Source organism: Mus musculus, chromosome 5 (assembly GCF_000001635.26).
Source record: "Mus musculus strain C57BL/6J chromosome 5, GRCm38.p6 C57BL/6J".
Lineage (NCBI taxonomy): Eukaryota > Metazoa > Chordata > Mammalia > Rodentia > Muridae > Mus > Mus musculus.
In genome coordinates this window covers 138943001-139193172 of record NC_000071.6, presented here as the reverse complement: position 1 = coordinate 139193172, position 250172 = coordinate 138943001, and the positions used below count along the sequence as shown (strand labels likewise).

At 50.4% G+C, this 250172-nt stretch overlaps 3 protein-coding genes and 1 long non-coding RNA gene across 19 annotated transcripts in view; 2 read left to right on the top strand and 2 right to left on the bottom strand.

The window, feature by feature from the left end:
* Positions 1 to 6662: 6662 nt before the first annotated feature.
* Positions 6663 to 43040, bottom strand: Dnaaf5 (dynein, axonemal assembly factor 5). Of its 3 annotated transcripts, none has more exons than NM_001081265.2 (13): positions 42338 to 42938; positions 41506 to 41690; positions 40209 to 40333; positions 39697 to 39815; positions 31240 to 31472; positions 29762 to 29974; positions 26970 to 27113; positions 22831 to 22999; positions 18900 to 19047; positions 15108 to 15258; positions 11600 to 11756; positions 8454 to 8645; positions 6663 to 7663 (listed from the first exon to the last, which is right to left on the bottom strand). In NM_001081265.2, the coding sequence occupies exons 1-13, from the start codon at positions 42924 to 42926 to the stop codon at positions 7527 to 7529; spliced, it is 2562 nt and encodes an 853-aa protein (NP_001074734.1). In that variant the 5' UTR covers positions 42927 to 42938; the 3' UTR covers positions 6663 to 7526. The 3 variants fall into 3 exon arrangements, 2 of the variants coding, with proteins under 2 accessions (NP_001074734.1, NP_001350414.1); NM_001363485.1 differs by having other exon boundaries at positions 41506 to 41628; positions 42812 to 42938; XR_003955669.1 differs by having other exon boundaries at positions 6665 to 7663; positions 11600 to 11857; positions 42338 to 43040.
* Positions 42470 to 175869, top strand: Prkar1b (protein kinase, cAMP dependent regulatory, type I beta). Of its 8 annotated transcripts, none has more exons than NM_001359097.1 (11): positions 42470 to 42638; positions 65388 to 65586; positions 84519 to 84689; positions 86461 to 86552; positions 129856 to 129917; positions 130573 to 130619; positions 142357 to 142515; positions 150678 to 150738; positions 156018 to 156139; positions 173036 to 173117; positions 174342 to 175869. In NM_001359097.1, exons 2-11 carry the CDS (start codon positions 65410 to 65412, stop codon positions 174512 to 174514), a joined length of 1146 nt encoding a protein of 381 aa, NP_001346026.1. In that variant the 5' UTR covers positions 42470 to 42638; positions 65388 to 65409; the 3' UTR covers positions 174515 to 175869. The 8 variants fall into 8 exon arrangements, with proteins under 8 accessions (NP_001346026.1, NP_001346030.1, NP_001346027.1 ...); NM_001359098.1 differs by lacking the exon at positions 42470 to 42638 and adding an exon at positions 43172 to 43254; NM_001359099.1 differs by lacking the exon at positions 42470 to 42638 and adding an exon at positions 62696 to 62780.
* Positions 175870 to 192380: 16511 nt separating this feature from the next.
* Pdgfa (platelet derived growth factor, alpha) lies at positions 192381 to 217159 on the top strand. 7 transcript variants are annotated; one of them, XM_011240971.3, is made up of 9 exons: positions 192381 to 196063; positions 196777 to 196974; positions 198335 to 198464; positions 199789 to 199885; positions 204720 to 204824; positions 206796 to 206983; positions 213901 to 214027; positions 214483 to 214551; positions 215946 to 216792. In XM_011240971.3, the coding sequence occupies exons 3-8, from the start codon at positions 198402 to 198404 to the stop codon at positions 214536 to 214538; spliced, it is 636 nt and encodes a 211-aa protein (XP_011239273.1). In that variant the 5' UTR covers positions 192381 to 196063; positions 196777 to 196974; positions 198335 to 198401; the 3' UTR covers positions 214539 to 214551; positions 215946 to 216792. The 7 variants fall into 7 exon arrangements, 6 of the variants coding, with proteins under 6 accessions (XP_011239273.1, XP_030110059.1, XP_030110058.1 ...); XM_030254199.1 differs by lacking the exon at positions 214483 to 214551; XM_006504659.4 differs by lacking the exons at positions 192381 to 196063; positions 196777 to 196974 and adding an exon at positions 197048 to 197439.
* Positions 217160 to 248009: 30850 nt separating this feature from the next.
* Gm38726 overlaps positions 248010 to 250172 on the bottom strand; it is a 10576-nt gene continuing 8413 nt past the window's right edge. Inside the window, exon 3 of the long non-coding RNA XR_868640.1 lies at positions 248010 to 248861. This is a non-coding gene — a long non-coding RNA (predicted gene, 38726). The remainder of the gene's footprint in view (positions 248862 to 250172) is intronic.

Genomic DNA, 250172 nt, shown 5'->3' with positions numbered 1-250172 from the left:
CATGAGATGCTTAAGAATAACTTACCACACACAGAGGTGGCCAGGATCCTCAGTCTTAGGGAAATACAAATTAAAATTCAAGTTAAAACAGAACAAAATGAATAGCTAGGCGTAGTGGCGTATGCCTTTAGTCCCAGCATTTGGGAGGTAGATGGATCTCTGTGAGTTCAAGGCTAGCCTGCTTTACATAGTTCCAGGAGTTCCATGAGAGTTAGAACTAGAGCTACACAGTGAGACTCTGTTTCAAAACTGAGCACACACCACTGATGTGCCTGGGATACGGCTCAGTTGGTAAAGTGCTTGCCTAGGAAGCCCTGAGTTTCATCTCCAGCACCACAGAAACCAGGAAAGATGGCGCAGGCGTATAATTCCAGCACTCAGGGAGGCATGGCAATCAGAGGTCAGCTTTAGCCACCTAACAGGTGTGAGATGAGTCTGGGCTACATGAGAGTATTTCAAAACAAAACAAAAGCCGGGTTGGTGGCGCACGCCTGTAATCCCAGCACTCGGGAGGCAGAGGCAGGTGGATTTCTGAGTTCGAGACCAGCCTGGTCTACAGAGTTCCAGGACATCCAGGGCTACACAGAGAAACCCTGTCTCCAAAAACCAAAAACCAAAACAAAACAAGTAAATATACACAAACAAATATGAATGGAAATAGCAGACCAAACTAAAGCATTTTGAGAAAATCATGGAAAAATATATATACATATAAATTAATTCATTTTAGGACATTTCATATCAGTGGAAGAAAAATGTTACTTTACTAGTTGATTGATAAATGAACCACAAGCAGAAAATGTTTCTGATGGAAGTGTAGCCTATGTGAGTGTATGTGTGCCATAGTGCATATGTGGTCACAATTTTCAGGAGTCAGTTCTACCATGTGGGTCCCTGGGATGGAACACTAGGTCATCGGGCTTGGTGAAATGTCCCTATGACCATGAAGCCACTTCATCAGCTCCTTCTTATATTTCTTTTGTTTCTTGTTTGTCTTTGGGTATTGGTCCTTGCCTTCTACCCTATTTTTAAAGATAGTTCCTCTGGGTATTTGCTGCTGTACTAAGTACTCCAGGCCTGTGGGCTTGTAGAATATTCTCTTGGATCAGCCTGCCATTTCATCTTAGGAGTGCTGAAATTATACACAGACTCCAGCTTTATTCATGGATTCCTGCAATATGAACTCAAGCCTACAGTTTCTGCACTTTACCTGCTGAGCCATCCTAGGACTTGCAGGCAGAATGTCTAGTCAAGCTGTAGCCTTTGAAATAAACTTACATAGGAACCACTGAAATGTAAATATTTCTAGCACGCCTTTAACCCCAGAGGCAGAGGCAGGCAGATTTCTGAGTTCGAGGCCAGCCTGGTCTACAGAGTGAGTTCCAGGACAGTCAGGGCTATACAGAGAAACCCTGTCTCAAAAAACCAAAAATACACACACACACACACACACACACACACACACACACACACATATATAAACACATTCTAACTGTAAGGCGTGACTTTGACCATGAAAAGGGAAAGGTGGTCTGTGTGGGGCTGGGATATTGTGGGGAGGCAGAGGATGAGGATAGCACACAAATCTGGGTTGCTCCCTGCCCCCCAGGCACTTGAGGAAGGTAACAATGGCAGGCAGGGTTTTGCACGCCTTTAGTTCCAGCATTCTGCGGACAGTCAGGCCAATCTTTATGGGTTCCAGGCCAGCCTGGTCTATGTAATGGATAGCCATGGCTACATAAAGAGACACTCTCTTAAAAAAGGGAGGGAGGGAGGGAGGGAGGGAGGGAGGGAGGGAGGGAGGGATGTTAACAGATGCAGGTAGAGGCCCCTGATGACTTTATTCCTGGCTGCTCTCCCTGTTTTCCCTTAGCCCACGTGGAGGCCTGTGGGATGGCTTCCTTACCACTTCTCTAACTTGCTAAGCTTATTCCTCCCCAGGGCGTTTATTTTAACTCAGTTGGTGCCCACAGACCTGGCACCAAAGTGCACCATCCCGATCACACAGGGGTCTCCCCTTCCCTGAGACACGGGCCAGACAGCACTTACTCACCCACTTAGGAGAGAGATGAGTGTTCTAGTTGCTCTCGCCCATCTGTGTATGTATTTTAATCCCTACATGAAAATATTTTAGGACTTCTTAAACACAAAAATAGAAAAATTGGTACAGAGCATTCTGGTCTGTTCTGCTTGACTCCTTATAACATTAGCATGTTACATAACTAAGGCACAGAAGTGATAGACACCAGGAGTTTAATACTGGACACAGGACAATTGATAAAGCTACAGATGCAATCCAGAGCCGACTGCTTCCCTCCTGTGTGTGCGCGTGCATGTGAGCATGTGTGTGTGTGCTTGCACATTCATGCATGCATGCACAACCCACATGTGCATGTCCGTTGAGCCCAGAGGTTGACATCAGGTATCATCTTTTTTGTTGTTGTTGTTTTGAGATAGGATTTCTATGTGTCGCCTTAGCTATCCTGGAACTCTCTGTAAACCAGGCTGGCCTCAAACTCAAGAGCTCAGAGATCTGCCTGCCTCTGCCTCATAAGTGCTGGGATTAAAGGCATGAGCCATCACTGCCCACTGTCTGGCATCATCTTAGTTGATATTGTTCGTTTTTGGGACTGGATTTCTCTGTATTAGTTCTGGCTGTCCTGGAACTCGCTGTGTAGACCAGGCTGTCCTTGAACTCAAGAGATCTACCTGCTTCTGCCTCCTGAGTGCTGGGATTAAAGGTTTGCGCTACCACCACATGGTTATATCCACCTTTTTTTTAAAAAGTTTTATTATTTAAAAATTTTAATGATTTATATGTCTGCACCTACATGTGGGTTTGTGCATGGCAGTGCAGGTGGTCTCAGGGTCCAGAAGAGAGTGTCAGATCTCCTAGACTGAGTGAGAGGAGATTGTGAACTGCCCAGTGTTGGTGCTGGGAATCAAACTGGTGTCTTCTGGAAGAGCAGCCATCACCCTCTGCCTGAGCCATCTCTCTAGCTCTTTTCCACCTTATTTTTTGAGATACGAAAGCTCCCACTAAATCGTGAGCTCACAGACTTGCCTAGAGTGGTTGGTTAGCGAGCTCTGAGCTCCTCCTGCCTCTAACCTGTCCCTTAGTGCTGGCTTATAGAGAAGAAGATGAACTGTCTACATGGGTGCTGGCGATCGGAACTCAGCTCCCCGTGCTTGTGCTACAGGCATTTTCAGGACTGAGTCACCTCCCTGGCTGTTTTTCTTTTCTCTTTTGGGGATTGAGCCCAGACCTCGTAATGCTAGGCAAGTACTCTGACTCAGAGCTATACCCACACCCCAGCCATCTTCTTTCTTCTTCCTTCCTTCCTTCTTTCTTTCTTTCTTTCTTTCTTTCTTTCTTTCTTTCTTTCCTTCCTTCCTTCCTTCCTTCCTTCCTTCCTTCCTTCCTTCCTTCCCTTCCCTTCTCTTCTTCTTCTTCTTCTTCTTCTTCTTCTTCTTCTTCTTCTTCTTCTTCTTCCTCCTCTTCTTCCTCCTCCTCCTCCTCCACCCCCCTTCTTCTTCTTCTCCTCCTTTTTTTTTTTTTTTTTAGGTAGGTTCTCACTAAGTTGCCCAAGCTGGTTTTGTATTCTTTATTATGTAATCCTCCTGCTTCAGCCTTATGAGAAGCTGAAATGACAAGCCTATATATACCACCACTACCAGCTAACATTTACTTCTTGGTGAAAGCAAGAGACTGAACCAAAGATACACTGGTAGCACATGATAGGGAGGTGCTCTACCACTGAGCCACGGCCCCAGCCCTCACTGGGGGATTCTAGGTAGGTGCTCTACCACTGAGCCACGGCCCCAGCCCTCACTGGGGGATTCTAGGTAGGTGCTCTACCACTGAGCCACATCCCAGCCCCTCACTGGGGGATTCTAGGCAGGGGCTCTACCACTGAGCCACGCCCCCAGCCCCTCCCTGGGGGATTCTAGGCAGTTGCTCTATTATTGAACTACATCCCCTTCCTTATTATTATTTATTTTTGATTTTTCGAGACAGGGTTCCTCTGCATAGCGCTGGCTGTCCTGGAACTCACTCTGTAGACCAGGCTGGCCTCAAACTCAGAAGTCCACCTGCTTCTGCCTCCCAAGTGCTGGGATTAAAGGCGTGTGCCACCACTGCCCGGCTCCTCTGTGTTGTTGTTGTTATTATTATTATTATTATTTTTTTTTTTTTTTTTTTTTTTTTTTTGGTTTTTCGAGACAGGGTTTCTCTGTATAGCCCTGGCTGTCCTGGAACTCACTTTGTAGACCAGGCTGGCCTTGAACTCAGAAATCCACCTGCCTCTGCCTGCCAAGTGCTGGGATTAAAGGCGTGCACCACCAATTATTATTTTTAATTTGAGTGTGGGTGTTTTGCCTACGTGCATGCTAGTGACTGATGCCCATGAGGTCAGAAGACACCTGACCCACTAGAACTGGATGGAATTCTGGATGGCCGTGAGCCACTATATGGGTGCTAGTCCTCTGCAAGAGCAGCAGGTGCTCTTAAACTGTGAGCCATCTGCCCAGCCCCCCTTTAATTGTGTGTGTGTGTGTGTGTGTGTGTGTGTGTGCAGATGACGAGAAGAAAACTCCCATGAGTTGGTTCTTTCCTTCAGTCATGGGTCCTGGGGACTGATTCAGGTCGTCAGGTTTGAGTGACAAGCACTCTTGCCAGTTGAGTCATCTTTTGGGCTCACCTAGCCTGTTTTACTTTTTATATTGAGGCAAAGTCTAGGTGGTCTTGAACTCACTCTGTATCTATCTTAGACTGGCCTCTAATTTTTTTTTTAATTTTTTTATATGTTTTTTGAGACAGGGTTTCTCTGTATAGCCCTGGCTGTCCTGGAACTCACTCTGTAGACGAGGCTGGCCTCGAACTCAGAAATCCGCCTGCCTCTGCCTCCTGAGTGCTGGGATTAAAGGTGCGCACCACCACCACTTGGCCTTTTCTTTTTCCTTTTTAAAAAACTAAATTGTATTTATTTGCGTGTTGCAAAGAGGGCATGCAACATGTCTTTTTGTGAGTGTCAGAGGATAACTTGGCAGAGTCAGTTCTTTCCTGCTACCATGTGTGTCCCAGGGCTTGGTGACAGGTGCCTTTGCCTGAGACATCTCTCCAACCCTTGAATACACTCCTGTGTACCATCCATTTGTGTGAGCACACATGCTACACTGCATATATGGAGGTCATTCTTTCCACCGACCCTTTCATCACTGGGCTTGCTCAGCAAGTCGTTTCACCCACTGAGCTGTCTCACGGGCTGTGACACATTAAGAAGCCCATTTGTTAGCCAGGCAGAGGTGGCAAACACCTTTAATCCCAGCCCTTTGAAGGCAGATCTGAGTAGAGGCCAGCCTGGTCTCCAGAGTTCTAGGGCAGCCAGGGCTATGCAGAGAAACTCTGTCTCAAAAAAGAAAAGAAAAGAAATCCAGTTGTTTACATGGGCTTGACTGAGGGGTTTTGTTTTTCAAAAAGAAAGGTGGGCATGAGGAGGAGAGGACACAGCTCCTGACCTCATTTTCCCACTTCCACCCTAGGGAGGCTTCTCTTCCAACTGAGCATCTTCCCTCCTAAGGAGGCAGCTGGTGAGATGGCCTGTCTGCACTGCTAACAAGTGTCCATATGATGCTAATGTGATGGTGGTTAAGTGCGCTCACCCCACAGGCTCCTCAAAGCGGTCTGCCTCAATGGAGGTGGTGCTGTGGTGTGTGCCTGTCACCTAATAGCCCACTCTAACTTCAGATCAATAAAGCAGCTACAAATAACCCCCGACTCTATGGGACTCACCTCCCCAATCTGACTCAGCCATTATGTTTGGAGCAATGGGAAACAGGCCCACACCATGAGCAATGTATCCACAAGGCTTTTGAGTACAGCTGGAGCCCCAGCAACAGCTGATCCGGAAGATCCATGAAGCCTAGGATACTTACTGGATATCTCTTTGCAAAGATGCGATGCTGAGCTAGGGGTGGAGGGAGGTGACTCCTGCTTTAAATAAGTGATGGGCTGGGGGCATGGCTTATGGGTAGAACACATTGGCAAAGTCTTAAGTTCAATACTCAGTAATGCACAATAAATAAAATAAAATGCCTGGTGCTCTGACCAACAAGATGGCTCAGCAGGCCAAGGTGCTTGCTGCCAATGCTGTCAACTCGACTTCAATCCCCAGGACCCACATGGTGGAATGAGAGACCTGAGTCCTTCAGGTCCTACTTCTACATGTACGCTGTAGCCTATGTGCACTCTTTGACAAATACAGATTGTAATAGATAAAACAAAGAGCTGAACAATCTTGCACATGACCGACAGAGCTCCAGGCAGCAAGGATAATGGGAAATGGACAGAATGCAGTTTCAGGCCGCAGTCCCTGGGCCAGGCACTCTGAGGCCAAACTTCACCCACCTGGATGTCCAGCCTGACTCGGGACCATACTGGTGTACCCGGCTTACCCTGGTGATGGCTGGGCCTTATTGGCCCTCCAGCTACCTCATGTCAGAATGCAGGTCATAGCCAGTGATGACTGTCACTAGAGGGGCCCATCCCATGGAGTCCACAGCCAGCATCCCTCAGGCTGGACCACCTCAACACCGACATATGGAGACAGGAGCTGTCTGTACGGATGTAGTGTAATCAGTCAAATCACACAGATGGCCACACAAATAACTATAATAAATAATTTAATTCCATAAATGGCAAAGCAGAAATGTTAAAATTTGTTGGACACGACCCCCCCCCCCCCCAACATTGTCTTAACAAAAATATAGGCTGCGGCTAAGAACCACTTAGAAATCTTTAGGCACTTGGTGGAAAAGACACTGGAGAATGGCCACCTTACTGACTGCTACAGCAAGTGGTAGGGATGAAGGCTGGTTTCCTAGTCTATCCTTTACCCACGGGCATCACTAATACTGAGAAACAGAAACACCAGGACAGTGCACCCACACTGCAAGACATTCCAGTGTATTTAAAATCGGGAGGAGCAGGGTGGTAGTGGTGCGGGTCTTTAATCTCAGTGTGGGGAGGAAGAGGCTGGTGGATCTCTGAGAGTTCCAGAATAGTCAAAGCCTCACAGGGAAACCCTGTGTCAAAACCCAGAATAGTTGGGAGAAACTTTATCAGTGAGTCAAGACTGGACACTGTCCTCAGCACAGGATGATGGGACAGAGCCCAGAGGAAGTGGATGGTTGGTTGTTTTATAATCCTTTGGCTTTCCTGCAATGTGAAGAGCATTATGGTGAATCTGAAAGCAGCCCAGGACCCCTGGGGCTTGTAATTTAAAAACATTATGTTCAAGCAGCTAATTGGGAAGCTGGCGTGTGTGTGTGTGTGTGTGTGTGTGTGTGTGTGTGTGTGTGTGTGTGTATGTGTGTTACAAAACCCCAGAAATCTGCTTAGGAAACACAGAAGCTGATGTTCAAGCACCATCTGGGGGCCCAAGGATGGCCCGAGGCCATGGACACAGTGTCTCAAGTGCGAGGTCTGCAGGCCACCACTGTCTGCCTTCAGTAGCTGATGCACACAGTCACCGAGCAGCGGCCATGGTCTGCATGTGCTGCAGCAGCTGCTCGCAGTAGGTAGCTGAGCGGTGTTTGTGGACGACAGCCTCCGTCTCCCGCACCAGCACATCTGGGAACAGGACGCTGCCCTCCTTGAGGACTTCTAGAAGAGAGCATAGAACCCTGAGTCCAGCATCAGTGGGCTGGGTGCCCACCTCCCAGCTTTACAGAGCTGGCAATCTTTCTCTCTGGCTGCTGGGTAGATCCCACGGGGCTGAAACCACCTTCTTACATGCATGCAGAACTCAAGGGGAAACCTTTGAGTGTTCTCTCCTTCTACCATGTGGGTTCTGGGGATGACACTCAGGTGTCCACCCTTGACAGCAAGTGCCTTTATCTGCTAAGCCATCTCGCTGGCCCTGCAGTGTGTTTTATTATGAACAAACAAATGGCAAATCTCTTCCAGCAGGTGCTCAAGCCAAGGAAGCCAAAGAGGCTCAGTGTAGCCAGAGTCTTCCCTCACCCCCTGCAACGACTCCTCCCACTCTTCCCTCTAAGTCAGCAGCATCCAGAAGCTGGCCTTCCTGCATCATGCTAAGCTGTTTGTAACAGTATTCTTATTATTTTTATCCCTTCCTCCCCCTCCCCGCCCCGTGTGTGTGTGTGTGTGTGTGTGTGTGTGTGTGTGTGTGTGTGTTAAATATAAAAAAGTGGGGGCTGGAGAGATGGCTCAGCAGTTAAGAGGACCTGGATTTGATTCTCATATTACATGGCAACTCACAACCACCTGAATGTAACTCAAGATCGAGGGTATCCAATGTCCTCTTCTGGCCTTCATGGCTATTGCATGTTTGGATACACAGACGTGCACAGGCAAACACTCACATCACACATACCTGGTCTCAGGGCACTAGAAGCCACAGGCCCTACAGACTGTAGCCTGGAGAGCTTACCTAGGACGGTGTCTTGAATGGCACTCTCTGGGTCATCCAGGTGGACCAGCAGCTCCCGGTACAGGAACTGAACGCTGCTCTGATAGGCGGACTTCCCATCCAAGCTCTCGATGCACTTGAGCCAGGTGAGCAAGGCAGAAGCAGCTGCCATCCTCACATCATTGGAGACATCATCTAGGCGCTTCAAGAGCTCTGTGGGGAGTGGGAGTAGGCATGAGGGCCAAGGTGCAAACGTGGAGGGCCTTTTCTCTGGGGCCCAAGAATCCATCTCTCAGAAGAGGAGAGTCCTCAGCACTGGCATCTTCAATGATGGCCCTCACTTCCCTGAAGCTGTTCAGTCCCATCAGCCCTGAGACCCCCATGACGACCTAGGCGCACACCAGACAACAGCATGGGCTGACCTTCCTCACACCTGCTGCAGGCTCACGAGCCTGAGGCCAGCAACCCCACCACACTGTCACCCTTGGTTTGTTTCTGTGGGAAGTCCTTCACCAGGCTGCCTGTTGCCAAAACCAGATCTACCTTTCCTGACAGGCAGAAACTTCTTGTCCCAAGACAGGGTTTCTCTGTGTAGCCCTGGTTACCCTAAAACTTGCTCCATAAACCAGGCTGGCCTCAAACTCAGAAATCCACCTGCCTCTGCCTCCCAAGTGCTGGGATTAAAGGTGTGCACCACCACTGTCTGGCTGGAACCTACTTTTATAATACAAACGTTCTGGAAAACGCACAAATGGGTAACAGCTGAGTGTTAGTTGGGAAGGCTCTTTGCCCTGTACCAGAACGTTGAGTTTGTGCTGCCAGACACCCTTGATCATGAGCAGGATGGCCCTGGCTTCCTGAAGGCATGAAAAGCATCACTGCACAGGCAGAGTGCAAGGCCGCCTGCCAGGAGCACAGGCAGAGTGCAAGGCCGCCTGCCAGGAGCACAGGCTTTAGGACAGGGACCTGAAGGAAGGACTCGTGGGGGTCCCCAACATGCTGGGCTCTGGCTGCTTCTTGCTCACATACTTTGGACAGGCACAGAAGGAAACCATCTACACACCTCAGGATGACAGAGAACTGAGTCCGAGTCACGAGAGCAAGACCGGCTGAGGCGTAAACCTGAGTGCAAGGACTCACCCATCCCAGGCTTGGTGGCACCCAGACCAATTCTGGAATTACAGGGGGTTGATGTTCGTGGGGCTAACTTGCAAGGGTGAACAGGCTGGGGGCAGCTGACACTGCCCTTTATGAGCAGTCCCCTCTGTCCTCTGTTCAGGGTTGGCCCAGGGCACCTACACAACAGCCTCCTCCTTGCACTAAGAAGTCGCAATGTGGTGCAGAGCTATGCTTGCCATAATGGCAGAGCAGGAGCTGTGCCCAATGTGTGCACTCTCCCACTGGCACTCCCTCCTAAGTAGGAAGCCACCAGCCCTGGCAGTCGACAGCAAGCATTAGCCAAGCTTGCTAAAAAGTAGAGCCACACAGACTGTGGGTGGAAACAAAAACAAAACAATCAGAAACTTAATGTGAGAGGCCAGCAGAGCCTGTGGGGTTTTCTGGTAGAGATTTCTCCCACCTCAGCCATTCTGTTCTCTAGGCCTGAGAATCCAAGTCTACCTTCAACCCTGGTCACCATCTCTTCTGGAGCCACCGCTTCGTCCCTGGAGAAATACGCCTTGGTTCCTCCTGCCAGAGGCTGTGTTAGGGAGCTAAAGGCCTTTAATGCACTCGTTTCTCCTTCGGCCATTTCAGAGTTTATCTAATACTCTTGGGAGACTTTTTATTTAAAAGATGATCTCAGCTGGGCGGTGGCGGCACATGCCTTTAATCCCAGCACTCGGGAGGCAGAGGCAGGAGGATTTCTGAGTTCGAGGCCAGCCTGGTCTACAGAGTGAGTTCCAGGACAGCCAGGGCTACACAGAGAAACCCTGTCAGGGGAAAAAAAAAAGATGATCTCATTGATTAGCCCTGGCTGGTTCGGAACCTGCTATGTAAACCAGGCTGGCCTTGAATTCAGAGATCTGCTTGCTTCTGCCTGGGAAGTTCTAGGATTAAAGGCACACACCTAGCATGCCTAGCCTAGGACTTTTTGTTCATTCTGAGACAAGGGCTAGTGAAGCTAGGGTTGGCCTTGAACTCAATGCTCTTGCCTTCACATCCAAAGTGCTAGGATTATGGTTTTGTGCCATCATGCCTGGCTTTCTTGTTTGTTTTGAGACTGGGTCTCATTGTGTAGACCTGGCTGGCTTGGAATTTTCTATGTGGCCTGCCTAGGATTTGCAATAGTGCTCCCTGCCCAGGCACTAATCTCAAATGCTGGGATTAGAGCAGTGTGCAAGAATGGCCAGGTCTTGACTTGCCTCTAAAGGATGTTACTATTTTGGTTTTTGACAATAGCAAGCCACTGTAAATGGGAACCCTGAGGGGTGTGTCCTCAGCCCTCTAAGACCACCTGTCCTGAGGACCATCTACCAGCCCTGCACTGTGCTGGGGCTGTCAGCAAGCTAGCGTGGAGACTTAAGCATCTCTGTGCTGGCTTTCCCCACGTCCCCTCACGCTCACTGCTCCTCAGGACGCGTCTGTTCCTCTTGTGCTCTGTTCTGTACAGTACTGTCCCGGGTCACCGCCTGGGATCTTGTTGGCTTTGACAGCCTCATTATCTCTGTCTCTAACTGGCTTGGTGCTCAGGCTGCCTCTAGACAGGTAATGCAGCTGCCCACATCATGCCCCACCACGCCAGCTCCAGGTAGATTGCTCTCTGTAGCAATGGCAGATAGAAACCTTATTTCACACACACACACACACACACACACACTTACTTTAAACTGGAACCTGGAAAATTTCTGCTTCAAGGAGGGTCTCCCACCTTTATTGGCTACACCCTACCGGTCCTGGAAACAGAGCCTGGCCTCCATCTCCAATAATGCCCACCTCTTGCTTCTCATGAAGGCTGCTCAGTCAGGACTGGCTCATCTGTCACTGTGATGGCATATGGATACCCAGCAGGAGTCAAAAGAAATATTCTCTCTATGTCTAACTACAAGAGAAGTTACTAAATAACGTGGTGTGTGTGTGTGTGCGTGCGTGTGTGTGCGCGTGCGTGTGTGTGCGTGTGTGTGTGCGTGTGTGTGCGCGTGTGTGCTCACGCACGCCTGGTGTCTTACCAGGATAGACCTTGAGGAATTTCTCTGGCTCCATGGTGTCCCCTGAATTCTTGAGGAACATGTTGATGATGCGGCAGGACATCAGGCGTGTGGTCTGGGAGTCGTCCTCCAGCGTAGCCAGCACTTGTGGCATCAGGGTCTCTTGTGCCTCTTGCACCTGCAGGCCACAAATGGGTGTGAGGAACGTGGGACCACCCATGCTGTCAGCACACCAGTGCTCAATGCCAGGCAATGCAGCTTGAATGCTGCGAAGCACACCTACAAGTAGATTTGAATCTTTTTGGTTTTGTTTGTAACAATAAAAGTTTTGCTTATCTTCTGTGTGTAGGTCTGTGGGTGTGCAAGCGTGCAGGTACACACGTGTAGAGGACAATCTGCAAGAGTCAGTTCTTTCCCTTAACCACACGGCTCCTGGGAGCACACTCAGCACATTGGCCAGGCTTGATGGCCACTGCCCTCACTTGCCAAGTCACCTCACTGGCCCTTGAATCACTTGAATTTATTAATTATTTGTTTTTCGATTCGAGGTTTCTCTGTGTAGCCCTGGCTGTCCTGGAACTCACTCTGTAGACCATGCTGGTCTCACACTCAGAGCTCTGCCTCTGCCTCCCGAGGGCTGGGATTACAGGCCACCACCAGTCACTTATTATCGGCTCAGAGTGCTACAGGATAGGCCAGGCCACACAAGGCAAGCAGACCATGTGAATTACAGACAGTTCACCTGTAATCCCAGCACTTCAAGGGCAGGCTCTGTTAAACAGGGAGTTCTAGGACAGCCTGACCTACAGAAAACCACCCCAATGGAAAAACCAATCAACTAACAAAAAACCCATCAGGGGCTTGGAGAGAAGACTCACTGAGATGGTAGAGAACTTTCAGAATCGAGATCAACCCAGCACTCATGGACGCGCTGGGTGTGGTGGTGTACATCTGCATTCCCGGTGCCAGGCCAGGAAGAGACCCACGGTGGACAGCATGTGAGGAGTGACTTCCGATGCTGCCTTTGTTAGGGCTACGTGGCTTACATATCCTAAATCACAGTCTGCTTCGGGAGGCAACGGGGAGGCAGGGGCTGATGCATGGAGAGGCCATGGAGGATGCTGCTCACTGGCTTGCTCAGCCTGCCTTCGTTTAGAACCCAGGGCCGCCAGCCCAGGGCTGTTCCCAACCACAGTGTACTGGCCCTTCCACATCAACCCTAGATCAAGAAAATGTCCTACAGGCTCGTCTGCTTACAGCTGGATTTTCTCAATTGTGGTTTTCTCCTCTTGGGAGAATCTTAGCTCGTGTCAAGCTGACATAAAACTAGCCAGGACAGATATTCAGAAGTTAATTCTGGCACTCATGAACAAACACGAACGAACACACACACACACACACACACACTACAAAGAAAAAAAAAAGAACCCTTTGCTCTACTAAAATAAAATTTGAAGTGTAGGCAGTTCTCCAGGGGTTCAGTGGAGAGAAGCGCAGGGAATGATGGGAGCTGTAAGGGCTATGACAGGGAATTTTGTTTTGTTTTGAAAGTAGGAAAAGCTGGGCAAAGCCCTATCCTAGTGAGCACTAGAAGCTGAGGCAGGAGATTCATAGTTCAGTCTGCCTGGATTACAGAGGAAGTTCAAAGCCAGCTGAGGACTCTTACTGAGATCCTGTCTCCAAATTAAAAGTGGAATCAGTTAGGAACACAGATTAGCCACAGAACACTTGCTTAACATCCCCCAGGGAGAGGACTGGGCCTGTGGCTCCATGGTAGCCCCTGCCTAGAACCTTCTAGTAAAGGGCCTGGAGCTGTGGCTCAAATGCAGAACACTTACCTGGCATGTAATGGGACAAGCCTGGGAGATAAACCACATTTAGATGCATATATAAGGCTTCACGGGACACGAGAATGAGGGAGGCGTGAACCAGTGAATGGTTCACAGGCCTGTAAGTGGCCTGAGCAGGGCTCTCGTGATCAACAAGAGGGCATCACCTTTGCTGAGGAGGTGAAAGGGATGGGAGGGTAGGTGGTGCCAGTGAAGGAGGTGCTGATGGGGACAAGCAGTGTGGCTGCATGCCCTGGGCTGAGGGCCTGGTGAGTTATGACTGTACTGCCACCAAGTGGCTGCCTCTGTGACACTTTGCAGGGAAGCAGAAGGGCTTCTGGAAGTGGGCCTTCTCATGGTGTAATAAATACAAGAAAACAGCGGGCAGCAGGATGATGGCAGGGGCTGACTAGATAGGGTACCAGTGGGAGACGGTGGGGGATCTTGGGGAGGGCATCCATGTCAGGAGGGAAGGGATCACAACACAAGGGGAGGGCTTTGCCTGCAGCTTTGCTGTTCTAGAACAGAAATACTGCATTTTCTCTAAAGTTCAGATCATCTTAACCATTTCTGCTTTAATTTGGTCAGTCGAGTACCTCAGATCCTACCCACTGTAGAGTGCAACATGTGAGAGTTAGGTAACGACCCCTGTTGTCAGCAGGGGGCGCTCACACACCGTGAGCGGATGGCAGGCAGAGGAGCCGTGCAGAAGCCTCACCTTTCCATGGCTCAGTCGCCTGGCTCACTTCACTGCTTAGAGCAACGCAGGCCTGGCCTGCCACTCTCAGCCACTTCACCTGTGTGTGGTAAGAGCTGAGCCCAGGGCTATCCCTCATCCTAAGCTTGGAATTTTGTGAAGAGCATTCAACAGAAACTGACTTCGGAGACCATTTACCCAATATCTGATGGAGAATTTCTGTGGCACTAATCTTAATAATACGTGCTACACTGTGTGTGCAGTTGCAGCAGACATAATGCATATGTGTGTTCATGTGCTTTTTTTTGAAGGCCAGGAATTGATACCAGGCATCTTTCATTATCATTCTCCACCGTGTATACACACTCATACACACACACAATTTTCTATGTTTGTGTCTGTTTGTCTATTCAGAGTCCAGAAGAGAGCATCAGATTCTCAGGAGTTGTGAGCCACCAGACATGGGTACTAGAAACTGAACTTGGGTCCTCTGCAAGAGCAGAAGGGCTCTGAAGCACTGGGCCATCTCTCCATCCATCCAGCACCTTCTATATTGACACAGGGTCTATCCCGAAGTCAGAGCTTACTGACTGTCAGTGAACCCTGTCTCTGCTCTGTCAATGCTGGTCACCCATGTGGCCAGGCCTGTTCTGTTTTTGTTTTTTGCTTCTTTACATGGATGCTGGGATCCAAACTCAGGTATGGCTGGCATGTCATCTCCCCATATACCTGTGACCTGGTATATCCCTAGTCTCTTTTGAGTTGCTTTTGTCAGGGTATTTTATCACAACAGTAGGATAAGAAACTAAGACAGTTTGTAGACCAGATCCCAGATCTTTCAAGGAGATGTGAGAACCAGAGCAAGAGACTTGGGCCCTGCCCTGATCTGGCCCCACAGACTTCAGCCCTTTAGAGCTTTCTGTGCTGATTGAATGACGCAGTTCTGTAAGGTCCCATGATACACACATGGACAAACAACTGGGGTGGTCACAGCTGTCCTTACCTGCTTGGCCGATAAGATGTCACTGCTGATGAGTGCCCACAGGCAGGATATAGCAGCCGTCCGGATGGCTGCAGCTGTCCTCCCTGCATGCCACTGCAGGTTGGGGGCTAGGATGTCATTTATTACCATATCCAAATAGCCACGGAACTGTCTGGAACAAGAGGGCAAGTGAGGAAGGACAAACAGACTACTCTGAAGGACATGCTTCAGTTTGGGAATGGAACTGGACCTGACCCTGTGCCTCTGCACAAGGTGGTTTCAGGGGGCTCTGTGCTCAAGGGCTGCACCAACCATGATAATCTATGTGGGTCATATGGCACCTCCGTCACCACCCATTGAACCTGCCATCTGTGCCATTAAAACAAAGGAAGCAAGAAATAAGGGTTGGGTGTGGTGGTGCACACATCTTTAATCCCAGCACTAGAGAGGTAGAGGCAGGAGGATCTCTGTGAGTTTTAAGGCCAGCCTGTCTACAGAGTGAGTTTCAGGACAGCCAGGGCTACCAGAGAAACCATGTCTCAAAAAACCAACAAAACCAAAAAAGAAGTAACACGGGGCTGAGACGGCCTGGTGCTCAAGAGCACTTGCAGCTCGCTCTTCTAGAGGACCCGTGTTTGGTTCACAACCCCGTGACTACAGCTCCAGGGCCATGCAATGTCCTCTAAGAGCCTCTTCAGGTACCTGCACACACACAAAACATCTTCTTTTATTAACAAGAACTCTCATACAGAAGATGTCCAGCAGGTCTTGCTAATGTGAGGCTACCTGAAGGGGAACTGTCTGTCATGCCCTCTCTAACAAACTGCTCAGGGCTTCACCCTTCAGAGAGCAGACAGTCTGCCAGTTGCTCATGACTTCTCTCCCCACCACTGCTGGTCTATAACCTACTTTCATTTTTAACTTAAAAAGATGGGATCTCATATAGCCCAGGCTGGACTCAAATCTCCTATATAGCTGAAGATGATGATCTTAAATGTCTTATTCTCCTGCCTGAGTGCAGAAACTACAGGCATGTTCCTCCACACCCATTTTGTACAAAGCTGGAGAATGCTGGGCAAGCCTTCTTCCAACTGAGCCACACATCCAGCTCATGTTTGTCTGTTTGTCTGTCTGTTTGGTTTTTGAGACAAGGTCTTGTTATATAGTCTAGGCTAGCCTGGAATACCTGATCCCCTGCTTCCACTTCCTGAGTGCTGGGATTACAGGCGTACACCACCACTCTGAGTGCTGGGATTGCAGGCGTACACCACCACTCAGTGCTGGGATTACAGGCGTACACCACCTCTCTGAGTGCTGGGGTTGCAGGCGTACACCACCTCTCTGAGTGCTGGGATTGCAGGCGTACACCACCACTCTGAGTGCTGGGATTGCAGGCGTACACCACCTCTCTGAGTGCTGGGGTTGCAGGCGTACACCACCTCTCTGAGTGCTGGGATTGCAGGCGTACACCACCACTCTGAGTGCTGGGATTGCAGGCGTACACCACCACTCTGAGTTTATGCAGTGTTGGAGAAGGAATACAAGGCTTCCTGTGAGCTAGAGAAACACTCTACCAGCTAAGCCACATTCCTAGGCCGTAGGCCCCGATCTTGTTTCTTAACTTTGCATTACATTTCATTTATCTATTGCACTCGTGTACTACACGTCCACAGTGCACACACGGAAGTCAGAGGACAACTTGCAGGAGTTGGTTTCCTTCTACCATGTGGGCCCTGAGGCCTGAACTCAGGTAGTCAGGTCTGGAAGCAAATGCCTTTACTCACTGGGCTCCAGTCCAGAATTTACACCAAATTTTACTTCAAGGCTACCACAAGCACTGAAGCAAAGGCCCCCTGCAAAGGCAGTGGCTTCGGTAGAGCTTTCTGTAGTCCCCTCCAACTCTCTCACAGGCATCTCCATAGCTCAGGCAAGAGTGCAAGGAAGGGGTGGGGAGTGGGAGTCTCCGGTTGTGTGGTAGGTGGATGTGGTGGTGCTACCACTCTGGCTTGCTGAGAGAGCCTTCTCTAAGAATCCTGACTCCCTGCCAGAGATGACATCCTTAGACTGAGTCTTGACTGGACAACCAACCTTTCATTCTACCATTCTGTGATTATAAATCAAAACCAAATAATATTTTGTACTGACTAGTTTTATGTTAACTTGACACAAACTAGACTCAGCTGAGAGACTAATTCTAAGGGGACCACGACTGAAAAACTGCCTCTCTAAGATCTAGCTGTAGGCAAGCCTGCAGGGCATTTTCTTAATTAGTGGTTGAGATGGGAGGAACCTGCCCATTGTGGGTGGTGCTACCACAGGGCTCCTGTGCTATAAAACAGCAGGCAGAGCAAGCCAATAAGTAGTTAGTAGGCAGCCCTCTTCAGTGGCATCTACATTAGCTCCAGCTTTCTGTCCTGACTTCTCTCAGTGGACCGTGTACAAGTGAAATAAACTCCTTAAATCTCTTTTGATTATGGTGTTCCGTCATGGCAATAGAACACTAAGACAATGCTATTTTCAAACTGTCCCTACCCAAACAGTAGCAATCTCTCACTCAGTAAGTCATCTGCATAATTGGATTCTCTAGACTGACCTGATCCCTGGAGAGGTCTGAAGTGTGTCACTGGGAACCTGGCCCAAACCTGGCAGCTGTGTTTGTGGGTCAGGGGTGGCAGTGTTCCTCAGCATACTGGGTGTGTAGAAAAGGCTACAGTCTGGTGGCAGCTCAGCCATTCTCTCACTCCACTCCTGTGTACACGCCTGCCCGAAGGCCTGTTGCCAAGACGCTCATTAATACCTTTTTATGGTCCCTTTTCAGCCCTGAGGTTTTTTAGATCGCAGGAAACAGAATTTCCTGCAGCGTGTGAGAGGCTGGCAGTCAGCCCCACATTAAGAGTGCACTCGAAGGAGAAAGGTTAGAATGAGAAACTCATAGGGAACTTTATAGTTTGCTTACCACACTTCACAGTGACAGGTTTTTTGATTTTGGGGGTGGGGGATGGGGTGAGGTGGGGGGAGGTGGCATCCCAGGAGCTCGCACAGGGCTTAAGTTCTCAGGTCTCCATCTGCAAGACCCAGGATGCCAAGGGTCAGGATTGGAAGGTCCCAGAGTGATTTGAATCTTAGTCTGTTCAATGAACCAAGGAGAGGGAGGGGTGTGTGTGTGTGTGTGTGTGTGTGTGTGTGTGTGTGTGTGCGTGTCTCCTCGCTCTACCCTCCTCTCCAGGATGAGCTGCTGTGTGTGTGTGTGTGTGTGTGTGTCCTCGCTCTACCCTCCTCTCCAGGATGAGCTGCTGTGTGTGTGTGTGTGTGTGTGTGTGTGTGTCTTGGCTTGCTTCCCTCCTCCCCTGAGAGCCTGTTCTTTCCTAAGCTCTTTGTTCCACTTTCCCTTTACTTCAAAGCCATAAAATCTGAGGCTCTTAGGTTGCAGAGCTGCCCCTGAGCTTTTCTGAGATAACAGACTACCCTTAAGCCTTCACCATCAATGCTAATTTAGTCAGGTCTGTTAGGTCTGAAAGGTGCCAAAAGCCTTTTAAAACAGAACAGCCGAAACAGAAGCCATTAATAGTTAATGCGCCCTAAAACTTTCTCACTCGATGGAATTTTAATGACTCCTCTAAAGTGACTTTGATTTACTGTCTGTGTCTCTGTGGTATACTCACCAAGATCACTGTTTACCTAGTGGGGTGGATTCTAGAGATACAGACCACCAAGAAGCCCGGACTTTAGACCTTGGGGGCCCTGCCCAGGGGGTCGTGGGAAGACCCATCCAACACATACGTGGGCTGTACACAGACCTGAGGGTCGACCTACCCCTGAGAATCGACAGTGTCCTTAGGCCTCAGCAGCATCATGGACAGGATAGAGAAGAGCTTCAGGCGCATGTGTGGGTCTGTGGAGGGCTGGAGACAGGCCCTGAGGGTGGGGATCACATGCTGCAGCGCTTCTCCCACAGCCGGGCCTAGGAAAGAGAACAGGGGCTGCAGCAGGCCACCGATGGCTTCCCAGGCCTCACTGCTGGGGTAGGAGCCCTGCAAGCCACAGGCCATGGCTCGCCTTCCTGACATGCTGCTCTCCCAACTGCTGAGGACACTAACAAACTCCAGCATCGCCCTCCCTATGTGACCAAGACACAAATCCAGCTTCTCTTTACAACTTCTAAATTATTCTAAATTATTTTTTTTTGAAAGATACCCCAGAAGGTGTCAGACCCCATTACAGATGGTTGTGAGCCACCATGTGGTTGCTGGGAATTGAACTCAGGACCTTCAGAAGAGCAGTCAGTGCTCTTAACCGCTGAGCCATCTCTCCAGCCCCCTAAATTCTTTCTTTCTTTCTTTCTTTTTTTTTTTTTTTTTTTTTTTTTGGTTTTTTCGAGACAGGGTTTCTCTGTATAGTCCTGGCTGTCCTGGAACTCACTTTGTAGGCCAGGCTGGCCTTGAACTCAGAAATCCGCCTGCCTCTGCCTCCAAATTGCTGGGATTAAAGGCGTGCGCCACCACGCCCGGCCTAAATTCTTCCTTAAATTATTATTATTAATTTTTTTTACTTCAGGAAGCTAGAGAGAGAACTCAGAGATTACACTGGCTGCTCTTCCAGAGGTCCTGAGTTCAATTCCCAGCACCCACATGGTGGCTCACTCTGATGTCCTCTTCTGGCCTGCAGGCATACACGCAGGCAGAACACTATACGTAATAAATTAATCTTTTAAAAAAATAACTTCATTATTTTTAATACTGTTCATGTGTGCCTGAGGCTGTGTGCATGGCTGCAGTATCAGGCCGGAAGCAATGACCCTCTTGGAGCTGGAGTCACAGGGGTTAGAGCCACATGACATGGGTGCTAGGAGCCAAGCCTCAGGTCTCTTGAGAGCAAGAGCAGGAAGAGGTCTTAATGGTGGAACCATTTCTCCAGCCCCCTTTTTCTTTTGACACAGGATTTATTATTAAGCCCTGAATTGAGACAATATCTTAGCCTCCAATTGTTCATTAGTGACCATCAACCTTCTTGTTTTGAGGCAGGGTCTCTCATGGACCTGAGACTTAACGCTTAGGCTAGGCTGACTGGCCACGGAGTCCCAGAGATTGGTCTGTCTCTACCTCTCCAAGGGCCAAGATTACATCATCATGGTGGCACCCAGTTTTAATCCCGGCAATGAGGAGGCAGAGGCAGGTGGACCTGTGAGTCTGAGGCCAGCCTGGGTTACACAAAAAATTCCAGTAGAGTCAGGGCTACCCAGTCTACACTGTCTTGAAAAACAAAATAAAACAAACAAATGAACAAACAAACAAACAAACAAAATGCCTGGCATTTTTACAAGGACCTGGGATGGTCCTCAATGAAGGCCTACTCATCCGAACTCCTGAACTAAAGTCAAGAGACATCCAAAAAATCAAAGCATGCCATGCCCACTGTCTGCTCAAACCGTGTCGTATGAAAGCCAAGAGGCAGGGTCTACTCCCTTCAGCCACCCTTCCCCAGGTCACAAAGACTTCATAAGTCAACTCTTACCTGAGGGTTCACTGCCTGGTGACTGGAACTGCCCAGCCTCTAGAGTTGGACATATATAGCTAACTCTCCAGAACGCACCCCTGGACACTTCTCAGCTATGGCCTGGCCCTAAACGGGACTTAACATTTTAGCATAGTCTCAGGCACAATTTGCTAATTCTACCACCAGACATCACAGCAAGTCATCTAAATCTCCATTTCAAGATGCAGTTTCTCAGACCCCTGTAGGTCCAGTGTCTGTACAGTGGCACTGGAGGCCTATAGAGGCGGCAGCAGCGTCATCTGCCTGCAGCTGTGAGGATCTGAGGAGAAGGGAAACAAAAATGGCAGCGGGGAAAGCAGCTGCTGGTCTGACAAGACAAGCAGGATCCCTCCCTCCAGCATGGAGGACCACCAGAGGACTGTTCCAAGTGGCACAGGAGAGTGCCAGGGTTTGCCCAGACTGTCAACATCAAAAGACAGATGTCTGGAAACCTGCAACTGATAAGCCAGCACTCAGAGTAAAAGCAAGAGCTCAGGCTGGAGTCTCATTCACAAAGGATAAAGGGCTTGGATGCAGGAGACAGAAGCCCACTCTCACCTCAGCTGCAGTGAGAAGCAACTGTCTGTCAAGAAAATCGCCACTGAGTGAAGGGCTGGGCTATCTGTGCTTAGAGTGCCCGCCTAGAACACCTATGGTTCTAGATTCCAGCCCAGGACTGCATAAAGCAGGCACAAGGGTGGAAACCTGTAGCCCCGGCTCTTAGGAGATGGAGGCAAGACGAAGACTTCAGGCTCATCCTCAGCTATACCGTAAGTCTGAGGCTGGTCTCAGCTGCATGAGACCAGGTCCTCACAACCAAACAAGTCCACCCAGAGAAACATGCTGCAGTGCAAGTCCAGCTTTTCCTGGGACTGGCAGCTCCTGGCTGGAGACCTGGGTGCACTCTGCCACTGGTCACATCAGAGAAGTGTGCCCCTCAGTGTTCGGGGACACTGGCAGGGACAGGAGGAGCTGCTGCACTGAGTCAGTTCTTCTTCTGGTCTTTATATCTCAGCAAGCAAAGCAGAAAGCCTCAAAGGCCCTCGACATGTAGGCTCTGATACCCACATTCCACCTTCCAGACACTGAGTAGACCCAGGAGCTTAGGGGGCAGAGGATGGTGGGAAATGGCCCCCAGAGGGAGCTGGGCCAATCGGAAAGGACTGAACTGGAGGCCACACAAGGGCACTCACCAAGCCACACTAAAACTGTAACAATGTCCCTACTTGCAGCCAGGCTGAGTACAAAGGGCCCCACTACTGACCACCCGGCCAGGAGAGGAAAGGGTACTGGGTCCTGAAGGATGGATGGAGTAGGACTTTCCCATGATCCAGGCTCACAGGGCCAGGAGCAACCCCATCCAGCAAGGCAGGTCGTCTCAGGGAGTGGGATGGCCTCTTGTTATTCCTTGTGTGGGCAAGCACATGGAAGCCAGAGTTTGACATCAGGTGTTCTCCTCAAGTGCTTGTCACTTCATTTTGGAAACACCTTCCACTGCACCCAGGGCGCCCTGAATCACCTAAACTGGCTGGCCAGCAAGGCCCAAGGATCCTCCTGCCTTTGTCTCCCCAGTGCCAGGATTACAGGAACATGATACCATGCTTGGCCTTTAAAATTTTTTTTGTTTTATGTTATGCATACATATGACTGCATGAATGTGTGTGTGTGTGTACCTGACTGAATGAGCCATCTCTTCAGTCCTGTAAGTGCCACCTCTGCATTCTCATCTGTCCATACTCTAACACTGCAGCAAACAAGACCTTCTAGCATATGCACAAAGATGTGCCACGCTGCATGGCTGGAGCAAAGGAATGGGGCTGTGCCTCTTGTATCTACAGCCTTTCCTTCAAAGCTGGGGGCTTTGTGAAGGGGGCTGCATCTCTTGGAATTAAAAATACAAAAAATAACAAAATAAAAATACAACGCTTCTTTCTCACTTCCGCAAAAAGCCTCTGTGGCTGGAGATGCTAGATCCCACTGTAAACCAGACGGAGCTAAAGAACACAAGCTGCCAAAGAAACCACGGCACACCCTATTCTCAAGGCTTACCGTGGAAGACATTTCTCCTGGGTTCAGTGGCTCATTCTTGTGACCCCAGCATGTGGGAAGACAAGGCAGGAGCAGACCTGGTTTGATGCCATCCTGAGCTATGTAGGCCCTGTCACTGGAACAAGAACTACGCTGGGGTCAAGGCCAGGGCCCTGCAGCTCACCTGCCTGGGTGAGGAGCACAGTGAACTTCAGCAACTGCACAGAGTGCACTGCCCACTCGCCATGCGAGGCTGTCAGCCGCTCCAGGAGTGCACCCACATGCTTGCGGTAGAGGTCCTGACTGCTGGGGATATCCTCCACCTCAGCCAGTGTGTCCATGGTCTTCTGGGCCTACAAAAGGGGACACAAAGGATGGGACCAGACTGATTTTTAAATTAAAAATAACTTTTAGGCCGGGTGGTGGTGGCAACAGTGCACGCCTTTAATCGAAGCACTCGGGAGGCAGAGGCAGTTGGATCTCTGAGTTCGAGGCCAACCTGATCTACAGAGTGAGTTCCAGGATAGCCAAGGCTACAGAGAAACCCTGTCTCAAAAAACCAAAAAAGTATTTTTGACTTTTTGAGACAGGATCTCATGCAGTCTGGCTGGCTAAGAATATCTCAAATTCCGAATCCTCCTGTTTCTAACTTGAGTGTGGGAATTACAGGTATGTGCTAACACACAGTTTTATGCTGTATCATACTAGGTAAATTAGCTGAGTTATAGCCCCAACTTAGAGTCCAGTTGTTCTTTTCATTTACATTTACTGATGTTCTTTGTGGGGAAGAGGGTATGCAGGCCTCGGTGCACGTATCCAAGTCAGAAGAGGACTTGAAGGAGTCAGCTCGCTCACCGTTGGACTCCAGGGATCAAACTCAAATTGTCGGCCTTAGGAGCAAGCAACCTGACACGAGGAGCCATCTCACCGGTCCCCATAGTGGCTAGCATTTATTTATTTATTTATTTATTTATTTATTGGTTTTTTTCGAGACAGGGTTTCTCTGTATAGCCCTGGCTGTCCTGGAACTCACTCTGTAGACCAGGCTGGCCTCAAACTCAGAAATCCACCTGCCTCTGCCTCCCGAGTGCTGGGATTAAAGGCGTGTACCACCACGCTGGTGCATTTTTTAATAATACATTTTGTTAAAGATTTATTTTATGTATGTGAATAAACTGTCTTCAGACACACCAGAAGAGGGCATCGGATCCCATTACATAGTTGTGAGCCTCCATGTGGTTGCTGGGAATTGAACTCAGGACGTCTGGAAGAGCAGTCAGTGCTCTTAACCGCTGAGCCATCTCTCCAGCCCTATTTTTTGTTTTTTTTTTGATATACGGTTTCTCACAGTATCCATGGCTGTCCTGAAACTCATTCTGTAGATCAGGCTGGCCTCTTAACTCAGAGATCCAACTGTCTCTGCCTCTGGAGACCTGGGACTAAAGACACGCACCAGCAGCACCCAGCTTGGAGTCTATTTTTTAAAGCTTTCCATTTCTAGAGATTCTCTTGTCATCTGAGGTCTAAGACATATAGGAAACATCAGCTAAACAGAAACATCTGACCAGGAAGTAAGTATTATAGAACAAGCCCACCAAAGAGCAGGCACGGGGCCACAGCAGGGCTACGTCAGAGCATCAGGCCTCCCCACACCACTTTCCGCCTCTGCCTGCCAGTGCTGCTTCTCCAGCAGGTAACAACAGACACAAACCCATCCACTCAGCAGCCCAAGGTGCCCAGCTCACTTATGTGCGTCTATGAACCCACATGCAAGCATGTCTGTGCATGCATGTGTTTCCTAAAGGTGTTCAGAGCCTATGCTAACAGGGACTCGACCACACATGAACAAGGGGCAAAGTAGTTTTAAATAAGACAGGGCTTGGGGTAGAGGGGGAGGATTGCTTAGTCATTTGTAAGCGCGAGGCCCTGAATCTGGTCTCAAGAACCCATATGAGAAGCCAGGCATGGTGGTGTATGCCTATAATCTCAGCAATGGAGGCAGAGATGGAGTGGGTATGGTGGTCCTTAGGGCTTGCTGGCTGGCCTGGTCTGTTTGGTGAGCCAGTAAAAGATTGTCAGATAGGCAAATAGGTAGGGCCAGAGAGATGCTCAGCAATTAAGAGCACATACTACTCTCGAAGAGGACCCAAACTTAGTTCCCAGCATCATGATAAATAGGTCATATCCACAACTTTAAAGGAATTTTAAAAGAAGATTTATGTATGTATATGAGTACACTGCAGCTGTCTTCAGACAAACCAGAAGAGGGCATCAGATCCCATTACACATGGTTGTGAGCCACCATGTGGTTGCTGGGAATTGAACTCAGGACCTCTGAAAGAGCAGTCAGTGCTCTTAGCCACTGAGTCATCTCTCCAGCCCCCAGCTCACAACTCTTAACTCCATGGAATTTGAAACTCTTGTCCATCTTCTGCAGGTACTGCACTCATGTACACGTACACACACACACACACACACACACACACACACACAAAAATCAAAAAGTCTTTCAAAAATAAAATGGAAGGCAAAGAAAGAGAAACTCTGGATGATGCCAGAGGAATGGCATCGACACACACAGACACACACACACTCTCACACATACATGCACACACTCACACACACTCACATGTACATGCACACATACACTTACACACATAGTCACATGGAAAAGCACACATGCCCACACACACATACGAGCATGAAAAAAAAACCCTGTTACTATTTATAGATAGCTCTGGCAGGAAGATTAAGAGTTCAAAGTCAGCCTGCCCTACACAGAAAGACCACATTTAAAAAACAAAAGTCCAGCTGGGTGTGGTGATGCATGCCTTAATCCCAGCACTCAGGAGACACAAGCAGGCAGATCTCTATGAGTTTGAGTCTAGCCTGCTCTACAAAGTTAGTTCCAGGACAGCCAGGGAGAAACCCTGTGTCAAAAAACTAACCAACCAAAAACCAAAACAAACAAAACAAACACAAAAAACCATGTCTAGAGAGATGGCCCAATGCTCTCTTGTAGAGGTCCTGTGTTAGGGTCCCATGTCAGGGGGCTCACAGCCATCTGTTACTACAATTCTTGGGGATCCGATGTCTCTGGCTTCTCAGGACACATGTGGTCATGCCCACATACAAATACACATATGTACACAACTAAAAAAGCCAAAAACTCAAACAAAATAAAAGCCCTGAAACACTGAAGCTGACATGAAAGGCCCTAGCCCCACCCCCAGCTGCGAACAACCCTCCACCCTCACACCCACAACAAAGCCACCACCCAAATCTCCCAAACTGTAAAACTGAAGGCTGCCTTGCCTGCACCCTCCCCGCATAGCTCTCCTACCCAGAGCAGATCTCAGGGTTGAAAGTACTCGCTGGCCTCTCTGGAACCAACCACAAAGGTTAGTGGGGGGCTGAAGGAGGGTTTAATACACTAGGCAGTCCCTGACATTCCCCCAGGGCAGTGGGCCATATATATCTCTTCCTGACCTGATGGGTCTGGCTTCCTTCCTGTGGCCTGCACGCACAGCCTTGCTAGAACTCATAGTCCTATCAGTGACAAGCTGTCTTTGATGACATATGACACGTACTCTCTGCAAAGGTTTCTTCACAGAGAAGAATCTGAATAGAGAAAGTCCCCAACAAGAGAGGAAAAGGCCCCCTCAGGTAGGGTTCCACAGGAACCTAAGCCTCCTGCAGGCCCAGGGCGGTGGCTGAGAGCCTTACTCTGGGCTCACCCTGAAGAAGTAGCATCTGGCCCAGATGGTTATTGAGGCTCACAGGAATTCTACGTTAGGGATTTATGCATGTGCGCGCACGCGCACGGGAAAACAGAGGCTGACGCTGAGGGCCTACTTCAGTTATTCTCCACCTTATTTGTGAGACAGAAGTTTGCCTTCAGAAGTTCAGGGGTAGCCTGGGCTATATAATAAGGCCATCTAAAAAAACAGAACAACAACAATAACAAAAGCAAAATAAATAAATAAAATTAAAGCTTAAATGCAGAGTCAAGGGGACAGAAATAACTCTAAGAGCTGTGCTACACTGGACAGTCATCAGCCTTCACTATAGCTTTTGGCTGATCAGGAGCATTTTGAAGCACCAAGAGATTAGAGGGTCCGTCCAGCATCCCAATATGACTATATAAAGGGGTCATTCCCTGGAGGCCACCTTGTGAGAGACTCCTTCTAAATATTCTGAATTCATTCACCTTTGCTAGTCAAGCCTGCCCCAGGTGTGAAATTCAACCATGCTAAAGACTAACAGAAGACAACTACATTTCCTGTAGAGAGAGACTGTAGCTGCAGGGTGCTGTGCCCTTACCTTCTTCTCAAGACCCACGGCATCTGAGACTGCCATTATTGTCACCAGCACCTCCAGGAACTGCAGGCTGGCAGCTCGACAGTCTTCCTGACATACAGACAGCAGGGCCTGCACACACAGCAGCAGATGCTCCAGGTAGAGATTCTGGAAGACAACAGTGGGAGTTAGCATCCCTCCCTCCACAGCCCACTGCCAGTGTGGTACCCACCACGCACACACGCAGCAAGAGCCAGAGAAGTTGCTGCACCCCACTTGAGGGCTGCAGGCCTTGACCTGAACACAGCCACAGAGGAGGGCACAGTGGGCCAACAGGGAAGCTTCAGAGGGATAAAGAATACTTATCATGGGCCAGCAGATGGTGTGGGGTACTTTAATCCCAGTGCTTGGGAGTAGAGGTGAACTAAGGAGTTCAAGGCCAGCCTGATCTACAAGCGAATTCCAGGCCAGCCAGAGCTGCATAGAAAACCCCTGTTTCAAAACAACAACAAAACAAAACAAAACAAAAAATACACACTGTGAATGTTCACTTGTATCTTAAAACTGCCATTTGTATTTATTCTGCGCTTTATGAAACCTGTGAAACAGACATGGGATAAGAATAAAGGCCTGACAGTGGTGGCACACTGCCTTTAATCCCAGTTCTCAGGAGGCAGAGGCAGAAGGATTTCTGAGTGAGTTCCAGGACAGCCAGAGCTATACAAAGAAACCCTGTCTCAAAAAAAAAAAAAAAAAAGAGAAAGGACACACATGCAGAAAAGCAGCCTGTGGGATTTCTACCTTCCTGGGTGAGAGCCCAGGGGAGCAGGTGAGTGCAGCCTCCCTTAGCATCGCCAGTACCTGTTATGGACATTCTGGCTGGCATACCCGTTCCCTACCCCAAACTTTCTAGCCTAGGGATTGGGCTGAGTCTCCTTCACCCAGCATCTCTGATTCCTGTAGAACCTAGCCATTTCGATTATGCTGGCCTCTTGCTTGGACTCTTGGTCTCCTGGCTTCTTGGTCTCCAGGCCCTCTTCTCCGTTTCCTCACAAGGCCCAGTTCAGCCAGCCAGGAAATGTTCACTGGGGCGGCCCCAGTTGTCTCTGCCTCTACCCTCCCTTCTGTGTACAATAAAACCTCAGCCGCTTAGGAGAGGGCCTGTCCTCTTTTCTTTTCCCCCTTCTCATTCATAGGCCCATTGTCTCATGATCGGGGAGGTGGAGGCAGGGGATCAAGAATTCAAGGCCAAAATTGGCTATCTAGTTAAGGTTCTGCCTCGGCTACACAGGACTGTCTCGACAAAACAAAACAAAAAACAACAAAAACCCTAACCACCCACCCACCCCACATGTACAAAGCAAAATACACTTTAAAAAAGACATCAGCCTCCTTTGCTAGGAGGCTGGACAGTGATTCTCCCGTCAGCACAGGCGAGCCTGACAGGCCAGATCTACATTCTCTGGAAGCGACACTAAAAAATCAAGTGGCCACAATTTCTTTAAGACTTGAAGCCACACCTTCCAGAGGGGGAATGTTCTGTGTATCCAGGGAAACACGCAGCTGACAGATCGGCAATTTATCCAGATGAGTTCTGGGAAACGGGGACACCGAGTGGTGAGCAGGAACACAATCCCCCTCACTCCTCCCTACGACTCCAGCCCTGTTCCCACGGGGCTCCCTTCTTATCTTGTTATTTAAAAGTCAAATGCCTTAGTTCTCACTATGTAGCCCAGGCTGTTCTCCATCCTCCCAGATTTCTGGAATTACAGGTGTACGGGCTGAATGACAGTGGCCCCCATAGGCTCATAGATTTGAACATTTGGACCCCAGTTAGTGGAACTGTTTGGAAAGGGTTGGGAAGAGTGGCTTTGTTGGAGGTGTGTCACTAGGGGTGGGCTTTGCAGTTTCAAAAGTCCACAGCTTTTCCAGTTAACTTTCTCCTGCCGCCTTGCGCTTGTGGATCAAATGTCAGTTCTCAGCTTTTGCCCCAGTGCCATGTCTGCCTGTGGCCATGCTTCCTGTCATCATGTCCATGGACTCTAACCCCCTGAAATTATAAGGCCCCAATACTTTCTATTGTAAATTGCCTTGGTCATGGTGTTTCATCACAGCACTAACAAAGTAACTAAGACACCAGTATGTGACACCACACCTACAGGTCTTTCACTCAGACAACAAAATGGCTGCACAGAGCATCAGGGCTGACATCTGTCAGTCAGTGCTGGCCAGGGAGCAGAACCTAGTTTCCCAAGAGGAGCATCAGGGTACTGGAGGAGAGGGTATGCCTAACACATCTCAACACAGCAACCTTCATTTTGCCCTGAGTAGAAGCAACCAGAACACATCCCAGGGGTCAAGTCCAGGTTAGGCTGCTCTGGCTCAGCTTAAAGCAAACCTCTCCATCAGGTCACAAGTGGTTACTTCAAACATAGGATTCAAGTGCTGAGTGACACGTACAAGAATGAGCTTCTGGTCACCCCTGAGGATGTGTTCACACCAATGATGTGCTGCGTAGTCCCCGGACTCCCTCAGACACGTGTCCCTGACCTACGACCACCCACAGCAGCAAGGCCGGCTGGACTCTCCTGGGAGATGGATGGATCTTGAGCTGCCCAAGCCACTGACACTAACAAGAGGAAATCTTAAATGGCTGCCTGTTGTGGGTGGCTACAGGGCTGAATAGGGGCTGCTGCCACTGGCACCTTAGTGTGCTGCTGCCACCCGTGGCAGCATCAGCCAGCATCAGCAGTTACACTCAGAGAGTGGCCAGCACTAGGACAGCCTGATGCCCACCCTTCCGGATACCCACTTACATTCTCAGACCCCTGGCAGATGTGCTCCTGGGCCAGCTCTGTGGCTATGACTGTGACGTGTGGCTGGAGGGCATTCCGGGGGCAGCCCCGGATGACAGAAGCGAGGATCAAGAGGCCAGAGGCAGAGGGTGCTTTCTTCAGCATGGCTAAGATCAGTTTCAGAAATACTTCTGGGCTGACAAAGGTGCCAATGAGCTCTGCGGCTCTTATGCACTGCAAGAAAGAAGGGAAGATGCAGAGTTCTGGAAATATGGCCACAGCCAGGGCTCCCACTGTGGTGACTAGGCTTACCACACAGGGCCTCTCCTGTCACAGGGCATGAGTTACAGGACCTGTGGGGAAGCATACACCCTCATTTCTCTCATGGGGGATACCAAGGCAAATGGGACCCAGGGCTCTGAAGCCATGCACCTGGCTCTCCTGCTTCATTTGACACCAGCAGCCGAAGTGTCTCATTCATACAACCAATGCCTCCGCACCCTAGGGAATTCAGCAATGGCAAGGACCAGGGCCAAATGCAGGGCAGTGCACACCAGCCCCACAGGCCCTTCGCTGCTGTTTGCATTAACAAAATACTCACTCAAGACACAACACAGAGCTGGGCAGCAGTGAGGGCTGCCAGTGAGGGGGCTGGAGTCGCTGGAGAGGGAGGCACAAAGCTTGGGGTCCCAGCCAGGTCTGCATCTTGGAGCAGACAGGGGCAGCACACAGGGAAGGCACAGAGCATACAGACACAGGAGCCTGCACACAGCACTTCTTATCAGTCCCTCCCACTCCTTCATAAACCATACTGGAAGATAGAAAATCCTTTATTCTGCCAGTAAAACAGATGCTCACACGTTCCTGGTAATGCCTGGAGAGGTAGCTCAGGGAATGCCGTGCTTGCTGCATAAGCCCAGTGATCAGAGTTCAGATCCCCAGCACCCATGTAGGAGGAGGGAAGGGATGACAGCCTCTTGTCCTCCCAGTACCCAGGATACAGACACAGGGGACCGTAGAGCACACTGGCTAGGTAAGACTAGCTGAATCTGTGAGCTCCTGCTTTAGTGAGAGATCCTGCAATCAATGGACAGCCGCTAATATCCAGTGTTAAATTTGGGCTTCCATAAGCATGCACACAACTGCACATGAACTCATACAATTGACTGCACATACATATGTAAACACACATGAAAGGATTCCCTCCCCCCACCCCCTAAGTTTTGTGTGGAAATGACATAAGTGTGCCTGGGCTGGAAAAGCCAGTCTCTTAGGCCAGCTGCTGACAGCCTGGTCACTGGAAGCAGAGCCTGCTGCATGTGCCCGGTGAAATCAAAGGTGAAACAAAGTTTGCCTGGAGGGCACCACCAGGGCCAGGCTAGTGGCTGACTATGGGAGAGGTGAGAAGGGCAGGAGAGGTCTACCCCTTCACCTAGCTGGTGACTAAGAACTGCTTCTACAGGGCTGAGAGCTTTGCCATTGCATGGTAGGACACTCACACTGCCGACCACAGCCTTCTCTTCATCGGTGCAGGCCTGATGCAGGGTTCTGAGGACGATCTCCAGGTGCTGGGTGATGTGGTCCTCTGCGTGCAGCAGCAGCACCGGCAGCAGCTGTGCTGCCTTCACCCGCGTCCCCACCACCCAGTCGGTGATATCATGACAGATGGCAGGAAGCACCTTGGAGAGGTTCCTGAAGACCAGCTCTCGGCAGCCCAGGCCAGGGCGGCTCTCTAGAGGGAGAAAATGGGAGCCCACAGAACCAGCTTCAGGGTCTGTGCTGCAGAAAGTGGCTAGTTATACCTTCAGTCTGACTGAGAGTTCAGAATGTCTCAAGACAGAAAGGAGAGCTAGACTTGGCAGCTTGCAACTGCATTGAGGAAGGATCCCTGTAATCTGAGACCATGTTGAGTTACACAAGTTCCAGGTTATCCTGGGGTGCAGAGTGAGACACCATTTCAAACAAAACAAAACAACAACAAAAAAAAATCAGTCAACCAACTAAATCTAAATACCCCCCCCTACCCCCCCCCCAGGAAAAGTGTGAGGGTCACAGTCATGATGTAAAGTATTTTTCAACAGGCAGCGGTGGCACACACCTTTAATCCCAGCACACCAGAATCAGAGGCAGGTGGATCTCTGATTCAAGGCCAGCCTGGTCTACAGAGTGAGTTCCAGGACAGCCAGGGCTACACAGAGAAACCCTGTCTCGAAAAAACAAAACAAAAAAGTAAGGCTATACTGAAGTATGACAATAAGAAACCACAGTGGGACACACCTGCAAACGGCCACCACAAACCCTGAAGTAACTTTAGCTCTGGGGCTTCCCCTGCCTGGCCCAATAGCCCTGCATCGTGCACTAGTGTTCTCTCTGGCATCTTCACTCAGTGGACTTGTACAGCAGACTCTGAGGGAGTCATCTATGCGGTGGACACACCCGCTTCCACACTCATCTCCCGAGAGCTCAGGCCTGACGCGGGGCTGTTCTAAAGGTGCTGTGCTGGACCCTAACACTCAGTTACTCCTGGGGTCAGGCATTTACCTTTCTTGCTGTCAGTATCTAGTTTGGCTACACCATACCATAGGTATGCCTCAGAAGAAAGCACCTGCCTATCTTCTACACTGCTCGACTCCCCTGCCACGCCACAGCCAGCCTTCAAGGTAGCCTGGAAGCATCCAGCAGCATCTTCTGGAGGTCCAATCTCCATTCCCCAATGCCAACACCAAGCATGCGTATAGTCTCTGTGCTGTTTGTTACCATCCTGGGTGATGTTTTTCCAAATACTGTCTGTTTAAAAGTTTTGAATTGTTTTTCTTATTGAGTTCTGAGAGTTCTCTGTATGTTCTGGACACAAATAGTTATTACTTTCTTGGTCTTTTATCTTCTGAATACTGTGCGTGAGCATCAGGGATTGAACCTACAACCTCACATTTGTTAAGCAAGCACTCTACCACTGAACTATCTCCCCAGTCCCGCATGGGGGATGCTAGGCAGGTGGTCTACTGCTAAGCCACAGCTCCTCACTGGTGGATTTGGTCAAGTCTTACTGCTGAGCCATGTCCTGCCCAGGCCCTTAGTGGTGGATTCTAGATAAATGCTGTGCCTCTCAGCTACACGCTCAGCCTCTTTGAGGCAGGTTTCCCTAAGTTTCCCTCTGAACGCACCTGATAGCCTAGGCTACACTCACTTCTCCCGCCTCGGCCCTCAGGCATTTGCCACCAAACCTGGTCACAGAGGAGGATGGGACAGCTCAGCTAGCACCGGCTCTCGGTGTGTACAGTTGCCAGCATGTAGTCTACACACACTAAACAGCTCAGCACCCGTGCTGTGCCAATCTTAGAGTCTGGTGGGCTGTGGTCAGGCTGCTCTACAGGACAGCATGGGTATGAATGCTTCCACTGTACAGAGCACTCCACTGGGTCCAGGACACTGGAACCATAGAATACTTCAGCACCATGTAGACCCAGTATTGGGAATCACTGACCCAGTTATTTCCATTTATGTTTATTGGGAGGATTAAGTATGTTTTTCGAGAGAGGTCTAACTATGCTTCCCTGGCTGGCCTCAAGCTCACAGCAATCCTCCTGCCTTAGCTTTTCCTACACTAGGATGGCAAACTCCACCATGCCTAGCCACTTTTACTTTCTTATAATCACTATAACAAATATCTGTAAGCATAATTGTCATAAATCTGACACAAACATAGATAAATGCTAAACACAACGAAGTCAAACACTAAGTAAAAAAGCATGCGTGTTAATGCTCTCAAACACAAGCTGAGCCATCACTCGGAACCAGGACTGACTAACGTACTCTCGCACAAGCAGGGTGCACACTCAGTACCACCTGAAAATGCTTGTTTTCGCCAGTGGTTTCCCAGCCTGCTGTAGAGGCTGAATTAGAGGCTCACAAGGTCAAGGTAGTCCAGGCTACTTAGACCCTGTCTAAATATGCCTCACTTGGTACTGCTTGCTTAGCTTAGCATGCGTGAAGTCCTGGTTCCACTTCCAGTATCACAAAATGAGAGCAATGTGGTATATATCTGTAAGCATTTTGGACATGGAGGCAGGGGAATCAAAAGTCATTCTCAGCTACAGGCCGAGTTTGAGGCCAGCCTGGGCTATAACTCATAAAGAAAACCAAAACTACAAGTAAAAAGAGGGCAGGGGTATGAGGTCTTAGGTTCAATTCTCAGCACTGTAAACAAATAAACAAAAGCCAAGGCCCAGGAGACGGCTGGGAGGGTAAAAGTCTGATGATCTGAGGTCCAACCCTACAGCTATGTTTAAAAGCAGAACAAGGGCTGTACCTGGTGGCACGCTTCTGTAATCTGAGCTGTCTATGGAGAGATGAGAAGCAGAGACAGGAGTCTCCTTCAGAAGCTCCTGGGCCAAGTAACTAGAGTAATTAACTCAGACGCACAAACAGCAGATCCTGCTTCCCAAACAAGGTGGGAGGCTAGGACCAACTCCACAAAGTCGGCCTATGACCAATACATGTGTGCCACGCCTTTTGTGTGCCTGTACATTCTCACACATGGTATATTGTGTGACTGCCTGCCATAGCACATGTGACAATCAGAGGACAACTGGTGGGAGTCAGGTTCCTTTTCCTATTGAAGTGTCTCGCCAGCTCAAATAAATACAATGTGAAAAACCCAAAGCTAATTCTCACACCTACCTACAAGTAACGAATAACTCTTCTACACATTCTTTTTTTTTTTTTTAAAGATTTATTTATTATTATATCTAAGTACACTGTAGCTGTCTTCAGACACACCAGAAGAGGGCGTCCGATCTCTTTAAAGATGGTTGTGAGCCACCATGCTGGGATCTGAACTTAGGACCTTCGGAAGAGCAGTCAGTGCTCTTAACCTCTGAGCCATCTCTCCAGCCCATCTTCTACACATTCTTGTAGATGCTTGTGGTGGCTAGTCCTGGTTGTCAACTTAACTACTTCTGGAATGAACTACAATCCAGAAATGGAGGGCACCCCTGTGATCTCCATCTTGAGGGTGGAAGACATAGTCTTCTGACCTTGATCTTGACATGTGATGACACATGCTTTTGATCAAGATCTTGAGGCATAGTGGCCATGAAAATCTTAGGCCCAAGCAAGGTAGCTCATGCCTTTAACTCTAGGAGGCTGACACAAGCAGATCTCTGAGTTCAAGGCCAGCCTGGGACAGAGCAAGTCCCAAATCAGGCGTGTGGTTCACACCTTTAATCTGGGCCATGCCTTCTGCTGGAGACCTACATAAGGATGATGGGAAAGGAAGACTCACTCCTCCCCTGCTTGCACTTGCTTGCCAGCACGTCTGTTGGAACCTCCTTCTACAGAAGACCAGCTGAAACAACTAGCCTCGTGGGATTGTACAGTGGCTAGATAATTGGACTTCCCACTCACAGTTGCCCATTGTCGGGTTAGTTGGACTGCAACTGTAAGTCATTCCAGTAAATTCTCTTAATATACAGAGTCATTCCGTAAGTTCTGTGACTCTAGAGAATGCTGACTAATGAATGCAGAAGCCCCTCATCAACGTCCCCAATGTCAGGACTCCCCCTGTCCTGGGCCGACAGCATTACTTAGGACACTGTTTCCTATGTGCCCATGTTTCCTTCCTTGGGGCTGGGTGGTGGGGTGGGAGGGGCTGCTATGTAAACAGGCTTCTTTCTCTTAGGATTCATTCCAGCTGTGACACGTGTGTTCTTCCCCCACCTGGGTTGAGGAGTGTCCTATCCTGCCACCTCACCTAGTCTCTCCCAGACAGGTACATGTGGGCTGCTTTCCTCTGGAGCTCACATAGAGAATGTTGCTAGGGGAGGTTCATTACTGTCCAGTGTCTACCGTGGGGCGGTGCTAACAAGCACCACGCCTGCCATCCTAAGAAACCTCCACTGCTTTCTCAGTGTCCTTGTGCTGGCTTTCTCCAGCCCTGCTTGTTTCAATCTAGATTCCCTCCGAGATCTCATTATTTACCAGTTGGTTTTTAGGCAGGCTAGGTCAGTGGTCCTGCATCTGTCTAGAAGTCTGTTAGCACACGTAAGCAGGGAGGAAGGCCTTAAGGTCCCAGTCTCATTTACTCAAGTCCAAGTCCAGAAGCACAGAGACCTTAGTGCTGTGTATAAAAAAAAACCTTCTTTGAGGGATTAACTACACATGATAGCAGGCCACATCTGCAAATGGACCCTTCAGTAGAGCAGCTATGGACATCTGCAAAGCCAGACACCATGGCGACAGGCAGCCATCAGTACAGGTGCCAGGACCCATGGAGGTGAGGCCATGCCAGGTTCAGTGACGCAAAGGGGATTCCACCTGGAAGGACTGGGGAGGGGGACAGGAAGAGATCAAAGCTCCCAGTTTCAGAGGGAGCAGGGGAACTGACCTCTGTGGAAATGTTCCCTTCTGTCTACGAGGCCTGCCTTGTGTGTTGCCAAGGCAGAAGGACCTGCCCTTGGGAAGAGGAAAAAGCTCTTACTGAGCTAGCTGCTTTCCTCTTCCAGTCCTATTCAAGTTTGTATCCCAAACACCCTGATGGAATGCAGGCAGGGCAGGGCAGGCCGAGGATGGACACAATGACACACATTCACAGGGACCCTGCTCAGACCCAGACCAGCTGTTTTGTTTTGTGTTGTTTTAAGAAAGAGAAAGAAAGAAAAAGACCTTGTGTCCTCCTGTGCCCTCAGCACTTGAGCACAACTGACCGGCAAACAATTCCAGGAGAAAGATGTTTCAAAGGCTGCTGCCACCATCACTAAAAAACTTGGAAGGTGCTGTCACCAGAGCCCTGACACTGGCGGTTTGCAGAACTTGAGGACACTTTATTCAGTGAAAACTGATTTGGAGGCAGTGAACTGCAGCCTTCCTTGCTGCCCCACTCAGCGCTTCATTGTAAAAGTGGGGACTTGAGGATGCAAGGTGGCTCAGTGGGTACAGGCCTCTGTCATGCAAGCTGGATGACCAGAGTTCAATCCCTAGAGCCCTCATAAGGATGGAAGAGAACAACTCCACAAAGTTGGCTTCTGAGCTCCTGTGCACAGGAGTCCACCCCTACACTGTCCACAGCCACAGCCACTAATATGGTTAAAAGAAATAAATAGGTCAAAGTGGAGATTTAGGTGCTAGAGAGAGGGTTCAGTGGTTAGAGTGCTTGCTGCTCCTGCAGAGGACCTGAGTTTGGCTCCCAGCACCCCTGCCGAGGAGTTTAAAAACCACCTGTAGCTCCAGCTCCAGATGATATGACGCCTTCTTCTGGACTCCAAGGGCAGTACACAAATCCATGCTGCCAACATATAACTAAAAATAAAAACAAGGGGGAAGAGGGGCTGCTCTTCCAGAGGTCATGAGTTCAATTCCCAGGACCACACAGTGGCTCACAACCATCTCTAATGGAATCTGATGCCCTCTTCTGGTGTGTCTGAAGACAGTATATGCATATAAATAAAGTAATTCTTAAGCAAGCAAACAAACAAACAAACAAACAAAAACAAATACAAGGGGCCAGAGAGACTGCTCAGTAGTTAAGAGTGTTCGCTGCTCTTCCAGAGGACCTGATTTTGGTTCTTAGCACTCACATTTGGTGGCTCACAACTGTGGCCTTCACAGGTACCAGGCATGCACATGGTACAAATACACACATGCAGGCCAAGCACTCATACACATAAAATAAAAATAAATAAATCTTTAAAAAAAAAAAAAACTTCCCATGTGTCTGTAAGTTGGGCATAAACCATGATAGAGGTATTGACATTGCTTCCTTTCTGTCCTAGGCACGGGGAAGCCTGAACTTGATTAAACTGACCCAGGAGCTAACCCCAGTGTGTGTGGCACTGGCAACGGTAAGCACGTGTGGCTCAGCTGTAGTCAGGCTCAAGTCCCCTTCTGCGGCAGGAAGACTGTAGAGAACATATCTCAGCCACTCATCTGAGTCCCTCTGTCCCTGAACACTGACTGTTTCAGTTGCCTCTTGGAGTGGAGGCAAATCAAGCTCAAGCCCACCTAGGAAGCATTGAGGGTCACTGCTAGGCGCAGTGATGGGGCTGAGATTTGACAAGATGTGCTGCCCCAAGCAGAGATGTCTGGCCACAAAAGAGCATGACTTGACACCCTGTGGCCGCAGTCAGGAAGGCACCCGGGAATACCCAGTGATGGACACATCCCTTCTCAGTTTCAGGCATGTTTTCTGATGAAGGTCACAAACCCATAGCTCTAACAGGCAGTTTAGGAATGTAAGGGGTTTGTACACAGCCCCTCTGTCAAGGACAATACAGGTCTCAAGACGGTAGGCAGAGGCCAGGCTCAGGGGTGGGAGGGACAACAGCAAGGAAGACTAGGGTGAGGGTCTGAGTATAAGTGGTAAGGCCTGATGGACAAAATGCTGCACAATCATGAAAACTTGAGCTTCCAACTCTAATCCTACACTGAAGTAACTTCAAAGGGCAACGATCAAACTCGTGAAACCCAGTGTTGTGCTGGTGGCCGTGGTGACTCAAGTTCTAAATCCACCCTGCTTGGGTAAAGAATGAGCTGAGCAGCGCTGCTCTATCAGTTCAGAACCAGAACCATGAGATGCCTGTGACCACTGCCAGAAACAAGCTTCGCTCGCCCCTAACTTATATCCAAAGAGAGCCTTGCAGACTTTGAGCCTGGGAAGCTGGTCAGTGCAGACACATAGCACACAAGCAAGCCTCTCACTTAGCACAAGTCCAGTGTGGTATCTCTGTAAGACAGTCACTGCCTCCCACACTCTCCTTGCTTCTGTTACAGTCGAGGTAGGGACTTCCTTGCACTCGAAGGCCAGTCTGTCCTGTGGACACTGCTAGACTGCCTGTCAACTCTGTGGCATAACCTTGGACAGCAAGGGCAGGGCTGCTCAGCTGTGGCACAAAAACCAGGATGGGGATGTAGCACAGTGACAGAAGACTTGTTATCACACATGTGAGGCCCCACGCTTGAAACTGATTCATCATCTCACACACACACACACAGCTTCCACACCTCAGCTCTCCATCTGGAAAAGTGCACTGTCCACCTGACTTATCAACTCAGAACAAGCCCAGCTTACAGCTGCTACCTGTAGCTTTCTCAGGACTGGAGTGGTGTCCTTCTGCCAGCTTCTGAGGGCAAGGAAGACCCTCAGGAGCAGAGACCCTGACTGGAGGGGGGGCCTGGACTCAGGAACTCAGCAGAACAGAATTCAGGAGCAGCCTCAACGTCACTGCTATGTCCACAGCCCACCAGATCCCGATCCCTCTTCTGGGGCTAGAAAGAAGCCACCCAGGAGCTGGGGGACAGTGCCTTTCGTTAGTTACATTTCTGTTCTTGTCAGGATGTAACCCTGGCTGATTTTGAGAGATGAGCTTGCCGGACAACAGAGGAGGTCAAAGCCCATAAGGCAGCAGCCAGGCTGTGGGCAGAAACCCTCCTCACAGCGGAGCTTGCTAGACAGCCACAAACATGGGCTCGAGTCACGACTACATGAGGACAAGCAGGCGCCACCAGAAGACTGCCCCGAGTTCAGAACACACACAGGAAGACAAATGCCACTCATCCCTGACCTGCAGGCTTAGCTGGCTCTTGATGAAAGGATGAAGCCTGCCCAGGTGCCATTCCTGAAACTCAGTTGTGCTGTAGAGGCCTGGCCCAGCTACAGGTCCCTGCACATGCTCAGAAGGGAGTGGTGAACAGATGACAGCACATCTGGATATTTATGGGAAGTCCTCCCCTTCTTTAAAAATGAGCCCAGAGGTGGGGAAAAAAAGGTCCTGAGAAACAGAGGACAGAGGCTGGGTCTGTGTGCCATCCAGGGAAGGTGGCACCCTTCTCTGTGATCTCCAAAGAGGGACCTAGCAAGCACTGGGTCCAGCAGTACCTCAGGCACCAGTGCCTTCTCCAGGCCAAGAACAAATGCCCCTCACGGACCTCCCGTCTGCTGTGCCCGCAGCAGCACCACTCACCGTGCTCAGGGTAGTTGGGAGGAGGAGGTGAAGCGAAGTCCAGCTTGTCCTTTAGATCTGCCTCGTTCTCCTGCTGCCACTGCAGCCCGACCTTCTCCCATAGGCTGGTGGCTGTCTGCCTGCAACACAGCAACACAGGAGTGGCGGTGAGGTCTGGGTGCCGGGAGACCCCATCCATGAAGGTCCTGACCACAGAAGCCTCAGGGAAACACCCGCTGGGCTGGGGAGAAGGGGGAGGTAACACACAACACTTGGCAGGAGTGGCCTTCAGACCAGCTCTGACTACATGGTGACAACACCAGCAGGGGCCTGATGTCCACCTATTGGCCCAACTGAAATACTAAAAAGGTCCAACAGGGTCTTAATGATGGGAAACAGGTCATATGACACAGGACCACATAACACATGGAATAAGGGGATGGGCAGATTTTTTGGGCAACTCTGGAGCAAAGCTCTTGTTCCAAATCAGGCAGGGGACACCACGCCAGCCACCTGCCCAGCGGGACACTTACCGGATCTCAGGCATTTCATCACTGAAGCTGCTGAGCAGCAGTGGGGTGAGCTTGTGTAGGAAGGAGTAGCGGTCCCGGAGATTCAGCAGCCATCCCCCGACCACCGAGGTCACTGCCTGCCGGACCTGCCGCAAGAGAATAGAGAAGCGTCACTCATGAGTCCCTGGGAAGGGTGGCTCAGAGTCCTGCTGTGGGGATGTTAGTCCTGAAACAGGGGTGGGCACAGCAGCCCCCACCCCCGACAAATGAGAGAATCACTGCTGATGCAGAACTTCCTAACACCCACTAGCTCTGTCCTCTGTGGATTCACTGTCCCCTGGCAATATACCGTGTTTGCAGCCTTCTTTGTCACCATGATACCTGGGTGTTTTATGGGTTGTAGTGATGATAGATGCACCTTGTATGACATTTGACAGGACTCTATGACAATTCTATAGCAAGCAAACAGAGATATGCATGGGGAACTGCTTACTGGCTGGGACGATGATAACTGGGTACAGGCAACAAATGTACCAACATTGTGGCTGTAATTCACAAGGCTGTGTGTGGTGCAGAGGACGGACTCTAGCACCTCGTACATGCTGAGCGAGTGCCCTACGTCTGAGCTACAACCCCAACCTGGAGACGATTAACTCAATTCACGAGTTTGAGGTGAGTGGGTGAACCACGCACATGTGAATGATGATGTGATGTGATAGAGAGGTATACAAACAAGATAGAAAGATGGGCTGCGAGCCTATAGCAGGATGGGGCAGGACATGCAGGCTGGGCACCTGCACAAGTGACGCAAGTGCGGAAGCAGGAGGGTCCTGATACACTCAGGCCAACACGGTCATCAAAGGGAGGGGACACAACTTGTTACTGTGTGGAGGGTCTGACTGTGATGGAGACAGCTTTCGGTTTTTCTGGAGCATGCTGCCCGCTTCTCCTCCTCCCACCTAGCCAGGGTCATGTGCTCCCCCTTCACTTGTTTCCTCCCTTGGAGACAGAGCCTGCCTACCACCAGTCCTTTCTCTTTAGGGGACATTACCATAAGCCACAACAGTCTAAGGTCTGAGACAGGCCTGTGCTCTGAAAGCCAGTGAGTGCTCTGTCTACATCTGGAGGGCTCCTGTCTGCCCCCCACCAGCATGGAGACCACCCCAGCACCGGACTTCCACTTCCGTTCTGTCCTTCCCGGCAAGGCCCTAAGCACTAGGCCCTGCACTGAAATTCTCTCAGTGGATGAGCACATGAGGACACTTCTATTAACAGAAGCACATGGTTTCAGGACTGTCAAGCAGAAAACTCCCAGTACCTGAGGGACGTCATCGAAGAGTCTTTGAGCAAAGTGGGAAAGGACATCATCCACCGAGTTCCCACTGCCAAACTGGATCACAGTGCCCGTGGCTTCGATAACGGCTACCCGGACCTTCCAGTGCTGGTGGGAGATGGTCTGCATCAGGGGGCCTATCAAGGACTCCGATTGCATGTGGAAGTGCTCTGTGGGATTAGGGAGGCTGCTGGTTATGCGATACAGCTGCATGGGGCCCTGTTCTGTGGCTACCATCAAACCTTCCTCTGGCCTCTGCTAGCCTCAGCTCCCACTTTTTCTCTCCAATGGTGCTGGGAGCTGCTTATGCTCCAGGCATCCGGAGGGATATATACACCTATTTCACAAAGTTGGCTCCCCCCTACCCCCGGGAAGACTTTAAACACTAGGTAGGGCCTCTTAACTTTTCCAAACTCTAGTCTAGAAGGAAAAAAGGGAAAAAGCCCTGATCAAGCAGGGCTGTAGATAGAGGGTAGAAATAAACGAGAAGCAGCCTCCCTTCATCCAGGAAGTTAGTGACCCGTGTCAGAGACAGAGAAGACACTGGAGTAAAGAAACTGAGTTGAGTTGTCCTTTCCCACATGAGTCCCATAACCCAGCATAAAAATGATCATGAAATGGGTGTGACACAGGTCTGAGAGTCTAGCACTTTAGGCTGAAGTAGAAGCAGCGTTATGTTTGACACCAGCCAGGGCTACATGGTGAGATCTCTTGTCTCGTGCCCCCTCCCATCGGAAATGACCTTACGAAGGAACCAGCCCACTTTAGTTCAGTTTCTGGACATCTAGGTAACCAGGGAAGCGGATAGGACGCTCACCCGGAGTGGCACGGGCCAGAGCGGCTGCGCACTCGCAGCCCTCCCGGCGCACCGCAGCGAAGGGGTCGAGCAGCGCGGCCCGCAAGGCGCGCACGGCGTCGTCCAGGTGGGGCGCGAGCGCGGCGCCGCCCAGGTCTACGGCGAGGTGGAGCAGCTGCACGAGGGCGAGACGCAGCTCCTCGCAGGGCTCCGGCGGCGGCCGCGCGAGTTCAGGTCGGGCCAGGCGTGCGCTGAGCGCCGGCAGCAGACGCGGCAGAGCGTCGCGGGGCCGCGCGGCGCGGCGCAGGCCAAGGTCGAGCAGGTGAGCGGCCAGCGCGCGGCAGCCCTCGGCCGGATCGCTTAGAAGCCGCAGCAGGCGCGGCAGCAGCAGACGGGCCCAGGGGCCCTGGAAGGCCGCGGAATCCGCGCCGGGCCGCACCGCCTCTTCCAGTACCTGCTCCAGAGCCTCCAGAGCGCGCCGCCGCCCCAGCTTACTTTCCGTCTCCAGCCCCGGTAGCAGGCGGCTTAGCGCGCGGGTCAGTTCCGCGGCTTCAGCCGCCTCGGTTAAGCCCGGGGCCGCGGCCACCTCCGCCTCCGCCGGCGCCGCCATCTTGAGCGCGTTGCCTGTCTCCAAGGGAACCGGCGCTAGTACGATGGTCCGAGCACGCTTTACGGCAAGACTTCCGGCTGCCTGGGTTGCTCGAGGCTGAGTGTGCGCCCCTTAGGAGTGATGCTGGGGGAGGGGCAGGGAGTAAGGGAGAGGCGGGGCCAGGGAAGTGGGCGGGCAAAGGGCTTAGAGGGCGGAGTGACGGGCAGGAGGACGAGAGAGGCTAAGAGAAGCAAGTGTAATTGGCTAGGTCCGGGAGTCTGGGGTGGGGCGCGAACCTTGAGGGCGAGGCAGAAGACAGCAAGCTCGGCAAGGGCCTTGGGCGAAAGAGGTAGTGGGCGGTACGAGGGGGTTGGTAGGCGGGACACGGGCCTCTTGGGTAGGGGCTTAGTGTAAAGAGAGGGGAATAAGGGATAATGGGAGGGGAAAGAACCAAATAGGCGGGGTGTGGACTTCGGGAGCATTGCAGGAGGTGGCAGGCGGAGCCCTGGTTTTGTGGGCGGGGCGAAGAATAAGGGTCTACGGGAAGGAGGCGGGGCAAGGAGTAGTGGGTTGGATGGGGGGGTAGGTGGGCGGGGCATGGGCCGCGCAGCTGGCTGACAAGTTTCAATAATAGGTGGGGTGCAGGTTTGGGGAAGGGACATAAAGCTCGAGGGAGGGGTGGGGGTCTGAGTAAGGTGAAGCGTGAGGATTGAGGTGCCTGAGACAAGGGCTGACAGGTGGGACGCAGGCCTTAGGGCGTGGCAAATGGCTAGGGGCGAGGCCAAGAGTGGGGCTGTCCTGTGCCTGAGTCTGGAACTTGGCCTGAGTGGCCAAGCTTCTGCAAGCCTGCACCTTCAGGTTCCTTTCCTCAGGGGCAGCTTAAGCTGAGGTTCTTTCTAATGGTGTAGATATGGCTGATCCTTACTGGGTTCCTCAGAGGTCATGAAGAAGTCAAGTGTGAATCTGCCACACGGTCTGACCTCAGTTTAGACATGAGGTATGCTCGATGGCTGGAAGTGTTTTTTTAGGGGGTCAGAGATGGTATTGTCAGTGGTCAGGACCCCCCACTGGGCACTTCCTAGGCCTGACTCAGTGCTGCATGACTTGGGCATCCAAACGAGTCACATCTGAGAACAGGCTTATAATGTTAGGGGTTGGGTTTTGTAACAAATTTGGCCTTTTTTTGTTGTTGACATTAGTTTTGTGGGAAATTGGTGTGAACCCTTAGGTGTTTTGAATGTGGCGTGGAAGCTTTAGGGGAACCATGTAAAATTGCTTAGGGTGGCAAAAGAGTTGTGAAGAGAGGTGACTGGCCAAGCAAAGGCTTGGTGTTAGAGGTGTCATGGACTCGTATGTCAAAGTCTTAAGCCTAGTCCATCAGAGTGTGAGTGTCTGGAGGTAGGATCTTTGCAGATGTCAAGATTGAGATATTGGGGCTAGCTGCTATCCTCATAAGGGGAATTTGGCATAGATGTGCAAGCCGTGAAAAGGCTTTGTGAATGTTAGGTGGGCAGACGGCAAGCCCAGGGAAGCAGCCCTTCCAACTTCATCTTAGCCCAGCATCCCAGTATGTGAGGGTTGTGGCCGGCCGTGGCAGCTGAAGCTGACGGTGCTTGTCTGTGGCCAGGGGACCTCTTAGGGGAAGGAGAAGTGTCTTGTAGGGAACAAGGGGATGTGCAGGACAGCCAGGATAGCCTTTGTCTCTCTGCAGGGAGCCAAGGAAGATGCTTTACGTGGAACACTGAAAGCTAAGTCTGCACTTTTAAGGATGCCTGTGGCTGCTGTGAAGGTTGGGATGGGCCAGCAGGGATGGCCTGTAGGTCCTGTGAGCAGTAATGAGTTTGCCTTTCCTGTTCCCTCCATCTAAATACAGCTCAATACCCCACAAGCAACACCCAGTAGGAAAAGGACTTGAGAGTTGAAAATAACTACACTGGCCCGGAACTCAGAACTTGGGCTATGTTTCCTTTTTCTTTGATTTCTGAGCCAGGGCCCCAGAGAGGCCAACACGATGGCCAAGAGATACAGGGCAAGTCTTCTGGGAATCCCCTCTCTCTGGCCAGTGGCAGGAGAGACCTAGAACAATGCCAGGCAGAGACTTTAACCCGTGTTCCAGTCCACAGTCTGTCCCCAGTGTCAGTATCAGCACCTGTAGGCTCACCTGACCCTGCCTGCACATGGGGTGCCAGCGGGGACCACATAGGTAGTTTTGTGAAGTTGTCTGTCAGCAAGAGACCCACATCCTCAGTAGGATGGACCCCAGAGATGCCTTCATAACTCTGCAGATGACACCAGCAGGGACCGAGGAGCCCCACCAGTGCCAGAAAATCAAACAGACCAGGAGAGCAAAGTGGAGATGCCAGAGACAAAGCCAGCATTGGAACAAGAGGCCACAGCGGCAGGCCAGATTGCACATGTGACATACACACACTGGCATTAGCAGCTAGCTGCCTGCTAACGTAGAAGAACCAGGAGTCTCCAAACAGAGTAACCCAAATGTCCAGCGTACATTTGAAAAAACCGCTTATCATTCCAAGAACATTTGCAATGTGAATGCAAAAAGGCTGCTTACTGAAATGGATGCCAAAATGAGCCATCTGCCAAGGACTTGTCGACAACCATGAAAATCGCTTTCAGAAGCAATTAGAAGAAAAAGTGATTACAAACTCATTTAAAATTTAAAAAAAAATTTAGCAAAGAAAAAGAAATTGTAAAGCGCCAAGTTGAAATTATAGAATCTGAGAAAACAACCAGAATAACACTGTCCATCATTAGAAGGATACAGTGGTAGACTGGAGATGACGGAGTGCTAGAACTTTCTTGGAACTGAAGAATAAAGAAAATAGAACAAAGTGTGAGCCTAAGCCAAGTTTGGCGACGTATGCCTGAGCTTGCAGTGCTGAGGAGGCCAAGGCAGGAGGATGGAAGGTTCTGGGCTGAATATGCATCCTGTCTCAAATAAAAATAAAACTCCTGAGTCTCAGAAGTTAGTGGGATAATTTCATCAGCACTCCAGAACATTAAGGCGGAGTTGTGGGGCTAAAAGAAGTAATGGCTATAGATGCCTCCGAGTCAAAGAAAGATGCAGCAGGCTGAGGAAGCCTTGATATGGTAAATCTACCAGCAACCCATACCAAGGTACATCATAGTTAACCTTTCTATTTCCCTCTTATCTATCCTGCCATTGGTGTGCATGAAGCGCGCGCGCACACACACACACACACACACATACACACACACAGAGAGAGAGGGAGAGAGAGAGAGAGAATTGACTCACTCTATAGGCCAGACTGAGCTGGACCTGACTAGCTCACATTGGCTGGCTGCCTCTCTCCTTCCTGAGTGCCGGGATTAAAGGCAGGCACCAGGACACATGACCTTCTCTATATTTTTGAAACAAGGTCTTACACTGTGGACTGTCCTTGAGTTTTAGCCAGTCCTGTTCACTTTCCCAAGTGCTAGGATTATGGACATGAACCATCACACCTGGCTTTAGTTAAACATTTGGCAACTCAAGAAAAGGAAAACCTTGCTTCTCGATGAGAAATGACGCATTGCAGGTAGGAGAGAAGCAGTCTGAACCAGATCTGGCTGCTTCTCTGTGGCTACGGGAGCCAGAAGAAGGGCACAGGGTTCTTCACGCTTGTAAAGAAAACTGTTAACTGTGAATTTTGTCAAGCAAATGCTGCTTCAGGAATGAAGGGGGAATCGGGCATTCTCAGGGACAAAGACAAGCCAGTGGAACATGTTGCTAACAGAACTGTCTGCAAGGGCGTCTAAAGGAAGTTCCCCAAAGCACAGTGGAGACAGGAGAAAACGGATTGCCAGATAACTGGGGAGCACAGCAGAATGGCCAAAGAGTAGCTGCTGGCCACGTGGCAGAATATAATGAGTGTTTTCCCGTTTTGTATACAGAAGTTTAATCCCCATTGTGTTGTACAAAGAGGTGGGATGGTGATGCAGTTGTGACCTGGGAAAGTGATGGGGCTTAGAAAGGTCACCAGGGAGGAGTCCCCATGACTGAACCCTGGTGACTTTATGAGAAGAGGTATATTAGTCACTTGTCTGTTGCTGTGATAAAGCGCCATGACCAAGGCAACTGTCTTAGTTAGGGCTTCCATTGCTGCAAAGAGACACCAAGGCCATGGCTACTCTAATAAAAGACAGCATTTAATTGGGGCTGGCTTACAGTTTCAGAGGTTTACTCCATTGTCGGTCATGACGGGAAGCATGGCTGCACGCAGGCAGACAAGGTGCTGGAGGACTGGAGAGTTCTACATCTTGACCCACAGCCAGCATAAGGGCTTGGTGTGCCACACTGGGTGGAGCTTGAGCATAGGAAACCTCAAAGCCATAGTGACATACTTCCTCCAACTAGGCCACACCTCCTAATGATGCCACTCCCCATGGGCTAAGCATTCACACACATGAGTCTATAGGGGCCATACCTATTCAAACCACCACAGTAACTTAGAGAAGGAAGAGATTATTTTGGCTTATGGTCCCAGAGGGACGAGTCCATCATGGTGAGGAGGCATAGCCACAAATGGCCAGCATGGTGTCAGGAGCAGGGAGCTGAGGGCTCATATGCACAGTCACAAAGCAGAGACCAAGCTGGAAGTAGGCCACGGCTTTTAGATCTCAGACCCAGCCTCCATCTCTGGTGTCAAAGGGCTTAGACGGCCCTGCTCCTCCAGCTCTGATGCCTGTGGCATACTTTCTCATGGGCAGCTCTGCTGCTGCTTGGGTATTTCCATTCCCTTTCTGTATCTCTCTCTCTGACAGCCCATGGCTCTGGCATCTCCAGTATTTTAGGGTCTCCAACCTAGGTTTCATCCTTGCAGCGTCACCTGGTGGTCTCTCGGGCTTTCCCGGAGGGACTTCCCTACTACTTACTGCTTAGTCTCAGTGGCTCACTGAGACCACAGAGGAAGAACCTGCAGGCTTTCGGTCTTACATCTTCCATGTGTCTAAAGTCAGCGCCTCCTGGAGGACACTGCCAAGTGATTGGGACAAACCCTGTCCTCCTTGAATCATATTTGCTTTTGTTTGATACTTTAAAAAAAAATGTGTGTATTTGTGTGTATAGGTGTTTTGCCTGCCAGCACATTTGTATGCCAGAAGTGTGGCTGGTGCTCTGGGAGGCCAGGGGAGGGCATTGCATCCTCCAAAGCTGAATGGTTGTGAGCTACCACATCGGTGATAGGAATTGAACTCAGTTTCTCTGGAAGAGCAACCCATACTTTTAACCACTGAGCCATTTCTCCAGCCCCTGTTATTGCTTTTTAAGAGTAGAAAACTTAAGCCTTTTGCTTTAACAATCTGAAAGCTTAGCTGGGTGGGGTCATCCCCCAAATGTACCCTTCCCTCTGTTCTGGTGTGGATCAGGCCTCTCCCTAATGGTGCTTATCTCCTCTGACATAGGCTATCTGTAACATTAAGCCTCCTAATGGTCTTTCTCCGTTTCAGACCATACATTATGTATTTCTTTCTGCCTCATCTTACACTGTAGACGTGCGTGTTACCAGTAACAATCACACTGCAGATTCAGTGTTGTGCTGTCTTGAAATGTGCTCTGCCAAAGAAATTAGTCCATTTCTTTGAAATTTATCCTTGAGCTGGGCCTCTGTAGTCTCTTTTACTCTCAACATTACTGTCTTCCAGGTCCCTACTCTACCTGCCCAACAGCACCACCAACTGGGGAACCAGGTATAAAATATCAAATCCTATGGGGGACATTTTCCCCACTTAAATTATCACACAGGGCATGCGCGCACATGCATACACACACACACGCGCAAGCACGCACGCAGGGAAAATGTGCATATATAGACTGTTCTCATTGGTGTGACCAAATACTTGACAGAAACAGCTTAAAGGAAAAAGGGTTGATTTTGCTCATGAGTTCAGGGGTTTGGGTCTATACACGCTTGGTTCCATGGGCTTAGACCATCAGGCAACAAGGATATATGGCAGAGGGAACTGGTCAAACAGAAAACAGTCAGAAGGGAAAAAAGGTCCCAAGACCTATGCCCCTAGTGATGTCCTACATCAGTTCCCCATCCTAGTTTTCAGAATGTCCCAGAATAGTACCACCAGCTGGGGACCAAATGTGCCAACAGGAGGCTGTGGGAAATACTGCATATCCCAAACAGAAACATTCTCTTCGTATTGTCAAGTGATGTTGATGCTACCTTGGGGTTCTGCCAACCAGACGGCCATTTGATGCAATGTCTTGGCCTTCAGCCTCCAGATTCATAAGCCAAGCTATTCATTACAGACTTCACTCAAATGGGTTTCTGCCACTGACAATAGACCTACATCCCAGCTTCGTGTGATTGCTTCATTATTGATAGTTGAAGCAAAACATGTTGTGGAAGATGGATAAGGCTAATAGGCCTTGGCAAATTTGATTGAACTACACCATGTACATGTATGAAATATGAAATGTATAATATATGCTAGTAAAATAATTAAATGTTTAAATTACGTTTTGTGTGTGTGTGTGTGTGTGTGTGTGTGTGTGTGTGTGTACACAAGCATGTGTGGAAGTCGGAGGGCAACTTGCAGGACTGAGTTCTCTCACAGTGTGGGTCATGGGATGAAGTCAGGCCCATTTAGCTTGGCATTAGGTGCCTTTATCTGCTAAGCCATGTCACTGGCCCCAGAACATTAAAAACAACATTTAACATGGGGCGGTGGTTGTTCCTGTAGAAAGTAGTATAGTTCTATTTAAAGAAAAGTTCAATTTTAAGCTTTCCATGCTATACATGGGCAAACACACTGGTAGGCACCTCTGTCACTCCTAGATACAGTAATGCGTAGAGTGGCCCCTAACAGGACTAAATGTGGTGGTTGGCTCAAAGACATTATAAAGTAGAGCCCTAGAAAGTGCTGTCTGTGTGCAATTCTGCTCCACATTGAGCCTCGAAATCTAAGAGCACAGTGGGCAGCAGGCAAGCATGGGAACAAGAAAATACCCACGAGTGGAGCTGGTGAGATGGTGCAGTGGGCAGAAATGCTCGTCACACAAAACTAATCCCCCAAACTCACATAAAAGGCTAGGTGTGGTACTGTGTATCTGTAACCCCAGGGGTAAATTCTGAGGTGGAGATGGGAGAGTCAGCTGAAAACTCAGGAAACAGCGACAGCAGAGTACACAACACAGAAACAGAAACCAGGAGTGACTGGTTGTGCCAGCATCAGCCAGAAACATTTTTGAGCATGTCACCATATTGTCATCTTCAGGGTAACTCATTACAACACCCTGTATAAGTTAGAAGCCTACTGGTGTCTGTGATTAAAATACCTGGGCCGGCAAGATGGCTCAGCAGATGAAGTGCAACACTGATAGCCTGAGTTCCAGGTCTAGGATTTACATGGTGGGAAGTAAGAAGTGACTCTTCCAGGTTGGCCACCAAACGACACACGCACACATGCATGCACAGATATACATGTGTCTGCATGCACACACACACTAAACAAAACTTTAAACATTCAAACACAAGAAACCAGGTGTGTTGCTGCCCACCTGTGATCCTTCTGCTCAGGGGCTGAGGCAGGAGGATGGCCTACTGCTGACGCTATTCTGTCCTGGGCTCCATAACGAGACTATCTCAAAAAAAAATAATAATAATGAATAGAAACATAAATGGTATTCTTAATTTAAAAGCTCCTCATAGTCTAGATTGTACCCCAGATTTTTTTCAAAGATTTATTTTGTCTGTTTGTCTGTATACCATGTGTGTTCAGTGCCCTTCGAGGCCAGAAGAGAGTATCTGATCCCCTGAATACTACCTGAGTTTCAGGTAGTTGTGGGTTGCCATGTAGGTGCTGGGAACGGAACACAGGTCCTCTGCAAGAGCAGCCAGTTCTCTTAACCACTGAGCCATCGCTCCAGGCCTGGCACAGGTGGTTTTGCTGACAAGAAATTCAAACATTTAACGAGCAATTATAATCTTTCAAGGAGCTGGGAGGGGATGCTTCCAGTTCATGTCATGAGAGCAGCGTTACACCTGAAATCTCACAGGGTCAAAAGACACAAGTCCTGATGGGCTGTTTAATGGAGTACAGATGCCAGAATCCTAAAGAAAACACTAACAAGAGAATCTAGAAATAATTATTTTTTTAATAATTATTTTTATCTATTTTATTTTATTTTTGGTTTTTCAAATCAGGACTTCTGTGTGTAGTCCTGGCTATCCTGGAACTTGCTCTGGAGACCAGGCTGGTCTCAAACTCAGAGATCTGCCTGCTTCTGACCCCTAGTGCTGGGATTAATGGCATGAACCGCCACTGCCTGGCAAGATAATGAATTTTTTAAAAAGGGTTAAGACATAATCAAATTGAGCTGATACTAACGCAAATTAATAAAAATAATTCAGGGTTGGGAATGTGGCTCAGTTGGGAGAGTGCTTGCCTGGAATTCATGAATCTTGGGTTCCATCCCCAGCACTATTTAAACCAGCACTCAGGAGGATCAGGGGTTCAAGGTCATCTTCAGCTGCAACGAGGTTTAAAACTATCAGATTCCATAGATGCTAGCAGCACTTGGTGATATTGACACAGATATCAGTTAATCAGAAATGGAAGGGAACCACATAAATCAGATCTATAAAACTCTTGGAAGTGTATTTGCTAAAGTAGCCAGCAACAGTTTTTCCCCATGCATGCAAACCTGCTGTAGAGTCTGGGCTGGATTCCAGGCATGCCAGTGGAAAGTGGTGGAAAGAGAATGCGCCCAGCCATTCACAGCTCTTGAGTTGAAGAGACCTGGCGCAGCCGCTTCCTGTCCATCAGAACAGGTGCATCCAAGCTCTAAAGGACAACATTACAGGGAGGATACCGTCTGGCTGGAACTCTCCAGTACTGGGGCAGCCTGGTGAACCTGCTCCGGGCTCCTACTTTGCAGTCCAAACCAGTATCCTCTTTGTAGGAGGGAGCCAGGGAGCTGAGGAGGTATCTTCCTGCCCTGGTCTTCTTCTGGGGCTGGATTGCAGCCCTCTGTAGGGGTGGTGCATACTGCATGGTTTTGCTGATCTCTTGGGATTTAGGTTGCTTTTATCTTTTGGCTGCTGTGAAGAAGCCCTTTCCAGAATAGCAATCGTGAGCTCGAGAATGCTGCACATCGTTAAGGCTCTTGTCTTGCAGCCCTAAAGCACTGGATCAGTTCACAGCTGCAGGAGAAACAAAAGCCGTAGGATCGCCCTGACCTCGAGCAACTCTCTTCTGAATAACTCAAGCAGAACCTGGGAGTTGAATTCATATTTGCACAACCATCTTTTGTTTGTTTGATTTGGTCTTGGGAGATGGGACCCAGGGTCTTAGCGGTAGCCTTAGTACTCTGCCATGGCTGCGTGGCTACCCCCTCAACCCATGTTCTCCGTAGCATTAATCACAAGATGAAACAACCCAGATGTCTGTCACTGGTAAAAAGGCACACGTGACCTGATGCACAGAGGACTATGAGTCAACCTTAGGAAGTGATGGCTCACCAACTCCGGAGTGAGTCGTGCACAGACGGGTAAGGCTTACAGAAGGCAAGCAGCATGGCGGACTTGGTGCTGTGCACCTGAGTTGCCATGTATGCTCCATTGTGGGGCAGACTGGCCATCTGAGGAGGGGATGGCAGAGTGAGAAGGGGGAGGACGGGTTGGTCTGTCCCTTGGATCCCACAGAACAGCCCTGTGGAGGAAGTCAAATGTTTTCCTCCCAAGTCTGATGTGATCTTAATGACCTTACGTTACAGCCTCTAGCGCGTAGGAGTTGACATCTTTATGGGTTATATCTTTCTTCTTTTTTTAATATGTGTGTGTGGCATAGCACATGTATGATGTTCAGAGGACAACTTTTGGGAGTTGGTTCAAATTCAAATCATCAGGCTCGGAAGCAAGCAGTTTTAGCCACTGAACTGTCATCTCACCAAACCTACACTGGGTTTCTATCTTAATGTAAATATGGAACTTTTAAATTATGTTCCAGCCAAAATATAGCAAGGCCATCTAAATTTATTCTGCTTAACTCCCCGCACTGCATATATTTTAAAGCCCCTCAAAAAGCAAGGAAAAGGGCTTTTCAAGTGTCTTCCAAGAAGTATGTCTTCTCAACCAGTAAACAGATTTTGGCAAAATTAACTCAGGTTCATTCATTTATTGTTTCTCCTGACATACATTTATTGGGTTGTGGGAGACACTTTCCAGGTGTTCAGCTAAGACTGAGTGAAAGATGGGTGTCTTTGTTAGGGGTTTCAATGCAGTGAAGAGACACCATGACCTTAGCAACTGTTATACAGCAAAGCACTTAATTGGGGCTGGCTTACAGGGTCAGAGTGTGATGATCTGTATATGCTTGGCCCAGGGAGTGGCACTGTTGGGAGGTGTGGCCTTGTTGGAGTAGGTGTGTCACTGTGGGCATGGGCTCTAATACCCTAGTCCTAGCTGCCTGGATGTCAGTATTCTGCTAGCAGCCTTCAGGTAAAGATGTAGAACTCTCAGCTCCTCCTGCACAATGCCTACCTGGATGCTGCCATGTTTCCCACCATGATGATATTGGACTGAACCTCTGAACCTGTAAGCCAGCCCCAATTAAATGTTGTCCTTTATAAGAGTTGTGTTGGTCATCGTGTCTGTTCACAGCAGTCAAACCCTAAGACACAGAGGTTTAGTCCATTGTCTTCATGGCAGGAAGCAGGGCTGCACACAGGTAAACATGGTGTTGGAGAAGTAGCTGAGAATTCTACATCTGGGTCAACGGGCAGCAGGAAGAGAGCATGGGACGGAGTTTGGCTTGAGCAATTGAAACCTCAAAGCCCACCCCCAGTGACACACTTCCTCCGGCACCTCCTAATAGTGCTACTCCCTAGAGAGCCCGTGAGGCCATTTTCATTCAAACCACCACAGAGTCAAAGCAGGTGCTGCTGCTCCTTGCCTTGGGAAGTTGCCTGTCCAGAGTCCAGGGATAGTGCAGTACAGACCATTGTCCTCTGGCTTTGACATAGCCCTTGTGTTCTTCATCTGTCAGCAGCGTGATCACCAGAAGACCTTCACAAGACTGGATCCTCAACTTTCAGTCCTGAGGCAGGGTGGGGGCCTCAGCAGGCCCCACTTTTGTGAGGATTTATAGATGGTTAATAATTGCTAGGGAGGTGTGGCTCTGGGGCCCCGCCCCTTCCAAAGATTTATAGGCAGTTAATGATTGCTAGGGGATGAGGCTTGTGAGGCCCCGCCCCTTCTGAGGATTTGTAAGCGGCCATGGATTTGATGACGGCAGTTATGTATTGTCGTCCCCTCTGAGGATGTAATGGTTATAGTGTTGTGGCTTCTGAGTTGCCCAAGTGCATGTGTTACCAGTTAAAACAACCGAGTCACTGAAGTAGACGTGGATGGGATAGTTTGGTCCCTCTCTGTCCATTGGTGTCCTCTCTGGAATGGATAGACTTATGTTCATTTCCCTGGGGAAAGCCACACAACAGACGACAGTGGAACAGTGGACAGTGGACAGGATCCCTGGGGACAGGGAAGGCTCTGCCTGGTGGAACATCGCCTGGAATTGTGGGGTGGGGAAAGAGCGAGGTCTGGGGGCTGCTGCAGAGTAGTGGTTTTGCGGAGGGAGGACCAAGTTTGGGGAAGTGGATTGGACAAAGGCTGCTGCTACTCACCCCAGGATGAACGTTTGTGCTTGGGCTAAAAGCACATGAGCGAGTGAGGCAGCTGAATTATTTCATGGGTAAGTGGACTGAAGGGGAGGGAAGCTGTCACAGGGCTGGCGGGCTCTGGTGCCAATCCTGAACAGATGGAGGAGTCCGTCGCAGAGACAGAAACACTGGCAGATGACCAAGGCTGCAGGGGAAGGCATATGCATGGTTGGGGGCAAAATGATCCTGAAGTAGGTGGTGTTGATTATGTAACATTGCTGTTTAATGAATCACCCATCCCAAAATGTTGAAGCTCACCGAGAAGGAAAAAAAAAGAGAGAGAGAGAGATGGTTTTATTTTAATTCATGCAGAATTGTTTCATCATTTTAACAGACACATAACATTGTACAATAACCTCATGAGCTCTTTCTTGTGGTTATTTAGCACCCACCCAGTGTTTCTGGCTTCATGCATTTTTACAAAGAAGCCAATATAAACACATAAACAGCTGTGTTGGTTTATGTGCAGAAAGATACAGGACTGCATAGATAATCCAGTACTCATGAGGACTAGTCAATGGGGGGCCACTACAGAAGGCAAGCTTTGCATTCGTACCCTAAAGATGTTTATAAACTGACCTCCATACATATGTTAAGTATGAAGCCCTGTGTGTCCCCCCCAAACTCCCACCAAACCATATCATCAGGTTCTTGGATGTGTGTGTCCCTATGCCATGGTGTGCCTGTGTGGGTCAGAGGACAGTTTGCAGGAGTTGGTTCCCTCCTTCCACCTGGTTACCAAGGATCAAACTCAAACGATCAGGGTTGATTGCAAGTGCCTTGACGTGCTGAGACATCATCTCGCCAGATCCCTGTCTGTGTTGTTTTGTTTGGTTTTGTTTGGTTTGGTTTGGTTTGGTTTGGTATTGTTGTTTTTTGGAGATAGGGTTTCTATGTAGCCCTGGTTGTAGCCCTGGCTATCCTGGAACTCACTTTAGACCAGGCTGACCTCCAACTCTGCTTCCCAGAGTGCTGGGATCAAAGGTATGCGCCATCACTGCCTGGCATATTTCTGTGACATACATGTGCTTGCACAATCACACACACAATAAATATTTAACATGGGGCTGGAGAGATGTCTCAGTGTTGAAGAGCTCTCTCTGAGGACTGGAACACTGATCCCAACGCCGCACCACAAGCCGCATCCCCACAAATGCTCCAAGGGAGCAGACTTCTAGGGGGACTGACTTCTAGGGTTTGCTGGTTTCCAGCCAGGCCAAGACACTGGCCCTGGCCTAGAGACCCTGACTCAGAGGGGATGGGCTCTAAAAGGTGGGAATTGGCCCCTGATGGCTTCTGGTTTCTATCCATGTCCCTGCGGGCATCTGTCTGCCAAGTGCTGGGGTAAAGATGTGCGCCACTGGCCATGTCTTCTGTTGTTCTGTACGTTCTGGAGGCTGAGCTCAGGTCAGCAAAGCAAACACTTTTCCCACAGATCCATCTTCCCAGCCTGTTTTACAATTAATATTTTTCCTCAATAGGTTAGAAATGGTGTCTCTGCACATACTGCCCTTGCAGAGGCTTGAGTGCCCCAGTACCCACATCAGGAAGCTCATAACAGTCTGTTAACTCCAGATCCAGGGGATATGGCCTCTGTGGGCACTGCACTCTCTCTCTCTCTCTCTCTCTCTCTCTCTCTCTCCCTCTCTCTCTCTCTCTCTCTCTCACATACACACACACACACACACACATACACATACAAATTGAAAAATACAAATAAAATACTTTTTACAAATGGTATCTCTGCAGATTCAATCAAATTTTATTTAATATCCAGGGAGGTTAAAAATCCCCCCTTTATGATAAGTATTATATATATGTAAGTATATATAAACTTTGTCCTTCTCATCTCCATCCTCCTCCTCTTCCTTCTCCTCCCCCTCCTCCTTCTGCTCCTCCTCCTGAATACAAGCAGCACCAGACCAACTCTATATAGAGAATATCTTATATAACCCAGGCTGGCCTTGAATGCCCACCCCTGCTGTCTCTATTTCTGTTACAGGCATGAGCCACCATGCCTAGCAATAGAGTTCCGTTTTGCCTTCCAAATGTTTGGGCTTTTTGTTTGTTTGATTCAAATCATGATCTCACTCTGGAGCTCACACTGGTCTCCACCCTCTGATCCTTCTGCCCTGGGAGTGATGAGCTTATAGGCTTATAGGTGTATGCTGCTATACTCTGACTGGTGGGAATTTTTTATTAATGCATGACTTTTTACTTTAATACATCAGATTACCAAGTATTAACACTGTGACTTCTGTAATGTGTTTAACGACTTCTCGTGCACTATCACGAATTTCCTTAATCTTGTAACTATGTTAGCTTTTTTATTCACTTGAATTCTATTTTAATCGGTTTTTTTTATTCAGCAGGATTTATTTATATATTCATATGTATGTATGCAACAATAACAACTTAATAATAAAGGCTATAAAACAAAGTAAAAAACATTGGCTATTAAATAAAAGTATATAGATAACCTTTACTTTGCATTGTTAGAAACATGTCCCCATTTAACAATATTATACATATTTTGTTCTATGTCACTGGGAATGTGACTTTAATGGAAGAATGGGCTGCATTACCTTACTACAGTGATCAGTGAAATTTGCTGTATCTTATAATCACTCAGGTGCTGTAAAAGTCCTCTAAAACCATTCTTCACTTTAACCAATTTAACTATTTGCCAATTGTGCTAGTTATCGCTGTTTTAAAACTTCTTGTCTTCAAATTATATGTTGAATTCCTATACTGTTTTTATTAGTCTTTTGTTGTTTTTTGCTGTTTTTCAGTGCAAGAAATGGAACCCAGGACCTTGCATATGCTAAGCCATTGGTCCTACCTCTGAGCCACACCCCAGCCCCTCACTGGGGGATTCTAGGCAGGGGCTCTACCACTGAGCCACACCCCAGCCCCCTATTGAGGAATTCTACACAGACTTCATTCCCAGCATCTTTTCTTCTATTCCTGCTTTGAATTGGATCTCTATAGTTGTATAACATATGACTACAGATTTAGTGGTGTGAAGCAGCACCTATTTCATGGTATTTGAAGGCTAATGTCCAGGCAGAGCTTGGCATGGCCTTCTGAAGGCCCCATTACTGCCAGTGCAGGGTCCTTTCCTAGGTAGGACCAGGACAGATATTTTCCCATACTTTTTGGTAGTATCACTTCCTGGCAGTTAGATCTGGCCCCCACCCCCTTTTTTGCTATCCTTAGAGACTGTACCAGTCTCTTGCCATATGACTCTTTGCACATGAGCTCACAGCAGGTCTGCTGGCATTTTAAAACCATTCAGGGAGACAGTCTCCCAGCCAGACTGATATCAGTATCCATGTAAGCTAGACATGGACCACACACAGGATTGTCGACATAGAATTTTTGTAACCTACTTTTAATAAATGTTCAACCTCTCCTCTAGCTCACCACCCACAGAGGGAGTGGAAAAGAAAAGTTGTTAGAATATGGGGGAAGTAGACCTGTTTAGCAATAGTTCTTTACGGGGGTGGGGGGGGGGCGACTTAATTTTCTTTGTTAGCAGTTCAGTCCTGTAGCAAACACCAAATACAGATTAGCAGCTGTAGACCAGTCCTCTTGGTAGACCGACAGCAAGCACGGACCAGCAGCTGTAGTTCAATTCTGAAGAAATTGCAAGGCTCACTGAAATGGTGAGAAGTTTCAGGAACCTCACGAGCAGTTCTTTGGCCAGTTTCTCTCAATGGCTGGGTCACCTACCACAAGCAGAGCTCAACAACGCTATATAAGGCAAACCGAGACACACGTGTTGTTAGCGAAGACTAGCCAGGCAGAGCAAACCAAAACAATGCTCCAGCTCCCACTGTCTGTGAGGTCATATTTATACTCCTTTATCACGTGTCCTTTCACATGTTGGCTTTTGCAAGACATCCTGTCACCTGTGTGCCCCAGCAAAACATGATTTGACATACCGACTTTCCAAAGAAGCTAGAAATTTCCAGTTCACAGGCTGGATATCTTACCACCACGTTGGTGGAGTAAAACCAAGTCCTGTGCAGCCCTGGGAAAGAACTCCAAAGCATGCATGAACCCTTTGGGGGGTGGGGTTGAGTCTCGGGGCTAGGACCAATGGGGACTTGGATGGCTTTCTGTTTTGTTCTGTTTTTCAAGAGAAGTGCTGGGCTTACCATTGGGCTGTCGTGAAGCCTGCCCCTTCAAGACTGGATCAATGTCCAGGAGTCTCCAGTGGGATCCACTTCCCAGATGACTGCAACGAACAGTGTGAAGTTCAAATATTAGAAAGCGCTGCTCAAGCAAAGCCTTATTTGCTCCGCTGCAGGGGCATTTCTCACCAGTTCACATGTCTGCAGAAGGTCCACACCCAGCCAGGCCTGGAACTGAAAACACGACTCAGTGGTAGAGCACTTGCTTAGAATCCACTAGTGAGGGGCTGGGGGCGTGGCTCAGTGGTAGAGCACCTGCCTAGAATCCCCCAGTGAGGGGCTGGGGGCGTGGCTCAGTGGTAGAGCACCTGCCTAGAATCCCCCAGGGAGGGGCTGGGGGCGTGACTCAGTGGTAGAGCACCTGCCTAGAATCCCCCAGGGAGGGGCTGGGGGCGTGACTCAGTGGTAGAGCACCTGCCTAGAATCCCCCAGTGAGGGGCTGGGGCGTGGCTCAGTGGTAGAGCACCTGCCTAGAATCCCCCAGTGAGGGGCTGGGGCGTGGCTCAGTGGTAGAGCCCCTGCTTAGAATCCACTAGTGAGGGGCTGGGGTGTGGCTCAGTGGTAGAGCCCCTGCCCAGAATCCCCCAGTGAGGGGCTGGGGTGTGGCTCAGTGATAGGAAACCTGTGTATTCCCTCCACCCCCATCTGCTTGTTTTCCTGCCTCAATGGGGACTCCTTCCCAGTGGCGTCATTTGCATACCCAGCATTCCAGGTCTCTGGAGAAGAATCAGGTGACTCTCAAGGAGTGGACCGAGTTGTCAGTTCCAACTGACACAAGCCACTTGACTGCCATAGACTCAGGTTCTGAGAAACCTGTGGTTTACTAACAGAATGCATGGAACACCCCTAGCCTAGCCAGCACCCCCACTCCCAGCAACACAGCCTGATTACCGCTTGCTCAGTATCAGGCTTTCCATCAAACACAGATCATGCTGAAAGTGCTGCTGCTGCTGCTGTCCACTATCAAGAAAGAGCATCAGGACCAGGCACAGTGATGCACACCCACAATCCCACTACTCAGGAGGCTGAGACAGGAGGTTCTTGAGTTTGTAGTTGGTCTGGGCTACACAGCAAAACCCTGTCTCAGGATATCAAAAATGGGGCTGGTGAGATGGCTCAGTGGGTAAACCAGTTTACTACATAGGCCTGAGTTTGATCCTTGGGACCCTGGTAGGAGACAACCAAATTCTCAGAATTGATCTCTGACCTCCACATGACCTCATGGCACATGCATGTCTACATTCACATACCATACCATACACACAAACACACACACACACACACACACACACACACACACACACACACACACGGCGGGGGGGGGGAGCACAAATGCATGCATGTGTGCACATAACACAAATATGGGGGGGAGGTGGAAAGTGATAGAGGAAGACACACAGGGTCCAACTCTGGCATCCTCATGCTTGTACACACATATGTTCAGGAATATATACATAAACTATCAAAATAAACAAAATGATACTCTATCTCATGTTAGCCCAGAAGAGGTAAATATTTTTAAAGTACCATTCACACATGGTTCCTGTTTCTTTCCCACCATCACAAAGCCAAAAATATGATTGAGACTGAGACTTTGTATGTGGGAGAAGCTGAGCTTTGTGCTCTGCACCTCCCCTCGGTTTGCATCCCCTCAGCACACGTTCTCTGCCTTGACATGAGCATTTCCCAGCATCCCCTGGTGAGTGTCAGTCATCTCTTCCTGCTCCTTTGGGAGGAGTTCTGTACACTGGACGATTGGGCCAGAGACGGGGTCCACACCCACACTGTCATCTCCAGGGCCCCAGTCACAGAGTCATGGCTATGCCACGTCTGTAAAGACCATGGTTTAATGAGCCATCTTCCTTTCTGAACTCCACAGAACAGCCCCTCACCATGCACCATGAGTAAATAAGATCAGCAACTCTACCTCAGTGACTTTTTTCTTTTGCCTTTTATTTATTTTACTTACATTCTGGAGACAGGGCCTCTCTAGGTAGCCTAGGCTCACGTTTCTATTTTCCAGTTTCCAGGTGCCGGGGACCAACATTCATTTTGTGGCATGGGGTGGGGCATGTTGGGGTGTGTGTGTCTCACTATGTAGCTGTGGATGGCCTAGAATTCACTGCATAGACCAGGCCTCCAACTCACAGAAATGCCCCTGCCTCTACCTTCCCAGTTCTTAGTTAAAAGCTATCTTCTTTTTTGAGATAGGATTTTCTCACTGGCCTTGCCCAAATTCCCCAAGTAGGCTAGAGTGGCTGGCCAGGGAATCCCAGGTTCTATCCCCAGCACTACAGGAAGGGAACCTCAAGAAGCCAAGGTCCCTGGACTAGGTTACTAGAGTAGCCCAGACATAACCAAGAATGGCAGGAGCTGCCTTCACAGGGGGCCACAGCAGCAGGCATTGCTGTAAGGCCCAGGGACCTGGTTCTTGGTTGGTTCCATAATTCCTGATGGCTAGCCCCTGACCAAGGGTTCTTGTTGTGACAGGACAGTTCTATCCAAGGGGACTTGCCTTTCAGGCAGTGTACTTCAGTAGACGTCTGCTTGTGTGTGTGCGCCTTGTGATCTGAGGACTGTTCTTGAGGGTCACCCCACCTCTCCGAAGGAACAACATGAAGGGTAGTCTTTATAGGGAACTTCAAAAAACAGAGAGCCCCTTAGAGGTGGGGATGGGGTCCCCAGGGGAGAAAACCCAGTCCTTATTTATGCATGTGGTACATGCCTACAAGCCTAGCATTTCAGAGGTAGAAGAATAAAGATCAGGAGTTTAAGGCCCATCCTTAGTGATTTTGAGATTAGCCTTGGGTTAGTAGCAAAACAAAAAACAAAAAACAAAAACAAAAACAAAAAAGGAAGAGGAGGAGAGTGGAGAGCAGCCCTGGAGGATTCAACCCCATAGCCCAAGTTCCAGGATAGAAATTGGCTCCTTTTTGCTGACTTTGCTCAGTGCTTTCTGCATCCCCGCAGGAGCCAGGAGGAGTTGGGGCTAGAGAGGGAAGTGGGTGATGGAGAAGGCAGGTGACCCCATCTGAGTGCTGGCAGGTAGCAGCACATGAGTTACTTAGGAAAGGCAAGTTTTCGTTTTGGTAAGATGGGACTTGAATTCTTGAAAAAAAAAAAAAAAAGACCCTTTCCCACTAGGTATGTCTGTCACTCAGGTGGACAGATCTGGGGAGGCAGGCTGGAGGGCAAGGCCAGGGAAGTGTGAGCTACATCTTCATCATCATCATCTTCTTCTTCTTCTTCTTCTTCTTCTTTTTCTTCTTCTTCTTCTTCTTCTTCTTCTTCTTCTTCTTCTTCTTCTTCTTCTTCTTCTTCTTCTTCTTTTTTGGTTTTTTGAAACAGGGTTTCTCTGTATAGCCCTGGCTGTCCTGGAACTCACTCTGTAGACCAGGCTGACCTTGAACTCAGAAATATGCCTGCCTCTGCCTCCCAAGTGCTGGGATTAAAGGCATGCACCACCATGCCCGGCTGAGCAGTGTCTTTTTTTTATTTTATTTTATTATTTTTGTTTATTTTATCATATACTTGTTTTGTTTTATTATTAATTTCATTCTAGATTTGATTTTATTCGAGACAGAACCTCATGTAGCCTAGGCTGGCCTCAAACTTGCTATTGTAGGCAAACATACAATACAGACAATGCGCTGCTCCTGTTGCTACACCCCACGTGCTGGGATCACTGGTGTGTGCTGCCATGTTGGTGCATTGCTGGTGATGGGACCCTGAGCTCCTGCATGCTAGGCAAGCACGATATCAACTGAGCCCTGTTCCAAAGCAGCAAGTCCTTTTACAGCAGTTTTCCTTCACATTGGCAGGAAGAGGTGTGGGCCACCGCCAGCCCTGCCTGCTGAGAGCACAGGCCAGGTTGGTGGCCATGTGGAGACATGTGTGTCAGGAGGAGGAGGGCTGGTGAATGTGGCAAGAGGTATCAGGCAGCTGGGCAATGGGGTACCCCTGAACGATAGGGAATGTGGGCAGGTGAGTGGAGGAACAAATTCAGGGAGCTGGTCAGTGTAGATAGACGAGTGGGGAGCTGGTGAATGGAAGAACAGATTGGGGAACAGGGTGTGAGCACAGGTGAGTCAGGACAGGTGAGTGGGGGGAATACGTGGTGGACTGGAGAATATAGACAGGCCAGAAGATTGGAGATGTCTTCTCCAGCACCTTTGAGTCTCATCCTTCCTCCTGCAGCTCAGATCACTGGGAGAAGATGGACTCTGTTTCCACAGGAGCAGATGGCGCAGGACAGGATGCGTGCGTGGTGGCTAATTTTTGCTACAGGCCTCGGCTTTAGAGTGGGCAGGCACTGAATGAGACTCAGAATGACAGCTCAGACAGAGCACGGTGCCACTGTGCCCTGAGCAGAGAGAGCATCTAGGCCCGGAAGGAGCGGCGCCAGCCAGGTCGGGCTAGCTTAGGAAGAGAGGAATGGGGTGGTAGGAGGTCCGGGTGGCAGGACCTGTGTGTGTGCGGGGACGCGGGGCCTGCGCGACAGAGCTCTGGTGTGTCCCTGGCATTCAGAGACAGCTGTGGGGCGGTCCCTGGGGAGGACAGCGGTCGGTGGGCGACCCGCGCGGGCGCGGTGCGCGGGGCCTGGCGGCCGGCGGCGACGCGCAGCGGGGGCGGGCGGAGGGCGGCGCCGCTGCAGTGCGGGGACCCGCTCGCCGTCCCCGCGTCCCCGCGTCCTCGCGCAGCCTCCTCCGGCCTCGGGCACCGCGCATCTACAGGTACGCAGGCTGGGGTGGGGTCTGTGTAGGGACCCGGCCCTATCTGGAGCTGGGTGTCAGCGGGAACTGGGGTGGGGTGGGGGACTCACGGGGACACGAGGGATTTGGGGAGGGGCGCAATCAGCCCCGCGGGGCTACGCGGGTGGAGGCGGGGGTGGGGTGGGGGGAGAACTGTTGGCGTCCAAGGTGGTACCAGGCCTTTGTAAAAGCTCTCAGGACAGGGTTGGGTTGGTCCCCTGTACCCACCAGGGTCTGGAGGCGCCTTGCACTCACCACCATCTGGGGGCGTCCCCAACTCTCCTCTGGTGGGCCCAGGGTTTGGGGACCGAGTCACGGTATGTGTGTGTGTGTGTGTGATTCCCCATCCTTCTGAGGCTAGGTGTACCTCCTCGTCCTCATCCGCCATGGGGTCCCCTCAACCCCAAGGCCTCTAGGCTGGATGATTCCAATCAGTGTGGGGCGGGGCGATGACCTGGACGTTGTGACTCAACACTGCGCAGGACACTCACTAGAGCCTTCTAGAGCCTTCGGGCCTCTGTTACTGTCTTCCAAGCCCCCCACCCCCACCCCTCAGCTCACTTCCATTGTTTTCTTTACCCTCTTTGCCTTTCTCATGAAACAAGCCACCCCAATCCTTTGACAGCACCCCCCTCGCGCCCCACCCACCCGCGCTGGGGCCTTAGATCGTGACAACATCAACCTTAAAAGGGGGGAGAGTGTGGATGAAAAAAAAAATGAAGCATCATGGTTTGCATAGTGGGGGCGCCAAACACCCAACTTATTCCACCTGAAATTTCTCAGAAATGGAGAGAGAACCGTATGCAAATCATACTTGATCTCTTTCATCCCTGAAGGAACCTGTTCCGAAGTAAGGAAGGCGTTTGAGCCTTTGAGTGATGAACTAACTCATCAGAGAAAACCCTTTGACAAACGTGACTTCTGGCGTTATACACACTGGAGTTAATCATTAACAATAAACCTTACATGCTGGGAGGCCCTCTTCCACTGATGTACAGCCCTATGTTATTTTTTTAATTAAATGTTTTGTGTGCATGCGTCTCTCTCTCTCTCTCTCTCTCTCTCTCTCTCTCTCTCTCTCTCTGTGTGTGTGTGTGTGTGTGTGTGTGTGTGTGTGTGTGTGTAGAAGGCCAGTGGTTGGTCTTGGGTGCATTCCTTGACCACTTTCCACCTTATACAGTGAGGCACAGTTTCTCCCTGAACTCATAGCTCACCGATTCAGATAGTCTAGCTAGCTAGCTTGCCCCAAGGACCCTGGCTTCACTTCCCTCACCCTGGGACTGTAGGCCACCATGCCCACCTGGCATTTCTGTGGGTGCTGTGGATCTGACCTTCTGTCCTCATGCTCGGGCCTTAGATGTTTTATCTACTGAACCATCCTGTCAGTATCTCCCCTGCCCTCCCTCTTTTTAAAGGCAAAGTTTACATAGACCAGGCCAGCCTCCAACTTGTTATGTAGCAAAGGCTGGCTTTAAACTCCTTATCTTTATGTCTTTCCGTGCTGAGGAGTGCTGGGGTTATAGTTATGCATCACTGCAGAGTTCATTGGTGTTGGGCATGAAATCTGCATACTAGGCTAGTATTTTACCAACTAAGTCATATTCTCTAAACCCATTCCAGGCTTTTACTTTTTACTTTGAGACAGGTTCTCACTAAGTTGTATAGGCTGGTCCTGTTCAGGCAGACCTTGAACTCACAGTCCTCCTGTGTTCATCTTCTGAGTAGCTGGCATGACAGGCCTGTACCACCAGGCCCAGCCCACGTGTACTTTATATAGTTTATGGTAGAACAGTTTGGCTTCCCCAACACCTCCTAAAGCTGATTGTGTCATCTGTAACAGGAGCATAGAAGACATTCTGACCATGGCCTCCCCATCATGCTTCCACTCGGAGGATGAGGACTCTCTGAAAGGATGCGAGATGTACGTGCAGAAACATGGCATCCAGCAGGTGCTCAAAGAATGCATTGTGCACCTCTGTGTCGCCAAGCCGGACCGGCCACTGCGATTCCTCCGGGAGCACTTTGAGAAGTTGGAGAAGGTCAGTGCCCCTAGTATCCTTTGTAGGTGGCCTGGGCAAAGCTGCTTCAAGTCCCTCCTTGGAATTCCAAGATAGTGATGCTCCTATATCCCAGATCTGTCAGGATCATGGGAAGCAAGGCTGGGGCTGAAGCTCCATGGTAGAGCCCCTTCCTAGATTCCCCAGGCAAGGGGCTAGAGGGTGTGGCTCAGTGGTAGAGCCCCTGCCTAGAATCCCCCAGTGAGGGGCTGGGGGCCTGGCTCAGTGGTAGAGCCCCTGCCTAGAATCCCCCAGGGAGGGGCTGGGGGCGTGGCTCAGTGGTAGAGCCCCTGCCTAGAATCCCCCAGGGAGGGGCTGGGGGCGTGGCTCAGTGGAAGAGCCCCTGCCTAGAATCCCCCAGTGAGGGGCTGGGGGTGTGGCTCAGTGGTAGAGCCCCTGCCTAGAATCCCCCAGTGAGGGGCTGAGGGCGTGGCTCAGTGGTAGAGCCCTTGCCTCCAATCCCCTAGTGAGAGAGGCTGGACCCCCACCACCACCTCCCATGAATAAGGCCCTGGGCTACATTCCCAGTAATTCGATTGACTTGACACTGACTTTTCTTTATTTGGCCTTGGCTTCATCTCTGGGTCCCACACTCTCGCTTTCTATTTCTTTGAGGTTTACAGTCTTCAGAACTCTCACAGACTGGTTCAGGGATTATTTATCTGAACCTGGTTAGTGGCCACAGGACTCGCTGGCAGTTTTCATATGGACCAGATGGGGATGAAGTCTGGTTATGTGTGTATGTCTTAAGAAGATCTCACGTTGTAGTCCAGCTTCGTCTGATACCTGCCACTATCCTCCTGCTTCATTTTCTTCAGTGCTGGACCACTTTGTCTGGCTGAGGTCTAGTGATAGAAACCATCCTAAAGTCTAGTGGCCAGCCATCAGAGCCAGATTGTCAAGCCCCCAGATCCCAGTGAGAGGAGTGAAGAGCTGGCTCAGCAGTTAAGAGCATGCACTGGTTGCTTTTCCACAGCACCCGGATTTGATTCCCAACACCCACCTGGTGGATTATAATCATATGTAACTCCATTCTCACGGGATCCGGGGCCTTCTTTTGGTTTCCACAGGCACACATATATTCCCTGTGCACACACATTCACACACACACACACATTCACACAGACACACACGTACATAAAAACAAATTAAAGGCAAGCATCTGATCATGCAAGTGATGGAGGTGTGTGTAGTCCAGGTCCATGTTGATCTGCATGCTGGACTTGCAGTGTGGATGGAGGAATTTGCCCCAGACATATTTGATGGGAAGAAGCACTTTCACATGTGCTCTCTCTCTCTCACACCCTCTCTTTCTTTGTGGTACTGTCATGCTACGCAACTCAGGCTCCCCTCAAACTTACAATCCTTCTGCATCAGCGTTCAGAGTGTAAGGATTATCAGTACACTCCACCTTACCGCTCTAGCCCCACTGTTCTGAGGACACAGGTGCCCCTGACTGGCTCCTCGGTGAATGACGTCGCTCACAGTTCCCCAGCCCCTCTCCTGGGCTCCTCCTCTGCTTGGGATGGGTGGCTAGCAGGATTCCTATCAAGAGCACATGGCTTCCTCCTAGGTACCAGCTTCATCCTTACCATAGGTCCCCACCCAGAGTATTGCTGAGTGTCACCTGAGGTCATTCCCTTGTCCCAGTTGGAGACCAGATGGGGAGTCTCATCAGGCTGTGACTTGCCTTTGAGCATTTGTGAACCATCTGCTGCTAGGCACTTTTCATGGTGGCCTCCTGTAATCATAGCTCCAACTCAAAGCAACTGCTACTACTACTATTTATTACTATGTTTTTAATTTTTAAGAATTATTCTATTTTATGTTCATAATATAAATTTATTTAACATAAATATTTTGTTGATATCTATTTATTCTACTTATGAGTATTTTGCTTGCATGCATGCCTGTGTACCATGTTAGAAGAGGGCATTGGATCCCCTGGATGAACTGGAGTTATGGACAGTGGTGAGATGTGGGTGCTGGGAATCAAGCACAGGTCCTAAGCAAGAATAAGTGCTCTCAACTGCTGAACCATCTCTAGTTCATACTGTGTATTCTTGGAAACAAGGTTTTGCTATGTAGCCTAGGCTGGTCTCAGGCTTATGATCTTCCTGCCTTAGCCCCTGAGTGCTGGGAATACAGACATCACTGCCATGCCTGACTCAAAAGACCGAGCCTCGTTTTTCTCTTTAAGACACTCTTTCCATCTCAAGTGGAGGGGTGGTACTCAGTGGAAGGGTCCAGTGCTTAACTGGCATACAGCTGTGAAAATCCTTGGCTTTACCTCCAACTCTGGGAAAAAAAAACATAGTAAATAGCACTTATCGAAATATTTTAAAGTTTATTGTTATTGCTATTGTTAAGTATGTATGTGTGTGTGTGTGTGCATTTGTATGCCACATAACCAACGGTGGCTTTGTAGGCCAGAAAAGGGTGTCAAATCCCCAGGAATTGGAGTTTTAGGCATATGTGCTAGGAACAGAGCTAGGGTCCTCTGTAAAGCTGTAACTGCTCTTAACCACTTAGCCAACTTCCAAAAACACTTTTTAAAATCTCTGTCTATCTGTCTGTCTGCCTGCCTGCCTACCTACCTACCTTTCTTCCTTCCTATCTATCTATCTATCTGTCTGTCTGCCTGCCTGCCTACCTACCTACCTTTCTTCCTTCCTATCTATCTATCTATCTGTCTGTCTGCCTGCCTGCCTACCTACCTACCTTTCTTCCTTCCTATCTATCTATCTATCTATCTATCTATCTATCTATCTATCTATCTATCTATCTATCATCTCTCTATCCATCCATCCATCCATCCATATTTTTTTTTTGAGACAGGGTTTCTCTGTGTAGCCCTACTGTCCTGGAACACACTCTGTAGACCAGGCTGGCACAGAGAACCACCTGCCTCTGCCTTCCAAGTGCTGGGATTAAAGGCGTGCACCAGCACTGCCTGGCTTAAAATATATTTTTTTAATTGTCATCTAATTAATTTATATCATATGTTCACGTGTACCTATGCACACAGGTACCGATGACGTGTGCACCCGTGTGTGGGGGTCGGGGGTCAGGGGTCAGTGTTGGGTGTCTTCCCTAATCCCTTTCCACTTTATTGCTTCATGATAGGGTTCCTTATTGAACCTAGAGCTCACCCATTCAGCTAGGCTGGCTGGCTCTTGAGTTCCAGGGAGTCGATTGCTTTTCCTCCTTAGTGCTGGGATTACAAATGTGCCCAAGACCTACACTCAGGCCCTCAAGCTCCAGCTGTAAGCACCTTACTAACTGAGCCATCCTCTCAGCACCCCCAAAATATTGAAAAGGAATTCATAAGCCTGGCTTGGTGGTACATGCCTGTCATCCCTGCACTCAGGAGGCTGAGCAGGAGGATCAAAACCTTAAGGTTAGCCTGGGCTATATAGGGAGACCCTGTCACGAAAATAGAACTCAAAGCAAAACAAAAACAAATCAAAGCATCCATCCCTATAAAAGAAAATCTCGTTTGTTTGTTTGTTTGTTTGTTTTTGAGACTGGGTTTCTCTGAGTAGCCCTGGCTGTCCTGGAACTCCCTCTGTAGACCAGGCTAGCTTCGAACTCAGGGATCTGCCTGCCTCTGATTCCTGAGTTCTGGGCTTAAAGGTGTGTGCCACAATGCCCAGCAGTGCCCAGCTTTTTACATAGGTAGGGATTCAAACTCAGGACCCAGTGCTTGCGAAGCTAACCCTCTTGCCAGCTGAGCCACCCTCCCTCCACACCCCTTCCCTGCTGGGTGTGCTGTTTAAACAATCTTTAGCTGGGTGTGGCCATGCGACAGTGGCAGTTTTATATTTTACATGTTTCTCTACTTGTCATTTGTTCTGCGGGGACATCCTTTCCAATGATTGCTCAGTGCGTAATGGGTCAGCATTCCGTGTGTGTGTGCGTGTGCGTGTGCGTGTGCGTGTGTGTGTGTGTGTGTGTGTGTGTGTGTGTGTGTGTGTGTGAGTGTGTGAGTGTGTGAGTGTGTGAGTATATATGGATGTGTGCCTGTGCAGGGGGGAGGGCAGCTACGTCTAAGATAGAGAGAAACGTGACTGCATGAAGGTTTAGTGCTCAGCCAGCTTTCTCTACTCTTCCTGTCTGGTTTTTGTTTTTGTTTTCGGTGGGGATACAGTTCTCACTATGTAGTTCTAGCTGGCCTGGAACCCCACTATGTAGACCAGGCTGAACTTGCAGATATATTATTTCTCTGCTTCTTGAGTATTGGGATTAACGGTTTATACCACCAAGTCACCTGGCTTCTCTGTTGATCTTAGCCAGTGGTTCTCAACCCGTGGGTTAAGACATCTTGTTGGGGAGGTTGAATGAGTCTTTCACAGTGCTCACCTAAGATCATCAGAAAACACAGATATTTACATTATGATTCATAACAGTAGCAAAATTACAGTTATGAAGTAGCAACAAAAATAATTTGATGGTTGGGGGGGTCACAACAACATGAGGAGGTGTATTAAAGGGTCATGACATTAGAAAGACTGAGAACCACTGCTCTAATCCCAGACTACGGCCCCACCCACAGTGGGCGTGCCCGTCCTCCCTGCCCATCCCCTCCAACCCACCCCTCCAGCCCAAATTAGGGAAATCAAGACAGTTCCCCAGAGACACACCCACAGGTCAACCTGATCTGGACAATCCCTCACTGAGACTTTTGAGACTTTCCAGATGATTCTTTGAGAAATTAAAAACTACCAACACATGTAGGTTCATGGCAGCACTGGGTTGCCAGGTTTGCACACAGAGGACAGTGTTGAATCCCCTGGAGCTGAAGTTACAGGCAGTTGTGAGCCCCTTGATACGGGTGCTGGGAACTAATTTCTGGTCCTCCGGAAGAGCCTCCAGGGAGGCCATCTGAGCATCTCTCCATTCCCCCATTTCATTCTTGATACTGGTGATTAGTGCCTCTCTATTGTTAACAAGCCTATTTAGAGGATTATCAATTCTAATGATTTTTTTTCCTTTTAAAAATTTATTTTATGTGTTTTGTCTGCATGCATATCTGTGTGCCACATGTATGTCTGTGCGCCACGCACATGGCAGGTAGTCTGGGAGGCCAGAAGAGGGCGCTGGATCCTCAGGAACTGGAGTTACAGATGGTTGTGAGCAGCCAGGTAGGGGCTGGGAACTGAACCTGGGCCAACTGCAAGAGCCAGCATTGGTCTTACACCGAGCCATGGCGCCAGCCCCTCGGTATCTTCAAGGAGATAGTTTCATCCACTCTCCAGATCTTATTTTATTTATTTATTTTTACACTTGATGTTGAGTTTGCTCTTATTTTTATGATTTCCTTCTTTGTGCTGTATTGATGGCCATATCCTTTCCAAAGCTTAAGGTGAAGTGCCAAAATAACAGTTTAATTCTTTTTGAAAGGAAACATCGGAGTGCACACATTTCCTGTGAGCACGGTTTTGGGAACGCTGACAGCACTGACACAATTCTGATGCCGGAGGTTTCTTCTCCATGGTCCACTCCGCTCAGGATCTTTCCTGACTCTCCAGAGACTTAAACTTTGTTTTCTTCCTTAAGATTTTTTTTTCTTTGTTTAATTTTTTGCAATATCTGGAGGTTTTCCAGACGACTCCGTGATTCAGGTCTAGCTTCACTGTGGTCCACGAGCACTGAATGACTCCAGACCTTTTCATTTCATTAATGTGTGCTTTCTGGCAGATAACAGTGTGGCTTTGGGGTGGCTCCTCCCTGTGCACCTGAGGAGATCAGGTAGAGCTCTGTGCAGCTTTAACTGAGAGTTCAGGGTCACGGCATTGGCGCTTTGTTTGTTTGTTGTTTGTTTGTTTGTTTTTAAATGAGCTTTTGAGACAGGGTTTCACTATGGAGTCCTGGAACTCACTCAGTAGACCAGTGGTACCATGTATCCACAGAGATCCACCTGCTTCTGCCTTGCTGGTGCTGGGATTAAAGGCGTGCATCTAATACATATAGATTTAAAGTTTTTTTTATTTTAAAATTTATTGTGTGTGAGTGTGCATGTATGTGAGTGGGCTCTGGTGCCTCGAGTGGTATATTTGTAAATGTCAGTGGACAACTTGGAGGAGTTGCTTCCCCTCTGTCTTCCCCTTCCCCTCCTCTCCCTCTCCCTCCTCCTATCCCTCTTCCCCCTCTTCCTCTTCCACCCTCCTCCTCCTCCTCCTCTTCTGCAAGTATCTTTACCAGCTGAGCCATCTCCCTTAGCCACTTTCTGCATTCTTGCTAGTTTTTTGACCTTTTGTCAATAACAAGGACTATTGAGACTCCAGCATCAGTTGTGTGTTTATCTCTCCCTTTTCTTTAATTATGTTTATTAAGTGATTGATTGATTGATTGATTGATTGATTGAGACAGTATCTCTTGTAGCCATAGCTGGTCTCAAGTTTACTCTGTGGCTGAGGATAGATAACCTTGATCTCTTGAGGGCAAAGATGGTGGGCCCCACAATCACCCTCTGTCAAGTGGTGCTGGGGATCTACCTTGGACTCAATGGAGCTAGACCTCTACCAACTGAGTCACATCCCCCTTTCTAATGTAGCCCAGCCTGGCTTTGAACCCAGGATCCTTCTGCCTCAGCCTCTCAGGTGCTGGGATTAGAGGTGTGGACACTATTGCACCTGGCTTGGTTTTAGGTTTTTAAGTTGAATATGATAATATCTACCGTTGATCTGATGTGTTGATATTATTTACAATTAAAATACTAAGTCCCGTTCATTCCTATATAGGCATTAAGTGATATGCATGTATCATCTCCTTTGTAGATCATAGGCATTTGATATAATCAATATGGTTGGTTTAAGCCTCCTATTTATTTTCCTTTGTCATCTCTGGTTTTTGTGACTTTATTCCTGTCTTCTTGTCTCTTTCCATTTTTATACGGCTTCTAGTGACCAAACTCAGGTCCCCAGGCTTGCACAATACACACTTCCCTGGCCCTTATTAGCACCTTTTTTTCTTTTTAATTTTAAGCTTTGTGTGTGTATACATATGCACACGCACATGTTTGCACATGCATGGTAGTGAGAAGTCAGCCTCAGCTGTTCTTCTCACCTTGATTTTGACACAGTCTCTTTACTGAGACTTGGAGTTCCAGAGGTGGCTGGCCAGTGAGCCACACAAGCGTGTGACCTCACATCTGGCTTGTTATATGCATGCTGGAGACAGCACTTAGTCACACTTCCAACCCCTCACTGGGTGATTCTAGGCAGGTGCTCTACCACTAAGCTACGCCCCCAGCTGGGGATTCTAGGCATAGTTGAGCTACATCCTCAGTCAGTCCTAATTTTTTACTATCAACAGTCTTACAGATTTTGCACAAGCTAGTTCATGTGCCCAGGTATCACCGCTTCATGACTCTTCCCTCATCCTGAAGCGCCACATCAAACACCCCATTATTAAGTTACATTTTATATGGAGGAGAGACATTGATCAGCCTCCAGTGTCTGATCAGAGATGCAAGGAAAGAGCAGAACAGCAAAGCAGGGTACAGGCATGCCAGACATTGTGGCACAGGTTTGTAATTCCTGAGAATTGTCTGAAAAACTGAGGCAGGAGAATTGCTTCAAGTTTGAGGCTAGCCTGAGCTACATAGAAAGATCCTATTCCCCCACCACCACCACCAAAGCAGAAGAGACAAAGGAGAAAAATTAAAAAAACAGAAGCTGAGGGGGCTCTGGGTTCCATCCCCAGCACACACACACACACACACACACACACACACACACACACACACACACACATACACACACACTGCAGATTGAAGGAATGAATGGTGGTAATTTGCACAGTCAAACCCAAGTCTCACAGGAGACTAATGAGGTGGTAACTGTCTGGCAAGAGTGGTCAGGTGATGCAGAAACTCCCTGTGTCTCAGGTGGGGAAAGAGGCTCAATTTCTGAACAGTGCTGGCAGGGAGGTGGCCCTTTGTGACTTAAAACTACTCAGCTGGGCATCCCCTGCTCCTGGACCTTCTTTTTAAGAGTGACAGTTGAACGCTGGGGTCAATTTGGAAGGCTCGTCTTCCCAGAATCCCTCTGTCTTCTTCCAAACCTGGGGTAGGATTCTCTCCCCTTGCATCATCTCTGTTTTAGTTTCTATGTGAGGATTGGTATACAGTAGATGCTTCATAAATATTTGAAGAATTGGGTGTCTTTTCTACTCTTGGTGCTGAATGGCGAGGTAACACCCCCTGCCCCAAACCAGGTGCTTTACCCCTTCTGTCCTCAGTTTCCCCACATGGGCAGATTTACTTGTAGCTTCTCATGCTATGCCCCAGAGGCTCATGGGATTCCTGCCACGATTATGACCATCCTACTCTGGTAGGATTTGAGGAGAACCAGGTCCTCAAATAACTGGCTCCTCCTTTAGACCTGGGGCTTCAGAATACAGAGGGATAGCCTTGAGCTTATATGGGGAACTCTTCTGGGGCTTTGCCCACAAATGGCTCCCCATGCTCTCCCTGTCCCAGATGGATGCTCTTGTCAAGTCGGGGTGCCTCCCCTCAGAAATGGCCTCTCTCTGACCTCCTGAATCTTGTTCTCCAGAGGAGAAAAGTAGACAGCTGAAGTTGGTGGGACTGAGGAATTCTGTCTGTCTCCCAAGGGTATGCTGAGTTCCTTCAGAGGGCTCAAACCTCTGTTGAGTCCAGCCACACCCCTTGGCGTCTGTGGTTTTTGTCCTGGGTGTGTAGGAAAACTGTGGTCAGTTGGAGAACACCATTCAGAGCCCAGGAAGTTGACTGGTCCCCAGGGGAGCAGGATGGGGACAGTCCCCTTTCACTTCATTTCTGGGCACATTCTGAAGGAGCTTTCTGGAAACTTGTTCCCACACTTGTTAGGAAAATTCCTTTGGCTGGAAAAGCCTGTCCTAACCCCTGACCTTGACTGTCCTGCTTTAGAGTAAAAACAGGAGACAGGAAGTGTGTATGTTGGGGGGGAGGGGTCTGAAAGGCCAGAGGAGGTTCTGAATCCCAAAGCGGGTGCCAGCAGGGGGGTATGCTGGCACTGGCCAGAGGGAAAGCAGAAGACAAGGTTAGGAGAGATTGGCTGGCACAAAGCCCCACACTGCTTTCCCCTGATGACTCCAGAAACCCATGGCTTTGATGTTTTGAAACACCTGTATCCTGCTCAACTTGACCCCTGTCTGCTGAGATGGAAAAATGTTCTTTGCCAGGACCAGTAGTGTCAACTAGAGGGTGAGGCCCTGGTAACGTAAGAGAGGTGGCCTGTCTTTGTGATGGTGTGTGTGAGTCTTCAGGGGAGGACCTAGGGGCGCAAAGCCACACTCTCCTGCAATAAAAGCCACTGACAGGCACAGGGCGACCTATGAACATCTGGATGTTTCCAGTTGCCATGGGTCTGGGAGAGGTGACTTGTCTCAACATAGCCCCACTATCTAAGGACTTGTGAAACCAGAATTTGTCCCTGACTCCACCCCATAGCTAAGGCCATTATGACTTACCCATTGCCACCCATGTCTTGATTTGGGGTGACACTTTTCTGAATTCCCATTGATCCTGAAAGGGCTTTCAGGGGTCCCTCACAGGGGGGCCACTATGACCCCTGCATCTTCATTCCTGATCAACCTAATCACAAGGTAGCTGGGTGACTGAGTGGTAGCTTGCGTTGTGAGGCCTATATGACATGAGATGCTGCCTTTTCATTCACTCATTCATTCAGTCACGCACTCATTCACTTACTTTCTCCATTGGTGTTTTTACAGTGGCCTGACACTGTGTTTCCGAGACAGTGTGAGGCTTATGCTCAACAAGGTAAAACAGATGCCGGTACAAATGAGTTGGCCGGAGTCCTGTTCTATCTAGATAGGAATTGTGGGTAAGTGACTCTCCATTCTGGGCCCTTGAGTACCCAAAGCCTAGGGGCCGGATGGGCAGGTGCAGAGGCAGAGGCTCAGAGTCCTACCCAGAGAGCAGGGATAAACTGCTCCTGGATTTAGAAGCCACAGGCTTGGAGGCTCTCTGCTCTGGGCTCTAACCGACAACCCATGTGGTACTATTGTAAACCCCCTCCCCCCAGCAGTTGCAGCCACATAGGCAGTAGCAGGTGAGGACAGCATCTGCTGGTATCTCTGCTTCTGAACTGGCCTTGGGTGTTAGAACTCGTGGGTCCTGTGTGTCAGGACCCTCAGCTCCTGAGTCCTGGCAACCCCTTGGCACTCCTCCTATGACTGGGGTCTGCAGTTCCTGATATCTGTCCCGGGTCCCTTGAAGCTTTTCAGACATCCCTTGCAACCACTGGCCCTGGAACCACTTGTCCCATTGCTCCCATTCTGTAGCTGCCACTGTCACCAGCTCAGCCTGTTCTAGCAATGACAAAGGTAGAAAGTGTGCCCACAGCCAGGAATGTAACTCAGTGGCAGTACACGTGCCAGCAAGCATGGGGCCCTGGGTTTAGTCCTCACTGCAAACAACACAAAACACAAAGTAGCCAAGGAAAGACCTCAGCAAGGAAAGACTCTGGCTGAGCACAGCTGAGAGTTTTACATATTCTGCTTTCGTAGTCAGAGGACAATTTGCAGGAGTTGGCTCTCTCCTTCAAAGATGTAGGTACTAGGGACAGAACTCAGGTTGTCAGGCTTGGTGGCAAGCCCCTTGATGCACTAATCCATCTTGCTGACCCATGAGAACTGGATTTTTGTTGTGTTTTGTTTTTGTTTGTTTTTCAAGACAGAGTTTCTCTGTGTAGCCCTGGCTGTCCTGAAACTCACTCTGTAGACCAGGCTGGTCTTGAACTCATAGAGATCTGCCTGCCTCTGCCTCCCCAGTGCTGGGATTAAAGGCGTGTGCCACCACTACCCAGGCAAGAACTGTTTTTAACACCCACCATTTAATAGTACCCTACTGCTAGCCGAAGCCCATGGAGAGACTTGGGTCGTTTTGACTGTCTCAAGATCATAAGTTATTTAAATAAGATCGCTTTAGACATGGGTAGAGCAATGAAGGAACAATACAGAATCTTCTTGCTGGAGGTGGCTCTGAGACAGGCTTTTAGACATTCTTAGGAGTTGCCTGACACTTGGCTTGGAGCCTCATACAAAGGGAAGATTCATGCCCCCTTCCTCCCCAGCTCAGTCATTATCTCCAGGTAGCAGGTTTGTCCCTTTGGGGACAGTTCTGTGGGATCTTGGGGTCCTTGTACAGACAGGACTTTCTGTCCCTGTCTCAAGTCATTCCAACGTCTGGGTCTTACTGTTTTCACAAAGTTGAGGTGTCCAAAGGCCATTTCTGTTGACCATATTAAAAACAAAATAAAACAGAAAATAAGATGTTGAGCAGGGTGGTGGTGGCTCAGGACTTTAATCTCAGCAGTCAGGAGGCAGAGTCAGGAGGAGCTCTAAGTTGAGGCTGGCCTGGTCTACAGAGCAAGTTCCAGGGCAGCCAGCTCTACACAGGCAAACCCTATCTCAAAAACAAACAAATCAAAAACCACCCCCCAAAACAAACCCAAACAAACAAAAAACAAACAAAAAAATGGGGTAGGGGAGGAGAGGGAGGGAAGAAGAGAAAAGAGGGGGGAGGAGATAACATGTTGATGGCAGTGTGGGGGGATTGAAGCCTCACAATGTTACTGATGTAAAATGGTATAGCTATCATGGAGAAGAGTCCAGCCAGCAGCCCCTCAAACAGTAGAACATTGGCGCTGCTGGTAAGATCATTCCGTGGATACAGGTGATTGCTACCAAGCCTGTGGACCTGAGTTCAATCCCCAGGATGTAAGGAGAGAACTAACTTCCACAAGTTGTCCTCTGACCTCCACATATGTATGCCGCAGCCCGAGACTCACCTCCCCACAGATAAGTGTAGTTGTAAAACGTGGAACCTTCATCATTGCACAACTCTGCAACTCTGCATCTGAGAGAACACCCTAAGCTCTGAAGATAGGTATTCAGGCACAATATGTAAAGAATATTGTCTACAGGTTGGCATCTGTCACAACAAATGTTAACTGTGCTGGAATTTGGGGTGTGTATGTTTGTGTGTGTGTGTGTGTGTGTGTGTGTGTGTGTGTGGTGCGTGTGTGTGCGTGCAACAGAGGTCAATGTCCAGGGTCTTTTTATTTTATTTTATTTTATTTTATTTTATTTTAAGACAGGGTATCTCTTAACCTGGAGCTTGGTGATTAGTCTTGTCTAGGTAGAAGCCTACGGAATCTGTTTATCAGTCTTCCAGGAACCAAGAATGCAAACACCCGACTATACCCAGTTTTTTTATGTGGGTGTTGGGGATCCCAACTCTGATCCCCATGATTGTGTGGCTATTCTGTCATTCAATCCCAAGTTGTTTTTGTTTTTTCACTTAAATTTTTAACTTTTTGAGAGGTTCATACCTCAGCATTGTATTTATATCATTTTCAGCTGTTGTTTTAAATCACTTCTAAAAGCAAAGGCCCGGAGCTTGGCTGTCACTCAAGCCACAGGAGAGATCACTGGCTAGAGTCCTGGTCTTGGTAGGAATGGCCCATGAGTGTGTGTGAGTGGTTTCTGTGGCAGTGGCTCATTACCCACAACTTCTGACTGCTCAGAGAAACTGGGCGGGTAACACACATCAGTCATCCCAGCATTCCAGAACGGTCGGGGGTTTAAGACCAACCTGAAGTTTATAGTAAGTTTGAGGCCAGCCTGGGCTATATGAGACTCTGTCTCAAACAAACAAACAAACAAACAAACAAACAACAAAAAATAGTAATAGGGCTGGAGAGGTTTTAACTCAGTTGATAAAAATGCTTGTAAATATGAGACCTGAGATCAATCCCCAGAATATATATATATTCACACACTTATATATTTAAGTATATATTTATACTCATATATTCATCTATTTAAATATGTATTTATATACTTATGTAAATATTTATATTCACATATTTATGTTTAAATATATCTACATATATTTAAATATACTTACTTATACATTTGTGTGTTTAAAATATATTTATATTAATATATTTATGTATTTATATATATATATATATTTTTTTTTAAGAAGCTAGGCAAGGTAGTGGGCCCTTTGAAACCAGCACAGGGAAGGCTGAGGCAGCCAGGTTTGCTGGGCAGCCAGCTTAGCCTACTTGGTGAGTTCCGAGCCTGGGAGAGACATCATCTCAAAAGAACAAAATAAAACAAAAGTCCAGTGTCTAGTGCCTGAGAGCAAGAGCTCAGGTTGTCCTCTGACCTCCACACGCACACATGCACATACGCACACACGCAAACATGCACACACGCACACATGCACACACGCCACACGCGCAGCCCAGCAAGGACCTCTCCGAGTGTACAAGGTATTTCCAGGACTAATTGTTGATCTGTTCTGGAGCTGGCAATAGGGAGAGCTATAAGAGAACAGCAGGCATCTCCAGATGCTGAGATTGGTTGCTAAGGCAACAGGACCCTGTGATGTCACTTGACCTGAGTTTCTAAAGGGCCAGGTTCTGTGTGAGATGAGGTAGCCAGTGACACTGGAGTTGTGCACTGTCTCCCCATCCCCCCACCCCCACAGCTCAACCCCAAACTTGGTGTGTGATAGGTCCACAGACCATGTGTGTTTCAGCGTGCGGGGAAGGTATGGGAGAGGACACTGTAGAAATGTCAGCCACATGCTGAGGGCTGTGCTCATACTACAGGACTGGTGAGCCAGCCTCCTGTTGGTGTTGTGGGAGGTCCAGCCTTCATCTCCGGGGCATGGGTGGAAGCTTCCCTCACAGCTGCCCTCAGGGATCCCTGTGGCAGAATGGGGTGGAGGTAGGAGGGTCGGAATGTCCTGTAATCCAGATGTTTCCTACAAGAATATAACGTGTTCTTGGAGCCCCTGTCTGTACCTTTGCATTTTTCTTTTCTTTTGTTTCTCTTGCTTTTTGTTTTTGATTTTGAGACAGAGTATGTCTCACTACATACCCCTGGCTGTTCTCGAACTCACCATGTAGAACAGACTCTCTGGATGGCTAGGATTATAGGTAGCGCTACTCTTCTCTTCTTATGAGGTTGCTGGGAGCCGGGCAGTGGTGGCGCATCCTTCAATCCCAGCACTTGGGAGGCAGAGGCAGCCGGATTTCTAAGTTCAAGGCCAGCCTGGTCTACAGAGTGAGTTCCAGGACAGCCAGGGCTACACAGAGAAACCCTGTCTCAAGCTCCCTCCCCTCACCCCAAATGAGGTTGCTGGGGAATCAAACCCAGGTTTCCATGCGTGACAAGTGAACACTCTGCTAACATACATTGCTAACACTATCATTTGCTCTTTGAGATAGGGTCTTTTTTTTTTAAGATTTATTTATTTATTTATGATATGTAAGTACACTGTAGCTGTCTTCAGACACTCCAGAAGAGGGCATTAGATCTCATTACGGGTGGTTGTGAGCCACCATGTGGTTGCTGGGATTTGAACTTCGGACCTTCGGAAGAGCAGTTGGGTGCTCTTACCCACTGAGCCATCTCACCAGCCCGAGATAGGGTCTTAATGTGACACTCAGGTTGGCCTCAAAGTCATGGTGTTTCTGCCTTAGCCCTTCCACTGCTGGAAGGATACCCAGGTATGTTCTACTATGCCCACCTTTACCTGGGTTTTTTTCCCCAGTCTGTGCCTCCACCTTCCAACATAGACGAGGAGCTGAGGATTCTGGGACCGTGCAGAGTCGGGCTCTCACGAGCACAGAAGGCGACCCACTAGATGTTGTGTCGCTTGAGATCCTTTAATAGAAATTGTCGCACTGGATAAACCACCATCCTCCCTCGTGAAGCCTGACTTCGGGGTGCGTGATGGTGGCAGCATCCTTTCTGGAATACGTTATTTATTTCAATGCTATTTATGCCCACAAACTGGCAGGCAGAATTTCATTTTCCTAATGACGTGGTTGCCTCTTCAAATTATGTGGTAGCACCTTAGGTTCTCTTCATGCATGCGTGACTAAAGAGGGAGTGGAGGAGTGGACCTCCTTTGATCTCTGGTAGGTCCGGGCTCCGGGTGTTTGGTGAGTCATACTTTTGTATTATCTTGAACATTTCCATAATGAAGGCTAAGCCAAGGGAAGCAATGAGGGCCCGTGGAACTGGCCCTGGTGCAGGGCCTGCCTAGGGGCTGGATTTTGGTCCTGCCTTCCTCATCTGGGGTCTGCTCTGGGTGCCACCGTGTTCCAGGGGATCCTGCAGGGCACTTCTTTCCTGAAGCTAGGGAAACCCATATCTGTCCTGGATCCAACTCCTAGGTTGGCTGTCCTTTTTCCAGGAATCCTCTAAAGTCTTGTGATGGCGTCTCTCCCATTCTCCTTGGCGGCGTGGATTTATACATGTGCATATTTAATGTACTATCGTTAGAGTGGAGTGTCTGGAGGGAGGGGAGGAACCTCACCCACCTGCTGTCTTCTTGCGGGAAATTCTATAAAAGATATTTTTAAACAGCTTTGTAGAACGGCGCTGAACATTCTTTATGGTTTCCTGGCTGGGTGTTCAGGATCTGCTGATTTGAAACATTGAGATTCAGCCAGTTACTGCTATGAGGCACCATGGTGGGTGATGGGCTCCCTTTCCTGGCCATGCCGATGCGTGGAGAGGTGGGTTCTTTGGCTAGAGCCATAGGCAGGCTGTTGTACTCACCTCTGTGAGGAGTGGGTGCCAGCTGTCACATGTCAGCAAGAGGAGGTTGGGAGATCTAGACAATGCTAGTGGGTCTTTGCTGACACCTAGCATCTCCTGTGGAGCCAACCTGCTCAAGTCTGTTTGACAAGGTCTCTTCTGCTGTGATTCCTACTCCCAGGACAAAGGTCAGCTGGCAGGCAGCAGAACTTTTCACACTAGGGCTGTTTTTGTTTTAGATAGGATTTCTTGTCTATCAAAAGCTGGCTCTGAATTTGCTATACTGTAGCTGTCGTTGAGCCCCTGATCCTCCTGACAGGTACTCTGCTTTATAGGGTGTCAGGGATAGATAGGACCCAGGGTCTCCTGAAAGTCGGCATCCTATTTGAACTGCAGGTCCGTGGGTTGTTACGGACCTCACAGCCAGCGGGAAGCGTAGGCACCTTGCATTCTTACATAGCCAGCCTCTTTCTTCTGTCTGCGTGTTTGAAAGGACTTTTTTCTTTTTTAAAGTCATGACAGGAGATTCAGGATCACAGTAAGGGACCCAGCCTTGGCTTTGCCTGACACAGCAATCGTTTTCTAAGATCCTACTTACTGTGCACCTGAAGGCAGGTATCTAGGAGCCAAGGTGTCGCTCTTGCACTGGGTGGGCTCTCTCTGGGGCTATTAGAAGGCGTTGGCGGGAAGGCAGCCAGTCCATCTAAGCTCCGCATTCACCACTGGGGAGAACCCGTGAGCCTCCAACCTGGTAGAAGACTCCATCGTGTTGATAGTACACTAAGGGCTCTGGGTTGAGGGTATCCCAAGAGCAGAGAGGAGTCATGAGGGTTGCAAGGAAGAGGATGAGAAGTAAACCCAGCTATTCCTGAGGCTGAGGCTGGAGGATTATGAGTTCAAGACCAGCATGGGCAATATAGTGAGACCCTGTTTCAATATAAAAGCAAACACAGGGCTCGGAAGTTCAATACCTGCCTAGAATCCCTCAGTGAAAGATTGGAGCACGACTCAGTGGTAGAGAGCTTACTTAGCATCTGTCAAGCCCTGGGATGCATTGTTACCACTTCAAAAAAATGATTAAACAAAGCAAAACAGCAACAAAACAAACAAACGAGCAAAAACAAATAAGAAAAAAAAACCTTTTAAACTCATTTCTAGAAAGTTTCATTTAACATTTTCAGTTGATGGAGGATGGGAGGTGAAGTCATGTGTTGCACAGTGACCACACCCCTTTCTAAGAAGAGCGAAGGATAGCTTGCTATTCTGTTCTACCAGGAAGACTCCAGGTTGAACTATCTGTGCCTGCCCCAGGAGGGGAGCCATTCAAGGTGCTAAAAGGGCTTTGGGTGGGGCTGTTGAGAGAAAGCTGTGAGTCCAGAATGGGTGGGGAGGAGTTTTGATGGTTAGAAGGCCAACCTTCTCTGGCCTTCCCTTCTCCCTGTGGAATTGGGGTTCATGGTGAGCATCTCCCACAGTTGGGACCTCTCTCTGGAGGTTCAGGAGAGGGTGACCACTATTGAGATCATGGTGGGGCTGTCATACACAAAGAAGGACAGACTGAAGTCTGTGCAGGCACTGGCTTCCTGGGCCTCCCTGTGCTACCTGGGGGTAGGGGTAGAGGGCGCATCTCTCTAATACCTCTCTGCTTTTCCTAAGCCAGCACTGAGTCTCTGAGGCAGCCTTAGTACAGTGGAGGTCATGACTCTGAGAATAGTCATCACAGGTCTGTGGTCCTCCCAAGGGTCTGGGGAGGGTCCTTCTTGCCACCCATGCTTCTAGTGGCCCACTTTCTAAGAGCTTGTAGGTGTGTTGTTCCAATCTCTATTTCCATCTTCTTGTGGTCTCTTCTGTGTCTTAGTATCTTACAGATTTTACAAATTCATTCCCATTTGGGAGGGGGGTTATCTATGATCTTGTTTAATTCCATCCTTAGACACATTTTGGTGGAGAAATGTCTTTTCCTGGTGAGGTTTGAGGTGGACATGAATTTGGAGAGGGAAGACCACTTGGCTTGTGGCAGTATGTCACTGTAGTTTAGTAATGATGGAACACAGACCTCAGAATGGGACTTGGGGTCACATAGAGCTCTAGGCATGCCTGGATTCCAGAAGAGCAAGGGCGATGGCCCTGGGGCAGAGCAGCCATCAGAGGGAGCAATGAATCTTCATATGGTAGGAACTGAGTAAGGCACCACAGATAGGTCCTGTTGTCTGTGGGCTGAAGACCGTGGTACAGGGTTGGTAGAGCCCCGCATTGGGTGTTAGATACTCAATGGTGGCCTCAGAATATGAGAGGTTTGCATCAGGATCGGGCTCATAAACACACCTTTTCAAAACAGAGATGTAGGGTCTGGGGTGAGAGACACTGATGGCAGAGTTACCCAGTTGTGAGCAAGGGAACGTGGAGATGCCCAGGGCCTGGCAGGAGAGGCACCATTGCCTGGAGGGATGGTAGACAGATAGAGCTAGCCATATAGCTGGCCTTGATTTTCACCCAGGAGTTGTAAGAGAGGAGACATCAATGGTATCTGAGGGAGAAGGGTCCTCCAGGGATGATGATGATCAGGAGACTGTGGGGTGAACTGCAAGTCCCTTGTTTCACTCTGAAGACCCTGGAGGTCCTGTCTCTATGTACACGACTCTCAGGCTAGGCTAGGCTCGGACAGTTGCTTTCTGGTATGGTCTTGTCTTTTCTTGTCTTGGAGGTACTAGTACAGGGCAGTGGACATGCTAAGTCAGCAGTCTAACAGAACTATGGCCCTCACTGGGGGAGTCTAAACCAAAATCCTACCATACCTAGCCCCTCACTGGGGGATTCTAGGCAGGGGCTCTACCACTGAGCCACGCCCCCAGCCCCTCACTGGGGGATTCTAGGCAGGGCCTCTACCACTGAGCCACGCCCCTAGCCCCTCACTGGGGGATTCTAGGCAGGGGCTCTACCACTGAGTCACACCTCAGCCCCTCACTGGGGGATTCTAGGCAGAGGCTCTACCACTGAGTCACACCCCAGCCCCTCACTGGGGGATTCTAGGCAGGGGCTCTACCACTGAGCCACACCCCAGCCCCTCACTGGAGATTCTAGGCAGGTGCTCTACCACTGAGCCATGCCCCCAGCCCCTCACTGGGGGATTCTAGGCAGGGGCTCTACAACTGAACTACATCCCTGCTCTTCTGACTTTTGAGACAAGGGTCTCACCTTCAGGCTGGCCTTGAATTTTCTGATCCTTCTGCCTCAGTCTCCCGAGTAGCCAGGGTGACAGGTCTCCCATCAGACTCAGGAGACAGCCAATTTCTCATTTTCCTTTTCTTCTCTCACAGGAGGAAAACAGGCAGATCCTGGCTCGGCAGAAGTCAAACTCCCAGTGTGATTCCCACGATGAGGAGATCTCCCCAACACCTCCAAACCCCGTGGTCAAGGCGCGTCGCCGGCGGGGCGGTGTGAGTGCTGAAGTCTACACTGAAGAAGATGCTGTCTCCTACGTGAGGAAGGTAAAGAGCCCCAGCATGTGTTCACCCACACCCAGATGTCCCTGTCAGTCCTGGGGATTCGATTCCCTACCTGGCCAGAGCATGGGAGTCACACAGAATACGAGACTTAGCTATGGGTGGGATTATTGTTACCATAGAATCTGGCACTATTGAGACAAACACTGTCTAATGTGGCTCAAATGCAGCTACCTGTAGTTCTGGGACTTGAACAGGCTTGGGGAGTAGAGGGATAGGGTTCTTCAGGGCAGCACAGGCTGTGAGTCTGTCCTGCTTCACGCCTTCTAGTCTCTATTAAGGGCACTAAGCTACGAAACCTGTACTCTGCCCTTCCACCTCAGTAACCCAGCCACTTGCACATGCCTGGTCTACACATCTATCCACAGGATGCTTCGGGGATCCCACACAGGAACCTGGGAGGCACAGCTCAGCCTGATGCACCGTCTTAGTCATTTTTATGCGTGCAGCTAGGTGGCGTTGGCCATTCAGAGTTGTGCAGCCACCACCCATATGGTATCAGCCTATGCAATGTTTCTCATCTTGAAAAACAGAAACACGGCAGCTTCTAAATCCCCACCACTGCCTTCTTCTGGACTTGATACCATGCGAGGAGACGTTCAAAACTAAGATTGGCATTATGGTAAAGTCACTTAGGAAGCTGCTGGGTATGGTGACGCAGGCCCATGATCCAGGCCAGCCTGGGCTACATAGCAAGATCAAAACTAACTCCTCAGAGTCCTTCCCTTCTGTGGTCCTTCCCTAGTCCTTCCCTTCTCTCTCCATCACTAGAGCTCTGGTTTACCTTTGTGCGGCGCTTCAGACAGTCCCCAAGTGAGGGGCTGCATGGCGAACGTGCGTGTGAAGCACAGTGTCGAGGGAAGACAGCTGTGAGACACGTGATAGGTCAGAGGAGACCCAAGTGGTAGGACACTGAATGTCACCTGATAATGTCCTGGGACAGGAGATCATACAGGAAAGCTAAAGGGATCACATTAAAACATGGATGGCGCTTATCCATCCTGGATCCAGTAGGGCTCTCAAAGCTCAATGGGTAAGGGCCCTAGCACAGTGTAGAGTGTTTGCAGAGAATCCCCCAGTGAGGACCTGGGGTGTGGCTCAGTGGTAGAGCCCCTGCCTAGAATCCCCCAGTGAGTGCTCTACCACTGAGCCACACTCCAGCCTTCTAATCTTTCAACAACTGCTTATCATCTTTCTACAAGTTCAATGAGAGAGAAAAAAAAATGACAACAGGTTCTAGCTGTCTTCTGGCACTTTCTAGGTGTCTCTGAAGCTCCAAAGACCCACAGGCTCCAAACAATTCCAAACTCTCCACTAGACAGTGCCTAAGCCTCTTTGTGGAGCACTCCAGCTTTCTTGCTTTTTATTTATTTATTTAAAAAAAATGTCTAAAGGTGGGCTGACAAGATGGCTCAGCAGGTAAACATGCTTGCTACCAAACCTAAGGACTTGAATTGGGCACCTAGAACTTATTTAGTGGAAAGCAAGAACTTCCTGTAGGTTGATCTCTGACCTCTGTCTGAACACCATGCTACATGAATCCTACCTCAATCAATCAATAAATGTAATTTAAAAAATTAACTTAAAGTGTACATAGCATTTCCTACTGTTTTTTTTATAGCATGTCCTGATACTAGTACTATGAGGAGAGCAGGATAGTGGCTCCAGGCTGGATGGTTTCTTTGTTTCTAGCAGTAGCTTGGGGAGCTAGCTCTGTCTGCAGGGCTAAAAGGTCTGAGCCTCATCTCTCCCACAGGTCATTCCCAAGGACTATAAGACCATGACCGCGCTGGCCAAGGCCATTTCTAAGAACGTGCTCTTTTCTCACCTGGACGACAACGAGAGAAGGTAGGCACTGGGGCTTATAAGCCTGCTCCTGGCTGAAGCCTGTGGGGAATCAGGGGGATGTATGTATGTATGTATGTATGTATGTATGCGTGTGTGTGTGTGTGTTCATGTGCACACACATTATGCACGTTTGTGTAAGAGTACAGCTTTCAGGAATTGTTTCTTTCCTTCCACTGTGTGAGTCCTGGGGACTGAACTCACGTCACCAGGCATGGCAGCAGGGTCACCTTTACCGCTGAACTGTCTTGCCAGTCCTCATGTATTTGAACTCTTGATCTTCAGCTGGTGTTATTATTGTGGAACTTTGTAGAAGCTATGCGACCTGAGGCATGATTGTCTGAGGAAGGTCTCTGAGGGTGGGCTTTTGGAGTTTATATAGCTTCATCCCATTTCTGGTTCATGTTCTCTGCTTCCTGATCTATCAACATGTAAGCATATTTACCATACGCTCCCACCAGCGTGCATAGATCTTCCAGGTCACTCTGCCTTCCTCACCTTTGACTGGGAGCCAGAATGAACATCTTCTTCCTTAAGTTGCTTCTGTCAGGGATTCGATAGTGGTGACTAGAAAAACAACCTGTGCGGTCCTGCCCTGGTTTGGGAGGTACTCATGAGCCAATATTGGGACCTGAGAATGCTCCTTCATATGGCACAGAAGGACAGAAAATGTGATTAACTTGATGTGGGGAGACTCCTTCCCTTGGGAGATGTAAACACCATCTAACCCCTAGTGATAACTGGGCTGTGGTGGCATACACCTTTAATCCCAGCACTCAGGAGGCAGAGGCAGGTTGATCTCTGTGAGTTCGAGGCCAGCCTGATCTACAGATCGAGTTCTAGGACAGTCACGGCTACACAGAGAAAACCTGCCTTAAAAATCAAACTAAGGGCTGGAGAGATGGCTCAGCAGTTAAGATCACTGACTGCTCTTCCAGAGGTCCTGAGTTCAAGTCCCAGCAACCATAACCATCTGTAATGGGATCTGATGCCCTCTTCTGGTGTGTCTGAAGACAGCTACAGTGTACTCATATACATAAGATAAATAGTTAATTTTAAAAATAAAACAAGTTCCAGTGACAAAGTTCAATGCTACCAAAGCTTCCCTGAGGAGTCAGTGAGTTTATTGGGCTATGGAGCCCCTTCAGTCAACCTTCTCTATCCTATCATTCCCCGATCACCCAGCCATCACACAACGAACGAGGGCAGACCACATACAGGTGGCCAGGAGGAACAACTGGAACCTCAAATGAGGGTTCAGCAACTCTCACCATTCTCTTTCTCAAAGGGGCATTATTAGTCCACAGGCAAGATCATGAAAGACACTTGCAAACAGACACAGACAAGGTGAATGTGATGGTGTGTATATGCTCGACCCAGGGAGTGGCACTATTAGAAGGTATGGCCCTGTTGGAGTAGGTGTGTCACTGTGGGTGTGGACTTTTAGACCCTCATCCTAGCTGCCTGGAAGTATTCTGCTAGCAGCCTTCATATGAAGGTGTAGAACTCTCAGCTTTTCCTGCACCATGCCTGCCGGGATGCTGCCATGTTCCCTCCTTGATGATAATGGACTGAACCTCTGAGCCTGTAATCCAGCCCCAATTCAATGTTGTCCTTGTAAGAGTTGTCTTGGTCATGGTGTCTGTTCATAGCAGTAAAACCCTAATACAGTGATGAATATGGTGCCTGTTAGGCTCTGAGGACTGCTTTCTGCCATACTTGAGGATATGGGTGGGCATGGCCTTGGATTTTCTAGGTGACTCTAAATGGCTTGTGTGCCCCTGTGAGGAGGAGGTGAGGGACGATTGGCATGCATGCAGGGTCTAGCTGCCATAGAGGTGGAGATGAATGCTGTGGTGGCCAGACAGGGCCACCCAAACAGATAGGGACACCCAGGCAGGGACACCCAGACAGACAGGAACACCCAGACAGGGACACCGAGACAGACAGGGACACCCAGACAGACAGGGACACCCAGACAGACAGGGACACCCAGACAGACAGGGACACCCAGACAGACAGGGACACCCAGACAGACAGGAACACCCAGACAGGGACACCCAGACAGACAGGGACACCCAGACAGGGACACCCAGACAGACAGGGACACCCAGACAGGGATACCCAGACAGGCAGGGACATCCATATAGGGACACCCATACAGGGACACCCAGACAGACAGGGACACCCAGACAGACAGGGACACCCAGACAGAAGACAGGGACACCCAGACAGGGACACCCAGACAGACAGGAACACCCAGACAGGGACACCCAGACAGGCAGGGACATCCATATAGGGACACCCATACAGGGACACCCAGACAGACAGGGACACCCAGACAAACAGGGACACCCAGACAGTCAGGGACACCCATACAGACAGGGACACCCATACAGGGACACCCAGACAGACAGGGACACCCATACAGGGAACCCAGCATCACAGGAAATGGAGAAGCAGGAAGGGCCTCTCCTAGAGCTTTGAAGGGAGGCGGTTTAGATGTTTTGGTTCCACGTCTTGATTCTGAGTTCTTGGAAATGTTGAGAAAAGCAATTCTTGCTTCTTTCTGGTGCTAGTTCATGGTAATTGGCCAAGGCGGTCACAGTATTCCCTTGTCCAGCTGGGAGCAGTGTTTGCTTGGGGGAAACAGCTCTGGCTGGTCACCAGGGCAAAGCAGTTGACTGAAGGATTGTACCTCTCTGTGTGTTTATGTATGTGTGTTTGCATGTGTGTGTGCCCACATGCGTGTGCATACGTGTGTAGCAGGGGTTAACTGTGGGGTCACTCTCCCATCCATCTTGTGTTTTGAAGCCCAGTCTCTACTGAACCTGGAACTTGCTGATTAAGGGTATACTGGCTGCCTGGCCAGCGAGTCCCAGGGATGCACCTGGCTCTCCCTCCCGCATCCACTGTCATTACAAGCTTCTTACTTACGAGCTAGGGATTGAATTCTGGACTTCATGTTTGCAAGAGGCAAGCTCTTTACTGACAGCACCATCTCTCCAGGTTTGTACCTGGTTCTAACCTGAGTTTATGCATCCGTTTACAGTGTTCTTTGAGATTTGACTTTGAATGAATGTGGTGGCATTCATATGGTTAAGACCTTTCAGCAGGTGCAGAGAGAGGGGTTCAGGTGATAGATAACTGTCTGAAGACTATCCTGGGACTCCTACTTGACTCTGGATGGGTATTCATGGGCACCTCTATGGCTCCCTTCTGTTCCTTAGATAGAAAGTCACCTATTTAAAAAAAAAAAAAAAAAAAGCCGGGCGTGGTGGCACACGCCTTTAATCCCAGCACTTGGGAGGCAGAGGCAGGCGGATTTCTGAGTTTGAGGCCAGCCTGGTCTACAAAGTGAGTTCCAGGACAGCCAGGGCTACACAGAGAAACCCTGTCTCGAAAAAACAAACAAACAAACAAAAAAGAAAGTCACCTATCCCATGGTGGATTGCCACATAGACAGGCTGTCTCCTACCCCTCTTCTTCTTCCTCCTCTTCTCCTTTTTTCTTCTTTTTGTGTATGTATAGGGACATATTCTTATGCATGTGCAAGTACATGTGTGAACATGCCTGTGTGGGTGTGTGCCTGTAAAGGTCAAAGGGTAGTTTAGGGTACCATCCTCAGGCACTATCTACCTTGTTTTTCTGAGACAGGATCTTTCACTGGTCTAAAACTCACCAAGCAGTCTAAGCTGGACAGCCAGGGAGCCCGAGGGTCCATTCTGTCTGCCTCCACAGGACTAATTACAAGTGTGTAATTAAATTTAAATTTCATTTTTATTATTTTAGAATTTCACACGTGGGTATCCTATAGTTACATCACTTACACACCCTCTTTTCCTCCTCCAACTCATCCCTTCCCTAGTGCCCTCTAGGATTGATGAGTGCCTCTTCTGTATTTATCTTACACATGTGTGTGTGTGCACATGTGCATGTGAACACACACACACACTTACAGTCCATTTAGCATTGCTCATAGGTACATATGCTTAGGGCTGTCCATGTGGGATTGGATAACCTATCAGGGGGCTCATCCCCAGGGAAGACTGATGCTCCCCCTCTTACCAGCCATCTACTGTGGCTCTCCATCAAGGAGTGGGGCCTCGTGGACTTGTCAGTATTCCTGTGTGAACCCAGGCATTGCTATGGGGTCTGGGATTCGAACTTAGGTCCTTGTGCTTGCACATTAAGCACTTTATCTGCCGAACAATCTCCCTAGCCCCTTTCTGCCTTTGTGAGACATGGTCTCATTATGCAGCTCAGGTAAGCCTTGGGCTTGGTATCTTCCTGCCTCAGCTTCCTGATGGCTGAGATAGTAGGTAGGGCTACGACACCTGGCCTAACTTACCCTTTGTGGGCATGCTGTGGGTACGTGGCTGATTTCAGCTGGGCTGGTCTTGCCAGCCCTGCTCTCTGTCATATAAATATAGGCAGTAAGTCCTGCTGTGTCTGATCACTGATAATGCTCTGGAATTGTGGGATCTCCAGCCAAGTGACCATGAAGTGGAGGAAGCAGATAGCTAACCTAAATGACATTTCTTTGCAAGGCTGTCCTGGGAAGCAAGGGTTCACGCATGGCGTGTGTGTCTGCTTCAGGCCTATTGTTTTCCACAGAGGAAAACTCACTTTTCATATGTACACAGTACACTCTGATTCCTGGCCAGGGAGCTGGCTCAGGAAGTGGTCCTGAGGGAACAGGCAGGGAGGCTTCATCTCTGATCTCTCACGTGCTGCTCTGTGCAGCTTCCAGAACTGCCTTCCCCGTTCCCTGTGTTCTCGAAGCCAGGCTCAGCAGCTCTGGCTTGATGCGGTTTGGCAGGAGCAGAGTTCCAAGACTTTAGGCTTTGAGCCCTAGCCCTGGGTTCCTCTCTCCTGACAGGGGTGAAAAGAAGCGAGCAACAGCCGCCCTTCCCTGTGGGGTCTGCTTGCAGCGTGAGCGCACCTCCTTTCCTGATGGCCTCTCTGTGCAGATTAGGACAAGCTCATTGTCAGGGGATGAGCAATTTTGTTCTTGTCAGTTTATCTTGGACTTTTCCTAAGACACTTGCTTGGAAAGGAGAAAGATGATGTTGAGATAAATCCTTTTATTTAGAAGAGGATGATGGGACTCTGGAGATGGCTCAGTTACTAAAGCGCTTCTGAGTTCAATCCCTAGAATCCACATAAAATAGGTGGGTGTGGTGGCACATGCTCCTAATTCCAGCAGAGGAAGGTAGACACAGGCACATCTCTGGGCAGCTGGCTAGCCTAGCCTAATTGGTCAGCCCTAAGCCAGACAGAAAACAAGATGGACAGAAGCTGAGGAACAGCAGCTGAAGTCACTGTGGGCCTCCATACACATGCGTAGAGCTATGTCCCCATACATACGCATCTGTGCGCACACACACAAGTTCATGCTTAGCTGATAAGATCTGAGACAGTCAGTTGTGTTCCTAGTCGGCACCTATTGAAGGCTCTCTGGGCTTTTGCCCAAGGTTTGAACTTGTGGCTTCAGTTTCCTTTCTTGTCCTCTGCCGAAGGCAACAACACACATCAGAAGCAGAGCCAGCATCCTAGCCTGTCGTGTCTCCATGATGACAGGTCATGTCATCTTCTCTCTACCACCTGCATAGGGATGAGAACACTGAGCATTCTGGATATGTGCAGCCAAGAGAGCTGGCTCCTGCTGCTGGGAGCATCCTCAGAACACTCAGTATGTGGGGGTCCTTGTGTCCTGAGGTGACTTCCATGTGCCCTGGTGGGTGATGGGGTCCTGAGCTAGATAATGGTGCAAGCACACTTGTGTATATGATCACTTAGATACAACTTCGGGTGTGTTAAAATGTCTTTGGAGAGAGTTGTGTACATTGTGACTGTGATGACATTCTCTGGGCTTCAATGTCAAGTGAGGGTAAGAAGACCTACTATACAGCAAAGCCCATATGTGTATGATTGTTAGAGTCATCACCATCAGCATTAGTATCACCATCTCTCCATTGCACTCCATTAATACGGTCCTCACCATCATCCCACCATCACCATCATCCCCACCATCCCCTTCATCCCCTTCATCCCCACCATCTCCTTCATTCCCCACCATCCCCTTCATTCCCCATTACCATTGCCAGCATCAGCACAGTTACCAGCACCACCATCTCTAAATTTGTAAATTATAATTAAGTGAATCTATGTAAGTATGGGCATGGGTACATGAGAGTGCCTGTGGAAGTCGGAGTCATTGGATCCTCGTAAGCTGGAGTCAGAGGCAATTGTGAGCCCCACAACATGGGTTTGGGGAGTAGAACTCTTGTCCTCTGTAAGAGCAGTGTTTGTTCTTTTTTGTTGCTGTGTTGTTTTTTTTTTTTTTGAAACAGGGTTTCTTTGTATAGCCCTCCCTGTCCTGGAATTAGCTCTATAGATCAGACTCAGAGATCTGCCTGCCTCTTTTAACATACCAAGTGCTGAGATTAAAGGTGTGCACCACTGTGCCTGGCTTCAGTATTTACCCTTAACAGCTAAGCCATCATCTCTCCAGCCCCATCGTTGCCACTGTCACTTGTCACCATAATTGCCATCATCATGACACTTCCATCTATTCTTCCCTCTGTCCTTTGGCTGGGTGGCCAGGCAGCAACTATCAGTGGGCTTCTCCCTATCTCTTCTCTTCATTCCTCAGAGACTGGACCTGCTGCCAAATGCACTTGCACACAGTCCCCCACTGTGACTCAGCACTTAGGAAGTGCCAGTGTCACCATGAGACCACTTCAGGAGAGCCTCAGTTAGTTGGCAGGCTGCTGTGGACTTTGAGACACCCACGCTCAGAAGGAAGGTCTCCAGAGGCTGTTCTATACAAAAGAGCTCCCCAGGGCCCAGTCTAGGGAAGGCTTTTGTCCCTGGTTCTGGAACTAGCATCAAGTGTCCAAGTTGGGGGTTGAACCAGGTTGTCACTTCCCCACCACCTGCCCCTTCATGACCCCTCTGTGCAGAGTCAACATGCTCTTGGCAAGTACCCCAGGTGGCAGCAAGTATGCCCTTCTGGTTAGTGTCTCCATCAGAGGCCAGCAGGCCCTCACCCCTCCCACTGAAGCAGGGCAGTTACTGCTTGGCTAGAGTCCCAGCATCCTCAAAATACAGCTCCCAGGGCACTCAGAAGCCCTGGGATGCTCTGGGAAGGAGGTGGAGACTCTTGGGGCTCCATCCTTTTCCTTCCCAGGTGTTTGATGGGTGCCCCAAGAGGGCGCATGACTGAGCCCTAGGGGCCAAGCAGTGTGGTAATTAGGAAGCATTGCGTGTTTGCGGCATGTGTTGGGCCCTCGGCTGGGGGCCTCATTACCTGAGCCAACAGAAGGGCTGCCAGGTGCATCACCCAGTAGCTGGGTTCTCTGCTGCTCTAATTAAAATCTCCCGGCCTCTGGCCTGAGCCTGGCTCCCACAGCTGTCTCCTGTTATCTGTGTGGTCTCACTTCCTCCCACCCGCCTATCTCTGCAGCTTGTTTTTGCACAAATTGGCTCTGGGCCTCAGGTGATGGGAAAAACACGCTGTCTGCCGAGTCATATGCAGCCAGGGGAGCTGGCTCCCGCTGCTGGGCGCATTCTCGGCCCCCTTCCTTCTCTCCAGCCTGGCAAGGGCTTTGAGGCTCTGTGCTTCCCTTCCAGGCAGTGTTGAAAAACAAAATTAGCATTTTTGTAAAAATACGAAGCCTCATTTTGAAGAGAAGCTTAATGGCCTACAGAATCAGATTCGGTTTTCTTCTTCATGAAGTCAGGTTTGCCCTGGGCTAAGGTTAGCGAGTCTTTGGCTGTATCCAGGGACTTGGATAAGAAATGGAATCTGAAGTTGGAAACTTGCCTTAATGATACTAGCTCCATGTTCTATCATCTTTTCTCTCTCTCTCTCTTCCATTCTCCCTCCCTGCCTCCCTTCCTTCCTTTTTTTCTTATTTGGAAGCACGGGGAATTGAACCTAGGGCCTTGTACATGTTAGATGAGTACTCTACTGCTGAGCCATACTCTGGCCTCTCACTGGGGGATTCTAGGCAGGTGTGAGGAATATAACTTTTCCTTGTTTAATTTTAATTTTGAGACAAGTTCTTGCCAAGTACGGGAGGTAGGCTCTGTAGTCTGTTGGCAGACTTAAGCTTTCCATTCTGCTGTCCCAGATAGCTGGGCTGAGAGGCCTGAACCCCATGGCCCTGTAAAGGGTGTTCATTATCTTGAAGGGCCTCCTAGCATCTCTCCTGAGGCTGGACTGTTCATGTTACAGAGGTTAAGCAGGCTACCTTAGGTTGCCTGTATGAACAGTTATAGCCTTTTGAAGAGAACAGTAGTTTTCCTCATGTCTAGACTTTTCTAGCAAGTGGGTCTTATGGAGGTGGTGGGTAGAATGCCCTGCAACCACAAGGTAGTGCCACTGTTGTTGGAGAATGTTTCTGAAAAGGATCCTAGAGCTGCATTCGCCCAGAGTATGGCAGTGATCCAGTGTAGCACTCAGGTGCTCTTCCTGACTGTGGCCATCCATGTTTGTGTGGCTCTTGCCTGTGACCTTGTCTGGTCAGGAGAGCTAATATTAACTGGCAGGATCTAGAATCACTAGGGGGCAGATCCCTGTCTGTGATGGAGTAGATTAGGTTAACCGAGGTGGGGAGATCCACCCTGAATGTGGGTAGAATCATCCCATGGGCTGAGGTCCTGGACTGAACAAAGAGGGCAGTGAACATCTGGAGTCATCTCTCTCTGCTTCCTGGTGGCACCTTGTTGTGTGATCTTTCTGGATATCACAAGCAAATATCTACTGTTCTAAGATAGGCTACCAATGGCAGAGCTAAGACACAATTACATCAAAGTCCAACTTTGTGGACCAATGAATTTATTGGGGTTACTTACGGGAGTGTAGGTGGTGAGTTACTTACAGGGGCAGGTGATAGGTATTCTCTGGTGACAAAATGAGCCAATTCAAGCGGAATTAAAGTATAAAGACAGGTTTATTAGGGGGCAGTTCTTGGGCAGGTTCACTGACCTCACCAGAGGAGGTCAGTGAAGTCAGTGTGCAGACAAGGAGACAGAAAAGTGGGGAGTAGGGAGCAGAGAGAAAAGAGAGAGCCAAAATGTCTGGATTATATAGTGAAGTGCCTCTGGATAAGAGGAAGCCCAGTCCTGGGCTGCAGACTTCAGTGTAGAGGGCAGGGTATGCTGGGAGAATCTGGAGACCAGGTCTGCCTTGATGTGTTAAAGAGGCACCTCAGCCTCTTGTCCCACGTCTGAATTCCCTTTGAGGGACCATTTAAAGGCAGGTGCATCATGGAAAGCCCATCCCAGCATGTATGACAGCTGTTCAAACTTGCAACTCTGGAGCTCTCCAAATAACTTGCAGGCAGCTAGACAGAAGAGTCAGTCTCTTCCCTCCCCAGCAAGCTTTATTACTTAAAGCAACTCGCTCCTCCAAGGTTTTCTTAATCTTGTAAATTTCAGGGACTTTCTGAGACTTATAAGTTGTTTAGTTTCTGAGTCTTCAAAAACCTCACTCCAGGATGCAAGTGTTTCAGAATGCAATGTGACCCCTGCCTCACACTTCTGTGGATATGCCTTCCATATCATGATGGTCCATAGACATGTGAGCCAAAAATAGACCCTTCCATTCTTAAGTTCCCTTGTCAAGTATTCTGTTACAGCAACAAGAAAGTTACCAGTACAGTGCTTAATGTCTTTTAAATTTCTAGAATTCCATAGGGTGCCAAGAGTCCCTCTCTGAGCAACTCATCTTCTTAGGTGAGTGAGCAGTATTGTAAGGGGTAAAAAGGCTCTGTTCTCTCAGCACTTGTGTGAAGGGGCAGGAGATGGGCTTTTCTTCGGAAAGAACCTCTGCAAGACTCTGAGGCAGCTCACATAGGTCCAAGGGTTTCCTCTTTGCAGCTCAGCAGGTCCAGGCCCTTCGGCTATAGGTTTTTGTAAGATGTTCTCTGGTAGTGTGCTGGACCATTGTAGCCCTTTTCAACCTCCTGGTGATTTGGTCCCAGAAGAGAGGCCCTGGTTCTTCTAGGTACCCTAGGTTTTCCCTTGTCTCTGTCCATTAGCTCCAATGTGTAAAAATATTCCACTTAGGTCCAGTGGCTTGTTAGGGATGCACTAGTGGGCTATGGATGAGGGAGACTATAAGGAAAGCCCAAGCAAGGGGTCAGCAGTTTGGGCTTGGTGTGTCTTACCTCTAGAGGATCCCATGCCACAAGTGGCTTCTTCACATTCATGTGGATGACCCACTCCCACCTCCATTTGTTAGGGAGGGAAACAGGAGGCTTCATGGCTTCTTTAGAGCTGAAATCAGACTTTCTGTGGGTCCTAGATACCTGACAGCTCCCTGGGCCAGCATCCTAGGACATTTCCTGTCCCCCTGGCTAGGCTGGCCACTGTTGGGTGAGCTGCTGGTGCATTACTGCCTCTTCCACTGATAGCATAGTCCCCACATAGGACACAGAGAGCTGGCATCCCTTTGCCTATGGACCCAAAGCTTGTGACAAACCTAGAGTCTTTAGGGACCCTGGATCAATGGTTTCATGGACTCATCCATGTGGCATCTTGGATATAACTGTCCCCTTCACTCCCAAATTTGTTATGTGTGACCAAACACATCCGAACCTTCGTCTGCTCACACCAGATGGGGAGCTCACAACAGACCAGAGTAGACTGTACAAAAGTCAACTCGGTGAACCAATGAATCTTTATTGGAGTTACCAACAGGAGTACGGGTGAGAGGTCGCTTACACGAGCAGGGCTGACTCAGAAGCAGCTGTATCACTGACAAGTTCAACCCAGCCTTGGAGACACTCACAAACACAGCAACCATGGAGCCCTCTGAAAGATCTGCAGGCAGCTCAATGGGTCCAGGAATCTCCTTCTGGCAGCCTCCCCCATCCCCCTCCCCGTAACCTCTCCCTCCACCAGTGTCATCCCTCTGCAATTATTTACTTTGTCTACAAAGCTGGGGAGGGGCCTTGAGAATCTTGGAAATTCCCACTTTTCCCACACTTGTGTTTTGTTTACCTCTGGAGTCTCAGGAGCCACCCCTCCCCCACCTCTGAAGGAAACTGCTAGAATTTCAAGTGTGAAGACTCAGTCTAGGGGTGGGGGTAGAGGTACAGGGCAGATTCTCACCAGGAGGAAAGCCTTCTGATCAGAGGAGGAGTTCCTAGCAGGAGCGGAGGTGCTGGGCAGTACAGAGCCTGACATGGGATGGACATCTTGGTGGGAAGCTGTGTGTGTGTGTGTGTGTGTGTGTGTGTGTGTGTGTGTGTAAATGAGAGTGCAGACTAGAGTCCAGGATGACTTGTTTTGCACCACCAGTTTGTGAGGCATCCTTTGTAGACTAGCCTTGTGTTAGCCCATGTCATGCTCACCCAGTGCCCATTCTCACCTGCACTCATATCCTTTCCTGACTCCATCTATCCCCCGCAACCTTGATTTATTCATTATGCAGGTGTTTCTGTACAGTGGATGCTCTGGGTACATGAGGCATCTGTGGTACCTGTGGTACTGGGTACCAGTGGGTGGTACTAACTAGGTCAGGCTCCTCTTTAGGTTCTAAGCTGATTGCTTACAGTGTGTGTGTGTGTGTGTGTGTGTGTGTGTGTGTGTGTGTGTGATATGTATGTGGATAAATGTGTCTGTGTGGGTGTACATGCATGTGGAAACCAGAGGGTCAACCTTGAGCATCATCTTAGGAGCCAATCATCTTAGTTTTTCTTCTTCCTCTTCTTTTGTGTGTGTGTGTGTGTGTGTGTGTGTGTGTGTGAGAGAGAGAGAGAGAGAGAGAGAGACAGAGACAGAGACAGAGACAGAGACAGAGACAGACATACACAGAGACAGAGAGAGACAGAGAGAGATGGAGTCAGAGACCAGAGAGAGGGACACAAAGAGACACACACAGAGACAGTCAGACAGACAGGAGGGGGCAGGAGGTTTTAAAATATTCCTCTGAAATCAGAGGACGATTTGAGTCAAAGCTCTCCTTCTACATGTGTTCCAAGGTTTGAACTCGCCATAAGTCTTAGAGGCAAGTGCCTTTATTCCTGAGCCATCTTGCTGGCCCCACTACCTTGTTTTTTTAGACAAAGTCTTTCACTGGGACCTGAGACTAGCCGGCCGGCTAGACTGGCTTACAAGTGAGTCCTAGGGATCCTCTTGTTTCTTCCTCCTGATATTCTTGCTTCTAATTCTTGGAATTAGAGGCATGCACCATCATGTTTGACATTTTATATGGGTTCTGGGGTTGGGCTCAGGTCCTCATGCTTGTGAGGTAAGTACTTTACTAACTGAGCCATCTCCCCAGAACCATTATCTACAAACATTTTGGGGGGTGCAGGGGGGATTTTAAAGGCATACAAAGGAAAGATTCTGATCCAAGCTCTACCAGCTCCCACCTCCTTGTGTTCTGTGGGGTCACAGCCATCAGCCATTGCTATGGTACACGGCCCAGCTGCAGACGGTAATTTTCAGCCCAGCTTCAATCCTCCTGGCTGCACCAATCCCGTATGCCTCATGAATGGCAACAGCATCTCTCACCCGCACCTGCCCAGAGATGCCATTCACAGAGATGGTTTTCTGAAACTGGGAGCCCAAAAGGTCTGCGTTTGTTTATATTCAGAGCTGCTTTAGAGAGCTGCCTGGTTTTTAGCCCATGGAGGCCCACCAAGCTGCTCTGTGACAAGGCCAAGGTGATGGGGAAAGGGCCTGTGAGAAAGGAGCTGGGTAAGAAATGAAGGACGCTCCAGAACCACCCGGTGAATGTCTTCTGTGTCCCAAGTGTCTCCCTGCAGGGCCAACCTTTCTGCTTTTCCTCCTGTGACAGCTGGTTTATGCTGTCCTTCAGAAAAGGCAACAGTTGCTAAGAACTAGGCAAACAAAGAGACTCCCAGGAACAGCTGGAGGAGGACAGCTGGGGGACAGCTGCCAAATCTGAGTGCTCAGGCCACCCAAAACAGAGAGCTTAACCGGTTTGGTGGCACTAGGAACCACTGCTCCTCTTTTCCTTCCTCCCCAGGTGGCTTCTTACTCCCAAGCAGTGGAGACAGGAGTCAGTGTGAGCCATTCATCTGTCTGTCCGTCCACATTCACCATCAATCATCTGCCCACCCAGCACTCCTCTCCACCCTCCATCCAGCACTCACCGTCAATCCATTCATCACGTACACTCACCCACCATCCATCCACCTATCCTGTGTCACCTATCTGTCCAAATTCCATCTGTCATCCATCCACCCATCCATCCATCCATCCATGCATCCATTTACTCATTCACACTTTCAATAGAAACTGCTTGGGACTCTTCCATATGTGGCCAAACAGTGACAAGGTTCATAGGTGTACATAGTAGATGGGAGCATATAGATCCTTCCTTCCTTCCTACCTTTTTTTTTCTTTCTTCCTGTTGTTAGTTTCAATACAGGGTCTTACTATATAGCCCCAGCTGTCTCAGAATTTGCTTTGTAGACCAGGCCTGCCTAGAAGTTATGGTGATCCTCTAAGGTGCTGGGATCACACTTGTGTGCTGCTATGCCTAGCTTGCTGCTCTCTCTTCCAAGGAGAGTAGTCTCTGCAGAGACTGAAGAGAGGTGTGGCTGAGGAAGCATCGTGCTGATGCACTTGGATTTTGCACTTTAAAGGCACATGCATTGATTTCCTAGCAAACCCTCACACGGCACGAGGGTTTGTATCACCAAGAGCTCCCTATAAACTTCTAAGATAGGGGTATGATTGCCCACATACACAGAGGAGGGAAACTGAGGCTGGGGAGATGGATGTCCTGGATCATACTCTAACTTGCCAGAGATCTGCTTGTCAGCTCTAAGCCATGCCCAGCAGTGGGAGCTGTGCCATTGCGGTGGGAAGCCTGGGCTTGTGCTCATGTAGTCCACAAGCATCCTGTAGACATCTCCTCCAGATGAGATCACCTTTAAAGAAAAATGGCATGCCATGAGCCACACAGACAGGCTGCTAGCTTTGCAGAGCTGCATTCTTATGGAAGAGATTCTTAGTCATCAAGAGAGGTTGCTGACATACCATATATGGTGTGTGAGATGGTATGTTCCTAAGGTGGAATGACGGTAGTAATGGTGGCAGAGGTGTGATGATAAAGATTGTGATTGTAGTGATGATCATGATGGTGAAGATGACAGTGACAGTGGTGGCGGTGATGGCAGTGGTGGCGGCGGCAGCAGCAGCGGTGATAGTGGTACTGGTGAAGGTGATGACAATGTTGGTTATAGTGGCAGTAGTAATAAAAGTGATGTTGATGGTAGCTGTGGTAATGATGATAGTGTGATGTGTCGGATTGTGGTGCTGATGGTAGTGATGGCTATGGTGGGGCTGATGCAAACGGTGATGATGATGGTAGTGATACTAGTGGAGGTGATGATGATGAAGGTGATGATGAAGATGGTATCAATGATAGGGGTGTTAACAGCCATCATGATAATGGTGACACCAATAATGGTCAGATAATGATGGCTTCAGAGGGAAAGAGGTCTTTCTTTCTGAAGAGCACAGCACTGCCAGAAGCCAACCCTTGTTTTCTTCTGGCTAGAGGTGGCTATACCATACTTGATGGGGACAGAACCAGGTAAAAGCCAGGTGCTGCAAGGCCCTGCCCAACTACTGACTGAAACCTGCCAGATGGCATCAGTGGCCTCCAAGCAGCCACAAAGCCTGTGGGGCACTCTCTGTCTGGTCCCCTGCCGTGGTGACTCAAGATAGGCTGTATGACTATGGCATATAGCTGGCAGCACAGTGGCGCATTGACGAGCTGACCTGTGTGATGACATAAAGGCAGAACAGGACTTTGCAGACTGAGGGAAGGGACCATGGGGAGGGGGAGGAGCAAAAGAAGATAGTATGGTGGAGGGGAGAAAGACAAAATACCACATTTTCTCTCATATACAAAGTCTAAATATACATGACATGAAGGCAGAAGGGAGACTATTGGGGAGGCAAGTTGTGGGGAAGGAGGTATAGGAGAAGAGTGAACAATTATATATATATATATATATATATATATATATATATACACATATATATATACACACATACATATATATATACACACATACATACATATATACATACATATATATATATTTAAAAGTGTTAGCATGAGCCCATTGTTTTATATGCTAATTCAGAAGTTATTCACAACTAGTGCTACAAAAATGATTGAAATCAACGTAAAGATATGCATTGCCATTTAGTATGTTTCCAAACAGTTGACAGTATATGCTTTTTAAATCTAATAATTATTTATCTAGGATGGAGACATGGCTCAGCAGGTAAAGGCGTTCACTGCCAAGCCTGGTGCCTAGAGTTGGAGTCTATCCATGTGGTAAAGGGAGAGATCTGACCCCATGGGTTGTCTTCGGACCTCCACAGATGCACACACACATGCACAGATAAATAAAATCTAAAAGAAGAGATTTAAATTTCAGCATATTCTCTTTTTGTTGATTGTGGGCTAGTGCCTTAAAAAGTCTGAAAATTTTTAATCTGAGAGGTTTCTGTTACTAGGAGAACATTCTGAGATTCCTTTACAGGGAAAAATGAGCGAGAAGATCATTTTACATGAGGATGCGCTGTGTATTGGGGGCGGTGGTGGTTAGAAAGGAAGCTGTGTACAAGCCCCAGCTTTTGTGCATTTCTCTCTGTACCAGTGCATTCTCAGTGACTGGTGCAGACCTACGATTCCTGGGTTTTAAGCAGCACAGCAATGTGGTAGTTAAAATGTCAGTTTACAAGTCTGTGAATTATTTCTCTTTGTAGCTTGTAATAGGGTGTTTGAGATGGTCTCTTAAAAGCATGTGAGGGAGCATAGAGTTTAAGAAAAATAGACAAAACATGGTAGCCATGCCTGTTACTTGGAAGGGTGAGACAGGGGCATTGCTCCCAGTCAAGGACCAGTCTGAGCTACATAGCAAGACCCTGTCTCACAAAAAAAAAAAAAAAAAAAAAAAAAAAAAAAAAAAAAAGGAAAAAAAAAGAAGAAGAAGAAAGAGGGAAGAAAAGAGAGAGGGAGATAAAGAGGAAGAGGGGGAGGGAGGGAGTAAGAGGAAAAGAGGGAGAAAATTTTGTGGGTATCTGTGGGAGCAGGATTGTGGGTAACAGGTATTAATGATTGTCACCATGGGAGTCATCAGGGACCTGGATCATAGAAGACACAGATGAAGGAGGGATGGGACAGGACAGGACAGGACAGGAGGCCATGGGGGACATGGGAGCTAGCAGGCTAGTCTTGCTTCAGTGGGTTGAGTCAGGATGGTTTATAAACTGACTGACAGTTTTGCTGCTAGGGCGGTGTTGACAGAGCCTGAGGCTTGAGTCACAGCAGCCTCTAGCATAGAGATGTGGGGGAGAGGGGGCAGGCAGACAGGTTTTGGCCACACAAACCTGGATGTGCTGCTGGACACTGGAGAGAGGAGCTGGGTAGTCAGGTGTGTGGCCCCAGATGAGTGACTGGCTACACCAGGTTTCTCTCATTGTCCCAGTTGTGTGCATCCCTGGTCTCCTGTTGTGCTTCAAACCTTTGGAGACACAGAGGCACCCCGCTGAGCATGCGCTGCCCTCCAGACACACTGCCACCTCACTGCCTTGCCCTGCCTGTGCTAATGACCTCAGGGGCCAACTTTCTTCCACACCGATCCAAAGCCTTCGTTCTAATTTACTTTGCTTAGCATGATTCGGTTTTAATTACCTATGTGGTAATGGCCGCAGTCAGGGTTTTGAATCAAAGTGTCTCTCTGAGCAGTTTCCTCCCTGAGAAGTTTTGGTGGCCCGTGGTAAGCCTGTACAACAGAAGACACTTCCAAAGTGACACTTTCATGGAGATCAAGGTTTAATTGTGTGGAAATGATGGTGAGCTGGCAAAATGGCAGGCTCACTCAAGGAACGTGGCCATGCTTCCTTTTCTCTTTGCAGTAATTTTATAGCCACCATTAGCATGAGTCCACAAGGACGGTGACTCAGTGTCCTGCCTGCCACCTTGAACCACTCGCTACTGGACTGGAGGGACAAAGGTCCTCATTCCTTTGCTTCTCTGGATGGGAGACTCACACCCCACCACTGTTCTGCATTGTGGGGTGTCCAGGAAATGACGGGAATGTGCAGAGCCACACGTGCTCACCTGCCCGTCCCTGTCACTTCGTCACTGACCTGTGAGTGCTGGAAAGGTTTGTTCCAGCCTTTGGGTCACTGAAGTAGGTCCTGCCCCAGGTCAGTATAAAACAGTTCTCGCTTCAAAGAGAATAAGGCTGGGGAGATGAGTCAGTGGATAAAGTGCCTGCGGTGTATTCATAAGGACCCGAGTTTGGATCCCATGTACTGCATAAAGGCTAGGTGTGTTGATGTCTGTAACCGTGACACCGTGTGTGTGTGTGTGTGTGTGTGTGTGTGTGTGTGTGTGTAGGGGCTGCAGGAGGCAGAGTGAAATCTGTTCCAGGTTCAATGAGAGACCTTATCTCAAAGTAAGGTGGTGAGCAATTGAAGGAGACATTTGACATCGACCTCTGGCCTGCCCATGCCTGCCCATGTCACAAAAGCACATACCATGCAAACACAGACTTATTGCACACATGCCCCCCACCCCATGCACACACATTACAGGAATAATAAGTTTATCCTGAACCAAATTTGAGTGACCATGACTTGAAAATACAGATGCAAGTTGCCTTGAGCAATGTGTTCCAACATGGAAATGGTTTTGGCACATTTTCTAAGTCATACATCAGGGCTTTTTCGAGTACAGCGCTGGGAGCATCAGACATGCACGTTACAGGAACGTGATGACATTGTTAGATTTCCCTTTGGTGGAATCTGTGATCTAAATCAATACATTCCGATGGGTTTCCCTGATAGTCAGAAGGATGTGGGGTCAGATGTGGAGGTGGGCAGTTCCCTGCTGTGAAAGGAGCTGAGTAGCCCAGGATCCAGCTCTGGATCTAAGACATCTCGGCTCACCACACGCATGCATTTCTTCCTCATCAGTGAGTCTGCAGGAGTTTCAAAAATGGGTGTGGCTTTCCCCAGGGACTGTGGTTCACACTGTACCCTCTAAGGTATTCGCCAGACAGCCACTGTGCGTGGCTGGGGGCACGGAAGGAAGGCATCCTGTGTTCTCTCCATCCTTTCAGTTGTGTGGAACGGGGTGGGAAGTCATACACAGGTTCTTCTTTTTATTTTTAGTTTAGGCAGGTTGATGTTTTGCCTGCATGTGTGTCTGTGCACATGCGTGCAGTGCTAGAGTGGACCAGAAGAGGGCAGTCTATCCACTTGCACTGGAGATGGGTGTGAGCTGTCATGTGGGCACTGGAAACTGAACCCAGGTCCTCTGCAAGAGCAACAGTGCCCTTAACCACTGAGATATCTTTCACCAGCACCCTGCCATACTTTTGTTGTTGTTGTTTGTTTTTGAGACAGTGTCTAACTATGTAGCCCAGGTGAGGTTGGAACTCTATGTAGCACAGATCTCTTGGTTCTTTTGCCTCAGCTTCCAGAGTGCTAAGATTACAGACTTCCCAAATACCTGGATCAGTATCTTTCCCTCTCCCTCTCCCTCCCCCTCCCCCTCCCCCTCCCCCTCTCCCTCCCCCTCCCCCTCCCCCTCTCCCTCCCCCTCCCCCTCCCCCTCTCCCTCTCCCTCTCCCTCCTCCTCCCCCTCCCCCTCTCCCTCTCCCTCTCCCCCCTCCCTCCTTCCCTTGACCCAGCCATCCTTCCTTCTTCCTTTCTTTTAACCAATAGAGATTAAAATCTCATTATCAGTGTGTGTATGGGCATACTGATCTGCAGGCACGAGGTTGCAAACATGTAGAGACCAGAGGACATCTTTCTTGAGTGGGCTCTCTTTTTCTACCATGCAGATTCTAGGAATGGAGCTCTGGTTGTCAGGCTTGGCAGCAAGCACTTTACCTGCTGAACCACCACACTGACCCAGTAGTACTTTTCCTATAAGGAGCTAGAGAATTCTGATGGCAGAGTCTTAATTCTAACGTTTCAAGCATTTCCATGGCTGAGTTCTTGAAGATAGGCAAGGGGCCTCAGGCTGGTTTAAATCCCCACCTTTACCTGTGCCTCCCCATTCTCCCCTCATCCTGTGGCTTTGCATTTCTCCTGGTATCTGGAGAATGTGGAATTCTGGTTTGCTGTCCCAGCTCCCTGCCAGAGACCTGGGGCAGGGCCCCTCTCCCTGCAGGAGCATATAGGAGGAGATTTGGGAGGGAGTAGCTGCCCGGGGGAGGTCACGCCACTTTCTCATTCCCAAATTAAAGATGTGTGGTGAATGAATCACGGGGCCTTTAGTCTTTATCCATCCCCACATTATTTATAGAAACTGGAAGACAAGAGGACTGTCTCCAGTCACCTCTACAGGGTTCATGTCCCCTTGTCCCAAGGCAGGATTTGTATGGTTCCTCTACAGGTCTCAGGTTCTGTGGTTCATTGGTTGGTGCGTTTCAGCCAATGGTGTCTGCCTATTCTAGTCTCCTGCTGACCAGCTTTCTGGTAAAGTGTGGGGATGTTTGGCAAAGACATAGGTCTGAGGAGAGCTGGGATGGTTTTCTCGTGAGGACTCTCTTCTCTTGAGGCTCAGAGTGCAGCTCACAACCCTCCTCCTAAGGTGGATATTCCGCTGGGCACGCTTGGAGCCACAAGGAAGTAGGGTGGTGGGTGGGCCTAGGGAGAGATGCCTCTGTCTGCTCCAAGCACTGAGGGGTCATATGGTATTTTGAAAGTGATTGGTGAAGCCCCTACGCCCTGTTCTTTTACAGTGCCACAGCTCTATTTCTAGGGTGGCTTTTACATCTTGCTTGTCAGTTCCAGTTTTAACAGTCTGCACCACGCTCCCCTTCGAAGCCACAGAGATGAAGAGGCTAGAGAGGCCTGACCTGGGAAACATGTCCCCTAAGACAGACAGACCTGGCCTCTGCTGTTCATCTCCTGGCCTAAGGGGAAGACATCGGCGTCAGTGAGTGCCATCTCCAAGAGGCACTCAGGAAAGACTCCCGCTAGATTTTAATGACCTGCCATGTTTACAGACTTAGAAGATGCCTCAGGGACCTGAGTGGTAAGAAGTGGTTCCACAACTCAACATCAGCAGGGCTGTTGATCTGGGCTTCAGGCTGACATTTGAATCCAAATGTGCTGAGCTGTGGAGCCACAGGGGCTTCTGAAAGTATTTTAGGTTTTTCTTCACGGGTTCGTTCTGAGGCGTTTATTAACTGTGTGTGGAGTGCCCACACTGGCCCTCTCCACAAGCGATGCTGGGGCTGCTCCCCGCTTCTGGGTGGGGTTTACACTAATGTATGAGCTACGCTTTTGGAAGAGCGAGCCTTCCTGTTTTCCCAGAGTCACTTTATTCACTAAAAGGTGTACACAAGAGCGATAAACATCAGAATGAGCCTTTCCTTTGGTCCATGGCTTTAAGACCTTGTAGCTGGGCTTGGGGGTCCAGACCTGTCATTCAGATTAATCAGGTGGCTGAGGCAGGAGGCTTCCTGGGCCTTGGTCATCAGCCAGTCCAGATGGTCGGCGTGCTTCAAGGCAGCTGGGGCTTGAGAAACGACATAGCCATGGTCTTCTGGCACTGTGTGCACACTTAAATATCACGTACCCATGAGTGAAGTGCACTTGGGTCGAACATGGAAAAGCCCATTTTCTCACTCAGTTAGATTCCCATCTTCCATGTGAAGATGTCTTGCTCGTGTGCCCAAGGCATCCCTGGAGTCTGAGCAGGAGGGCCGCGTATGGACTACTGGCAGAGGGGGACAGGGTAAGCATTCTGTGTGGACACTCACAGGGCCCTCATGTGCTAATGATCTAGTCTCACGATAATTCCAGGATGAGGAAACACATAACAGACCAGAAAGGTCGAGCAATTTGTCCAGTGCTGCAAAGCTCATGGTGAGGAGGCGGGGTGGGGTGGGGTGGGGGCTGCTGAGTTATTCTGTGGTATACTTTGTCCTTCTGCTCTCTGACTCTTCCAGAATCCATGCCTGCTCACACTCTGCTCGCTCCGTAGCGGCTGATGTTGTCTATGTATCCTTGCAGTGCTCTCTGCCCACTCTTCACACAGCTGCAAACACATACCGAGGAAGCTGTTCTATATACTGTAGGTGGCAGTACCATGACATTTATCTAACACTAGGGGGAAGACAGACAGACAGACAGACAGACAAACAGACGATTGGGGTCCTGGATCTTGGACTTCAGAGCTGCCCTGTCTAATAGCAGTTCCACTGACTGCTGTCATGGTAACAGTCACCAGCCAGGCAGGTGCTGGCCACCTGGGGTCACTGTGCACCAGCTATTGGTAGAGTCAAGAGCTGCTGAGAGAAGACATGGGGTAAGCTCTGGGTCAGCCATGCCATCCTCAACACTCATGAGGAAAGCGTCAAAGTGGAAGCTGACAGAGGGCTCGGCACCGCTTGCTGCCTCACAGCCCTCAGTAAGTCCATTTCACAGATGAGGAAACTTGAGGCTTTGTGGCTGAGTGACTTGTGCATAATCCAGCTAGAAAGCTCCAGAGCTGTGATTTGGATTCAGATATAGTGTTCAAGAGCACACGAGCCTCCTTAGTCATCTGTGCATGACTCTAAGACACCCCCAGAGATCTGTCTGCCTTCTGTCTCATCTGTCACCTGCCCAGAATAAGCCTTATTGCCTGATACAACATAGGATGCTTCTCTGAGGCTGTCTATGAGGTTCACCCTGAGGGGAGGACTGTGACCCGCAAGAGTTCCCCAGGAACACCACATGGGATGGTCTGTGGACTCTGCACACGGATGTACACCAAACCCCACCATGGTCATGCACACATGTTGTTCTGCAAGCCCCTGTCGGTTCCTGTAAAAACTGATCCACCTTGCTGTACCTACTAGCTGGACATCCATATGATATCTGACCAGAATTCATAGCTCTTGGGGGTCAGCTGGGGCCCATCCTGTACAAGGGAACACTAATTGAGACTCAAGGAACAAGAACTAGCTTGGGACACATGCACACACACACACACACTCTATGATACAGCCCAAGCTGGCCTGGAATTCCTGTCCCAGGCTTCCAACTGCTGATAGCACAGGCATGCTGCCCACACATGGCTGTCAAATCCTTTTGTTGTTCATTCATTTCCCCTGTAACCAATATTGGAACTCATTCTTGCTGAGTCACTCGACTGTGTCGCAGAGAGCGGGACCGTCCTTGGATACTTGAATATGCCTCCCTAGATCTACCCTGCTAGCCATTGCGTATTCTACCCAGATTTTTGAGGAGTGAAGAAGAGGTACTGGGCCACCCCAAAGCTGTTCTCTCTGTTGCGTTTGGTAGGATGAAGCAGAGAGAGGGACGATACAAGCTTTTGTGAACACTGCTCAAGCCTGCACCTGAAGAGAGGGACAGATACACTGTGGCATGCCCAAAGGATCACCTTGCTTCCAAGAGGATGTTGGGGCCCGAGAGTCCTGTCTTTGCTTATTACTGTACCCTTCCCTGAGAGGAAAGGCCACAGCCAGCCACTGGGCAGTGCTCCCTTGGGAGTACTTGCCAGGAGGACACTGCAGTCACCACCTGGACATTATCACAGTGGGGAACTTGTCTGGGTTCCAGGTTCAGCCCAGCTGGGGAAGTACTGCAATAGAAACACCGCAAATAGCAAGACCTGTGACAGGCTGCGGGGGCTGGAGAGGGGAGCCACCCTGAAAAGCTGCTAGGCTTATGTCAGAGGGTGCAGAGAATAGGCCAGACCATTGAGGGGGTGTGGCATACGCTCAGCCTCCTTCAGAACTGGACTTTCCCCTTCAACTGTCTTTTATTTTTCCTTGGTTTATCTCTTTCTAGATCACCTTACCTCCAATTCCCCTGCAGCAGTGTGCATGCATACATGCACACATGCACACATGCACACATGGCCCTTGCACACATTCTTCCTGTTCTGGGTCTGTTCTTATAGACCACATGTGAGTTGCTCTTTCCTCAGAGCAGAGGAAGCTACCACATCATCTTAGCCAGTACCCTAGGCTATGTAAGTTGAGAGCCAGTCTTGGTGGACCAGAGATTTAGAGAGAATGGTTTGGGGATGGCAACCTGTTTTAGTGGAGCAGGAAGAAGAGCTGCAGGGCAAGAAGCAGGGGGCTTCCAAAACTGGGCAGGAGCCATAACCCAGCAGTAGCATGCTGGCCTAGAATCCTCCACCTAGGGGCTCGGCTGTAGCACAGAGGTTGAGCTCCTGCCTAGAATCCCCCAGTGAGGGACTGGGGTGTGGCTCAGTGGTTAGAGTCCCTGCCTAGAATCCCCCAGTGAGGGGCTGGGGGTGTGGCTCAGGGGTAGAGCCCCTGCCTAGAATCCCCCAGTGAGGGACTGGGGTGTGGCTCAGTGGTTAGAGTCCCTGCCTAGAATCCCCCAGTGAGGGGCTGGGAGCGTGGCTCAGTGGTTAGAGTCCCTGCCTAGAATCCCCCAGGGAGGGGCTGGGAGCGTGGCTCAGGGGTAGAGCCCCTGCCTAGAATCCCCCAGTGAGGGACTGGGGTGTGGCTCAGTGGTTAGAGTCCCTGCCTAGAATCCCCCAGTGAGGGGCTGGGGGCGTGGCTCAGTGGGTAGAGCAGTTGGAAGGAAGGAGGGAGGAAGGGAGAGAAAACAGGGGAGAAAAGATGGAAAGAGAAAAGTGGGCGGGTTTGTTTACAGTATTCTCTTAAACTCTCTAACCGATGCCGTGAAAACTGGGCAGAGCAGAACTGTAGAGAGCAAAGTCTGACCTGGTTTTAGACCGTACATAACAATTAACTGCAAATGAATCTAAGACTTCAGGGTGAGAGCTAAAAATGTAAAACTCCTAGAAGAAAACAGGATGATGTGCCCTGGTGTTGGTTTTGGTAGCAATATTTGGCTAGGATTCCCATGGCACACACAGAGGCCAGCTGTTCTCTGTTTTTGTTTTGTTTTGTTATCAAGATTTTTTTCCATCTTTTTTTTTTTTTTTTTTTTACAGACAGGATTTGGGGTGAGGGCACCTGTTGTTCTTAGATTTGACATTGATGCTTGGCAGGCCTGCCTTTCTTCCTTTCTTCCTTCTTCCCTTCCTTCCTTCCTTCCTTCCTTCCTTCCTTCCTTCTTTCCTTCCTTTTTCGCTCCCTCCCTCTCTCTTTCCCTCTCTCCCTCTGGTACATATATATGTGTGTGTGTGGAAGCCAGAGACTGACGTCAGCTCTTTCTCTCAGTCATTCTATACCCTGTTTTTTGAGACAGGGTTTCATACTGAACATGGTGCTTGCCAGTTCATTAGACTAGCCTGTCAGCAGGCTCCAAGGATCCTCCAGTCCCCACAGCTCCCCCCCCCCCCCAGTGCTGGAATTTACAACAGTACACTGCTGTGTCCTATCTTTATGTGGGTGTGAAATCCAAGCTCAGGTCTTCATACTTGGTCAGCAATACTTTACTGAGTGACTGACCTATCTCCACTTCACCCCCACCCCCACTCCCACCCATATGGCTTGGAATTCCTGATCTTCCTGAATGCTAATATGACAGACATGTATAATGCCTAGTCATTCATTCTTGGATATTTTCTCCAGATAATACTGGATTTTTCTTTTATCTATTATATGTGTGTGTGTGTGTGTGTGTGTGTGTGTGAAAATCAGAGGACAACTTTGTGAGTCTGTTCTCTCCTTCCTTTATATAGATCTGAATTTGGAACCCGGGTCACCAGACTTGTGTGACAAGCACCATTGCTGGCTGAACCACCTTGCCAGCCCCGAGTTTTTCTTTCAAAGATAAACATATCAGTTCCCGTTGGTACTTCCCAGTCTAATTCTGGCTACAGGATTTCCTGTTTGTTCCAACACAACCTTATGCCTTTCCCTCTTTTCTTTCTGGGAAGCTGAAACCTTCCTCCCCATCTTTTCAATGACACCCAGCAAAGGCTTCTCTGGTTTATCCCACAACACACGCTGTATCTTAGAATAGCAATGTTCCTGCCCCTTGCACCACAGAGTGACTTAGGACTATTGCAGTTCTCTGTCAGGCAGGTTTGACCTTGGGCGGTCAGAATTTCCAAGCCTCTTAGCTGTTGTTACATTCTTCCTGCCCTCGGGTTATGCTGTCAGCAGACGTACTCTACACTGAGATTCCTTGGTTGCCATTGACGACAGGCTCTTTTATGAGGTTGTGTTTGCGTGTGTTTGTGCATAGTGTACATGGCACAGCACACATAGAGGTCAGAGGACAGCTTATAGGAGTAGATTCTCTTTTTCTACCACATGGGTCCTGGAGACTGAACTTTGCTGTCAGCCTCGGTGGCAAGCACCATTACCTACCTGATGAGCCATCTCAAAGGCCCTGTGTGCTGCTTTTTAAAAAGAATCACTGCTTTTTTGATACAGCCCAAAGTGGTTTTGAACTCCTTGTGACCCTCTTGCCCCAGCCTCCTGACTGCTTGGATCACAGATGTGCATCACCAGGCCTGACTCATTTATTGCTTTTAGTCTTAGATATGTGTTACATTTTAGATGTAAGTGGTGCGTTGCTATTGTATATTAGCATGTAATTTATGTTAGTATATCATTGTATTTCAGTTTGGTTCTAGATTCATGTCTGCCCTGGGACCCTCCTGAGCAGATCTCTCCCCTGATCTGTCTTTTCAGGTCTCCCACACATAGTTTAAACAAGGGAACGTGCAGAAAGATTTGGACTCAGTTGGGCACAGTGGCACAGACCCACCATCTCAGTACTCAGGACACAGAGGCAGGGGGATTGTGAGTTGTAGGCAAGCCCGGGCTGCCTACTTGAGACCGCATCACAGAAAAACAAAAACACAGCCCTTAATTTGAATCCCCCTTCTTTCTAGACTTCTCTCCCATGCTACACAGACCTCCCCCACGCCTCTCTTTTCCTTCGATGTCATGGGGAGTTGGTGTCACCTTTATGTCACCACCATCCAGCTCTGTGTCACGATTGTTCTAGTTTCATTTCTGAAGCTATGATAAAATACCCCAACCAAAGTCAACGTAGGGGAAGAAAGGGTTGATTTGGCTGACGGTTCCAAGCTGCAGTCCAGCATTTCTGAGAAGGGGAGGCAAGAAGCACACCCACAGTCTGGTCACACCCACCGTCAAGAGCAGTGAGAGGCGCATGCCTGCCTGCCTGCCTACCTGCTTGCGCTCAGCTCAATTTCTTCACTCTTCCGCAGGTCAGCTCCTCCTGCGTTGGGGATAGTGCCACCCATGGTGGACTGGGTTAAGACAGTTCCCTACAGATGTGCCCACAGGCCAATCTAATTCAGCTGATCCTCTTGCTGCTCTTCTCAGGTGATTATAGATTACGGCAAGTTGCCAGTGACTCAACACTCACCAGCACAGTGATATTCACTACGGCATGCTACACAGCCTCTTCTCTGCTTTTTTTTTTTTTTTTTTTTCAAGACAGGGTTTCTCTGTACAGCCCTGGCTGTTCCTGGAACTCACTTTGTAGACCAGGCTGGCCTCGAACTCAGAAATCCCCCTACCTCTGCCTCCCGAGTGCTGGGATTAAAGGCGTGAGGCACCACGCCCGGCTCTTCTCTGCTATCTTAAGTGTATGCATAGTGTGTGTGTTTATGTGTCTCCCTGTGCTTGAGTGCATATTAGAGGCCGGAGGTCAACAGCGTGTGTGTCTTAGTTACTTTCCTGTGGCTGTGACAAAACATCATGCATGGCTCAGGCAACTTTAAGAAGGAAGAGTTTATTTGGGATTATGGTTCCAGAGGGATAAGAGCTCACGATAGCATCAAGCGGCAACTATGGTGTCAGGAACAGGAAGCTGAGAGCTCACATCCTTGACTGAAAGCACAGAGCAGAGAGAGTGAACTAGAAGTAGACTGGCTGTGGACTCTCCAAGCCTGGCCCCAGGATGTACTTCTTCCTGCAAGGCAGAACCAGTAGAAATGGCACCACCCACTGGGAGCCAAGCATTCAAATACATGCACTTATGGGGGACATTTATCATTTAAACCGTTACAGGGGATCTTTCCCTGTCACCCACCACCTTAGTTTTTGAGTCAGAGTTTCTTACTGCAGGGAGAGCTCACCCAGTAGTGTGGCCAGTGTGGCCAGTGAGTCGATGCATACTACCACACCCAGATGATAGGTGGGTGCTAGAGGTTACAGTGAAGGTCGTTTGTGTTTGCTTCGGTTACCATTGACTGAGCTATCTCCTTGTCCCATCTAACAGATCAGAAAACTGAGGTTTGCTCAGATGCCCTGCTGGTATGCATCAGAGCTGAGGCCAGGCATCTGCTTCTGGGCTGGCCTTGGTGTTCCATGCATCTCCACGGTTGGCTAACAAGGGGTAGTGTTGAGCATCTTTTTGGGATCTGCCTGCTACTGGTTTCTGTCACAGAGCCCTGTGCAACAAGTAGTAGGTCCCACAGAATTCTATTGTTTCACAGTTGGTTCGGAGGAGACGTGTGCAATGCCAGAGGGCCCGAGGAGGTCAGGAAAAGGGCTTAGCTTCCTGTGCAGGAAGGAGCAAGGGCACATGGGAAAGTGGCCTTTGTTTCAAAATGGATCCCTTCATTTCAGGTGGAAGTTTCACTACTGTCACCTGAGATCTGGAGCCATATAGAAAGCGAAGTGGCGTTTCCCAAAGTGTTCTGCAAGCCTGGGAATCCCCTGTTTCTTACCACAGATAAGAATTTCTCCTCAGGCCCGGGGAGATGACTCATCTGGTAAAGTGCTTGCCTCGCAAGCCTGAGGACCTGAGTTCAATTCCCAGAACCCACATGAAAAGCCGAGCATGGTACAACATGTTTGTAATTTCAAAGCTGGGGAGGCCGATGTCAGAGACTCTGATGTCAGAAACTCTGAGGCCAGCCAGACTAGCCTAATGGAGAATTCCTGGTCAGTCACAGACTGTCTCAAAGTACAAGTTGGAAAGCTTCTAAGGATGCTTAGAAGTCAAGATGGTCTTTTGGTTTCCATACTCATGCATATCCCTGCATGCATGCACCTGCACACACATGAACATGAACACATGTGAACACACACAAACATTAAAAAAATGCTCCAGAAAATCAGCTTCCAGACACAACTGGAGGGTGGGAGCTCCTGACCTGGTGACACAGGTTGCCACAGAGGACCTGAGCCATGGAGCATGGGCAGGTGCTTCCTGGGAGAGCTGGCCTATCAGGAAGGAGCACTGGGCACAGGGGGAACTTCTGGGAGGGAAGAAGACAGCCAGTGGATTTGTCTGGAAGCCAGCCTCTGTGCTGTTGTGCAGCTGGGTGGGTGGTCTCCACAGTTAACAGGAGTTGTCTGTCTGCAGGAAGGTGCTGCTGGCGGGTGTCTGCCAGAACGCAAGGATGTTTAAAGCAATGAGTTTTAATTAGGCAGCCGATACACATGGTGTAGATGTATAAACAGACCCAGCCAGCACCTGCTCCCTCAACATGCCATGTGCACATGAGGGCCACTCCCAAGATGCTATCCTGCGCTCTCTCTTGCCTTCAGCTTTACAGCCCATCTCCACCGTGGCTCCCCACCATGGCACTGAAGCACAAGCACACTCTTCCCAAGGCTGTGTAAGACTCTGGGAGAGCCAGGAGGGCAACCTGGGTGGTCCCTGCTGTGTTCCCTGCTGTGGGGCTGCGGTGGTGTTGTGGCTGCGGCAACACTCACTGCTATGATCTCTAGCTTTCCTGTTGCTGTCTTTTCCTCTCTCCTCAGCGGGGTTTATATGTAAGGCCAAGAGGGACCCTGATTTTTTAGGGCCATGGGCTGGCTTCTGTCCAAGTCCACACAGGTCCTGGCACTGGGCTGGCCGGAGTGGTTTTGGACCAGTGGCCACCTGGTTTGGGGTGTAGCCTTTTACTTGTAAAGGGAGCCCTAGGCCAAAGATGAACTATGTGTAGTTTGCAATCCTGGTCCATCTGGACCCACAGGTGTTCCCAGCAAGCAACTGGGAATCAGTCACTGTCCACTGTGTGTAACCAGGAGATAAAACTGGGTCAGTGACTTGTTTCTACCTCCTTTGGACAGTTGTCATGTTGAGTCACCTCCTTCCAGGCAGTGTAGATGTCGCCCTGGGCCTATGTGCCAGTGAGTTTATGAGTTGTCTCTGTTCATCGATCTGGGGTGAGGGAGCCTCTGTCCCAAAGAGCTCCATGCGGTCGCACTTGGGGGCTGGGCCCTGGTTCTTCCACACAAAGCCTTGGCATCAGGCCAGGGGATGGGTGGGAGGCCTCCGGGTTTCTCCAGTCCCAGCCTCACACCATCAGCCTTTACAGTCGGCATGTGCTCACCCAGGCAAGGGGCCAGACTGACAACAACCAGGTGGGTCTGAGTTTGCTCCGGTTCTCTGACACCTGGAGCCTCAGAACCTCATGGCTGTGGGTACAAGCCCTTTAGCTGTCCACAGGCCTCAGTTGCATACTTAACTTGGTGCCCTGTTGATGACCTCAGTGGGCCAAATCTTCATCTGCCACCCACCAAGACCCTTTGCTTTCTGTGTACTATAGACAGGTCGCTTCTCACAACCAGATTTCCTTAATGGAGTTGTCTCTACTGACAGGGGTCACCCTCACAGAATGGGCCTCCTATGCCAACTGTGGCCTCTACTACAGACGGGGATCTGTTGTGTAGTCTGAGTCTCCCCACCGCTGACTGGACTCTCTTCCATAGACCATGGTCTTTTCTGCTGTCTGGAGTCTCCCAGCTGGTTGGTCTTTTGCGCTACTCACCTATTGGGAGCCCGGATCACCTTCTCCCTATCTGGTCTCCTCGCTTTCAGTAGCACCTGCCAAGGGATGCAGAGAACAGCAAGCTCTCGCCCTGGCCACACGGGTCTCAGATGACCTGGTCGGCAGGTGGATCATCTGTTGACTCTTTCAAGCCCAGGCTGGCACTTTGAAACAGCCTGGGAGCCACTGAGTAGTTTTGCAGCCACAGGAACAAAGCACGTGTCCAGTGCTTCGTGCCAGCTAGCTGTTACCACAGCTGCAGCTGTACCTTCCCAGCCACCGCACTGGAGCTGGGTCTGGCAGCCATTATGGTCCGGCTGCTGAGGCCCTGTGACAGGTTTGAAGTCTATAATGTACTTGGAGGCTGTCCTCTACCCTGGTTACTGGTGACAGCCAGAGAGGGCAGCTGGGTTAGGAACACCATGAGATCTCTGGCATCTCATTAGATGTAGATGCCCCTGCCTGCTGTGACCACAGGGTGACACTTTGCTGCAGCAACTATAATTGTGGTGACCACAGGGCCTGGGGCTTGCAGGCCATCATTTCTCTTGAATTGGTAACGGGTACACCTGTCACGGGCTGCAGAAGGCAAGCAAGCTTCCAGCGCCCTGCTCACGGGAGCTCAGATCAGCCACTGGGGAGTTTGGATGATGGTGATGGAGTTTGGATCTGTCTGGTCCTTGGGAAGGGGGAGGGAGGGGGGAATGAGTCTTAGTGAGAGGTGGCCAGGACAAGTGTGCCCCTTCAGGAGGACTGTCCTGTTTTATAGCTAAAGATCTGGTACAGAGCCAGAATCAGCTTTGTCCCAGTCGTTAGCCAGCTGATAGAGAAGCCAGAGGCACTTGAACCCGACTTTAGCCTGAGGCGCTGTGGTGTCCGGTGCACTTGGCTGGCACCGGCAGCCCCAGGGTTTACTTTCTCTCTTTTGGCCCGGAATGGCTGCCAAGCCCCACCCCCACCCCCCACATCTCCAGGCAGCCTCATCAGAACTCAGCCAGCTGGTTCCTTTCTTTCCTCCAAGACTGATGTCCTGGAAGAAAGATTCTTAGGAGGTGACCTCTATCGGTCCCTAGAGGCTGGCTTGCTGGTGGCCTCCCACCTTGCTGACCACGTGGGACCTCCCCCGGCCCCCCCCCCCCCCCGCTTGGCTCTGTACATGGTCTGTGGTGAGAGGGAGCAATGAGATTTCCAGCCCCAGTAGGGCTCCAGTGTGTGGGATGCTGGACTCGGTACCTTTGACACTGCCACCATCTCTGGTGGACCAAATGTTAGATAGAGTCCAGATACTGCTTCTGGGGCTTTCTGAGTCAAGATGCCATGTGGCTCAAACTACCATTCATAAAATATGGGACCAGTGATGGGGCCCGTGGTGTTTTTGATGAATGAATGAATGAATGAATGAGTGAGTGAATGATGACTGGAAAGGCACGCCCTCTTTGGTTTCTACCATTGTTTTGCTAGTGAGTTTACATGGTGGGAAATATGAATGTTCAGGACATTCATCCAACACAGTGCCTGGCACACATCAGGCTCCCTGAACAGATCTCCAGGGTTGGGTACGGGTTGGGTAGGGCTCCCTCTGGTGGTTGAACTTGAATTTCCACCTGCTTTTCCCTTTCCTACACTGGAGCCTGCAGGGCTGACTTGAGTCAAGGGCTCTACCTCTGAGCCACACCCCAGCCCCTCACTGGGGGATTCTAGGCAGGGGCTCTACTACTGAGCCACGCCCCCAGCCCCTCACTGGGGGATTCTAGTCAGGGGCTCTACAACTGAGCCACACCCCAGCCCCTCACTGGGGGATTCTAGGCAGGGGCTCTACCACTGAGCCACACCCCCAGCCCTTCACTGGGGGATTCTAGGCAGGGGCTCTACCATTGAGCCACACCCCCAGCCCCTCACTGGGGGACCTGGGTAAGCATGCTACTGTTGCACTATCTCCTCAGCTCTCTTTTTATTTTGAATTTTGAGATAGACTCTCTAAGTTGCCCAGGGAGACCATAAACTCACTCTGTGCCTCAGGCTGGCCTGAACTTACAGTCCATCTGCCTCTGTCTCTTGAGCCGCTTTATAACCAAACCCTTTCTTTCTTGGTTGCTTTGGATTTGTTTTGTTCTTGCCGTCGCTCCCCAAGGCTACCGACTCCAGGTCTTTCCTATTACACACTGTAGATGTCCTTCCATGTGCAGATTCTCTTGTGCCTCACACGCTTGACAAAGTCTTACTTTAGCTGGGAGGTGGTAGCATAATGCCTCTAAATCTATGAGTTCAAGGCCGTCCTGGTCACAGAGTAAGTTCCAGGACAGCCAGGACTACCTGGAGAAGTTCTATCTTATCCCCTGTTCCCCAAACGTTGCCTTTTATTTTTTCGTTTGGTTTCTAGTTATTTTCATGTCACCTAGATTCTCTTCCTCCCCCCTTCTCTTCCTCCTAGTTTTTGACTTATTGAGATGCGGTCTCATTTTGTAGCCCAGGATGTCCCAAAAATCACGATATACCCAGGACTAGCTTTGCTCTCACCACAATCTTCCTACTTCAGACTTACAGATGAGCATCACCAGGCCCAGTTTTGGTGCCTCCTCCCTGACCCTGTGCTGTTTAGAAGTGCCAGCACTTCCAGAATGCTGGGTTTTTCCCAGGCTTCTAATTTCCATTTTACCTCGGCGGTGACCTAACGGTGCCCACGGCATGCTTTGCTGCCCGAGTTTACTCAGGTGTGTTTTATGGCCCGGGATGTGGCCTTGACTGTTTCATGGGAGCTGCCTGCCCCTCTGCTGTGTGAAGATATACTCCATAAATGTCTATTAGCTGATTGGCAGGCAGCACGGCCCTACTCACCTGTGTCCTCCTCAGCTCCTGGCAGGCCTTAGCTGGTTTTTCCAGTATTATCAACCACCACAGGGCACTGCTTGTCTGTATTTCTGTCAGATTTCACTTAGCAGTCCAGTGTGTGTGTGTGTGTGCACAAATGTACACACACACAAGTGCACACACACAAATGCACACACACAAGTGCGCGCGCGTACACACACACACACACACACACACACACACACACGCAGAGGCCAAAAGACAACTTCAGATGTTGTTCCTCAGGCTGTCCACCTTGAGTTTTGAGACAGGGTCTCTCAGTGGACTGGAACTCACAAGTAGGTATAGAAGAGCTGGCCAGAGAGTTTCACAGATCTGGCTGTTTCTGCCTCCCTACCACTGGGCATGCTCCACCAAACCCAGATTTTTTTTATTTATTTTTTAATATTGGAAGATTGATTCTGGGTTTGAACTTAGGCAAAGCATCTCTTTGGAAGGTCGTTGTTGCAGCCAAGACAGGTATCATATTCTGAGTGCATCATGGGAATCTCTCATAATGAAGTCAGAGCCCTCATGAGCCAATCACCTCTGTGACAAGCTTTTCTAGGCAAACATTGAATCCACACCATAAATGAGTGTTTTAAGTTATCATGACTATATTAGCACCACGACAGAAGCAAGCTCCCTTGCTCCTGAGGATAAAGGTTACTGGTTTAAAGTTCGTCTTCAGCCTCCTCAATGTGCCTGTGCAAATTCAGAAGGTCAGATGGGCTGGGTCATTTGTGGATATTGTGACCATTCATAGCTAGCATGTAGACTGGTGATTCTGAGTGGAAGCCACATTGACAAAGAAGTATATCCAACCCCCCACCTCCTAAAGCCTAGATCCACAGTGGACACTCAGGCCCGTGTCTCTTACAACCCCATTAATGCATCTCCACCCTGAATCTTGGAACTTCACAGTCTGGGTGCCAGAGCTGGCCACCTGGCCCGGAACAATGTGAAGAGATCCAACTGGGCTTATGGGCAGCCTTCCGGGAGCAGGCAGCCTTGCCCCACACCACAGTGCACAAACAGCCAGGGCTGACTTATTGCTGTCTCCACAGAAATATTTGGAACTAGAGTGAGCTCCCACCTAAACAGTGAGAGAACCTAAATTCAAGCTGGGACACCACATCTGTCGCCCTGGCCAGCAGCTGAAGGCCACTTGGGCTGGGATGGCCAGTGTAAGACAGACTGACGCCAAGGTGTCCAGCAGTCTGGGTGCTTCCTGTCTACATAGTATTCACTGAAAGTGCAGATCAGAATAGTAGAGAGTCCTTCTTGTTTGGGTCTTTCAGAGTGGTTGCCAAGGAAATGAGACTTCTAGCTGCCCCCTCTCGCCCTCTTCAGCCTCACCATCAGAAACATTAGTGAGAATATGTGAACGAATTTTCTGCACATAGTAGGAGCGCTTGTAAATGGCCTGTCTCCATCTCTCACATTTCCTGTCTGTTTCTGTGAATTCCACTTTCTGCAAGACAGGTATAGTGCTGCTTAGGTTCTATTCACTGGCTTGAGCCAGGGAGTGAGATCATGCCTTCACTCTGACCCCGCCCCAACCAAGGTTCAAACTTTTTTTTTCTAATCTATTTTGTAGATTGGCATGTCTCAGCCCCTCCCTGGGGGATTCTAGGCAGGGGCTCTCCCACTGAGCCACGCCCCCAGCACCTCACTGGGGGATTCTAGGCAGGGGCTCTACCACTGAGTCATGCCCCCAGCCCCTCCCTGGGGGATTCTAGGCAGGGGCTCTACCACTGAGCCACGCCCCCAGCCCCTCCCTGGGGGATTCTAGGCAGGGGCTCTACCACTGAGCCACACCCCCAGCCCCTCACTGGGGGATTCTAGGCAGGGGCTCTATGATTGAATCATCTTTTCAGCACTCTTTTTACTTATTTTGAGTCAAAATCTCAGTAATTCACTCTGCTGGCCTTTAACTTACTCTATGGATCTGACAGTCATTGAACTCACAATCCCCATGCCTCAGTCTCTCAAATATTTGTGATTATAAGCCTATATCACCAGGCCTGGCTTGGCTTAATTTTTTTTTTCTAATTAAGAATTGTGTTTTTAAGCTGAGTAGTTGTGGCACACACACCTGGTCTATACAGTGAGTTTGAGGAGAGCCAGGGCTATACATAAAAATCTCATCTTGAAAAACCAATTAAAATAAAATATTTTTCCCTAGGGCTATTTATTTCATGTGTATGAGTGTTTTGCCTGCATGTTTGTATGTGTACCACATGTGTGCCTGGTGCCCACGGAGGTCATAAGAGGGTGTAGTGGTTTGCATGAGATCAACCCCCGTAGGTTTATACCCTTGAATACTTGATCTCCAGTTGGTGGAAATGTTCGAGGAAGGATTAGGAGGACGTGTGTCACTGAGAGTAGACTTTGAGGTCTCATGATAATCTCAGTTAGTGTTCTCTGTCTCTGTCTGTCTGTCTGCCCCGCCGCCCCCCCCCCCGCTTTGTGCTTATAGATTAAAATGCAAGTTCTCTCTACCTGCCTGCTGCCATGTTTCCCACAATGATGGTCTCAGACTCTAACTCTCTGTAGCCCCCAGTAAACTCTTTTAAAAGTGACCTTGATCATGGTGTATTATCATAGCAATAGAAACTAACTAATCCAGAAGGCATCATATTCCCTGAAACTTGAGTTATGGATGGCTGTGAACTGTCATGTGAGTTCACGAGCCCAGGTCTTCTGTAAGAGTAGCAAGTTATATTAACTTCTGAGCCATCTGTCCAGCCCCCTTATTATTATTATTTTTTTTTATAAAAGATATATTTCAAAGTGATAGCACAAAAATGCTGTTTTCCTAGCTTGGTTTGATCATTACTATGGAGGGTCCTGGACTTTATCCTCTGTGTCAATGTTATTGTAATTGTCAGAGTTCGGTACTTACAGACTGAATCTCTCTCTCTCTCTCTCTCTCTCTCTCTCTCTCTCTGTCTGTCTGTCTGTCTGTGTCTGTGTGATTTATTAAAATGGCTTACAGACTGTGGTCCAACTAGACCAACACTGGCTGTCTACCAATGGAAGCTTCCAGAAACCAGTAGTTAGTTGTTCAGTCCATGAGTCTAGATGTCTCAGCTAATCTGCAGTATACATTAGAATCCTGAAGAAGTAGGCTCTAATGCTAGCTGCCCCCGGAAGCTGCGGCCCAGATTAAAGGTGGATCATCCCACCTCAAAAAATCCAGATTAAAAGTGGGTCTTCCTGGGCTGGAGAGATGGCTCAGAGGTTAAGGGCACTGACTGCTCTTCCAGAGGTCCTGGGTTCAATTCCCAGCACCCACAAGGTGGCTCACAACCATCTTTGATGGGATCCAATGCCCTCTTCTGGTGTGTCTGAAGACAGCTACATTGTATTCTTGTAAATAAAATAAATAAGCCTTTTTTTAAAGGTGGGTCTTTCAACTTCAAATTATTTAATCAAGAAAAAAATAATCAACACTCACAGGTGTGCCCAGCTGCTTGGCTTCAGTAAATTACAGATGTAGTGAGGTTGACCATAGCCATGACAGTCATTGTGTTATAAAATTTACAACATTCCCTTTTTCTCTCCAACCTGGAGGAGCCTCTCTTTTGTGTGTGTGCAGTGCATGTCACATGCGTGTGCAGACAGATGTCCACGCCCATGTGGAAGCCAGGGGAGGACATCGGGTGTCCTGCCCTGTTCCTATTTAATTCCCTTCACATAGGATCTCTCACTGAATCTGGAGCTAGGCTGGCAGCCAGCAAGCGGGAGTGATCCTCCTGTTTCTCGCTCACAGTGCTGCTGGTGATTCAAACTCAAGTCTTCATTCTTGCACAGCAAATGTTCTTACCTACTGAGCCATCTCCCTAATGCCCTCAAAGGTCCTTTCGAAGGTCGGACATGCTGTAAGTGTTGATGGATACAGGGCCTAGCCTTCCTGACCCCACTAACCCCAGCCTCACTGGGTACACAGTCATGGGTACAGGTCCAAGATACGCATTGATTGGTTGTTAGGGCTTCTCAGATGTGTTGTCATTGGCTCCATAGGCTTTTCTCCTCCCCCTTCCTCCTGGGGATCCTGGTCCTAGGAAGGAGACAAGATTTGTTTGGATAAGTTGCTGGCGTTTGGAAGGTGGTGTTTACCCGGCAGCCTCCCTCCAGCTTGCGGTCTGCAGGCTGTTAGGAGAATGCTGATAGGAAGATGAGATGCTACAGCTCCTGAGGTTGGAGGGCACAGTTAGTGTTGTGGACAATGGTTACATTTTGCACCCAAGGTTTAAATAAAATTGCTAGAGGGAATATCTCACAAAATTTGGGCATGACCAGACACATGATCTGTGACCCTTCAGGGAACAGCAGGGCCTGGAGCAAACGCTTAACTCTGTGCGGAATGAATGGCTCACATACAGCAGAGTGCCTATGAGTGCTGTTCACGTCCACTCTGCCTGCACATCTTCACTCAGAACATTTTCAGACCCCTCATTTTGTTCGTAAGATGCAAGGTCTGTGTCCAGCACAGGGGGTGGGTGATGGGTGGGACCCTCATAAGACCTGGGACTCCAAATGGCCATCTTCCCTAGACTGGGGCCAAGCCTCTGCACTTGTTCTTGGGTGAATTCTGTGAGGCAGGTGTGAGGTCATTGCAGGTATGGGACACAGTATGGACACTGGAACCTGTTGCCTGGGTTCAGCCTCAGTGGTACCCTTACAATTCTGACCCTTGACTTCCATGTCTGTGAAGTGGTCATCTTGAAGCCCTAGCAGTGAAGTGGGAGACTATTAAGAAGTTTCCTCTTGGCTAGGAGTCCAAGCCTTTCTTTGTTTGTCCCCTGAGCTACAGAGCCACACCATTGTGCTTAGGAGTGGCTTTCATCGTTGAATGCCCAGCCCTGGCTAACAGGATCTTTGCCAAGGTTTGCAGACCTGTTTCTTCCTGCCTTGTTTCTCATCAACTTAACACAGTCCTTATGGGGTCCTTACACACTGGCATCCATGTGTGTATGTGTATATATGTATATGTATGTATGTGTGTGCATATGTGTGTGCATATGCTCATGTGTGTGTGTGAGGGAGAGGCTATATGTGTCTGAATATGTGGAGGCTAGAAATCAACCTTAGACATTGTCCCTTAAGAGCCTTTCATTTGGTTCTTTGAGACAGGCATGGATTCAGCTAGGCTGTCTGGCTAGCCTACCCCAGGGATGCTCCCATGTCTCCATGAAATTACAAGCGGGCGCCAAACATGGGTTCTTGAAAGCACTTTATGATTGAACCTTCTTCCCATTTCCCTGCATCCTTTGCTGTGGTTGGAGGAAGGGCAGTAGAGGCTGGGGCTTTGGAAAGTGTCTGCAGGCAGGGGATTCCTGAGCCCATCCTGACTTGAGCTTGCTTGCTTTCTTTCTTTTCTTTCTTTTCTTTCTTTCTTTCTTTCTTTCTTTCTCTCTCTCTCTCTCTCTCTCTCTCTCTCTCTCTCTCTCTCTCTCTCTTTCTTTCTTTCTTTCTTTCTTTCTCCTGAGCCCATCCTGACTTGAGTGAGCTTGTTTGCTTGCTTTTTTCTTTCTTTTTCTTTCTTTCTTTCTTTTTTAAAATTTATTTATTTATTTATTTTTTATTTTGTCGACACAGGGTTTCTCTGCATAGCCCTGGAACTCACTTTGTAGACCAGGCTGGCCTCGAACTCAGAAATCCGACTGCCTCTGCCTCCCAAGTGCTGGGATTAAAGGCGTGTGCCACCACTGCCCGGCCATCAATGTGCTTTCTTTCCTTAGCCCCGTCTTTCTCTTTGTCCTCCCACTTGTGCATGGTCCATCACCTACCATTCATCTAGCCATATTCCACCTGTCCACCACCAATCCTGGAACCCATCTGTATATCTATCTACCCACTATCCATTCACCTGTCCACATCATCCATACATCTACCTATCCACCAACTCACTGATAATGCTTGCTTACTCTCCATTATTCCTGCCTTGGGTTGTCTCTGCCTGCCTGAGCATCCACACAGAAGGCCTCCTACTGCCTTTTGCATCTCTGTTCTCCCTTATATCTGGGTGGAAAGCATCAATCTAGCAACTTTCTATTCTTTTTTCCCTATCTTACTCTGTAGTCTATCCATCAACCCATCTGCCCACAAACCCATCCACTCACCAACCCATCCATCTGCTCACTCACCTGTCCACCTATCCATCCATTCAACTACTCACTTGTTCATTTATCCGAATGTCTATCTATCCTTCCATTACCTGTCCATACACCTATCCAATCATATATCCATTCATTCTTTCATCCCTTCACCCATCCACTTGCCTACCCATCCTTTCATCCAGTTGACACCCATTCATCCATCCACCCACCTGTCCCTATTTGTCCGTCCATCCTCTCAATCTCCTTGTCCACTTAGACTAAGAAAGCACCAGAGCTGAGGTGCTGCGGGAGGAAGGAATGTTGGTGAGGGGCGATGGCCTAGGTAAAGACTTTCAAAAGGTTTGTGCTCTTAGCCACAGGCCAAGTGAGAGCCTCCAGCTTTCCTAAGTGGAAGTAGAGTTCATTACCACTCCAACTTTGTGAGGACAGGTGTGCATGGGAGTGGTGGAGACCAAAAGGACTCAGGGCAGTGCTAGGCTCTCAGTGCCTATGATGGTGACCTCATGGGCTTGTCTTGCCGGTCTGCCTGACAAATGGGCACCCTAGAGCCCAGCCCAAGCCACTGCTGTATTGTGAGCAGCCAGCATTGTTGAAGGAGAGGGTGGGTTGATCGGGTTTCCAAGTGGGAGGCTGTTTATGATTTCTGCCTGTGGCTTCAGTTGAACCCTCTGGAGGTGACTTCAGGATCAGCGTGGAAAACTGTTTTTCTTCTTATAGGCAGAGGAGGCCAGCACCTTTTAATGCCATTAAGTGCTGAGAGAGGGAGAGAGGGAGAGAGAGAGAGAGAGAGAGAGAGAGAGAGAGAGAGAGAGGGATTAGGTCTGTCTGGAGTTGGAAGGAGGCAGGAGGAGGGTAGAGCCATGGACGGGGCTTGTTGGGTCTTCTCAAGGGGTGTCAGGTTACTCAGAAGGAAATCTGGCTTCTAAGCCTCTGTGGTAAGTGAGACCCAGCCTGGCTGCTCAGGTGGCATTTTTGGCGTCTCCATGTCCCTAGCTTGTTTCTGCAATGGCCGTGCAGCTGGGCAGTGGAGGGGACATTGGTGTGCTCACAGAGATATGTGGGGTCCTTCAACGAAGGCTGGTTTTCTAACAAGCCTACTTTTGCGTGTGCAAATATCTGTGACTGACGTCGAGAGCCAGACCTCTCAGTTTGGGGACCGTTTTCCCAGAAAACATTTTCAGTCCATTCCCACCTTGGCCAACCCAAGCAGAAGTGCAAGTGGAAGCAAGCCCATACAATAGGGAGATGTGATCATATTTATCTGCCCTCATCTTGAGGAGCTCTGGAATGCTCATTGTGGCCCACTCTGTGATTGCATAAACATGGGGATATCTGGAAAGTCCTCGGGGCAGGGAGGGACGCGTGAAAGGTGTCTAGGACCACAGTCATCAGAAGCTGGCTGAGCTTGCTCATTCCCGCTCTAGGAGGCAGAGGTGGGAGGGTCGTTATGAGTTCAGGGCTAGCCTGGGCTACAGAAGGAGGCCAAGGAAGAAAAGAAAGTTGCCAGATTAGTGCATTTCCACCCAGATAAGAGGAAGAACAGAGATACACAAGACAGTAGCAGGCCTCCTTGGGAATGCTCAGGCAGGGAGTGACACCCCAGGGCAGGCTGGGGTGGCGCTAGCTACACATCAATCTCTTAGGATCAGGAAGGTGGACCTGCATTTTCCAGACCCAATAACATCTCAGAGAAGAGTGTCTAAAGCCAGGGTAGTGAAGCAGATAGCTTTCAGAGTGGGCAGGCGGGGAGTATACACACACACACACACACACACACACACACACACACACACACACACCACACACACCACACACACACACCACACACACACAACATAACACACACACACACACACACACACACACACACACACACACACCTTCCTCGGGATGGAGAGATGGCTCAATGGGAACATGCTTGTTGGCCAAGTGTGAGGACCTGAGCCCTAACCCCAGAACCCAAGTACAGTACTGTGTTCTTGTAATCTCAGTCCCAGAGAGGCAGAGACAGGAAGATGTTCAGAGTTTACTGGCCAGGATCTAGGTGTCAGTGAGAGATCTAATCTCAAAAACTAAGGTGGAGTGGGGCTCTGCGGGTAAGACTGCTTGCTGGGTCAGCATGAAGATCTGACTTCGGATCCCTGGCACCCTCGGAAAAAGCTTGGCCTGGCCACACATATGCCCATAAGCCCAGGGCTGTGGTGGCAGATACAGGAATCAAGCAGAGACAGGAGAACAGCACTCCTGTCATCCTCTGGCCACCACACATGTGCAAAAGTACCTGCACCCACACATACATGTGTGTATATACTGTATACATCACACCATATAAGCTGGAGAGTGATTTAGAAACAGACTATCACCCTCTGGCCTCCACATGTACCCACAGGCATGTGTATGCATACATACACGCACTACCATTATGAGCTGAGGGTTATTATTTTAGCATGGGAGGAACCAAAAGGTTGTTTTTTAAAGACCTGCTCTTTCTTGGACCCTTGTTTTGTGGTTTTTGAGGCGATGCAGCCAGGCTGGGATGGTTCCTGCAGATGCTGGAGATACTATGGCCAAGATGTACCCTTGTCCGAGGACAGACATCCAGAGCTGGCCTGAGATCTGCCCACAGCTCCCTCATGTGACTGCCTTTCCCCTCCCAATGAGCACAGGAAACTAAAAACCAAGATGTTAGAGTTAAGAGCTCCAGAGAAGCGCGTTTGGATAGAGAGAGAATAGCCCAAGCTTAAAAAAAAATAGATATGGTTAACTATAAGTGACAATTGGGCTTATTATGAATTACACTTGGGTCTTATTTACCTCCCCTTACCTTCTCTGGTCCCCCTCCCACACCAGCTGATCTTTCTTTTCCCGACAGGTCCCTCTTCTATTTTGGTGTCTTTTATTTCTTTGGTGACTGATTCGTGTCATAGAACCCTATCCTTACAGAAGCATGGCTGAAGGGTTATCCACAGGAGCATGGGCAACTTACCAGGGGCTATACCACTGAAGAAAATCAACCAGTAACTGTCTGGAAAGCCTTTGGGAGGGGTGGGGCTTCATGAGCCCTCTCGCAGCAACTATAAACTCTATAGAGCCTCAGGAAGTGGGTGGGGCCTCATTAGCTCCTCCCCTAGCAACTCTTAACTGCGAATCCTCAGCAAGGGGCGTGGCCTCATGTGTTTTTCCTTTCTCCATGATGGAATGTCGACCAGGCTGATCTCCCACAGGTCCTGTGAAGAATTATTTATGTGCTCTGAAGGTTGGAACCGGAGCATGGAACAGTCTGGATCTTTTATTTTGTGTTTTCTCCCCAGATGGTTTTGTATATTTTCCAGCCAGAGAGGGCTCTTGAGTTCTCCTGAGGCTTGCCTCAATTTACGCTCCGTTTTGAACATTCAGGACAGACAGGGAGGTGTCCCATGTTTCCAGGCATGAACATTGCCTGGCTGGGGGCTCTGTATAGTACCTTAGCCTCTCCAGCAGCGCAGCCTCCTGTCTTGGTGAGTCAGGAGCCCCAGAGACAGGTAGGTCTCTGGTGGCAGATGTTACATTTCAGGAGAATGGGCTGGCATTTTTGGACTGTGTTCTAATGACTGTGCTGATGAGATGGCACCTCTGGGACAAATGTGGCCATGATGCATGTCCTACGATTTCTGGTGACTTTAATAGCCCAGCCCTTCTTAATTCCTTTGGCTTCTGTCCAACAGCCCATTTCACACCTACATTTAGAAGAGGAAGCCACCAAGCCTCAGGGTTGGCACGGAGACCACTTTGGGTTCCCCCAGCTTTGTAAACTTTGGGGAGTCCACGTGTCCTAACACATCTCTGTCCTGCAAATCTGGGTACTAACTGATGTCTTATTTCTTTACATTTTTGGAGTACTTGGAAATTAAACCTAGGGCTTCTCACGTGTTAGGCAAGTGCTCTACCATCAAGCGACATCCCCAATCCTGCTGTCTCATCTCTGTGTCTGGAGTTATGAACACTCCTGTGACTGTAAATATTTTCCTCAAGAAGGGGGAAAAAGCCAGCAAAATCCACACAATCAGGCTTGATGGCCACGTCCCAAACAAATTGTATTTATTGGCATGAGAAGTGCTCATAACCGACTGTGACTTACTTTCCTAACTGGATTGTAAAAACAGTGCCCATAAACTCATTCCTTTCTTGTAAGAAGCCAGGCAGGGCCTGGGATGTTACTCAATTGATAGAGTGCTGGCTTAGCATGCAGAATCTCTGGGTTTAATCTCTTGCACCCCATAAACCCAGTGCTGTGGCTACAACCTCAGCACTGGGGAGGTGGAGGCAGGAAGGTCAGAAGTTAAGGACGTTCTCAGCTACATAGTTTGACACACTGTCTCAAGAAAGTAAAATAAACAGACAAAGAAGCCAAGCAAGCAGGTTGTGCCTGTTGGCTGTGTGGAGAGTGCCCATGTGGCTCTTCACAGCATGGCTGGTGAAGGCCTTAATTCCTCTTTTAACTTGGAAGGGATCCTCTCCCTAAGGCCTGCAGACTGGATTCTAAGGGGCTAGGAGGTGGTCAATGGACGGGACTGGGTATATGTTGTGGGAAACAGGTTGACTTGGCTGGTGTCTGCTACAGCTCCTACCTGTGCTTGTTTTTCAGTGACATATTTGACGCCATGTTTCCTGTCACTCACATCGGTGGGGAAACAGTCATACAGCAAGGTATGTTTCCTTCCAGATGTTTGTCATCTGTCCTGGCCAACTTAAGAAACTGCCAGAGGTGGTGGGTGTTCCAGAGACTGAGGCAGGAGAATTGTCTTGTGTTCAAGGCCAGTCTGGGCTATAATATGAGACTCTTCACAGAGACTGGGGGCGGGGGCGGGGCGGGGGGCAGAGGAGAGGCAGACAGACTTTTGTGAGTTCGAGGCCAGCTTGGTCTATATAGTGAGTTCCAGCCCAGCTAGGGCTACATAGTGAGAGACCCTGTCTCAGAACAAACAAACAGGGGAAGGGGTTAGGCAGGCAGGGAGAGATGGAAGAGAGAAAAGAAAAAGAAACTAATGAAACATGGCACAACAGCTAACATTAATCTGTCATCCCTGCAATCCAAAAAGCAGGGGATGTGGATTTTGAGTTCAAGACCAACCTGAAGAACTTAATGAGTGAAGAGAGTACTGGGCTTAGAGCCTTTGCCTGGTGTGCAAGAGACCCTGGGATGAGAGGTGGGGCGGTGCTCCATGTCCAGGAATTGGCACCTGGGGCTGGCATTACTTGGTACTGGCTGGCACACATAGTTACAAGGGTTCTTTGCCAGATAACCAACAGTATCTAACTTGTTTTGTTTCACATTTTACATCTGTTGTCTCTTCTGTCATAGGGAATGAAGGAGATAATTTCTATGTGATTGACCAAGGAGAAGTAGATGTAAGTATCTATCCATCCATCATGGGTTTTGGACATCAAGTCCTCTTTGCATGCTTGGCTTGAAAACTTCACACAGCTTAGCACCAGGTCTTACAAATGCAAGCTGGCAGCTTCACTTTCTGAATAGATTCCTAATGTTTATTTGTTTGTTTATGGTGCTAGGGATGGAACTCAGGGCTTTTAGCACTTAGATGGATGTTCTGACATTCAAATACCAGCCCCTCACTGGGGGATTCTAGGCAGGGGCTCTACCACTGAGCCACGCCCCCAGCCCCTCACTGGGGGATTCTAGGCAGGGGCTCTACCACTGAGCCACGCCCCCAGACCCTCCCTGGGGGAGTCTAGGCAGGGGCTCTACCACTGAGCCACGCCCCCAGCCCCTCACTGGGGGATTCTAGGCAGGGGCTCTACCACTGAGCCACGCCCCCAGACCCTCCCTGGGGGAGTCTAGGCAGTGGCTCCACCACTGAGCCATGCCCCCAGCCCCTCCCTGGGGGAGTCTAGGCAGGAGCTTCAGTGCTGAGCCACACCCTGCCCCCAGCCTTATTTCAATTGTCTTATTCAAGATCAAGAAAGCATTTCGTCTAAATGATAGTATAAGACTATAAAAGCCCAGTTTGGAAAGAGAGCTGTGTCTGGCAGGTGCAGGCCCAGTGGGGTTCTTTTTTTGCTTTCACAGAGCGTCTGCGTGGAAAGCAGCCTAAGATGTTCTCTTTGACTAGCAAGCTAGTTTAGCCTGCAAACTCTGGGGGCTTACAGTGGATGTTCGCGATTACCACATGGGCAGTAGCTTCCATGTTTGTAGACCCTAGAGGTACTGATGTGACATGGGGTGACTGTCAGCTTTTGTGCCAGCATGCACCCAAGCTTCACCAAGGGACTGTCAGAACAAAGAGCTCACGTGTTTATAGAGCATCCCCTACTCTCCCACACTCTCACTGTAATGTTAGAAGCATGCCCTCTAGAGACCCCTCCTCATGCTTTCAGCTGGCCCTCCCTCCTTCTACCTCCATGGCCACCCCTGCCCAAGCCCCCCCCCTCCGCCCCCCAGAGTTCTCTGATTGGGATGGCACTTATGTCCCCTTGTCTGGCTCCTGTTGTCAGAACATGTTTCCCTGAGCTCGGGGTCTGTTTTCTATCCAAATCCTCTATGTCTTTGTCCCTTCTGACATAGGGAGCCCATGGTTACTTTCTTACATCCTCCTCCCAAGCAGTGTGATGACACTGATCTCTGAGTCAGTCTGGGACCTCCTCTTGCCTGCGGGAGTCTGACCTACTGATGGACTGCCCCTGGGCCTGGGCTGGTATCGTCCTGATGGGTGTCCCCTCACTTGCTCTTGCTGTCACTCTGAGTATCTGCTTCTCCTTTAGTGTTGTAATCTATGTCAGCTCTTCGGGGTGGTATCAGCAGGTGTGCCACATGCCCTGCCCTGATCAATTGCTTATTTGGGGCTACTTTCTGTGATCCATTTCTTGAATTCTGTCTCTAGATGGAACAGAGGGCAGGGACAGAGTCTGCCCAGGACATTTCAGGGTCCTCAGCGTTGTGGGTCAGTTCCTAGGCCAGCCCCAGGGTCATTGCTGGGCTGTGGCTCAGCTTAGCCTCACCTTCTAATTAGCCATAGCTTATGCTCCACCTGTCCGAGGGGACTTGCTGTGCCCTCCTTGCCTCGGAGGTGTCTCGACCACACCCTGCCTGGTGCCCTGGGGTTAGGTGAGCTATTTTGGGCCTGGCCTCTGCTCCTAAGTCTATGTCCAGCCAGGCTATTTCTGGGAAAATCCTTTTCTGATTTCCCCAGCAGCCCAACTTTGTCCCACAATGCATTTCTGGGAACCGCACTGGCCCACCTGCTTCCGGAGACACCACATAGGAAGTGAGTCACTCAGGCGTCCCGAGTGGGGCACACGCAAAGCTGACCCCGTGAATCTGACAGCTCAACCCCTGGTCTGGGTCTCAGGGGAGGCAGGGCCTCCTGTCTCCCCAAACAAGGAAACTGAGTTGGGAGGTCGTGATCCCTTGGGCTACTCACTCAAGAGGAAGCATGAGGCAGACGATTAAAAAGAGGTTCTGATGTTAGTTAGGCTCTGCTGTGCCCTAGCTTCAGGTTAAAACAAACATCCATGAAGAACCCAGCTCAGAAAACAACTTGGTTACTGGCCTATGGTAGGGAGGGGAGAAGGCCTTTGCCCCTAGTAGCTTGTATAAGTGGGTCCCAAGGACCGCTGCTCTCTCTGTTGGAAGTTGCTTTGATGGATTGATATTGGTGGGAGGCATGGGTAACTCATTTTTAATTTTTGCTTTATGGTTGTTTGGGGGTTTTTGTTGTTGTTTGTTTTTTTGTTTTTAAAGATGGGGGTTGCCAGGTCGTAGTGGCACATGCCTTTAATCCTAGCACTTGTAGGCAAAGGCAGGCAGATCTCTGAGTTCAAGGTCAGTCTAGTCTACAGAGTGAGTTCCAGTCAGGGCTCCACAGAGAAACCCAAAATAAAATAAAATAAAATAAAATAAAATAAAATAAAATAAAATAAAAAATAAGGTCTCATGTAGCTCAGGCTAGCCTAAACTCATTATGTAGCCAAGGATGATCCTTAACTGTCAAGCCTCCTGCCTCCATCTCCTGAGACTTGAGATGACAGCATTGGTTTATACCATGCTGGGAATGTAATCTGGGGTTTCTTGCAGGTCAGGCAAATATTCTACCAAACCCCCATAGTTTGTACCCATAGCTCCTCTCCCAAGCTGTGAGCCTGGGTTGTTGCCCATTCCTGGCCCTAAACCCACCGCTCATTGCTCTGTCTTCTCCTTCCAGCCTGCTAACTCTTGATCTCCAGTGGCATTGCCAGCTCCCATTGGACCCCTGGGAATAGTCAACACGGATCTGCCCTGGGGGTGCTGTGGTCACTTCATGGGGTGGATGATGGGCGATCAACAGGAAATTAGTGACCAGCAGCTTACACCTCAGGGCTGGGCTTCCCCGGAATTCTCTGCTCGTAGCTTTGCTCCTCTGCCTTGCAAACTCTTATTCATCCTTCAATACCCTCCAGGCCCTGCTCCTCTTGTCTGCAGTGGAGTGTTGATAAATGCTGACCTTAGTGACAACAGAAGACTAGACACTCCCACTGCCGTAACCTGGGAGCTCATGTGGCTTCTGATCTGGGCCCATCCTTTCCTTGGAACATGAGTCTGCCCTCCCCCTCCCTCTTTCTCCTCTATCCCTTATTCTTCCTCCTCCATTTTTTCCCTTTTGTTTCCCCCCAGCCTGAACTCAGACTCTTCAGGTGTTGGAGAATATCCTTGAACTTCCGATTCTCCTGCCTCCGCCTCCTGAGAGCTGGGATTACAGAGCTGTGTGGCCATATCTGATTTATGTGATGCTGGGGATGGAGGCCCCCCTCCCCCCCGGGGGGGGGGGAACTTTACAAATGCTAAGCAAGCACGATACCAACTGAGCCGTGTGTCCCAGTCCACATGTGACCTCCGTTGTGCTCACCAAAGTCACCTAGAATCTTTTAATTCCATCTCAAAGACAGAGTTGGGGTGACCCCAGGGGATTCTGGGTCACATATTCTTTGACTTTCCCCAAATAAGTGGATATAGGAAAAGTGCTGCAGGCTGTCTTCAAGGTTATGGAGTCCCTGAGTTCCCCCTTCCATGCCCACCCCACCCCCGCCGCCATGTACATCTCCAGGAAGGCTGTGAGTGAGTCAGAACCTTGTGCAGACTGCAAGGAGGCTCTGCTCTGGTCCTTTCCACCCTGGGTTTCATCCCAGAGGGGTGAGCGGGTCCACAGCGGCCAGAGGGTTACATCACGGGCTTCTCTCACAGAGCAGGCTTCGTGCCCTCTTCCCCTTGTGTACTAGGCAGACCCCACCTCCTGCCTGTTCTAGGCAGCCTTTCATCCCCAAGGAAGCCCACCACACCCACACCCACCACAATTGCAGTAGCCACCTCCCTCCTCAGATTAGCTACAGTGTATCTGAGCTTGTATGTGGCCATCTTGTGTGTCCCTGGCTCACTGAGTCTGAGGTCTTCCCTGGAGGCCCCTGAGCCACTTGCTGTGGAAGACCCCAGGAATGGCTAAGGAGCAGGGAGTCACTGCCCTGGATGGCCACAGTGTGCTCAGTGTTTAAGCCTGTACTATTCCATCTCTTTTCAGAAGCCAGCCTCTACCTCACTGTCCCCAGAATCCTGCAAAAGTGAAAGTCACATTAACTGATGATTCTGGCCCCAGATATGTATCCTTGACTTCCTCGACTGTGGAGGGAGGGGTGGATAGGACCGGCAGGATCCCACACACCTCCACTCCATCCTTTTCAAGGCAGGACTGAGGGTCCCCAAAGTCACAGCTCATCTGAATAAGACCCTTCCAACCCTCCCCGACAGATACCTTCCAGCCTCCAATGAGTCAATAAGGGGCCAGGGTGGGAGCCTGGCTTGAGGTTTCCCCAGCCTCTAGTTGGCCCCAGTATCTTGTAATGATGGTCAGAGCTCTAGCTGGCCACCCACCAACCTGGGGACATGTGGAGGCAATTTTGTGAAGGAAAAAATGAGCTCACCTTCACCTCAAATATATTGTCTCGACAGATCTGTCCTCCCTCCCTCCCCAGCTGGGAGGTTCAAGTTCAAAGGCGGCTTAGAGGCCCTTGCTGGACGCTGGCTGGCCAAACCAGGATGTCTGGGCATCGTGGGTGGATGCCACTTCCTGGCTAAAGCCTCGAGTTTAGGATGTAGAGGCTGTGGGTGGCGCAGACTGGACCTATGAGTGGGTGCGTCCGGCCTCGCCTCCCTATAGCACTATGAAAAAGTCCCCGGCACCTCCATCAGTCTCTCAGACTTTCCAGTGGTGACAGGGGTGGGCGGCAGGGAGCACCCACAGGGATGGGCACAGAAGAAGGTGGACTGTGATGTGGGAGCTGCAGGGTAAACACACGGGGCCATGAAAGAAGGCCACATGTAAAGGAATCAAAGGGTACCCAGTAAGCTGCTGGGAGCGAGGAGCCGGCATGTCAGTCCCAGCTGAGTTATGGGGCATTCATTACTCTGATCACTGTGATGATTCTCAGGACGCTTCTACGGCCCCCGTGCTGCATCCTGTAACCCCTCTCTCAGGCCAGGCAGGTCTGTGACGATGCCACTAGGGCAGCAACAATCCATCTGCCCTTTACCTGGGTGGGGACACCCAGGATAGCACCAGCTTTACCTTCCCAGGCAGGATCTGCACCCCTCCCTCCAGACAGGCCCGTGTGCTAGGTTTCCCGGAGCACCCTTCCAGGATGAATACTCTTCTCCCTCTAGGAGGACCAGGAGGGCCAAAGTTCAGTCTTAGTTAAAATCATGGCTTTCCACAGAGACTAAATGCTAGGCAGTGGGTGTTTGCTTGCCAAGAACTAGAACCCAGTTTTCTAGCAGAGAAATATTTTTCCAATTTATTTTATTCATGGGACAGCATTTCCGCCGAAAAGGACACTCAACTGCAAGCATATGAGATTGGAAATGGGCTCTGGGGTCTTTCCTGGTTGTCTCTAGACTTCTTGTTTTGGCGGTGTCCCTATCACTTCCAAGGTTAACGCTGTCCCTGTGAGTTCTAGGTCGGTAGGATTCTCCTGTTTCAGGAGAAGAGGTTCTTCCCGCCTTAAAGGCGCTTCCCTCCCTGGCAGCACTGTGTGCACCTGGGAGTGAGTCTGTTGGGCCGGGGACTGTTCAATTCACCAGAGTTTCTGGGTGAACACGTCTGTTTAAATTGTTAAAGTGCTTGGAGCACAAGATTAACTATATTATCAACAGTGCAGCTGTCACCATCCCCATCCCCAAAACTCTTTCCTCTGTGCCTGTGGGGGAGGGGTGGAGGAGATCACATGTCTGTGGACGCCATCGCTGAACCTCGGGTGTCTTTATTGTCACTGTTCACCTTTTTTGTTTGAGAGTGTTACTCTCACTGACCTGGGAGCATGTAAGGCTGGCTGGCCAGCAAAACCTTAGGCATCCCCCTGTATCCACCTACCCAGCCTTGCACCATCACATCTGACCTTTTAGAAAACACATGGCTTCTGGCAATGGAACAGCTCAGATCCCCGAATCTCCACAGGGAGCCGTTATGCACTGACCTGTCCCCCCCAAGCCTCCTGTCTGAACTGCCTTACTGATCTCATCTGGTTCCTTCACTGAGTCACTCCACAGCCCCACCCCAGCCCCCGACTCCCCTCTTCCTACTTCCTAGCCCTACAAGTCTGACTCCTGGGGTTGGAGAGATGGCTCAGTAGTTAAAGAGTTCTAGATGCATTTCCAGAGGCCCTGGATTTGATTCCTAGCATCCAGCTGTCTGTAACTTCTGTTCCAGGGGATCTGACCCCTTCTTTCCCCTCTGCCTGCACAGACACACACGCACGCAAAAACACCCATACACATACAATAAAAACAGCCTCTTTCTAGCCTGGAGCTCACTGAGCCAACAATGAACCCCCCAAAGATTTGCCTATCTACTTTCCAGGTCCCAGCACGGGGTTGATAAACCCTGGTCACTATGCCCAGAGGTTTCATGAGGATTCTGGGGCTGGAATTCACAGATTCTTGATCTAAAAATAGTCTGACTCTTCTGGGGAGCCTCTTGTTGACTTCACACAGCATCTATCCTGTGGCTTCTGGTCATTGAGCAAAAAAAAAAAAAAAAAGTTCTTAAGCTCCACCCATTCACGCTGTAGCAGGTGTCAGAGTGCTCCGCTTAAGGCTGAGTAATATTCCACTGGGGACATGTGGCACCTTTTCTTTATGTGCTTCATTATGGGCTCTTGCAAGCTACCCTGCAGTGAACAGGGATGTGTGACTGTCTTCTGGAGATGTGCCTTCCAAAGTGCTGTTATGTTTCAGTTGGCCGTTTGTGGAATGCAAAACTGGCTGTGACATTTTTTTTCTGAAGGTCTTTGGAGTCTCCCAAGCATATTTTAACTACACGGCACATCATCTCTGAGGTCCTCAGTGGCCCCACTTGAGGTCACAGGGTGTTGAATATAGCCTGGCAGTGAGTGTGCCTATATTTGAGGGTGTTAGACCCTGAGGCACCCCAAATGCTGTGCTGCTGTAGTAGGGCTAGGTTATGCAGGGTGAGGGTACCGGCAGTCCCTTGAACTGTTGGGTTCCTACAGACCTCATGGGACTCTATTTTCTTTTCGGAGAAATTATGGGATTCATATTGGGGCATGGTCTTGACCTGATCTGCCTTCAGGGGATCTGAAAATGCATGTGGACATGAGGAGGAGTGAGAGGTGGCTGCACCCAGGATAGACTGACTACAAGGGGGTACCCTCACTGGCCTGATGACTACCCAGGAGTGCTCTGGGCTCATAGGCCAAGGGTGGCATTTGTGTGTCCTAGGCCCAGCTCTTGTGATTATCCTTGTCCTCACACCGCTACTGCTGTCTTGAGCACTTGACTGAAGTGCTTGAGAAGGGAGGCAGAGCCAGCCCTGCCCAGGTCACCCTGGGCTCCTGGCAATCTTGGTCCATCTGTGTCAGGAGAGTGATATTCACTGACCCTGGAGTCTTGGTGCTCTAGAAATCCAGTGAGCTTTGGGGACTCTGCCAGGACTTTACTGTACAGGTGCTGTTCGGCCACCTCTGGCTACCTCTGGTCCTCTAAAAATATGCAGAGGCCAGGCCACCCCAGGAGTCTAAATTCAGAGGTGGGTTTTTTAAAAAATGATTTTTCCTTTTCTTCTTTTTCCTAGTGTGTGTGTCCATGCACATGTGTGCAATGTGCATGTGTGTGCACACGACTATGGAAGCTTGCGGTCAACCTCAGGCATCATTCCTCAAATACCATCCACTTTGTTTTATAAGTTTAACCCTATTTATTGTATTGGGCTGTGTGGTATACGTGTGTGTGTGTGTGTGTGTGTGTGTGGGCACATGCGTGCATGTGATGGGGTGTGGTGCTTTTGACATCACACATATATGGATGTGAGATGACAGTTTTGTAGAGTCGATTCTGTCCTTTCACCTTTGCACGAGTCCTGGGATCAAACCTGTTGAGTCGTTAGACTTGTGTGGCAAGTACTCATTTGTTGAGTCATCCCATCAGTCCATCTTGCTTTGTTAATACAGAGTCTCTCACTAGCCTGGAACTCACTGATCGATGTAGGAAAGCCAACTAAGGAGCCCTAAAGATTTGCCCATCTGTGCTCCCCACACCCCAGTGCCGGGGTTACACACCCTGGCCACTGTGCCCAGAGGTTTCACAGGGATTCCGGTGCTTAAATTCACAGATTATTGCTCGAAAGGCCAGCACTTTATCAACGGAGCCATCTCAGCCTTGGATTTGCTTTTTCATACAGTCTTGTTCTGTAGCCTAGGCTAGCCCAATCCACCAGACTCAGTTTTTCAGGGGCTAAGATCACAGGCCTGGACCACCACACCAGTCTTGTATCTCTACAGCATCTGCCCGTGGCTTGTGTCTCTGTTATTTGGAAGATCCCCTGAAGATGGGAATCTGCCATCTAATGCAGAGTTGCCTAGAGGTGAGAAGGTGCCTGAGTCAGAGGGTCACTCACTGAAGCAAGACTAAACAGAGACAGGCAGGAAGGAGGAAGGCAGGCAGGGCAGGGCAGGAGAGGCTCAGCTCAGCTGGAGGACCCTTGGTCCCTAGTGTAGCATAATGTGGCACAGTGGGGCCTCCCACTATTTTTCTCCTAAAGGAAGAAAAAAACAAAAAAAATGGAACCAAACAAGAGTAGCCCCTTTGCGTACCAGCTGGGTGGGGGAGCTGTGACAGAGGCCAGTGTGCACAGAAGGATGGCCCTTTGTCCCCCGGGTGGCCTTGGAAGACACAATGGTTTCCTCTGACACTGTGGGAGATCCCCTAGGCTTGAGGCTCTGGGCTGAGGGAGGGTAGTCACTGTACAGGGTCCCTGCATGTCCCTGGTCATGTCCCAGGGCAGCCATACTCACTCTTCCTGTGGGGTGTGAAGTTGTGGAAGTATTACTACTACAGAGGTATTGTGTCCCCAGAGGCTCGGTGCTCCGGGAGCACGTAGCTTTAAGTCTATCCCCCGACTTGGGGTAGCCCCTGGAGGACCTCCTTGATCCTCGTGCTGCAAGGAGATTAGCCCATTGGCAGCTCACCAGCAGGGACTCGAGTGTCCTACACACCTCTCTCCCAAGCCCAAGAGCATCTGTACTTATGACTCCGCCCACGATGACACACGGGGACAGAAGTGTGGTGGGGACATAGCAGCCTCTGGGGCTATGCTTTCAGTAATACTTGCGTCTGCTGAGCCAATAGGTGTGCCTGTGATGCAAGAGATGTTACTTACCTCAGATCTTTGTCTTGAAACAAACAAGGAAGTCACATTCAACTCAGTAATGTTCCAGATGCCTGGGTGGTAGTGCATGCCTGAAATCCCAGGTCTCTGGAGGCTGCATTGGGAAAATTTTTACCAAATTAGGAGACAACATAGACTACACAGGGAAACTCTGTCTCAAAGTGGGGAAGAGGTTGAGGATACAGCTCAGTGGAAGGCATTTGTCTAGAGTACTTCAGAGAGAAGATGGGGGCGTGGCTCAGCGGTAGAGTTCCTGCCTAGAATACCCGAAGTGAGGGCCTGGGGCATGGCTCAGTGGTAGAGCCCCTGCCTGGAATACCCCAGTGAGGGGCTGGGGGCGTGGCTCAGTGGTAGAGCCCCTGCCTGGAATCCCCCAGTGAGGGGCTGGGGGCGTGGCTCAGTGGTAGAGCCCCTGCCTAGAATCCCCCAGGGAGGGGCTGGGGGCGTGGCTCAGTGGTAGAGCACCTGCCTAGAATCCCCCAGTGAGGGGCTGGGGGCGTGGCTCAGTGGTAGAGCACCTGCTTAGAATCCCCCAGTGAGGGGCTGGGGGTGTGGCTCAGTGGTAGAGCCCCTGCCTAGAATCCCCCAGTGAGGGGCTGGGACATGGCTCAGTGGTAGAGCCCCTGCCTAGAATCCCCCAGTGAGGGGCTGGGGCGTGGCTCAGTGGTAGAGCCCCTGCCTAGAATCCCCCAGGGAGGGGCTAGAGTGCAAGACCTTGCATTCAATCCCTAGTACCACCAAAGCAATGATCCTGGCAGCATCAGATGGGCATGACAGCCCATCTAGGCTGGATGAGCACACTGAGGCTCACAGAGCCAAGTGACAGACTGAAGGTGACATTGGGAGGGCTGTGCATACTCACTGAGCTCCATGTTCAGGTTAGTGGAGGTTTCCAACCTGAGAACTCACTGCATGCATAGGTTCCCGCAAGGAGCACAGGCAAGGTGGCAGTGACAGCCCTGAGTCGGGAGGGGAGGCTGTGGAAATGACGCGAGGTCCTAGGGGTGTGCTCTGAGGTGTGCAGACTCACATCTAAAGTGCCAGGCCGCCACCTTCCCTCCCTCTTTCCATTGACATTCCCTACAGCATTTGGTGGGCATTGCTTCCAGACGCTTTATGGATCTTTTTGGCTCTAGGTTTTTTGAGACAAGACATCACTCTATAGCTCAGACTGACCTGGGGCCTGTCATCCTCCTGCCTCAGCCTGAGGTGACAGGTGTATGACACCATGCCTAGTCTCTTTGCAGGTTTTTAAGGGCAATCAGTGCCTATCTCTTCCCCTCCTAGCACCCCACATCCCTTTGGGGTTTGGGGAACCCACCAGGCCAGGTGGGAGGAGCACACACCCGATCTGGTCCCTGAGTTCTGTCTTTGGGAACTATTATCCTCCCTAACCCCCATCTTTGTGGCTAGCCAGTCCCCTTCCATGTCTTGCTCACTTCATCGTGGAGTTACAACCATCACCTGCGAGGCGTTCTCTTTCAGACAGAAATCTCTGTGCCTCAGTTATTACCGGATAATGAGACATTGATTTCAATAAGAATCGCTTCCATGATTCATCACAATCCATTCTCTGCGTACGCACCCGTTTTAGCAGTGGGAACGGTTCTTTACGCTCATTGAGACGCTGTGGGATAAAGCGTGCATTGTGTCAATTTATAGTAACCGAGCTGCATAATCGCCCTGGGAACGAACAATCTGCCCATTCTGTGCCCCGGCTGGGTGTAGGCTGCGCAAGGTCCATGCATAGTGTGCACACTGTGCAGGGCGCGTTGTCCACGCGGCCTGAAAGGGCATCTTGTCCTGGCTCCTTCTCGGTGCCGCTTGGTAGTGGTGCCTGGCCAGGGGGCTCAACTAGGCCAACAGCCAAAAAAGACTTGGGTGCTTGCCTTGGTGGCAAAGGCCCAGAGAGAAGGGGACAGTCAGTGTGTGCCCACAGGGATGGGACAAGAGGGATACCCAAGCAGAGGGATCGCTGAATGGCCAGAGAGGAGAGGCATTTTGTAAACAGAAAAGGCAAGAGAGAGCATGTTCGTCTGAATCCTTCTCTGTAACTGTAGAGCGACTCATTAGGGTATAGTTGGAAAAACTGAGGCCCAGAGAGACTGAGAGATGATGGGTGGATGGGTAACCAGCCTAGGAGGTAGCTGGAACACACTGTGTTTTGCCCTCTGGTTCTGACCAATTCTTTGGTGGCTGTGTGCTACCCAGTTGTGGCTCTAAGGAGGCTGGGATAGATGTTCCTTGGAGTAGGTCATGACAGCCTAAGGTTACCTCCAGGGTAGGAGTGTGTATGAAGTGGTCCAAGAGCCTTGCAGAGCACCTGTCCTTTCCACTGGGGATGGTTGTGGGTTCCCCCACAGAGGAAGCAGCTATTGTGAGCCACGTGTCGCACTGACCTCTCTCTCTCCTATTCTCCAAAGGTATATGTGAACGGGGAATGGGTGACCAACATCAGTGAGGGGGGAAGCTTCGGGGAGCTGGCTCTCATCTACGGCACCCCCAGAGCGGCTACCGTGAAGGCCAAGACGGACCTCAAGCTCTGGGGTATCGACCGTGACAGCTACAGGCGCATCCTCATGGTGAGTGGAACCCTGGCCAGGACGTTCTGTCAGCGGAGGAGGCACAGTAGTAGGATCTGACACCACCAGAATCCCAGGTCTAAGGTGAAGATGGGTTTCCCTAGTAGACGCAGCCTGTGACCTGAGTGGAAAAATATCAGAAAGGGTTTTGGAAGCTTCTCAAAACAGGAAGATGACTGGGAACGTCTCTATTGCGTTCCTCCCTTCTCTCCTTCAAGATACTGTAGACTGTGGTTGTGATAGCTGGATCTCTAGTGCTGCCATCTTGGATCAGAAGGCCACTTGGAGAATAAAACCCAGAGTCCCTCCAAGGTGACATCAGAGCAAAGGCTAAAGTTATGGGAGTTGAAGGTCATAGGGACAGAGTGCAAAGGCCTTGGGGTGCCTGCTACTCAGCACAGGGGGCTGTATAAAGCAAATATCGTGAGAAGAGAATGAGAGTTTTGTCCTAAAGAGTTAGGAGATCTTCATCCTGAAAACCCACAGTCTCTTCTGGGGCCCACCATCATGATCCCTGACATACAACTCCTTGAGTCACAGAGGGACCTGGGACTCAGGTAGATTGAGGTAGACTGGGGGAACTGAGAGTGGCCATGGGGTGAGATGGTCCAGAATGTTCCCCCAGAATAGCTCAGGATGGAGCCTGAGTGCTCAGTCACTGGGGCACAGAGGAGACATCCTGTTGTGGTCTTGATAATAGTACCAGCTCTTCTGTAGGACACACTTGTAGATCACCACCATCTTTGAGGCAGCCATCCCCTAGGCCTGGAACGCCCAACACGTCTGGGTTCCCGCACTGCTGTGGGCACAGATACAGACAGTATTGCTCTATAGTCCTTTATCTCCAACATGTTCTCCATCTGCAGGGACCTGCCTGTCCCAGTGGGAGGGTGTTATGGGGGATCCTCCTCTCTGCCAGAGGACACAGTCCCAGTACCTTCTGAGCACACCTGGCCTGAAGTTGCATAAGCAGCTGTTTCTCCGCTGTCTAGTCTATGCTGTGTCATTGCTGGCTGTGGGACTTCTGTGGTTAGGACTTTATATTCAGGAATGCTCTCCAAATCGCAGAGGGAGCTGGCACTTTCTTTTTAGTTAATTTCGGATCCCCAGACACTAAGAATAGAGCCATTTGGGCTCCAGAATCCGCAGAGCTCTTGTGGGGAATTTGGATCCTGTCCGCACCCATCCCCCACCTGGGCAGAGTTGGATCTGGCCAACTCACACACTACTGAGGGCCCTTGCCTTACTCGGGCTCACGGTGGGATGAGAAGATGAGAAGTCACCAGGCTGTCCCTCCCGGGAGCTGGCTACATCCCACAAGGTCAGCGGAGACTTCACACTGGAGTTGAAACCCTGTGACTTGTCCTTTGGAAGTTTCCTAAGTGTCTCTCCCAGCTCCTCTGTTTCTCTAAGGGACACACGCTGTCCAGTGCCAGGCAGAGTTGTAGGTGTACCCTATCTGTAGGCACTCAGGTGAGGCTCGACACATGGCAGCAGCCCCTGAGGTTTCTTTCCTTTCATTTGAGCCCTCTGTTCGTTCTCCTGTCTCTCACTGGGGACCCTGCATTTGCAACTAGTGAGTTTGGAATTCGCTGTAGAGGGGCTGGGATGTGACTCAGTTGGTAGAGGGCTGGCCTAACATGCATGCAACCCTGGGATATGAACCCAGCACTGCCCAAGGAGGCACGATGTTGCGTGCCTGTAATTCTAGCACTCAAGAGGTGGAGGCAGGAGGTTCAGGAGTCCAATATCACAGGGGGTTCATACAGCCTGAGAATAGGTGACCCCATCCACCCTTGCCCAGAATAAGAACCCCAAGGCGGTGGAGAACTACATACACATAAGTGACTAAGAAACTTCTTCTGAGCCCTTGCTCATGGTGCAGTGCAGGGGTGGGGGTGGGGGGTGTGATTGGAGGCTTCAGGTGATGGAGAAATGTCAGCCAGGCACAGCTCTTTGTCCCGAGTAGCACGGGCACTCTGGCTGGGATAGGTTGTTCTGGGAGCTTGATTCATCTCTGGCTCCAGAACCACGAGACAGGCAGAGTTCACCACACACAGCATATGGTTCTCAGCACCTTCGGTGGCAGAAGAGGGCAGGTCTCAGATCCCTGGTCTCATTGTCCTATCTGGGACACCCTGAGCAAGGTGGGGCCTCCGCTTGTTCAGCAAATGCCATCTTCCTCTCCTGGACCTACAGCGACCTTCTAACCCAGCCTCATGCCAATTCGTTCCAAAGTCAGGCACTCACTCCTTAGTGGTGGGGGAGTGAGGAAGGGCCCTGGGGACGGAGGTGAGCGCCTGCTTTGCCCTTCTGGGTTTCAAGGTCTCTGCTATTGAAATCTGATAGGGATCTTGGCTGAGGTCTGCCTTGGTTTCTTTTTCCATTGCTGTGGTAAAATACCCTTGACAAAGGCCTCTTAGGGAAGAAAGGGCATATCTGGACTCACAGTTTGCAGTCCAGTCCATCACAGCAGGGAGGTCATCGCAGCAGTTGCTGGAGGCATCTGGTCACATCCCATCCACAGTCAAGGAGCAGAGAGCACTGGATGCCAGTCTTCCATTCCCCTTTGTCTTCCATCCAGGACTAATAAATGGTGCTGTCCATATCCCAGGTTGGCGTTCCCACCTCTCTTAACCCAATCAAGGTCCTCCAGACACCCACAGAGCAGCTGAGGCTAAGAGCACCCTTTCCTGAGACTCCCTTCCAGGTTATTCTGGATTCTGTCAAGTTCATAATCAATGCCACCACTGGGCATGCTGCGGGTGCCAAGGCGGCAGGCAGAGCAAATCCCCGTACCAGGCAGGCTCCTTGGGGAGAAGGCTGAGGTCGCCTTCGCAGGCAGGTTCCTAGGCTGAGCCCCATTGGAGCCATCTTGGGCTGCTGTCTTGAATGCTGTAAAACCTGCTAAGCCCTTTGTCACCAAGAGGCTTAGGAATGCGTGCTTAGTCTAGGAACAGAGGAGTTTGGCTTCACCTGCTACCTGACTACTTCCCTAGGTCCCACATTTTCAGCATTGTCCTGTCTGCTACATCAATGTTAGTTTCTGAGGTTCCTGGGTCACAACCTGCCTGCATTCCTCTGGCATGGCTTAATTGCTAGGTGGTCAATGGGAACTGCACATTTTCAAAAGAGGTGCCTTTTTTTAGGGCTGGATGGGATTAAAATGACTTGGGCCAGGTCACCAAGCAGGCTGCTGCTACCACAGCCACCTAACTTGCACTGATAGGCAAACACAACTGTTCTGCATCACCAGAGCCTGGACGCTGGCTTCCCAAGTGTGCCATCTTGTTGTCATGGAAACAGACTTGTTCCAGCCTCCACTGGCAGACCTATCCATCTCACCATCAAGGTCCATAGCCGAGGACAACTTAATGATGTTCTCCTGGCACTGCTGGACATTGAGTCCCCAGCCCTGTTGTGGCTTGAATTCATAATTTTTCTCTTTGCTATGACAAAATACTTGACAAAGGCAGCTTAAAGGAGATGTTTTCAGTGGCTCACAGCTTTAAGTACAGCCCATCTCGGAGAGGAAAGGTTTGTTCAGGATCATAAGGCAGCTAGCTGGTCACATTGCATCCACGGTCAGGAAGAGGGGTGGAGACGAGAGAGAGGAGAGAGATGAGAAAGAAAGAGGAGAGGGGGAGGGAAAAGGAGAAAGAGGAGAGGAAGGGTGGGGGGGGGGAGAGAGGAGAGATATATGGTTCTCAGTTTTTCTTCTCCTTTTATTCGGTGCAAGGGGTGGTGGGAGGTCCTCTCACATTTAGAATTGGTCCTCCCACTTGTAGGGTGGGTCTTCCCTCCAGTTACCCAGTCTGGAAATCCCCTTGCAGACACGCGCAGAGGTTTGTCTACTAGGTGACTCTAGATCCTGTCAAACTGACAAGTGGTATTAGCCACCACAGGAGGTTTCCTGGAAAGTAGAGAGCTGCGTGGCGTGTAATTCTGGGTTCCTGGGACTGGAATTTTGCAGGCTTACTAGTGCTGTTATGAATGCAATCTGAAGGGAAAGTTGAGGCCCAAGGTTAGGAGAGGGGGATGTGGGGTCCTGTCACTGTATCCTGTGCCAGTCTTCATAGAGACACATTGGGGGAGGTTTTAATATTCCCATTGCACAGATGAGAAGACAGAGCTCAAGAGGCCAGGGAGAATGGAGGTCTGAGCCCAGGCTTTCTGACAGCTAGCTCAAGCTCAAAGTTGTCCCCCATCTCCCCCCAGGCTCATTGGTTAAGGGGTGCTATACATTCTGGTGGATTGCCCCCCAAGCTCTGTTAGCACCCCTACATAACTCATAGTCACTGCTCCCAAGGGTCTCTGAATCTTGGAAATGACACCTTCTACCTCAGCCTGTTCCCCAGAGTCCTGTGGTGCTGTTCTCATGTGACCCTGTTGTTTGCTCAGCCCCTTCTCTGTGTCCTTCATGTCTCTCTCCTTCATCATCCCCAAATGTTATATAAGGCTGGTTTCTCTTCAGACACCTAAGTATTTGGTCTTCAAGCATGAACTTCCTGGGCTGTTCACCCCAGCTTTCTAGGGACCTCAGGTCAGAATGGCAGGGTCTGGCTGGTAAGAGCCCTGGTGGCTGCTGCTGCCTGTGTCATGGGCAGCACTTTCCACTATTGGCACATGATTGTTTGTGGTTAGATTTCTCTTCTGGCTCCTCATGCTTTAACTGGACTGTGGGCACCTGCCTGTGTCTCCAAGAGGTACCTGGCCATGGAAATCACACTACGAGTGTCCCAAAGTGCACTGGGCTGCAGAGAGAACAATGAACTGTCTCTGCCATCAGCTGACAGGCACCCAGCGAGGAGATGTGTACGACAGCCAGGCCCTTCTGCAAATGTCTCTCCATACAGGACTGAGCTTTCTCCCCCTGCACTGAAGCCTGTCTGAGAGCTTCCTGCAGGTTTCAACATGGCTGCTGCTGACTACTGGGCCTGCACAGGACGGAACATGGGAGGGTGGTGATAACGCGTCTGACATCAAACAGACTGGACCGCCTTAGCTCTGCTCTGGGCCAGCTCCAAGCCTGGGCACGCTGTGTGATTCCCCTCAATCCCAGGGTGGGGATGGAGATTGACCACACGGTATAACTCGTGGCAGTGGCTTTGCGGACACAGCTTCTGTCCCCACAGTGGGGAGAATGCAGTTTGGCATGCTGAGGGGGCTCATACTTGCAATCCTGGCATTTGGGAGGCTGAGACAGAGTCACAGTTTTAGTTTAGCCTGGACTATATAGTGAGTTTGAGACTAGTGTGGGCTATAGGATTAAAGTATACTTCAACAAAGGAAAGAAAAGAAGCCGGGTATGGTGGTACACACCTTTCATCTCTGCATTCAGAAAGCAGAGGGAGGCAGATCTCTTATGTTAACAGCAAGCCTGAGCTCTATCTAAGAAAGTGACTTCAGTCTCCAACTCATGAGACAGGAACCAGGCTATTAGCCATTGAACCTCTGTTTCCAATCCAGTAGAGGTATAATAGGGTCTCTCAGAGCTGTGGGGGACATTAAAAGCAATGTTGGGGGCAAGGTCTCAGCTATGCTTCTTGAGCCTTCTGAGAGAAGAGTGCTCCTGAGAGTGACTGGGGTACAGGGGACTGGTGCCCCTGGGTTCCTATCTACAGAGTTACCCATCCCATTTCTGATGACTAGGGGCTTGTCTCAGGTTGATGGTCGCCTGTTTCAGAACAGGAAGCAAAGGACTTTTTGACCTCAGGTGTCAAACTTTATCTGAGCAGTGGTATGATGTCACAGAGGGAGACACAGGGCCCAAGTTAGAGAATGGCCAGATCATGGACAGAACTCTAGGCTTGCAGAGGACAAGGTTGTTTCAAGAGCATGGGCGTGATGGGCTGCCCTCGCCACAAGCCCTCCTCTGGGGTACTCAGTAAGATTCACACCATTGTCTTTACTGCTATAGTCACTAACACCACCATCTGTACTGTCACTGTCAGTTAACACCAGCAGTTCTGTCACCATCACCAGCGTCACTATCATTGACACCATCACCATCAGTACCATCACCATTTACTATAATCACCACCATCAGCCCCACCATCACCACTACCATCACTGCCACCTCAGCATCCTCATCACCATCACCACCACCATTGCCATCATTATCATCACCATCAAAAGCATCACCGTCATCATCACCATTACCACCACCATCACCACTATCACCATCATTATTGTTATTGTCAAAGCCATCACCATTACCACCATCATCACTATCTCATCATTACTACCACCATCATCATTACCAATACCACCACTTCATTACCACCACCACCATCACCTCCATCATGATTACCAATAGCACTATTGCTACCACCACCATCATCATTATTGACCATCACCACCACCATCATCACTATCTCACCATCACTATCTTACCATCACCACCACTACCACCATCATCACTATCTCACCATCACTATCTTACCATCACCACCACTACCACCATCATCACTATCTCACCATCACCATCATCATCACCACCACCGTCATCACTGATATCACCACTATCGCCACTATCAACATAAGTAGGGATATTTATTGAATCTTGGTCCTTACAATAAATGGGTTTTAAAAATCTCACTCCCCCAGGACTAGTGATATGAAAAATATATTCAGATTTACCCTTGCTCCCCTGAATCAAAGTGTCAATCCTCTCAGAAACGTAGCCCGGCTGACCTCTATGTGAAACCCTAGGAGGACATGGGAGGGCAGACATATCACTATATCTTCTACCCCACTGTGGTGTGGGGCTCAAGTGGTACCCACGGTAGGTTTCACAGTCTGAGAGTGGGAAGCCCACATCTGTGTTCTAGATGCTGAGAGCACAGGAAGTGAACCAGGAGTTTTGAGTGTCTTGAGGCAAGCAAGAAACTTGACCTTGTGCATGGCTGGGGGGAACCCCGTGGTCTGGCCCTGTGGAAGCTGCGGTGTGCCCTGGAGCCTCAAAGGACCTTCCTCCTCACTTCACCAGCGTTCACATTTTTGTCATAGCTTTCTGGGGAATGGCATTTACTGCCACATGCCTTCAATCCAGTCCTCTTGAAAGCCCTTTCCCCTTTAGCAGGGCTTCACTGACTTTGGTTCATGGCTCTGAGTTTGGGTCCATGGGTTATCCCCACACCCCAAGTAGAGGGGGTTCCTGTTGCAACCCTTATTTTGGGTGTGATAGAGCTGCCTGCAGTGAGCCTAGCAGACGGAGATATGAACATCTTTACACCCAGCTAGAGCAGGCACAGCCCTGTCAATGGGTGGTGTCAAGAGAGGGCTAGCAGGCCTGACTCCTAACCCCTGATGCTTCAGCTCTGAGCCTCGTCTCTCCGTTTCTGCTCCCCTTAGGGCTGCTGCACCTTGTGTGGATGTGCTTAGAGCTTAGTGTCAGACCCCAGGAGGGATGCTTATATTATAACTGCCACCCCACGTAGGACTGAGGTTTCTAGTCTCTTAGACGAAGCTGAGCCACACTCCTCGGGCGTTTGCAGACCTCTGTGTATCAGTCCTGTACCTCATGGCTGATCCATTTCTCTTTCCTGAACATCTTCCAATGTATATCTTCCTCAGCAGACTCCGAGTCAGGGCTGCAGTACCTGAGATTGGTGTAGACCTTGGGAATGAGAGATTCCCAGCTGCAGCAATGGGAGGCAAGGGCAAACTTCTCTAGGATATCTATGGCCTCTCTTCAATGGCCATGCAGTGGGCACAAGTACCTGAGGTTGCCGGGAGGCCCACTGGATGGCTGGATGCCCTGACAACCTAAAGGCTTTTTAACAGTGGGTTTTAGTGGTGCATACTTAAAAATACAAGTCAGGTGGCTGAGGCAGGGGCATTACACATTAGATTCTACCTGGGAAGAGCAGGGCAGGCATAGCCACAGCCACCTTTGGAAAGTTTAAACAGCATGGTTCTGTTCACTGCGGGGCAGGGGGTGACTTGCTCAGGGTTGGACCCCAGGAGGCAGCGCTGATGGTGTCCGGATCTGCTTTAGAAGGCACAGAAGGTGACGAGCAGGAAGTAGGAGACATAGGCTCTCATATGTACATGTAATGGGCTTCCTCTGAAGAGATTAATTGCTGAGAGGAGTCTGCAAGCGTGGAAAGGCTCAAAGCAGCGACCCACCGGCCTTGTTCTGCTTTTTTCTTTCACAGGGAAGCACACTGAGGAAACGCAAGATGTATGAGGAGTTCCTCAGCAAAGTCTCCATCCTAGGTCAGTCTCTGCTGCCTGCGGCCTCTCTGCAGCCTCCCGTGAGCGCCTGCAATCAGCTCACATCTCCTTCTCCCTGTGTGGCTGACGGGTCACCTCTGCTTAGCATTACACAGGTTTGGGACATGCATGCTCACGTGCAAGTGCAGACACATGTGCACGACTCCCACAGGAGTGGTGCTACATATATACACACATACCACACACTCACCTACACACATACACTTGCACACATGCACAGGTATATGCAGATACATATGCACAAATGTAGCATGCATTCCTATGTGTGCACTTTTATTGTAAATACACATTTATGGCACATGTTCATGCATGTGCATATTCATATATGCACACATTCACAGTGTACCTTTACACAGATGAATACTCATACCCTGCTACCCGTGGCATGTCACACCATAGATGTCCCTGTCTGTTTATCGCTCATGCTATCTTTGGTGTCCCCATGTCAGCTCCATGATTTGGAGCTGAAAGCTAGCTCTTTGTCTTCCTAGCTGGAGTCATGCACTAAGTGTCTTCCCCCTCCCTTTTGCCTCACCTTGAGCAAGGCTCCTCAGTGACATCACTGCCCTTCCAAGGCTACCTTAATGTTCTGTCCCCAGAACCTGCAGAGACTCTGTGTGTTATAGATGCACCCTGGGCTCATGTGCACAGCTGAGTAGCTCAGAGACCTTTCGAAAAGATGATGGTAATTTTGTTCTGAATTATGAGGGAGAGGGAGGGCTCTGCTTGGCACCTGTTCCTCTCAGTGCCTCTTAAACACAGAGGTTCTTCATACACTTTGTCCCGTTGCTGTGTGACGGTGCCTCCTCTTCCTGCCCTTAATGAACTGCTACAGTACTGATTCATTCATTGTGGTGAGACACGCACAACACAGAACCAGCCATTTGCAGTGTTGTAAGAAGCTGGCTCAGAGAAATAAGTCCAGCCACAGGGTGTGCAGCCCCCCACCCCCACCCCCACCCCCACCCCGCCACCTCCCTCCTCCCTCCGTTTTCTTGGAACCTGATCTTTGTACCAACAAAGAGAGATTCATCCTCCACATGCAGCCACTCCTCATCCACTCCCCTCAGCTAGGTCACTGCAAAGCCCCTCTCTGCCTCTGCCTCTGCCTCTGCCTCTGCCTCTGCCTCTGCCTCTGCCTCTGCCTCTGCCTCTGCCTCTGCCTCTGCCTCTGCCTCTGCCTCTGCCTCTGCCTCTGCCTCTGCCTCTGCCTCTGCCTCTGCCTCTGCCTCTGCCTCTGCCTCTGCCTCTGCCTCTGCCTCTGCCTCTGCCTCTGCCTCTGCCTCTGCCTCTGCCTCTGCCTCTGCCTCTGCCTCTGCCTCTGCCTACCTTTGCTTCTGCCTCTACTTCTGCCTATATGTGCATGGTTTAAATATTCTGAAATGTGTTTTGGTTTATTTAAAACTCTGGTGCCAAATACTGGCTGCCACCTTTACAGTTACTTCAGTTTTCACCTAAGATTTATGCTGTTAGGAGGTAATACTGTGGCAAATCTGGTTTTCTAACCTTGGAATGGTACACATTTAAATGCTACTGGTGGGGGTGGGGGTGGGCTGTGCTTAAAAACATGTAGGAAGAGAGGGAGAGAGAGAGAGAGAGAGAGAGAGAGAGAGAGAGAGAGAGAGAGAGAGAAGAGAGTAGGATGGTGCTGCGGATCCCCAAGCCTTGTACATACTAGGCAAGTACTCCATTGCTTAACCCCAGCCCCTCCCTGGGGGATTCTAGGCAGAGGCTCTACCACTGAGCCACATCCCCGCCCCTCACTGGGGGATGCTAGGCAGAGGCTCTACCACTGAGCCACGCCCCAGCCCCTCACTGGGGGATTCTAGGCAGGGGCTCTACCACTGAGCCACATCCCCGCCCCTCACTGGGGGATTCTAGGCAGGGGCTCTACCACTGAGCCACACCCCAGCCCCTCACTGGGGGATTCTAGGCAGGGGCTCTACCACTGAGCCACGCCCCCAGCCCCTCACTGGGGAATGCTAGGCAGAGGCTCTACCCTGAGCCATGCCCCTCACCTGAAGATGAGCATCCTGACTGCAGCTTCTATTGCACACAGTGTTCCACATGAACATACCAGTGTCACTCTGCACCTGTTTCTTTCTGACACAGACTATAGTTTCACTCAAAAAATGACCTTATTCCCCAGTGGATAATGTGCATTGCTTCATTACTGTGAAGAGACGCATGTGACCAAAGTGACTCTCAGAAAAAGAAGCATTTAATTGGGGCTTGCTTGCAGTTCAGAGGTTTAGTCCTTTATCCTCATGGTGGATAGCGTAGCGCCATGCAGGCAGCCATGTAAGCTGAGAGCTGTAGGATCTGGATTGGATGGTAGCTGAAGAAAGAGACTGGGACTGGTTTGGACTTTTGAATCTGCAAAGCCCAAGTCTAGTGACACCCTTCCTCTAACAAGGCCACACCTTCTCCAACAAAGCCACACCTAATCCCTTTCAAGTAGCACCACTTCTTAATTAATGACCAAGCACTCAAACGTAGGAGCCTTTTGGGCCATTCTTACCCAAACCACCACACAGTCCAAGCTGGCCTCGAACTCACTATGCAGTCAAGGCTGTCATGAAAGCTCTCTGATCACAAGTGCTGAGATTAAGGGCATGAGCCAATATGCCTGGTTAAAGACATTTTAAAGAAAGCTGCAGCAAGCCACATGTGGCGGTATAAGTCTGTACGTCAGGAAGCTGAGGCAGGAGGATTATGAAAGTCCTAAAGTCAGGCTTGGCTACTTTTGAGACTGTATCTCAGTAAATGAGAGGGGAGGAGAGAAAGTGAGAAGAGAGACAGAGGAAAAGAAGAAAGAGAGGACCCACCGCTCTGGCTGGAACAGGACTTCGTTCTGCCCAGCAGGGTTCCCTGAAGCCTGGGGTTCCTTGGAAATGTGACCCTTTTGCAGTGTGGGCACGGCAGGGGATTTAAAGGAGGCACATTTCCCTGCTAACCTAGATCTAAAATGAATGCCTTTTTAAATTTTTATTTTTAGCAGCTGGCCTACATATGTAGCATTGAAGAGCAGGCCAGAAAGGGTTCTTTTTGCAGCTAGGCAATAGGGAGGGGGATATAGTTAAAAAGGGTGACCATGGTTTTCTCACAGAAAATGCCCACTTTCTTATGTTTTTCTTCCTATCTGAGGGCCGGGGAAGGGAAACTGTGTGCAGGATTCAGGGGCCTGCTGTGTTTATAAGCATTTAAAGGTAAACTCAGCCTCAGAATTAACTTTTTTTTTTTTTTTTTTTTTTTTTTTTTGCCTAAAATAGTAGCAAGTGTGTCCCTTCTGGATGCCAGAACATCAGTGCTGGTCACGGTGTCTCAAGCTTGTAAACCCAGCATCCAGAAGCTGAGGCAGGAGGACTGCTGTGGAACTAGCCATGGCTACACAGGGTGTGTCCTAGATTCATTTCTGTTGCTGTGAAAAATACCTTACAAAAAGCAGTTTAGGGGAGAGAGGGTTCTAGGCTAGAGCTTCTCACAGAGAAGTCACATTGGCAGGAGCTTGTGACAGCTGCTCACATCACATTCACAATCAAAGGCAGAGAGAGATGCTTAGCGCTCAGCTGGCCTTCTCTACTTTTACACAGTCCCATATCCAAGACTGGGGAATGGTGCTGCCCACTTTAGGCTGGGCCTCCCCACATTCATTAAGGCAATTAAGACAATCCCCACAGACAGGTACATAGTCCCAGCCTGACCTAGACAATTCCTCATTGAGACTCTCTTCTTAGATTATTTTAATTATTTACATTGACAGTTGACACTAACTGGCACACTATGAGTTCAAGCTCAACCTGGAATATATATTGAAGCCTTGTCTCAAAATAAAACAAAGCAAAATCCCAAGAAGCTCGGGAGATGTCTTAGGAGTTCAAATACTTTGGAGCCCAGCACCCACATAAATGGTAGGTGGGTGTGGGAGCCTGCCTATAATTGAATTCTCTGAAACTTGAGATGGGATCTCAGAGCAACCTAGCGAGTGAGAGACTAATCAGATCCATGAGTTCTGGATTCAACTGAGCGACCTGGACTCACTAAAGAAGGAGGAAGAGCAATGGATGCAATCCCTGACCCCAACTTTGGACCTCCACATGCATGTGTACCCAAGTAAACACACATACGCGTGCACATACACACACACACACACACACACACACATACTCAGCACCCAAGCCTTACTCTGCTTTGAGGGGGCTGCTTCTGAGTGGAACAATCCTACTTGATTTGTTGAGTTGTCCAAAGTATGCAGTAGTTGTGGAATTTGGCTGTGATTCTATTGTTTGTAAAACACACACACACACACAAACACACAAACATACATACTCAGTCTTTCTCTTTTGGAGAGAAAGTAATTTCTCTTTAAATGAATATTGACTCAATATTTAGTACCTACTATTTACACCATAGAGTCAGTGCTGTTTTCAAAGTGCATCTCCCAAGAAAAAATTAAATAGGAGTCAAATGTATTTTACTTTATATTTTTGTGCTGAGGATGGAACCCAGGGCCTGACATAGGCTAGGCAGGTACTCTACCACTGAGCCACGCCCCAGCCCCTCACTGGGGGATTCTAGGCAGGGGCTCTACCACTGAGCCACGCCCCAGCCCCTCACTGGGGGATTCTAGGCAGGGGCTCTACCACTGAGCCACGCCCCAGCCCCTCACTGGGGGATTCTAGGCAGGGGCTCTACCACTGAGCCATGCCCCCAGCCCCTCACTGGGGGAGTCTAGGCAGGGGCTCTACCACTGAGCCACGCCCCAGCCCCTCACTGGGGGATTCTAGGCAGGGGCTCTACCACTGAGCCACGCCCCAGCCCCTCACTGGGGGATTCTAGGCAGGTGCTCTACTGCTAAGTTCCATCTTCAGACTTACTTCTTCTTACTTTTTCTTTTGACACAAAAATCTCTGTAAGTTGTGCATAGTCTCTCGAACGCACTCTTTATCCTAGGTGTGCCATGAGTGTAATACTCCTGTCTTAACCTCCTGAGTAGCTGGGATGCAGACCTGTGCTACCCCAAGCATACAGAGAACATCGTGGTAGAACCTAATGTTGAGAGGGAGAGGTGCCAGCCCCTGTGCTGAAGAGCAGACCTGGCATTTCAGCATGTTGTGGTTCCCACCGCAGTATTATCTGTCACCTCTGAGGAGCATAGTCTCAGATCACCCCAGGGATCTGAGAACCGGGCTTCCTAAGAAAACATCCAACGATTCCATGGTAGCAACGTGTGGCCTGTGACCCCTTGTACCTTCCTGCAGAATCCCTGGAGAAGTGGGAACGCCTGACTGTAGCTGATGCCCTGGAGCCTGTGCAGTTTGAAGATGGAGAGAAAATTGTTGTGCAGGGGGAGCCTGGAGATGACTTCTACATCATCACAGAGGTGAGTCCTGTGTGGGCCGCTGATGCCGTGAGTCCACGCTTGGCAACCTTAGTGGAAGCCGGTGCGGCTTTGGCTTAGTCTCTGCTCACCTTACCTAGCACCCCCACTTCATCTCACATCCTCCACATCATCCCCCACGTATCTAAGTGGGGAAGTTGGCATGATAGCCTCGCACCCTGCTACTGGGCTGTTTGTTGTTGAGATCATTTGTGTCTCCTTAAAAATGATAACAGGTGTGATGATGGCATTGCATAACATATATGCACATAAACACAAACACACGCATATGCACATACACACATATACACAGAAACATACACACACAGACACACACATATACACACACAGAGACAAACACACACAGAAACATATACATACACACAGATGCACACACAGATATAAACATACACATATACTCAGAAGCACACACATCCAGACACACAAACATATGCATATACATAAGCATATACATACGCACAAACACAAACATACATATACACTCATAAGCATACACATATACAAATACACACAGAGACACAAACATGCACATACACTCACAAGCACACATATATACTCATACGCACACATACATAAACAAACATACACACATACACACACACACACAAATACACACATACACCCACGTACCCATTAACATACACACACACAAATGCATGAATGTAATAATAAATGTAAAGAGGAGAGACGATTGGAAGCACGGGTAAAGCAAATGGTTGTTCTGGTCAAAACTAGAATGAACCCATTTCCTCCATCCCAGCACCTCAATGTCCAAGACTTAGATCTGTGTGCAGGCCAAGGCTAGACTCCTCTGTGTGTGTGTGTGTGTGTGTGTGTGTGTGTGTGTGTGTGTGTGTGTGTGCTGGTGGGATTGGCTCCACACAGACCTCTAACCCAAGAGGCCATCCCTGACCATTTTAGAAAGAAAGGTACAATCATGTCAGGGACATCTATGTGACGAGTCATCTGGCAGAAGAAGGTTAGTTCTCCGGCTCCAAGGACTGGGATGATGGCTGACATCCCAGTGGGAACTGTAGAGTTTCCAGAGTGCCTGTCACCTTCCCCTCCAGTGTTGTTTCCTGCCTCTTCCCCTCCTATAGTTCTGAAAGTCCTCTGCTCTGCATCGCTCTGTGATTGGTCATGGCTATGGGCTCTGTGTGATGCTCGTCTCGGAGTCTGTAGGAGCCCATCTTCAGGTTGAGAAGTGAAGGTACACTGGGCATGATGGTACACACCTATAATCCCACTGTTTGGGAGACTGAAGCAGGAAGATCGGGGGTCCTAGGCCAACCTGGGCATTGTGGAGTGGCCTTGTCTCCGTGAGGGAAAGAAAGGGAGAGAGAAGAACTCCAATGGAGTCAGGCAGCCCCAGCGACCCTCTTGTCTCTACTCCCCCAATCCTGGGCTTACAAGGATATGCTATGACACTTAACTTTTTATGTCAATGCTGGGGATCAAACTCAGGTCCTCAGGTTTGCACAGTAAGCACTTTGTCAGGTAAGGCATTTCCCCCATCTTCTCTTTGGCTTTTTCAAGGCAGCCTTACTCTGTAGATGAATTTGACCTTGAATTAGAAGTGGTCTGCTTGTCTCAGCCCCCTGAGAGCTAGACTAACAGGCACACCCCGCCCTGCTTTGTGTGTTTCACGTGTCCCTCCCCTCTCTTCATGTCTCTCTGGTGACAGGTGTGAGGTTTGACCTCAGGGTGCCCCTGATCTTCCAGAAGGTTCTGCTGTTTGGGGACAGTGTGTTGACTGCCAGTTACCTTGGGGGAATCTCAAGCAGTGGGGCTGGCCTGGAACCACCTTCTTCATAAGCCCCCACCATGCAGAAAGGTTTCTAAGAAGGCGTCTGCTTCCCAGGGTGGCCTTGGCATCAGTCAGCTTGAGCCTTCATTGACTGGAGATGAGGGAGAGGTTGGGCCTCATTCACATGAACAGTTATATTGTCTGGGCCTCTGGGATGTAACCCAACCCCAGGGGAAGGTATACTTTTCACAACCTTATAAAGTGTGTTTGAAGTGGTCTCCTTGGCAACGTGGCTTTTTTTTTTTTTTAAATACCCTTCTTCCTCTGTGATGAACTGAATCTGGAAAGTTAACCCACAGACCCCAAGTCCACGGGGACCAGAATGCATTGCTGGGGACTGTGCAGCTTATTCACACGGCTTGGGGGAGGCTCCGGCCACATCTAAGGCAGATGTGCATGGAGGGTCAAGCCCAGCTCCCTGCGGCTATGTCTGAGCTCCTCTTCTTGAGGCGTGAAGTCTCCTGTTTCTCTCACACCTGGGCTGCCCCTGCCCTGCCCCTGCCCCTGCCCCTGCCCCTGCCCCTGCCCCTGCCCTGTCTCACAGCCACATCTCTTGTGGTAGTTATCACACCGTCCTAGTGTGGATTTTCTGAACTTGTTTTGTAAACTGTGTCCTTGAGAGCTAGACTAACAGGCACACCCTGCCCTGCTCGAGGAGGACACTGGCAGTCCTGGGAAGCCTAGCTATGAAGCCCACATCTCTGTCCCCTGTTCCCTGCCCCCCTCCCCATGTCCCTGAGCCCCAATGCTCTGAGAGCTATAGGATGTCATACTGGCTGCCTGTGTGTGCCTGGCTCCTGCTACGCCAACAAGATGTGATTGTTTCTGGACCTGATTTCCACACCACTTATGGGGACATCCAGAAGGGGATTAATACCATTGGCTCCTGGGAGCCTCGCTACCACAAGGAGAACAGGCCGATTAAGGAGTTGGAGCCAGCTTATGTGCTTCGTAGAGGCATCTGCAGGGCTGCACCCTCCGAGGCCAAGTAGCTTGTTTCTCTTTGCTGTATTCACAGTGGCTACCCCTGAGCAGGATGGGAAGCTGCCAACTTCTCAGACACCTGATCCTCAGAGCTTCTAGAAAACACTCAGCAGGCAGGGCAGGAGCTGGGCGTGCCTCCTGCAGACACACCCACCGGTGGGAGCCAGGCGCCTAGGACACAAAGGTGGAAGTCACAAATCCGGGTGGTGCAGGGTCCCTGCTACTGTCTGAGCTCACTCCCTACTGTGTCACCTTCCTGCCTCTGTTCCCCTGGGGTGAGCTACCCTGGGCCAGGAGCCCTTGAGATAGGACAAAGCCTCTGCTGGGTCTGGGCCCTGTGTTTGGCAGGACACAGCTTTGGCTGGCCTCCTAGTAGGGGGTACCCTGGGCCTGGGCTGGGCCTGCCAGGACCTGCAGGCAAGGATGACCTCATCTGGATCCAAGGTCTCCCACAGCTCTCCAGGAAAACCCAAGAGGAGCTGGACAGGAGCTGGGTGGGAAAAGTGATTTCTCAGCAGCTCGGATTCCAGACCCGCATTCCTCAATTCAAGCTGCCCCCACCCCCACCCCGCCCACTGCCCAATTCCTGGGCCCTGATTGTGTGGCCAGGGAAGCAGCTGGACCAGGAAGGATGGCTTCCCATAAAATCTTAAGACTGAAATTGGGCAGCATGGGAAGTGTTGCCATGGGAACACGGCATTGGATTTATCTCCCCGCTTAGCAAATTAATTTTATGAATGTCCACAGTGTTGAAGCGACTGCAAAACAACACATTTCTCAGCTAGCCCCAGGCCTGGGAACACAGACCTAACATCAGAGTGCCTGCCTCCCTGCTGGGGTGTAGAGATTACCTTTGCAGGAAGAAGGAAGGCCAGATAATCACTGCATGTCCCTGGGGGTACCTGAATGCAGTGTAGACTAACCCAAGGTTAGTCTGGACCAGTGCTGGCTCAACTGTGCCAGGCACCGAGGCTCCCCGGGGTGTGTTTATGCCTCAAACTCACTGTCCTTACTCAGTGTCACCTCTATTCTCATGGCTCCTTGAGCTGTCTTTAATGTCATTCAGTTGGTTCCTATGTTCCTCTCTTTGGGAATTGTTCCTGGAGAAGGTTTAGGGGCCTGCAGGAGCTGTGTGGAACCATGCTTCAGATATTTCTCTAGAGTTAACTCCCTTGGCTTTAGGTGTGGCAAACGCCAGGCAACCCTTCTTCTGGAAGAGGTTCTAAGGGAGCCAGACATTGTAGAGAGACACAACGGAGGTGGGGCAGGGTTTTGGAAAGAACACTGAATGCCTGGAACACAGGATGTCTCAGACGTGCAGGCAGGAACTAGATCTGGGGAGTGAGGGTCTTAGTTCCTAGTCTGTGCTGGAACTGGCTGGGGGAGAGGGGAGTACAGAGAATTCTCAGGCAGTTGTTGAAGGTCTGCTAGCCAGGGTCTTTCAGGTAGTTTTATTCAGGATTTGAGATGGCCATTAGAGTGTGTGATACTTGCCAAAAAAAAGAAAAATAATCACACAGGGTCGTCTATAACAGAATGAGTTGAACAAAGGATCATGGCGGAAGCAAGACACTCAGGAAGGCAAAAGGTTGTCTCCAGATGACAGATGGGCTATGGTCATGAGACAAAGGCACCAGCAGATGTGGAAGAAGGGGATTGGGATTGCCGTGCTGACGTTCAAGTAGATGTTTCTGAGATAGGAAAGATGTCTTATAGACGGACGGTCCAAGCATTAGGTATCAGTTGTGTTGGAGCTCCTGATACTGGACCGCGTAGTAAAGAGGCTGAGTAAAGGACTCTTGAGAAAGATGCGGACTGGTCCCTCACTCTAATGTTGCATGTAAATATTGCTGGGTGCATCCGGCACGGGGAGCACATGAGGTTGGAAGTGCATGTTGCTGTAAGATTGTTGTTGGGTTGTTGATGTGTTGCCATGCACATTATATGTATGCTGCACGTGGCAGCAGTGCATGCTGCCTGAATGACCCAAACTCCTCTCATGAGTCAGCAGGGGTTATCCATTGCCTTAGGCTCCCAAGGGGCCTCTGAACACCCATATGAAACCTAAAGGTTTTACATCTGTCCCTGTCTTGGGGGACATGCTGGGTGTGGCTATCAGCTAGTTGCTCTGCCCTAACCCAGCCTGGGCTGGGGGAACATCCATCCTTAGTACAGATGCAACCTTCTTCTCCTAGCCTTAGGGCCATGTGGGTGGAGCCTCTTTGACCCCCCACTTCAGAGGAGTCGCAATGTCATGGGGGTTTGAGACTGCAAACGCAGTGTTTGCTAGCAACACTGAATTTGCCTCTGTGCTGACTGGAAGGAACTCTCAAGAGCCAAGCAGGGCTCAGAACCCCCCTGTGCCTGTTGATTCCAAGGTGTGGGGGCTTTCTCAGGGGTTGGGCATTATTCTCACCCTGTGTGTCTGGCACTGGGTGATCTCATTCACTAGTGTTTTTCAGCTTGTTGGCTGGACTCACTGTGACGAGCTGTCAGGATTCCCGGGAAGTCTGGCTTCATCATGCTGGCACCACTTGGTGATCATGAGTGCCCTCTGCTCAGACCTTATCCAGAAGGCCAGGGAAGCTCCTAACAGCAGAGCCCACCAAGAGGATTGCAGAGGACCATGGACTCTGATCCATCTTCTTTCTCATGGACAGCTAACATGGTCCTTTGAGTCAGCGGGACTCGGTGTTCCCTTTGCCCTGATGTGGAAGAACTCTTAGGGCTTGTTTGCCAAGGCCCCATCCTGGGTAAATCACAGTTGCATTCTCTTAGTGGCTGGATGTTGGGTGCTACAGCTCATAGGGAAGGAAGCAGGAGTGCATGCTTTTTGGATGCAATGACCATACCATCCATGATGGCTCACAGTGGATAAACTGACCTTCCAGATGTACACTATCCTTTGGTTCAGAGATTTCTTGCAGGATTCAGAGCCTCTGTAGCAGGCTGTTCTCTAAGAGTGAGCCCCTATCTAAAAGTTTAAAGAAAAAATGCTTGCCTAGCATGCACAACGCTCTGGGTTCTATCCCTAGCAGCACATAAACTGGGTGTTAGAGCACATTCATATGATCGCAGTACTTTAGAGGTGTAGGCAGGGGGATTAAAAGTCCTGTGTCATTCTTGGCTACATATCCAGTTTAAGGCCAGCCTGGGCTACATGAGACCTTGTATCAATAAAGAAGAGCAAGAAAACAGCAACTTGGAACATTCCTTCCCAGGCCAGTGTCAAAGGCATCACCACCAGTCCTTCTCCTTCTCAGAGCCACAGCAGCCCCCACATCCCAGGCCATCCATTGCAGACGCTGGGATCCAATTTCCCATCATCCTTGGCCTGCCAGCCACATGTGTCCCCAGCGAGACAGATGTGGAATGTATCTGCTGGCTTCCACAGTCCGGGATTACCCAACTGAGATTTCTGGCTCCTCAGAGGTGCCTTAAACACTATGCAGAAGTGGTTGCTATGAGGATACATGTTTTGCTGGGAAACCCAAACAGATGCACAAGCCAGTCTAGATAAGCCAGTCTGGACAAGTCAGTCTGTGGAGCCTCGAACCATTGCATCCCATGGCTGCCCACACAGCCCTTTGGCCCCTCTGTTGCCCTCTCTATGGGCCTTGGAACACCAGAAAGCATGACGATGCTGGACTCATCTTGGGAAGCTACACATAGGAACATTGTGCAGGGGTGAACAGTGGTCCTCCCAAGGAGCTATCTCCTGACCTCTAACCTCGGCTTCCCTCCCAACACTCCCATGCACTGGCCATTGCTTATCTACAGCCCCAGTGCTGTCTGGGACTCAGCTCAAAGACTTCAAATGAGGAATGGCTGTCAATAGCAGAGGGTAACCTCTACACCCCCAGGAAATGGGCTGGGTCCAGTCAGGGCAGAGACAACAGGAGTTGAGCTGTTGCCCAGCAGCCTGATGGGGCTGGTAGAGAGAACGTGGGGAGACCAGAGTAGGATACCGAGGGCATGAGGCTGGTCACATGTAGTTGGAATCCCAGTGATAAAATATAAATCAAAACAAGTTCACATTTTAAACATATCTACAAGGACAGTTTGGTGGTGTTGACTCTCATGGGGTGTGGCAGTTGCACGTCTGTCAGAGTGTCTCAGCTATTTGGAAGGTTGAGGCAAAAGAAGTGCTTGAGCCCAGGAGTTTAAGACAAGTCTTAGCAATATTGCAAGACTCCATAGCAAGTGGGCAAGCAAGGAAGCAAGCAAACATGTCTAGCACTCAGACAGACAGTACTCATGTGCACACATAATCTCACACACATGCAGAAAGCATGTGAGCATGTGCACCATTCTCACCCAGCACACAATCACATACACACAATACAAATCACACAGAGACCCAACACACAATCACTTGCACAAACTTGTCTGTACACCCCTGTGCACAACACACTCATACATGCGGATCCATTCACTCAGCACACAATCACACGCACATAGCCCACACACATACACACACACATGCACGCACACTCTTTCACAAAGAGCACACACACAATCACATGCACACTTAACACAAGTGTATATGAGCACAGTGCCTGTATTCAATGCACAGAACAGCAGGAACTCTCTCATGCACAGAGCATACCTGTATTGCATGCACACTTGTGTGTATGCAAATACCTACACAGTATCATATAGAAGCTCACATTCTTGTGCACATAGCACACACACTCTATGTTTACACAATACATGCACGTGTGCCCTTAAACAGCAACCACACTCTTGCGTACACATCATATACACTCATGTGAACACACACACAGCACACGGGGTTGCAGTCTGGGGCAGCTGGTAGATCTCCTCTGTGGCTGGAAGAGCTGATATCTGGGCATTGGGGTGGCTATGGATCTCTGAGTGAACAGCCAGATCCCCACAGGGCTCCATTTGAGTTTCTCCTATCTGGCAGGAGTCTTGTTGGGTGGAAAGGCTCTGTGGGGGACTGGCCAGTGCCCTCATCTCTAGCAAAGAAAATTAGTATGACAGAGACACAAAGCTGTGCCTACCAGGCACCTAATGTACTCTAGACTTGTAGATGTGGGACCTTAGTTCTAGGCTGTGTCAAATCAAAGGTCTACCCGTACATGCCCTGCCCAGCTGTGTTTGGAGAACAAGCTTGCATCCTGGGAGCAGGATCTCCTGGGTTCTAAGTAGGAGTAGGAGAGGGTATATTTAATCTATAAGGGTGTATAAATGGCATCCACGTCTTGGGACTCACTTAGTCAAGGTGACTACAGGGCTCAAGACACCATGGCTGGTTGAGGAGAAGGGTTTCAGGCACATCCAGCCTGGCAGGACATGAAGGGGCAAAGTTAGTTGTAGCAGCACCCTCTGAGGAGACCCTCAAAGGCTGCAAAGAATAGATGGAAGGTGACCTGCGAACTCTTTGTTAGTTGGGCAGGGGTGGAAGAAAGTCAGATGGCGTGGGGTAGGGTAGAGGTGACAGGGACAGAATCCCTGGGCTCAGTGACTTCTGGATGGCAGGGGTTGTTGGGTGTGTCAGCCCAGACAGGGGAGATCAACAAAGGGGGTTTCCATCTTTGGAAAAGTCATCAAGAGGGGTCCATCTGTAGGATGGGTCAGCAAGGGGGTCCATCTATGGGGGAGGGTAGCAGGGGTGGGGCACTAGTCATAAGGACAGTGGGCCATCAAAGTGGGGAGGTCAGAGAAGATAAAGGTCACTGATGATGGTGGCCAGGATGTGGGTGCTTTGGTGGAGGTCAGCAGGGATGGAGCCACTGATGTGGAGTCATCTGGGCTGGGAGTTGTGCATACAGGGAGCTGGATGGTCTGAGGATGAGCTGGGATATGTGTTCAGAAGCAAACACTAGGCCTTGCCCAAGAGGCAAGGCCCCGGGCTCCACAGATGGCGTTCACAGGCTCATGCCCACCCCCAGGAAGCATCGACCCAGGGCAAGTCTAGTACACTAGCTTTCCCTCTGCTTGGCTGAGTTTTCCTGAGGCTGTCTGTGTGCAGGGCTGGCGTGCAGCCTGCCTAGCAAATGGTGAGGTGCTACCTGCACACCGTCTCACTCTGAGGCCTCCACCATTGTCTTGACCCCTGCATGCCATGTCTACATGCCCTGGAGTTCTGGAGCTTCATTAGAGCCACTGTTTATACACCTGCTGGACAAATCCAGCCTTGGGATATTTATGACAGAGACTGGCTCTGCAGAAGAGGACCCTCTCACACAAAATTTGACTGCCTCGAGCTATGGTCCCCAGGCCCTCGCTGGCACCTGTCCCTGTCCTGAGAGCAGCCGCGGCGCCAGAATCCAAGTTAATGTCTGTTTTCCCACTGGAGCTGCTGGGCCGTGCCTCCGCCACAGCCCAGACCTCACGGATGAGCCATTAAACACTGGCACAAAAGCTGACCCGGCCGCCCACCGGGCTGGTGTGTTTGCTCAGTTGTCAAAAGGACAGACTGTAGCCAGCCATGTTACAGACAGGCAGCCGAGCAAGGCACGAGGGGAGGGCGGAGCAGGGCACCTTCGCAGATGAGAGCCCAGGCTCCTTAAGGTAGGAGAGGCTACTCAACCAGCAGGACCTCCAGGGGGGGAAAAATCACATGGTGGGGGGAGGGGCAGCAGGCTAGCTTTGCATGGGGTGGGGGTGGGGGTGGGGGACCTGCACTTGGAAGCAGCTTCCACATGGGAGGCTGTTAATTGTGGCAATCACTGTACTGCAATTCTATATGTGCAGGGTTGTGAGTTCAATCTCCAGTGGGGGGGGGGGGGAGACCTTAAATGTTTAAACTAGATGTTGTGGCCTGTCTATTGGTCTAGAACCTGGGACGCTGAAACAGGAAGGCTGGAAGTTTTAGGCCAGCCTGGTCTACAGAATGAATCATCAGCATAGTGGGCCTTGTCTCGTAAACCAAAACCCAAGCCAAAACAACCAAAGCCAACACACTTAGAAGCTGAGCGTCACCCTTGGCCAGGCTGGGCTGTGGGAAGCTGGACATGGGAGCCACCCTGTAGTCCTAGCCCCTGTCAAGCTGCAACAGGAGTATTAAAAGCTTGAGGGTAGCCTGGACTACGGCAAGCTCCTGTCTCAAAAAGAAGACCAGGTCTCTGGAATGTGTTCCCCAGGCGGAGGCAACCTCCAGGCTCTGTCTGCACCTGTGTGTTCGAGTTTGCAAGTAGTACTCTGTCTTGGCATCCACGCAGAAGCCGATGACTGACTTGTGCACACAGCAGCTGCAGGCCAGGCCTGAATCCCCGGAGTGGGACATGTCTCATGACACCGAGGACAACCATCTTCCTCCTCATTACTCGTGGGCTCATCTCCCCTCTCCCAGGAGGAGCTGTTTCTGGGGTCTCTGGAGTAGGCAGATCTTATTCCTGTAGGGAATGGGCTACCCTCCATTCATAGCCAGGGAGCAGCTTGTGTGGATAAGCCCCAAAGGGTCCATGTGTGTGTCTGCATTCTCTTGTGGGTACTGATTCCCGTGTGCATGCATATCTCCACATGCATAGGAGTGTGTCCCTGTGGCCATGTGTGTCCTCATGTTCGTGACTGTCCCTGTGTCCCCGTGGGCACGCTTGTTCCCATGGGCCCCAGGCGTGTCTGCAATGCAGTCTTCTGCACCTGTCTCCAATTGCTTGTGTCACTTTTCATTTATGGGTGGTGAGACCCATTTCCATGTATGGAAGTGGAACTAAGATTTCTTTTAAAAGATATTTCTTTAAATAATGCAAAAAAAAAAAAAAAGAAAAAAAAAGACTTCTCCTGTTCCCTGTTTTGGGAGAGAAGGGTCGGTAGCCTCAGTGCACAGAGTTTGTGTGTGTGTGTGTGTGTGTGTGTGTGATTGTGGGTGATTGTGTGTGCATGTGTGGGTGATTGTGTGTATGTGTGTGTATATGTGTGTGATTGTGTGTATGTGTGTGATTATGTGTATGTGTGTGTATGTATATGTGTGTGATTGTGTGTATGTGTGCATGTGTATGTGTGTGTAATTATGTGTGTGTGATTGTGTGTATGGGTGTATGTGGGTATGTGTGATTGTGTGTGTATGATTTTGTGTGTGATTGTAGGTATGTGTGTATGTGTGTGTATATGATTTTGTGTGTATGTGATTTTGTGTATGTGTATGTGTGTATGATTGTGTGTGTGTGTGAGTATGTGTGTGTATGTGTTTATGTGTGTGTGATTGTGTGTATATGTATGTGATTTTGGGTGTGTGTATGTATGTGTTTATGTATGTGTGATTGTGTGTATGGGTGTATGTGTGTATGTGTGATTGTGTGTGTATGTGTATGTGTGTATGATTTTGTGTGTGATTGTGGGTATGTGTGTATGCATGTGATTTTGTGTGTGATTGTGTGTGTGTGAGAGTATGTGTTTATGTGTGAGTGATTGTGTGTATATGTATGTGATTTTGTGTGTGTGTATGTGTGTGATTGTGTGTGTGTGATTATGTGTGTGTATGTGTTTATGTATGTGTGATTGTGTGTGTGTGTGTATATATAGCTCCTCCCCATTAAGTCTCACTTGGTGTTCACAGGCAGGGTGTTTCTCACACATATGCCTCTTGATTCCTCACTCCTTTGCTGGTCTCTGGCTGGTTTTGGACTCAGAGGGACTTGAGCTGGTATAGGCTCCAGGCAGGGATCTTAAGTTGGGAGCCTTTCTTGTGCCCCTCAAGACGAATGCAAGTGCCAACACTAAGCTTGCCCATTCTCCATGCTACCCCTCCTTCACCCTCATCGTCTCTCTGCTCCCACCCTGGCCTGTTGCTGGCTGTTGCTCACTCTCTGGAGAGTTTCTGCACTGATGTGTGGTAGCCCTTGCTGCATGGTCACTTTGAGGCCAGACCTGGTTGACTGTGCTCCTAAACTACTTCCTCAGTATCCCTGATGTCTGAGCCCATAGCTTGGTTTTCATTGGATGTCTAAGGATCTCTCCAGCAGAGGTGAGGGTCCCAGTCACTGCTTAATTCTCGCTGGAGAGGTGGAAGTTGTGAGATGGAGGGGCTTCAGAGCCAAGGTTGTAAGTGATGAGCAGCCATGAGAACCAGCTAGGCAAACACTGTCTCTTCTTGGTCTCTTCCCAGAAACTGGCTCCTAAAATGGGTCTGGTTTCCCTCAACTCCACCTCTGAAAGCCAAGCTTCTCAGTTACGAGCTACCATGTTTTGAATCTTAACGGACATCTGGGGAAGTGTCCCAGGCATGGCTTAGTTGATGAGGGGCTTGGTTTATAAACAAGAAGACCTGCGTCTGATCCCCAGGACTTGCCGAAAAGCTGAGTGGTGGCGAGTGCCTATTATCTCAAAACTGAGCAGATGGAAACAGGAGGATTCCTGGGGCCTGCTGGCCCGCCAATCTAGCTGAACTGGTGAGTTCCAGGTTCAGTGAGAGAGCCTGTCTCAAAAAATAAAGTAGAGAGCGGCTGAGGAGGACACTCAGCCTCTCATCGCCACAAACGGGGTCTGTGAGACATGGAAAGAGGAAGCCTGGGACATGGCCTTGTAGAAGTGGGTGCCACATGGCCCCCCACTGGCTTCCTTCTTAGGAAAGTCACACTTCCCTTTTAGTGTTGTAGGAAAAAAATTTTTTTAAAGTCACAGTAGTTAAAAGGGAATTTAGTGTCTGTAAGCAGACCCTGTCATAGGCACCCAGGAGTGGCAGTTCCCTGCACCACCTCTGGGCTGTCTGCTGCAGATCTGCAGGCGGACTGGAATCTTCCACTGAGGATCTTGGAGACTATGAGCCAGCAATTTGGTATGGGTGTTTCCCAGTGTTGAGGTCTCAACGTGTCTTCCAGGATGTCTGTCTGGCCATTTCCACGGCTTCTAGGGACACAGGCTGGATCTTGAGTTGGGAGTGGTTTTGTTGTTGTTGTTGTTGTTGTTTTCTCCCTAGGAGCTTTCAATGACAGGAGACAATAGCCTGTCTCTAGTGTATCTGGGAGTGTGTAGACGGAGCAGAGTGCTTGCTCACAGACATGGGGCTTTACGGTGAGGATGGTCAAGCTCCAGGCAGTGCGTTAGTCAGGGCAACAAAAGAGCTGCTATTACAAAGAGTCCCGCAGCAACACAGGAACCCACAGCACAGGTTTCGGGCCAAGCCCCTCTTCCTGCAAGGATGCCAGGATGCCTAGCTCTGTGTAGGAAGCATGGAGTCCCCTGCTGACACCCTGCTCTCCCATTGGCACTTTCACCTCTTCCTTGTTCCCACCTCATCCCTACACAGGAGGCTTCCACATTTCTGGTTGGTTCCCTTTATCCTCTGGAGCTCAACACCATGGTCACTGTGTCTAAGCCATGCCGACTGTACCTTTATGGTCCCTGTGTCTGCACCTACAGTTTGACTATCTGTTCTGTCTCCTAACGTGGGTTGTATGCTGATCCTTTGAGGGCAGGGCCATGCCTGGGCATTCCCCACGCTGGAGAGATACAGGGCGTACTGTGGCCGCTTCTCTCTTCCAAGCCTTTGCATGTAGAGATTTCATGGACATTTCATCCCTGTGGACATCTTTCTTGGTTGTTCCTGTGACCATCCCAAGCTCACATATGAAGAATCTGAGGTGCATGTGGGTTCTCTTTATTTACTTGCTAGTGATGTAGAGATGGCATGTGGTGACTCCCAGAGCCATGAGAGCTTCTGTGCCAGCTGAGAGGGGACTGGACATGTTGCTGAGGTCCTAGGACAGGAAGTAAGAACAATCTGGGATCCCTAAGGTCCCCAACTATTTCCTAGGTCTGTGACTAGGTGGCTGGTTTGTTAGCATGTAGCAACGTTGAGTTGGCTTTCTGATTTTTTTTTGTCATTGGTGTGTGTGTGTGTGTGTGTGTGTGTGTGTGTGTGTGTGTGTGTGTTGCTACATTGTTATATAGCTCTGGCTGGCTTTGAAGTTGAGATCCTCCTGCCTCTGTCTGAGAATACTGGGATGAGGGGTTGGTGAGATAACCCAGTGAGTTAAGGCAACTTGTCACCAAGCACGATGACCTGGATTTGATCCTCAGGGTCCGCATGGTAGAAGGAGAGAAGTAAGTGCTAGGGCTCAGGCTCCTCAGGCCAGAACACCGCACCCTGGCTTTGTGTTTACCGGACATGTGTATGTGTCTGGAGGTGGGTTTGAGTGTGGGGGGAATGTGTGCGCATGCATATAAAAGTGAATGTAGAGGCTGTCCACTTTGTTTTTAAGACCAGGGCCTCTCACTGGCCTAGGGATGGACAGCTAAGGCTAAGCTGGATAACCAGTGAGCTCCAGAGATCCAGCTGACTGCCTTTATGTCTGCCAGGCGGCTGCCATGGTGACTAGGTACTAAACTCAGGACCTCTGGAAGAGCAGCAAATGCTCTTAACCACCAAGCCATTGCTCCAACGCAAATGGATTGCTTAAAAAAAAAAAGAGAGACATCTTATTATTATTTGTGGAGGGGGGCAGTGAATGTATAAGAACACTACCTAGTTAAAAGACACTGAGATTATAAGTTTGGGTCACCAAGTCTAACTCTGTGGGAGTACTGAGGGTCAGACTCAAGTCCTCAAGCCTGTGTAGTAGGCACAGACTAGCCTTTCCCCAACATCGCCTCCAGCCATGACTTTAAAGACAGGAAGCCCCACCTGTCCCCCAGCCTAACATGGAAAAGTCAGAGTACCTCTCCAGTGTGGGTTCAGGAGCTCACCACTGTGAGCTGTCCTGACAGGTGGGGCTCTCCTCTGTTGGGGCCCCTGGTGAGGAAAAGCATGCACTCCCTGCCCGTGCTCCCTGCCTGTGCTCCCTGAGCGCACTGCCTATGCTCTCTGCACACACTGGCAGCCCTGGAGTGCACTCATGTTTACATGCCCCACTCCATCCATCAGCCAAATTCGTAAACATGCAGAAGCCCGGGAGCCAGGTTGGGGATCCAACTGCGGGGACTGCTCAGGGTGTCTGGGGACTCCAGGCACTGTGGGCACCAGCTGCTGACCTGGAAGTCACTCATTTAGCCAGGCTGTGGCAAGATTGGGTGTGAGTGAGCCTGGATGATGAAGTCCACCTTGCCATGCAATGCTGTCTATGCCTAGAGAGTGAACTTGTGGGGCGGGCACCACGATATCTAGGCATGGTTGGTGGCCCTGGAGACCTAGCAACACCCACACGGAGGCCCTGAGGAGTTCCCAGGTTGCAGGAACCTCTCAACATCCCTGGGCCTCAGTGTCTGTGGATGTTAAATGGGATACAGAAGTCCCTAGGCAGTTGCCTGCCTCAGGGATCTGGTTGGTCAGAGTCTTTGGGAGCTGAGCTAAACGCTGGCTCCTCAGAGGTAGGTCCCATACACTGTGATGCTCAGTGTCAGAGTCCCTGTGTTGTGTTGTGTTGTGTTGTGTTGTGTCGTGTTTGGAAAGGGGTCTCATGTAGCCCAGGCTGGCCTTGAATGCACTGTGGAGCTGAGAATGACTTTGAATTAACTTCCTATCCTTGCACCTATCCTGAGTGCTGCCATTACAGATTCGGTCCATACCCGAACCCACCCCCAAGCTCTCTGTCTCTGTCTCTGTCTCTCTAGCTCTCTTCTCTCTCCCTTCCTTCCTTTTTTCTGTGTGTGTGTGTGTGTGTGTGTCTGCTACGTAGGTGTGGATGTCCAAAGAGGGCGTGGGCTCCCCAGAAGCTGACTTTTCAGGCAGTTGTGAGCCATCTGACAGGGATGAAAATCTTCTGGAATAACAGCAATTGCACTAAACCACACCATCTCTCCAGCTCAAATAGATGCCTTTAAAAATAAGATTGCATTTACTTATTTGCGGGGAGATGGTGCATGTGTGGCGGTTAAAGGACAACTTGTAGAAGATGGTTCTCTTCTTCTACCGTGTGAATCTCTCATTAGACTTGGCTGCAAGTGACTTTACCCAGAGCCACCTCAAAGTTCAATTTTTCCTGTTTTTCTCCTCCTCCCCTTCCTCCTCCTCTCCCTCCTCCTCTTCCTCTTCCTCCTTTTCCTCTTCTTCCTCCTTCTCTTCATCCTCTTCCTCTTTCTCCTTCTTGTGAGTTTTTTTGTTGTTGTCTTTGTTGTTTTGCTTTGGCCTTGTTTTTGTTTGATGAGCAGGATTTTTGGCTAAGGTCTCACTGTGTCGCCCAGGGTAACTTCAAACTCACAGAAATCCCCCTGCTTCAGCTTCCTAAAATTCTGGGATGCTAGGTTCACCATACTTGGCTAAGCTCTGCTGTCCTTGCTGGGAATTACTGGCAATGCTGAAGGGCATCTCTATCTTCTTGGCCCACAAAGGTGACAGGTGGGGACTCTAACTCAGGAAGGACTTACCTAAAAGGAGCCATGGTCCAGCCGGGTAGCTGGCCATCTCAGGTAGCTGGCTTCGTGAGCATGGGAGGCATTTGGTTGCCCAGACGCCTCGGGGTGCCCTGGCCTTGTCTTTAATGTTCCCAGGGGCCAGTGACCTGTTGCAGCTGCTCTGTTAATCATTGAGCCAGCTTCATCTGCAGACCCACTGCCCTCCTGGGAGTAAGGAGGGGCTGCATAGCTAAGCAGGTGTGTGACCCTGAGACCATGCTTCTCCCTGCCTCCCTAGAGCCCCCCTCAACGTGACTAAGACAGCTCATTGTCCTTAAACGGCAGTCCAAGGTCAGCTCTCAGCATTGGGACAAAGTACTGGCACCTTGGGGCCATCCCCACCACTACCATCAGGACCTCTGGGGAAGCCTCTGGGTAGGTCCCTATTGGGGGGGAGCTTCCATTGTGTCAGTAAAATCGGGGTTCAGATAGGATAGGCTTCTAGGTGTCTGGGAGGGTACACTAGCCAACCACAACTCAGAGCTCAGACTGCATGAGGGTTCACCTTCCAGAAGGCCTGATGGACCCAAAAAGAAGAGAGGCCAGCATAGTTAAGGATGGAAGCAACTGTATCTATATGGAGGAAAGGAGCCAGAAAGAAGGAACACACAGGCAGTGGCTCCTACTGCAGACTCCCCAAGTCACTCTCCAACAAGTGCCTCCCTTCACATGCTCACTAAGCAAGTAATCCCCAAAATATGATGTACCCTAACAAGCAGCTTCCAACATGTCCCTCTAGCAGCTGACCCACATATTTGGCTGACTCTCGCCTGTCCCTTCTCCCATAGGGCACTGCTTCAGTCCTCCAGCGACGATCCCCCAATGAGGAGTACGTGGAAGTGGGGCGCCTTGGACCCTCTGACTACTTTGGTGAGTTGGGTGTCTCACCACTCAAGATGTGGCATCTCATTTGGGGCCCTGAGTCAGTAGCTGCATGGGGCTTCCTTACATCCCAGAGTGGGATCTGGAGGTTAGGGCAAGCCACATGCATGTCACATGAGGCCATGTGACAGCGGCCTCAGCTGGAGTCACATCAAACTGAGGTCCAGGACTGGCCCGAGACCACGGGATTAATAGTCCTGGAGCCTAGCTATGACCTGGGGGAAAGCAGAGTCCTGGTGAGAGACCCAGGACCACAAGCTGCTTATTCCTGTAGCTGTTGAGAAAGGGGCCTGAGTGCATCTAGAATGTTCTTACAGCTGGAACTAGGTCATGGGGAAGCCTGGACCACATTACAGCGTCTGTTGCATGTGGGACTGCCAGGCAGATCACAGGACAATGCTAAATAAACTTGAATTTCAGATAATTAACGTGTAATTGGGGAGTTTCATGTAGCCCAGGCTGGCTTCAGACTCCCTGTATAGCTAAGGATGACCTTGAATTCTCCATCCTCCTGCCTCCACCTTCTGAGTGCTGGGTCCACAGGTGTTCTTCACCACTCCTGGTTTATGCAGGGCTGGGAATTGAACCCCGGGTTCCGTGCATGCTCAGCAAGTACTCTATGCAAGTGTTTCCCAGGACGTACTAAAACTAGGAAAGAGTTTAGGCTGGATCTTGCATTTACTTGTACAGGGTTTACCATCCTACAGGAAGGCTAAGGCAGGAGGATGGCATGCTCAAAGCCTGTCCTAGGCAACTTATTGTGATCCTGTCTCAAAATAAATGATAAATAATAATAATAATGATTTTTAAAAGGCTCAGGCTGTAGTTCAGTGGCAGCATGCTTACCTAGCATGCATGAGGTTGTGTTCAGTTCCTAGGAAAACACACACACACCACCACACACACACACACACACACACACACACACACACACACCATTCAAGACCAGGGTTAAGAGTTCATGAGCTTAATCCTCAGCGCCCCATATACCATTGGCGGTAGTGAGGTTTGTAACCCCTAACACTCAGGAGGAGACAAGAGGATTAGGAAAAGTCATCTTCAGTTCCATAGTGAGTTCTAGGCCAGTCTGGGAGATATAGGACCCTGTTTCAACGAAAGAAGGAAAAGAAGATACAGGTTTCCCTGCATCCCCCTGGGAAGGAAAGGCCGTTCCATATCATGAACCTTGACTTTCTTCTTTCCTTCCTCCAGGGGAGATTGCCCTGCTGCTGAATCGGCCCCGTGCAGCCACTGTGGTGGCCCGGGGTCCCCTCAAGTGTGTGAAGTTAGACCGGCCTCGTTTTGAGCGTGTCCTGGGCCCCTGCTCTGAGATCCTGAAGAGGAACATCCAGCGTTACAACAGCTTCATCTCCCTAACTGTCTGAGCTTGTGTTGCGCCTGCACCCCTGGGGGCCTCCCCATGTGGCCCTGTGACCCATTTCCTATGCCAGAGGCCTGGGAGCTGCTGGTTAGTAGCTGAGTGCGGCTGGTGCCCGGCCCGGAGCCTACCCTTTCTCTGGACTCACTTTTGGAATAAATAACCATCTTGTGCTTCTTCAAAAACAAAGGGCAAGAGGCAACTGAGTCCCCAGACCAGGGCAGTGACAGCTGGCTCCCCCTGCAGCCTTATCTTGGGGCCACCTTATCCCCTCTCCAAGTCTTCTGGGAATTCTTGTCTGATCCCCATACTTGAACTGGCCCTGTGTCCTGCCAGGTCTCAAGAGTGGGGCTGTGGCCACCCTTGTAGCTTTCCCCCAGAGCTGGGAGTTAATCAGAACACTGTCCCTGGTTCTTGTAAGATTCTCTGGTCTAGGCCCAAGTGTAAAACAGATTGTGACAAATGGAGATGTCCTCAAATGAGCACTCAAGCTGAGAGAAGAAACAGAGGTTGAAAGGCATTCTTGGTCCCTGCGCACTGTCCCCAACTCTCAGAAGGACCCCTGAAGGACCCAAATTGATCCTAGCCTCCTATCCAGAGACTAAGCTATGGCCCCAGAAAGTCAGGAGGTGGTGGCTGAGCCCTCTCTACTCTCACAGCGCTTGGGAAGTCCATTTCCGGGTAGGCCAGGCACCCTGACCTCATGTCAGGACAGTTGGCCAAGCCCGTGACCCCTTACTGGCTGGACGCCCAGATTGGGCAGGAAGTGTGGCTGACGGCGGGGCTTTCCAAACGTGGTGAGTCTGGGCTGAGTCCCCATCTCCTGGAGACCAGGAGCCATGACTCTGTCAACCTGCCTATTGGAGACCCCAAGGAACAGCAAGCAACTCCAACTTGCTAGTTAAAGTTGTAGTTTTGAGCCTTCCCAGACTCTCTCTGTAAAGCCCGAATCCCTGTCCCTTGACTTCCAAACACCTCTCACCCGAGTCTCTCTGTTCCCTTACAAGAGGGGATAATGTACTGAAACCAGGCTTGACCCCACATCCCTAAACCATCCACCGTGGAGTGTGATATGAGCCAGCCAGACCCAAGGGCCACATGAGTGTCCACAACTGCTTAGTGTCCCCTGGGTGACCGGCATGTCATGAGACAGTGTGATCAACCTTTTCTTGCCCCGCTGTGCACGTCTAGGTGACCCTTCCAGCTGACCATCAGCTCCCCGCTGTGTGGCCCTGGCCATGTGTGTCGTGCCTGCACTGTGGACTATCTGTGGATTCTGTGGCCCTGCTTCTCCATCCCCTATTTATGTCACCAAGCGCTGCATGAACTATTAAATGTGCAATGAAGAACCCTTTCCCAACCTGGGAGCCTCTGTCTAAATCTTTTGTAGATAAGAAACTGCTCTGGGGATTTCAAGTGATTAACACTGAGCTGGGGAGAATTGGCTTAGCAGGTAAAATGCTTTTCATGCAAATGTGAGGACCTGAGTTCAAATCTCCAGACATAAAGCCAGACAAAGTATCAATCATATAATTCCAGGCTCCTACTGCAAGGTAGGAGGGGTAGACAGGAGAATCTCTGGAAGCTCGGACCAGCTAGCTTGGCATACCCAGATGGTACAAGAGACCTTGTCCCAAACCAGGTGGAAGGTGAGTGCAACTTTTGACCTCTGACCTACACATCAATGTCATGGCATACTTGAACACATTCATGCACGTGCATACACACACACACACACACACACACACTTTAAAAACCACTAAAGCTAAGCCAGATGTGGTGGTGCATACCTTTAATCCCAGCACTCAGGAGGCAGACAGAGGCAGTCCAACTCCCTGAGTTCGAGGTGACCCTGGTCTACAGAGTGAGTTCCAGGACAGCCAGGGCTACATAGAGAAATCTGGTCTCAAAAAAACAAAAACAAACAAACAAAACCATTAATGCTGTGCCTGCTCTAGTCTACATAACTTAGTCTCAAAGTAAAAAGTTAAAAAAAAAAAAGGCAGTGAATATATGGCTCAGTGGTAAAATGCTTGCCTAGAATCCCCTAGTGAGTGCTGGGTGGTGGTGGCACACACCTTTAATCCCAGCACTTGGAAGGCAGAGACAAGTGGATTTCTGAGTTCGAGGTCAGCCTGGTCTACAGAGTGAGTTCCAGGACAGCCAAGGCTACAACAGAGAAACCCTGTCTTGAAAAAAAAAAAAAAAAGAAGAAGAAAGAAAAGAAAAAAGAATCCCCCAGTGAGCGGCTGGAGTGTGGTTCAGTGGTAGAGTCTATGCCTAGAATCCCCTAGTGAGGGGCAGGGGACATGGCTCTGTGGTAGAATAGCTGCCAAGCATGTGCCTTATGTGGGCTCAATATCCTTGTAGAAGCAAGCAAATAAAGTCAAAATGGCAAGTGTTTTGTTACTATCTGCATGCACAGTATATTGAAGCTATCACTACACCCTTCTACAGATGGTCATCTTCCTACTCCAAATTGCACACATTAGATATGAACTCCCCATCCCCACCCCTACTCTTCTACTTTCTGTAACTCCATATATCCAAACCAAAGTCTATAATATCTTCCCCTCTTCTTCTCCCTTTCCCTTTCCCTCTCCCTCTCCCCCTCCCCTCATTCTCTCTCTCTCTCTCTCTCTCTCTCTCTCTCTCTCTCTCTCTCTCTCTCTCTCTCTCTCTCTCTCTCATCTATCAATTTTGAGACAAAGTCTCACTATAGCGCTCTTACTGGTGTCCAGCTCATGAAATCCTCCTGCTTCAGTTCAACTAGTTTCATTTCTACATTGTCAGTGCAAATGGAGGGCTGTGTTGGCCAGACCTCTGTTTGTTAGAGGTGTCCTAGGCATAGTCAAATAGATAGGGCCCAGCCCCAGCCTCATACCCATGTCTGATACCCTACTGACTAAACCTTGAGAGGGAAGAGATTGGCTGGTGCCACTGGGCAAATTTCTTATGGGTACAAGTGGGAACTGGGATAGAGAACACATCTCCATTTCATTATGGTCTCTGTCCTTTGCCAGCTGTGGTGGGCAGTTTGCTTGCCTTGAGAGCAGGGCAGATTATGGGAGCCTTCCATCATCGAATTATTATTCTCCTCAGCTCACTTTTCACCTATCCATGAATTCACACGAGTTCACTTTTCATTCACCCTTGGTTCTTTCCCACATCCCAAGCCCTTTCTATGAGTCCTCAGCCATAAGCCACCTTCCCTGCCAAAACCATTTCCTTGAGGCCCGGGTTTTCTGACTATGAAGACAGAAGTCTGTTGTGGCTGGGTGCCAGCAGGTGGGGCTCAGCCCTGCTGGTCTGATGGCCTTGGCTGGCCCTTCCAGACAGTGGACAGTACTGACCTTGGCTGGCCATTTCAGTCCATGGACAGTCCCAGCCTCACTCCCCCAGTTCCGCTGAATCAGCTGGGCTGGCGGGTGACTCATGTTGAGGTCAGGCCCCCTGGCTGTATTCTGGGGAGACAAGCAGCAGCCTCCTGCAAGACTGGGGCTGGGTGACTTCACATCCAGAGTACCCTGGTCCTAGCTTTAGATTTAGTGTCCCCTTCTGCTCCCCCCACCCCTACTTTCAGTTAGTTTACTTCCTCTGAGATCAGCTGGCCCTGGTCCTGCCAGGAAGTCTTCATTGACCCAGCCTGGCTGCTTTCTAGCTGCACTTGCCTCTGTGATGTCACCACATTGGGAAGCTGGTGCCTGAGGCCTCCTCCACCATCTCCAGCTCCAGTTGGTTGGTAATGATCCTGCTTCATCCTGTCTGTGTCCTGTCTGTGCCCATAGACTAAGAGGCTAGTATGGGTAACAGTGTTATACTGTCTTTAAAAATTAAAGTAAAAATAAAAACAAATGTAAGCTGGGAGTGGTGGTGTATGTCTTTAATCCTAGCACTCAGGAGGCCAAGGCAGGGGGATCTCTGTGAGTATGAGGCCAGCTTGGTCTACAAAGCAAATTCCAGGACAGCCAGGGTTACCTACATAGTGAGATACTGTCTCAAAAACAAAAACAAACAAAAAAATCCCATACAAATGTATATGCACGCGCGTGTGGGCGCATGTGTGTGCATACACCTCCTCCAACCATGTCCCCCTTTTTACTAGGCTAGCTGGCCATCAAGTCCCTGGAACCTCCCTATTTCTGCTGCCCAGTGCTAGGATCACAGCTACACAGTGCCACACCTGGCTTTTTGCATGGGTGCTGGGGACTAACTTGGGTTCTCGTGTCTGTGCATCAAGCACTTTACCCAATGAACCACCTCCCCAACACCATTGCTCTTGTTTGAGATAGAATCTCTCACTGGTCTGGAATTTGTCAAGTAGGCTAGGTTGGCTGGCTGGCCATGGAGGCCCAGGTATCTTCCACTTTTCTAGCACTGGGATTACATTTATGCCCCAACATGGCTTCTCCCTCCCTCCCCCCTTTTCCTTCTTTAGCAGTGCCACTGTGTAGTCTAGACTTGAGATCCTCCCCTCTCAGCCTCCCAGGTGTTGGGATTGCAGATGTGTGATATCAAGCCTTGCTCCTAGTTTTTATTATCTGTTTGGCAAAAGGCAAGTTGCTTAACTTCTCAGAGCTTCGATGATCTCACCATGAACGGGGAGGAGTATTTGCCTCGAAGGCCTGGTTTTAGCAGGGCATGGGATTGTGGATAAGGTGTGTTAACTCAGCAAAAGAAGCTCACAGGCTCAAAGTTATCATGGCATAGAACATCACATCTGATCATGCATAATGACAAGCACATCAGCTGTAGTACCCACAGTTGGTAGACACAGATTGGCTACTTTCTTGCTGGCACATGGCTTGGGTTGTATGTAGCCCTGATATGTGGCCACCTAGAGAGGACCCATCCTAGCCCAAAGGAGCTACCTTTCTCCTGGACCCTCATTCTCCAAGTATCCTTAGGTAGACCCTGTCCCTGCTCAGGGACCCTTGTGAGTCAGGCAGCCATCTCAAGGGAGGTGACTTTCCATATGTCTGACCCACCATCTCATGACATAAACTTTCTAGTGTGAGCTTCTGGGTTATGTGGGGAGGGTCTCAGACAGACCCCGTAGTATAGCTTATCTACTCCAGGAGGCCTGAGGACCTGGAGTTGGGCACAACTGTGATATGTATAGCCTGTGTCAAGCCCCAGAATGTAACTTCCTGGGTGTCTGCTGCAGGCTCATACTCAATAGGAAGGGTCCAGAACACCCTGTCTCTGGCACCCAGATATAGGTTGCAGGCCTTTTGGGACTAGGTCTCAGAGCCAGGGAACCTAGGCAGTCCCTTGGGACATGGTACCTGAGCTAGTTAGATTTGTCAACTTGACACTAGCTAGAGAGGAAATCTCACTTGAGCAAATGTTTTCAACGTATTGGCTTGTAGGCAAGGCTGTGGAACATTTTCTTGATTAATGATTTTGGGCAATGCCAACTCTGGACAGATAGCCCTGGGTTGTATAAGAAAGCTGACGGAGTAAGCCATGGAGAGCAAACCAGTAAGCAGTGTTCCTCCATGGCCTCTGCTTCAGTTCCTGGCTCCAGGTTCCTGCTTGTGTTCCTGCCTTGTTTTCCTCTGATGATGGACTGCAAGCTCACCAATGGATTGCATAAACCCCTTTCTCTACAAATTGCTTTTGGTTATGGTGTTTCTCACAGCAACAAAAAGCTAAGACAGGCCCCTGGTGGAGAATATTGGGCTAAGGGCAGGAAGAAGAGAGTCACCCTCTGAGGTAAAGGTGAGCAACCAGGAACTCTGTATCGCTGACATTGTCACCTGGGGCCTGGCATGAGAGTACTAACCTCAAAAGAACACAAAACCCTTGCCACGAAGGTATCTGATGCCATCCAAGATCGGAGGCTGACACTCCCTGTTTGGTCAGTTACCCACTCCTAACCCATCAATCACTCAGCAAGCCTGCCCACCAGGCTACAGGACTGGAGTGAACCTTCAGGATCTCTCTGTCTTTCTGTCTGTCTCTGTCCTTAATGTCTCATAATATCCCTGTGGGGCTCATTTTGCACAGGGCCACTGAATTCAGAGTGAGAAGATGTTCACAGCAGAGGGGTTGGGGGACAAGGAGTAGAGCCTGGGTCATCTCTGCCTAACCCAGCATGTTCTGGGAAGCTCTGCCTTCCCTAGGGCCATAAAGCTTTTTATGAGTGGAGCCCTAACCACTGGAGCCCAGCCAGGTTTGCCCTGGGAGGATATCATGCTCCCTAGGAGGCCCTAGGAAGACACGAGGACTTGGAGGCAGTATGAGGCAGTGATGGGCACCAAGGGGAGCTGTGTACAGGCCATGTGAGCTGGCCATGACTGAGGGTCCTCCAGGTGCTGCCATCTGCCACAAGGAAGCCTGTCCTTGCAGCCACTTTGGAGTCTTTCTCCCACCCAAGAAAAGAGAACTAGGAACAGGGACCAGCCATGGGGGCCTCAGAAGATCTATGAAAACTGACAGGCCAAGGAGGTACTGGGAACCAGTGAATTTTTGCTTCTAATCCACAAAGATAACAGTGTTCCTCCATGAAGAAATACAGTTGATGGCTCCAGTGGACTCCTTCTCTAGAGAAGACACCAGAAAACCAGAGGCACAGTTGGAAGATGGGAATATATCTAGGATTGAGTTCCTGGTGGCTGTCTATCTCCATCTCATCTCTGGATAGTCTGTGTGCCCTGCACCCACCAAACTACAGGATGAAAACCCTCAGGATGGGAAGGGGGACACTACACAGCATCACCAAATATGTCCTGATGTCTTTGTCCACGTCTGAGTGTGAGCTGGGGGGTGGGCATGGCCCAGCTCTGCAAGCCTGAATCCAGAGATCTATCAATGATATTAAAGTAATGCTAAGGTCAATTTCTCAGAAAGAGGCCCAGGATCCCAAGACTAGGGAAACATGTGAGCAGTGAGATTCATCTATTCTGAGGACCCTGGTGTCAGAGCATATAGTGCATTGTGGCTCTAAATGTCTCTCAGAGCTAATGCCCTACACACACACCACAGGGTGCTCACCCCACTAGAAAGAGATGGGAGGCCTTGTTGGTATTCTCCCTATTCAGACGGATGGTCACCTGGCATAGGTAAGGCCAGCCTCCCAGCATCTGAGGACCAGGTGAGAAAGGGATGTGGCAAGCAGGGCTCTATTCTTAGAAGGTGGTATCCTCCAGGGCTGCCCAAGGCTGGCCAGGACACCTCCCTTGCTGACAGTTGCTGGGCCAGAAATGGGGAGGCAGGAAAGGCCACACAGCAGATTTCCAAATAGACTCTACTTGAGATGTTTGGACCATATGCACCCTCACTCCCACCCAAGAAAAGAGAACTAGGGACAGGGACCAGCCATGGGAGCCTCAGAAGATCTATGAAAACTGACAGGCCAAGGAGGCACTGGGAACCAGTGAAATTTTGCTTCCAATCCAGAAAGATAACAGTGTCCTCTCATGAAGAAATACAGTTGATGGCTCCAGTGGACTCCTTCTCTAGAGAAGACACCAGAAAACCAGAGACACCGTTGAATATGGGAATGTATCTAGGATTGAGTTCCTGGTGGCCGTCTATCTCCATCTCATCTCTGGATAGTCACTATAGCCACCTCTACTTATTCACTACAGAGGGCTGAGAGGGAACTTGGAGGGACTGGGCCTGAAAGAACTTCATTCTTTCTCCTGCCTCCAGGACAACCCAGATCCTGAGAGCTCCTAGATTCCTTGTTCCAGCCCCCACCTCTCCATGGGGAAATGATGAGCTGGCCTCTAGTGGGGAGGGCAGGACAGGAGAGGACAGGGTAATTGAAAATGCATTCCAGACTGGTGATACAGCAGTGGCCCCAGGGCAGGGAGGGCACCCACTCAGCTGCTGTTCTGGAAGATTCCTGACGTCTGATTTCCCTGAGGAAGAGGAGAGAATGGTATGAGGTGAGATGGGGGAAGACTCCTGCCCTGGAGGGTACAGCGAACCTTAAAAGCCACCTCTCCTTGGAAGCCTTCTCAGGTCCCCTCCCCAACACACACAACTCTGGATCTAGCTTGGTCTAGGGTACAGTGGACAGCCTCTCTTGTTCCTATTACTTCACCAGGATGTACTCTCTGTGGTCCAGAGCCTGAGGCAGGTGAGATAGATGGCTCATACTGCCCTTGGGGGGAAGGGGACTGGTAGGTTTACTCTAAGAGGTGGGACTTTCTGAAGGGAGGGAGAAGAGTGGGAATGAGGGCTGACTAGGTTAGCTGTTCTCCACCAGCTGTGTTCTGTGCTAACCTGTGCCAGGCACTGCCCCAATGGTCTTTCCCTGCATGTTTGTTTTAGGTCTTGGGACCTCCAAGCACACAATGTGTGCTCTCCAGGCCTTGATGGGGCAACTGGATCACAGAAGTGGAACTCTTTTCTGCCCTAAACTATATAATCAATCCCCTGTGATTCCAGAGAGCTAGGTGATGGGTGCCCTTTGGTGAGGATATCCTTTAAGAAGATAACAAACAAGGTTCACCGTCCCTGGAACTTCCATTACCCAAGAGGCCATTCTCTTGACTCACAGAGCTCTTGCCTTTTCCTCCCTAGTTCATCCAATGTCCCTTTATGGGAGGTTCTGTTGGTTTACAGGCCCTCCCTTGACAGTTCTAAGGGTATGGATAGGCAGGCTGCTGGGGCTTTGTACTGAATAGCCATGAGTTTTGGGTCTTGCAGCAATCAGCAATCAGGCAGTCCCCAGCCATCTATGCCCCTTCTGGGATTCTGCGCCCTTTCGGGTGATCAGCTTGCAGGTGTCCCCGGAGGCAGAGCTGTGAGGTCTCTTGACCTCCTGCGTGGGTTCATTCAAGTCTTCTGTAGGCCCAGCTAACCCATCCCAAATTCAGAGCTCCAGGAATCACGAAATCATAAAATTTTTTTGGAGCCTCTTAAGTTTTGGGGCCATTTGTTATGTAGCCATGGACGCCTCTGACAGCAAGTGTCACCATTTCTGGGAAACCGAGGGCTGGAGTAGCTATAGGTCTCGTCCAAGGAGCACTGTAGACTACTGCAGGTGGAGGTGTGCAGATACCTTGTTACATATGTGGACAGTTTAGTCGGTTCTTCTGGTTTTCAGCAAGCCAGTCAATTTCACACCCCTTGAAGCTATGGCTGATAAAGTTCTCTGTCCCCTGGAGCTACTAGGATAGAGTGTCATGGTAAGTCACTGTTTCAATTCAAGCCAGGCATGGTGGGTTAAGCCTTTAGTCTCAGTACTGGGAGGCAGAAGAAGGTGGATCATTGTGAGTTCAAGGATAGCCTGGTTACAAAGTAATGAGTTTCAGGAGAGCCAGACCCTATCTCAAACAAACAAACAAACAAACAAACAACAACACAACACAAACAAAGCCAAGCTTAGCCTGCCTCATGACACACGTCAGCCATCTTAATTGTCAGGAGGCCAAGGCAGGAGGATTGCTAGTTCAAGACCTGCCTGGGCTACAGAATGAACTTAAGATAAGGCTGGGAAACTTACTGAGACCCTATATGACATGAAAAAAGAAAAAATATTAGGCTGGTCGTTGTGGTACATGCCTTTAAAACCCAGCTTTTGGGAAGAAGAGGCAGATGGATCTCTGTGAGTTCAAAGTCAGCCTGGTTTACACAGTGAGTTTTAATATACCCAGAACTATGTGAGAGACGTCATCTTTAAGAAATGAGGTAGGGATGCCTGACCTAAAGCTGTACTACAGAAGGACACATGCGCCACTATGTTCATAGCAGCCTTTTTATAATAGCTAGAAGCTGGAAAGAACCCAGATGTCCCTCAACAGAGGAATGGATACAGGAAATGTGGTACATTTACACAATGGAGTACTACTCAGCTATTAAAAAGAATGAATTTATGAAATTCCTAGGCAAATGGATGGACCTGGAGGGTATCATCCTGAGTGAGGTAACCCAATCACAAAAGAACTCACATGATATGTACTCACTGATAAGTGGATATTAGCCCAGAAACTTAGAATACCCAAGATACAAGATACAAGTTGCAAAACACATGAAACTCAAGAAGAACGAAGACCAAAGTGTGGACACTTTGCCCCTTCTTAGAATTGGGAACAAAATACCCATGGAAGGAGTTACAGAGACAAAGTTTGGAGCTGAGATGAAAGGATGGACCATCTAGAGACTGCCACACCCAGGGATCCATCCCATAATCAGTCTCCAAATGCTGACACCGTTGCATACGCCAGCAAGATTTTGCTGAAAGGACCCTGATATAGCTGTCTCTTGTGAAGCTATGCCGGTGCCTGGCAAACACAGAAGTGGATGCTCACAGTCAGCTATTGGATGGAACACAGGGTCCCCAGTGGAGGAGCTAGAGAGTATCCAACAAGCTAAAGGGATCTGCAACCCTATATGTGGAACAACAATATGAACTAACCAGTACCCCCGGAGCTCGTGTCTCTAGCCGCATATGTAGCAGAAGACGGCCTAGTCGGCCATCATTGGGAAGAGAGACCCCCCTTGGTCTTGCAAACTTTATATGCCCCAGTACAGGGGAATGCCAGGGCCAAGAAGTGGGAGTGGGTGGGTAGGGCAGTGTGTGTGTGGGGGGGGTATAGGGGACTTCTGGATAGCATTTGAAATGTAAATGAAGAAAATACCTAATTAAAAAATTGGAAATGAAAAGCAAAACAAAATAAAACAAAACAAAAAAAAAAAAAAAGAAAAAAGAAGGAAATGGGGTAGGGAGTTTTGGTTATAACTTAGAGGTAGAGCACCTGCCTAGAATCCCCCAGTAAGGAGCCAGGGGTGTGTTTCAGTGATAGAGAATCCCCCAGTGAAGGGCTGGGGGCGTGGCTCAGTGGTAGAGCCCCTGCCTAGAATCCCCCAGGGAGGGTCTGGGGTGTGGCTCAGTGGTAGAGTACAAGCCGAGAATCCTTTAGGCTACTGGCTGTCATTTAACTCCTAAGACTGGCCTAGAGATGGACAGGGATACCCTGCTTAAAGTGCCATCTGGGACTCCTGTCACCCAGAGGTGTGAGCCCCTTTCCTTTGGGTGGAACTGATTCACTGAGATCTGCCATATGCCCGTGGCATTCATCCTTCTCTAGCACCAGGGAATCTCAATGCTGGCTACATTTGGGCTCCATGCCAGGCTCTGCCTTAACAGATCTCCCAACAGTTCTAATTAGCAGCTATTTCTGCTTTATTATCTTTTCATCGTAGAGGCCAGCAGAGGCTCAGAAAGGTGAAGCAACAGGTGGAAGGATGCATAGCCAGCAGGTGGCAGAGTGGCTGCCTCTCTAGGCCAGAGCTCTTTGTCACCTCTGAGGCCTTTGGACCAAGTAGACACTGGTGAAAGAGGCTGCTGGCATTTCTAGGGAAGCTCACGTGGCTCCCTTCAGAGGGAGGTGGCTACCACAGGGATGCTGGGGCCTCCCTATTCTAAGATGGGATGAGGATGAGATTACCAGCTGGACTTTGTCCTCCTGCTTTAGAGGAGCCGCCTGGGTGACCCAGCCTCCCCAGCAGACAGGAAGAGGAGGACCTAAGGTAGGACTGTGGCTCTGTCCATAGTCTTCAAGGCAGAAGGATATAGTCGAGTTCACTCAGTGGAGATGCGAGACCCAAATCCCCCTCACCAGAGTGGTCCAGGATGTTCTATCTTGCCAAGATAGAACAGGACACATAGCTGGCCAGGATAGAGAGGCTGAGAGTAGGGTCTGAAGCTCAGACAGGCTGGGGTGTCCTCACTCTCTGAGGGCAGTTTCCCTTGGTGAACAAGCAGGGTACACATCAGATTCCGACCTGGCCAGCTGCACAGTCCTGCCTTCTGCTAGCCGCGGTGTCCTCAGGAGCACCGCTGTCCAGACTGTGTGGGATGCTTCTGACGAGGCAAGAAGATGAAGCTGTTCAGGTGCAGCCGAGCGACTGGACTCAGTGGTATCTGAGCTCAAATCCCACGGATCAGCACACTCTCCAGCTTCCTTGGCCAGTGGGTCATTTGTATGGTGTTGCAAAGTTGTGATCTCTTTAGACACACTGGGAACGGACACAGCCGCAAACAGGGAAATGGCAGGGAACTCACTCTTCTTCTTCTTCTTTTTTTAAAAATGTGTTTATTGATCTACATATGTGTACATGTATGTGTATTTGTTGAAGGCAGGCTAGAAAAGCCTTGTTCTTATGTTTTGTTTTTGGTTTTGTTTTTAAACAGAGTCTCTTCATTAGCGTAGACTTTGCCCAGGAGTATAGGCTGGCTGGCCAGAGAGCATCACAGATCCCCATCTCCACCGATCCAGCACCAAAATTAGAAGTGCCCACCACCATACCCAGCTTTTTACATGCACACTAGGTTCTGAGTTCATGAGCTTTTGCCCCAGCCTGTTTATTTTTATTTTTTTGACACAGGATCTCACTAAATTGCCTACATTGACTTTAAACTTGCCATCCTCCTGCCTCAGTTTCTAATCTGAGGACCGGGTTGATATGCCCAAATTCATTTTCTTTCTTTTATACTTCTTCCTTTGAACTCTCACCACATATCCATTTTTGGCTTCACTGAAGATTCCTGTCTCCTTTGTTCCCTATCCTAAGGCAAGGTCTCTAGGCCCATAGGAAGCTACCCCATGCCCATTCAAGCTATGTGTGGGTGCCTCTTATAAGAAAGAGTTTGCCCTCACCTTACCAGCCCTGTAACAGTGTGACCAGCCTGGTATCACTCTCAAGTGCCAGTCCACCAAGCCAAGGGCACAACCACAGACAATAGCCTCCCTAGCCTTCCAAGTACTTTGTGTGGGGGCCTGCCTGGTTGGATTCCTTTGGTCCAGGGGTGCAGCCCAGAGGCAAGGGACATTCTAGGGGCAGGGAGCAGCCTTGGTCCAGGAAGTGCAAGTCAGACACAGAATGCAATTAGGGAAGAAGATGCATCCAAGAAGCAGTGAGTTGCAGCTTTCTATCAATGTCTGCAGCTTCCTTTCTTCCAGCTTCTGAGATCCTAGCACTAGCAGAGGCTATCTCTGAAGCCTCATTGGCAGGCTGAAGATGCCTGTGGGGTTTCAGGATAGCAAGACAAGTCACTGGGGGGAGGGGGCTAGAGCTCGGGAACACAGCATGGAAAAACAGGTATTCCTGGAGGCTATGGAGAGGACTCAGTCAATAGAGTTCAAATCTCCAGCACCCACCTAAGAAACCAGGCATGATGATCCAAGCGTGTAAGCCTAGCTCTGGGACTGGGAGGGACAGGAGGGTCTCAGGAGCTCACTAGCCAGCAAGTCTAGCCTATGAAGGCTGGATCCAGGGAGAAACCCTGACTCAAAAAAGCAGAAAGTGGAAGGCTAGCCAGGTGGCATTCCCAGAACCCACTGTGGAAGAAAATAGAACGTTTCTTCAAGTGTTCTTTTGAACTCTCTCTCTCTCCCTCTCTCTCTCTCCTCTCTCTCTCTCCATATGAATGCAGATCGGATTATCTATATGGAGGTTATAGCAGACAAGCAGCCCCTGTAGAGATATCCTCACTCCAGGGGAGGTAAAGCAGGAGAGAAGCCATGGACCAGTACTACTCTCTGGCTCCCAATCCAGCAAGGGATGGACAGGAGCCATGATCTCAGGCAATGGAAAACTCGCCAGGAAAACAAGATGAGAATTTTCCAAAGCTGGAAATATGGTTATCTTTGGTCTGTGTGATCTCATTTAATGATTTATATACAGCCTCATTGAGACAGGATCTCACTCTGCAACCCAGACTGGCCAGAGCTCAAGTCCTCCTGCCTCAGCCTCCTGAGTGCTGGAATTACAGGTGTACACTTCCACACCTGACTTTGCTATTTTAAATCGTTTCATGTCAGGCCTTCTGAGAAAAAAGACCCGTTTCCATATTTGGGTCGCTTTGCTAGGGTGGCGCTCAGGTGTTGGATTGTAAGCCCACAGCTGCTCTTGGACGCCACTACTCTGTGGCTGCCAGCTATGGCTGCTTGGCCAAGGCTGGAGAGCAGCTGCGTCCCCATGCTCCCACCTGCTCTTGGATTTTTTCAGGCAACACATCCTGAATAGGCTCATCTCCCTTCCTCTGTGGGAATCAGGACACATGTGCATTTTAAAATCTAGCTAATGGGCCAGCAAGATGGCTCATTAGATAAAGGTGCTTGCTGTCAGGCCTAAGTTTGATGCCCAGAACAGAGAGAAGCAACTTCTGCAAGTTATCCTCCTCTGACATCCACATGTGTCATGGCATGTACACACACACACACACACACACACACACACACACACACACACACCACATTAAATAAACAAGCAAATAATTAAATAAATGCTCCCAAATAAGCTTGTTACAAAGTGAGTTCAGAGTCAGCCTGGCCAAATTAGCAAGACTGTGTCTCCAAATAAAAAAGTTAAAAGGCTGGGAATATAACTCAGCAGTACACTAGAATCCCTCAGTGAGGGGCTGGGGGCATGGCTCAGTGGTAGAGTCCCTGCCTAGAACCCCCCAGGGAGGGGCTGGGGGCATGGCTCAGTGGTAGAGCCCCTGCCTAGAACCCCCACCAGGGAGGGGCTGGGGGCGTGGCTCAGTGGTAGAGCCCCTGCCTAGAACCCCCCAGGGAGGGGCTGGGGGCATGGCTCAGTGGTAGAGCCCCTGCCTAGAATCCCCCAGTGAAGGGCTAGGGGTGTGGCTCAGTGGTAGAGCCCCTGCCTAGAATCCCCCAGGGAGGGGCTGGGGGCATGGCTCAGTGGTAGAGCCCCTGTCTAGAATCCCCCAGTGAGGGGCTGTGGGTGTGGCTCAGTGGTAGAGCCTCTGCCTAGAATTCCCCAGTGAGGGGCTTGGGTGTGGCTTAGTGTTAGAGCTTTGCCTAGAATTCTAGGGAAGGGTTTGGGCTGTAGCTCAGAGGTAGCACAACTGCCTAGGATCCTCCAGTGAGGAGCTGGGGTGTGACTTAGAGGTAGAAAGCTGGCCTCGCATGTATGAGGCCAAGGACTAGCAGTCTGGTTAATATGATATGCATGAAGATGCTACACAAAATGAAAATCCACTGCATTGCAACACATGGCTGAAGGATTCTACTGTTGAGGCTTTTACATTTGTCCTGGATGTCCAACATTTTTCTATCACTGAGTCCCAGTCACTGTTGTCCTCTGCCTCTCCTTCTTTCTTCCCCCTTCTTTCTCCTCCTCCTCTCCCTCTCTCAGTTCTTCTCCTTTTCTGGATACAGAGTCTCACTGTGTAGCCCAGGACGGCAGCGGCAATCTGTGATGCTTCTGAGAGCCGGGTCTGCTGTCCACACTCAGCCTGGTGGTCTTTTTCCTTAAAATGAACCAGTACCTATTAGCCTGTGACTTACTCCGACTTTTCTACATCCTGGAAGCTTCTGGCCTCCTAGGAGACTGATAGCGAAGAGGGAATCATTATCATTTTTTTTTTTGAAAAATTTCCTCATTTTGCAATGAGGGCTGGGCGTGTTGCTCAGGGACAGTACCTGCCTGGAATGCACAAGCCCTGGAATCCATTTCCAGCAGGCCATAGGCTCTCTGTGGGGGCATACTCAATCCCATGTACAGTCAGTCTCAGCACTCGGTATGTGAAGGCGGGAGTGTTGTGACATTGGCACTGGCAACCTCGTGAGTTCAAGGCCAGCTTAGGCAACATGAGGCTGTATCAAAAAGAAAATAATAATAATAATAATAGTGTAAGTAGCACACCGTTCACCTCAATTTACCAACTATCCCTATACCTATCTATTATCTGTGTGTCTAATCTTCTATGCATTTGTCTAGCTATCAATCTTCTCTCTATATATTATACATATATCTCATCTATTTGTCTATTATATACCTATTAACTAACCTACTATCAGATAACTATTATTTATCTCTTCTTCTATCTACCTTTCCTTTTCCCTTTTTACAACTTTTTTTCAAGACAAAGAGTTTCTCTGTATACCTTTGGTTGTCCTGGAATTTGTTCTGTAGATCAGGCTGGCCTTGAACTCACAGAGATTCACCTGTCTCTGCTGGGCTAGCATCATCACTTCCTTGCTTATCTTCCCAGCTTTTATCTATCTACTTATCACTATATATTATCTATCCATCAACCATCTATCATCTTTTATCCATCATTCAACAAATAATGTATCATATATTTATTGATCATCTATAATGTTTCTATTATGTTTCTGATGTGTGTATCTGTGTGCCATTTATCCCCTGTGTCCATAAGGTCTGTATTTATATATTTATCATCTATCCATGGCTATAACCTATGTACCTATGTATCCACCTATCTGCCTAAGTATCTGTCAATCAATCTTCCTTTGCTCTTTCTCTTTTTTCTCTCTTCCTTCCAACACCTTTCCAACGTTCTCAGATTTCCCAGTCAATAGAAAGCATGCTGCAGACATTAGGACCCCCACCAGGCTCTGTGAGGTTCTCCAGGGTGCATGGTGGTCACACCATAGGCACACTGTAGGAATTCAGTGCTGAGACCTATCACTGGATCGAACAATACCTCTAGTGGTTTCTGTCGTGCTCTGCGTTGCTGCTGGCTTGGAGGAGTGGTTGAAGTAGAGGGTCAATGGCAGCCTATGGGAATCACTTTCCTGTTATCGACTTGCTTCCTTAAGGACCAGACATCAGATCGAAGTGGTCCTGTCCAGCACCACGAGCCCTGGGCACCACTCCATGGCCTCATCTTGTCCCCTGACGATCCTCTCACAGGGTTCTTTCTTTCGGCGGATCTGGAGCCTGGTCAGTATTTCCCCATGTTCTTCCTGTAACAGCCCTTTCTTCCCTGGGTCTGTTCTCCAACAAGCACGAGACACCATCATGTAAAGTCATCGTTCCTGTTCTCAGCATGTCTGTTCTGAGCACAGCTGAGACTCATGAAATCCGAGGGCTGTGACACCAATGGACAGACAGGGAGGCTGTCCTGACAGGGCTGCAGCTTCCACCATACTGGTACGCGCCCCAGGGGGTGGTGGGGTTGGGCTTGGGGACTACGGAGGGTGTGGCAGTGGTTGTGCCTTGAGGAAACCCACGCTGGTCTGTCTGAGGGGACAGTGACTGGTACCCATTATGGCATTACCTTTGTATTCCTCTTGATAGCTTCCTCCTCTCCAGGAAAAAAAAAAAAAAAAACAACTCAGCTGAGTGTATATATGCCTGTCATTTCAAGTGCTCAAAATGTGGAGGTGAGTTTGAGGCCACACCTTGACTCAATACGATAAACCCAAGTCTGCGTGGGGAAATCCAAACAAATTCCATTTTCTTCCTTTGGCCTCAAAGGCCCGTGGTCATCCTGCTCAGTGCTCCAACCTGTTTCCTCCCATCATCCTCTCCTCTTTGCAGAACCTGGGACCTGCTGAGCAGGTTCCTGCCTCCGGGCCTTAGCACTTGCTCTTGTTATCTTGATTTGGAATTCTTGGTCTGGATCTTTTCATAAATGATCCCTTCCCAGCCACCTGAAGTGACAAGCACTTTCTGCTTGGCTTATTGCTTCCTAGAGACAGAGGGCTCCAGAAAACCTTGCTATACCACCCCTCAGTGTTTATCCAGATGCCTGGCACACATTTCTAAAGGCTACCTTCAGAGCTGCCTGTTACAAGAAATATCTGAGAGGCCAGTTTACCCAGAGTAACACAGCAGGAGGGGGAGGCAGTGTAGGTCAGGGTTGAACCCTGGTTATTGTTCCTACCTACTCAGACCAAATTCCCAAGCTAGAATGCTCACCTGCTGGCTCCAAGAGGAAATATGGGAACACAAGTTCTCCTCCTTGGCTTGGGGATTTTTGTGGTTGTTTTGAGATAGTCATGAGGCTGCCCACATTAGCCTGAAACTCATTATGTACCCTGGGCTGGCCTAGAACTCCCAATTCTCCTGCCTCAGGCTCAAGGGTTAGAATTATAGGCATAATCCACCACAAAGGGTTCCAGATACCATTTTCTATTTTTTCTTCTTAAAAAATTTATTTATTTGGAGATAGGGTCAGGTTGTGTAGCCCACACTGGTTTGGAACTTGGGATTTTACTACCTCAGCCTCTGGAGTGCTGGGATGACAGGCTAGTGCCTCATCCAGGACTGCCTGATTTCTACAGGTCACTTTTAGTTTACTTGAATCACATTAACAGAGGAAGAAAAAAGATGAGAGAGGTGCAACGAATAGTAACCATATTTACTTTATTAAACTTCATACCTGCAAAATGTTATCACTCTAATCCATAGTACAGAAATCACTAACAAAAAGATTTACTCTGGGGGCTGGTTAAGAGCACCGGCTGCTCTTTTAGAGGACCTGGGTTTGATTCCCAGCATGCACATGGCAGCTCACTGGAGTCTGTAACTCCAGTTTCATGGGATCTGACGCCCTCTTCTGGACTCTTGAGGCACCAAGCAGGGATGTGGTACACAGATATACCTGAAAAACACACACAACTAAAATGTTTTTCTCTACCCTATGTAAGATCTAGAGTATTGGGTTTTCTTAAGCCCCGTGCTTTGCAGGCAACCGTTCTGACCAGACACAGCTAAATGCCTGGTGGCCATGAGAAGCTGTAATTTCTGACTCTAGTCTTTGGGTTTCTACTTTGTTTTGTTTTGTGTGTTTTGAGACAGGATCTTACTATAAGGATAGCCCAGGCTATTCTTAAAGCAATACTCAACCTCTTGAGTACTAAGATTATAGAACTGCACCACCATATCTGGCTGAGGTTTTTCTCCTCTCCTTTCTCCTTCCTTCCTCTTTAAGACGGGGTCTAATGTATTCCTGGCTGGCCTTGAGCTCACTGTGTGTCCCAAGGATGACCTTGAACTCCGGCCTCCAGAATGCTGGAATTACAAGTATGCATCACCAGAGTTGTTTTGATTTGGTGCTGGGAGCAGAACCCAGGGCCTTGTGTATGGCAGGTAAGCACACTATCACGTCCATTCCCTAGCCCCTAGGCTTTTCCCTCCAAAGCCACTACACGTTCCTTTACGGGTGTGTGCGTGTGTGTGTGTGTGTGTCTTCATTCACAAAATATTCGCCAGCCTACTGTGGACTTGTAATTTCTGTTTGTGTAGTTAAAAGTGAAAATAAAAACACTTACTAGGGAGTGGAAAGCAGCCTGGAGGTGCCCTCCCACCCCAGCACAGACTTATCTTGTTTTCTGGGGAGCCTGAACTGGAAAGGCCCGATCCTTAGCCTGGGGGTAAAAAGGGGGGCAAGATAATGACATAATTAAGGCTTGTGGCCCGGCACTTTTGATCTTCAAGGACTAGAGCCCACATGGCTGAGGCTCCATTTGGGTTAATTGCCCAGAACCAAGAAAGCTTTGCCCAGAGATAAAGGGAAACTGGTGTTTCAACACTACAAATTGTTCTGGGATGGCTCTGGCAGAGCCTGGAAGCCTGGGGCCCAGATGGCCCCACCCTTACAGAGAGGGTCCAGTGGGTTGCTGGGGACTGCTGGGGGTAGAGACCACCTGCAGGGGCGCAGCACCGACTTCCACTTTGGTTATTTTTCCAGATAAAGGAACGGAATTCAGGGCAAGCCAGGGACAGAGCACACAAGACCAAAGTTAAGCAGCAAAGAGCAGGGAGACCTTCCAGGGGGGTGTGGCAAGTGGTGCGGTGTGCAGTCCTGGAGCTACCCATTTATATTGCCTTCACACACTTGCCTAATACAAAAGCAACCTGGGCCACTCCATATTCTTGGATCTCCCAGGGGATGAGGCACTCAGTGCCTGGGACCCAGTCTCACCTTGCTCTATCATTGGGAAGGGGGTCTAAGTCCCTTTGCCTCAGGGTGGCTGTTTGAAATTATTTTACAGGGCAAAAGACCGGCATCGGTATCAGAGCTCAGTATCGGTCCTTGCAGCTGATGAGTAACAATGGCTGCAATAATTGAGCACGGATAATTGAGTTCCAAGCAGTTGAAGGGCACTAGCTAGGTGGATGAGTCTTTGGTGAAAAGGTGTGCTTTACGTTTAAAATGATGAGCAAATTGGATGGTCTCCCTCCTTTCAAAGCTTCTCTGTAAAGTCTGGGTCTTGGGTTGAGAGGGTACCAACAAGGGTTAGATGCTACCTGGTCACCCCAGCTGCGCACTCCCTCTCTTGAGCTATTTGAAACACTTGACACTTTAATTATGGGCGGGAGGATATGTCGCACTGTGCCGGGGGCACTGGAGACAGGACGGAAGCATCTGTTCTGGGGGCGACCGGACATCTCTGGTCACCGCCAGGTGCACTGTCTGGTTCCTCTCCCCACCTTTCTAAGCTCCCGGCTGCTTACCGCCTACTTCCTCCAGGGACCCTCCAGCTGACCTCAGGCGCCCACAGTCCCTAAGATGCTCCTAGTTAGGACTGGATTTTGGGGGGAATGGGTGGGTGCGGGTCTTTCTCTCGAATCCGACTTGGGGGATTGTTCTCAGCTGCTGGGGCGGGGATGCCCCATGGAGCCTGGAGCGACGCACCTACAGGCTAGGGCAGCAGCCGCCCACACCTCCTCCGACTCTAAAGTATATTTAGCCTCATTATCAAATGTTTGCAGTGAACCGAGTGAACCGCCTAATAGCGGCTGGAAGTGAAACTCGAATCCCAGCCAGAAGGAAGCACGTGATCTCTCCCACCAGAAAGGATCACGGAGGCGCGGGCGGGACAGGTGCGGTGGCCTCGAGCGCATGCAACCCCTCCAGCTCGGCTTGGTCTCTTGGTGTTCTTTGGAGGCCTGACACCTGAACCTCACCCCCTCACTCAACCCCTTCTCCAGAGGCTAAAATGAGGACTGTCACGGGTCCCAAGGGAAGCCGAGGCATAGGGTGGGGGTGGGGGGTAGTTTGAGCCGGCGGGTCCTTTAGGCTCTTGACCTCATGACTTAGCCAGTTCCAGTTTTCAGAGACCAAGAGTCTAGCGAGAACCAGGAGGAACAGTGGGGGTCGGGGGTCGGCTGTGGGGGTGGGGGTAGGGGTCGTTGTCTCACACCAGAGTACCTTGTAAGCTTTAGGGCCCGTGCCCCAGTCCCCTCAGGCGGCTGGCGCCGGGCTGCACAAGCTCTTACCACCCTCGCGCGGCCGCTGTTGTTGCGGTCGCTATGACGACGGGTCGCGGTTTTATTTTTAATAGCGGTCGGCGATTAGAGCAGTGCCTGCGCCCAGCTCCCCGTGGCTCCCGCGTCCCGGGCGATGAATCCAGGCCTAGCCTCATTCTGGTCCCTGATGTCCCCTAGCGTCTTCAGAATCCCTCCCGCCCGGCTTTGATTTCCAGCTGGGCGTCCCTGCTGCGCCAAGAGAGTAAAGGGAGAGAGAAGCACCGAACTAGGTGGGGTCCCCAGGAACCCGCAGCCTCCATGCGGAGGTGGTGGCCGGACAGGCGCGGCATCCCAGCAATGCAACCGGATCTTCTTCCTGGATTCTCACATCCACCGTCACACCGGGTCGTCGAACCGCAAAAAGGTGTCCTTTGGTGCTCTCTGCCTGTGAGAAGGCCGAGGGCTTGGCGGGACAGGCCGCGCAGAACAATCGGGATAAAACGGTGAGGAACTCGACTCAGGTCTAGAGTGGTCCTGGCAGTCGCCACCAGAAGTCATCCTCTTCAGAGCAGCATAAAGTTTCACCAGTACGGACAAGGCCTGGGCTTTCGAAGACCTCGAGGTGGGGCGCTTCTCAACGTTTTCCATACTCCCTCTTTAGGCCAAGAGAGGGTGTCCTCTTATCTCCTGAGCATCCCGAGGTGTTAGGGCTGGGGCGTGGTGATGGGGCCTACAGGCCTAAGGAAGTCTGTAGATTTGGGCTCCAAAGATCTTCAGCTACCCCCTCCCCCCACGCCCACCAGGTATTTGGAGCTAGGTGAGCCGCCCGTGTTGGGCCCTTCCAGCTCAGCCTTTGAAATGCAGGAACCCGGGAAGCTGGGGATGAAAGGCTCCTGCCCGGCTGCGCCTTTGTCTGGGGACAAAGAAGATTGGTGGGGGATTGGACCCGGGCTGGGTGCACGGGTTAATTCACATGAAAGGGAGTGAACTGGACAGGCTGTATCCAGTTGCATCCCTACCCTTGGAGCCCTCCATAGTCTCCAGAGCCCTAGGAGGCTAACTTTGGGATTTGAAAGGTCCACAATCCTCTAACCCGAGTTAAGGAGCTGACAGGACTGGCCTTGCCGTCGGGTCACATCCCACCAGGAATCCATCTCTCTCAATGGGAGAACCGTCCAGCCCTGATCAGACTTCTGTCCGCATGTGCCTTCCCCGCCACCCGTCTGTACTGTGCCTTGGCCGGAGGTGGCGCTCTGCGCTGCCTTGGATCCCAAGGTAGAACCCAGGAGTTCCTCACCAGCCGCTTCTTTTCTATCTTTCCTTCTATCCCTCCAGCTCCCCATTCAGGGTTCGGCTAGGCCTTCGGCCAGGGGCTAAGGATCTGGAGGGTGCAGGGTGTCAAGGTGGCGATGAGGCAGGAGGCAGCCTCCTCCCCGACCCTAGCCTCGCTTCCACCTCCACACAAGAGTGCAAGTTCCTCAATCAGGTGTCCCAGGCTTTGGCTCTGGGGCGCGGGCGCGTGGCAGCCGTCAGGTGAGTGCCCTAGACGCGCCCCTAAACCCGCCCCGCCTCTCCGCAAAGACTCACTCCCCCTCCTTTTATGGAGAGGGGAAGGCTGGAGCACTGGATCCTTACAGTGGGAAGCGGCCCGAGCGCCGGGCGGGGGCCAAGCCGACTCTCATGCCCTTTTTGGCGCAGCAGCTCTGGGCGCTGCCCTTTACTGCCGCTGGGGCCCGAGAGAGAGGCGAGCCAGAGACGGCCGTGCTTCTGCAGCGGCCTCCTCCCCTCCCCGCCCGGTGCCGCAGGATTGCAGCTGGCACTGAAGGGTGGGCAAGCTCGAGGGAGGGGCGCTCCGGGAGCCCGGGCGCCTGTGGGCTCCGAGCCGCGGGCGCCGAGCTTGGATGGATGTAGCTGCCTGCGTGAGCGCGTGTGTGGCCACTGCAGTGGCGGTGGCGGCCGGGCCCGATCTGGCCCGCGAGACCCCTGAGCGCTTCCGAGGTGCGGGTCCCGGGCCCGGAATCCGGGGGAGGCGGGGGGCGGGGGAGGGGGAGGGGCGCGGTGGCGGCGCTATAACCCCCTCCCTGTCGCCGGCCGGCTCCACACGCGCGTCCTGCGGAGCCCGCTCAACTCCTGGAGCCCGGCCTGCCTGCGCCTTCTTCTCCACCTCCTCCTCTGGTCTTCCCGCGGCTGCTGCTGCGGCGGCAGCGGCGCCAGCTCGGCCCTCCGCCCGCCCTCCGGCCCGCGCGGGCGGCGTAGCGAGGCCCCGGGCGGGTAGGCTGCTGCCAGGCGGCGCGGCCGCGGGAGCTGCCCGGCCCCGGCGGGCGGAGGGCGGAGCGCCGCGCCGTAGCCGAGGGCGCGCCGCGGAGGGGCGCACGCAGGCCGCCGGGCCGCGCCGTGCTGGGCCGCGCCGTGCCCGGCCCGGGGCGGCAGCGGCGAGAGGAAGGCCCGGGGACAGGCTCTCCGGACTGCCCGGAGCCCTCAGGGAGAGGCGAGGCGGTAGCTGGTACCGGGCCGAGAGTCCAGACAGGTGATCGGTGGTGCGGCGGGAGCTGCAGCCACGCTCCGCGGTCCCCTCCCGGGGCTGACGGCAGCAAATATGCGGATTTACCGGCCGGGTCGCTCCTAAAGCCAGCGACGGGGAGCGAGCGCGGCGGCGGCCAGCACGGGGAACGCACCAAGGAAGAAGCCCAGCCCCCGCCCTCCGCCCCTTCCGTCCCCACCCCCTACCCGGCGGCCCAGGAGGCTCCCGGAGCGACTCTGTTCCTCCTCCTCCTCCTCGCTGGCTTTGCACTCGCTGCTCGCGCCGAGCGCGCTCCGCAGGCTCCCTGCTCTCCGCGCCACCCTCCTCCGGGCCGCGCTCCCTGAGGGATGGTACTGAATTTCGCCGCCACAGGAGCCCGGCTGGAGCGCCCGCCCCGCGGCCTCGCCTCCCTGCCGAGCTTCCAGCGCCTCGGGACGCGATGAGGACCTGGGCTTGCCTGCTGCTCCTCGGCTGCGGATACCTCGCCCATGCCCTGGCCGAGGTGGGTGCCACCCCCGCGCCTCTGTCCCCTCTCGGCTCCCTCGGCGCACGCCCCTCTCGGCTACCTGTTTCAAGCTCTGCAAAGAGCATTTTGGTTTTGTCAGGGTGGTGTAATTTTTTTTTTAATCCCAACTGGGTTCTATTTTCTGCCATGCCCAAGTGTGTCTGGTGAGTTTCCAGCGCGTTGCGTCGCTCCGCCTTGGAGGGGGACGGGGGAGCCGCGAGGTGAACCCGTGGGTAGAAACTTCGGGGGGCTGTGGGTGCCTTTCCAGAAGGGGCAGCCCAAACGCAGCGGACAATGCAGTAACGGGGTGCGGGAAGCGGGAAAGGGGGTGTGTGTAAACTGACCGTGCTCTGGGAGGGGACTAGGGCGGGCAGTAAGCAGGTAGAGGAGGGTGCGGCCGTAGCCTGGGACTGGGAAGGGTGGGCAGCGCCCAGCCGCAGTCCCCAGTTCTCGGTCCCCAAACCCAGTCCGACGCAGGGCTGGAGCAGTCTCCGCCCGCCCAGGCCTGCTTACAGGTGGCTGAACGAGGCAGCTGGGGCCGGGCCAGGCGCCCGCGCCCTCCCACCGCCACCCTCCCCCCCACCCCCATTCCCCGGGAGCTTTGCCGTGATGAATGACTTTCCACAGCCCCTGTCGTGGGAACTTCGTGGTTGAGTCCTCCAGCGACCCTGACTCCCTTTTAAAAACCGGGACGGAGAGTGGGGGAGGCTGAACGGTGGGGGTGGTCTGGGCAGGGACCGGAGAGGCGCGAGGTGGATATTTAACCCCTTGCGTTCCCTGCAGCCTCTCTAAGCCCCGATGGATTTGGGCGTCCTAGTCGGCGCTAGGGCCGTGACTGGGCCTGAGCCGGGTGGGGCGACCCGGCGCGCGTGCTTGTAGGGGGTGGGGTGGGGGGAGAGGGAAGACCCTCTCCCCTGCGGGCTCAGCTCAGGATTCCCGGAGTGAAATTGAACCCTTCGGCTAGATTAAAGTGTTGAGGCTGCTGTGACTCCAGTCGTGGATGCGTGACGCATTTCGACCCTCTCTGTTTCTACATGTGGATTTAGCTATTAAACCAGAAACTCTTCGGGCCCCTGGCTGCCCCCAGACACCCTGGGGAGGCCAGAGCGCGGGTGATTTTTGTCTGAACATGTCAAGGCATTGTTGGGGTATTTTTATCAAGGTCAGACAGATAGGAACAGTGTGGAGGATTTAGGGGGTCCCATCTAGCCCCAGCCGATCCTCTGGCTCTAGGGCCTAACGAGGGTCCGGCCGGGCTGTGTGGCCCCTGGGGCTGGGCTGGAACCCTTGGGCGCGTCCTGACGGTGTGGTCTGCTTGCAGGAAGCCGAGATACCCCGGGAGTTGATCGAGCGGCTGGCTCGAAGTCAGATCCACAGCATCCGGGACCTCCAGCGACTCTTGGAGATAGACTCCGTAGGTAAATCGCGCCCCTGCCCTGCCCTGGCTGAGAGGAGGGCGCGGGCGGCGGGGCGGGCCGGCTGCGCGAGGAACCGTACCCTGCGCGCTCCGCCGGGCCGGGCGCTGCGCAGGAGCGCACCGAAAGGTCAGACTCCACTCGCCGGCCATAAACGCCCAGGCGTATGAGTCAGGCGTTTCTCTTGTAGTTGCCACTTTCTCTCCCAGCGGCAGCGGAGGGTTGCTTCGCTCACCCAGGGGTTGTTTTAAGTGAAACGCAGCGGGTGTGTCACTGAAAGTTCAGTTTTAGAGTGTGCCGAAAACTGCCAGGTATGCGGGTCAACAGCTGCTTCTGGCCCGGGAGCGCGGGAGCCGGCCCGGAGGGAGCGTGGCTGTGGCTAGTCTTCTCCTGGCCAGGGCCCCCAGAGTGCTTGAGGAGCTGGTCGGTCCGGGCCTTTTGTAAACTCCACTCCCTGGTGCCTTGATCGCCTGGGGCTGGGTCCCATAGGTGGGCGCAGGAGGCCGATGTTTTTTTCTCCACACCATCCTGTAAAAAGGCGCGCCTAGTACACGGACGCTTGGGGCTATTTTGGGGGCTTCCCGCCTCGGGCCAGAGCCAAGCCACTGTAGAAAACAATTTGTAAATGTAGGGTTGTATTAGACTCGGATGACAAGGGCTAAAATAAATGGGCGCGATGGGGATGGGAGAGGCAGCCTCTGTGCGGGGAGGACGTGGTCTCCTCCTGTCTTTTGTGATAACCTTTTCAAAATGAACACTTAGCCTGTTTTTTTGTTTTTGTTTTTGACACACTGGGATAAAATTTACCAGCTTAAAAAGAAATAAAAAGGCCCCAGTGAGTTTGTCAGGAGGAACTAAAGGGCTAAAGTGAAGAATTCCAAGTGACGATTTTCCCCCTCCTTGAAAACTTTTCAGAGAGGGCCGAGTGGTGAGAGAATTAAGTAAAATCACATGGTCTAGCCATTTGGAAATTTGTACCTAATTATGGTGGTGGAGAGGCCTGAACTGTTTTTGTTGCATGCCAAAAGCATTTTTTAACCAGGCGGCCCCGTTTCAGTAGTTTCTTGACCCAGGAAATCCTTGGCCTGATCCTTATCAGGAATGGCAGGCCTAGGGTTTCACTTGGATATCAAGAGCTGGGTCAGGGGGTTTGATCTGATCCCTTTTTGAGTAGGCCTGGGTGGGGGACTTGGCTTGGGTCACTTGGGGAAATACTCCCAGAGTTTTTGCTGGTCCCCAAAGGCGGACTGCTTTCCTGCCCTGCTTAGCCTAGGGCTGGGCCTCCTGCTGTCTGTATGTTGGGGGAAATGGGCCATTCACTTGCAGCGGGGACCATTCTTATGCTGTTCCCTGCAGCCACGCCTCCCCCACCCCCCACCATTAATGCTTTTAGCACCAAGCTTCTGTTAAGGTTAAGCCGGTGTGCCCAATGAGGGGGCTGGAGGCCTCCTCCTTGGGAGGGTCCAAAGAGAAAAAGCTGTCCAGGGCCCCTGGAGGTTTCAAATTGCTTCTGAAAGAATGGTGTGTGTGTGTGTGTGTGTGTGTGTGTGTGTGTGTGTAGGACATCTCCACCCTCATTCTACCTATCAGACATTTGGGAATCTCCCTTGGAAACTTCTGGAAGCCAAGTGTGCCTGTGGACTTCTGCTATCCTCCTAGCTTCCTAGTCTTGAAGACAGAGCTGGAGGACCCATCATGACACCAACCCAAAGTGGGGTCTTCCTTGCTGGGCTATCCCCCTGCTCTGATGTGGAAACTATCTGGAAACTAGTCTTGGCTGGTTGGCTCTCATTCACCTTCTGTCTCTTCTTGAAGTGAGGGGCCCTGCGGCTCTGGCTGCCAGAGGAGGCTGCAGAAGGCTGTGGTAGTCAGTTTTAGAGTCAGCTGGAAAGGCATCCTCACTGGGACATCCCTCAGGATGGCCTCTCCAGGTGAAATCTTGCTGTCTCTATATCTAGGTTGCAGGGAGCAGAGAAAGGCTTAGGGGTGTCCCAGCCAACTCCTCATCCAAGTGGGCGGAGCCTTGTGATTGGCACATGGCTTGTCTAGTGAGCTGGCAGCATCCCCATTTTCCAGATGGGGAAACCCTGAAGGCATCTCCTCCCAACCTTGCAGCTCCTTGGCTGTGTGGCCCAGCTCCAGAGGTGGCAAGATTCCAGTGCACTGTCAGGAATGTCCCTGAGCCCAGAGCATTCCATGGCAGAGTCAAGGAGCTCTAAGTGGTCTTTCCAGTGTGGCTTTTGGGTCCAGAGATTCATTACTGGCATGCAGCCTTGCTGTGAACTACAGCTCAGAAGTTCAGGTCGATTCTCATTCTCTCTCTTTCTCTCTCTCTCTCTCTCTCTCTCTCTCTGTGTGTGTGTGTGTGTGTGTGTGTGTGTGTGTGTGTGTGTAACGGGAGCTTTGTTCTCTAGAGCCGCTGGCTAGGCGCCATGGGTCATTGAGCAACTGATACATACACATCCCATCCCAGGCTACTCACAATATTGTAGTCGGGACAGGGCTAGTGGACTCTGTCTGTCCTTCCTCTAGTCATCAGACATTGTCACCCACACATCTGCAATCGGATAAAGGGAGGTGACTTTGACCTGAGAGGGGCTTAGCTACTAATTCATGCTGGGCTCAGCTGTGTCGCACAGGATAGCATTTTTAGACTCCCAAAGAATGCATCAAAGATGCCACCGTGGTGGATTGACTGTTGGCTTGTGACTGTCTGTTTATTTACTTATTATTTTAAAGCTGTGGTCTCAAGTAGCCCAGGCTGTCCTTGAACTCCCTTGTGGCGCCAAGGATATCTTCTTGTCTCTACTTCCATTGGAGTAGGTTTACAAATACTCATCACCATACTGAATGTAATGCAGTGTTGGGGATGGAACCCAGGCTTGTGTGTTCTGGACCCCCTTTCAGATGAACTGCATCGCTAGCCTGCTTTGTTTTCCTGAGAAGGGTGGCCTTGAACTTCAGATCCTTCTGTTATGCTACCACCTCTGGCTCATGACCACCTATCTTGATCTGGGGGGGGGGGGCAGAAGGTGGGCTTGTCTGAGTAGGAGCTGTAGCCAGTCTCTGTGGCTGCGTTTGTCTGCATTAGGTTCAGTCAGGAGACTTTGGATTGGGGAATACGACCGATTGAGCCTTGGAGGCTCCCAGCTCTCCTTTGGTCTTTATTTCTGAGTTTTTGTTTTGTTTTGTTTTTAATTTTTTTTGAGACTGGATCTTTTGTGACCCAGGCTGACATCAAATTTACTTTGTATCTGAACCTTGAACTCTGAACTCCTCATCTTCCTCCTTCCACCTCCTGAGTGAGGGGATTTACCACACCCTGCCTGTCTGATTTGTCTTTGTCTTGTTCAGTTTCTCTGGACTCTAGTGCCCTGGCCTCTGCAGTCAGTGACATCTACTATGTACATGTTGAGGCAAGCCAGGCATCAGAGGACCACAGTTGGTACCACCGCCCTTTCTTGCAGGCCCTGTGAGTGGATGGCCCATTCATTTCTTGTTGAATTGGTCACAGCAGGATGGTCATCACTAGGTCGTGACTCACCACGTCACTTTTTTTTTGTGAAGAGACGCTTCTTTGTAACAGTTGGTTGATGGGAAATTTTTACTGCATGAGCAGTTCTGATCTTATTTTGGGTCTTAAAATAAAATCGGTGCCATTGGAACATTGAGTCATTTTAAATAGTTTTTTGGGCCCAGATTCATCGTTGACATTCACACCTTAGTCGAGCCTTTGCTTTTTATCTTAAATGTGTGGGTAGAGGACGTCTGAGGGTGGAGGAGGCTGGCGTGTCTCCTGTTGGTTGTGGATGGTGTGGTACCTAATAGGCTTTGTATCGCCTGCTAGGGAAACTGTCCATTTGGGCAGGATGTCACTAAATGTTGGGACCCAAGGAGGAGGAAGTTTGCTTGGAGTTCTGCGTGGTATAGGCTGGAAAGGCAGGTGTAGATTGACTGTATTTGGGGCTGAGCCTGTGGCGGGGCTCTTGTCCCAAGGAATTGCAGAACTCAGGGGCAGTGTAGTGGCCCCTTCTTCTGTTCTGGGTCAGTGTATCTCAGGGGCTAGGTTTTCCGGGCTGACCTCAACTCTGTCCTCAGTTGGTGGCTGTACCTCTGCTGAGCGCCTGGTGGCCCTCAAGGTAGAAACACTCCTGCAGGTGCCTCTGCTCTCCTTTCTCTCTTCTGTATGCCTCGCTGTCTTAGTCACCCAGCCCTCGCTTGGGACTCCAGCCTCAGTCCTCTCTCAGCTACCAGCCGCACCCCTTTGCTGTTTCTCATGGCCTCTGGCCCTCCGAGCAGGCTTATTTCAGGAACAGTGGAGGTTGGCTGGCAGCCCAGTCTGGCGTTGCTTCCGATGCCCCTCAGAGGTTAGGGCATTTCATCAAAGCCTGCTTTACAAGAGGGAGGCGCTGTACACACAACAGCAGGAGAGAGAGGCAGCCGCCCTTCCCATTTTTGCTTCAGCTGCGATGGTAGTACTGCTTCAAGACTGGGCTCAGCTGGGTGGCCTTGGGACTTTTCCTGACCCAGTGCAGTCCTCCAGGGGTTCCCTTCGGAGTCATAAGGGAGATTACCTGAGTGCCTTCCTGAATGAACCTCAGAATTTCACAGGAGAGCTGCACTTGGGGGACATGTATACTGACAAGATGATAGGGAGTTGGTTGAAGGCACATCTGTAAACCCCCCTTTCGAGCAGAGCAGAGTTGTCTGGGCTTGGGGACTGGGCCCTTTGTCCTCTTGCTCTGAAACCTGCTGTAGAAGCCCCAGCTGTTTAGGTCCCAGGGGGTGTGATTACATACGTGTGGACTCTTTACCATATTTTTCTTTCTACTTTCAGGGGCTGAGGATGCCTTGGAGACAAGTCTGAGAGCCCATGGGTCCCATGCCATTAACCATGTGCCCGAGAAGCGGCCTGTGCCCATTCGCAGGAAGAGAAGTATTGGTGAGCACGGGAGGCTGTGCGCTGTGTGGCAGCTGGAAGGGGGCAGGTTCCCACTGGGGCTGTGAGTGCTCCGTGCTAACTCGGTCCTCCTCCAGCACAGCCACACATCCCTTCTCCACCAAACAAAGGCTTTGCTGGCCTGCTGCCCTCCCCAGGGAGGCAGCCCTCTTCTCTAGAGTGTCTCCTGCCTGCCCTTCTGCAGTCTTGTGCCTGGGCCAAGAGTTTCCAGGAGGGGAACATTATAAATTCCTTAAGTGCCCAGTCTTGTCAGGGCCTGTCTACAAGGAGGCTTCGTTGGAAAACGTGGCTGTGCTTACTTTTCAGTTCCTGAGGTGAGCTCCAGCGTGCTCCCCTGCTTCAGCTGCAGAAGCCGGGTGCAGCCTGGAGTGTGCTGGGGCCCACAGCTGGAGGACACCTCTTCCAGAGACCCTACCTCACTCACCTTTGGCTCTAGGGTGGAATTTCAGCTGTGAGCCAGTGAGTCCCAGCTCAGCTAAGGGAGCTGTCTATGGACTGTTCAGGCACTGGCTGCTGTGTGATCCTGTGCAAGTAGACCCCCTCTCTCTGAGATGTAGTTACCAGCAAAAATATAGATTCCTAGTTACTGGCAGAAAACATTCCTGAGGTGAGAATAGATCTCAGCCATCTCCCTAGGACTATAGAATTCCTACTCCCAACTGAGCTGAGGGGTGCTGACTGCAATCTAAGGCCCTTACGTGAGACCCACTTAAAAGACTCTCTATAAGGGCTGTCATGAGAAACAAGGAGTGGCTAAACCCTGGAGCCCAGAGCAGTGTACCTGGCCCAGTGTTTGGGGCTTCTGTGTTGGAGGGACTCACGTCCGGAAGGATGATGCTGGTCCCTGAGAGCAGGGAGGAGTCTGGTCCCCCATCCCTGTTCATTCGTGTTTTCCCCTCTCACCCCCAGGGAGTCTGTAGACACCTGTGTAGCTCCTCTGGAGTGCGTTGGCAGCTGCTAGTGTACAAATCTCTTGCGTCTCTTAGGTGTGGTTCACTCCTGTTGGTTAGCTGGCTCCGGTCTCCCTGACCCCATCACTCCTTCCAGCTCTGAGTCTAGAGTCAAGGTCCCCTTCAGTGTTGATAGGTCAACAGGGACAGTGAGTGGATAGGCCAGGGCCTTCCTGATACCTCAGCCACCTCTCCCCACACTGGCTAGTCCCAAAGACAGTTACCAGGCAGCCACTATATAGTGAGCAACAACAGGGTCTAGGGTTAAATGGGGTTAATGAGGACTGCCTGAGGAGGAGAGGGTGTGTATCCCAGGGTCCTGAGTAGATTTCTTATCTGCTGTGCACACCTGCCAAGCAGATGGCCCCAGACTGGCTCTTCTCAGGGGGACAAATAAGTAGAGTTTTCTGGCTTTTATAACCAGGTCCCCAGCCTTGGGCTATGTGGAGACTAGGTAGGGTTGAGCTGCTCCTCTGATGTCCCACTTTTTTGGCTTGCAAAAGCAAGGAAGGGTACGAGGAATGGAACCAAAGGCTTATGCATGTTAGGCAAATACTCTTATTACCGAGCCCTAGCCCCTTACTGGGGGATTCTAGGCAGGGGCTCTACCACTGAGTCACACCCCAGCCCCTCACTGGAGGATTCTAGGCAGGGGCTCTACCACTGAGCCACACCCCCAGCCCCTTACTTGGGGGTTCTAGACATTCTATCCAGGAGCCATTTTTCCCAGCAGTCTTCACAATTTACTTTGAGACAAGACCTCCTTAAGTTGCCCAGGTTGGCCTTGAACTATGTCTGTAGCTTTGATGTTAGTTTCAGCCCTGTACATTCAAGGGCCTATTGGCAACTAACATCCTTACATACTGGGGGCTGTGGCAGGGGTGGGTTCTGCACAGGTGCAGCCTAGGTAGGCATCTCTGGGTTGGGAGATCAGCCACCATGTTTTTGTGTGCTACAGGTAGATTCCTAGTTTTTCTCATCTGGAGTATTCTTGTCTTTGCAGAGGAAGCCATTCCTGCAGTTTGCAAGACCAGGACGGTCATTTACGAGATACCTCGGAGCCAGGTGGACCCCACATCGGCCAACTTCCTGATCTGGCCCCCATGTGTGGAGGTGAAGCGCTGCACTGGCTGTTGTAACACCAGCAGCGTCAAGTGCCAGCCTTCACGGGTCCACCACCGCAGTGTCAAGGTGAGCCCAGCCCTTTCTCGTGGTCAGTTTTGTAAAAACACTCTGGGGTTGATGGACTGGTTTGAGAAGCAGGGTGGCATGTGGCTTAAGGTTATTAGCCCGAAGCTCCGTACGGGTCAGGGGGCTGGCTTTTTAGGAGGGTCTGTGGAATATTCAGTGGTCTTCTGGTCCCTTGTTGTATCACTGGGGAGTTGCGAACAAATGTCTCTTCATCCTAGATAGGATATCCAGCCAAAAAAAGTATCCACCATCCAGCTTGCTAGCCAATGAGGTTATTTTGATTGCTTGCAGGAGTGTGGGTGACTCAAAGACAGATGTTTCACAGTAATGCCCACCCTTGCACTGAGAATGACTGGAGAGAGTCGCATCTCTAGAACTTTCTCCCTTGTTCTGGCAGAGTCTTCCCTCTTATAGCAGTTACTACTTTAGTGTGTAGTTGGAGGGGCACTTGTGAATCTTGTAACTTTCTTAGCTTCCCAAGCCTTGTAAGTTTCATTAGCTTTCTAAAGCTTCCTCTAAGAGGGCATGTTTTAATTCAGAGGAACAAGCCACATATCACCATGAGAGATATTTGGGGCCCATAATTTGCATGAATGGTCATTGTCTGCATAGGTGACAGTGGAATTTGAGTCTGTCCCCTTCTGAACCTGTACGTCCCTCTGTGCTCGGGGGTTCGGTTGCTGGCCTCCTTGTTGGATGATGGAAGGATTCCAGGCTCCAGAGGTTTAGTCTCTCTCTGGGCATGAGTCTTAAGAACATGGTTGAAGGCTGGTTATCTTGTTGTGTGCATTTCTGTGATATTGTTGCCAAGGCTGGAGCCTTTGGCATTCTGTCAGTCAGACCATTGAGTTCTCAACCTTCCTAATGCTGCAACCCTTTAATACGGTTGCTTATGTTGTTGTGACTCCCCCACCCCCACCATAGACTCATTTTATTGTTACTTCATAACTGTTGCTGTTATGAATCATAGTGTAAATATCTGATATACAGAATTTCTGCTGCGACCCCCAATGGGGATTACAACCTGCAGGTTAAGAACCACTGCTCTAAGCCTGTCTACAGTCTGACAAGTGGCTCTGACAGATTGAAGCCCTTCTGCCAACATTTGACCGTTGGGTGGCGAAGTGGGTGCAAGCCGTAGGGCCTGGGCACGAGACAGCTGAGGGTCTAGAATGTCTCTGAGGATAACATCTATCCCTGACACAGACAGGCTTCTGTAGCCATGATACTTTTGGGGGGTGGGGGTGCAGGATCCCCAGAATCATGTGGGAAGGTTTCAGACCCCATTCTTCTATCCTAGTAAATCTATCTCAACTCCCAACCCTTCCATGACTCTTGGCCCCAGCAGAAGGGTGCCAGGAGAACACCTTTCTTGGTAAGGACCTACACTCAGGAGCTGGTTGTGACCCACCACCCAGGCCTCTGTAGATGGAAATGACCTCGATGCCTGGTGTTTGGTCTCTAGAGAGTTCCAGGGAGAGTTGACTGCATAAACCACACAAGTCTATTTTGCAAGCCTCTTCGGGACTGGATACTCCATCAAAAGCCATGGGCTTTTCCCAGGGCTCCATGGACTTGTCTGGGTGCTCGCTAGGCTTGCTGTCCACCCTCAGAGGTTGAACAGGATGTTGGCTAGCATCAGGGACATGCTACCAGGGGTGACTCAAGCACCCTGGCAGCCTTTGTCACCTGGACCAGTCTCAGTCAGCCCTTTTCCTGGGCCTCATGGTTCCCATTGATGGCATATGGAGGAGTCTCTGGAAACCCGCCATCTTGTTCTTTCGGGTACAGGTGATAGCTTTGATCTAGAGTAGGCCTTTCTTTTTCTCAATCTGTCTGGCTTTGTTCCTTACCTGCCTGCCATGGATTTGTGTAGTCCAGGCTGGCTTAGAACTCTCTAGCCCAGGCTGGTGTTAAAGTTGAGATAATCCCTCCTCAGCCTCCTGCTTGGTGGGGTTACAAGCGTGAGCTATGGCAATGTGAGTGTAGGAATGAATGGTTTCTCCATGCTGGGAACACAGTCAAAGGAATGGGTACTATGACCAGTTGTGTATGGGGCTTTTGACTTGGAGGTTTTCAGAGACTCCAGGCCCTGGCACAGGGACTACTGTCCAGTCCCACTGACACTGCTACCCACTGTATTGATTGTTTCTTCCCTGTGTTATATGGGACTCAGCAGGGTCCTGATCAGTTGAAAGGGACCAATCTAGTCCTTGTTGGGCTAGGCTCTCCCTAGTCCCTTGTAAGTACCCACCCATACGCACCACCACTGCCGCCCACCCAGAGCTAGGAGGGGACATCCGGCCCCAGACACTGCAGGCTCTGGCCGAAGGGACAGAAGGTCAGTGGAACAGGAGCCCCATTGTGGATGCCAGGCCTGCAGCATTTGGGGTGGAGGCTGTTGCTGACCTGGATGGAGGGAGATGGACCCAAAAGTCCCAGACTCTGGTCAGCAGGGGTGAGGCTGATAATGAGGTTCACAACAGCCATATCTATGTTGTGTGTGTGTCTGTGTGTGTGTGTTTCCTTCCTTGTAGTGTTCTAGGTTAAGCCCAGAATTTCTCATTACAAGCAAACTTAGCATTGAGCCATAGCCCAGCCCCTCACTGGGGGATTCTAGGCAGGGGCTCTACCACTGAGCCACGCCCCCAGCCCATCACTGGGGGATTCTAGGCAGGGGCTCTACCACTGAGCCACACCCCCAACCCCTCACTGGGAGATTCTAGGCAGGGGCTTTACCACTGAACCACACAACCAATCCCTCACTTTGAGATCCTAGGCAGATGCTATATGTACTACTAAGCCAGGCACCCAGCCCTCCATGGTTTTTATTGTGAGACAGGGCTCAATTAAATCACTGAGGTGATTTTTGAGCTCACTCTGTAGCCTAGGGGGGCCTTGAACTCATGCTTCAGCTTCTCAGTTGTTGGCTGGGATGATACCTGAGCAGCCCAGGACCTTACCCTGTTTGGCCTCCTGTGCCCTTCCTGCTGTGCTCAGCATGGAACACCTGACCCCAAGTGCTAGCAGTGTTCTCCATACCCTGTTGTGGAGATGGGAGAAGGACGCCCCGTGGGCCTGCCTGCACCTCGCAGCATAGCTGAGCCCATGGAGTGTTTAGCTTGGACAGAGGTGAGCCTTCTGTCTACATTCCATGGGACTGCTAAGGGGTCAGGTCAGCTCTGAGCCATCATTTGACCTGACTGCTGACGACTCAGTCTCCAACATGCAGGACGTAGGGGCTCTGCTGGGTTAGGCTCCAGGCTTCTGAAGGTGCCCCCAACTTGAGTAGGGTCTGAAGCTATGTCCTAAGGAAAGTCCCAGCTGGGCTCCATCATTTGGCTTGTGCAAAGATTTCAGAGAAGGTGGCCAGGCAGGCTTTAGTCTTGAAGGAGCAAGTCTCTCGGTCCCTCCAATGAAAGGCTTGAGATCCAAGGAGGCTGGGGCAGCGTGACAGAAAACACCTGGGATGTGCTTGATGCTTATCAAGCTGTGAGCCCTCAGCCAGGTGGGACAGGGGTGCCCCAGCCTTTAAGTCCCAGCCCAGCTTCCCCCGTCACTGGATGTCCATGGGGCACTTTGGGAGCCATAACCTAATGTTCTCTTGGTCAAGTTAAAGGATTGTTGTGGGAAGGTCCCAGGTCTCTGTGCTGTGAGACCTTGGGGGCTCATTCCTTTTATGTCTAGCTGAGTAGGAAGCAGAGGAGTGAGGGGCCTGGGCAAGCTGTCCACTTGCCAGCCCCTGGTTCCTCATCTAGTAGAATAGGCTCCAGTTGGGTCCATGCAGCTGACCTGCAGGAGGGACTGTGCCCTGTGCTCAGCTCAATCAGCACTGGCTTTTATCATAGACATCACTGTCCTGAGGCTTGGAGTAGAAAGACAACCCCCCCACCCCTCCTACCCCTCCTCCGTGCAGAGGAGTGATTGGATAATGGCCTGGCCAGGTGATCCTCTGCGTTAAACTTGAGGGAGCTCTGGAATGCATGGGGCACAAGTGGGAAAATGTAATATTCATAACATGTTCTGTGTGTGTGTGTGTGTGTGTGTGTGTGTGTGTGTGTGTGCGCGTGCGTGCGGGGGGGGGGGGGGTGTAGGGGTGGTTGTAGCCATTTCCTGGCCAGACAGAGGTGGCAGAGCGGCTGGAATCCTTGCATTCCCAAGGCAGGTGCTACTATAAACCGCTGTTTGTTTCTGTCTGATAACCATGGGCCTGTCTGGAAGAATGGGCCTCCCCAGCTGGAGCGGCTCATGAGTTGCTCCTCATGCAGGGGACCCCTAGGCTCAGTGGAGAAGGTTGTACTTGCCCTGCAGGCAGGGTTTGGGTCAGGCTGCAGGGCTGTAGTTAAAACCAAGCCAAGTCCCCTTCTGACAGCCTGTGCTCAGGGCCGCGTGAGGCTACCTGGTTCCCACCACAGAGGCTGTGGTGGAAGAGGAGAGCACCCACCACTGGTGTCTGTGGCCGTGGTCTCTTTCAGGCTTCTTCTTCTTTTTTTTTTTTTTTTTAAATCTAGGCAGTCTAGGAGTTTGCTGGATCACCAAAGGCAATAGACATCTTTGGAGGTTGGGGACTGTGGCATCTCTGCCTACAGCTCCTCTTGGGACTGGCTGATGTTTTTCTTTTGGAAGAAGTTCTCCCTCCCTGACCTACCTCAGGGCTCTTGAAGGGGAGAGACAGGGGTTGCCCTTCTGTTCCCTGGGGTGGAGTGTGAGACCCTGAGCTTAGGGACCGGGGATTGCATTGCTTCTGGGGACATGGTGACTTCCTGAACAGTGTTTGGGGGCTAATTTTAGTAAGGAGCCTTGTGTGAATATTGATTTTGTTGAAGCTAGCTCCTCCTATAGGGTGGCTGTGTCCCATTTCTAGGTGATTTTTTACTGTTGTGTCTTTTGTTTGTTTTGGGGTACATGGTCTTATAGCTGGGGGCTGGCGTGGAACTCATATTGTAGACAAGGCTGGACTTGAGGCAAATCCTCCAGCCTCAGCCTACCCCACCATACCCACTTGACCTCTGGCTGCCGCTGCAGAGAAAACTTTATTCTTTCATGAGCTACCTGGGTGGGTGTGACCACTGTCCCTATTTCACAGGTCAGGTTGGAGGTATCTGGATAGCATAGCCCGACCCAAATGCCCAGGTTGGCCCAGCACTCCACCAAAACATTTTGAGCAAGACCCCTGGGCAGAAGCCTGCCACATGCCTACAGCTCTCAGGGGAAGACCCTCCTTGGCTTTCACGGCCCCAAGTTGCTGTCCCTCCCGCTTTCTGACGTAGTGAAACCTCCTGGGCTGGCCCTTGACCCCTGACCCCTGGCCCCACGCCCTCCATGCTGAGCTCATACTTGGCAGACTCTGTTCACACCTGGGGCACCCATTCTACTTCCCACGCCCGCCAGGCACCCGGCACCCTTTGCACCCATGTTAACCATTAATGTAGCCAAGTCGGTAGCCACAGCAGAGTCTGGCTGAGTCTGGTCCCCAGGACTCTGAAAGCTGCCTGGCCTGGTACTCTGGCGGATGGCTGACCATAGCTTCCAAGGGTCCTCTTGGTGCCTGAGCTTTAATACCCTTGGGAGAACACTGGGGAGTGTTCTCCTGCCCAAGCTCCCCCGGTCACTCTGGGTGGGCCACGCACTGTTTCCAGCATTGAACGTCACAAGGCTGCCACTGCTAGGTGCTCTAAGCCACCCGGAGTGGGTTCAGTACTGCTGTAGCCTCAGTTTCCCTAGTGTATGGCGGGATGTGAGGTAGAGACCCCTTAGGGCTGCTCTGGGAGTCGGACACAGATTTGGCACTGGTTGTATGCAGTTCTGCAGTGCTGGGAGGGTGGCTGTTCTCTGACACTTATTCCAGGTGGCATCGAGGTTGGAACAAGCCGCCAGCCACGCTCTCCGGGTCACCTCAGGAGAGGGCTGGTTGTGCCTGATTTTTCTTTTCTATCTGTGGAGGTGACAATCCTGCCTCCTCACTCACTGGCTGGCCAGGAGGGTTAAATGAGTCCTGGTGTCTGGATTCTGAGGGAGGTGACCTAGAGGGTTCCCTAATGCCACGTCATGCTGGAATGGAGCAGGGTGCATGGCCCCAAGCTGCCTCCTGGTGCAGCAGTTGGTGGGGGCTGGAGTGGGTTAAGGAACTACTGGATGAGGGGGGAGGGAGTGTGTGGAGTTGCATTCCTCTGTTGGGAGCTGTGTGCACGACTCACAGTCTGTGGGGGTGGAGTTGGCACACTCACGACCCGAGTGTTGCGAGGATGAGGCTGTAGTGCTCCGCATCTGGCCAGGACGATGGGAGCCTTTGCCTGGGGTTCTAGAATCCGGTAGAAACTTTCTGTACCACCTGGAGGTGTGTTGCTGGGTTGGCGTGTCTCTCAGAGACCACAAGTTGGGAGGGTTCCCTCCATCAGCAAGCTTTGTAGCCACACTGCTGTTCCTAGCCAAGACTCTGGGTTCTTACTAACAAAGGGAGTAGTAGTATGTTCCACCATCCTACGTCCAGCTCACCCTTTCTTGGCTGACGCCCTTCAGATCTTTTGGGCAATTAGGAGTCTTAAGTTCCTAGTTCTCTTGCCTCCACGTCCTGAGCCCTGGGATTACAGGCTTCTGCCGCCACATTCATTCAGTTTATATGATGCTGGGGATGGAACTCAGGGCTTTGTGACTGCTGAGGAAGTGCTCTGGTAGCTGAGCCACATCCCTTGCTGTGTAGTCCAGGCTGACCTCGAGCTTCTGGCTGCTGGGACAGAAGCTGCCGGGACGGCAGCTGTAGGCCTAGTATCGTTGGGGTTTATTTCGAATGAAAGCAGACCTGAGCTCAAGGGAAGATGCCTTGAAGAGAGTTAGGTATCTGAGTCCTGGTTTGGGGTGCCCCAAGCAGGTCTCCTTTGGGTACATGGTTTTGACACTGGCTTTTGTTTCCTCGGCAGGTGGCCAAAGTGGAGTATGTCAGGAAGAAGCCAAAATTGAAAGAGGTCCAGGTGAGGTTAGAGGAACACCTGGAGTGTGCATGTGCGACCTCCAACCTGAACCCAGACCATCGGGAGGAGGAGACAGGTGAGTGGCCAACACTGTCTGATTTGCTGTGTGTGGGTCCTGAGGGATATGGGATGAGTGATCTGTCACATCTGACCCAGCCAAGCCCATCACAGCGATGGGAAAAGTTGCTTGAGTAAACAAGTCAGCAGGCCTGGATTTGCCAGCTGTCCACACTAGCTTGCAGAGTGACAGTCAGGGAAACTGCCTGCAGGTGCCACCTCCAGGTGGAACAGTAGACACTGGATTCGGGCTGTACCCTGCTGCCCAGGGTCTTGCCCTTCAGTCCTGCCCAGCACACCTGTATATGCCAACATTCAGGCAGCCCAGGTGCAGAGATAGACCCGGAAGTGTCTATGCACCAGGGTGGATCAGGCTTTCTCTCTGAAAGATAAACACCTTCAGTATTTATTACTGTGGCTTCCCACCCCAGGCCCTCCGGAGGCCACTCACCTCCCCTGCCCTTTCCTTGACAGGAAGGCGTAGGGAATCAGGTAAAAAGCGGAAAAGGAAAAGGTTAAAACCCACCTAAGGCGGCCGACCAGGTAGGCCCTGCCCGCCGGGTGAGCTGGGGACTCCCTCGCACAGGGCTGGGACACAATCAAGACAGGCGAATCCCGCTTCCGTGGGCCCTGATTGGCTCAAGGTTCTGTGTGCTTCTGGGACTGCTCGGCCGGGTCTCCTTGCAGCTACAGCTTTGCCCTTCTCTTGGTCGTTGATCAGGCACCCGAGTGCCCCATGGCGGGAAGGGTGGGTGGGGGCTTCTGGTGGCTCTGGTGGAGTTATCTGGGGAGAGACTGCCCACTGCGCTGACTGGCGGAAGGACTGAGACGTTTACCGAGGAGGAGGAGGAGGCTGAGTGGATCTGAAGAGTTAAGTGGCCAGGGCAGTCAGTCAGTCATCTTTTGTAACCAGCAGTGACCTCAGGAAAGGAGGAAGAGGTTAATGATCCGTGTAAGACCAGATGGGGTGGTCTTTTGTACTGTGGGTTCTGTCCTTAAAATTACCGCCAGGACCCATGGAGGCTGCTCCAGGGGTGGAAGAGTCAGGCAGGTAAAGAAGGGCTGTAGAGCCTCTTAGGAATGCTTGTTGCAAACCCACCCTGTGATGGCTGCTTTTCCCCGGAAGTGTAGGGAATGTAGGTGGGGCATATCATTTCCCAGACCTGTCCTGAGTGTCAGCTTGTCTGGCTCAGAGGGCTGGAGCCTGTCTGGCTGAGCCCTTCCTCCTGGCACATGCGACTTAGGGGCATCCAAGACAAACAGTTATTCTGGGCAGGAGAGTCCTCAGAGATAGGGTGTCTGAGAACCCTGGCTCCCACACGAGGGTGCCTGGGGATGCCTGTCTTGGGCATTTGTCTCCTTGGGCAGGTCCTTGGGGTTGTTCCATGTGGCTCTGACAGGGACTGCTGCTGACAGGGACCCCTTCAAGGGAGAGGCAGGTGTTTCCGTGACTGCCTGTGTCCAGCTGGCCACCTGGCATCATTGGTTCATTATGAAACTAGGAGGTGTAGCTTTGTGCTAGTATTTGATCACCAGCACCAGAACAGCCACACAAAATCATTGCTCTGATTAGTCACAGAGAGCCACATGCAGGGTGGCTGGTGGTATCTGTTCTGATACTTCATGGCCCAAACTGCCAACCTCCAACAAGGTACAGGCCTTAGGCTGGAAGAAAGAAACATAGGGGGGAGGACAAAAAGAACTTTCTATGCCTCAGTTTCTCCATCTGTGCAATGGGAGCATGGGTTCTTCTATGAAATGCAGCCAGTCTAGTACCAGTTCTTAAATTGGGAAGATTTGATTAAACTGTGGAAATTTTGATTTTTTTTTTTTTAAATTACGTATATCAACTTCGTATCTTAAGACAAGTTGGGGCTAAGTGGCCCTGCTGTTTTCTATCTGTGGTCATAGCCTCAACTCTTCCTGCCTTCCCACAGATGTGAGGTGAGATGAGCCGGCCGCCCTCTCCCGGGACACGGATGTGCGTGGCGTGTGACATTCCTGAACATACTATGTATGGTGCTTCATTGCCAATGTGCGTGCGGTCTTTGTTCTCCTCCGTGAAAAACTGTGTCCGAGGACAAAGAGACAGTGTCCGTTTGTTCAGTGTGACATCAAAGCAAGTACTGTAGCACTCAGAGAGACAGTGAGAAAGCTTCCTTGTCACAGAGAGCGAAAACAAAACCACAAAAAAGAAAAAAAAAACAAAAAAAAAATTAAAAACAAAAAAACAAAAAAAACAAAAACAAACCAAACCACACCCAACAACAAAAAAAAACCCCACCAGAAGAAACAAAAAGACTGAAGTGGGCGACGGAAGGGCCGCCCTGCAGGACTGACCCTCGAGAGGTGGCTGATGTTGGCCACCACCCTGGATTCTGCCCGTGGGCACAGGTGCTTTTCGCCAAGGACGCCTGGAGCCCGCCTGGGATGCTGCCTGCCAGCTCCGTGGGAACTGAACAGGTGGGAGATGCCCACGGCCTGGAAGCCACCACCTCGCTTGAGTCTGCCTAGGACCTTCCTGATGGCCTTACGTGGAATTTCTTTATTTTCGTTTTCCTTTCCTTCTTTCTCTCTCTTTTTTTACACCATGAAGTGAGTAAGCTTCTCCTTTTTATTCTCTGCCTAGCTTTTTTTTTTTTTTTTTTTAAATCTCTTGGATGACATTTTCGTCGATAACACGCACGAGGCTGCTGTAAGTTGGGACAGCGAGACGGTTATTTTTTTCCTAGCCAAACTAATGAGGTGTATTAAAATAAACATGATATACCTACCTATCCATTATTTCTGATGCGCCTCTGCCTTCCTGTGTTCCTCTGCCCCTTTAACGTTTCTTCTAGCTTAAGACATGAGGGGACTCTGGGAATCATATTCAGGGTGGGGCCCCCTGGGGACTCCCTCCCCCTCCCCATTGCTAAATGGCTTCTATGGCAGCATGGAGACATGACAGAGATTATTTTATAGTAAGCTGTTGGGCTTCACTGTTAATCAGAATTGTGTGTGTGTGGTTTCCTTGTTTTGTTTTGGTTCTGTAAAAGTGAACTTTGTATTTTTAATATTATCAGTTTATATACCTGAGAGCCTGCTATATATATTATATATATTTTATTTTGAACTAAAAGGAGAAAAAAAAATCAACAAAACTTCATGCACACTGGATGCATCCCGTGGTTCTGTTTGTCTGGTTGCTTCCTGGAGTCGCTCCATCACATGGTTGATTTGAGGGTATGAAAACTTGGGGATCAGAGAGTGGGGGCTGCCAAAGTGACAGACTGACTGTCTACCCTGGGCTCCTGCATGGAATGGGAATGGACCAGAGGGGATGGTCTTGCCTGCAAGCCTGAGAATACCCAGTGAGTGCCAAGGAGTGTCAGGCAGCCGTGAGCTGGGTATTTGTCACTGGATGTGTCAACATGGGCAGCTTGTGGCACAGTGGCCATCAGAGGTCCCTGTTGCCCACTGGCTGTGCTCTCTCCTGGAAAGTGAGGCTGTAGCCCCTCACCCTTCCTGAGCTTGAGTTGGGCACTGTCCAGGTGAATGGCATGATTCTGAGGCTGGAGGGCTGTGATGCAGCCCAGGCCTTTACCCTCCAGGCTGATCTACAGGAAGCCTCTTGGCCCAGTGTTACGTCCCTTAAATCAGGAGAGCCAGAAGCCTGGTGCTCATGGGAAATTCTACATATTATGAGGCCTGGCAGCCCTGACACATGGGAACTGGCCCATGGGCCTGTTTAGTGGCATCAATTCAATCCCACAAGACAAAGGCCCTGGATCTGCCCCACCCCTTTCCATAGGCACATCCCAGTGAGCTGGGCTGCTTTGGTGAGTTAATGGCCGGCTTTGTTACATTGTTACAAGTTGGCCCTATTGGGGCCTTTCTGTGGTGGTTTGCCTCTCCCCAAGCCCCACCTGTGTGTGGGGGCCGAGAGCATCAGAACTCTCCGGGGAGTCCCTCAGCTCCCCATTTTCCTGCTTTAACTAGTTTGATCCTGTTACCTTGAGAGTTCCCATGACCTTGAGCGTTGACTTTGATGGTTCTTTCTATGACCTTGGGGTTTCGTCCTGTGACCTTAGCTGTCTCTCTGTGAACCCAGTGACTAAATTTTCCTCAGTTAACTTCGCGTTTCCCCAGTGACCTTGAGTTCTGATTTTTGACCTTGAGGTTTCTTCCAGAACTGTGACGTTGAGTGGTCTGTTCTGCAATCTTGAGCTTGGGTGCCTGTAACCTTGGTCTTCCTTTCTGTGACTTTGAACCCGTGACCTTGAAGTTCATGACCTTGAGCCTTCCATCTAACAGGCTTCAGGATTCTTCCTGTGACCTTGAAAGTTCCTCTTTTGGCCTCGAGGTTTCTTTGGGATCCATGACGTCACACATTTCTTTCTGAGACTTGTGACCTTGATGCTTACTCCCGTGACCTTTCCTCCTGTGCTGTGTGCTCTTGCTATTTCTTCCTGGGTTGTGACCTTGACGATTTCTCCTGAGACCTTGGGGTTTTCTATGACCTTGAGCTTTGTGTCATGATCTTCAGGGTTTCCTCCCATGAGTCCTCTGGCCTTTTTCTGTCCCCACTGTGTAAGGCAGACCTGTTGGCTCCAAAGTCTCTGGTGTCTTCTGTGTCTTTGGGGTGTCACATCTGTCTCCCTGTCATCTGGCACAGAGCTGCTCTGTGTAGACAGGCACCTACACTTGCCCAGGGGCCCCGTATTTCATTGTGACTAGAGCTGGGCTTGTGAGATCTGTTCTTTCCTTGTCGGAGTCCTCTATCTTGGGGCTTCACCCTGGTCCCCTTCTATGGATGGGATGGAACTGGATTGGCATGGCATCTGCCTTCATCTCACCAGACCCAGCTCTTACAGCACCAGCTGATGCAGCTGGACCACTTCCTGGGTTCTCTAGCACAGTCCCATAGTTGAGACTCGAGGGCCATGAACTGAAAAGATTTTAGGTCTTCCCTGGCATGGGCTCCAGCACTGCCCTGCCCCCTTTCTCCTCATCGTCAAGTTCCCCTGTGAATTATGGGGAGGAAAGTTTGGCCTTGGTTAAGAGTCACTCTGCCTTAAAGATGTGGCTATACCCTCAACATACCCTGATCCCCCTAGGAGACTTCCTATATGGACATCATGGGGACATAGTTTGGGGGGCAGCCGAGAGGACTATGCTAAGGCTGACTTGCCTCCCTGGCCTCAGGAAATGGAAGCTGGGGCAAGCCCCATGTGAAGCGACTCCGGCTGGACCTAGGCTCAAGGGTCCTTTACTAATAAAGCTACATGGTGCAGAGAGACCGGTACCTGACTCCTCCCGGGAGACACACCCCAGGTGCTCACACTGCACATCAGAGAGAAAGCATGGCTTGAGTTCCAGCCGGAGGCCAACAGGACCCAGTGGGGGACACCTAGGGGTGCTACTTGTATTCATCCAAAGCTGGGAGACTGAGGTGTGCAGTGGGCCCTGTTTCTTTACCCAGGAAGCCTGGTGCTTAGCCAGGTGCTTTCCCGTTTCACTGAGACAGCCTCTAGGGACCACTGAGGCCAGGTTAGATGGTGGAGTATAGTCTATTCAGCCCTGCAGTGTGAGGTTGCCAGTGACTGAGGGGCTCAGGGAATGCTAAGGGCAGGATCTGAGCATGGTCACGTTGGATACATGATGCCCAAGTCCTGCGGTGGCAGGGGTGAGGGGTCGTCTCTGGACTGCAGCCAACTTGCAGCTGTTATCTAGTCTCAGGTGCTGGCACGCCTTAAAATTAGGTTTCTATTTCTTTGGTACAACACCATTGACCAAAAGCAATCTAGGGAGCAAAGGGTTTCTTTCAGTTTACGGTTATAGTCCATCCAGAGAAGTGAGGGCAGGAACTGATGCTGAGGCAGAGATAGCATCCACCCTGTGGATGGGCTTACCCACATCAGTCATCAATCAATGTACCACAGACCAATCTGGTGGGGGGGGGGCGTTTTCTAAATCGAGGTTCTCTCTGCTAATTTGACTCTAGCAAGACACTAGCCACCCCAAGGTGAGATACTCTACGATGCTGCTTCCGGGCCTGGGAGTGGTCTAAGTGCAGTTCCAGGTGCAATGCTTGTGTTGGATATTCTACTGTAACGCAGCCCAGATCTTACTCACCTTGGAATGCCTCCCTCCCCCTCCTCCCAGAGAGCTGTACCTTTGGGTCTCCATAGTAGGTTTCAGCATCCAAGCTGTAGATCTAACAGGCAGCCATGTTGTGATATTTTGTTTTTGGCTCCGATTATCAAGTTAAAAATAGTTTCATTCTTTTAAATGAACGTTGACGGCAATCAGAATCTAGGTAGCCCGGGACGTATAGCTTCAGGAGGCTGTCAAATACCAGTGTCCAGGCTGTGGGCCTGAAAGGACCCAGTGGCACTGAGTTGCTCGAGGACTTAAGTGCCCATCAGGAGCACCCTTTAACTGTTTAGGACTTGTATCCCCACCAGCAGAAGTGATAGTGGCTTTAAGATGGCTGCCAAGGTTTTGTGAGCTTATGAAGTTCTCTGAGAGGAAATACTGGAGATGGCCACACCTAGGTGTGCCTTGTTAGATCCTCCTCCCCTGACTGCTCAAGACCCACATGGACCCATTCCAGGCTTCCATGCCTGACAACATGGCCGCTCTGAGTTGACTGTGGCTATCTGGGCTGTAGATTTCTGGAGAATATGCAGACACGCTCAGAGTGTGTGTTGGGTGATGCTATCAGATAGAGTAAGGGCTACTTACAGTATCCACTTCTGTCTTGGGCTGGGGCTGCCTCAGTGTTCCCCACCCCCAGCTTCCGTCTAGCATCTTGGTACCCCACAGCCTTGTGCTTCTCAGACAGACAGACAGACATCTCTGTGCAGTCTTGCCCCCGCCTGGCTACCAGCTTTCATTCTCCGTGGATACTCATGGTACTTTGAACTTGAGTTATTCCTCCAGGTAAACCTCTAGGGAGTGGCCGTGTCTCTATAACATAGGAGTACACACTTTGGGGTCTGTCTGCTTCCCTGGTTGTCAGAAAAGGCAAAAGAGAAAGATCACTGTGTATCCCAACTTCCTGCCTATCCATCTAGAGATGTTGTTTCTGCTGGGCACATGACTCCCAATGCTGTTACCTGCTTTTCACTTATCACCAGAGTTTCAGGGTCCTGTGAACATCCCAGTTGCAGCATAGAACTATTCTAACAGTGCTGGCAAAGGCCATGACGGTCCCTGATCGGAGGTGGAAAGCTCCTTACTGGGATATTAGGGTGCATTGCCCTTGGAGCCCCCAAGGCAGAGACTAAGGGGTGGGTAAGTGTCTCTTACTGGGGGAAGATCCCAGCAAGGAGAGGAACAGCCAGCCTGGGGAAACTGAGTCAGCTTCTGAGGAGTCTCAGAACTGTCTACCCAAGGGTAAAGGTGTATTTATATACTATTTGGCATGCGGGCTTGGGTGAATTTAGCCTTGTGGTATCCTCAAGATTCCCTTCCCAGCCAAAGCAGCAGAGGCAAGAAGCTGGGGAAACCCAGTGGTTATCTCTCGAGCCTCCTGCCTGTGGCGGGGCTGAGTGGGGAAAGTACCCTGGGGCCCAGGAGCTATCCAGACTACGAGTGACATCACCTTGAGCGTGTGTGCCTTATGCTCGGCCCTTAGTTAGCTTTCCTGCCACACTGCTAACATGGCTACTCCTTACTTAAGGACTCTAGCCCGCCCATCGGCCCACCTTCCACAGAGCACCCAGATCACAGGCCGTGGCTCTACAGGCCACACCCCTTGCTCCTGCATCTCTCAGCTCCATTGAGGACATTGATGGCTCCTGGCAGTCTGACCAGGAACCTCTCCAGCTCCATCTTTGCCCCAGCCCTCGGCAACCTGACCATGTGGCTTGTCTGTGGCAGGGTAGAGTCAGTGAGAAAGCAAGTGTGGAGGCTGTTGGCTTGTGGCTCAGGCCAGGCAGACAGGTTCCTGACTCCAATCAGACCCTTACCAGGGCACGTCCATATGAAATGACAGGAGCATCCACCCTCCCTGACCCCCCTGTGCCTTTGGGCTTTCCCAGGGATGCTGCTGTGGCTAAGCTTGGTTTTCAGGTTCTGGGAAGATCTGGCCTGAGAAAGGGACCAGCCACCTCTGATTTGAAGATCTAAAAGTGAGTCAAGGAAGCAGTTACCTGGGAGCCACTGGCTCCCCTCCATCATCTTCAGCCTGCCGCTGAGAACTGGGCAGGAGAGTTCTGGATATCCCTGAGCTGATATTGTGATCTCAGGTGCTATCACGGTGAGCCAACCTTGAATAAACTTCCTTTTTGACTTCAGGATGCCCTATTGTGACCTTAAGTAACCCCACTGTGACCTTAGGTGACATCCCTGTGAGCTTGTGTGAATTCACCTTTACTTATCTCATTGTGGCCTTGGGCAACCCTTTGTAACCCTGCTGTGACCTGGGCTGGCTCCTGCTGGTTTGGGTCCTATGAAGACGCGCTGAGCAGGCTCATGGGTCCTCACCGTGACAGAGCATAGGGAGGTAGGGGAGGTCCATGCTTTAGTCCCTGTGCACATTTCCCTAGGACAGACTTGGGCTAGTCAGCCTTCAGAGAGGGTTCTGGAAATTTCTTCACACAGCACCTCTTAGTGTCCTGGGTCTCTGTTTATGTATTAGCACTAGAGCTTTTGCAAGGAGGGTGCGGGGTGGGGGTGGGGGTGGGGGGAAGGCTGGGATTCCCCAAGCATCTCTGAATAAACTCTGGCCCCAAGAGCCAAGTGTGCTCAAAGCTAGGTTCTTATTCCTGGGCGTGTCCTTCAGCATGCTTCATAACTCTGATTGGCCCTGGATGGGAGCCAGGCCCAGCTTGGCCCGGGAAGTAGCCATAGTATGCAAGAAACCTGCCACCTGCCCCCACCCCCAGTTGCCTGAGTCCACTCTCTTCCCTTCAGGCAGGCACTCAGACGAAGAAAATCATAAGAGTTCTACAGAATAAAACAGCCACTGTTTCCAGCCAAGCCTTTGAGTCGCCAAAATATGTGGAGTATTCGTGATTTGGCCCCTAGCCTGCAGCGTTCCTTGGAGGACTGACTAGAGGACTGCCCTGCCATGCACCAGGCATCCGGCTCCATAGTGCTTGTGGCCCAAGGTCCCTGCCTCTACTGGGGTGACAGAAGTCTCCTCTGTGCCCTGTCTTGCCCCTGAGCTGGGACAGGTGCTCAAAGTCGCTGTGCAAGAGCTGGAAGCCTGTATTCAAGGTGTATAAGGAACACACAGACAAAAACTTCACTCCAACCTCCCCCGGGGCAATCCCAGACGGGGCAGCCACCCTGCTGTTTCTGCAAGACCCTTGTGTTGTGCCAGTTTGGAGTGGCCTGTGACAACTTTTGGCTGGCAAGGGTCAGCTGGAACTCTGGCCTGTTTGAAGTGCCCTCTGCAGCCCCTAGTTCTGAAAGTCTATTGTTATAGCCTGGCCCTGTGGGTCCCCTGGCACTGTGGGTGCCTGGAGACAGACAAGCAGCCCATACACGGCTGGCTACACCCAGCCAGGGGTTTGAAGTCTTGCTTGGTCCCCAGGGCCTGGGCCTTTCTCCAGTGAAAGCAGCCATTACAGACTTGTTGAGATTTGATGGCACAAAGGCAGAAAGAACCATGTGAGGAAGGAAGGACCGTGACTTAGACACATTGTAAACCTTACACGACCCCGGAGGGACTTCACCTTTTGTTAAGTCAGGCCTTTGGCTATCTCCCAGGTTTTCTGGACCTCCAGAGCCCAGTCCTGGGGCTGCTGAGAGGCTACTGCCCCATTCCCTGGTAGCAGAAACTATCCAGACAGTAGTGCTTTCCCAGAATGCCCAGGGATAATGGATGGAGAAGACCTGCACTAGACTCTGCAGAGTTAATAGGAGTTATGGTGCCTGAGTTTCAAGAAGTTCATCTACCACTCAGCATCTTCCCAGTGACCCACTCACCAGTGACCCACCCACTCGCCATCTGTCTATCCACCCACCACCCATCTACTCATCTATTATCTTTTTTACATCCATCTACCCATCCACCCAGCCATCTACCCATCCACCCAGCCATCTACCCATCCACCCAGCCATCTACCATCCACCCAGCCATCTACCATCCACCCAGCCATCTACCCATCCACCCAGCCATCTACCATCCACCCAGCCATCTACCCATCCACCCAGCCATCTACCATCCACCCAGCCATCTACCCATCCACCCAGCCATCTACCCATCCACCCAGCCATCTACCATCCACCCAGCCATCTACCTATCCACCCAGCCATCTACCCATCCACCCAGCCATCTACCATCCACCCAGCCATCTACCATCCACCCAGCCATCTACCCATTCACCCAGCCATCTACCCATTCACCCAGCCATCTACCCATTCACCCAGCCATCTACCATCCACCCAGTCATCCACCCATTCACCCAGCCATCTACCCATTCACCCAGCCATCTACCCATTCACCCAGCCATCTACCCATTCACCCAGCTATCTACCCATCCACCCAGCCATCTACCCATTCACCCAGCCATCTACCATTCACCCAGCCATCTACCCATTCACCCAGCCATCTACCCATCTACCCAGCCATCTACCATTCACCCAGCCATCTACCATCCACCCAGCCATCTACCCATCCACCCAGCCATCTACCCATCCACCCAGCCATCTACCCATTCACCCAGCCATCTACCCATCCACCCAGCCATCTACCATCCACCCAGCCATCTACCCATCCACCCAGCCATCTACCCATCCACCCAGCCATCTACCCATCCACCCAGCCATCTACCCATTCACCCAGCCATCTACCATCCACCCAGCCATCTACCCATTCACCCTGCCATCTACCATCCACCAAGCCATCTACCATCCACCCAGCCACCTACCATCCACCCAACCATCTACCCAGCCACTATCCCCTTCTATTTATCTCTCTACCATCTATCTATCCATCCACTTACCTATCATCCATTTTACTCTACCTACCACCTATCTATAGTCACCCACCCATCTTGCTACCACCCATCCATTTAGAATCCACTCTTTTGTCCATCTACCCACCTATCCATCATTTACCCATTTATTCTACCAATCCATCACCCATCCTTCTACCTACTATCCATCCACCCATCCACTCACTCATCCACCTATCCACCCATTAATGCTTCCATCTATCCACCACCTAACCATTCACTCACACACCTTCCACTCACCCAACCATCCACCCACTAATCACCCATTTAGACTCATCCATGCACCCACCCACCATCTACCATACAGTAGTGCTTTCTAATGCCATTCCAATGTGGCTGAGAATATAATTGCAAGGTATTGATTCTTTTGAACATATTGAGACCTGTTTCAGGGTCTAGTATATTGTCCATGGTGGAGAAAATGTGAATCCTTTGATTGAGGTTTTACACACACAAAGAGACATGTTATACACCAGATTAGGAATCTCAGAAATGCTGGCGGATGCCTGCTTGTGATCTTATGTCCCATTGTCCTACAGCTGAGTGCTCCTGGGCACATCTGTGTGCCATCTACATTTTTTTCTGCACTCATGACCTTCTAGGTTATTAAATATTCTTCAAAGCTATGTCCCTGAGCCAAGAGCCATGCAACCCCGACCCCCATGGCAACATCCCCGGACTGGCAGGACTATGTACCTGGTCCCAATCCCTTCTTGTAGCAATGTGGGTTCCAACATGCCCCAGCCTACCATCTCAGTCTCAGAGGTTGGGAACAGGCCCTGCTTCCAGCCACAGCAATGCATGCCCAGAAGCTCTGTGCATGGCCTTGGGGTGATGTGAGGGAGGCAACTTACCTGCCTTGGTTTGGTCTTGCTTCTTCCCTAGGGGTTTGAGCAGTGAAGTGCCATCGGGACTGAGAAGGTGGCTCAGTCTGTGAAGTGTTTGCTGTATTAGGACCTGAGATTAGGTCCCTAGCACCTACATAATAAGTTAGGTATGGAGCATGCACCTGTAACCCCAGAGCTGGAAGGATGCAGTCAGGAAGCTCTGATAGGGTCTGGTCTGGCTAAGTTAATGGGGTCCAGGTTGAGACCCTTACTCAAAAAAATTAATGTGGAGAACGACAGAGGACGATTTCTGATGTCAACTCTGGCACTCGCCTGCATACATGAGCATGCACCTGCATTCTTGTGCACACCCATTAGCACACACACAGGCACAGGCACACAATATGATACTCATAGGTGAATGAGACTCTTGGCAAGCGCTTTGGTTGACCTCAGGCCCCAGGGAAGTCACCTTTAAAGGTAAAGGGCTCTCCTTATTTCCCACACTTTTGGGAGCCTCTTGGCTTGGGAAAGGGCTCTGGTTGGTGCAAAGTAGACAAACTAGGCCTTTAGTGGGTCGATATTCAAAGGGATCCCTACCTGAGCTCCAAGCTCCCTTCTCTCCCTTCCCCATATTTCCTGATTCCCACATCCATTGTTTTGCAGTAAAATAAAAGAGGGGTCCTGGAGCCACTTAGGGAAATGAGGGTGCCAGGACCCCAGAGCCTCTTTGTGAAGGGATGGCACTGAGCTCTGCCTACAGTTAGTGAGGAGTCTGTTTACCTAATAGAGGGTAGGGGGTAAGAGGGTGGGGGCAGGGAGATTGGCAAACAGCCCTGGGCAGCTAGCCACCGCACAGCAGCCTGGGTGGCGTCCAGGGGCCCCTCAGACCTGCATACCTTCCTTGCAGGATACAGCCCCCCCCACTTCTACCTTTTTAAACACTGCCTGGCGGTGACCCCTAACAGAAGGAAATCCCTAAAGCAAACTTCCAAGGGCCGGTGGGAAAACAGCACAGTAGAGGTTGGGGGTGGGATGGGGTGGGGGATATCAAGCCTCAGAAGAGACCAGCATGCCAGCTGGAGGGTCCCTTGCCCTGCTCCAAGCTCATTCCTGAGCTATCTTTGCCACTGGAGAGGCGCCAGAGGAATGCACCAAGAATCCTGCAAGGAGGGCTCCCGTCCAGGCAGGGTCGAGGGCCAGAGACAGGCAGGGACTTGTCTGAGGCCACACAGCACAACCATGGGGGATTCCAGAGGGCAGTAGGAACCCCAAAACTCCTTTTGGGGGTGCACTCAGATCTCACCAGACAACATAATCTGGGTTTAGGTGGAGGAGGGGAAGGAACAGGACAGGTGCTGTTGGAAGTGGAGAGGGATTCTGCGCTGCCGTTTGCACAACAGCCTGAAGGACAGCCTCAGGGAAGAGCCTGCCTGGTGCATCCTCTGATGTGTCTTGGAATTCTGGCATTTCCCCCTCAAAATCTGGCCTAGTTATGCTTGAGAGCTTCTGACCCCAGAACACTTTTATTTATGACAGAAAATCTGTCTCCATGGCAACACCTTAGGAAGCTGCAGCCTCAGATCATAACTTCCCAAGCAGGAAAGACAATTAGGATCCCCCCCCATCCCCAAACAGCCAAGAGCAAATTCTGCCCCTCTCTACAGTATAGGAGGGGACCCGGAATATGAGGGGCGAGGGCAGAGGGAAAGGACAAAGCTGGCCAACACTCAGTCCTTCATTCTGACCATCCTGATCACCATAGCTGCTGGACAGGGCCCCTCCCAGAAGTACCCAACAGGCCCAGGCACATGCCAGTCTTTGAGCAACTGCCCCTCCTACTCTCTGCCAAAGTCACATCAGCGCTTGCTTTCCTGGCCTGGGAAATGGGTATGGAGGAGAATCGTTCTCTCTGGACATCCCATAGGAAGCCCAGGCAGCAAACATCACTGAGCAGCTCCCAATAGCATGTGGAGGGAGAATTCTCTCCAGCTCCAGCACAGAGATACTCCTGTTGTCAGGCTAGGGAGGGTGACCTGCACCTCAGTCATCAGGGCATCAGAGTGGAGGAGTGCCCCTGGTCCCACAAGCCTTACATCCATCCACCCGTCCATCCAGTTTATCTACTCACCACTTCTGTCCAGCCACCCAGCCACCCACCCACTTACCCAGCCACCCACCCATCTGTTTATCTATCTACTGATCTACTCACCTAGCCACCTACTTGTCCTTCCATTCACCCATCCACTACCTACTTACTTGACCGTCCTTCATTCATCCTTCCATGCATCTATCCATCTGTCTATTCATTCATCTATCCTCCTTCCTTCCCACCTACTCACAGTCCATCCATCCATCCATCCATCCATCCATCCATCCATCCACCCACCCACCCATCCATCCATCCATCCATCCATCCATCCATCCACCCATCCATCCATCCACCCATCCATCCATCCACCCATCCATCCACCCACCCATCCATCCATCCATCCATCCATCCATCCATCCATCCATCCACCCATCCACCTCTCCCAATCCATCCACTAATCCATCTATTTACCCACCTATGCACCCATCCATTCATTCATCCACCACAAGTTTTTGAACACGTCCCAATGGCTGGTCACTATGCCATCTGCTGTGTGATGGTCTCTGAGTTCTTTTTTTTTTTAAGGAAATATTGTCTATTTTATTCTTTTTTTAAAATTTTTTTTAATTAGGTATTTTCCTCGTTTACATTTTCAATGCTATCCCAAAGGTCCCCCATACCCACCCCCCCAATCCCCTACCCACCCACTCCCCCTTTTTGGCCCTGGCATTCCCCTGTACTGGGGCATCTAAAGTTGGCAAGTCCAATGGGCCTCTCTTTGCAGTGATGGCCAAGTAGGCCATCTTTTGATGCATATGCAGCTAGAAACAAGAGCTCCGGGGTACTGGTTAGTTCATATTGTTGTTCCACCTATAGGGTTGCAGTTCCCTTTAGCTCCTTGGGTAATATCTCTAGCTCCTGCATTGGGGGCTGTGTGACCCATCCAATAGCTGACTGTGATCATCCACTTCTGTATTTGCTAGGCCCCGGTGGTCTCTGAATTCTTATAGCTCCTCTGTGGGCTAGGTGCTGTTCACGACCACTCCTTACATAGAGGACAACTAAGGCATTGACTGAGCCATCTCACCAACCTGAGATATATCCGTAAGACAATACTCTCGGAATCTACAGCTTCCAACCAGGAACAGCCTCCTAATAGCCAGATTAGCCCTAGGATTATGAATGGATGAATTAGTGATGAAGCCAGCGCCCTTGTGATCCAATCACCTTTCCACAGCACCACGTGCTAGGGTCAAGCCTGTGGGGACACTTTATATATGGACAATAAACAGCTATGATGCATGACCACAATGTAACCTTTAGAATAAATAAATGATACTAGCACCACCAAGTCCTTTCTTATAAAAGCCATTGAAGAGCCTTATTATGCCTACCCCACCCCCTTTTTTGTTGACAGTGTCATATATTGCTCAGGTTGACCTCAAGTTCATTGTGTATGTAGCTGAGGATAACCTTGAACTGATGACTCTCCTGCCTCATCCCCTGCAGTGCTAGGATTACAGGCCTGAACCAGCAGGCCTATTTTATGTGCTTCTGGAGACAGGCAGGGCTTTTTGCATGCTGCTCTACCAACTTAGCAGCATACCCAGCTCACCACCAGAAACCTCTGACCTCCACCCCTAGACTTGACACTGAGCCCCTGTCTGTCAGTCATTTTATGTGAAAGTCTGAGTGAGGACTTGCTGGCCACATGGTGCCCTCCCTGGGAGACCTGAAGGGTTCAGACCTCTTTCTTTACTTGGCCTCAGCATCCCTCCCTCGGGCTTCATTTTCTGCAACCTCTAGTGTCTGTCCCCAGGTCAGTTTCTGTCATTGTGTAGCCTCAAGGGGGACTGTGGTGTGTACCCACACAGCATTTGTCTCCAGACTCATGGCCCTCAGGATATACAGAACCATTTCATGAGGAACAGCCAATTTATATATGCACGCCTTTGGGAAAATAGACTCCAAAGCTATGAATATTTCACCTCGCCTCGTGTTCCTTTCCTCAGACATTTTGGGGTCAGGAGAAAAAGCTGAATTAATTTTGTGTTTTAGTGGGACAAACACGGCAACAAAGCTGTGCTTCAGTTCCATAAGTACCCCATCATACTAGACAGACAACACGGAGGGCGCCAGAGGGTTGCTCACCTCTTTAGTGACCAGGCAGCAAAGATAGGGCAGAAAGTTCTAGAAAAAAATATCTTTCAGAGGCATACCCTTGATCACCTTATCCACCATCCACCTTCCTCCCACCAGGTCTCACCTCTTAGCTGCCCATCACTCCGGACTTTCCAGTGGATGAGTCAGTTGATGACATCCACTCGGGAGGTAGCATTCCCTAAGCTCTGATTGCTACAAGCCTATGGTCACTGCTGCTCTTATTCTAAAGAACCTTGGAGATGTTTCTGTCACCTTCTGAGTACTGGAACCCCAAGTACTGAACTCCCAATCCATGACTAATGCACGACTTTCCATACTCCAGGAACCCCCTTGTCAGTGTCCCAAGAGCTACAGAGGTCTCTGCTGGGCTGAGGTGAGGAGGTGGGAGGATGCAGTTGTGTATCTCCTGGGGTGTCCCTGCCAAGGACTTCAGGTCATTAGGTTAAACAGCAGACATGGCCGAAGAAATGGTTCAATATGTAAGACACTTGCCACATAAGCAGGACTGTCTGAGTTCGGATCCCCAGAACCCGTATAAAGCTAGATGTGGTAGTGGTAGCACATATCTCTAATCCCTGGGCTCCTAAGGCAAGATAAGGGACAGAGATGGGAGACTGTCTGGAAGCTCATGGGCTGGTTAGTGTGGTGTGCAACAAAGAGAGCCTTTTCCCAGTGGAAGACAAGATCGAACACTTGAGGGATATATATCCTTACACAGAGAAGAGGGGGAAGGGAGGGAGGGAAAGGGGGAGAGGGAGAGATACACAAAAGATATAAAAGAATTAATTAAAAGAGCAACAGCAAAACCCCACAGGCTTCCATAACATCTGAGGTCCGAGGCCACAGTGTGGGCTGGAGGCGGTCCTTCATGGCTGCAGACTGCGTTTGTCTCCTGGACATTTCCCTCCTCTCCCCTTGGCCTGTGACTGGCTTGTCTCCCAGTTTCTTCTTCCCATACCTCCTGGCCATGCCCTCAGTGGCCTGTATAGTCTCTCAAATGAGCCCCATCTCAACAAGGTGACATTTTTAGGCCCTGGTGGGTTGAGATTTTGACATATGAATTTTTTGTTTTGTTTTGTTTTGTTTTTTCAAGACAGGGTTTCTCTGTGTAGCCCTGGCTGTCCTGGAACTCACTCTGTAGACCAGGCTGGCCTCGAACTCAGAAATCCACCTGCCTTTGCCTCCCGAGTGCTGGGATTAAAGGCGTGCGCCACCACGCCCGGCGACATATGAATTTTTGATGGACATAATCCAAAGGACAAATATGAAGTGGGTGTGTGTGTGTGTGTGTGTGTGTGCAACAGAGCCAAATCCATGAGAACATTCCAGAATGTTTCCTTGCATCTTAGGGAGGGTAACTGCATCCTCTACCTTTTTTGTTTTGTTTTGTTTTTTTTTAATTGTGAATGCCACACCAAATTACCCAGATTGGACTTAAATTCTCTCTCTTGCTCAAGCTCGCTTTGAACTTGTAATCCTCCTCCCTCTGCCTCTCAAGTGCTGTTCCCTTTTTCTTGATGTGAGAAAAAAAATGCTCTCTGAGATTTAGGGTTCGGTAATGACTAATTTATTAACTTTTAAAGTAGATCAGCTAATTCATTATTTATATCAGCAAGTGTTGTGAGTGTGCCAGGGGCACACATGTAGAGGCCAGAGGATGACCTGAGGGAGTCCATTTTCTCTTTTACCCATGTGGGTTCTGGGGATAGAACTCAGATGGGCAGGCCTTGGCTTCAGGCACCTTTACCTACCGAAGCATCTCACGGACTCAGCCAACATTATTTTTCTTATAAACAGAATCTGGGATCAAGGTTGTAAGAGGGTCCATTTCATGGGTGACAAAGAATATAATTATTGTTGTCAGAAACAGTTACATGTCTCATTCGTAGAGGGGTGGGGCGGGAGGGAGACTATTTGTCTTGCCTCAGGTGCTACGGCATGGAATGAAGAGCCAGTCCACCACTGCTTTGTGAATCCTACCCGACACCCCACTGCAAACTCTGCAATTGCCCTAAAAAGGGACTCATGGCATTTTATAGATTCTGCATTCCTTGCTCTTTGACCAGAGGGCTGCTTTAGTAGCTGAAGAAGTGTCTCTGTGGATAAGAGAGCTTGTGTATAAAGCATGAGGACCTGAGTTCAAATCCCAATACTCACCTAAAAGTTTAGGTGCAGCCATACAGCCATCTGTGACCCAAGCACTATAGGGGGCAGAGACAGGATGATCACTGGGGCTTGCTGGTTGCCAGCTTGACTCCGGGTTCAGCCCTCTGGCCCCCTGTGCTTCCCACAGAACTCAAGGGAGTAAGATGAAGCGTGATAGAGCAGAGTACCTAACACCCCATTTTGTTCCCCTTACTGATGCGCCCATACCCCCCTCATATACGCACTGAAGAGTTCATATTTAGCAGAGTGTGGTGGTGCATACCTGTAAGCCCAGCACTGCAGAGGCAGAAGTGGTATGATCAGCACAAGCCCATCGTTGGCTACATGGCGAAACTGAGGCCAGCCTGGGCTACATGAGATCCTGTTTAAATAAAAAAGCAAATCCCTAATCATTCAAATGAAGTCAATAAAAAGAACAGTTTTCATATACCGTAGCTAAGCACGGTACAGTGCCCTACCAGCATTCCTTATCCAATCTAGCTGCGTTCAGAAACGCTCCGATCAGCATCATCTACAGATGCAGAAACAGGCTCTTGGTGGCCTGGCATCTCTGCACTCGGTAGGTGAAACAGGGCCAACCTCAACTACATAGTCAGTTTGAGGCCTGTCTGGGTTATGTGAGACCCTGTCTGAAAAGGCAAGGAATAGACAGAAACACAAACAAAACAACAACAACAAAAAAGAAACCAGTGCTCTCCTATCATTATTTTAAACGAGGTGACCTCTCTTATTTTAAATGACGTGACTTGAAGAACAAATTTCCATAGTCCTTCTGTCTAAAATCTGCTGCACAGGCACATGCTCTTCTAGTCTCTTTTTTTTTCATTTTTCCTCCTAAAACTAGTCTCTTGTTCAGGCCTCCTGGCTGCTCAAGTGTGGGAAGGGCTCATGGTGGCCAGACATAGTGACAACCTGTCTCGGTGACTCTTCAGGAGTAGAGTCACTATCACATTCCCTCCAAGTTACTACCTGAGTGAGCCCTGACCTCTTCTTGGCCACAGCTAGGCTTCTCCACCTACCCACCCAGCTCCTCCTGAGTCTAGGAGTACAGATCAGGCAGTCTAGGGCCAGTACTTGCATCCAAGAGTAAACACTTCTCCAGGCAGCTTGGAGAAGCATGCACAGCAACTTTGTTCACCAACAGAACCAAAGAGGAGTTTGCCGAGGGCTCTGGAAACATCTTCCTGGGTCTTACCCAGGAGCACGACATCCCTTTGAGGTTGGTGGATGCAAAGGTGATGTCTGGAACCCTGGCTATCATTTTGTAGTCATGAGGGCTTGAGGCTGATGTCTGAGGCCAAGTGAGGACAGCAGAGCAGAGAGTCCTAAGTTTCCTGTCACGTGATGTGATCCACGACTCGGTTTATATCTGTCTTTGGTTGGTACTTCTACCACACACACACGACCCAAAGTGTCCTCCAAAATCCCTCCTACTTCTTTCCTGAGCTGTGGTAGAGTTAGCGTGAGATCTGGTGGGTGGGGGAGTGTGGGGGTGGGGAGCTGTGGGGTGCTAAGGGGTTGGGGGTGTTAGTCCTCTGTCCCATGGCACTTTCCCACAGAACTCGGAGCGGGGTCTGAGTCAGCAGAGCTATCTTTGGCATTTTCTCTCATTTTAGCCACTGTCTTAATTTGTAAGACATATTTTATGCTCCCCAGAACCTCCAGTCTGCCCAGGAGCCCCAGGAGCCCCCAGGGAACTGCCAGCCCCCTGGCTTTCCCTTCTTTTCAAGAGGAAGAGATGGGGTCTGGTCTGGACAAGGCCACGTGAGAAAGTTCAAACTGTTGCTCCAGGGTGACTGCCTTCTGGAAGCTTCCTAGGCATTAGCTGCCCTCCATGCGACCTCCAGGAGCCCGCCTCCATGAAGCTCCCAAGGGATCCTGGGGAGTGGGCAGGAGGAGGACCCTTGCTGAGCTTGCCAGAAGGGTCCCTGGGGCTGTTCATCTCAGCAGCCCTATGGCCTTGTTCCTGGTGGGAGGCAAGCCCAGGGCTTCTGGCTTCCTCTCTCTCTCTGACACTGCCTTTATCTAAGGATAGTTTGGAGACCCAGGTGACCCCTCTATAGCTCTGGCCATCGACTTATGCAGACCTACACAGGTCACCTGGGAAAGTTGAAGGGATGTAGGAAGATAAGCCTACACAGTGGGTCATTGAAACGGGGTCTTAGATGAGTAGCTGTGACCAGGCTGCCTCTATGTCATTGCCCTAGACTCTGAAGTTTGTTGCTGAGGTAGACATGCCTGATGTGCCCAGAAATCTGGAAGCCAGAACCTCTGCATTGTAATGCAGAGCCTCTGCATTGACTTATCAGTTTACCTACCCTCTCGTTCACCTACCCATCTACCCACCTACTCCTCTATCTACTATCAAGGGCTGGGGAGTGTGCATCATGGACCAGGCCTTATTGGCCACTGGTGATCAAGGCTTGTGTTTGTCCTGGGAACTCATGCTCTTGCGATAACAGCCAGCTGACCCAGATAACCATAAATGACAGGCAGGAGCTGTGGGAGGGGGCTTGCTACAGAGGAACACCCTCAAAAGTATCAGTTCTCAACCTCTGGGCATGGCGGCACCCCTTGGGAGATGGAACAACCCTTTCACAGGAGTATCATATCAGATACCCTGCATATCAGATATTTACATTACAATTCATTACAGTAGCAAACTTGCAGTTATGAAGTACAATGAGATAATTTTATGGTTGGGGGGGGGTCCACCACAACATGAGGAACTGTATTAAAGCTGTATCGCAGTTTTAGGAAGGTTGAGAACCACTGCTCAAAAGGATCTTATTGAAAACACAATGTGTTTGGCAGATGTAACTAGTGTCCTGAGCTCGAGATAAGTTCATCGTGGGGTGACTTGCTGTCCTAGTGAGAGGCAAGAGACACAACTGCAGACACGTGTGCATTCTCTCTCTCTCTCTCTCTCTCTCTCTCTCTCTCACTCACACACACACACACACACACACACACACACACAACTCTCAAACTCACACATGCACAAACATGGTCTGAACACACAGGCCCACAGATGGGGTGATGTATGCAAGCCCAGGGTCACCTGCTGTAGCTGGAGTGAAACCCAGAGCAGATTCCCTTGGAGGCTCAGTCAGCCTAGCTGACATCTCACTCTTGGGCCTCTGGCATCCAGGACACACACAAAAGTGTGCTCTCCAGGTCACCCCTTTGGTGGTAAGTTGTGGCACCTCGTAGCTCTGGACTCTGTAGGCAACAACCTGGCAGGGCTCCTGTGACCCAGTGCTGGTTGATGAACACGTCTGACATGTGGTTTTTTTTTTTCCCTGCACTGCCCAGTTCGGCAGCCAATGGCCACTGTTTCTACTGGGCACTTGATATGCGCTGGTACTATGTTCCATATAATATCAACTGGGGGCCCACATGTGGCTGATGGCTGTCATATTAGACAGGCAGCTTTAGAATCGCAAGCATCTCTATGACTGCTGAATCTCAGGATGATGGTCTATGTTCTCAGACACTCCCACCCCAGGGATACCAGCCAGGAAGTTTGCAAAATGTTACGTAGAGGAGAAGCGGTGCTCTGTGTCAGATCCTTGGGGTGCACTCCAGTGGCTTCTCTGACCCTGTCTATGCCCTCAACTTCTGGGTATCCCAGTAGAAGCCTCCAGTTGAGATGTAGTGAAATGACCTGACTTCCTCAATGCCCATCTTTCCCCAGTCTATTAGATCACAGGGTGGTGCAGAACACTGACTTTTAGGGTAAGCTGTTTCAGACCCTCATGAGTACCCACTTCCCAAGACTGACAAGAATGCGTGTTACACAGATTATACAAATCTTAACGAGTCTAACCATCCCTGCAAGCTGCAGTCATGCTGGGACTCCTTCGAGATTACATGACCACCAACCAGGAGGAGCTCCACATGTGGGGAAAGCCTGCACTGACTCTGGGAAGCCTGATGACGGTGTGACAGGGATGGTGGCACAGTGAGAGATGGTGGTGGGGATGGCACATATGGAGAGGTGGCAGTTGTGGGGACGTCATGAGGGAGTGATGGTTCTGATGCTGTGGTCATTGTGAGGAATACGTGTCACAGGATGGTTGTGAGGTGACAGCTGTGGGAGGTTGTAGTCGGCAGGGGTGACGGCTGTGACGAATGGTCATCAGGAGGTGGTGGAGGAGGAGGGACCGTGAGGATGTGATGGTTATGAGTTGGTGACAGTGTCTTGTATACAGTCAGTGCCCGAGGGCAGTCTATTGAACTGACAGTGTGCATGTGTGACAATCTGGAGCACCCAGAAAACCAGCCAGGCATCCAGAATTCCACAGGAGTGAGGCGGGCGAGCTGAGATGGGTGTTGAAACACATGTTCACAGCCAGCAGTGCACAGCTGTTTCCTCTTGTGGCTTCCACAGCCTCGGATGATTTGTTTTATTAGAGGAGAGTAGTGTTTGCTACCAACCGGCAGCCCCGGAGGCCCTGGGGAGGCCGACAGATGCCTGTGATGGCTGTGGGCTCAGCCGCTTTACTCTTTCTTTGTATGCAGATGGGTGAGGCTGTGGATCACTAGTCAACTTGGGCTGAGAGCCACATGTGCTCCAGCCTGATCTAGACTTTGGGGTGAGGGGACGCAAGGGAGCTTTCCTGAACATGGACAGAGTCAGGCCCACCATAGCCCACTGCCTTGGCCACATCTGTTCTGCAATGAGCATGGGTGAGGGAGGGGACCCAGTGGCTCTTCCAGCTGGGCTATTGGTTGGTTGTTAGCTCTGTCGCCAAAGTTTCAGTTGGGCACCCCAGACAAAACCCATCCCTGTGCAGGCTTCTGTGCCTTCAACTGACATGAGAAAGGATCATGCCCACCTGGCAGAGCTGGGTGTGTGGCGGGCTCCTAGTTACGTTGTGGGACCTCCAGAGTCAGACTTTCTAACGTGTCTGCAATCCCCCACGTGCAGCTCAGCAGGGGATGGAATATCATAAGCCCCGCCCCACGCACATCTAAGGCTTTAGGCTCTTCCTACAGCAGGTTGGGGTGAAGCTGGGCTAATAGGATTCGATGGTATGAATGAATGGGAAGAAACTCCGAAGGCTGGCTATTTCACTGGGAATCCAGACTTGGTACAGGAATAGTATTTGAATATTTAAATAAAAAGCAGGGTTTATGTATTACTATTATTTTTTATTATTAACCGTTATCGTTATTGTTGTTGATGGTGGTGGTGGTGATGTGTGTGTGTGTGTGTGTGTGTGTGTGTGTGTGACAGCATATATTTGGAGGTCAGAGGACAACTTTCAGGAGTTGGTTCTCTCCACTGTGGGTTCTGGGGATTGAGTTCAGGTTATCTGGTTTATGCAGCAAGTGACTTTACCTGCTGATCCATCTCACTGGCACCAAATTTAGAATTTAAATTTTCCCAGCCAGGCTTGGTGGTGCATGTCTGTAATCTCAGGTACTTGGGAGGGAGCTTGAGGTAAGTAGATCATCAATTCAAGACCTACCGAGTGTGTTCAAGGCCAGTGAGGGTGTCTAAAAAAGTAAAAAGAGGACTGAAGATCAAGCTTAACAGTAGAGCCCCTGCCTAGAATCCCCCAGTGAGGGGCTGGGGGCATGGCTCAGTGGTAGAAGTCCAGCCTAGAATCTCCCAGTGAGGGGCTGGGGTGTGACTCAGTGGTAGAGCCCCTGCCTAGAATCCCCCAGGGAGGGGCTGGGGGCGTGGCTCAGTGGTGGAGCCCCTGCCTAGAATCCCCCAGGGAGGGGCTGGGGGCGTGGCTCAGTGGTGGAGCCCCTGCCTAGAATCCCCCCTAGAATCCCCCAGGGAGGGCCTGGGGGCGTGGCTCAGTGGTAGAGCCCCTGCCTAGAATCCCCCAGGGAGGGGCTGGGGTGTGGCTCAGTGGTGGAGCCCCTGCCTAGAATCCCCCAGTGAGGGGCTGGAGGCATGGCTTAGTGGTAGAGGTCCAGCCTAGAATCTCCCAGTGAGGGGCTGGGGGCGTGGCTCAGTGGTGGAGCCCCTGCCTAGAATCCCCACTAGAATCCCCCAGGGAGGGCCTGGGGGTGTGGCTCAGTGGTAGAGGTCCAGCCTAGAATCTCCCAGTGAGGGGGTAAAGGCATGCTTCAGGAATAGAACACCTGCCCAGAATGTGGAAGTCTCTGGTCTCCCTTCACAGTGCTATAAATTAAAACTCAGTTTTCTTAGAGTATCTGCTCTATCTGTGCAGATGCTGCTCAGGGCTTTGGACCTGCACTCTTAGGTTTGTATCTGGCCATGGCCCTGTATGGATGATGCTCTTACGCAGTGCTGGGCAGAGGTTATAGGGAGGGACCATGAAGCTCTCCCTGGCTCCAGGGGACCTGAGCATTCACCCTGGAGTCAGCAGCCGGCCTGGGCCTGGTCTCCATTTCACTCAGAATTGCTCCCGCCATGCATGTCGCAGCTGCCATGCACCTGGCTTTCTGGGAAACTATGAAATGAGATTTTCTCAGGATTCTGCTTTGGGGAGTGGTGTTGGGGGTTGGGGGGGGGCGGTGAGGCTGGGAAGAACCTCCGATGACATATTAACCCTTTCTACTGTGGAGGCATTTCCCAAATAAGCCTGGCACGGGTGCTCCTGCCTTTAAATCACTTTGCAGCTCTTACACCAAAGCGCATAGCTGCCGGCTCAGCTTTGATACTTTTCATTAACCGGACACTGGCCCAGCATGGAAAAATCTTTCTAGCTCTTATTGGAGGCTGCCCAGCCTGGAGTGGGCATGATGAACACATTCTTTATATGTGAAGGTCACCAACATTTCGCTCTGTGTTCTCCTGGCTCCCCCACAGCGGGATGTTCTCTGCTTTCCTGGAGGTTTGTGCCGCCAACCTAAAGGGCACTGTCTGAGCTACAACCACACGGGTCAGGAAGAACAGGGCCTGATCAATGCCTTGGGGGTGGCTCTCAGGGTGACCTCTGGCCTCATGTTCCCTGGGGACCTTCAGTGGTCAGGGATCTTGCTGTATCTCAGAGAACCTTCCTTGTACCACTTAAGGAAGAATCCTGGCGTCCCTGGATTAGGATGTTTTGCCACAGCTCGAGGTACTGACGGGGCTTACGGAGGCAAGTATCGCTCTTACCCACGTCAGGCAATGGCATTTTTTTTAAGGGCTCTCTGTGTAAATGACAGCACGAGGGTAAACCCCCCCCCCCGCACCCAGGAGCATCCAGGACCTTGTTGTGTCACGGTCACATGTAGGGCGTGTTTATGTGTTCTCAGTCTGATCATATTATTTGTCAGGCCCCAGGAGCTCAGCGGAGGATGCTTCTGATATCAAGAATGCTTGGGGTTCTGGCCCAGGTTTAGGGTGTTAAAGACAACCCTTGTAGGGCACTCCCAGGCTCCTGTGTTCCTCCTACTTTCCCCTGGGCTCTGAGGACCTAGCACATCTATCCATCTGGGAAGTTCTCCCCAGCATTTGTAGACTCAGGCTGAGCCTTCCATGTTGGACATGGGGTCCCCAGGCCAAGGAGGCGCTCCACATAGCATTCTGTCCACTGACGGTTGTGTTAGCCAGATGCTGATACTCACCCCGCACTAGCACAGATTCTTAGATGGGCACAGCAGATTTTATAAATACAATATGCCAACTAGAGCTGGGTTAGTGGCAGGGGAGTGACCCGGGGGCCTGGAGGTCGGGGCTTTCCTCCACAGCGGCTCACACTTCTTTCCAGCCCCCACCCCACCCCTAGGGCTTCTTGGCAGACACTGGGCTGAGGGCAATGCTGCTTCCAAAGTCAGAGCTGGCAGGACAAGACGGTCCTCTGTCCCTCAGGGTCAGCACAGGGCCAGGCAGCGGGCAGAGGCCGGAGGCGGCCGAGAAGGAAATGGTTGGGATTTGCAGCCAAGGCAGGAAATGGACAAATTGTCGAGGAGGAGCTGGAATGGCAGCTGGAATGTCGCCCCCGGACCCCCCCCCAAACCCCAGACGCGGAGCCAAGCCAGGAAGTGCCTGGTGTTTTGGCCAAGGAGCTTTGCTCTTGCTGGGCAGGAGATTGCCCAGTGCCACCTCCGGTCCCAGCCATAGGCGTTTAGGGAGCAGCAGGGAGAGCTGGGAGCCCACCCAGGACAGTAGAGTTCTGCCCTCGCCACCTTCTATGTGGGGCTCCCTCAGTCTCAGCCGCTCTGCTGGGCACATGGGGCTCCTGAGCACCCAGACTTTCTGTGCTTGATGTGACTGTGTGCCTTTAGATGCCATAATCTTACTGTCCTCTCCACCTGTGACTCCTTTTCACAGTGGAACACTCTGACTCAGTTTTTAAGATATCATTCTGATGGTAGCTCCTGGATCAAGCTGTTCCTGAAGCTTTCCATCCCTCACATATTGTGTCCCTTCCCCAATCTTATAGTCCAGACCTTCTATGTGGGGTCAGCTACTTACTCTTGTATTGCCCCAATGGACTGTGGGGTTCCTGATAAGAGTTCCAGCCGGGGACTTTCAAGGTCCCAGAATACCCACCCCAGTACCCAACAGGACATTCACTTGCTAACAGATGTTTGCTGGGCTTGGAAAGGCAGCTCCTGTCACCTCAGTTAACCTGGCTGCTTGAGAGGCACGGCAGAATGGCAATGAGGCTATGGCGTGTTCTCTGTGCTCTCGGGGAGGGTAGGCGACTGTGCCCTCACTCACCATTGTTACTCTGTGCACCGCTTCTCCCTATGTTTCACACCCTAGCCTTGGAGTCTGGAGACCTGGGGTTGAATTCCAACTCTGCCCTGCATCTTTCAGCACTTCTGCTTCACTCTCTGAACAGGACACAGCGCTTCTTTCTTTTCAAGGAGCGGTGGCAGACCCGAGGACTAAGCTCTCAGTGGCGAGCCAGGTGCTCCGTTCCTAAGCTCAGAATCACAAGAACTGGCATAAATCCTCACCCCCTCAAAGATGCTCTTGGCTCAAAGACCAAAGGGAGAGGGGCCCTGTGACTATAGATCCCTAGGGTTGAGGACCTACTCGCATTCTTGTCTCATAGGGGAAGCGGTTAGCATTCCATCCCTGGACCACGAGATCCTTAGAGTCACTCAGAAAGGATGCCAGGACTAACCCAAGCTCCGCCTAACTCCACAGCTATACCCCATGGCCTTGTCCCATGGTGCTTTGCTTCATCACAGTCATCAATGGAGGAATTGCTATCTCTCTTCAGAGCCCCATGGGAACCAGCTGGCCCAGAGGAGCAGGGTTGGGGAATCTAGTTTTCAATGAGGTGGGCATAGCCAGCAGTTCCTGTTATCTGCAGTAAGGGTATAGGGTAGACCCAGTGGGGTCCTGTGGGGTTCACAGTGCCCAGCAGGGCTAGATCTCTGCACTGGGCAGCAGAAGAGATGAGCTGGCTCAGGTAACATTCTGGGGTTACATTTGACCTTTCGAAGAGTGTCTGGATGTAGGTGGAGGGGAACTGGCCCTGTTCTGCTGTGGGCTCTGACAGACAGACAGACACACTTTCCACCTGTTCTTCCCATGGAGGGCGGCCAGCAGCAGCCCTGTTCTGTTGAGGCTGGCCAACAGGAGGTGCTGGCCCCTACTGAGGCTAGCCCATAGCAGTTCTATCAGAGGGAGAGAGAAGGCTGGGGCTTCTTTGCCCTCACCTGGGCTGTGTCCCCAGAATTTTACCTTCTGCCTGGTGACCTCATACTTTCTGCTGTTGCTAGGCAACCAACTCCCTTGACCTGCCCCAAAGGGATCAGTCCTTCTATGGGATCGTGGTCAGTAGCCAGGCTTTCTTTTTTGTTTGTTTATTTATTTTCGAGATTTTAATTTAATTATAACATTTCTCTTTTCCTTTCCTCCTGCCAAACCCTCCTACATACCCCTCAGTACTCTCCCTCAAATTCATGGGCTCCTTTTTCGCTGTGATTGCATGCATATGTATGTATGTATATATATATATATATATATATATATATATATATATACATACACACGCATATGTGTGTATAACATATATGTATATATATTATACACATGCATGTATATATCATGTACATATATGTATGAATGTATATATTATATACATATATTTGCCTAAATATAACCTGTTGAGTCCATATAATGCTACTTGCATGCATATCTTCAGGGCTGACCATTTGGCACCAGACAACCAACTGGTCTGCCCTTCCTTAGGGAAGACCACCTCTCCCGCTCAGTTTTCCTCAGTTGACCGTGGTTCTTTCTTACGGCTAAGACCTCAAACGCTTTTCCTGTCCTGTTTGGCATGCTCGCTGTCACCTTTGCTCAGCTCATGGTTGGTAAGACTAGGGGTAGCTCCTGATTAGTTCCTAGGAGACACGGTCCCACAGCAAACTCCTTGCTCCTCTGGCTCTTACCATCTTTCCTTCGCCTTTTCTTTCATGTTCTCTGAGCCTTTGGTTGGGAGTGTATTCTAGATGTGTCCACTGGGACTGGGGGCCACAACTAGCAGCCCATCTTTCTGCCTTCCTTCTGCCTTTTTCCTTCTTGCCTCCTCGTTCCAAATTCTTCCTTCTCTCCTTCTCTCCCTCTCCTTCTCTCCGTTTCACCTTCCTCCTCCTCTATTTTTTCCCTCCCATCATCCTTCTTCTTGCTCCTCCTCTTCATCTCTCTTTACTGTTCTTTTTTCTCCCTCCTCTTCTGTCCTCTTTTTCCTGCCCCTTCCTCTGTCTTTCCTCCCGCTCTTCTTTCCCCTCTCCTTTCCACAGGGCTGAGCAGTGCCTGAGGACTGCAGACCGAGCCCTGCACCAGAGGGAGGCGTGTGAAGGTTTAGTCATAACCTTTGCAGCTCTGCATGGGGGCACAGGCACTGGGCTGGGGTGGCAGGTGAACCTGTAGACCCAGGGTAGTCTCTAGAGCCTTGAGGGACTGACACCCCACGGCACAGAAGCTGCCCGTGCTGGGGATATGTCAGCTTTAGGGGCCCAGCCAATGGGTCCCTCTGCCTATCGGGGGTGTCCGCCTGTGTGTCCTGCCCGCAGAACCACTTGTAGATCTTCTGAGAGAGATCTGGAGTGTTACCCAGCTGCTTTGCGGTCTCATATTGCCACTAGCAGCGTGTTGTACAATGAACTCATTGTCCCCAAGTCTCTCTGTCTACTAAGTGGGTTCAAGGTGCTCACTCAGGGCTGTAGCAAGGGCCCAGGGAGGTAACCAGCACTTGTGGCCATGGGACAGCTCTAGAATTTCCTGTATCTGCCCAGGCCTCCCAGGCCTTTCTAAAGCCTTCTAGAGGCCCCCAGGTTGGGGTAAGAGGCAAGAGAGGACATCAGGGCTGGCTAGCTTCATCTGAGATCATCCCACTTGAGCATCTTCTATGGCCCTGGGCAGGCTCCCCATCTTATCAATGTTCTGGCTTTTGCTTCAAGTTCAGCTCCTCTGGTCACCTCAAGGCTTATGTGAGCTTCTGAGAAGAATGTCTAAGCCCAGAGGCTTGGGGCCACTAGAAAGGCCAGAGTGCAGGGACACCGTTAAGGAAATATGCAGCGGAGACTGACTGATAGATCCTCTTGGAAAGTGCTTGTCGGACCCCTTATCCCAAGGCTTCAGTTCTTGGTCCCTTCTTCCGTATGTGTCTTCTGCAGGAAAGCCCTGAGCCTAGTGTGACAGCTGAGGGTTGGCCCCCATCCACGGGAAGTGGCTTGGTGTTTATTCTTCCAAAGAGCTTTGAATATCCTATTCTTCAAATCCCACCGGCCAAGGGCAAAGGATTCAGGGAACTGGAAGATCTCATTTTGCCCCCCATGAGCCTCTGGAGTCAAAGCTTGTGTTTTCATCCCACTGATTTGGGGTTTCTAGAGTGGTCTGTGGCAGTGGGCAGAGCAGGAGAGAGAGCCTTTTTGAAGGAGCAGAAAGGCCAAAGCTCTAATTGGGAGAGGATCTGTGACCAAAGAGAGTGGATTGGCTATGTGCTAAAGGTCTACCTAAACACCCTTTCCCAGGACTTGGTCCTGTTAGGCATGGGCTTACCCATAGGAGAGAAAAATAGACAGATATAGAAAACCTAAAGGAAGTCATGGGACCATGACGGCAGTGGGGGGTGGTCACTTGCACAGCCCTGCTTCTGCCCACTGCCTAGGGATGGCTCAGGCTAGGCCCTCCCTTGGTGGCCAAGGGGGAGGGCCCACTCCAGCAGCTGGACCTGTGCTCACAGGTGCCCAAGTCCCAAGTTCACTGCCAGCAAGCAGGCTGGAGCTAAGGAAACATTTAGTTTAGGTGTAAACAGATAGGAGTGGAATTCTTTCATAGGCTATGGGGACATAGGCCTTGGGTGGCGAAGCCAGGGATATAAATAGGGCATAGTTGTTCCTGTCTTTAACCAAAGTGCTGAAGGGAGGCCCAGCAGGGTAAGTTGGACCCTGCCGGGCCTTTAAGGCTCACCCTTGACCAGCTGGGGCAGCCAGGGATGAAGCTAACCACCTTCATGTTGGTGCAGTAGGAAGCCTCCTGGTGACTCTGCCAGCAGCTGTGTCCAGCTGGCCTGGAGCTCATGGACATCATCTTTTGGTCCCCTTGTCCCTGCCAACCACTGGGCCCCTATGAGTTGGCACTGGGCCCATCTCCTTTCTCTACACCCAGGCGGTGCCTTATCACGTGTGTGCAGAGTGGCAAGCAGTGCTTGCCCTCCCTCTTGTCTCTTTGCCACTAGTATTGACTTCCTATTGGCAATCAGCAATCGTATGTGGGCTGGGCCTCTTGGTGCAAGCATGGGAGCCCCAGGTCTTGTCATTGCAAGAGACTCCCCAGAGCCCCCCTCCCTGCAGACTCCCCCCCCCCTTCCCAGAGCATCCCACGTCATCGGAAACAAAAGCCAAGAATGCTGAGGGGCCCCTGGGGCGTGTGACAGCATCTGGCTGGGCTCCAGGAATCCCCACAGGCGTGTCTGGGAGCTGGCGGGTGGCCAGGACATGTCCCTGCGGCTGCCCGTGGGCTGTGGGAGGAGGGAAGGAGTGGGTTCTTTCCCGGGAGCCCCCATGGGAGGTTTTGTCTCCAACCAAAAGGATGGTCGACCCTTCGACCCCCAACCCCCAGCCTCGCTTCTCTATTAAGAAGCTATTTTGGTTGTCTCTGCCAGGGATGGGACAGGAGCCGGGCTTAAAATATCAGCATGCACCATTAGCTTCCTTGTTATCTTTACTCAAATTTGGGGAAACTGAGGCTCAGGTGATGGCATATCTGTATCTGTTGCCAGAGTCTAGCTGAAGTTCTCAATGAAGCTTCTGTATGAGTTTTGTGTACCTGCATTTGCATGTACTCATTCATGCGTGTGGAGGCCTGACAACCTCAGGCGTCATTCCTTAGGCACCATTTAACGTTCTTTAAAACAGAGTCTCTCATTGGCCCAGAACTTGCTGAGCAAGCTAGCAAAGTTGGCCAGTGAGCCCCAGAGATTCCTCTGCCTCCACCATCTCGGAGATGGGGTCCCAAGTGTACACCACCCTACCAGGCATTTTTATGTGGGTTCTGGGGATCGAACTCAGATCCTTCTAGCTCAGCAAGCACTTTACCAACTGAGCTGCTTCCTCTGTGAAGGTTTTTTTGTGAAGCTTTCACGTAAGAGCTTCTGAGGGTGCAGATTTGCCTGTTTCATAGACGAGAAAACCGTGCTAGGTAGATGCAAGAAGTATGGTAGACTCATGTAGACTAAGATTTCTCTGTGAAGAAGCCGGCGCCCTGCGTGGGGTCTGAGGAGCAGAGCTGGGCTGAACAAGAGGCCCCTGTGATCACATGCCTCTTTCCACTGGGCATCTGCAGCCCCACAGGCAATGAATCTTCTCAGCCCAGGCCTGTGCCTTTCAGGACTAATTCAAAACAAAGCGCCAAACCGTAAGGTGAACTTGTTTAATTTAAATAATGAGCAGCCTGATGTAGGGTCAAGGTGCTAACAATTCTGTCAGCAGCCTATTTGGCCTTGGGGACTTTGTCCTTATGTTTTTGATGCTTCTGTTTACCTAGGGCCCAGGGTGATTGCCAGACTTCTCTCACACATCTACTGTGGAAACTGCTTGAAGGGTCTGGGGAGATGGCTCCATCAGTAGAGTACATGCCACACAGACATGTGGACATGAGTTTGGATCCCTAAAACCTATGTAAAAATCGAGTTTGGATGTGCATGCCTGCAATTCCAGTACTGGAGCACAGAGCAGAGACAAGACAATTCATCGAGAAATATGGAAGTGACCCTACACTGACCTCTGGCATTCACACACACACACACACACACACACACACACACACACACACACACAAACACAGTGGGAAGAGGGAGGGAAAGAGAGAGAGAGAGAGGGAGAGGGAGAGGGAGAGGGAGAGGGAGAGGGAGAGGGAGGAAGAGAGAGAGAGGCAGGGGAGAGAGAGAGAGAGAGAGAGAGAGAGAGAGAGAGAGAGAGAGAGGGAGAGGGTCTTGGATGGCTAGGGGGTGTGGTGGATAGCTCAGTGGTGGAGCTCTTGACTAGCATGCATAAGAACTCTGTTTAGAGCATATCTGACACCCAAGGACAGCTCCCTAAGTATGTGAGCGTGGTACTTAACTTACAGGCTTGCTTTAAAGTAGGCTCTTTCTGGGTCCTGGAGTGTCTCACAGGTATGTCTGCACATGTGTGCCTTATGTCTGCACTTCTTCCATGGCTCTGGCAACCCCTTGAATGGATAGACAACAGCAGGTGGGAATGGCCCAAAAGTGCCAGCCCAGAGCTGAGACCATCCTGGCACTGGGTACCACATACCTCTGTGGATTTGGTGGAGGCATCCTGCATGCTGAAGCTTCCCCCTCTTGGACATCAGGCATTCGTATACTCTTAGAGACATCCTGTGTTCCCATGAGGATGGTCCTGGAAATCTGCAAACACTTCACATCACTGAATAGGGCTCTGAGCCCAGCCTGTATGCACTCAGAGCAAAAGCTTGGCTGGAAGGGAAAACTGCAGGCCTTCAGAGAGGGACTGATACAGAACTCATGTCCTGTTCTCTCATCAGTGTCTCCTGCATCTTCCCTGTGTTCCTTTCCCACACTGAGGGATAGCAGGGGAGAACATGGTTCTAGCAGCACCATCCTAAGCCAGCCTGGGCCTTGCTTTCCATATGCAGGGTAGGGTCAGCCGAGCAAGAAGGGACAGCCAATCTTTGTCTCATGGCCATACAAAAGCTGTTGACTCTTGAGGAGACTTGCAAGGGACTCTGCTGAGCAGCCCGGCCCTGGTTTTACAGGCCAATCTCAGCTTCTCTGCCTTCCAAGCCTACCATGATCTGCCCCAGGAAGTTCTCTACAAACTCCGTTCGACCCTTGAACATCCCACGAGTGTGGCACAAGAACCAGAGTACTCCATGACCACAGAATCTAAGGCACAAAGACACAGAGCTCCTTGCCCAAGGTCCCTTTATAATGTCCCTATTCTGGGCAGCTGGGACCTTGGACAGACCCTGAGTTCTTGGCTTAGGGTCTCTCAGCAACAGTAATAATAGTTTCTCCCTGGCTTGGATGTAGACCACGTAGTGGCTGGGGTCTTTCCTATACAGACCAGTGCTTTGTGGTGACCATGTTGGCTTTCCTAGGCTGTTATAAGCAGGACTACAAGTGACAGGAACTAAGCCTCTTTCATTGGAGTATGAACATCTCACTAAAGTGTCCTGGGATTGGTTCCCTCTGAGGCGCTAGGGAAAAATCCCTACCTCCCAATCCATTAGGGTTTTCTTTTTCAATTCCTTCTTTCCCTGTGCAAATGTTTCTCACAGAATCCTAGATGCTATGACTTAATGGCTCTTCTGGAAGTTTCTTCATGCTCCCACGGGAGCACCAAAGGCTCTGGGGCTTTGAGATTTCTGTCCTCATAGGCGTGGCTTCCAGGAGGTTCAGGGTGGAGAACAGCTCTTGGGACTATTCTGGGATTACCACAAATGTCACCTTCCTGTGAGCAAGGACTTGTCTCCAGACATGGCTAGGTGATGTCATCACAAATTAAAAGGGCTCTGCTGGGCTTGGTTAGAGGCGTGGCCTCAGTGTCTTCTGGGTTGTGGTATGGCCACTGAAGACTGGAGACCCCAGGTTGGTCACCTTCTACCGGGCTCTGGATACTAAGTTTGCTCGGAGGATCTGGACCCCGAGTCTGGGAAAATCAGAAATTCTAGGCAAGAGGCTTGTTTGTTTACTTTGGATGTGATTCCGAGTCCAGTTAAATAACCAATCTGGTCATCTCTCCTGGGAGGCCCCAGGGGCCACCCCTCAGAGGACAAGAGGGATGGAGGGCAACGTGCTTTCCTCAGGAACAGGCCAAGCCTAGGTGACTCAAGCTTTTAACTTGTCAAAGCCATTATTGGGAGACCCACTTCCTTCTGAGTGATGTTAGGAGACCAGGAGACCTGTCCCCTCCCTTGCAGGATAACGAAGAAGCATGGATGGGCAGCTAGGCTCGAAGCTTGGAAATTTCACTCAACAGCTGGGTCCCCCAAAGCTAGGTTTTCTTCCCAAGAGGGAGAGGAAGGATTGGGGTGGGGGGAGGAGAGAATAGCTTAAATTGACAGATGCATGAGGTCTGGGAAGATGACTTGGTGGGTAAAGTGCTAGCACCCATATAAAAGTCTGGGTGTCAGGGCATGGCTTTGTAGTCTCATGCTTGGGAGACTGGGAGATTTCTGAGAGTCCCGACCAGCTTACAGGTGAGCTCCAGGTTCGCTGAGAGATCCTGTCTCAGAAACAATGAGAAATGGAGTAAGACACTTGAAGTCGACAACTGCCTTCCATACATGCAGGCACATGTGCAGCACCCACACAAAGAGGTATGCATACATGCACACACCAATGAATGCATAAATAATCTTCAAAAATGAGCAGGTTGATAGCTGGCATAAACTGTCTCATGTTCACATTTAAAAGCTAAAAAGAAACAGGTGATGCTAAGCTTAGACATATATTTATTGAATTGAATATACTATGCTGCCATTTGCAGTTAAAAATTAAAAATAATTCATTCTTAAAAACATAATCTTTGGTATTTGTACCACTGAGCCACACACCCACCCCCTCACTAGGAGATTTTCTGCAGATGCTCCCTCCCACTGAGACACACACACACACACACACACACACACACACACACAGCCCCTCACTGGGGGATTCTAGGCAGGAGCTCTACCACTGAGCCACGCCCCCAGCCCTTCACTGGAGGATTCTAGGCAGGGGCTCTACCACTGAGCCACACCCCAGCCCCTCACTGGGAGATTCTAGGCAGGGGCTCTACCACTGAGTCACGCCCCCAGCCCCTCACTGGAGGATTCTAGGCAGGGGCTCTACCACTGAGCCACACCCCAGCCCCTCACTGGGAGATTCTAGGCAGGGGCTCTACTAGCCACACCCCAGCCTGTCATTGCCCCCAGTAGTGCTATACTGCTAAGCATCCCAGTTTGGGAAATACTTGTACATACTAAGTTCTCAAAAAAATTATAATTAAAAACTAAATCACTTAGTTGGTGCCCTGAACCACACTTAAAAGTTTTTTTTTTTATTTTAACACCAAAATATTCATTTTTATTCACATTTTCAAAGACAAAAATGCTTCAGTTTTAAATTTTTCCACAGGCTATTTTCTGAGCATGTTTTGTATGATTAAAGGCTGTTGGCATTTCCTCTTTCTGTCATTTCTTCATTTCTCTGGCTCATTCTGTTCTTTTAATGCTTGCCCTTTTCTTTATTTGTAGAACCTATTTATATATCAGGAGCCAGTAACCCTTTGACTATCATATAATGTGAAAGTGCTTGCTCATTTTGTTACACATCTATTACGCCCTCAAATTTTGTGTCAAACAAAAAGTTTTTGTGGTTTTATGTAGAAATTATAGAAAACCCTGCCCAGTGCTTTCTAGGCTTTTATATCTGACTTATTAATTTTAAATACATTTTATTTGTGGGCCAGTGAGGTGACACAACTTGAGCCCAGACCAGATGAACTGAGTTTGAGATGAAAGGAAAGAACTGACTACTGAAAGTCTCTAGTTCC

Excerpts from the sequence above, each read along its gene's own strand:
- Dnaaf5 (NM_001081265.2), bottom strand. The coding sequence starts at position 42,926 with ATGGCGGCGCCGGCGGAGGCGGAGGTGGCCGCGGCCCCGGGCTTAACC. Across the intron at positions 31,473-39,696 it reads TCCCAACTACCCTGAGCACG|AGAGCCGCCCTGGCCTGGGC; the intron begins GTGAGTGGTGCT and ends TTCTCCCTCTAG. Across the intron at positions 15,259-18,899 it reads GACACTGTCGATTCTCAGGG|ACAGTTCCGTGGCTATTTGG; the intron begins GTAGGTCGACCC and ends CTCTTGTTCCAG.
- Prkar1b (NM_001359097.1), top strand. The coding sequence starts at position 65,410 with ATGGCCTCCCCATCATGCTTCCACTCGGAGGATGAGGACTCTCTGAAA. Across the intron at positions 129,918-130,572 it reads GGAAACAGTCATACAGCAAG|GGAATGAAGGAGATAATTTC; the intron begins GTATGTTTCCTT and ends CTTCTGTCATAG. Across the intron at positions 156,140-173,035 it reads ACTTCTACATCATCACAGAG|GGCACTGCTTCAGTCCTCCA; the intron begins GTGAGTCCTGTG and ends CTTCTCCCATAG.
- Pdgfa (NM_001363271.1), top strand. The coding sequence starts at position 198,402 with ATGAGGACCTGGGCTTGCCTGCTGCTCCTCGGCTGCGGATACCTCGCC. Across the intron at positions 199,886-204,719 it reads CTTGGAGATAGACTCCGTAG|GGGCTGAGGATGCCTTGGAG; the intron begins GTAAATCGCGCC and ends TTCTACTTTCAG. Across the intron at positions 204,825-206,795 it reads TCGCAGGAAGAGAAGTATTG|AGGAAGCCATTCCTGCAGTT; the intron begins GTGAGCACGGGA and ends TTGTCTTTGCAG.